The sequence below is a fragment of the Notamacropus eugenii genome, chromosome 5 (assembly GCF_028372415.1).
Source record: "Notamacropus eugenii isolate mMacEug1 chromosome 5, mMacEug1.pri_v2, whole genome shotgun sequence".
Classification (NCBI taxonomy): Eukaryota; Metazoa; Chordata; class Mammalia; order Diprotodontia; family Macropodidae; genus Notamacropus; species Notamacropus eugenii.
The window spans coordinates 154,051,836-154,296,647 of NC_092876.1; the positions used below are offsets into that span (position 1 = coordinate 154,051,836).

A 244,812-nucleotide genomic window follows, 5' to 3' on the forward strand; every position below is an offset into this window, starting at 1 on the left:
TAGTATGAGGACAGGAGCTGGGGAGAAGAGAAAGACTGAGCCAGGCATTGAACTCCTAGAGGAGAGAAGCAGAATGTCTTGGAAGTTTGGAAACAACAGCTACCAGAATTTTAAATGGACAGTAGATATGAATTAAGTGAACCTCAGAGGAAGAAAGGTTACTGAGTGATAAAGGTAATGGGAAGAGCTTGGAAGAGGCAATGAGGAGTAAGAAGTATTTCAACTCCCCAAACAGGTCCAGAAAACTGAGATAAATGAAAGTGAAAGCAGTGCTGAAGGTTGCTAAGGAGGCCAAATAATCAAGAGGGAGCCAGATCACAGTGAAAGCCAGAAGATGAAAGGAGTGGGAAAGGAAAACATTTAAGATGAAAGCAAGTTTGTTATCTATAGACTGGTATGCCAGAGAGTACAGTGAAAGGACCCATAAAAGACACAGATCCAATGATGTTTCTCCCTTACTCAGCAAACTCCAGTGGCTCCCTGTTGCTTCCAGAAACAAATGGAAAATTCTCTTTAACATTCAGAGCCCCTCATAACCTAATTCCTTCCTCTGTTTTCCATTTTTTATACTTTATTCCCCGCTTAAGTATTCTTTGATCCAATGACACTGGCTTCCAGGCTTTTTCAAAAACAAGACATTCTGTCTCCCCTCTGGGCATTTTCTGTGGCTGTCCCCAGAGTGAAATGCTTTCTACTCCAATTACTGACTCCATATATGTGTGTATGTGTATGTATATGTATTTTATTTGTACATGTATATGTATATACAAATATATGTCCACATATACATCCTATATATAACTTGCATATACTTGTTTGCATATTTCTCCCCCTTAGATTACAGTTTAAGCTCCTTGAAGGCAGGGACTGGTTTTGCCTCTTTTTGTATACCAGAACATTTAAATTGTGTGGAGGCATACCTGGCACATAATAGGCACTTAATTAATGTTACTGATTTACTGAAAGAATAGATAGATTTAGATGACAACATGGGGGAGGTGGGTTAGGTTTAAGGGAAAAGAAATAAAGGAGCTGACAGCAGAGGATAGAGAACAAGGCTGTATAAAAACAACTGGAGGAGGAGAGTCAAGGTGCCAAAAACAAGAAGAAATACAATCTAACTCCCCAACCAAGCCTCATCCACAAAGATCTAGAAAATGCGCCAGAATGAATTCTGAATGGTCAATTCAAGGTAAAGTCACAAGAAGTCATTTCTTTTTCTGGCTCAGAATGGCTTAGGGATACAGAAAAGAGGTTGTTGGACATTGGTGATATGCAGCCAATGCAGAGAAAATTCTTATCTCTAAATGCTTTAATTCATAAGATGGAGAACAAGTAGATCAATGAAGTGGACATATAACTAAATAAAAAGTATCCAAAAAATAAAAAGCCTCCAATTAAACACCAAACCAGAAATCCTGAAAGTTAAAAGAGAAATTAACCAAATAAGAAGCAAAATCAAAGAGGGGAGGAGCCAAGATAGCAGAGTAGAAAGATACACATATGCTAGCACCGAACCCACAGCCCGTAAAATATCTGTAAAGAATAACTCCCAACCAATTCTGGAGCAGCAGAAGCCACAGAACAACGAAGTGGAGGAGATTTCTGTTCCAGAGAGCCCTGAAAACAGACACCAAAGGTCCATTGCACACCGAACACAGAGCAGAGCCCAGCCCTGCCTTGGCTGTGCGCCACCAAGAGGAGCAGATCAGAGCAGGCTTCAGTGACAGAATCTCCAGCAGGTTCACAGGTCCCTCCACCTACTGGCACCAGGGGTGAGTGAGAGAGTCTTTTTGGCTCCCCGGGAGGGGAGCGGGTGTCTCCATGGCTCAGGCCCCCTCAGGAGGCAGCAGCAGACAAGGGCTTCCCAAGCAGGCAGGGGCCTGGATTCATTGTTGAAGGTCTCCTCATAAACCCCCTGAGGGAACTGAGCCCTGTGAGGTGGCCCTGCCCCCACCTGAGCACTTGAACTTAATCTCACACTGAATAGCAGCCCTGCCCCTGCCAAAAGCCCTGAGGCTGGGAAGCAGCATTTGAATCTCAGACCCCAAGCGCTGGCTGGGTGGATCTGGAGGTGAGGAGGGTGTGGAGAGGACATTCAGAAGTCAAGTCACTGGCTGGGAAAATGCCCAGAAAAGGGAAAAAAAATAAGACCATAGAAGGTTACTTTCTTGGTGAAGAGATATCTCTTCCCTTCCTTTCAGATGAGGAAGAACAAGGCTTACCATCAGGGAAAGACATAGAAGTCAAGGCTTCTGTATCCCAAACGTCCAGAATAAATATTCACTGGACTCAGGCCATGGAAGAGCTCAAAAAGGATTTTGAAAATCAAGTTAGAGAGGTGGAGGAAAAACTGGGAAGAGAAATGAGAGACATGCAAGCAAAGCATGAAAAACAAGTAAACACCCTACTAAAGGAGACCCCAAAAAATGCTGAAGAAAATAACACCTTGAAAAATAGGCTGTTGGCAAAAGAGGTTCAAAAAGCCAATGAGGAGAAGAATGCTTTAAAAAGCAGAATTAGCCAAATGGAAAAGGAGGTTCAAAAGCTCACTGAAGAAAATAGTTCTTTCAAAATTCGAATGGAACAGATGGAGGCTAATGACTTTATGAGAAACCAAGAAATCACAAAACAAAACCAAAAGAATGAAAAAATGGAAGATAATGTGAAATATCTCATTGGAAAAACAACTGACCTGGAAAATAGATCCAGGAGAGACAATTTAAAAATTATGGGACTACCTGAAAGCCATGACCAAAAAAAGAGCCTAGACATCATCTTTCATGAAATTATCAAGGAAAACTGCCCTGAGATTCTAGAACCAGAGGGCAAAATCAGTATTCAAGGAATCCACAGGTCACCACCTGAAAGAGATCCAAAAAAAGAGAAACTCCTAGGAACATTGTGGCCAAATTCCAGAGTTCCCTGGTCAAGGAGAAAATATTGCAAGCAGTTAGAAAGAAACAATTCAAGTATTGTGGAAATACAATCAGGATAACACAAGATCTAGCAGCTTCTACGTTAAGGGATCAAAGGGCATGGAATAGGATATTCCAGAAGTCAAAGAAACTAGGACTAAAACCAAGAATCACCTACCCAGCAAAACTGACTATAATACTTCAGGGGGAAAAATGGTCTTTCAATGAAATCAAGGACTTTCAAGCATTCTTGAGCAAAAGACCAGAGCTGAAAAGAAAATTTGACTTTCAAACACAAGAATGAAGAGAAGTATGAAAAGGTAAACAGCAAAGAGAAGTCATAAGGGACTTACTAAAGTTGAACTGTTTACATTCCTACATGGGAAGGCAATATTTGTAACTCTTGAAACTTTTCAGTATCTGGATACTGGGTCGGATTACACACACACACAGCACAGAGTGAATTGAATAGGATGGGATCATATCTTAAAACAATGAAATTAAGCAGTGAGAGAGAAATATATTGGGAGGAGAAAGGGAGAAATGGAATGGGGCAAATTATCTCTCATAAAAGAAGCAAGCAAAAGACTTTTCAGTGGAGGGAAAAAGGGGGGAGGTGAGAGAAAAAACATGAAGCTTACTCTCATCTCATTCGACTAAAGGAAGGAATAAAATGCACACTCATTTTGGTATGAAAACCTATCTTACAGGAAAGTGGGGGAGAAGGGGATAAGCAGGGTAGGGGGGATGATGGAAGGGAGGGCAATGGGAGGAGGGAGCAATTTAAAGTCAACACTTGGGGAGGGACAGGATCAAAAGAGAGAATAGAAGCAATGGGGGGCAGGATAAGATGGAGGGAAATAGTTAGTCTTACACAACACGACTATTATGGAAGTCATTTGCAAAACTACAGAGATATGGCCTATATTGAATTACTTGCCTTCCCAAAGGGAATGGGTGGGGAGGGAGGGATGGGGAGAAGTTGGAACTCAAAGTTTTAGGAACAACTGTTGAGTACTGTTCTTGCTACTAGGAAATAAGAAATACAGGCAATGAGGTATAGAAAGTTATCTGGCCCTATAGGACAAAAGAGAAGATAGGGATAAGGGAAGGGAGGGATGATAGAAGAGAGGGCAGATTGGTGATAGGGGCAATTAGAATGCTTGGTGTTTTGGGGTGGGGGGAGGGGACAAATGGGGAGAAAATTTGGAACCCAAAATTTTGTGAAAATGAATGTTAAAAGTTAAATAAATTAATTTAAAAAAAAAGAACTGCTTTTGCAGTATCCCATTAAAAAAAAAGAAGCAAAATCAAAGAAAAAAATCAAAAACCTATTGAATTAAAAAAATAATACTAAGATATACTAGAATTGAATTTAAAAAAATAATACTAGAAGGTTTTTTTTTAGAAAAAAAAGACAAGCAATTTGATTTTGTGGTAAACCTTTGTAATATCTTTTTATTTTTTTTTGCCTCTCAAAAAATTCTTTTATTATGTTAAAAGTAAACTGTGATTATCCTTAGGCAACCTACACCATGCATCTGATTAAGGAATCTGAACCAACTATTCCAGTGGGTATCACAATCTACTTTGGTTAAATGTCTTTGCTTCTATATTCCAGTCTATTACTACAAGCTACTGCAGTCTCTGGATATTCAGCACCGGAGGTTGAGTTCAGTATGTTCCCTGGTGTCAAAAAGCAGCTGAGTGATGAATTTTCCCAGGGTTGAGCACTTGATTTTAAAAAAAAAAGAAAGAAAAACATATTAGCAGAATAGGGAATAGAATCCTTAAATAATTCTATCTTAGAAAAATAAATTGAATAAGCCCCAAATGACCTCCCTAAGAAAAAATCCCTAAGATCACATAGCTCCAATCTAACTTCTAATCACTGTTCATTATGGAGGAAACAGGACCCAAGTTTTAGATTCACAGCTGGACTCACCTCTCACCAGATTCTAGTTCCACAATGAGCACATATGGTAGGGAGCCAAATGTCCATTTATGCAAGATGATAACAAAAAAAACCAAAAGTCAAAAGTACATAGAAGAATATATACCAGACAATACAGTGTGAAGGAATTCTCCCACTGCAAGCTATGTTAACATGGCTCAACCAAAAAAGAATCCTACATCTCTAGTGCTATGGATAAGGATGTGATGGGGACTGCCAGTACCTCTCACCTTGACTTCTCAGAATCTTTTCCTTTAACAACCTGAAGGAGAGTTGGCATCATCCATTTTCTCTCTTAAAGATGGTAGATAGAAACAGCTGAAACCCTAAGACACTGAAGAACCTCAACTGCACACCCAATTCGTTGATCTCCTCTTTCTCTGTTTTATTCATGTAGGCACTCAAAGATATAAAATTTCCCTTAAGAACTGCTTTTGCAGTATCCCATAAAATTTGGTGGGTTGTCTCATTATTATAATTCTCTTGAATGAAGTTGTTGATTGTTTCTATAATTTGTTATTTAACCCACTCATTCTTTAGGATTATATTGCTTAGTTTCCAGTTATTTTTTGGTTTATGTTTCCATGGCCTTTGATTACATATAAGTTTTATTGCATTATAATCTGTGAAGGATACATTGACTATCTCTACCTTTCTGCACTGGATTGTGAGATACATGGTCAATTTTTGTATATGTGCCATGTACCATTGAGAAAAAGGTATATTCCTTTCTATTCCCATTCAGTTTTTTCCAGAGATCTATCATATTCACCTTCTCCAGAGTTCTATTCACCTGCTTAACTTCTTTCTTCTTTATTTTGAGGTTAGATTTATCAAGTTCAGAGAGGGGGAGGTTGAGGCCCCCCACTAGTATAATTTTGCTGTCTATATCTTCCTGTAACTTCCTTAACTTCTCCTCTAAGAATTTGGATGCTATAACACTTGGAGCATATATGTTTAGTAATGAAATTGCTTCATTGTCTATGGTGCTTTTTAGCAGGGTAGTTTACTTCCTTATCTCTTGATTAGATCTATTTCTGCTTTTGTTTTGTCTGAGATTAGGATTGCTACCCCTGCTTTTTTACATCAGCTGAAACACAAAATATTCTGCTCCAACCTTTTACTTTTACCCTGTATGTATGCCCCTGTTTCAAATGTGTTTCTTGTAAACAACATATTGTTGGATTATGGTTTTTAATCCATTCTGCTATCTGTCTCCATTTTATGGGAGAGTTCATCCCCTTCACATTCACAGTCATGATTACTCTCTGTGCCTTTCTTTCCATCCCTTTTCCCCTTGTTTATGCTTTTAGTTCTTCCTTCTCCCTTCCCCTCCACAATAGCGTTTTAATTTTTGACCACCACCTCTCAGTCTCTCCTCTTTTCTTTCAGCCCCCCTTCCCTTTTACTCCCCTTTTCCCTTACTATTTCTTCCCTCCCTTTTAGCCTCCCCTCTCTTTTCTTTCTCCCTTCCCCTCCTACTGCCTATGGAGCTAATTGTATTTCTATACTTAACTGAGTTTGTTGTACCCTCCTTGAATCCAATCAGATGAGAGTACCTCTCAAACAATGCTAATCTCCCTCCCCTCTTTCCCTCTACTGTAATATATTTTTCTGCCTCTTCCTGTGATGGAATTTATTTTTTTCTCCCTCCTCCTTTTCACATCTCCAATTACAATCCCTTCCCACCCTTAAATCACATTTGTTATCATGACATCATTTAATTTATACCCACTTCCTCTAACTACATATATCCTTTTACATTTCATAATAAATATACAATTCTCAAAATTAGCAAGTAACATCTTCTCTTATAGGGATGTAAACAGTTTGCTCATATTATGTAACAAGTTTTTTTTTCCCTTGTTTACCTTTTTATGCCTCTCTTGAGACCTGCGTTTGAAGATCAAATTTTCTATTGAGTTATGACCTTGTCATCTGGAAGATCTGGAAATCCCTTATTTCATTGAATGTCCATCTCCTTGTCTGAAATATTATGCTCAACTTTGCTGTGTAATTAATCCTTGGTTGTAGTCCCAGCTCCTTTGCCTTATGGAATATCATATTCCAATTCCTTTGGTCTTTTAATGTAGAAGCTGTTAGGTCCTGTGTGATCCTGACTGTGGCTCCTCAGTATTTGACTTGTTTCTTTATGGCTTCCTGTGGTATTTTCTCCTTTACTTGATAGTTCTGGAATTTGGCAATGATATTCCTTGGTGTTTTTAGTTTGGGGTCCCTTTAGGGAGGTGGATGGTGGATACTTTCGATGATTATTTTGCCCTCTGGGTCTAAGACTTCTGGGCAGTTTTCCTTGATGATTTCTTGGATGACATTGTCCAGGCTCTTTTTTTTCATCATGGCTTTCTGGTAGACCAATAATCCTTAGATTTTCCTCTCCTGGATCTATTTTCCAGGTCAGTTGTTTTTCCAATTATATATTTTACATTTTCTATCTTTTCATTCTTTAGATTCTGTTTGACTGATTCTTGATGTCTCATAGATTCATTAGCTTCTACTTGCCCAATTCTATTTTTTATTAAATTGTTTTCTTCAGTTAACTTTTGCATCTCCTTTTCTATCTGTCCAATTGTTCCTTTTAAGGAGTTATTTTCACCAGTTAGGTTTTGTACTTGCTTTTCCATTTGTCCCATTTTCCTTTTTAAGGAGCTGTTCTCTTCAGTGAATTCTTTTTTCATATTTTTAAAATCATTGGCCAGTTTTTCTTCTATTTTTCTAATTTGGGTTTTAAAATGCTTCCAGAGCTCTTCCAAGAAGGATCTCTGTTCTTCAGACCAGTTCATATTCCCTTCTGAAGTTTCAGATGGGAATACAGTCTCAATGCTGACGATTTTGTGTTTTGATCCTTGTCCTCATAGAAAGATTCTATGGTCTTTTCTTTTCTGCTTTGCTTCTTACTCATGATAATAACCCTTTTCCTGGCTTTTAAAGTAGATCTCTGCGTCTCTGGCACAGGGAGCTCTGTTCCACAGTTCTTGCACCTAAAACTTGAGGTTGTGGCCTTTGGTTCTTTCAGCTAGAAACTAAAATGTTGCAGCTTACCTGGTGCTGATCTGGCTGGTGTTTGAAAGCAAAGGTCAGGTGAGATCTTTTTGGGGTTTCCCCACAGTTACCCTGGAGCTAGCTCATTAAGTGTGAGGGTGGAGTGGTCTGGACACAGGAGACTCCTCTGCAAAGCTAGAGCATAGACAAGCTCAACTGTCTGCACGCGTGTCTTCCCAATTCCACTGGAGTCCTGAGGCTTGCCTGAGGTCCTGGTGTTGGCAGTTGCTGGCTTCCCCCACTGGGGTTCAGGATCTTCTCTCGATTTGTTGAATTGGGGCTGTTTGAGACAGCTCTGATTCTATACTGGTAGTCTTTGACCGCAGCAAGAGGAACCCTTCTTATTGATCTTTATAGCCTCCTGGGCTGAGAATGTGTTTACCCCTTCTGCTGCTCCCACTGTTCCAGGGTTTTTCCCAGGGAGATAATCTCTGGGCTGGTCAAAGTCAACAGGGGGAGGGAGATAGCAGTTATGGATCACTCTACCATCCTGGCTCCTGGAACCAGAAATCTCTGAAGAACCTCAAAAACAACCCTAACAATCAAGTGATTTAAAGGAAACTAAAGAGTTGTCCTCTCTCCCTTGTAGCCAACTCTTCTCTGCTTTCATAAAGGTGCAGCAAATTGGTCTCCACCAATGAGAAAGGAGTCTCATAGCAGTGGGCTTTGGAACTAGAGTTACATAGGGAACTGAATCAAATTTATCAGAATAAGAGTCATTCCCCAATTGATAAGTTATCAAAGATTATAAATAGGTAGTTTTCAGAGGAAGCAATACAAGCTATTGATGGCCATATGAAAAAAAATTATCTAAGTCACTAATAATTGGAGAAATGCAAATTAAAATGTCTGTGGTTCCACCTCATCTCCATCAGATTGGTAAAATTGATAGAAAAGGGAAATAACTAATTCTGGAGGGGCTGTGAAAAACAGCATTGTTGGTAGACCTATGAACTGGTCTATCTATTGTGGAAAGCAATTTGGAACTATGCCCCAAAAGCTGTTAAATTAAGTGTACCCTTTGGCCCAATAACACTGCTACCAGAGTTACTCAGCTAGTTACCCTTAGATGTTTTTATTTTCATTGTGGTGATTTTTAAAAATTCCTCCCTCATTAAAAAGAGAAACAATTTCTGATGAATACAGTGATGAATCCCAATTCCTGAGGCTTATTATGGCATATGCTATTCACTTATAAAGAGAGAAGTGATAGACTTAAAGTATAGATCACAGAATATTTGGGGGAGTGAGGGTGCATGGCTAATTCTAAAATTTGTTTTGCTTGACCATATTATGTTTATAAAGCATTCTGTTTTTCTTGCTTCTTTAATGAGGGAGGAAGAAATGAGAGGGAGAGAATTTGGAACCAAAAATAAAGTTGAATTTTTAAAAATCACCAATATGAAAGTAAAAACATCTAAGACTTTAGAATCACTGGAATAGGGTATCTTTGTATAATGAGTACAGGAAGTTTATTAGCATCACAAGGGGTTCTACTTCAGGGTAAAGTCCTCTCAGCATGTTACACAGCTCAGTCAAGAGGATCAGTGCTAGGAACTGATGGAATAGCAATTCTGTCCTATCCCTACAGGCAAGCCAGACCAGAATATAGATAACTTGAGACTACAGGAAGAAATCATGTCTCAATCTTCTGCAGGCAGGAAGGGTCCCCAGTAAGCAGGAAGAGGCCAGCCCGGGGGACTAGAATGATATAGAATGGCACCAATTTCCTGTTGGCAGGAAAAGACTAGGTTGCTAAACCTGCAGGAATGGAAAGAGATCTCCTGCAAGCAGCAATATGCCAGATTAGAAGAACTGTTGGGGATGGGATGGAGTTTCTCTCTAAAACCCTATGGGTAGGAAAAATACAGATTGCTCTCCTACCCAGTAAGTCCAGTGTTTTCCTGTTGATTCAGACCACATTTTATTTAGTCTTTATCTCATTTAAAATTTTCTGTTTTGATTGTGGGAAACAAAAGAAGGAATTCTGTTTCCACAGGATTAAAACCACTCCCAGCTTTGAGTGATAATGGGATATGTCAGAGGTAACTGGTTCTAATCAGAGTTGTGACATAGCAGAACTAGGTTTCTGATTAAGTAAAAGGTCAGAAGCTTGCGTGCATGCTTAAGGGGCTGTTGGAGGGGGAACATATCAAGGAAGAGAACATGAAGTGGACAGTTCAGGAGGCTGCATCTAGCCAATGGAGAGCAAGAGGGGAAATTTGAATTGGGAACAGAGCATAAATAGTTTTGCATTTGTTTGAGCAAGTGTATTCTATTAGAGAGTTACCCATTCACAATGAAAATAAAATAAATGTAATGAGAACTTTCATGACTTCGCAACAAGTATTTTCTTTCTAGAGCAAACATGTTTCTCACATGATGTAAGTTTTATAATGTACATTATTAATCCACTAAATGAACTACAATGTAGTAACACATAAGGAAATAAATGTGCATAGATGGGGGGGGCATGGATATCTGTGTGTCTATGTGTATTATTGATAGGGCCATACAATAAAAAAAAAATTGAAGACCCCTGACCAAAGTGGTTTAGGAAGAAGGGAGATCAGGTGGGGAGAGTTGTCACAAGCTTTAAACAATAACCTACTCATAGACAGGCAACTCATAGGATAATAGATATAGAGCTAGAAGGGGCCTTAGGGTATTCAAATCTAATATACTATTTAACAAATGACAAAATTGAGTGCTTAAGTGACTTGCTCAGGTTCATATAACTAGAAAGTATGTGAGGTATGATTTATTTTCATAACTCTGTGGAGTTGAAAAATTTTAAAAAGAAATGCAAACAAAAACTGTTTTCCAGAATGGCAAAATAAAATTCCCCTTCAGAAACAAAACTGATCAGACAAACAAAATTTCCAGAAATTTTCTAAGTCAAAGAAGTTTCCTCAGTTTGCTTGCCTTAGGAAATGCCTAAAAATCTTTAAGGTCCAGATGAGAATTGAGACAAAAGGTCCCTGGATTTATCATCACAAACACATCAGTCCGGGAGGGAAAGATCAGTGCTAAACACCAAGGATACACTACATATAGAAAAGTAAGATAGTTTTCATTCTAATAGGAGACAGCACATTTGGAAGTTCTCATCTACAAGTCAGACAGAAAGGTCTCATGGTCCCTGGAGTACAGCAGTAAAGTAAGTGGTAATGCTTCTTTAATGTCATTTCCACTGATGAAACATAAGTTTCTAGTGTTAAACCATTTGACAGTGGCAAGGACTTTGGTGGCAAGAACTTTCTTTTCTGAGTCTTCAGTAACGGTGTCTGTAGTACTTTCAAGAGCTGTTGCCAAGCTGCATCTCTACAGGATTTGCTTTTCAAGATGATGGCTGAGATCACTGAGCACCTGCTATTGCCAGGACTCTCTGATCCATCTCCATCAGGATGTGAAGGGAGATGGTAGGCAAGGTGTGGATGCTGCCTGTCTTTTTTTCAGAACGCCTTGGAGCTTAGGCTAGATAGCTTCTATTTGTAACAATTGATTGGCATTTGATGAGGAAGGATAGGCCCTTCTCCACAGAAGTTGTTTCCACTGATGATGATTGTGAAGATTGGGCTAGAAGTAGTCCAAGTGGTGTGAAAGGTCATGCCATTCCCAGAGCTCTTGGGCCTATCTGTTTAGGGCTCACAGAAGGTTTAGAATTAAATGATGCAAGAAGAATTGGAGGAACCTACTAGAGATCACTTTTTACAGGAGGCTAATAGAGGAGAGCTATAATACTACAGTTCGTGGAGAAGATAGGATAGATAGAAAGAAAGTTTTTACCTTTTTTTTTTTTGACATTTTATTTTTTTATTTATTTTCAGTGTTCTACAATCACTGCCATATAGCTTAGACTTTTTCCCCCTCCCTCCCCAAGATGGCATAAAATTTTATATAGGTTCTACATAAACATTCCTATTAAATACATTTTCACCATAGTCATGTTGTGTATAAGAATTAAAATGAATGGGAGAAATCACATAACAAACCAAAACGTAACACAAAAGAAAATGATCTGCTACATTCTGTGATTGAATTCCATAGTTCTTTCTCTGAATGTGGAAGGCATTTTGCCTTAAAAGACCACTGGAAATTTTTTAAGTCCTTGCATTGAGGTGAAGTTCCAAGTCTACCAGAAAAAACTCTCACACAGTGTGGCTGTTGCTGTGTACAAAGTTGTCCTGGTTCTCCTCCTTTTGCTCATCATCAGATCATATAAGTCTTTCCAGGCCTCTCTGAAGTCTTCTTGTTCATCATTTCTTATAGCACAGTAGTATTCCATTACATTCATATACCATAATTTATTCAGCCACTCCCCAATTGATGGGCATCCCCTTGAGTTCCAGTTTTTGGCCACCACAAAGAGTGCTGCTATAAATATTTTTGTACATGTGGGACCCTTTACTATTTTTATGATCTTTTTGGGATACAGTCCTAGAAGCGGTATTCCTGAGTCAAAGGCTATGTACATTTTTGTAGCCCTTTGGGCATAGTTCCAAATCACTCTCCAGAATAGTTGGATCAGCTCACAACTCCACCAACAATGAATTAGTGTTCTAACTCTCCCACATCTTCTCCAACATTTATCATTTTCCTGTTTTGTCATGTTAGCCACTCTGATAGGTGTGATATGATACCTCAGAGTTGTTTTGATTTGCATCTCTCTAATCAATAGTGATTTAGAGCATTTTTTCATATGAATATAGATAGCTTTAATTTCTTCCTCTGAAAACTGCCTGTTCATATCCTTTGACCATTTATCAATTGGGGAATGACTTGTATTCTTGCACATTTGACTCAGTTCTCTATGTATTTTGGAAATGAGGCCTTTATCACAGATACTAGTCGCAAAAATTCTTTCCCAGTTTTCTGCTTCCCTCCTAATCTTGGTTGCATTGGGTTTGGTTGTGTAAAAACTTTTCAATTTAAGGTAATCAACATTATCCATTTTGCACTTCATAATGCTTTGTATCTCTTCTTTAGTCTTCTCCGTAAATCTGATAAATACACTATTTCCTTGCTCCACAATTTGTCCATAGTATCAATCTTTATACCTAGATCATGTACCTATTTGGACTTTGTTCTTATCTACAGTGTCAGGCCTTGGTCTATACCCAGTTTCCGCCACACTGTTATCCAGTTTTCCCAGCAATTTTTGTCAAACAGTGAGTTCTTATCCCAGAAGCTGGGGTCCTTGGGTTTATCAAACAGTAGATTGCTATATTTATTGCCTACTCTGTCGAGTACAGAAAGATAATTTTTAAAGTATTTACTATGTGGCAAGATCTAATGAGCATTTTATAAGAACGGGGATAATTTGAGCATATATATAGGCAGCAAGAAAGGAATTAATAGATAGGAAGGAATTAAAGATTAGTAAGGACAGTGATAATGGGGACAATGTATTTCAGAAAATGGTAGAGGATAGGATCCATGGGAAATGGAGAGAAGTTAGCCTTGAGGAGAAGAGAACAGACAAAAGAGGATGTAATGGGGGCTGATGTCAAGTAGATATGAAATGAACAAGCAGGGAAAAGAGGAAGTTTCTGGCAAATGACATCATTTTTTTCAGTAAGGTATGAGGCAAGGACTTCAGCTGAGGGGGTGAGTGCTGTGGGAGATCTGAGAAGAAAAGAGAAAATTTGGAACAGCAGCTGAGATGAGTGTGATAGAGAATCATTTAGGAAGGAGTAAGGATTTTCTTGCTGCAGTGAGGGCCAATACTATTTAAATTTTTAGTGGATCCTTTGAGCATGGTTATGTGGCTTTCTTAGTTTATTTTTAGCAGAACATGTATAAGAACAAAGGAAGTATATGGTAGGGATAATTCAGGGTTGGGGTTTGGCAAAGACAATCAGACAAAGGACCATGGGATTTGAAAGTAAAGATAAAGGTCAGGTGGAGCCAAAATGGCAGAGTAAAAGTAACAGCCCAGCAGAATTCTCTCAACATTCTCTTCTCAACAATTTGAAAATAATCTATAAAATTTAATTTGGAGTAGCATAGCCAAGAAAAGTTCAGGGTGAAACATTTTTCCAGGCCCAAACAATTTAGGAAGTTGGCAAAGACATATGACACCAGCATGGGGCTGCTCAGAGTGCACTTGAGTAGCAACACTAGTAGTGGACCTTGGGTGAAAGCAGCAGTAGCTTCAGAATATCTCAGCTCAGAGATTGTAAAGGGGTCTAATAAATTGTCAGAAAGAGAATACAGAGGACTTTGTGCTTGTAGTGGGCAAAGGACCTGGCACTGTTATCAGTTTTATTGCCTATAAACACTTCTGAGTCACAGTTCTAGTTTCAGGGTGGAGAGGAGCATGTGGTTGGTCACAAGGAAGTAGAGGCCCTGGTCACAGTTCCATGGAGCATTAGCAGGGCTCAAGGGGCCCTTCCTGGGTAAAAACCAGAGTGCAGACCAGGGGAGCAGTGTACCTCCTCCCAAGTCACATCACCTTGGAATAACTGAAAACGTATAGACTCCCACAACTAGCTCTGAAAATAGCAGTGAGAAAATACCTAAAGCTTGCGACAGTGTGTTCCTACCCCCAGGATGAACAGAGTTCAACTTCAACATAAAGATCAAAGTCAAGAAATAAACTGGGAAAATGAACAAAGAACAACAAAAGCAACCTGTTCATGTAAAGTTATTATAATGACAGGGAAGATCAAGGCACAAATTGAAGACAACAGTATGAAAATAGCTTCAAGTAAAACCTCAAAGAAAAATCCAAATTGGATCTAAGCCCAACAAGAACTTCTGGAAAAGAAAGAAGAGTAGCAGAAGAAAAACTGGGAGAAGAAATTAGAATGTTAAAAGAAAATTATGACAGGGAAATTAACAGTTTGGTAAAAAATAAAATAAAAAATAACACTTCAAAAAAACAGAATTGACCAAATGATAAATAAGACACAAAAATTTACTGAAGAAAAGGACTCCTTAAAAAGCAAAATTGGCCAGATGCCGAAATAGGTACAAAAGCTCATTGAAGTGATAATTCTTTGGGCAATGGAAGTTAATGGCTCTATGAGATAGCAAAAAACAAAATAAAGTCAAAAAAATGAAAAAAAGTAAGGAAATATGAAATATTTCATTGGAAAAACAATCAACCTGGAAAGTGAATCAAGGAGGTATAATTTAAAAATTGTTGGACTACCTGAAAGTGTGATCAAAAAAGAAGTTAAATATCATATTTCAAAAAATTATAAAGGAAAACTACACCAATATTTAGAACCAGAAGGTAAAATAGAAACTGAAAGAATTCATTGATCACCTTCTGAAAGGGATCTCAAAATGAAAACTCTCAGAAATATTATAGTCATGTTGCAGAGCATCCATGTCAAGGATAAAGTATTGCAAGCAACCAGAAAGAAATAATCTGAAATCATCGAGTCACAATTAGGATCACACAAGATTTAACAGCTTCCACATTAAAGAAGCAAAGAGCTTGTAAGCCAAGGAGCTAGGATTGCAACCAAGAATAACCTACCTTGCAAAACTAAGTATGATCCTTCAGAGGGAAAACGGTCATTCAGTTAGAGAACTTTCAAATATTTCTGATGAAAAGACCAGAGCTAAATAGAAAACCTGACATTGAAACACAAACTTAAGAGAAGTATAAAAAGGTAAACATCAAAGAGAAATCATAAGAGATTTAATAAGGTTAAATTTTTATGTGTGTGTTCATCCTTCATTGCTGAAGAAGACCATGCCATCAGAGAAATAATGACATGACTTGCACTTTGTTTTGAGTGAGGGAGGGCTGTGCAGGTCACCAGCCTCACTTCTCCTCCAGAGCCATCTGAATCCAGTGACCAGATATTCATCAGGATGACTAGAGATGACCCAGGATGAGGCAACTGGGGTTAAGTGAGTTGCCCAAGGTCACAGAGCTAGTGAGTGTCAAGTGTCTGAGGTGAGATTTGAACTCAGGTCCTCCTGACTCCTGCACTGGGGCTCTATCCACTGCACCACCTAGCTGCCCCTTAAATTACTTATATTCCTAGGTGGGAAGATGATGAATGTAACTTCTAAGAACCTTAGCATTATTAGGGCAGTTTGAATGAATCTATATAAATAAAGAGCACAGGTGTGAATCAATTATGTTGAGATGACCTAAAAAAAAGTTGAGAAAGAGGGATGCACTGAGAGAAGAAGAGAGGAGAAAATTACCTCATATACAAAAAGCATGTAAGGAAGAGCTTTTACAGTGGAGAGGGTAAAGGGGGAGTATGCAATGCTTGAAACTCACTCTCACTAGAATCAGTTCAAAGAGGGAAGAAAAGGATGGATGAATGTATTGATGGATAGATAATAGATAGATAGATAGACAGATAGATAGATAGATAGAATATACACACATTCAATTGAGTACAGAAATCCATTTTACCCAAAAAAGGAGCAGAATGGAAAAAGAATAAGAGAAAGAGGGGTCATAAAAAGAGAGGGCAGTTTAAGGGAGGCTGCGGTCAAGTAAAACAGACTTTTTTGAGGAGGGACAAGGTAAAGAGAGAGACAGAGACAGAGAGACACACAGAGAGAAACAAAAGAAAATAGGATTGAAGGAAGTAACAGTAATCATAACTGTGATACGAATGGAATAAACTCACCCATAAAATGAAAACAGAAGAACGGATTAAAAACCAGAATCCAACACATTTGAAACAGAAAGACACACAGAGAGATAAAATAAGGGCTAAAGTAGAATCTTGTTGGGATTGGAAGCTCAATTCCGTGTGGACAGTCTCGGGCGGGTAAAGGTGGGAGCTTCTAAATCTTAGAGCACTCACGAGACCCTCCCAGGAAATGGCAGGGAATAGAGGTGAACCGAGCTATCTCGAGTAATTCCGCCTCTTCCCGTGAGAAACGTGATGGGAGAGAGATCTCCCCGCCCTCGAGATGGTCCCGGATCTGGGCACACTATTGTTATCTAACAGCACGGTATTGAGATGCAAATTGTGTGGCTGAAGGTTAAGTAGGATTGAGGAAGCCTGAAAGCGCTCTTAGCACGTAAGGAGCCAAGAGGACAGTAGGCTCCGCTTTCTTCTCTTCTCTCTCCCCTCCCCCTCTCTCCCCGCTTGTACTTCTACTTCCAATCCCTTAAGATCTTAGCCTCCTTAGGAAATCTCCCCCTCTTCCTCCTAAGGAAGATCACCCTGCACTTGTAACTAGACCCTGAAATAAAGCTCAACCCTTGTTCGACTCTGGAACGTCCTTTCTCTCATATGTGCATCCGGCGTGGCCAGCCGAAGACCTCGGAAGTGAGGTAAGAAAGACTCGGGTAGCCCACACAGGCCTCTAGGCCTGGCAGAATCTATTGTGCTTCAGCTGAGGTAAAAAAAGCAAAAGTAGCAATCTTCTAGGCAAAGCAAAAGTAAAAATAGATCTAATTAAAAGAAATAGGGAAACTACATGGACAGTCTACCAGCACAATGCCAAGAAACTGAATGGCTGCCATTTGAACTGTCTTAGGAAGATTCTGAGGATCACCTGGTCCGATAAGGTACCAGACTCTGAAGTCCTTGCTTAAGGTGAACTGCCAAGTGTTCAAACTATGCTTCAGAGAGTATAGCTCTGATGGGCTGGCCCCATTGTTCGAATGCAAAATGTACACTTGTCAAAAAGACTATTTTATGGAGAACTCACATGGGGCAGGTGATCACATGTTGACCAGAAGAAATGATACAAGGACACTCTGAATTTCTGTCTCAAGAACTTTGGATTTGACTGCGTAACCTGGGAGACACTGGCACAGGACTGCTCAGCATGGCATGCCTACATCAGAAAGGGTACTGTGCTCTTTGAGCAAAGCAGAGTTGAGACAGCATGAAGTAAACGTAGGATGTGCAGATTTGGAGTATGCACCTCAAAAATTCATATGGACTATCTGTGCCCAATCTGTGGTAGAGCAAATACGCAATACAAAGTATTAAATTACCAGAGTCATTTACTACTAGTGATCTACTGTTTTATAAACCCAAAGATCCAAACTTTTGGAACAAGAACTCACTATTGACAAAAATTACTGAGAAAACTAGAAAGCAGTTTGGCAGAAACTAAGCATAGAGCAACATCTTATACCATATGTTTGACTTTAGGTCAAAATAGCTATATGATTTAGACATAAAGGATGATATAATCAGATTAGAGGAGCATGGAAATTTTTATCTGTCAGTTTTATGGATAAGGGAAGAGTTTATGACCAAACAAGAGATATAGAGGATTACAGGAAGTATAAAGGATAATTTTGATTACATGAAATTAAAAAGGTTTTGCATAAACAAAACTAATGCAGCTGAAATTAGAAGGAAAGCAGGAAACTGGGAAAGAATTTTTTCATAAAGTTTCCCTGAGAAAGTCTGCATATCTCAAATACATAGAGAATTGAATCAAATTTATAAAACGTAAGAACTATACTTCATTTGTTAAAAATAGATTGAGAAGCAGTAATATATAGAAAGAGATGGAATGATAGGAAATTTTGACTGGATAAAAGGATAATCATTTGGCCATCTGTCTCTTAGACCAAAGACAATTATGTAGTAGGCATGCTTCATATATCCTTTTGGGAGGGTATTCAAAAGGTTGATAATCAACTCAGAATGGTTAACAATGAGACAGTGTATATTACAATGAGGAGATGGACCTGAATTTTGATTATATCATTCACTTCTAAGTTCCCCCCAGGCATGAGCAATCTATTCAAGGAATTTATGCCCCACCCAAGCCTGAACAGAATACAATAGTTACCCCATCTGAGTGGGGTCTGAACAAGAAAGTTAGTCCAATCTCATTATCAGCTATGTCCTTCAAGACACTGAACTTTTAAAATCAGGACTTTAGAAAGCAGATGAGGAACTCTGGGTCTCCCCAAATCATTGGTTTCAATAATCATTTCTCTCACTATGCTTGTTACAAAGGTTATGTTTCTTTTTTTAACTGAAATATGTGATTGAGGAAGCGCAATTAGTAATTATGATGCCCCTCAAATGAAAGCAATTGAAACATTTTTAAATGCACAGAAAATATCAGAAAGAAGCACAGATAAGCAAGACAATCTTGAAAGTATTGTGAAGAATTTATTACATATGTTTAATATTGTAAGCAGTATGAAATGGAGATTAATAGTTTTACATAGAGCCCTTTTTTGTGTTCTGCTGTGTATATTGAAATGTTCTTTTTTGGTGTTAAAGTCTAGAATGAAAATAAATGTGAAGAACTTATTGGCTGAATCATGTTGATTCTAATTAACATTAAGTTATATGCAATTTCTTTCTTTTAACAAGTTGTAAACTAAAGTATATAAGAGACTAAACGGTATAATAAAGACTTGGCTTCAAAAACAGGAAGACTGAAGTTCAAGCTCTGCCCCTGATATGTTGGTTGCCCATTACTTAAGGTCTCAGTGTCACAAGTAGTAGTCTAAAACCAAAAGTTATAGAGGAGTTGTTTACCTTCATTAGTAGAGGGATTTTCCTCATCTGGTAGCTACCTACATTAATGGCATTATAGATAAAAGTCCTTATCCCTAAATTAAAGTATAAGGTGACATAACTATGATCTTCAATCACTCTTTCATGATGTTTTGCTTAATTTATCACTTGTGAAAAAATTATACTTTGTGGAGGATTTAATTATATGTTTATTCAGGAAATGTATAATATGTCAAAACAAAATCAATTTACAAAAGCCTTACTAGTGACTTTAGAAAACCTATTTCATGGACTGACAAAGGAGGGAACTATTTGTAGAAGATTATGGAGGGAATTATGTGGTCTGACTTTTTGACTTCTGATATTTAGTCTTCGTCAGATAATTAAAAACTCTGGAGAGCTACAATTTTAAGGTAATTGTGTGAATATTTGGATATATAAGTCAGAAAGTACAAGGAATAAACAATACTGGTTTTTTGACAGAGAAATAAGAGAATGATGGAGGAAAAATGAAAACAGAGAGGAAAGTGGGATAGAAAATACTATAATATATAAAATATAATATCAAGATTAGAAGCCTGAATTTGAAAAAAGAGCAAAGTCACTAATAACAATAGCACACCACAAATCTTTTCAAAAATTATTTATTTATTTATAAATAAATTTATAAACAAGGCCCAAGGTGAGACCTTTATCCCTTACCCCAAAAGAATTTGAGTCCTATTTGTGTATAGGCTCTGGGAACCCTCTTGAACTCTCTTTCGCACTTGATTTGCCAGGTGTTTGCCTGAGGCCATAAACCTTTCATTATCTCTATGCCCCAATCTCTGTTACCCTTAAAGGAGCCTAGCCTTCCATTGTCTGTTACCTCTGGATTGCCACTGCCTACTTCCCACCCCTGATCCTATCAAAATATCTATGGCCAAATCTATTACCCTTAAACCAGCCTAGCCTTCCTTTGTCCCTTATCTCCAGGTAGCCTTCAACTACATCTCATCCTTAATCCCATTCTCTTGGTCTGGTTCCTGGAGTCTGATCTTTAGTCACCCAAGTCCCATCAAAACCCTCCCTAAACCCCTACACCCCTCCTCCCAGACTACTAGACCATTACTAGACCGCCTACAATCTTTTGGTATATAAGACCCATCCTGTTCCCATGAAGGTGCTTAGATTCCTTAAGAGTCTAGCCAATAGTGAGACTTCTTAAGAGTCTGGTCAATATATTGGATCTTTAATAAACCTTATTTTTCTTTGGTTGACAGAAGGCTTGGGTTGAATTCATTCAGGCAGGACCCAGTGTGTTGCTATTTTGGGGTCCTGAGTACCCCTAAACCTCAACAAGTTCATATAAGTCTAGGTTTTTCTGACATCTGTCTGCTCATCATTTCTGATAGCACAATTGTATTCCATTACATTCATGTACCAGTTCAATGTTCAGTCATTCCCCAATTGATGGGCATCTCCTAAATTTCCAATTCTTGGCCACCACAAAAAGAGCTGCCATAAATATTTTTTACATGTGGGTCCTTTTCCCATTTTTATGATCTCTGGGATACAGCCTTAGAAATAGTATTGCTGGCTCAAAGGATATGCACATTTTTATAGCCCTTTGAGCATAGTTCCAAAGTGCTCTCCACAATGGTTGGATCACACACTGCAAATAGTAAAGTACTTGTTAAGTTGTCATCATTTTTTCAGTCATGTCCAACTCTTTGTGATCCCATTTGGGGTTTTCTTTGCAAAGATAGAAGTTTGCCATTTCCCTCCCAGCTCATTTTATAGATGAAGAAACTGAGGCAAACAGGGTTAAATGACTTACCTAGTAAGTGTCTAAGGCCAGATTTGAATTCACGAAGATGAATCTCACTGACTCCAGACCCAGCACTGTCCACAGTATCATCTAGATGCTTGCTACATAAATCACTATGTAAAAGCTAAGTGTTTAACAGTAGTAGTAATAGTAATAATGCATATCAGTGACTGCTCCAGTTACAAAAGATGAGCAAATAAACATACTCATTAAATCTGTTGATTCCAAATTGAGTGAGATAGCATAATGTTAATGAGATTTATATTAATGGGAGTTAAAGATCTTCCTGCCCATTAAGAGAAGCTTGATTAGGGGAGGCTTGTTTTGTAGGAAAGTCCACACCTTTTGTTAATTTCTACTGAGGCACTAGGTCAAGAGGGTTGTGATGCCCTCCAGTTCTGAAAAGTGTGTAGATATTCTGAGGTGAGGTTTTGCTTTAGGTCTTACTCTTTGGAAGAAGGTTCCTGTGCCAGATGAGACTCTGGATAGCTGTTGAGGAGCCCCCTGACTTTAAAACCCAAACATTGGTGCTTCTCTCTGGTAACTATGTATGTAACGGTCAGACAGTTGGATCTGTCTGTTGATCTGTGATGTGTATATTGCTTATGGTCAGACAGAAGCCTTTTCCATTGGTCTTTATTTCTCTGCTTTTATTTTCTCTATTGATACATGTGATTAAAGATTGTTGGCTCCTCAAAAGCTGCTTTCCTTTTAGAAAAGCAGATCTAAGAACTTGTGCTAGCAGGCCATCTAGGATGTTAGGATTTTGCTGCTACAGATAGCAAATACCTTTGAGAACTAGATTAAAATTCCATTCAACACGTATAATAAGTGCATATAAAGGAGCTGAAACAAAGGAAGATGTGAAGCAGGCCTAGTTTCTGCATAAGCTAAGAAAAAAAAGATTAAGGAAATTAAAGTACTGCAAGCTGAGTCAGAAGTATAATATGTAGTATGAGTCAGCAGTGTAATATTTAGCAAGCATAATCATGAGTTTTATGAATAGGAGTATTGACAAATAAAAGTTCATCACTGGTCAGGCCCATATTACTATAAGGGGTTGAGCCATATAACTGAATCAAGAACTTGGAAAGGAAGTCACAATGGTTAAATAATTAATCATGATTGAAAGATATGAAAAATTAGTTGTTATGAGGAAAGACCAAAATAACCATGCTAACTTCATGAAGACTAGAGTGGGTATTTAAAACTAGTAATAGTCTTTTAAGAAATTATATATATGTTATTTTTTTCAATTAGCATAAACTTCCTTCTCTCCAATCCTAACCCTCCTTCCCCTACCTCCATTGACAATGAAAGAAAAAAAACAACCTGCTACAAACACTTATACTTAAACAAAACAAAATTCTTCATTGTCCATGTTAAAAAAAAATTTATACATATCATTCTGCACTCTGAGCCCCTTCATCTCTCTGTCAGGAGGTAGGTAACATGTTTCATCATTAGTCCTCAGGAATTGTTATGCTGATGGAGTTCCTAATGCTGTCAAAGTTGTCTTTACCATATTGTCATTGTATAAATTGTTCTCTTGGTTTTTTTCACTTCACTCTGTATCTTATCATTTATCCCACTTTTTTCTGAAACCATCCCCTTCATCATTTCTTAGAACACAGTGATGTTCTAACCCTTTTAAGTTAAGGTCTTTCCAGGTTCTCACTTTGAATGAGGTAATGCCCATTTGGTGAATAGGCCTCTTTCAGAGGTGAGTCAAGGGATGGCCCTTTTAATAAAAAACAAAACAAACAAACAAACAAACAAAAACTGGGAGGGGAAGACCCTCAGAGTTGCTGGCCAAAAAAGAAAGAGTTACTGTTTACATTCACTCTTAGCCAGGAGGGCCCAAAAAATAGCCATTAGGTTGTGCTTGGGCAGGGACCTATTGTTGTCCACTCTATGAGTTCCAGAGTGAAAGGGGTTTAAGGTTTGGTTTTTGAGGAAGAAATCTAGCCAGCAAGCTTCAAGTGAACTAGACAGCTTTAAGCCATCAAAATCTACCTTCCTCTGGAGAAGAGAGGGAGAGGGAGTCATTCCTGACGAATATCTGGCCGCTAGACCCAGATGGCTCAGGAGGGGAAAGTGAGGCTGGTAACCTTGCACAGCCCTCCCTCACTTGAATCAAAGTCAACTGCAAGTCATGTCATCATCTCCCTGATGTTGTGGTCCTCTCTGAGAATGAAAAACAAGCATAACAAGAGCACAAAGATATCATATCACATTTATTATAACTTGTTCAGCCATTTCCCAATTTATGGGAACCCCCCTCAGATTCCCATTCTTGGCTGCCTCAAAAAGCACTCTAAATCCTTTCATGCATTCTTAGAGTTTGTTTTGCTTAGGACTGTGTTTTTGTTAAGTTGTCTCAGTCACATCCAACTCTTTATTTTCTTGGCAAAGATACTGGAGTGGTTTGCCATTTCCTTCTCCAGCTCATTTTACAGATGAGGACAGGGTAAAGTGACTTACCCTAAGAAGGTCACTAGCAAGTGTCTGAGGTCAGATTTGAACTCAGTTTTTCCAGACTCCAGGCCTGGCAGTTTATCCACTGTACCACCTAGCTGTCCAGGACTAAGCCTTCCCTTAATCTACCCTCCCTCTGATTTCCTTTTCTCCCTTCTCCCCTTTCCCTTCTGTTTTCCTATTGAGTGAAATGTACTTCTGTACCCAACTGTGTGCATATGGAAGTACATATTTTCTCCTCCTTTGAACAGTTCAGATGAGAGTGAGGTTCAAGTGTCAGCTACATCCCCCTTCACCCTCTCCTCCTTGTTTGTATAGATGTCTACTCATACACCCTACGTGATATGTTTTCCTTCCCCCCAGGCCCCTGCCCAGCGTATTCCTGTTTCCTTCTCTTTTCATTCTTCTCTCAAGATCATCAAGACATAACAGAACCCCTCACAGGTCTTGTCTAATTAGACTCCTCTATGACCCCTAATGATGGAAGAATTCACAGGGGACATGTGTCATCTCCCCATATTTGAATGTAAACACTTTATTCTTATCTCTCCCTTGCAATTGTTCATTTATATTTCTCTTTTTATGTTTCTCTTAACTCCTGTGTTTGAAGTTCAAAGTTTCTATACAGTACAAAGTTTCTACACAGAACCTTTTCATCATCACAAACTTACAAGTACTTTATTTCAGTAAAAGTCCATTTTTCCTTCTATATTATACTCAGAATTATTTTATTTTCAGCTTTGCTAACAAAGTTATTCTTGCCTATAAGGCTCTGTCCTTTGCCTTCTGGAATATTATATTCCAAGTTCTCTGTTCCTTTAAACTGGTAGCTGCTAAACTATGTGTGATCCTGACTGTGACCCCTCAGTACATGAATTCTTTCTTTCTATCTGCTTGCAGCATTTTTTTCCTTTTTCTGGAAGCTGGAGTTTGGCTATGATGTACCTGAAAATTTTCATTTGGTGTTTTTCTGGAGGTGATCTATGCATTCTTCTTACTTTGCCCTCTGGTTCTAGAGACTCTGAGTAGTTTTCTTCTAAGATTTCTTGAAATATGATGCCTATGATTTTGGGTTTTTTTTTTTTTTTGGTCATGATATTCTGGTATTCTGATCTGAATTACCTTTTTTTCTCCTCAATCTATTTTCTCACTCAGTTGTTTGTGCTATGAGATGCCCTACATTTTCTTCTATTTTTTTTGTCTTTTGACTTGGTCTCAGAGACGTTGGCTTTTATTTGATGCATTTTAATTTTCAGGGAGTTTGTTGCTTGGGAAAGGTTCTGTAATTTTTATGCCAAGCTGTTCATTCCATTCCCAATTATTTTCTTTCCCATAGCTCTCATTTTTTTCCTTCTAGTGCTCTATTTAATTTATTTTTATTTATATATTTTTATCTGTTTTTTATTTTTTATTTCTTAGTTTTTTCTTTTTTTAGCTTTTTTTTAACTTTATTTATACAAGTACAATGTGGAAGAAGGACACTGATCTGCATGCAGTAAGACAGGAAGGCTTTTTCAAACAATCATCTCAGACAGACCATGTATTATAGACACAAAATTATATGAAATTAAAAAAATACAAAATTTGTCTGCTTATTTTTTTCTACAAAAAATTTTTGACTCTAATACAAAAAGTAGTCTTAAAGGTTCTACTTCTACAAAGTGTCTCTCATATATACATTAAGATCTTGTAGGATTTCTGGATGGATACCACAAAGATAACATTTTTGAGTATTTTCTACCAATATTGAACGGGGAATGTAACAGTATATATATTCAGGAACACCCTTTCTCACCCTAATGGAAGATGTCAAGCCTCGATTCCAAATAGAGTAGGAAGTTTGACATGGTGGTATTAAAGTCAAATAGACAGAAATCATCGATGTATACATAAGATAGAACATTAACTAAGTTTTAAAATGTAATATTATCTTTATTTCATTAACTTTGTGAACTATTTCCCAATTACATTTTAATCTGATTTAGTTGCTGGGCTGGGGAGTGTTGTGGGCAAGACATCACTGTTTTAGATTAAATTTAACTCTGCATGCTCACATATGTACCTACATGTGATTCCTCTATTTAATTTATAAATATTTTTTGTAATTCTTGCTTTCGGTCTCCAGGAATTCTAGCTGAATTTAATAAAGATAACAACAATAACATAGTTAGCACTTACTGTGTGCTAGGCACTGTGCTAAACACTTTACAAATTCTTACAACCTTGTGAAAGTCAGATCACTCCCCTCTCACCTACATCCTCAGTCTGAGCTCTGGAGGTTCCTGACCTAGGTTTGGATCTGGGTAGCAATAAACTGCCATTGGACTCAGTTCCTTTCAGCCAGCTGGGGAAACTTGGCTGGTTGAGTGGCAAAACTGCAGGATCCCCTTTGGCCTGGGATTCCTGCCCTGGTGTTTCTTCCGCAGGCTTCAGACTGGACTGGAGGCTGGAAGTGAGATGCTGTTCCCCTCCTGGGGTTTGAGCCACACAGCTGCTGTTTGCTCCTAATAACTGACTCCTTTAGATACATAGCGCTGGACCTTAAACTGCTACTTCTTACCCAGAAATACCACGGCTCCATGCAGTCCCCTTTTCTGTCTGCCTTGGATCTGTGATCCAGAACTGGGTAGTGGGTGACAAATCAGATAATCTCTGTTTACCCCTAACCTGCATAAAGTCAAGGTGCCCCAAGCTGGCTTGAGACCACACCTTGCCCCAAAGCTTCTCTCTTGTGCTGGAGTGCTTTATATGGAAAACACACTAGCCACGGCCTCACTTCTAGTGTCCATAGAACTCTGTCTCTCTAGGCACACCCGGACTGGAAAAATGAATCACTGTGACTTTTGTTAGATTCCTCCCTCCAGATTTGGTCTGGAGCATTTTCGAGAGCTTTTTGGAAGAGGTTTTTTGTTTTCTTTTGTTTTGTTTTTTGCAGGAAATAGAATTCAGTCATTCTTCTTTCTGCTACTCCACCTTAGCTCTGCCTTCTCATAGACAGCAATAGTCTTAAAATATTTTATTGAATGAATAATTATGTAAATTATGGTCAAGACAAGACAAAGTTAGTTTAAATTTTAATAGGAGGACTGAAATAGATCTGTAAAGTAGGTTGTAGACTTTCTCTGGTATTTTAAAAGTGTGAACAATTCTTTTCCTAGTGAATTGCCCATGTACATGCAACATGGTTATGTGTACATTCCTATGAGTATGTCTAAATTCAGCTCACAGAGACACACAAATAGATATCTCTCAAATCTCATAAAACTCTTCTCCAAGGGAGATTGATTTCTGCCTAGAGGGAAGCAGGAGACTTGGGTCACTTGGGTGGCAGTTCTCTGCCCTCCTCATAGAGGGGATACTGGAATAGAATGATATCTGTTTCTCTGCCCCCACCCCCCCATATAACTAGTCTAGGAGAAATAGTTTTTAAGTTCAGACTTCTTTGTTTGTCACTATTTCTTAACAGAGAGGGAACCCTACAATCTGTATTGAAAAGCTTGACTCCCTTTTCATCAAATGCTAGTTATGCAAAAAACTATAATAAATACTGACTAGTGAATAAGTACATTTATTCAAGCTGATGTAAAACAGAAATAAGAGAAGTTATATAGATGAGAAAATAGCAAATAATATAGAGAATGAATAAACTTTCCCACTGTGGGTGAAACATCTCATCTTAACCAAGGGAAAGCTAGAGTCCTCAGTCTCATAGGAACCAATGAGAAATTCCCTGAAGTCTCTAGTGAGGCAAACTATTAGGGATATGTCAAGGGGACTAGCTCTTCTACCTATCAGCTTCTTCCCAATCTTTCCCTCCCTCTAAGGACCTCTCTCTGAAGAAATTCTGGAAATATATGTGTCATCTCTCAAAGCCAGAAGTGAGAAGCAGGAATTCTCCTCTCACAAATTCCTGCCAACTCTGCCCCTCCCTCAAACACTGAGTATTGAGTCATTATTCTTCTTACCAATGAGGAGATTCTTAAGCAAATATCCAAGCTTGAACCCCAAATTACACTAGTATGACTTCAGGAGTAACACAGAGGCTAACTAATAGAATCTGAGCACTGGAGGGAACTTAGAAGTCAGTTCCACCCCACCTAACCATAAATCCCCATGACAACATTCCTGACAATGATCTTCCAACTTCTGCTTTAAGACCTCTAGGGACAAGAAACTTATTACTCCCATTCCGTTTTTGACAGTTATGGGTGTCAGGAAGTGCTATCATAAATCTGTAGCATGAGGAAGGAAAACTATAAGTTTTGAAGTGAAATTGGGCACAATAAAGAACTGGTGTAAAAAAAAACAAAAAACAAAGGAAAAAGCAGAAATGGTGTCATCAATCTCCACAGCTCTTGCAAATATCCAGAAGTCAGTGGTAGCTTAACAATGGAGAGAGAACTAGCCTCAGAATTTGGGCACACTGGGCTCAAGGGTTGCCTTTGACACATATTGGTTTTGTGACTATGGGCAAGTCATTTGACCTTTTGATTCCCCAGATACTCAGACTGTAAGTTTCAGGGCAGTGCCAATCTTCATTGGTAGGGGGAATTTCCTCACCAGGGGGCTCCCAGCACCAAAGAAATCACACATTCTGACCAAAACAAAAGTCCAAAAGTTCCCTTCGTAATCTCTGCAAATGTCTCCATCCACCTCCTTAATCTTATCTAATCAAATCTGATTTTCCTTAAGCATGAACATTGAAGAGAAAAGAATAGAATAGAAAAACTAAAAAATTGTAAGGGGAATGATAATTCAGTTGTATTTCTAAAGAAAACTAAGGCTCAGTTTCAAGTTCTAAACCTCTTGGTGTGATCCTAGAAGGCCATTTCCTTAGTGTTATGATTGTACCTTTTAGTTTAAGAAATGCTGAATGAGTTTGAGAAAGACCATTCACCCTCCCATCAGGAAGCTGTTTCCAAGAAAATATCAGTTGACACATTAAAATATAATTGAATTTCTCACATAATTATAACCAAAATTTTACATATTCTAAGTGTCGTTGTTTTTTAGTTGTTTCAGTCATGTCCAAGTCTTCGTGACCCCAAAGACTGATGAGCAGCAATGAAAAGGGCTTGGAGCTGGTCCTCCTTGAATACCTGTACACTCCACAAACCAGGCAGAGGGGAACCGACAGGACTCAAACCCATGGGTGAGGAAGGGGGTGTCTGCCCCAAGCACATGAAGACTTCCTCTTGTAGAATGGGCAGATAAAAACAATTTGTTCTAATGGTCATGAAGGTATTTAGAGCTTGGTCAAATGTCAAAGATGCCATGGTCCTTCGCTGCATCCTGAGCCAGTACCAGTCACCTTGACTTTTGTCTTACTGCTGGGCTTCAGTGACTCTGAAAGAGAGAGTGAGATGGATGACTTGGCACAACTCTGCCTCACTTAAATCCAATTCACGTACGAATCAAGACATCACCCTGTGATGTCAATGGTCCTCCTCACAAACAAAGGACCACCACCACCACCAATGCATTCCGAGTATGGGGGACAGCCTGTCAGGGGTGAAGAACAGCCAGAAGACCAGTTTGAATAGATTCAAGAGTATAAAGGGGAGAAATAACAATAATGGCAATAACAATAAAATAACATTTTTACAGTTCTATAATGTTCATGAAGTACTTTTAGATATATTATTTCATTGGATCTACACAACAACCCTGTAAGGTAGATACTATTACTACCCCCATTTTACAGTAAAGGAAACAGAGGTGGAGAGAAGTTGACGTAAAAAACTTGAAACAACTAGTTAGTGTCTAAAGCAGGATATGAACTCAGGTCTTCCTTATTCCAAGTCTAGTTCTCTATCTACTAAGGCTGGAGAAAATAGTTTGAATCCAGAATGTGAAGGCTTTAAATGCCAAACTAAGTCACTATTTGATCCTTAATGTAATGGGAATGAGTGGAGTATTATTAAGCAGGTGAGTAGCATGATAAGACTATGCATTAGGAATATCATTTTGGAAGCTGTTCAGTGTATGAATTGGAAAAGGGAGACCTTTGAGGCATGACGTTCAATCAGAAGGCTGTTGCAATAGTCCAGGAGAAAGCCTATGAAGGCTTGATCTAGGGTAGTTCTGTGAACATAGAGAAGGGAACATATGGGAAATGTGCAAGTCAGTTCAAAGAGACTTGGCAACTTGGATAGATGGAATGGGAAAGAGTAAGAAGTCAAGGATGATGACGTAGTTGTGAACCAGCTGGAAGGATGGTGGTTCTCCTTAGGGTCTTGTAGTATCCTTGTAGTCATCATTATAATATTTTTAATTACATAGAAAAAAATTACTATTGTTCCGTGAGTAGTTTACTGTCCCTATAGATTAGAAGTCTGCTAAATTTCCCCAAATCATTACTGTTTTAAGAAACTTTGTGAAACTATCAATAAATACTGTCATAAAATACAGATTTTGTTTTTCTAGATGATCTTTCTAACAAGACAACTTTAAACTTCTTTCAATTTATAAATTATTTTCTTCTCATAAATAAAACTAACATTAAAGAAAATGCAGCCAGACTTGTAATCACAGATATATAAGCTAAAAGAACATTTAGTATTTATTTTCCTTAGTCAAGTGTCTTTTCATTATATTTTCAGATTTGTCTTAATTTGAAATTTATAGAACAAAGCTTCTTCTAATAGTGTTATGTGAGCGCCCTCACGTGGTAAGAAAGCAAAAACTGGTGGTAGAGGCTGGTGATGGATTTTTAATAGGAATCAAAATTTCATTTTTCAGAGTTAAAATTAAAATGATCTGAATTTATATATATGACTAAGTTCAAATGACTCATCTGCAGAAATCATAGTGTGTTCTTTATTGTTAAGTGAAGATAGTAATGTCCTGTTAGTTTATTGACCTGGAGAAAAGCAATGAAAATTCAAACCAAAGAATAAAACAAATCAATTAGAACACAAATAATTCTCAATAAAAATAATATTAGGCCCTATTGTTTAATTCTAAACAATAGTTTAGTGAAGTCTTAGTGAGTTTGGCATTGTGGGTTTTTTCATGATTTTTCTGTTGTTGTTTTCCTAGATCACTGTGAATAAACTTGACAGAATTTTACTAGTTTATGTTTGTGTGTCAGGTTTTAAAACCTCTGCTGGGCTGGGATTGCATTTGATTCTAGTCATTAAATGTTGTGTAGCATTAAATATGACAGTACGACCAATTATGTGCATAAGAAATAGCTTTATTATGCTAATGATTATATTTTTCTGATAATAGAACTGTGGAATCATCAATTCATTATGACAGTGAGAATATAAAATGTGATAGTAACACTTCACATTCATATAGAGTTTAAAATCTTACAGTAATTTTTCTCACAACAACCCACCTCTCTCTACCCACCACTCCCATTTAACTAATGGGGAAACTGAAATCTAGAGAGGTTAAGTGATTTGTCCAAAGTCACACAGCTCCTAAGTCTCAAGATTAAGATTCAAAGCCAGTGCCTTTTGCCCACTTTAATGCTGTTTTTTTGTTATTTCAAAGGGAAAAAAAAAACAGTTCTAGTTAGAACTTGGAAACATATATTTAATGGGGCAATTCTATAGAGCATGTACTCTGGTTCTTTGGGGATGGACATGTTTTCTGGCTCAGTGCTGAGGAATTTGTATTTGGGAATGACAGCAATTTCTTATTTGTCCTTTGTCAAAGATGATTGGCAATTGAACTTCCCAAGTAGGCTATAAAAGAAAAGGACATTCTCTTTATCTGCCTCTCCTTTCCTCTCTGTCTCTGTCTCTTTCTCTCTTCATCTCTCTCTCACTTTTTTTCTCTCTGTCTCTGTCTCTCTCCCTTCTGTCTCCTCCTACCCCTCAAGTTTTTCTCCCCTCCTGAGTATTTCTCCTGGGATTCTTCAAGCTCTTTTTTAGTAACTACAAACATAAGACAATGAGAATCAATGCTTGTCTGGGAAAGAGAGGACCTCAAATGCCTGATTCCTTTCACTGTTTCATGTTTCTATCCTAGAGCCCAGTATGCTAAACTACAATTCTGAGAAATGGATGTTTCTAGCCAGTTCTGAGAAATGGATGTTTCTAGGATGTTTAGATAAGGGAAGGTATTTCTAGTGTAAGAGCTGGAGTAAAAATCCTCCTATATCACTTAAGTCTTATACCTTTATCAGGCGAAAACATATCTCAAACTCTAGACCTGGACACAAATTAATCAAAAGGCATTTCAACGAGATGTAACAGGATGTCTGTTCATATTGGTTAAGGATCTTGGTTTTATTTATACGCAGTTCCTACATCTGATTGATTTAACACCAACTGTTTTACAGTCTGATAAAGGTATCAGGACTAAGCGAGGCTGGAGCAATTATGACTGTCCTCAGCAGGATTGGGTCAAGTAGATCACACCTTAGGGCTGGCTCCTTAACAGGTTTGGCTGCTGGCTTTCTGCTGCTCCTTCTAACCTGTTGAGATCTAATGAGACTCTGTACCAAAAAGGAAAGAAGACCCAAACACAAGGAAATCTTAGATCAGGCATAGACTCCAGGAGGCCATCCATACATTCATTAACTATCCCAGGGAGGAGTACAATAGCTGACCTTGTGGCCAGCAAGAAGGAAGCAGTGAGAGGTGGTCCACTGTTGCCTTTTAATCAGCAGCCATTTGAAAACTTTTCCATCAGCACACAGTAAGATAATAGGAAATAGTAATAGAATACCTGCACATGCTTTGATGGGGAGAGCAGAGTCCTCCTTTCTTCTTTTGTAGAAGCAGGCTCCACAAGCATCCAGACAGGTTGCTACCAGGCAAAGCACAATATAAATGCTCAGGTAACATGGCTTGCTATTGGCCACTCCCTGGTTATACCTGTACCTGCTCCACTTATCAGGGGAGAATTTCTGAAAGAAATAGCCAAGAGAAGTTGTAAGAAAGGATAAAGAAAATCTAAACTATGCCCTGCCCTGGCTTGCCAGGCAAGCCAAACTTATGAATTATGCAGATGGTACAGGTTAAAGGTGAAAGCTAAAATATCTATTTAGCAGTCCCACAAAGGACCTTCACCCCTTTGGGGAGAGTACAATAGGTGTGATGAGCCATTTTTGTAGTTTAAGTATTTGTTAATGTGCACTTGTGAGTGTTTCAAGTTTTAAGCATTTCTTTTGTGGTGGAAGAAGTAAATACCTGCAATCTAGCTTCAGCTAGCTATCACTGAGCACTTCTTCTAGAAGGAACTTTGTTTAAAGCATTATTAGGGTGCTATCCTAAGACATGAACCATATCTAAGTTTTGCTGAAAAGATTTTCCCCCAGAACTTTGAAATGAGGGCATAATGAGTCAGAGTGTGTGAGAAAAGCCAGACTTCCTCTCTTTAGAATCAGGGTGCTTTCTGGATGAGTGCAGGTCAGCTTGAAACCAAAGTGGGGCCCTTTTGTGTCAGTCAACTAGCTTTTATTAAGCGCCTACTACATGCCAGGCATTTTGCTAATTTCTGCAGATACAAAGAAGGGCAGAAAACAGTCTCTGTCCTCACAGAGCTTAGAGTCTAATGGGTGTGTGATGATTTAATATTAGCAAGGCAACTAGAATAATAGGTTGAAAATTTTATGATTATATCTATGGATGCTGAAGTGGCCTTTAATAAAATAACACCATCCATTTAAATTTAAAACATAAGGTATAGGAATAGATGGATCTTTTCTGTAATGAAGAAAAGTATTCATTTGAAACCAAGAAATCAGCATTATTAGGGAAGGGAGAAATCGAAGCTTTCCCCAAAAGAACAGAGGTAAAGCAAGTCTGTACTGGATCATGATTATAATTAAGAATAGTTCTAGAAATTCTATCCATGGCAATAAGTCAGGAAAAAGACATTAAAGGAATAAATTTGGCAAAGAGAAGTTAGAGCTCTCTACTTGCAGATGTTACAGTAATTTATTTTTCAGGAAAACCAAGAGATTCAATGACAAAAATTGAGATAATTAATAGTCTTAGCAAAATAGTGTGCTCTGAGATAAACACACACACACACACACACACACACACACACACACACACACACACCTTTCTATTAATTAACAACAAAATCCAGGAAACACATTTGATGGAAAGAGAAATACTACTCAAAATAATGACAAGTCGGACCTAGTATTGTAAACCTGGAATCTCTGTTTCTAGGGAGATTGAGGCTGATGCACTGCTTAAGCCTGGGAATGTTTAGCTGCTATAGGGATCAAACCAATCAGGTATCCAGTTCAAGCCTAGCATCAATGTGGTGAGATCCTGAGAGAAAGGAGGCTCCAGGAAGCTGAAAGAGGGTCAAAGTGATCCAGGCTATAAACAGAACCAATCAATGATTCTGTCCCCATAAGTAGTAGGATTGGCCACATTGCATTTCCAGTCAGGGTAATTTAGGGTTCCAGTCTCAAGAAATAAATAAAATAATTCCAAAATTATTAAATATTACAAAATTATATAAATACATATAGACAAATATATAATAAGCATTAACCCACTAAGTAAAATACATAGGATCTATCAAAATGAATTTTTACAAAAATAAGGCATTTAACAATTGAGGAAATATGATAGCTTTGTTAAATTGAGCTAATATGAGCAAAATTATCAAATAACCTATAGATTGGGTGCCCCACTAATCAGAATACTAATTAATACATACTTCATAGAATAAGAAAAAATAATAAAATGATAAAATGCTCAAAAATAATAAAAATAAAATTTATATAGACAAACAAAAGTTCAAGAATAATAAAGGAAATTATGAAGAAGAGAGAAAAAGAGAAAGATAAACTTGCACTGTCTGATCCTGAATTGCACTACAAAATAGGTAATAATGAAATAATAGATAAAAGCAGGAAAATAGAAGCATGAAGTACATTAAATAAACATGATCTAGAACCAAATACCTTCTACTTGGACTAATAAGTCCAAGATCACAATACAACAGGGAAGGAATCCTTTGTTTAATAAAAACTTCTTGGAAAAGTGGGAAAGAATTGGGTGAAAAAATGGTAGTAGGCTTACATTTTTATACTATGTATCAAAATAAATAAAAAATAGATCAATGATAAAAATACCTTACAAACAGAAAAGAGTAGATGAAGATAAAATGATAATTTTTAACTCTTGTAAAGGTGAATAATTCTTAGCCATGTATCAATCAGAAGAAATTATGAGCCAAAATAGATTAATTTTATTACAACAGATTGAATTGTATTATTTATAAAAATAAAAACATTTTGTATTATAAAAGCAATGAGTAGCTAAGTGGCACAGTGGATAGAGGGCTAAGGTTGGAGTCAGGAAGATCCAAGTTCAACTCCAGGCTCAGACACTTACTAACTACGTGACCCTGGGTAAGTAACTTACTCTTGTTTGCCTCAGTTTTCTCATCTATAAAATGAGCTGGAGAAGGACATGGTGAACCACCTCAGTATCTTTGTCATGAAGAAACAACTGAACCAAAAAATAATAAAAGCTATAGATTCAAAAAAGCTATAAAAAGAATACTTTTGCAAGTTAAAATACTACTTTTAATTCTGGGGCTGTACTTTAGACAATTATTTGATGAATATTCATGAAACATTTTAAATAAAAATCTGGCAAGGATTGTACCACAATATGTAAAAAAAGTATTTACTATGACCAGTTAGCATTTGTACCAGGCCTACGAGGGTGGTTCAATATTTGGAGAACAGTTATAATCACTAATCAAAAAATGACAGATATATGTATAAACATACATATTCAGTCACTGTACAAATAGACACACACATACATGCATAATGATGGAATCAACAGGTGCAGAAAAAGCCCGAAAAGTACTGTACTCATTGATGCTAATAATGACAAAAAATATAGGAATGAAAGGAACTGTCTTTAGTATGATACAATTACAAATGTTTTTAAAGCTAGTACTATCTATACAGGAAAAAAACTTGAAGCTTTTCCAAAATCAGGTTGAAGCAAAGACGCATGGTATTATCACTATTATTTGACATTATAGTGTCACAGAAATGCTACCAACAGTAAAAGTCAGTTTGTGAACAGGCTGTATTCAAAACCCTTTCAACTTAGCACTTCTCACCAAAGGCGGAGATCTATTGGCATAGCTTTGAAGAATCCAGGGCCACCTCAAAGACACTATAAAGGATTAGGATAGTAAATACTCAGACTATATTCTTCATCCCCCCCCACACACACACACACATATAAAATCTTATTTCAAATACTATCCTCTCTTGGATTATATACATAACTATAGGTAAGTAATAGTTAATCCACATTTATTCTATTAGGAGGCATATCTTTCTAATAGCTGCTTATTTTGTGATTCTCAATTAACACATGTACAATTGTACCTGAATTGTACCTGAACTCCAAACAGTATGACTCTGGAGAAGTCGCTTAACCCAGTGGGCCTCAGAGTTCTCATTTAATAATTGAGGAGGTTGATTTCTAAGGCCTTTTCTTCTATTATTCTATTATCTCAACAGACTAAAGAAACTTGGACAGATTTAGCTACATAGGAAACCGGTGCCATGTAGATATACTAACTCCAGTGACTATAAAAAGACTCACAATGGTAAATATTTGAGCTCCTCAGAGGCTGTGTTAAGCAATTAAATCACACAAAGTGACTTAAACTTCTTAGGTTAAAAAAAATTGTCTATTCTTTATAAAGGATGAATGCATATCTTATCAATATAGGCACAGGGATGAATATGTCCCCATGCTGTTTGAACTGAGCCCACTATAAGGTTCACAATCAGTATTAGTCTCAGGTATGTTCTTTTTCCTCAATTCTAGACTTTGCTAGAACTATAAGCAAGAGTATGCGTTAAACACATACACAGCACATATGTGCATACATTCCTACATATACATACATGTATATATGTATACACGTGCATATATGGACATGTACACCCAAACATACACATACTGTGTATAGTTACTGTCAATCATTTCAGTTGTGTCTGACTCTTTGGGATCCTATGTGAAGAATTTTCTTGACAAAGACACTGGAGTGGTTTGTCATTTTCTTCTCCAGATCATTTTACAAATGAGAAATCTGAGGCAACAAGATTAAGTTACTTGCCCAGAGTTATACAGCTAGCATCTAAGGCCAGATTTGAACTCAGGTTTTCCTGACTCCAGGCCTGGCATACCACATAGATACTAGATAGATAGACAGATAGATGCATATAGTATATATACATATATAATTTATGTGTTTGTATATACACATATAACATAATTCAATTCCATGAGAAGAAATCTATAAGAAAATTACAGATCATATTATTTACCAAATAAGTATAAAAAAATCAAATTTCTCTTGCTCCTTTCTTACCACTGAAATAAGTACTAGAATATATGTGCACACACACACATATACACATACACATATTCAAAACCAATTTTATCTTAGAAGCTCAGTGATAAAAAATTGAGCTTTAAGTGATGGAAAGAGAGACTTACCAGTGGGAAAGAAGGTAACTTCCATATCTGTCTTTAATATTTAAAGTACACTTTAAATATAAGAATTCCTCTGTTGGCTCAACATCATATAAATACATTTTATGACCTCTTGACTACCATAACTAATTCTTGTAGCCTTAAAAACTGATTTATCTAGCAGATGCATTCTCAAAGTTATTCTAGGTAAAGAAATATATATCCATGATCCTCCTTTCCTCAAGTTGGAATTCCCATGGATCTCCTCCCTTTTAGGCACAGATTTCTTGCTAAGCTCTTCTATTTTTAATGCAAATATTTATCAGTACATCACCATGTCCAAATGATTTCAGCAAGTCAAAATACATAAGCAGAGATAGAAAGAGACTGAAATCCAAATTTTTTTTTAAATCTCATTTATAGCTACAGAATTTATAAAATACTTTTGGAGTCTACCTGCCAAAACACACATATATGTGAATTTTATGAACATAACTACAAAATGTAACTACAAAACACTCTTTACACAAATAAAAATAGTTGGAGAAATATTCATTGCTTATGGATCAGTTGAAACAATATAAAAAATAACAATACTGTCTTTATTTATTTATTTATTCTATGCTATACTAATCAAACTACCAAAAGATTATTTCATAGAGCTAGAAAAAAATAATAAAATTCATTTGGAGGAACAAAAAGTCAAGAATCTCAAGGGAAATAAAAAAAATTAAAGGAAAAAAGGGGACTCCTGAGTACTAAAAATCAAAGTATATTACAAAGTGATAATCATCAAAATTATTTAGTACTGGTTAGGAAACAGATCAGTGAACAGATTACAGAACAGTACATAATATACTGAAGCCAATGAGCATAGTATTAGAGTGTGATACATGCAAAGATCTCAATTATTGGAATTAAAAACTCACGATCTGATGAAAACTCCTGGGAAAACTAGAAAGCAGTCCAGCAGAAACTAGGTATAGGCTACTATCTCATATCATATAATGATATAAGCTCCAAATCAGTACATGTCAATCATGAAAAATGACATCATATACAAGTTAGAAGAGCAAGAAAGAAAATACTGTCAGATCTACGTATAGAGGAAGAGTTTATGACAAAACAAATGGTAGAAGGATTCACAGGAGACAAAATGAGCAATTTTGGTTACATCAAGTTAAAAAGGTTTTATAAACAAAACCAATATAGCTAAAATTAGAAGAAAAGCAGGTAATTGGGAAAATAAATTTTCGCAGCAAGTTTTTTCCCCTGTAGTCTTATTTCCAAGATATTTAGAGAACAGATTCAAAATTATAAAAATAAGGGCCATTCCGCAACTGATAAGTGGCCAGAGAATGTGAACAGACAGTCTTTAGAGGAAGAAATCCTTTAGATTTCTAGAAATCTATCAATAGCTATATAAAAACGCTCCAAACTGCTAACTAGACAAATGCTAATTAAAGTAAAGTGAGTTCTCACCTCACACATACTATATTGGCAAAGTTGATAAAAAAGGAAAAGGACAAATTCTGGAAGGTCTGTGGGAGAAAAGGTACATTAACGCACTGTTGCTAGAACTCTGAAAAGGTTTAATCATTCTGAAAAGCAAGTTGGAACTTGCTTTAAAAGTTATTGACCTGCCATGTATAATCTATATAAAATTGCTTTACTTTCTCAAGGAAGGGGGTAGGAGGAAGGGAGAGAATTTGGAACTCAAAATTTTTTAAATGAATTCTTAAAATTGTTATTACATATAACTGGAGAAAAATGTTGTATCTATCTATCTATATTTAAAAAGTCACTCAACTGTTCATACTTTTTACCCAGTGATATCACTACTAGTTTCATAAGACAAAGAGATTGAAGAAAGAAGAAAAGGATCCATATAGACAAAAATATTTATAGCAGTTCCTTTTATGTTGGAAAAAAGAGCAGAAATTAAAGGGTGGTCTGTCAATTAGGGGATGGCTGAAAAAATTATATTATATTAATATAATGGAATACTGCTGTGCTATAAGAGATGACTAAAGGGATGATTTCAGAGAATCCTAGGAAAACTTGTCTGAACTAATACAGAGTAAAATGAGCAAGAACAGGAGAAAAATTTATACAATAACAACATTGTAAAGACAAACTCTTTTGAAACACTTAAGAATACTGGTCAATAAAATGAGCAACTTCAATCGATTCCAGAGGCCCCGTGATGAAACATGCTATCCTCTCCTGATAGATAATGGAGGATTCAGAATGCAGATTCAGATAGATATACATTTTGGACTTGGCCAATGGTAAATTGTTTTTCCTAAATATGCATTTTTGCTAAAAAGGATTTTGTTGTTCTTTTTCAATTAGATAAGGGGAGGTATGCAAGAGAAAAAAGATTTTTATTTATTGAAAAAATTAAATTTGAAAACCACTGGCAAATAGGAAAAAAATTATGTAAGTGAATGCACGGTTTTATAGTTGTTCTTTAGATCCAGAAGATCTTAATCAGTTTGGTTTACATTTTAAGATAAATACTCTTTAATTGACCTTTTGATTTTGTATTCTATAGTCTCCATGCTCCAGATGTTTAACCTAAATAACAGATAATAGAGATGATAGGGCCAGTCCATTTACAAAGATTGGTACCTGCTACAGTTCCTTCAAGTTATTCTCTTGGCTCCATCTGCCAAGAATTTTAACATATGACTATGGAAAATTACTATTCTATTTCCCCTGGTCCAGACCACAAAATTTTGTTCAGTAAAATATATTTTGTCGACATTTCCTTTTTTATACCACATTAACTTCCCAGTAACCACTTACCACCATATAACACTCTACCAGTGTTAAGCATCTTCTGGATAATGTGTTGGGTTTTTTTTGGTCAGTTCTTGCATCCAAATCATTCTGGGTAAGATGCCGTAACCCATTTACACCCACCATGTGTCTTCCCAATACCCTGTGGATTATTTGAAATCTAGATATTTTAGGGATTTGTAGAATTTCAGAGATTTCCATGATTCCTACCAAATAATATCCCTGGGCCATGGTTTCCTCGTAAAATTAAGGTGTTGCCCTCAATGACCTCTGTGGTCCCTTCTAATTCTAAATCTATGACCCTATGTTTAAAAAGTCTCTGAAAAGATAATATTTCACAGGATTTTCCACATAGCAATTAAGTTAACTGAGTCAAATCCCTTTGTGAAGTCTATGAACATAGCATACCAGTCATGAAGCTGTTCTCCCCATTTCTTTTTGCAGCTGTCAGAGGGGGAAAATACTGTCTGTCATTCTGTAATGAGCATAAAGCCATATATACTCCCTTTCTAGTAAAAACATGTATGGCATTGTTAAGAAGGAATGAAGAAAACAGCAAAGGGTAATGTAGAAATGACTAAATTTGAGAATTTTAGTCCAACTTCTCTTACTAATTAGGGGTAGGAGTCATTTAACTTCTCTAGACATAAATTTTCTCATCTGTAGAATGAGTATGAATTTCATTATTTGCAGTATCTAATCTAGCACAATTTTTCTCATTGTGACTCCTGCGTACCCCACATGTGACACTTGGGGAACTCCAACACAGTCAAAACCAGTTTGTGGGCTGTTTTTCTTAACCTTAACCAGACATCTGCATTTTGTCATATCAACTATCCCATGAGGGAGTTGCCCACCAAGTGCTTCCTTCTCTCTGTGAACCGCCAGCCTAGTAGTCATCTCAGTCCCTCCCTGATACAATTTGTTGTCCAGTCTTTCAGTGGTGTCCAACTCTTTGTGACTCCGAGGACCATAGCACACCAGGTCCTTCTATCCTGCACTATCCCTTGAAGTCTGTCCAAATTCACGTTTGTTGTTTCCACGACATTATTTATCCATCTCATCCTTTTCTCTCCTCTTTTCCTTTTGCTTTCTATCTTTCCCAATAACAGAGCCTTTTCCAATGAGTCCCATCTTCTTATTATGTGGCCAGAGTATTTAAGCTAAAGTTTCAGTATTTGACCTTCTAGTGAATAGTCTGATGTAAACTTTCTAATGGCTCTTGTACTTACTCACAATGCCACCGGAGGGCAATCACCTTGAAAATGCCTAGGTTGCTTTCTCACCACTGAGGGGCAATGTTTAAAGCAGGCAGTCCTAAACAGTTGAAACTCATGGTATCTGGATTCAGAATTTGGCTTCAAAGAAAGAGAAAAAGAAAAAGAAATCTACTGCTGTGGAGCCCATATCCCAACACTAATATCTCCCCTTTGTGGTCATAACAACTCCCCCACCCCCCTGAAAGTACTCAGAGAGTTTATTGAACATAGCAAAAAATGAGAGGAAAAAGGTAAAAGGCACTTACATTATCGAGCCATAGGCCTCTAGCCATCTCCTATCATCTCTTACTATCCCCCTGGGGGCCCTCCCAGTTCTTTAGGGATGGCTAGGGGATTCTCTGACCATATTTACCCTGCTTGTGGAAAGAAAATAGGTTGGGATGGGGTAGGGGAGAGGGAAACTGTTCCCCCAGAGTCTAACTCCAGATCAGATATGGCACCAAGGGGAAGCAGATGACAAATGGTGAGAAAAAAGACAGGCCTTCTTGCCTGCCTCACTGCCGTATAGGAACTTCACGACTGGGCATCTTCAATCTGTCCAGGGAGTCTACCACTTCAACTGGGCCCTAACTGCTATCAGGCAATCCTACTATACCTCCCTTATCAACTCACTATTCCACTTTCCTCAGTGGCTCTTCCAAACCTTTTCATCCCTCCTCAAATCTCTTGTGGTTCTCCCTCCCCCTATTGTCTTACATGAGAACTTTGCCTCACATTTTAAAGAAAAAAATTGTGGCCATTTGCTATGAACTCCATCTTCTTTCTTCTTCCTTATTTCCTATCACTCAGGTACCTTCTTCTACTCTCTCCTCCTTCACCGGTCTCACATGAAGCGGCCTTATACTTTACCAAGGCTAACCCTAGCCCCTTCCATTCTGTCTCCTCCAAGAGATTGCCCCCTCTGTTTTTTCCATTCTTTCACTTATTTTCAATTTGTTCCTCCTTACTGACATTTCTTCCTGCTTACAAACATGCCTATGACTCCCTTATCTTGAAAAAAATCCGTCTCGATCCTTCCATTCCCACTATCATCTTATATCTCTTGGACCCTTTATATCTAAACTCCTCAAAAAGGCAGCTACCATAAATGCTTCCAGTTTCTCTTTTCTTACTCTCCTCTTACCCCCTTTACAGTCTTATTCTACTGAAACTGCTCTCTCCAAAGTAATTATCTGTTAGTTGCCAAGTCCAATAGCCTTTTCTCAGTCCTCATTCTCTTTGATCTCTCTGCAGCCTTTGACGCTGATGACCATTCTCTCCTGCATAATATTCTCTTTAGATTTCCAGGACACTACTCTTTCTTGGTTCTAACTGCTCCTTCTCTATTTCCTTTGCTGAATCCTTCTCCAGAACCATCCTCTAACCATAGGTGTTCACCAGGGTTCCGTCCTGGGCCCTCTTTTCTTCTCCCTCTGTACCACTTGCTTATTGATCTCCTCAGCTCCATATATTTAACTATGCTGATGATTCACAAATCTACCTCTCTGCCCCAATCTCTCTGCTGACCTTCAATCTCACATTTCCAGCTGCCCTTCAGAAGCTCAAATTGGTCCAGTAGACATCTTTAACTCAATATGCCTGAAGCAGAATTATCTTTCCCTCTAAACATCCTTTACCCTTGTACCTTCCCTATTACTGCAGAGGGCAACAGCATCCTCCCAGTCCTTCAGGCATACAACATAGGAGTCATCTTGGATTCTTCACTATCTTTCACCCCTATATCCAAGCTGTTGCCAAGGCCTATTGATTCACTTTTGCAACATCTCTGGAATGTCCCCTCTTTTTTCCTCTGACACTACCCCTCTGGGGCAGGTCCTTATCACCTCACACCTAGATTATTGCAATAATCTGCTGGTGAGTCTGTATATTTCAAGTCTCTCCTCACTTCAATTCATCCTCCATTCAGTCACTAAAATGATTTTACTGAAATGTTGGTCCAATTATGTCACATATACACAAACACAGCACTCAATAAAATTCAGTGACTTCCTATTGTCTCTCGGAACAAATGAAAAATGCTTTCTTTGGCATTCAAAGCTCTTCATAACCTAGCCTCCTCCTACTTTTCCAATCTTACTCCCCACTAATTACTCTTTGGTCCAGAGACAATGGCCTCCTGCTTCTTCCATGAATAAGACACTCCCTCTTTGTACTGAACCAATATCTACTTCAGTGCCTAGCACATAGTGAGCACTTAATAAATACTTATTGATTGACTGAACTTTCTGAATGGATATAGATAGTGAGATATGAAGCCCAACTCTTTACTAGGCAATGTTGAAAGAATAAAGTCACAAAATGAGAAGCAGAGACCAAGGGGGACAGCCTGTATTCTGTACTTACATCATATCCAGCACTGGAAAAGCAAGGTGTCCAATTCAATTCAATTCAATTTAATGAACATTTATTGAGTGCCTAGGTTCAATGCACTTTAATATGCGATGGAGATACAAAGACAAAAATGAAGTAGTGCCTACCCTCAAGTAGCTTATTTTCTACCTCTAATTATACATGTGCCCCACCCCTGCCTGTCATCCTACTTGTCTGATGTGGCTACCATATGTGACCAGGGAGTCAGGATGCTGGCCACAACTTGTACTTCGTTATTCTGACTCCGCGGAATCTATGATGTCCAAAGTGCTTTCTTTTCAGGAGGAGCAGGAGCCTGGCTGCTCAGATACTCCTTCTTCTAAGCAATCACTTGTCTTACTTCAAAGTCAAAGATGTGGCAATAGTTGGGTGTTCTTCACTCTCAAAGAAACAAGAAAGGTGCATATGCATATGAGATAGCTTACCTCACCTCAGCTTACCTCTGAGAGACCAAAGAATGACATCATCACAGGATCAACTGAAGACATCTTAGACTTATGGAGGCCAGCCCTTTCATTTTATACATGAGAAAACTAAGGTATGAAGAATCTATATGTCTTACCCAGAGTCATGCTGTACTCCTCCCATCTGTATTGCTAGTTACTGGATTATCTCATTGCACTGAGAGTGAGAAGGCTGTCACCCAGGCTCCTAAATCCTTCCCAAAATATCCCAGTCTATTCCCCCCTTATCTCATCCTACTGGCAGATCAAATGCCCAAGTCATGTGGGAGCCCATTTCCTAAGGTCTCATCCCTCTCCCAGTCAAGGCATATCCAAGGTCTCTGCTATGTTAGAGCCTTTCCCCAACTCTCTCCGGCTTTTATCCTGTAAGTATCTCTCCTTCCTGGGGGTTTTCAACTTGGGTGCTTTTGGGTCCTAAGATGTAGGATGACATGGGCACTCATACCATTTGGCTGATCAGTGAGTCATCTCTTTCCTGGAAGATAGAAGACAATTTAACCTTTACATTTTCCCTGCCAAGATAACCCAAGGACACCATGGCTCTCCACCCACCCAGAAATTAAATTCTTTTATATTTGTTCTCTCCCACAATTATTTGAGGTTCTTGAGAACAAGGGTTGCCTCAAATTTCTACCTATATCCTCAGTTCTTAGTGTGATCTTTGGCACATAGTGAGCACTTGAATGCTTTCCTGTTCCATCATAACTCTTGTCCTCCATATTCGCAAATATTCTACTCCCCAAGGGAGGACCCTTACTGTAGGATGTTATTATTGTTCTTCACTCATGTTTCAGTTGTATTTGACTCTTTGCACTCCATTTGGGGTTTTCTTGGCAAAGATACTGGAGGAATTTGCCATTTCCTTCTCCAGCTCATCTTATAGATGAATAAACTGAGGCAAACAGAAGACCAGATTTGAACTCAGGAAGATGAATCTTCCTGACTTCAGACCTGGCCAGCATTCTATCCACTGTGCCATCTTGTTTCCCTTATTGTAGGATAAAATTCTTTAATATCATTCGCTTTTATTAGGACTGAACCAATAAAAAAAAACCTTGGATAAAATTGGTAAGTGTGCCTTTAGTTTCCTATTGTGAAATTATCCCATCCAATTATTGGGACAGGAAAAGCTAGAATAAGTGGATATCTTCATAGGCCTATAGATTGTTACTTATAATTAAATTAACAACATATAGTTTGAAGGATGATGGGGAGCAGAGAGGAAGTGGGTACCAACCAGTGACTCATGACTCTGATGTAGAGAAGTTATTAGATCTCCGAGGATGAGGAAAATTTATCTAGTCTCTATTGATCCTCTTTGAGTATATCTGTCATCTTAGTTCTGTCATCTCAGTAAATAGGAGATCTAACTTAGGGACAAACTCATGGATGGAGATACAAATTTAGAATGACTGAGACTCTCTGGACAACCCTGAGCACTTGAGGTTTCAACCTATGAAATATTGGTGGAGAAGGTTGAATTGGCCAAAATATGTGTATGATAGTCTGTTTTAGAGGAAGAAGAGGCAAGATGAGGATAAGCAGCATCCTGTGGGGCCAAAGCATACAGTCATCCAGGGAAGATGAAAGTGGCACAAGCCTAGAACCCAAGGAGAGGTACATTTGGAGCCCAGATGGAGAAAAGTTGCTTCCCTACTTTCCCAAGCTTATTATGCATTACTCCCCTTCATATTGCCCACCATTATGGGTCCACCCAAGCTGGTCTTCCTGTTTCTCACACAAGGCAGTCCATCTCCTATCACTGAGAGTCATATTGGCTGTGCCAAGAGTGCCTGAATTGTACTCCCTCCTCACTTCTTTCCTTACCTCTGCTTCTAGGAATTCCTAGCTTCCTTCAGAAGTCAATTGAGATGGGGCTGCTTCCAACATGAGGCCTCTACTGGCAACTTCTACCCCTATGACTGCTAAGTACTAGTGCCTTCCCTCCAAATGATCTTGTATTTACTTTGTATGTTCTTACATGGGCACATTTATTGGCCCATTTGATGGTAAGCTCCATGAAGGCAGGAACTCCTTTATTTTTTTATCTTTCTATCTACAATGCTTAACACAGTGCCTGGCACATAGTAGGTTCTTAATATATGCCAGTTGATATGCTAGATGCTTTCCGGATTTAGAATAGAGAGAGGATAGACTTTCTCAAACCTTAGGCAGTAGGATCAGGGCAAAGCTGGCACCAGTTGGATGATTTGAGGAAATGTCCCACTTTGGCATAGTCTCCTGTATGCTCTAGTGAGGGGGAAAGCAAGTTCTAGAGGGCTACAAAGGTCAGTTCTGACCAGTCAATTCCACAGCTACAGAACTGGTATTGAGGTTACTAATTACTGATTACTGGGACAAAGTCGACATAGAGAAATGTGAGCTGTTTATACCACACAGTCTCCTCCAGGTCCCAGTACTGTTGAGCCTGGATATGAACAGGCAGCAGTAAAATTGGCATTGGACTCTTTCTTGTTATTGTTCAGTCATTCAGTTGTGTACAACTCTTCATGACCCCATATGGGGTTTTCTTTTTCTTTTTTTTTTATTTTGTAATGTTTAACAATCACTGCCATACAATTGCGATTTTATCCCTCCCCACCTACTCCCCACTACCCCCCTCCCTCCCCACGACTGCATACAATTCTGTATAGATTCTACATATACTTTCCTATTGAGTATATTTTCACTATAGTCATGCTATGTAGTCAGACTAAGATAAATGAAAGAAATCGTATAACAAATCAGAACATGATATACAAACACATACACATACACAAACATGATCTGCTACAATATGTGAGTGACTTCCATATTTCTCTCTCTGAGTGTGGCAGGCATTTTGCCTTGAGATCCTCCATTGGGATTTTTTTTTTTTTTTTGGTAAGAAGTTCTTGTGTTATTACAAAAATCGAAGTCTACCAGAAAAAACTCTCACACACTGTGGTTGTTGCTGTGCATAAAGTTCTCCTGGTTCTGCTCCTTTCACTCAGCATCAGGTCATATAAGTCCTTCCAGGCCTCTCTGAAGTCTTCTTGTTCATCATTTCTTATGGCACAATAGTACTCCATTACATTCATATACCATAATTTATTCAGCCATTCCCCAATTGATGGACATCCCCTTGACTTCCAGTTTTTGGCAACTACATAGAGTGCTGCTATAAATATTTTTGTACATGTGGGACCCTTTCCCATTTTTACGATCTCTTGGGGATATAGTCCTAGTAGCGATATTGCTGGGTCAAAGGGTATGCACATTTTTGTAGCCCTTTGGGCATAGTTCCAAATTGCTCTCCAGAATGGTTGGATGCGCTCACAGCTCCACCAACAATGAATTAGTGTTCCAACTTTCCCACATCCTCTCCAGCATTTATCATTTTCTTGTTCTGTCATGTTTGCCAATCTTATAGGTGTGATGTGGTACCTCAGAGTTGTTTTGATTTGCATCTCTCTAACCAATAGTGATTTAGAGCATTTTTTCATATGATTATAGATAGCTTTAATTTCTTCCTCTGAAAATTGCCTGTTCATATCCTTTGACCATTTATCAATTGGGGAATGCATATGGGGTTTTCTTGGCAAAAATACTAGGGTGGTTTGCCATTTCCTTCTCCAGTGGATTAAGACAAACAGAGATTAAGTGACTTGTCCAAGATCATATCACTAGTAAGTGTCTGGGACTGGATTTGAACTCAGGTCTTCCTGATTCCAGGTGCAGCCCTCTATCCACTGAGCCATTTAGCTGCCATTAGACCATTTACCAATGAGGAAATACACAGGAGCCTTTGAGACCAACTCTGGCCAGAGTGACCCAGGGGTTGCCTTATACCATTGTGGGTACAAATCTTTGTACAAATAAGCATTGTGAGTCAGCCCAAAGACATTAATTAGTCAGAGCACCAGGGAATAGCCCAATAGGGACCAACCATTGCAACATAGGTGAGTCATGACCAGCTACAACAAAGTACTACAACATTTGGTCTAGGTAAACACAGGAAGATGCTGTAGATGAGAGATGTAAGACATTTTAAATAATGAGGTCCCTTGGACATGCTAAAGGGACACCAGGGAACCTACACCTGGCCTTGCTGGTGGAAAAAAAAATAAGAAGGTTACTGGAGCATCCCATGGCACCCTACACACCGTCTCTTCCTTTCTCAAAGTAGGCCATTCTTTCCATTGTCCTTCAGATATCTAATACCTTCATGCATTACTTCTTTCCTTATAAAAACATTTTTCAAGAAAGGATCTAAAAATCATTCACATTAAGGTTAAAATACTGATAACAATTTGGTTTTGCCTCTTTCTGAGGTGTTTTCATTTTTAACAGAAATCCCATTTAATTACAGTTATCAGCTATAAAGTGGGAGAGGTACTTTTGAGAGGCAGAAACTTGAATAGAGGACTGGACTGAGAGTCAGGAACAGCTGGGTTGGAAGCCTTCTTCAGACATTTACCAGCTGTGCGACTAGAAGAAAGTCACTCACTTAGCCTCTCTGGGCCTCAGTTCCATCATCTACAAAATGAGAGCTCTGGGCTGGATGACTTCTAGAGCTGCCTACCCTTGGAATCCCACCATGCCAGCAATCCCCTAGTCTGTCCACCTGTGGGCCAGTCAGAACATTCCTAAGCAGTCTGTGATGGCATCATTATTGAAACAATAGTTTGCCAACTTCTGGAAGGCAGGGACTAGGTTCATTTTTATCTTTTTTCTTATCCAAACCTGGCATAGAAGAGGCACTAAATAAAGGTTTATTGAACGGAGACCAGGCATCATTTTTGCTGTTACTTGACGCAGAACCAGATTGAGGAAGCCAGAGACTAAGACCAGTAATTTTCCCATAACATAGAAAGCACCAATCTGTGGGTCTCTTATTTTAAAGAAAACAGGCTGCTTTGCTAAAACTGCTAGGAAAAACGCTTCCAACCTAAGGAACTTTCTGTACTCGATTTTTCGGTTGCATCAACCTATAAATCGAAAAGCCAGAAGTGTTTGGAACTGGCTGGCAACTTCTGCGAGGGGGAGAAAACCCAATTAACCTTTATAATGCCTTAATTTATAGGAGTTACAGAAAACAGAGAAAGAAGGGGCCGTCCCCCGCCTGCACACTGTCCATCCTGGGCTTTGTGACACTGCTGTGCTTGTGCAAATCCGACGCGGCTCCTTCTTAGCCAAGGACAGCCTAACCCCGTTAAAAACAACCCGGAGCTCGTGCTGTTCCCGGCACCGATCCCCGCCAGTCCTGTTTCTCGTTCCCCGGAGTACGCCACTAGGTAGAGCGCTTTCTGACTTTGCCGGCCCTTCCTCCCATCTTGAGGAGGTTCTCACGTTACTTTCTCGTCTCCGGCCATTTGAAATTGGCGTAACCCTTTACTAAGCACTTGGCAGACTCTAGCCTCTACCTCTCTGAAGCACTCTTGGCTCTCCCCTGCCTTCCCCGCCCCCCGTTACCTTTCACCCAGTTTAAATAAACCTTTCATTGTTCAAGAGGGAAAACTTAAATTTGTTGTTCCCAAGTAATCCGTGATGCAAGTAAAACATTGCTGGAAAGTTTGCGATTAACAAGCTGACTTCTCCTAAATCCAGGGAAAGGGGGAGAAAACAGGGCTGGAGTAGATGGGCAAAGGTGAATGGGGACCATGAAAAAAGTAAGGGGGATTGTTTTTCCACCTTTGACATTTCTGGCTTTGTTTTTGCCAGATTCTTTGAGATTAAACAGTTCGTTGAGATCGTGACTTTACTTAGGTTTAATAAAATCTGATTTTTTTTTTAATTTGAAAGGAACCTAGATATGGAGAAACAGGAATGTGGTTCCATAAATCTATATTAAGCTGACACTAATCAGTCCCTATTCCGTTAGAATTTTAAGTTCCTTGAGGGTAGAGGATGTTTTCACTTTTTCTTGTAGCACACAATGCCTGGCACATAATAGACCTTAATGAATACCTGCTGACTGCTTTATTGATTGGTACTGTGTACAAGGCACTGAAGGAGATGCCCTCTAGAAGTATAGCAGGCAAACAAAACTATTCTGAAAAGAAAATTTGGTCCAGAGTACAAAAAAGTTAGTAATGCCTAAAAGGATGTAATCAAGCATAATGTAATATCATATGAACCACAGTAATATAGGGATGGTTGAATAAGCTAAACATGATTATTTGCAGAAGTTCAAGATATATATCCCTACCGTCCACTACTCCCTTCAATCCACTTTCTTTTCATGGTTGGTCATTGTGGTACCCACAGCCTTTTCCCTGGGAAGTTCTGATTAGGAAAGCAATCATCAACAGATTTACTCATTCCTAATGGGGCTTCTCCCAAAGACAGATGTCCTTACTGATGGTGCTAGATAGGCTGCTTCTAGTCCAGCAGGCACTCCCAAACCTGCTGTGGGTGCTTCTAGATGTCTTTAGCTACTCTCAGCGGGCGATAAGATTGCTTGCAACTTTTTATTCCCCCGCCACAGCCAAGGTCAAGTTCTTGCTTTCTCCCCTCAAACTTTGTCACAGGTCTTTCCCCTAAGCTAGTCCATCCTACCAATGTCCTGCTACCCTAGACTTGTCAATGGGGGCTTCCTGATGAAATCCCTCTGTGTGGAGGACACTCAGAGAAGACAGTTGTGTCAAGGCTCCAGACCATGCACATATGATCACAGACCTAAAAAATTTAGGGGTGAAGGGGACAGGAGGAGAGCAAAAAGTATGAAGCCAGTCAACCACAGGAATTCCACAGAAAAGCCACTCTGTCAAAGGCAGTCTGCTATGGAAACAAATCGGGGACATTGAAAACAATGAATGGGGGTAGGGATGTGGGGCAATGGCCACTATGTACACAATAACCAGAGCCTAGAGAATCTCCTGGCTCTTACAGTGTTTTCTGGCAATGGTTTGCCTGGCTCATAGCAACCCACTCAACTAATTTCTGCCTGCCTGCAATGTTTGGAGGGTATCCGTGTGGACCTGTCTCCATTTAGGAATAATTCTCATTCAAGAATGAAACTGTGTCCCCAAAGCATTATCTCCTATTTCTTGACCTAGGAGGACACTTTTCTATATGGGCAGAGTAGGAGAATGTGGAGTTGCTAGTAAGGGAACCTCTGTGGCTAGAGACAGAGGGAATATAAGGGAAGAAAAGGCATCCTTGAGATATGAATACTTCGCTTCTGAATGCCTTATCCATGCAGACAACTGCTACCACAAGAAATTTCCACTTCCCTTTGCAGGAACCTGAACCAATACTGCTCCTTTTTTTTCTGTACTTTAGACTGATAGGGTTGGCCTGGGAACCAAACCAAGCCAACTTTATGCCCTTTTTTTCACCAGCCTTGGTGTCATTTAATGTTCTCCAGATGGTTCTTCCTGCTTTCTCGATGACTTTAGAATCGTGTTTGGTGTCTTCCTCTGCACTCCATTTCCTGTCCTCATTCTTCAAATTTTTAATATTCAGATTGATGACATTTAAAATCCAGGCCTTCCAGTTCTTCAACCTCACCTGTACAATAATCCCCTTCATTCTACTTCATCTACAGACCAGCATGGTATGCTGGAGCTTTAACTCCACCCCACCACCCCACAAGATGCTGAATCTTGACATTCCAATCTCTTACCAAAGACTTTTCAGCCCTCCATCTCTTCTACTCTCTCAGTCACACTGAAAGTACTTTTATCATGATGAGAAATTCCTTGAGTTTTTGCTATTCTCCTTATCCATTTTGCTCACAAAGGGCATAACCTGTCTTCAAGTCATGTCCTGGATTCAGGGCATAATTTCAGAGGCTAGAGAGACAATTAACTCTCCCACTCATGCCCTAATTTTAGGAGTAAATGCTCTCTAAATGAATCAATGGGTTTCCAACAGCATTATCTCCAGTAGTAGACAGGTTACTCTAGCTTATATAGAGAAAAAACTTTACTTCTGAAATCACTTATCAGCAAAAGTTTTGCCTCCAATTAAGCCTTGAAGATTTTGGGAGTGTTGTTTGGCCAGAGTATACAAGCCTGAATTCACAGATAGTTGTTTTGTTTTGTTTTTATTAACTCGTGTTTAGTCTTTTGGACTACTTAGATTTGAAAAAATCCAACACTGTCAGCATTGCTAGACATAGGTGGCTGTTATCTGCATGGGATGCCTATACTGATCATTTTCTCATAATCAGTATAAGGACGACCACATTTACTAACCTTGGCAAGCAGCTATTATCTCATAGTGGGTGTCCTGGCTATGTTAGTAATTATCTTAAAGATGACCTTGGAAGAAGCTACCATTAACTTAAAGTGTGTGTGTGTGTGGCAGGGAAGAGTTGGGGAAGGAAGAAACAGAAGTCTAGCAGGGTTTCTCATAAAAGTTATAAAGGGAAAAATACCTATTAAACTATTAGGTTAGAAGTCATACGTCAAAAATACTATTAATTCTTAATATGTAAACAAAGAAGGTTATAACATGTAACATTTAATTCAGTAGGAGAAAATCTACCCAAATAGGAGTTGTTCAGCATGTAATAAGCAATAAATGGTTCTAGTCTCATGCAGGGTTCTGGTTCATTATTTCATCTTATTTCCCCAAGTAGAAATTCATATATCAGTGCCACTTTGAATCATGAGGCAGGGTTGCAGCAATCATATAAGAAACTGGCCAATAAAAAGGCCAGTGATAACATTATTAGTTACCACTCTGGGTTCAAATTCTGCCCATTATTTACTACCAGTACAAACTTGGGCAAGTTACTTAACCCTTTTTGGTCTCCATCTACTGATATGCAGAATGGAGAGGCAGAGAAACAATTAAGATGGTCCCATCCAACCCTAAATCCATGATCCTATTGTAACACAGTCTCCTGGGCTGTTTTCCCAGACCACATACTCATTGCTAGTTTGTGAACCCAGAGAGCAGCTCTTACTACTCTTTTAGATTTTAGGGGTATCCCTGAGGGGTGGGTTTCTAGTTTCACAAGCTGACACCCATGGGCTTCCTATTGCTAATTAATCAGTCAGACTCTATTAACCTTGGGAGAGCTGATCTCCCAAGAAGGTATATTAAAAACAATTTATACAAAACACACCCCTCATTACTAATGCACAGCTCCACCAAAAATGCATTGGTATTCCTGTCTTTCTATATTCACTTTGATATTGAACTTCTTACATGAACTGCTACCAGAAGAAGACTCTCCTATCCCATTAAAAATACATTTAATTTTTGAATATAAAGGCAAGATTTTCCATATATCCATGTTAATTTTCATCTGTTTGGTTTTAGTTCAACAATGCTATATAAATAAATCTAATTTTGAATCTTGATTCTCAGAACCAGAAAAAAAAAAAAAACTACCTGTCCATCTCTATCCCCCTCCCCACCTGGGGCACACTCTCCAGTGAAAATGCATAGATCCATGGGAAGACTGCCATCAACTTTAGAGTACAGTGGTAGCAAAGTATAGGTGTAGAGAACATATATACAAGTAAGAAACTGGAAGTCTTTTTTTCTGTTCATAGGATTTTCATGAAGTTTCCCCTAGGTATAGCTCTCTGCTCAGCTCTGAGGGTTGTTTTGTTTCCTTTGTAAAGTCTATAGCCTGTACTTGTCTCTGGGCGAAGGGATGATGCTCCTTAGGGCTACTTCCTTTCTCAAGTGGAAATCCTTTTTGCATTCATTTTTGTCCAGGGTGTGTCCCTCTATGCTTCTGGAAGCTTGTGTTACCCCTTACTTCTCCCATGGCCAATGACTGAGGGTATGGAGATAGAAGGAAGAAAGAAACTCTTTTCTTACCTATCCCTGGAACCTCAGCTCCTTCCAACTGAAATCCTCTGAACTGGAGCCCTTCCCCCACTAGACTGATTTGTCTCTTGTGTGCTTTGGACAATTTGGCCCCAAAGGCATAATTGATCTTTTCAACCAATCACCTTTTCTTCTTTTTTGAGCCAATCAAAGAGATTTACATCTTGTAAAGGGTCAGTGGATCTAAACCGTTTTGTTTATAGGTTTGTTTAAAACTTGTCAAATGCACTGATGGATTGATTCAATTGAAGTGTCTGGGCCTTATGTTATGATCCTGTGATCCCCAGTTTTCCATCCCCAACCTGCTAATTCTCACGCCTGAGTAACTACCATTGTCCTGATTTCTTTACTCTTGTTGACAGGTTTTTGAGTGTTAGAGAAGTCAGTCACAAAAGCAAAGTATTTTCTCCCACCACAAATTTATGGTACATAACCTCAGCTAGTCCTGCTCAGCAGTCCTTTTTATTCTTGCTGACTTCCTACTGTATCTGCCATCCTACTGACTTCTTCCCTCCTGCCTATCGACATGCTCCAAGAACCTTTTTTTGACTTTTCTAATCCATCCACCTTCTACTCTATTTCTACCTCTTCTTCACTGCCAAAGTTCTGGGAAAAGTTTTCTATGTTCTCAACGATCTTGTCTTTATGGAGTTTAATAGGCAAAAGAAACTCTATTTGGAAAGTTCCTCTTCCTCACCACATGTTATCTCTTCAATACTTTGTAATCTAATTTATACCTTTCCCCAGTCTACTTTAGCTCCTCCTTTAAAGGTGAACAAAGTCCTATTTGCCAAATCTCCTCGTATCTTTACATTCTAAAGAACTCACATTCTAAGTCTTCTTGACTGAGCAGACACTTGAATAGAATCTCTTATTCACTTCCCAAGAAACTTGCTCATCTCTTGGCTTCAGTGATACCACTTCCTTTTCTTCTTTCCTTCTGTCTAATACTTCCTTCTCTGCCTGCTTTGTTGCCTCTTTTCTTTCTTTTTTAATTTTATTTTATTATGTTTTGTTTTTTTGCATTAAAGATTACCACCACTCTGAGAGGTCTCTTGCAAAACAATTAAGTAATCTCTAATTAGATAGGGACCTCATCTAAAACTGCCTGCAACGTTATACATTTGTGGAATCCCCCCAACTCTTTATTTTAAATCTATTTTCTCTCCCTCTCAACTCCTACCCCATGGAGAGTTGAGGGGGGAAGAAAAGGAAAACAAATTCCTTGTAGCAAATATGCTTAGTCAAGCAAAACAAACACCTTTACTGACTCCACATAAAAATATAAATGTTTCATTGAGCACCTTGAATCTATCACCTCTGTCAGGAGACGGATTGTATATTTTCAATTCAGTCCTCTGGGATCATGGATGGACATTGTATTCAACATAAATTTTATAGCTTTCAAGGCTATCTTTCTTTACAATGTCGTTATTATTGTATAAATTGTTCTGTAATTCTATTCATCTCATTCTTCATCAGTCTATAAAAGTCTTCAGAATTCTTAATTTCTATAGTATTGATAGCATAGCATAAAAAGTCTTCAAAATCATTCACTTTTGTAGTATTGATTTAACATGTTCTGTTTCTATTTACTTCACTCTATCACTTCATATAAATCTTTCCATGTCTCTTTAAAATAACCAATTTCTTCCCTTCTTACTGTAATATTCTATCACATTCAAAAACCACAATTTATTTATCTATTCCTCAATTGATATGCATTCCTTTAGTTTCCAATTTTTTGGCTACCACAAAAAAGTGTGCTATAAATATTTTGCCCATAAAGGAGCTTTCCCTATTTTTTTGATTTTGGGGGTTCGGAGTGTACAGGTCTAGCGGTGATCTCACTAAGTAAAAGGACATGCAGTGTTTTGTAACTCTTCTTGTCTAATTCCAAATTGCTTTTCAGAATAGTTGTATCCAGAGGTCCATCAATGTAAATCAATGTAATTGTTTTCCCACAGTCCCTTCAGCATTTGTAATTTTCCTTTTTTGCCATCTTGTCAATAAGAAATGCTTTAATTTGCATTTTTCTAATTAGTAGTGATTTGGTGTATTTTTCTGTATTGCACTAGATAACCTGGGTTTCTTCTTTCAAAAACTGTTTCTTCATATCCATCTTCCATTTATGAATTGTAAGAAATGATTCTTTTTCTTATAATTTTATGAAATTCCTTATGTCTTTATCAGAGAAACTTGCTGCAAAGATTTTTTTCCAGGTTAATTATTTTCCTTTTTATCTTAGCTTTATTTGATTTACTTGTGCAAAATCTTATAAATTTTGTGTAATCAAAATTATCCATTTTACCTATTGTAATCTTTTCTATCCCTTATTTGGTCATGAACTTTTCATTGTCTTTAGACCTGATAGATAATGTTCCCCTAATTTATGATGTGACTTGTCATATTTAGACATCTGTTTGGAACTTCTCAAGGTATAAGGTATTGATCTAAATCGAATTTCTTTCATACTTCTACATAATTTTCCCAGAAGTTTAGTCAAATAGTGACTCCTTCTCCCAATAGCTGGGTTGTTTGCGTGCAAGTACTAGGGTAGATATATTTCCTTCTGTATATTTTATAGCTAAACTGTTCCATTGACTGAATTCCCTTCTTTTTAACTAGTACAATATTGTTTTGAAAATTACTGCTTGGTAGTAAGTTTGATATCTGACACTTCTAGGTCTGCTTTATTCCCACTTCTTTCCATTATTTTTCATGAGATTCTTGACCTTTTTGGTCCCCATATAAATTTCCTTATTTTTTCTACTTCTGTAAAGTAAACCTTTGGTAGTTTGATTAGTTTAGCATGAGACAAGTAAATTAATTTAGCGTTGTCATTTTTGTTATATTGACATTCTTTTGTGGTTGTTCAGTCATGTCTAACTCTTCATGATCCTATGGAAAATAACACACCAGGATCTTGTCTCTTCTACTATCTCTCAAAGTTTGTCCAAGTTCATGAGCTTGTTTACATGATACTATCTATCCATCCCATCTTCTGACATTTTCTTTTCCTTTTGCCTTTAATCATTTCCAACAATAGAGTCTTTTTCAATGAGTCCTATCTTCTCATTATGTGACCAAAGTATTTCAACTTCAGCCTCAATATTTGTCCTTCCAGAGAATAACCTGAACTAATTTCTTTAAGTAATGACTGACTGACTGATTGGACTTGCTGTCTAAGGGACTATTGAAAGTCTTCTTCAATACCACAAATTGAAAGTATCGATTCTGTGGCAATCATCATCCAACTCTCACAGCCATACATTGCTACTGGGAAAAGGTCGGCAAGGTGATGTCTCTGCTTTTTAGTATTCCATCCAGATTTGCCATAGATTTTCTTCCAAAGAGAAAGCATCTTTTAATTTCATAGCTGTAGTCATTGCCTGCAGCGATCGTTAAACCCAAAAATATACATGAGCAATTAATATTTTCCCAGTTATTTAGGTTTGCATTTCTGTAAACAGTTGTTTGTAGTTGTATTTATGTAACGCTTGTGTGTATCTAAGAAGATAGACTCCCAAGTAGTTTATATACTCTGTGGTTATTTTAAGTGGAATTTCTCTTTCTATCTCTTCCTGCTGGATTTTACTGGTATATAGAAATGTCGATAGGTTGTGTAAATTTATTTGATATCCTCCAAGTTTGTTGTTATTAACTGTTTAACAAGTTATTAACTGCTTCACTTAATTTTTAGTTGAACTTTTAGGGTTCTTTAAGTACAACATCATATCATCTGCAAAAGTGATAATTTTGTTTCTTTATTCTTATTCCTTTAATTTCCTTTTCTTGTCTTCCATAGGGAGCATTTCTAGTATTATATCAAATAGAAGTGGTGACAATGGAAATTCTTGCTTTGCTTCTGATTTTGTTGGAAAAGATTCTAGTTTATCTCCATTACATATAGTAGTAGTTCTTACTTTTAGATTTTACTATTTATCGCATAAGAAAAGGACTGTCTTTTCCTATGTCACAAATGAATGTTGTATTTTGCCAAAAGTTTTTCTTGTACCTATTGATATAATCATATGATTTTATTCATTTTATTATTAATATGGTTAATTAAGTTTTGGTATCATGGAAGGAATTTAATAGGATCTTTTCTTTGCTATTTTTGTGAACAGTTTATGTGATATTAGAATGAATTGTACTTTGAATACTTCATAGAAGTTACTTGGGGGCAGCTATGTGGTACAGTGGATAGAGCATCAGTGCAGGAGGCAGGAGGACCTGAGTTTAAATCTCACCTCAGATGCTTGACACTCACTAGCTGTGTGACCTTGGGCAAGTCATTTAACCCCAATTGCCTCATCCTGGGTCATCTCCAGTCATTCTGAGGAATATCTGGTCACTGGATTCAGATTGCTCTGGAGGAGAAGTGAGGCTGGTGACCTGCACAGCTCTCCCTCACTCAAAACAAAGTCAAATGCAAGTCATGCCATTATTTCTCTGATGGCATGGTGTTCTTTGGCAACGAAGGATGAGCACACATGTAGATGTTACTTGTGACTCTATCTGGTCCTGAAGGGTTTTCCCCTCTTTGGAATTTAATTTATGGCTTGTTCAATGTCCTTTTTTTAAAAAATTGAATCATTTAAATTTTCTGTTTCTTGTTCTGTGGAACAAGTGGAACATTTTACCTTTTTATACATATTCACTCATTTCATTTAAGTTGTCTACTTTATTTCCATATAGTCAGGTGAAATAGTTATTAAAAACATGTTTTATTTATTTTTTGTTGTGAATTCTCTTTTTTCATCTTTGAAATTTATACTCTTTTCTTTTTAAACAGCATAGTTTTGTTTATTGTAAAAGCAAGTACCCCAATATATACAGGAGGGCCTACTATCACAGATTCTTAGGTCTGCTTTTCTAAAAGGAAAGGCAACTTTTGAGGGGTCAACAGTCATGTTAATCAAGCACATGTATGTTAGTTCAGGGGGAAGAGTCAGCACCCTGAACTTCAGAGAAAATACAGAGAGATAAAGATCAACAGACAGGGCTTCCAGCTGCTTGATCATAAGCAATACATACATCACAGAATGACAGATAGATGCAACTCTCTGACCATAATACATAGTTACCAGAGAGACATGCACCAACATCTGGGTTTTCAAAGTGACAGCCCAGAGTCTCCTCTGGCCAAACAAACACTTGCAATCAATAAGCCCCAGAGTAAAACTTCACCTCAGAGTATTTGTACACTTTTCAGAGCCAGAGGACATCACAACCCTTAAGAACCAGTGACTCACTAACAAAAAGTATGGGCCTTCCTACAAATTTCCCCTAATCAAACTCCCCTTAATGGGTAAGTCAATTAATGGGTGGGAAAGATCTTTACTCTCATTAACATTACATTTATTTATTTCACTGTCCCTCTGTTTTTCAATTATTCTTCTGTTTTAGGTTTGTGTCTTGGTCTTCTTTGCATCTTAAAAGTCCTTTCTCTCTCTCTGTCTCTCTCTGTCTCTCTCTTCTGTCTCTCTCTCTCTCTCTGTCTCTCTCTTCTGTCTCTCTCATTCTGTCTCTGTCTCTCTCTCTGTCTCTCTCTTCTGTCTCTCTCTCTGCCTCTGTTCCTCTCTCTATCTCTCTCTGTCTCTCTCTTCTGTCTCTCTCTGTCTGTCTCTCTCTGTCTCTCTTTCTGTCTCTCTCTCTCTCTTCTGTCTCTCTCCCTCTGTCTCTCTCTCTCCCTGTCTCTTCATTTCTTTGCTTATTTTTGTTGCTCAAGCCTCAAGAATTGAGTTCTAAGTCTGTTCTCCTTTGCTAGTACATTTTCCTTCACCACATGAGGCTTTTTTCTTCAACAGAAATATTCCACTCTCATCCATCCCTTAGGGGACTGGTGTCATATTTACCACCTGTCTAAAGGTAAGTTGTTTGATAATCAACTTGTTTAGTGGTGGGAGAAAGCCAAGCTGTACTATTTCCTTCTATTCCTCCATTTGATCCTCCTTCCTTATTCATAGATCTGATCATATCTCTTGTGCTTAAAGCTGTTTAAATTTTCCTAGAGCCAATCAAATAACTTCCCCTCCTGAGCATTCAAGGAATTCCACAACCTGGACACAACTGAACTTTCTAGTTTTCTTTCATATCATTCCAGCCTATACACTCTTTGATATGGCCCATCTGAACAAATTTCTCCTCTCTGAACATATGCTATACTTTCCTGACTCCAAGCCTTTGCTCATGCTTTTCTTGTGCCTGGAATACCTTCCCTATGTCTCTTTAATTTGTTGAATTTTGCCCATCCTTTAAAAGACAACTTATGGAACCTCATATAGTCCTGTTTCATGCACTTTGTTTGTAACACAGTTTCCTACCATACTGTAAACTCCACGCAATCAGGGACTGTGCCTTATCTGGACCTCTTCTTCAGCACCTAGCACAATGTTCCACAAATGACAGATGTTAAATAAATGTAACATGATTTACTCTGATAAAAAAAAAAGAGGTGGGGGGGATTCTATTTGTATAAAAATTTATAGTAGCTTTTTTTGTGGTGGCAAAAAACTGGAGATTGGGGGGAGGCCCATCATTCAAAAAATGGCTGAACAAGTTGTGATATATGGTTGCACTATAAGAAATGATGAGCAGGATGATTTCAGAAAAACCTGGAAAGATTTACATTAACTGATACAAAATGAAGTGAGCAAACCTAGGAGAACATTGTAACAGCAATATTTTATGATAATCAGTTGTGAATGACTTAGCTATTACCAGCAATACAACGATTCAAGACAATTCTGAAGATCTGATAAAAAGTGCTATCCACATCCAGAGAATGAACTGATAGAATTTGAATGTAGATCGAAGCGTACTATTTTTTAACTTTATTTTTTTGTGGATTTTTTTGGTTTGTATCTTTCACAACATGACTAATATAAAAATATGGTCTGTGTGATTGCACATGTATAATATATTACCAACTCAGGGAAAGGGGAGGGGGGAGGGAGAGAGAGAATTTGGAATTCAAACTTTTTAAAAATGAACTTTGGAAACTGTTTTTACATGTATTTGGGAAAAAATAATATTATTCTGACATCCCTCTCTTAGAGGCATGCCCCTCAGGGTTTTCAGGTACCAAGTGAGGTTTAGGGTATCTCTTTTTTCTGTCATTGGCTCGAATGACTGTGTTTCCTCTCATTTTTAAGGATCCAGTTCCATCTAACCACTTAAAATCAATTGACTTTTACTTTGCATAGATAGCAAAAACAAACATACATTTCCACTGCTATACCTCCAACACCTCAAGGGTATAATCCCTCCAAGCCACCTTGTGGTCTCTGAGGAAAGTATTAGGCTCACAATTTAGTTAAGTTCCTACTTAACATTGGTCCCATCAAGTTCATGTACAAATACAGCATTATTTGTTCTGAACTAGAGTCCCAGACCCTTACTCCTCAGGACATCAATGCTAGGCTGACTCTAATACATGTCCTGGATTTTTAGATGATCCCTGTCCAGACCAGAGCATACACTCCCTGCATATAGAATGACAAGAAAGAACACAAAGGTCAAGTAAATAGGCCTAGTTATTGGAGGACATATGACCTCAAGGGGAAAGAATAAGGCAGGAAAAGGAGGCTGGAAGGACCTCTGCCTTTATGATGCATGTCCTCACTGGCCTGGAGTGGAGGAGTTATATGACTCCTTCAGAATTCTAATAGTAAATGTAGTGAATAAAACCAAAGCCATGGCCAGTGCTGACTTGGACCTTTTTGGAGATGCTGACAGTCTCAGTTCTGCAGCCAGTGGAAAAAAAATTACTTCCAACCACATAGTAGGTCAACCGGAAACAGACGCAAAACGTCCAGTCCTCATGATTCCCTTGAAAGTATTTTCTATGATTTATAAAATGTTTGAGAGACATAAATTTTGTGTAATTAATAACTTTATTAATTATGGCTAGTGAATAATTAATAAAAAGATGGTCATTTGATTAATCAGAAGACTGATCATGGCAGCTTACTGACATGTATATGCCCTTGGAAGAGTGGATAGTTGCAGACTGAGAGAAATCAACTCTGATTGATTAACAATTAATGAGATAAATGAATATTATAATGAGAGGTGTAGCTATTCTAAGGGGGGTCTGGGGAATGTGACTGATTATGTCCCTCTTACTCCCAAATCATCCCCAGCCCTGGGCAATCTAGACAAAGAATCTATCTCCTACCCAAGTCTGAGTAGAACGCAATGAACTTCGCCTTGTTGGGTGGGGTTTGAACAAGATTGAGGAGAATGTTTAAATCCAATCTCATTTTCAGCTCCTTCTTCAGGGTACCATTTGATCTAGGAGAGAATGAGGAAATAGGAGGGAAAAAATCCTGGATCTCCCCAATAGTAATTGGTTATTAATGTAAGACAGAAATAAATTTCTCCCACTCCCCAACATCTTCCATGTGGATAACATCATTTTAGCAAACTGCCAGACTTCCAAGACATAAATACTTTCTGAACTGAATTGAACTTATTCTCTAAAAATAAAGAGACAATGTGACTCAATGGGGAGAGAGCTGGTCCCAAAACTAGGAAGACTTGGATTCAAGTGCCACAGCTCTGACACATAGGCTTCATTACCCTGGGAAAATCATTTAACTTCTCAGTGCTCTGTGCAACTTTCTAACATTGTTAATTGCGGAAAAAGTTCTAACTTGCCTTGATAGAGGTAATTTCCTTACCTGCGAGTTCTCTATAAAAATGAAATCACTACCCCATCTCTGGGAATATACGATCTGAATCTAGTGCCATATTAGTAAATATTTAACAATCAGCTCTCTAAATAATAACCAAAAAAGCAATGTGTACATTACATTTTAAAATTTAATCAGCATTACTGAGATTTTTCTCCATCACTTTCACAAGTCTAGCCAATCAATCAGACAATTAATTGAGCTCTGACTGGTAGTATTTGCAAATTTCCAGGATGCAAATAAATACTCTGAAAATTTAACAATTGGCCCTTATGAGCCAGTATGGGCTAGATCAAGCACATCACTGTCTAAATCCCAAATAATCAGTTTCTAGACATTTAGGAACTCAGCCCCTTTTGAAATGAGAGATTTCTAATACGTTGCTTCTGAACAACTTATCAGCAAAAGTTTTGCCTTCAGTTTAGGTTTGAAGGTTTGAGAAACACTGGTTGCTTACAGTACATATGAGCACATGTTTAATAGATGCCATAAATGGGTATGGGAAAATTAATAGTTGAAGGACCTTGAGTGCCATGCTTAGTTTACTTCAAAACCAGGAAAGAAAGGTAAACAGAGTATATCTGACGAGAATGAACTCTAGTAATCAAACATTCTGCATTTTTCCCCCACTCTGGCACAAAGATCAATTTGTCCTCCCTTCTGCCAGTAAGTCCAGAAGCTACCCATTTATTTAAAATCATATGAAATTGATGATGACAGGAAATTACAATGTTCTGATTGGTGAAAAAATAGGGGATGCTATCACACACACACACACACACACAACAGGTAGAAGCAGGTAAAAAGGAGGGTAAAGGAGGGTAAAGACCAGAAAATTGAGCCTTCAGGTCATCATCGCATAAAATAAACCAAAGAAAGAAAACTATAATTATCTACCCTTTTCATAATTTAAACTGTTCAACACCCTCTAAAATCTAAACAGTAGCTTTTGGCTCCAACTCATAAAAGTTTATTTTTAGGTGCTCTTCCAGAATGAAGAAAAGGGGGAGAGGTTCCCTGGAGTGCTGGCATGTCTCCTCAGGTCCGCAAACTTCATCTGGATCCAGAAACAGTGTGATGTAATGGAAAGGGTGCTGGATTTAGAGTCAGAAGATTCATTTAGAATGTAGCTTCTGACACTTACTAGCTGGATAAGCCTGGGGAACTCACTTTTCCTTGCTGACCTTTAGTGGATGTATTTGTAAAATGGGGATTAAATATTTATAGTCCTATTTCACAGGGTTGTTGTGAGGAAAGTCTCTTGTAAATCTTGAAGTGTTATAAAAAGGTGACTACTATTATCATCCTCCACATAGTATATGACACAGAGTAGATGCTTAATGAGCACCTGTTGACTTGACTTCATACCAGAAATGGCAATGCATGTCTCTCCACAAGACAGCTGCTGACATGGTTCCTCTTGAAGAAAGAAAAAAAAAACAAAAGGAATCTAATATTGAAAATTGAAGGACATTTACTAGCAGTGTGACCCTATTAATTTATTTAACTTCTCTGGATCTCAGTTACCTCATCAATAAAGTAAGGGTACTAGGCTCAAAGGTTTTCTGGCTCTAAATTATGAACAAATTGGAGATCCAGTGGTTGCTCTGGGGAAAGCTTCTTGATACTGAGAGATGAGGATGATAGACAGTCCTGCTTACTTTGATATCTCTGAGCATTGCCCAGGTAAGTTACATTTAGAAATAACAAAATAAAAAGAGTGGTAAAAATCACCTCATATGGTGTTGTTGGTTTGGGAAAAGCAGATTCTTCAACTTAAAGGTGTTTTCCATGATTATCTTTCCCTCTGACAACCCCCCTGACTGACCCAAGCTTGTGGAGGCTAAAGCAAAAGTGAGGGGAAAGACAGCTTTTGAAAATCCTTTTCCATTTGTCCAATTCTGCTTTTTAAAGCATTCATCTCCTCATTGGCTTTTTGGACATCTTTGGCCACTTGAGTTAGTCTATTTTTAAAGATGTTATTTTCTTCAGCATTTCTTTGGGTCTCCTTTAGCAAGATGTTAACTTGTTTTTCACAATTTTCTTGCATTGCTCCCATTTCTCTTCCCAATTTTTCCTCCACCTCTCTTACTTGATTTTCAAAATCCTTTTTGAGCTCTTCGATGACCTGAAACCACTGCATTTTTTTTGGAGGTTTTGGATGTAGAAGCCTTGACTTTGATGTCTTCCTCTGATGATATGCTTTGTTCTTCCTCATCCAAAAGGATGGAAGAAATTACCAAGAAAGTAACCTTCTATAGTCTTATTTTTTCCTCTTTTTGGGGCATTTTCCCAGTCAGTTACTTGACTTTCGAGTCCTTTGTCAAGTGGAGGGTATACTCTAGGGACCTGTGAGTTCTCAGTTCCTCCAAGGTGGCACAATCAAGGGAGAGGAGTTTACTCCTCTCCTGGACTGCGTTCCAGTCTGTAAACAGCCACAAGCACTTTTTTCTTCCCACGATCTGCGAGTAGGATTCCCTCTCCACAGCCACCACTAGCTCCACCATGCCTGTGCTCCTTCTCACCCCAGGACTGCCACTCAGAACCAAGACCTAGATCAGCCACTAGATTCTGCTAGGGTCTTTAGGCCAAGGGCTCCAAAAGTGACTGCCACTGCCCTGGGGCCAGGGCTGGGGCCAGACCCACACCCTCCTCTCAGCCAGGTGAAAGAATTTTCATACTGACCTTTGAAGCTATCTTTGGAGTTTGTGGGTTGAGAAATCTGGGAACCTCAGCTGCTACTCATGATTTCACACCCTGAAGCCTGCTCCAGTCCTGTCCCTACTGTGCAATGAGGCCAAAGCTGGGCTGTGCTCTGCTCTGAGCCCAGTGCGATAGACCTTTCCCATCAACCTTCCAGGATGCCTTGGACTGGAAATCTCTTTCCCTCTGTCGTTTTGTGGCTTCTGCTGCTCTAGAATTTGTTGAGTCATTTTTTACAGGTATTTTATGGGATATGTGGGGAGAGCTAGACTAAGTCCATCCTTCTACTCCCCTTGGTGCCACCCCCAGGGAGTCTATTTTTTAAAGTATTATTTTCTTTGGCATCTTTTTTGGGGGGGGGATCTCCTTTAGCAAGCAGTTGACTTGTTTTTTCATGATTTTCTTGCATCACTCTCATTTCTCCTCCCAATCTTTGCTCTACTTCTCTTACTTGATTTTCAAAATCCCTTTTGAGCTCCTCCATGGCCTGAGACCAATTCATATTTTTCTAGGAGGCTTTGGATATAAGAGCTTTGGTTTTGTTGTCTTCTTCTGTTTGTATATTTTGGACTTGCCTGTCACCAAAGTAAGATTCTATAGTCTGATTCTTTTTCCTGTTTTTGCTCATTTCCTAGCTATTTACTTGACTTTTGAGCTCTTTGTCAAGGTGGTTCTCTGCTTGCAGTGAGGGTGGGGGGTGTATTGTCAGCAGCTCAATCCCCCAACGATCTGTGGGCCTACAGCTCCAGATATAGCTGCTGCTGCTGCAGCTGCCACAGGCTCCTCCACCCCCTCTGCCACCCTGGGGCTGGGGCTGGACCACTCTACTCTCTCACACAAGTCCAGCAGGTTTTTTTCCACTGACCTTCCAATTTGGTGTTTTGGGGTCATGAAGTCTGGAAACTGACACAGGTGTCAGAGATTCAGTCCCCATGAGGCCTCCTCAGGTTCCATCTATGCTGACATGGCCCACATTGGACTGCGCTCTGTTCCCATTGTGGGTCGATATATGCTTCTTGTCAACCTTCCAGGATGTTACAGACTGGAGATTTGCTTCACTCTGTCGTTCTGTGGGTTCTGCAGCTCCAGTATTTGTTTAGAGTAATTTTTTACAGGTATTTGGCTGGGCTTGGGGGGAGAGGTCTAGTAAGTCCATGCTTTTACTCTGCTATCTTGGCTCCACCCTCCTGAACACTGAAGTCTTTTCTGTTTTCCTCTTCTGAGAAATCTTAGAAATGAACTAAATTTATGGTATAAATATTTTTTCTCCAGGATTCCTGAATGGGAGTGTAATAAGCCAAAGATGGTAAGAAGAGGAATCTGACTCTTTTTTTAGTGTCAAGCTTCCTCAGTTAAAGAACCTAATCATCAAGTGCCTGGATCCAGTACAAAGTGGACCCCTTCGTGAAGGAGAGAATTCAACGTCCCAGCCCCTTGAGCTTAATATTGATTGTTAGTGCTAGAATAGGATCATAGTTTTAGAGTAGAAGAGACCTTCTAGATACCACTGATTGTTAGGAAGCTTTATCCTTACATTGAGCTGAAATCTGCTTCTCCTGGATTTTTACTTCCTTATTTCTAATTATGACCTCCGTGTTCAAGCTGAAAAAGCTTAATGGAGCTTATACATGACAGCCCCTTCAACACTGGAGGATGGCGACCATCTCCTTCTCTAACTCTTCTCTATGTTAAACGTCCCCAGTTCTTTCAGTTAATGCTCATATAGCATGATCTTGAGGCCCTTTACTCTACTGGTTGCCCTCCTCAGTATATTTTCTCGGTGTCCTTCCTAAAATGTGGCACTCAGAACTAAACACAAAATTTCAGATGTTATGTATTTAAAGTAGAGAATATTGGGATTTCCACTTCCCTTGTTCTGCATGTTATGACTTTCTTATTACAAACTGAGATTTCATTAGTTTATGTTTTGACTGTCAGGTCACAGATTGACTCATATTGAGTTTTTAGTCCACTAAAATTCCAAATCTGTTTCATACAAACTGTTGTTTAGCCATCCAACCTCCATTTTATACTTGTGCAGTTGAATTTTTGAACCCAAGTATAGGACATTACAGGAGTAGCTAGGTGGTGAAGTGGATAGAACTCCAGGCCTGGAGTCAGGAAGACTTGAGTTCCAATCTGACCTCAGACTAGCTATGTGACTCTGGGCAAGTCATTTAACCCTCTTCACTTTAGTTTCCTCATCTATAACATGAACTGGAAAAGGAAATGTCAAGCCATTCTAGTATCTTTGCCAAGAAAACCCCAAATGGAGCCACAAAAAGTTGGACACAACTGAAAGAACTCAAAAACAACATGTATAAACATAGGATACTCCACTAACATGCTCCCTTCAAGATGACATTAATGATAATAACTAGCATTTATATAGCACCTATTATGTGCCAGGAACTGTGCTTAATGCTTTGTAAATATCATATTTGATCCTCACAACTCTGGAAGGTAGGTGCTATTATTATCCTCATTTTGCAGTTGAGGAAACTGAGACAAAGAATAGTTAAGTTACTTGCCCAGGGTCACCCACTAAGTGTCTGAGGCTAGATGGTATCAATCTCTTTATCATATACTCTTGTGTGGGGGCATTCTACCACTCCCAACTATTTTGCCCCAGTTGGCTCCCTTCCTTGTCAGAATCTATCAAATTCACAATTTTTCTCTTTTTCTTTGACAATTGATGGTTCATCACAGCATCCAATCAATGTCCGAAGGATGTATTTCTCTCTTGTAATGAATAGTGTTTTCAGTTATGCCAGTAAAAGTAAAACAAACATCCCTAAACACTCAGCCTGCATTTATTGGCAAATAAGAAAGAGTTCATTCATACTTTTAGAAGTGTGTTCTACTAACTGATGCAAACAGAAGGTTAATCTTGTATTACCCAAATATCAACTTACCCTAGGCCAAGGTATGTGATTAAGTTTACCCTTAGTGGGCTGCTGCTAATTTTGAAAACTAGATTATGATTGATATGTAAAATGTACAGGGAGACAGTCAGTTCATTAACAGTTGGTCTTTGGACCCTAGTTAGAAGAAATTAAAGTAGCAATCTCCAAACTTGGACTCAGAACTTGAGTTATACTATATGGTGATTCAAAATATACACATTCGGGTATCAAACTTTTCTAGCACCTTAAATTTAAATGTGGGGGTTTCTTTACTTTCAAGGACCACTGATTTACAATAGCAAATATTTGGGATTTGCTATATAGGTTCCCCTCATTCCCCTTCAGACACCTGAAGCAAAGAAGCTTTGTTTTAAGAATCCTCAGAAGATTTCAGGACCATTTACAAAGGCTAGAGATGGGATTTAGAATAAGTAGCACAGAACTGCAATGTTTATTGAATTCCTTAGGCTATGGAAGGAAAGGCCAATGGTAGGTAGGGGTGGAGGCAGAGGGTGAAATTAGGCAAACAGAACTGGAAAGCCCCACTGGCTCCTCAAATATCTCCTTTTCCTTTTTTCTCCCCCTCTTCATCTATCACTACTGCTATCACCAGCTGCCACCAATAAGAAATTCATTTGCACTAACTCGTCTTTGAAAGATACAAATACACAGAGAGGGTTAAGTCTCCTCCACACCTTCATGTAAACTGCTTTAATTAAATCAACAGCAGCATTCAGGGTCTAGGAGGGTTATTTGGGGTTGGAAGTGATGGCAAATTCTAGAGCTGGAGGGTCAGGGCTAGGTGGAATGGAGGTTTCAATATATAACTTCTGAAAATGATTTTTTAAATATACTCTGTTTTTACATTTTGGCATATAGAATATACTCTTCTACCCTCAAATCCATGTGAACCCTTCCTTATAAGAAAGAAAAACATTTAAGCAAAAAAACCCCAATACAGTGATGGTCACCCAGTAAACACAATATTCTGCTCAGTAATACGAGCTTCTTTGCTGACAGAAGGGAGGCACGTTTCATTTTCTCTTCTCTGGAGACCAAGATTGATGATTGTAATTATTCAGAGTTTGGTTTCTCTGTGATGTTCTTTTGACTTGTGTTATTATGGTCACTGTGTTTGTAGCTGTGGTTGAGTGGGGTGGTGGGCAGGGCTCTTCAGCCACTCCCATTTGCTCTCTGTTTTCCCCTCCCTCCATTCTACTATGGTTTCATTGCCCATGTGGGTTTTCCAGTATAAACACTCCCTCTCTACCCTGGAAAGTTGTATCATAGGATCTGTAATTCTCTCTATCTGACTTGATTGTCCTTGAGTCCAACTCGCACAATCACCTTGGATTCCAGAACCCTCTCCTCTTTATTTGTGGTGGTTGCCTTTGCCTGGGACTTCTGCCTTTCTTGTTCATATGGTTTTCATGGCCTCCTCCTCATCAGAAAACTGGGTTCTTCTTTCAGTCTGACTTCCACCTGCCCTGATTAAATTGACTTTTAAAAGTCCACCAGGGTTGTGACATACCACTTGTTCATTCTATCACCAAGTTCCTCAGTTGTCATTTCTTATGGCCCAACAATATTCTATCACATTCATATACCACAGTGTATTCAGCCCTTTCCCAGTCTATGAGTACCTGCTTTGTTTCTAATTCTTTAAGGGACTTTGGACAACCACAGAGTAACACAAAGAGTTTAGGTGCAGGAAAAGTGCAGAGAACAGACTTCAAAAAATGAAGCAGCATGGTAGAGTGGAAGGAATGATGTATTAGAGGTAAATAATTTGGGCTCAAATTCTGGCTCTGTCACTTGGTGTGATCTTAGGTAAGTCACATAACTGGTCTGGGTTTCAGTTTGCTCACATGTAAAACAAGGGAAATGAACCAGATGGCTCTAAGAACTCCACATCTAGCAGTGAAATCTTATGAAAGGAATTTTTGTTAGTGATCGAAAGACATGAACAAATGATTTTCAAAAGAATTGTGCACTTCCAGTTGATGGTGATATGAAAGGTCCTAGAGGAGCCTAGTCCTCCCACAAACATCCCAGCAAAGATAAAATAGGACATCAGGTAGAACAGTAATCAAGAAAACCAAAGAGAAACAGAAGTAGGGTTTTCCACTGAGTTTATGACTGACAAGAAGTCAGCCAGAAGCCTGTGGCCACTTGGAGACAGGATGTCCCAAAAGAAGTAGAAGTCAGCATAAGCTCCAAGAGAAAGCTCCAAAAGCCAACGGAATCTTGGCCTCAACCTGTATGAGCAACAGCAGGGGTCAGAGCTGACCCCCCAGTAGGTCACTGGATGGGGAGAAGCTCAGTCTATGAAACCTTTGTGCATTCCAAGAGGTCTAGAGCCAGTGCTGTTATTTGTTGTTGGAGCCATTGCAGCGTCTGAGAATCCTTTGAAGACAGTGTTTTGACACACATTAAGCATTTAATTAATGCTTATTCATTGACCTAGTAGTGCATGATTATAGAAAAGACAGGGAAGAATCTAATACCCACATTGGGTCATCTAGACGTGGAGGCAGGAGCCAGGAATTGTGGTAAAGGACAGGGCCTAGTCCAAGCTACCCCATCCAGAATAGCAAGTACATCCAGACAACAGAGAGGGGACACACCAAACAGAAACCAAAAGTGAAGGAGGGGAAAGAAGCTGGCTGTGGCACAACATCCCAAATCAGCTAGGGATGGAAATAAGAGTAATGGGAAGAAAACTCCAGATACAAAGAAAAAATGTTATGGGTTAAGAGAAGCCCAAGAGATAAACCCTAAAGGGAAGCATACATAATACCCCACAAATACAAATAGAGCCTCAGAGAAAGGAATGAAATCTCCAAGAATGTTTGGAAAAATGAATGAAGAGGTTTTTTTTAATGAAATCAGAGTTGTTGAAGAAAAAAAGTGGAAGGAAAATAAATATCTTAGAATAGGATATGAAAAATTTACCCGTGCATTATATTTTCTGAAAAATGAAGTAGGGCAAACAGATTTCAATAGTTCTATGGATGCCGTGATGTTAGAACAAAATCAAAAGTGAAAAATTAGAAGAATGTGGAAAAAAGGAGAGAGTGAAAGGAGCAGGCATTGCACAAAACCCCTGCAACTGAATCTAGTCAAGGAGTGTTGAACACACACACGCACACACACACACACGAAGCTGATAGGGAAATACATTGAATTAATCAGAAAAAAAGAGGCAGAGAGAGGAAACAGAATTTAAGAGGTCAGGTAGATTCAAAGAGGGAATAGTGGCAAGCAAAACAAGCTTCATGTATAGAAGGATATAAAGAGGGAAAAATACAAGAAGCTTTGAATTACGTGTGGGGTAGGTGAAGAGAAATTGGGGAGAGGACTGGGATCAGACTAGGTCAATTACAGATTACTGGTGTTGATCATATCCATTTTATTTCAACATTTTGTTTTGGCAAAGAAGGATGTGGGGAAAAAGAAAAGGAAAAAGGAAAAGAGAGGATGGAGAAAAAAAAACAGTAAATGTGAACGGATGAAGTTAGACACAAAATAGAAGATAGCCAATTAGATGAGAAAGCAGAATCCCAATCAAATTTTGCTTACAAGAAAGATTCTTGAGACCTAAAGGTTCACAGAGAATAACCTGGAAAGTTGGATCAGAATTTATTATGCCTTAGGTGAATTACAGAAAGTAGGGATAGCAATCATCTCAGACTAGGCAAGAGCAAAACTATATATAGTTAAAAGTGATAATTAGGAAAACTACATTATGCTTAAAGGCATGTGTGATAACGTAATAATATCAATATTTAGCTTATATGCATCTCATCTAAAGATTTAAAGGAAAACATCAAATTACAAGGAGAAATAGATAATAAAACTATACTAGTTTGAAATCTCAATGTGTCTAAGTCTTAGACACATCTAAAAAAAAAAAAACAAATCAATATTAACAACCCAAAAAGAATTTTACAAATGTTAGATAGATTTACTTTTTAGTGATTGTTGAATGGGAATTTGATGCAGTATAAAAATTTCTTAGTTGTGTGTTAACTATGCAATAGTATATTAAAGGTTTATAAACAAATGCAGGAAAGTAGAAGTACTAAATATATCCTTTATTGATCACAGTATAAAAAAATTATAATAAATAAAATTAATATGAAGAAAGAACTTAAACTTAAGTGGAAACCAAATAATACAACTTTAAAGAATATGTGGGTGAAGAATAAACCATGGAAACAATAGATAATTTCACCATAGAAAATGACAATGTCAGAACATAACAAACTTTTGAAAGGTAACCAAAGTTGTTATTAGAGGAAAAGTTATATTTCTAATTACTTTCATCAACAGAAAAGAAAGAATAGATTAATTAGGAATTCAACTTTAAAAAAAAACCTAGTAAAAGCAACAAATTTTTTAAAAAATTAAACACCAAAATAGAAATTCTGAAACTCAAAGAAGAAGCTAATAAAATTAAAAATAAAATTTATTGAATTGATAAATAAAGTAGTTATTTTGATGGGATGGGTGGGGCTAATAAAATAGACAAATAAGCTTTTTGATGGAATACCCTGTTACCACATTCAAAAATTATAAAAGGAGAATTTACAACAGATGAGAAATAAAAATGATTAGAAACTATTTTGCCCAATTGTATAACAACAACACTGATGATTTAGATGAAATGGGTGAATATTGACAAAATTATAAAATGTTTATATTAGAATAACAAGAAATAGAGAATTGAAATAGCCCAAACTCAGAAAAAGAAATTATGCAAACTATAAATGAACTCCCAAATAAACAGCCCCAGGGCCAAATGCAAATCTGGTTCAACATTAGGTAAACTTTAAATACAATTCTGTAATTTGAAAGATATTAGTCAGTAAGCTTGACTGTAAAATTCTAGGATATATTATTAAAGGGCTAGAAAAGCAAGTGGTAGTCACAAAAAGGCAGCACATCTTCAGCAAAAAATGAGTCACACCAGACTGACCATTTCCTCTGTTGACCATGTTCCTAGATTGGTAGACGAGAAGGCTTTAGAAATAGTTTACCTAGATTTTAGCAAAATACCTGACAGTCACATGTTTTAGACAAGATAGGGGAAAAGTTGGATAGACATTAGCACAGGTAGGGAGATTAAAAACAAAACAAAACTGGGAGGCATAGCAAAGAGGATAAGTAATACTCAGAATCCAAAAAGATCTTGACAGGCTGAAAAATGGGCTTGAATCTAATAAGTTAAAATATAAAAGAGGTTAATGTAATGTCTTACACTTGGGGTTAAAGAATCAGTTTCTCCAAATTTAAAAACAAGAGGCAAGCCCTGAGGGTAGTTCATCTAAGAAAAGATCTGGGAGTTTTTTAGTACTGCCAAGTCACACTGTAAATCAGTAGTTGATAATCAAAAAAGTGAATATAATCTTAGAGACAGCGTCCAGGACCAGGTAGTTGATAGGTCTGTTGCTGCAGCTGAGACAGGAGAAAAGTACTTCAAAGAAAGACTCAATACCTAAGTATTTCTCAAGATGGATGAATGACTGAGAGTCTGAATGACAAAAGAGTCTAAATACCACTGGAATTACAAACTAAAAGAGCTGAGACCCTGCATGTTTATGGGGGAAAAGGCACTTGGTAACTATCCTTTAGCTGAAAACAAGCAGGTGGAAACTGAAGAGTTAGGGGAGAGTAGCTCAGCATAGACACCAGCAGACGGAAGCAAGAGAAATAGACCAGTAGAGGACTTGGAAGTCTCCCTTTGGAATCCACTAATCTTGTGCCAACAGAAAAAGAGACCATATAAGGGATTATTATATTTGTATCTGTGTCACCAGAATGAAGACTGGCACCCTCCACATTTTTACAAATACAGTTTTGTCTTTTTGTTAACCTTTAAATTTTCATGGTTTAACTTGATTTAAAATTGATTTCCCAATAGAATCTTCTCAAAAGTATCAGCAACTGAAAAGTTTCAATCCTAGGAGAGCTATACTGACAACGGATCTGTCTGGATACATACAGTTTGAATTGGGGACAATAAAATGTAAAGCATAATGGGTTGGTATTTAATCTAGCGAGTTTTTATGAAATAAATTCTCAATAAATACTGAACAAAGTTTTTGTTTTTGTCACTTGTTTAAAATAAAAGCCCTTCCCTTTATTAAGAAAATGCGTCTCCATGGACAGGCTACTGGAATATGTCGAAAGTGTCCATCTCCCCCCCCACCCCCGACTTCAAAAGAGCAACCATGAGCTGTACAACTGAATTTGTTTCAGGGTAGGAGATACCTAAAAGAGATACATTCTGAAAAAGAAGGCATGAAAGAAAAGCTAGCCTATATTAAGGCAGCATGTTTCTGAGGAAGCAGATTTATCCTTTCATCTTTCTAAGCATTTTGGTGGTCTATTTCATAACTGGTGAATAGTTGGAAGCCAAGAGTAAGAAGGATTGTTGTGACTCTTAGCTGAAGCTCTGGCTGGGTAGGAATTCCTTGTTTTTTTCCTTTCTTTGTTTTCATTTCTTTTTTTTTTTTTAAGACCTCCATCTTTATGCTTTAAGGTGATTCCTAATCTTTTAACACACAGAGTTTGGAAGACTTCCCAGAGAATAACAGTGCTATTATCTTCTTCATTTGTCGGGTTCTGAGATGACAAAATTTTCTTTTAACTAAGAAATCTAGCCTCCTAAGTCTGGGCTGGGGAGAGGAGCCTCAACTTTCCTGAGGGATAAATAGAGAATGGAATTAATCAGAGGGGTAGTGCCGGGAAGGGGAAGTAATATGGAGAAGGGTGCAGGGAAGCAGAGAGGGGTGACTCTGGGCAATGTTTGTCCCTTGCCCTTTCCCACTTCCCTTTGTTGGCATCTCTATTTGATTAAAATACCTATTAAGAACCAACTCTGTTCAAGGAATACAAAGACAGAAACAAAATGATTGCTACCCACAAAGAGCTTACATTCTATTTGGTGGAAACATAAAATATATACACACAAAGAGATAGAGATCACTAACAGGTCCCTAATGTGGCACTGCCAGTCCCTCTGACTCTTACAGTCCTGTCCTCCATCTCCCTATTAGTTTGGTTAATTGCAAACTCTCTGAGATCAGAAACCATGTCTTGAGTCATCTACACATCCTCAAGACTGGGCACAGGATCCTGCATGTTTAATTAACTTGAATAATGCTTTCCTCACCTCCAAACAAATATCTTCACTGGAGACCATGGAAGACAAGCTTTTGACAGGTTGGTAGTGGACATGTTTTTGGGAAAGTGGGCCTAATGTTGTTGTTCAGTCATTTCGGTTGTAGCCCATTTAGGGCTTTCTTGCCAGAGATATTGGAGTAGTTTGCCATTTCCTTCTCCAGCTCCTTTTGCATATGAGGAAACTGAGGCAAAAAGGATTAAGTGACTTGCCCAGGACCACACAGCTAGTAAGTGTTTAAGCCTAAGGCTTAATAGGACCATTCAAATAATACCATATAGATTGTCACCCACTCTACCACACATACGGTCATTGTCCTAACAAACAGGGAGCAGAGATCACTGGGCAGCATGATTACCATTGACATAGATGCTGCTCCACCTTATGGAAGAAACTGCAATGACACGTGTTTTTTTTGAGAGTTACACCCATAGGTCATGACAAGAACCAGATCTGTTGACTTTAAGTTCTATTCTCTCCCTACCATTCTGCTGCCCCTCTCCCCCATGTGAATAGTGGCAGATCTTGGGCTGACAGACATCACCTCCTTATGTCTTCCCCAGTTAAAAGAAGCACCAGGACTAGGGACCACACCCTGAAAATGCTGGCCTCTGAATTTGACTCCCTTCCAGGATGGGGTCAAACTTAAAAAGATACAGCCTAAGGAGGCAGAGCTAGAAACAGAGACTGGTCAGCATGTTGAACTCAGAAAAGGGGAGAGAACCTGAATTCTTGACACTGTATTCTTAAAGGAAAGGAGACCAGGCCACAACGGTAAAATCTGAAGTGCCCAGTCATGGACTAATCTTCCCCACTGTTGTTTAAAAGTAAACAAGAACAGAAAAAAAAAAAAACTATTTAGGTAAAGAGATGTCAAACACAGATATCATCTAACACAGCACAAAGGGGGAAGAAAATCAGACTGCCCTATTTGAGGCCCAGCATACACGCCTGGGCCTGCAGTTTGGGGACTGGCTGGTCTACGCCTTACTTTGATTTTGCTGCAGAATGTCCCAAGGAAGGAGTGCTTATGAAATGGTGATAGCATTTTTTTATTATCTCCTGCTTTGCTCCTTTGCATGGCAGTGAAGGTAAATAGAAAGGCAATTTTAGGAAAAAAGCAGCCAAATAACATGGGTCAGCTGATATAAAGCTGGAAAGACTCTTAGGAACAGCTCTCTTGTCTCATAGAGGGAAAAGCCAAGACCCATAGAGGTGATGATCTGCCTAATAATAATAGTAACAGTTAACATTTATGCAGCATCCACTATGTGCCAGGCACTTTGCTAATATTTACAAATATTATCTCATGTAATCCTCACAACAACGCTGGGAGGTAAAGGTAATTGGCAGAGCAGGATGTGAACCCAATGTCTGTTCCCTGTGTCTGAGTCCAAATCCAGTGTTCTTTCCATTGTGCCATGCTGAATCATGGACCGAAAGGTTGTTTTGTTTTGTGTTTTTGCAACTGAGCAAAAAGTATTAGTGTTGGAAAAGGGCCTAGCTCCAAACCAGGAAAGGCCATGTGGAAACCTAATTTCAGCCCCCAGGAAGAGGAAACACTCTCCCGGGAACTGACAAAGTTTATCTATCAGAAGTTATAAAATTGAGACCCAGAAAAAATCTGGAGGTGACTTGTCTAAGGTCACATAGCTACTTAGTGACAAAGCCAGATGCCACATGGGCCTGAACTCCTTCCACCAATTTGCTGTTGCCCCATATGCTCACACAAGAGGATTTATGCCAACAACCCTCCTGGCCTTAGAACTTCTCCAGACTGGAAGAATTAAATGGCCCAGTGGCATGTTGGAACTTGGAGAATCCTAAAATGGTTTTTGGCTTCCAGGGGAATTCTGCCTAGGAAGCGGGGGAGGTGTTTTCAGATGCAGCTGCATTAACTGAGGAGTCCAAAAGCTGCTATGGGTCTGATAAGACCTACTCATAGATAGCTCTCAATTAAGAATAGCAGGGGTGGTATTCAGTGAGTTACTCAGGTTGGATGTCACATCTAATTATTTAACTTGGAAAGTTTTCCTCCTAACCCTGAAGAATGGCCGAACTTGGAAAAGGTACTTCAGGTTTATTCAGGATCAGTGAAGTTATAATTCATACTATAAGGTGAGATGCTACAGGCCTCCCTCCAGGGAACTCTATAGGCCTCAATTCCATAACCAGAAGAGCAGAAACCAGCACAGCTGCACCAGGTGCATACCTGTTCTAGGTCATGGGAGCCTCCCTACCTTGCAGGCCTCGCTCTTCCTGCCCCTCCCAGTGCTCTTGGCCTCTCAGACTGGGGATAGTGCTCCAGTGGGGGAGGGATCAGTAGAATGAGACAGCCTGGCCTGCAGTGCCAATGCAAGTTTTAAACTTGAGGCAAGTTGACTAACCTTGTCCCTAAGAAATGCTGTGGAAGGCAAGGATAAGTTCCAGGGTGGGCTAGAGGAGTGGCAGATTAGAATTTTCAAAAAGAATTCTTGCCAAAGAAATCCTTCATACATCTGAAAACGCTTCCTGGCCTACTGCTTTTCTGCATAAGGAGAATGAATCCAGGTCAGATTGCCACACTGGAGGTCCCACACACACTTTTTGTTCTCGTACACATTTTTTTTTTGTCCCCAACACGGCAAGCCTGTTTTCCCCAGGATCTCTGTAGCTCAGTTGGGCTGTAAACAATGAGCCTGCCTTACAATTTTCTGCTAGATCGGCATTTGGAAGGGTCTTTTGAATTGCATTGCCAAGTCTGAGTTTTTCAAGCTCATCAGTAGTTTACTTGACTGTCTGCCCAAAAGGCATCTTTTCCACAAGCACTGGATGTGATTCAAGAATCCTGGGCTTATTAGGGGAATGGTCCTCCTTCTGTGAACTGGGAGCTGCTGTCCATCCACTACCATTCCTTTCTTCCTTCAGTCCACACAGAGTTCTGAAAGCCCCAGGGGGGACTGGAGCCCTTTACAAGACCAGGAGCAAAGGGCTGTCTTGGCAAGGTGCTTGGGATTTCAAAGTAAGGCCTTCCCTCCACCCCCTCCTAACTCCAACTTCAAACTTAGCTATGAAACTTGACCTTTTAAAAATCCATGACATTGGTTTCTGCATAATGTTTACAAATTTCCTTTTTAAAAGAACAAAACAAAACAGAGAAGGAAACTTCACTATGATATAGGAAGACTTTTTCTTCTTCTGAAGGCACACTTCCTACATGGCAACTGCATAAAATAAGTCAAAATGTAAATGACCAATCTGGGAAGAAGATGGAGACTTAAGTGAAGAGACTGTCCTTCCCCAATCTGATTAGTTAGAAAGCAGACAGGCTTCTGAGTCAAATCTCCACATGAGTTTATATTCATACACATATAAAAATAGGGATGGGAGTAGAAATGATTACTCTGGCTACCCTAGCTGAGTTATCATCAATTATTTACCTCCTGCTGAATGATTTGCATAGGATGTAACTTCAACACTCACTGTAGAACCATCTGGTAAAAGATACCAGATAGTTTCATCACCTCATCCTCCACAGATTGTAACTATCAAATATAAGTTTATAATTAAAACATCTTAAACCCTCTCCCAAACTTCAAAGGGTGTGGACATCCTGTTTCACAGATTCTCATGTTGGACACTATCCAATCCAACCTGTGCCCAAACAAGGATCCTCTTAACCACACACCTGACAAAAGGTCATCCACGCTTTGCTTAAAGACTTCCAATAAGGAGGAACTTACTACATAGCTCTGTTGGTTATGTCAACTCTAAATTTGTCTTTTTGTAATTTTTATCCACCACTTCTCATTCTGTCTTTTGGGGCCAAGCAGAATAAATCAAATCCTTTTTCTGCTGGACAGCCCTTTAGATACTGAGAGATAGCTACACTGTCCACTCTATAGAACAAGAATGATTTCTCACCCTGCTTCAACTTTCATGGTTATAAGATATAACCATAAGTCACTGAGAAAAGCAAATGTACCCAAACACATCTGCCTGAAAAATGAGGGTGCTTCTGCAACCCAATTCTACCTAATATACAAAGCTGTCAGCCTGGGAATCAGCATAAATACTAATAAAAATGGCTAACATTTATATCAAGCAAGTAGGTGGCACAATGGATAGAGAACTGGGCCTGAAATCAGAAAGATTCATCTTCCTGAGTTCAAATCTGGCCTTGGACTTGGTAGCTTAGGTGACCCTGGGCAAAGTCACTTAACCCTGTTTCCCTCAGTTTTCTCGTCTGTAAAATGAGCTGGAGAAGGAAATGGCAAACCATTCCATTATCTTTGCCAAGAGTACCTTGAATGGAGTCACAAAGCGTTGGACATAACTAAAACAACTGAACAAGAAAAGCGCTTATGTAGCACTTACTTTGTGTTAGGCACTGTGCTAAACACTTTACAATTAACTTCTCATTTGATCCTCACAACAACCCTGTGAAGTAGGCGCTATTATTATCCTCATTTTACAGATGAGGAAACTGAGGCAAAACAGAGGTTAAGTGCCTTGCCCAGGGTCACATAGTTAGTAAGTGTCTGAGGCCAGATATGAATTTGTACCCATGGCAAATTTGACTAACTGCCCCATGGTTGTTGTTGTGGTGGTGGTGATGGGAGATGCTGTGGAAGGCAAGAAGTTCCAGGGTGGGCTTTTTTTAGAAAAAAAATCTTTCACATATCTAAAAATGCTTCTTGGTCTAGCAGAATTCCAGTGGGTCTACCTACCATTGCTTGAAACTCACATAAAATATTTCACTGGAGTCAGAGGAAGTGGTTACAAACCTGTTTCTTCCACTTGTTATCTATGTGACCTTGAGTAAGCTATTTTACTTCCTCGGCCCAAGTTTACTCATCTATAAAATAAAGGGCTAGGTTAGATAACCTTTGAGGTCTCTTCCCTCTAAATCTGTGATATCATCTCCACTCCTTTCACTAATGGAGCCTCCTACCACCAACTGCAGTCTCATCCTAATAAGAAATCAAGAAAATCTACTTGGTTGGTGCCAGTTCAACTCACAAAGAAGAACAGCTAAAAATTCCATTCTTTTTTTAAAAGAATAGAATATATATGACAATATGCTAATATAGCTGATTATGTTGAATTAAGATCTAGCTGATACAGTTTTGTTAATGGAACTACTTATTCTCCGTTAAGCCTACTTAGTAACAATGACCTCAGAATCATCTTTGACCTCTCCCATTTCTCAGCCCTCTACCTTTAGTAACCAAGTCCTACATATTCCATCTCCCCCAAATCATTTATATCTGTCCCCTCTTTTCCATTCTCACCACCACCACACTGGTTCAAGCTATCTCTGTCTTCTCCCTGGACTATTTCAATAACCTTGTAACTGACATCACCACCTTTGGTTTCTCTCTACTCATAGAACTATGCAACCTCAGAGTTAGACATCTTAATCTAATTGTACCTTAATAAGGATTCCTTATGATAGTCAACTAGCCTTTTTGTGAAGATCTTTAATAAGGGAAAATCTCTCACCTCCTGAGATGTCATATTCTCCTTTTGGATAGTTTTAATTGTTAGGAAGTTTCTAATAAAACTCAGATTCCTTAGCCTGGTACTTAAGGCCTTCACACAGTCTAGTTCCAAACTACCTTTCCAATGTTGTCTCATGCCACTCCATCTCTTGGGTTCTACGATCTAGTCAAACTGGAATTTAAGTCTTCCATAATCTGGCTTCCCCTGACCTTTGCAACCTTATTTCTGACTATTCCCTTTCACACACTTTCAGTTCTATCAAAATTGGTATTCCCTAAGCTCAACATTCTATTTTCAACATCTTTGCATTGACAAGAACTGTCCTCAGTTCCTGGAATATACTCCATCCCCATCTATACCCCTCAGAATCCTTCCCTTCCCTCAGAGCTCTGATCACTTACTACCTGCTCCATAAAGCCTTTCCAGATGGCTGAAGTGGTCTCTCCTTTCTGAAGTTAATGTGCTGATTTATCTGAGTGTATCTTGCATTCTCCCAGGAGAAAGTAAACTCCTAGGAGCTTCAGTCTTTGTCTTAGAATCCTCAACACCAATCACTGCCTTAGGTATTTGCAATTAAAAAATATTTGTTGAATTAGATTAAATTGTTTTTCATTGGAATCAGTGGATCATACTAACCTCGTAATGCCCTTCTTAGCTTCCCATCTCCCTGTGGTGAAATCTCTACTATCTTTCATGACTTAGCTCCAATGTTACTTCCTCAGTCAATTCTCCAAGTGTGGAGGGCGGATGGGATGGGGGTGTGGGATGAGAGAGCATTATGATGATAAATGTTCAAACCGGCTCTTTGAAAAAAAATACTGTAGATGATTTACTTTTCCAGTTTATTCTGATTTGTTTTTAATATAATATTTTATTTTTCCCTAATTACATGTTAAAACAACTTTTAACATTTTTCTTAAGCTTTGAGTTCCAAGTTTTATCCCTCCCTCCCTCTCATTTTCTCCATCATTTTCTTAAGTTTAGACAATCAACAAGACAATCAATCAAGTCTTGATTTGTAACTTTTGTTGATTTCTTAGGCGTAAATACTCACACTGAAAATTTAACAATCAGTTCTCCAGCCAGTTAGAAGTGGCACCAGCGCACCCTCTGCCTATGCTGAAGTTATTTGTGTTCATGTCTTACCTCCCTCACAGACTGTAAGCTGGTGCAGGAGTACTGGAGCTATAAAATAAAAATGGTGATTTAACTAGCCATTCCACAAAGTTCCTGTGAAAAGAGAGCTTTGGGAACCTTTAAATACTGTAGAAAGATGAATTATTAATATCTGGAATCAGGAGACCCGGTTCTAACTCTCCTACTTGACACTTGTATGACTTTAGATAAGTCTCTAGGACTCAGTGTAAGATGGAAGGGGAGTGGAGGACTGGAGTAGGTAACTTTAAATATCTTTTTTAACTATAAATCCTGGGATAATATGATCCTTGATGGTAAGGACTATGCCTTATTTAATTTTGGATCTTCTCTACCATCTCATGTAGTGCCTTAGTGCATAGTAGGCATTTAAGAAATCTTTGTTGAATAAATGAATGAATGAATAAATGACTAAATGAATAAACTATTATTACTATAATAAATTTTTTGGTTAATGGTAACAGCCAAAATCCACTGGTTAAACTTGAGGTTATCAAGCTAACCTTGACTTTAGTCATTGCATTGCATAACACACACACACATGCACACACACACACACGTACTTCAATAGCCCAAAGGCTAGATGTCAAAAATTCATGAAAGTATTCAGAAAAGTATCATGATTTATTTCCTCCATCCCTAAAGTATCCTTAAAGAATCTCAGAAGGGCATACTTTTCTTATTTAGTTTTCCTTAACAACTCTGAGTTCTCTCTGTTGTTTATTACACATGACTGGATCGACCTGGATATCTGATAACCTCCCTGTCTTTCACCTGAGTCTACGAGCTCCTATCCATGGCTTTCCCACCCTATGACCAGAACCCGCTGCTGTAGTTCTGTTTATTAGTGCTTCTTTTAAAGGGACTGATAGCCAATTGGTTATAGGATCATAGTACCTAGGGCAGAGCTTTGCACATTTTTAATTAATAGATATTTGTGAAATTATATTAAATAGGATTTGGAAATGGAAAAGATGTTCTGGTTAATAAAAATAATAATAACATTAATAAAGTTCTTCTTCTACATGCTTTATGATCATTATCATTTGATCCTCACAACCCTGGGAGGTCGGTGATCTTATTATCCCCATTTAAGAGATGAGGAGACTGAGGCAAACAGAGATTGTGACTTGTCCAGGATCACAAGATAGTGTCATTTTTCAGTCACATCCAACTCTTTGTAACCCCTTCTGGGGGTTTTATTGACAGAGATACTGGAGTAGTTTGCTGTTTCCTTCTCCAGTTCATTTTACAGATGAAGAAACTGAGGTAAATAGGGTTAAGTAACTTGCCCAGGGTCACACAGTTAGTGAGTGTCTGAGGTAGGATTTGAGCTCTAGTCTTCATAATTTCAGGCATGGCACTTTATCCATGAATTCTCCCGTCTTATAAATGAGTAAAGTGAGAGCCAAAGAAATGAATTATGCAAGGTGAAAAAGAAATCATTAATTTGTAAACGAAGGTGTAAACTCAAGTTTTCTTACCCCAAATCCAGTGCTCTTTCTTATGCTCTGGTGTTCTCAGGCCCTTGCTTAATTAGTACCAAAAAGTATCATCCCCCATTCTGGTACTGACAGGATGAGAAGAGAGGTCAAGATTTCTGGGGAGACAAGATGGGATTTCATTTCTTAACACTGACTAGAAATAAAACTCAGCGAGTAGAAATATTTCATGTACATTTTCAAGTTGTGTCTATCTTTGAAGAAATGATTCAGATACAAATGCTTCCTCCTCCAGCTCTAGTTAGAAGGCTATCACTGCTAAAGAAAAGGTCTCTGTAATCACTAGCAGGGATCATCCCTTGGAAAGAACAGCAGGGTGTCCTCCATTCACCTCTGCTTTCCTGGAAAATTAACAGAAATTTACATTTTGAACTGTCTGCTAGTAGAAAAAGTACCTGTGAAAAACCTAACCGGCCGCAAAGGGAAAGAAAAAAGGCTGGGAGGAAAAGTTATAGCTGGATGAAAGAGAGAGAAGCGTAAACACATTTGTAAACTTGAATCCTGCAAAAGGCAGTTTATACAGAGAGGGAGAAGGAGCTGGTGCAAGAGACCCACTTGGGGCCAGATTCATAATCCTATTTATGTAGAGTGTGGATGCTGGCAGACCAGCGGAGAACTACAGAAAGCACATTACTGTGGACTCAGTTCTGAACCCTGTCATTAACTGCAGCACAAATCACGTTTCCCATCCAAATACACAGTAACTTAATGCTGGGTCTTGAGAAGTGTGCAATTAACTTTCACCAACATTGAGCAGGAGTTTTAAATTAAACAGATGTGATGTATATTAATGGCCTAATGTAACTTCAAAGGAACAGGTTTGGCTTCCTTACCCCCTCTCCCCTCCCTTTTCTCCAGATGAACTTTGATCTGGCCCTTCTCTCCTACTGCTAGGATTAGACTAGGTTGTTGAGAGATTCTGTGTCAGAAGTTCCCTGCCCCTTAGGAGATCCCTGCTGCTCAGCCCCAAATCCAGTTTCCTGTTGAGAGCCCCAGTCAACCCTGGTCCTATTCAAACAACAACAACAAAAAAACCCTAACAAAACCAAACCCAGAAAACACTTATGGGATGAAACCAACAGATACAAGGGAAAAAATAAGACTCCCCCCATCATTTCCCAAGATGTCAATGTGGATCTTATTATTTTTCCGCTCTGCAACCCTTTTCCACTTTTCTAACATTTCAAAATATTGGAGATCAAAACATTATCCATAGATTTAGAGTCAGAAGAGATTTTGAAAGGGCTCCAAAAGGCAAAAAGACTTACCCAAGGTCATAGAGTTAGTAAATGGAAGGGGAATTTTGGTAGGGGAGTAAACCAGCAAGGTAAAGGAAAATGAAAACAATTGTTCCATTATACATGAGATGCCAGCTGGAGCTACATCTCCACCCTCACCCCTACTCTCACCACACCCCCCTCCATTCTCCTGACTTTATCTAAGTGTTTAAGAAAGGAGGAGAGGAGGTCGGGTATGGAACACTGAGAGCCAAAAGAAAAAAAAAGCTTTAATCAGAACTTATAATGGAGTCTCTTATGTATGGGATCAGGATGTTCTTGGGAGAGGGAGATTTTCTCTCTTAGAGCTCTGACGGCCTTTACTATCCTCCTGGAACTTACCATATACATAAAGGATTGCTCTGGTCTGTTAATTCTGTTTCATGTTGCGTCTACTGTTTATTGTCTCTCCAACCTTGAGTAAAGGCATTTCTTTTCATCTTTCACAGTGTCAAGCACACAGTAGGACTTCATCAATACTAGATGTCTCTCCAGCTACTCTCCAATGTCTCTCTAATACTAGTTGACTCTCCAATCTTGAGGAAAGACCTTCCTTTTCATCCTCCACAGTGTCAAGCACATGATGGGACTTCATCAATACTAGATGTCTCTCCAGCTACTCTCCAACATCTCTCTAATACTAGCTGTCTCTCTAACCTTGAATAAAGACATTTCCTTTCAACCCTTACAGTGTCAAGCACACAGTAGAACTTCATCAGTACTAGATGTCTCTCCAACCTTGAGTAAAGGCCTTCCTTTTCATCTTCCACAATGTCAAACACATGGTGGGACTACATCAACACTAGATGAACTGAAGTGATTTGTAAGAGAAAAGAGGAAGGAGAGGGAACAGGAGGAAATACATTGTGGTTAAGAGGTGATCTGAAGGTGGCTTTTACATTGAGACTTTTCTCCCCTTGTAAGTTTGAGGTTAAAGCAGATTTTGTTAAAGAAAGGAAGGATTTGCCAGCTACTAAAGCCCCAGCTCTTGGCTCCAATAGGTCCTAACAGGATTGGAGGTTCATTAGACCTCCAACAAATATCCAAGGTACTTGTCCTTAGGCTAGTCTGCTTAAAGTTAGGGACCAGGGTTCATGACTGACTGTGCATAATTGAAACACCAATAGGGAAGCAGGAGGGAGATTGAGATCAGAAGGAAGGGGGTGAAAGTCAGCTGAGTGGGGCGCTGGATAAAGGACTGAGTGTAGATCTACCCTCTATTTCCTTTACACCATCAGTGACAAACAGCTGGCTGCTTCCTGTTGGTCCTTTAATTCAATATTTAACTCCACGGTGAGGAAAACCATGTATTTTATGCAAAAAAGTACCAAGTCTATCAGAATAACCGAGATAGTGAAAGGAAAGTCCATTAGAGAGGAATTACTGTGTTCTCTCTTGATCCCTCTGCCACTAGCTGTAAAAATGATGAATGCCATTAAAGCCCCAGAGGAGATTCCTGGCAGCTGTGGTTGCTATTTTAAAGAAGAATGAAAGGTTAGGGGGGTAGTAGAGACAAGGAATTATGTGGGGAAACAGTTTTCTTGATTTTCTTCTTTAAAAAGAGGGAAGGGAAATAGCATAATGGGGAAAAGATACAAATAATTACAGTACACACCACGATTAGAATTTTGCCTTTGTAGTACAATTACCTTACCAAGTGAGAATTATACAAAGCTTGAAGGAAAATACAATTCTTGCATATGTACAGACAGCTAATTGACAGAAAACACCGGGCCAAATTCTACCAGTGAAAAGGGAGTAAATTGCTTTTTTGGGGGATGTGCTTTGGGATCTTGTGTTTTTGTATCTTGAGATCACTAAATTACTTTTCTTTCAGTAAAATATTGTTTTGCACACAATCAAACACACACATGCTGAGCACAATGTGTTTTCTTTTTTCTTTGAATGAAAACTGAGCATCAAGATAGAACTATGTTTCAGGGTTTGAGTGATTCAATCTCATTTTAGGATCATAGATCTATAAGGACACAAGGTCATCTAGTCTATTTCCTCCATTTCACAAATGAGAAAACTGAGGCTTAGGCAAGTTCAGTGACTTGCCTTAGGTAATACAAAAATGACAGTGGTAGAATTCTAACTCAGATCCTCTCACTCTACAGCTAATGTTGCTATGTTTGTACCACATTGCAATAGAATAATCAGGTATTTTAACAATGTTAATTTGATTTTTCTGAAGACAGAGCCTGCTGAACTACCTCAAGAAATATGATTGAGAACTGGAACAGATGGTTGAGAGCATCAAGCTTCTCATACTTCCACAATCTTTTTCACCTCCCCCTTTCTTTTGATGACTATGAAGAAACTAAATTTGAAAGTAGATCAGTTCCTCACCAGTGATTTAGATTTAAGGGACAAAAACTACTTCCACCCTTTATAGAAACTGGCAATAAAAAAAGAAAGTACACATGAACAAATGAATTATTTACCTCTGGGATCAAAAAGTAAAGTACATCATTTTCACTGATTTTCACCTTTATGTGACATATAAATCATCAATAAATTCAATCAATAATAGATTAAAGCAATGTTTATATTTTTTTCCCATGCCTGTTCCTGTCAACTCTCTCCCATCTTCCTCCACTGGGGGTAAAGGGGAAACAAACTCTTGTGTTTGTCAAGTAAAACAAATCCACACATTTGCCATGTCCATATGTGTGTGTCTATGTATATAAATATACAGATATGTATTTATGATACATATGTTTGTGTGTGAATGCTTAATACTTATTCTTTTTCTTTAATTACCAATATTCCTGTTACATGCAATATTCTAAAAGTTAAATTAGATATATCTTCTGCCTTTTCATTTATCATTCTTCAATAATTTTTTTCTACTTTAATGAATGACATTTAATTCTAAATTACTGAATGTGTACAATCCCCTAAACCTTTTTGTTAAAGATAGGAGTTTTGTTTTTAGAAGCACCAGATAGTCAACAAGCTTTTATTAAGTTCTCATTAGGTACCAAGAACTGTACTAAGTTGATACTAAGATTGGGAAAGACATTGGTGCCTGACCTCAAGGAGCTCACATTCCAAGCACCATTTTTTCCCTTCCTCTTCCTAATTACCACCCCTATTAAAATGCACTTTAGTATTATTTGGAATTTAAAAATGCCTTTTTATTTGTGGATTGCCAGGGTCAAAGAAGTCATCTGGTGATCAGTCAGGCATTGTGATGTGTGGTGGGAATGTCACTGGCTCTGGAATCAGAGGACTTGGGTTTAAACATAAATGTTGGTGCTTACTACCTGTTCAGTGACATACTTAACCTCCTCCCCAGAAGTGTTAGCTCAACTCTAAAATGAAAAGTTTGGACAACATGACCTTCCAAAGTCCCTTCCAGCTCTTACTCTATGATCCTTTCTATACTTAGCTGTTGCTAGGATGTAGAGACCATCTGCCCATGAAATCTTTCCATCTTGGTAGAAAGTCTGTCAGTGCTTGCCCAAGGCTGGACTCCCCTTTAGGGCACCAGGGTCACCTGAATGCTCTAATGAGGCTTCAAAGTAGGATCAGTTTAACTTTTTTTACTTAAAAATGCTTTCATCTGAAACTCTAAGTTTGCTCTAGTCTCACTAATAAAAATCCCAATAATATGCCTTATTTCCTGATCTTCAGCATAGATAGTAACAGGTTCAAAATATGCTATTTTTGTTGTTATTTTTTTGTGGATTCAGAATTCCTCCACAATTACTTATTGGGAATTTTCATTTGCAGGTTTTTTGTTGAGATAGTCTTTAATATCTAATTTTAACATTTTAATATCTTATTTTGCCTTTAAATGAGACTATTTTTTTTTGCCAAATTTTGCCATTCTCCATGTGTTATTGCTGAAAAACTAGTATTTTTGATGTATTAATGTTTGAAAAGTCTTTGTAATTTTACAGCTTAGTAATTATATTCCTTAGGGACTTGCAGCTTGGATTTCTCCATGCCAAGTTCTTTTTGCTTTTTCTTATTCACTCTGGGACTTTTTCTCCAATTCATTCTTTTAATATGCTATCCAGCATGCCCTTTGGAATTCCAATTAGTCTAAGGTTTCATTCCCTCCCCTTCCCCCCATCTTCCAATTCTATTTCTTCTACTTGCACATCCTCATATCTACAATTTGCTTTCACACTCTAGTCCCTTTGGGCTTGTTGGCCAATTTTACTTTCATTTTCGCTGGAATTTTGTTTGACCTTTTGCTACCTAAGTAATCATTTTATTTCTTTTATATTGATTTGTATTTCTTTTCTCTTCCCATGTTCCTTGCCCCTCCCCATGTGTCCCTTTAAAGCATTTACTGTGCATTCTATTTTATCTTAATTCTTGCATTATTTCCAGTGTTTCTTTTCAGCATGTACTCCTGCAGAATGTTTATTCCTTGCATCCTTTATACTGCTAAATTTTTCACTGTATTACTTTTTCTTTGACTTACTTATTGAATTTCATTTCTTGTTCTTTCTAGGAATTTCTTCTCTCCACCCTATCTCCTTGCATTTTCCAACTCTGTTCAGGGTGGTGGAGGCAACTGTGGTTGAGATAGTCTGGGCAAAGCCTGTGTGTTGGAATGGACGCTGCAGACCTTGGGTCTCCTGGGTACTAAGAGCAAGGCCTGGAGATTGGACGCAGGGCCTTGACAGCAGGGATTCCCTGAAGCCTTGGCTCACAAGGCAGGTAACATGTTGGGAATGGGACTGGGAGGTGGGTCACCAATAGCCCTGGATACAGAAGCTGAAAAAGGCATAGTAGCAGTGTGGCAAGGGAGATGTAGATGTAGTAGAGGTTATGCTGTTCCTCCCATCTTCATGTCAACAGTTCCAAATTCTATCTTGTTTGTGTGTGTGTGTGTGTGTGTGTGTGTGTGTGTGTGTCTGACTGTTGTTCAGTCATGTCCAACTCTTCATGACCCCATGAGCCTTTAGTGTTCATGGTGTTTTCTTAGGCAGATACTGGACTGGAGTGGTTTGTTATTTCCTCTTCCAGTGTATTAGGCAAAGAGAGGTTAAGTGACTTGCCTGGGTCACACAGCTAGTAAGTGTTTGTGGCCAGATTTAAACTCAGATCTTCCTGACTCCAGGCCCCACGCTCTATCCACTGAGCCACCTAGCTGCTGTATCTATTATATCTGTGTGTGTGTATATATATACACACACACAGATATATATTGACAATATTATATAGTATTTATGTGCTAGACACTGTGCTAAGCACTTTACAATTATGATCTCATTTGTTATACAGACCCATACGTATTTGTATTATATTGCTAAAGGTCACTCAGCAGAGCTTGCTTCTTTCCCCTCCCCCCTCATTCTTCCATCTAATTCCACTGAATTTAACAGCAATAATTAAGTCTGAAGGTTAGTTTACTTTTTTTTTTTTTAGATTTCTGGAAACATTTCCTTTGTTCTGAATTCTCAGAATATTACAAAATAGAGGAGGAAAACAAACAGCTATGATGTGCTCGGTACTGTGCTGTCCTCATAATCCTATAAGATGGGTGCTGTTATCCTCACTTTACAGTTGTGGAAACTGAGGTGGGTAGAAGTGACTTGCCCAGGGTCACATAGCCAGTAAATGTTTTGACTCTACCAACTAGAATGGAAACTATAAGTATTCCCTTGGCAGTTTCCTAATGTCAGCATGTTTGGGTAGCAACAATGCTTATGTAACTCCTTGACACAGCAGTCACTTAAACAGCCTCCCTGCATGGAATAGTTTCCTTCTGATTGAGACTGTGAAAGATGTATATATTCAGACTGCATACTAAAAAATAGAAACTATCCCAAATATCTTGATTCTTTTCATGTAGCATGATTTTTACTCAGGGTAATACGACTTCAAGAATTTTGGTCTATGTTCCCATAGCTTGGGAACAATCTATAGGCAAACCCTGCCAAATGTTAATTGGTTACAGGAGCCAGTTGGATGTATGGGAGCAAGGTTATAAAAGGGTGGTTGACTGAACAATGTTCTTGAGGGTTTCATGACTTCCCAGAGAAATCTGGTAAGCATCTCAAACCCACCACATCCAAAGCTGAATACATCATTCCTCCCAAACCCTCTCTTTTCCCCAAGTTTCCCATTAATGTCATGGGTACCACCATCCCTCTAGTTAGCCAGGCTTACAACTTTGGCATCATCCTCAATTCCTCATTCATTGTCATCTACATATCCCATCCATTATTATAATTCCTGTCTTTTCCTACCTTCACAACATCTCCAATATACACGTTCTCTCTGCTCACAAAGCTGCCACCCTTGTGTAGCCTTCATCACTATGTATGGAATATTTTACTAGCCTTTTTTATTGGTCTCTCTACTTTATTTCTTCCACAACAATCCACCTCCATTCCTCCATTCAGGTGCCAAAGTGATTTCCCCAAATTCTGCCCATATCAATATCACCCTCCTCTCCCTCAGTATCAATGTCTTCCTATCACCTCTAGGATCAAACATGAACTCTTTTGTCTTCCCAACCTGGCCCCTTCCCTCTTTCTCAGCCCTCCACTGGCTCAACTACACTGGCCTGCTGCTATTTCTCAAACAAACTGCAGCACTCACCATGTTCTGTCTTCAATGTTCTCTCTGCTTTCTTCAAGGCTGACCTGAAAATCCACCTGCTACAGGTTTTTCCTTATCTCCTCTCCTGAATCCTGGTGTCTTCCCTCTAAGACAAGTGTTTCTCATCCTACCTGTGAGCTTGCTTAGTATTTTGAAGGCCATTTCAACATGACTAGTTTTCTATACAGATCTAATTTCTTTTAATTTTAAAACATTGTTCTGAGGTCCATAGTCTTCACCAGATATTCTTGTCTTTGATATAAGGAAGGTTAAGAACCCTTCAGCTAAGATTTACGTTATATAGAACTTGTCTATGTACAGTGCAGCGGAAAGAGGTCTAGATTCAGTTATGGCTTTGCTACTCTTTCTCTGACCTTGGACAAACAGATAGTGTTTTCCCATCTGTAAATGGTAGGTGATTTCTGAGATTCCACTCTAGTTTGCAATCTATGCCTTTAAGAGTGGAAAGTTTTAAGTAGCTAATATAACAGGGAAGGAGAATGGGTTGGAGTTCCTGAGGGTTCTCTTCTTTCACAATCCTAGCTTATCAAGATGGTAAACAGGCACTACATCAAGTCCAGGCTTGGTCACTGCTATATGTAGGTAGCTAGGTAGTCAAGTGTTTAGAGCACTGGGTACAGAGTCAATGAAGGACTGAGTTTAAATACTATTTTAGACTATGGGCAAGTCACTTAAGCTCTCAGTTTTCTCATCCATATTTTTCCCATTTTTTATGGAAAAAATAATAGTATCTATCTTCCCAGGGATGTTATAAGGACAAAATGAGTTATTTATAAAGCAAGTGCTATATGTTAGCTGCTGCCTGGATTTTCTTTCAGGATTAGAATTTGTATAACAAACAACATATTTTAAGCAGATTATTTCCAAGGGCTATCGCACCTTTAAGTCTTTGCAGTGTCTTGTACCTATAAAAAGGGAAATATTAAAACAACCAAATCCAGGTCAAATTCTAAAACTGCTGTACTGCCCATATACTTTGTTCTTTTTTGCCCTTCTCTTTGGCAGATTAATTCAGTTTGAGGCCAGTTTATTCTGCAGTATGGTCAAATTTCTCTATCACTGTTAGATCAGGTTGCAGAAATAATTAAAATGAGAAACAAGGGAACTCATTTCTTTTAATCCAAATTCCAGTTTGAAGATCTACAATCTAAAAGAATGCAACTAATCTCCCAAGGCAACCTATACTATTTTCAGACAGTGCCTGTCATTTAGAAATTCTTTCATATATTGAAATGAAATTTGTTTTTCAGTAACTTCTATCTTGGTCTTGGGTCATGATTTAAGGAGGCCTGGGTTCAAAGCTTGCTTCAGTCCCTCATGAACTGTGACACCCTAGGCAAATCATTTAACTTCTCTTAATCTCAGTTTCTTCATTTGTAAAATGAAGATGCTAATAACACAACCACACAGGGTTGTTGTAAGGATAAAATGAGATAACATTTGTAGGGTGTTTTGTAACCCTTAAAAAGACTTCTATAAAGCTGTATATGATAATTGTTATTGGCTTAATAGAACAAAATAGAAATAAAAATACAATCTGATTTATGGGTTCCAAATACTATACCTTAGACAAAAGAAAAGTTGTAAGTATGCCCAAAGGATAGCAACCAAAGTGAGTTTAAGCACAGGACATAGTGATGCTGCGTTTACCTCTGCAGGTGTGGGCTGTATTCTCCTTGTCCCAACTCTACTCTTCCATCCTGAACACTACTATGCCTTGAAATTTCCTCCCAAATAAGAAGTTTATAGTCTTAAAACAGTCACAAAACATGTTCCATGACTGTTAATGGAATCTGCCTCATGTCTACACTACTCTTGGGGGCAGCTAGGTGGTGCAGTGGATAGAGCCCCAGTGCAGGAGTCAGGAGGACCTAAGACACTTGACATTCACTAGCTGTGTGACCTTGGGCAAGTCACTTAACCCCAATGGCCTCATCCTGGGTCATCTCCAGTCATCCTGATGAATATCTGGTCACTGGATTCAGATGGCCCTGGAGGAGGAGTGAAGCTGGTGACTTGCTCAGCCCTCCTTCACTCAAAACAAAGTCAAGTGCAAGTCATGTCATTATTTCTCTGATGGTGTGGTCTTCTTTGGCAACAAAGGACGAACACACACTCTTGATAATGTGTGTTTTGGTATTGTTTTGGTAATGTTTTGGTATTAACAGCTGACAGGGTAGGTTCCAATCACTAGACACTTGATACTGCTAACAAATGGTAAAGCTCCCCTTCCCCCCATTCAACAATGTAACAAAGCTGATTTAATTAAGCACAGGACAGCTAGGTGGCAGAGTAGAGAAGAATGCTGGGCCCAGAGTCAGAAAGATTCCTCTTCCTGAATTCAAATCCAGTATCAGACACTTACTAGCTGTGTGATCTGGGAAAGTCACTTAAGCATGTTTGCCTCAGTTTCCTCTTCTGTAAAGTGAGCTGGAGAAGGAAATGGCAAACCACTCCAGTATTTTTGCAAGAAAATCCTAAATGGGTTCATGAAGAGTTGAACACAACTACCCAACAACAAAAACCATACTAAACCTCCAAAACTGCAGAGGCAAGCAGGAGTGTCAGGTTTGGTCAGGAAGACCTAAATTCCTATGGGCCTCTGACATGTTCTAGCTTTGTAACCCTGGGTAAATCACTTAACCTCTATATACGTCAGGGAGCACCCTAGGATCCATCTATGAAGTCACAGGCCAGTCTCCCTTTCCATTGACAGAGGGAGGTTCCACACAAGAAGGTTCTCATACTCATCATGACGGATTGCTCACCTATTTGGGAATTTAAAATAAAACATAAATGGACATACAGATGGATGTACAAACATACACGCACACACACACACGCACACACATTGCAGTGATTTAACTGCAAGGCCATCAACCAAATTCGCTTTCAATTCAAAGCTCTCGACCTGTCATTTAAATTCTGGAATGTCTTTATTAACAAACCTGCGACAGACATTGGAAGCCTAGAATCTGCCAAAATGAGGTATTCACTAACGTAAGTGTGAAGAAATTCCAAGGCACCAAAAGGACAGATTGGGGAAATCAAACTGTAGGCTGTCACAGAAGGTATAATGACATTCGTCCCAGCTTTCTTGGTGCTGCGTTGCTGTGCACAGCAAGTCCTCAGGGAACATGAACAGCAATGCTATGTGTTACAAGTGACAGCACCCAGAACTGGATAGGTGGCTAAGGGATGAGTACAGAAGCTTAAAGAACAGAACAAAACCAAAACACCAGAACTGGATTTAAAAATTCAAATGCTAGCTATACCTAAGAAATCCAAATGGCTTTAAATATTACTAACTGTTAAAAACAACGAAGGTGAGTTTAAGCGTAAAGTATATATTTATACCACATAAACAAATGAAAAGGTATTACATAAGGAAAAACAACGTAACAGTATAGTAGGTACCTAACATACTGGCATGCTCTTACATCTAAAACAAAATGTAACATTTTTACTATATATATATATTTTTGACAAGTGTTCATTTAATTCTCTAATATAAAACATTTAAAATGTGGAGAGTACTTTTTCAAGATACAGAAAAGTTTCGCTTAGATAGGCACACCCACTATTCTTATAAAAACATGCTTACAAAGTGAAATTCATCTGAATACTCATTTCCAAGATGTGCAAAAGCTATGTAACTGTTAATCATACTGAAACTGTCTCCCCCTTTTGCATTGCTTAAGCTCCAACACTGATTGGTATGATTTTTTTTTGTCATATAATTAATTTACTGATATTTCCCAGTTTGCCTGCCAGAGTTCCATATACAATGCAGACATTTAATGCTGAACATGTATTTAAGACCACTCAATTCTCTGATTAAAATATCATTGCTTTAATCAATCAAGTTTTCTTTAAAAAGGTACTTATGCTTTTATTTTTAAAAATCTACTTCATCAACATTTTCTTTTGACGATCAGAAAAGCCAAAGTAATTTGGACCATCAAGTGGACAAACAGCTTGGAAGAATTTTTCTGCCTGTTTGAAAAGAATATGAGTGTTAAAAGGTTGATAAGCCTAAGGATTACAAAATTGGTTTAGTATTAAAAACAATTCAACCCAGTTAAGGTCAGAACCCATATCAATGCTATCCCCAATCTACCAATAAAAAGTTTTAAGCAGTTTTAAAAAACTATATAGGAAAAATAAAATATTAAAAGTAACATCATGGATGTGACTTGACAGAAGCCTCTAAGCACACTAGACATCTGACATTGCATACAGTGATGTGTGCTGAGAAGCTACAACATTAAGGTCTAAATTGGCAAGTTAAAGTAGAAGGGAAATTATAAAATCTAGATATTCTTGTTTTGTGATTTTACATCAAATTACTTAAATGACTTTAAATTTTGGAATAATATTCTTTTAACTGACCAAGTGGCGAGACAGTGAAGTCTTTATGGAAGGGAAGAAAAAAAAACAACACTAAAATCTCTATCAAGGTCCCACTGACACTACAAGACCCCCAGTTTACGTGCTACTACTGAAGAGGGAAACATTAATTTGTGACATTGGCAGAATAGAATTTTAGTTCTCCTTCGGAGTAGCTTTGATCTTCTGCACATTAAAAAAAAACATGCTGTACCATCTACATATTATATTGTGCATTCTAAATAGTTTTCTATTGTTCTAAAAGATTAGCACACTTACACAGTGCATTTTCCCCATACTCAATTTCTCCACTGCTTTTTTGCTTAATAAAAATTCCTAAAATCAACTACTATGAACCATCAACCTGGAAATCATTATATACAACACAGTGACTGAGTTTTTGGAGCACTGACATTTTCTAATATAAAACTTCTTGCTTTCACTTTTGCACTCCTATAAGTCCAAGGGCCAAACTACTCCGAATGCATAATTAGGAAAAAAAATACATATCCTTTGAGCCAAGACTTTTCAAACCAAGTTTCAGCTAGGAATTTTTTTCTTTAATGGTTAAGTTATAAAACCCTTGAAAATAAGGGCTTATCATGGAAACATTGACAGACCCTTAATTATAGAGGTGCTAGTTGTTATCTCTATAAATGATACACAAAAAATTACTTCATAGCTTATACTGAAGAGTTGATTCATTGCTCACTTTGTTCATTTAAAAAAAAATACTCTTTGGAACTGTCATTACTCTCACAGATAATGTAGCCTAACATCTCTTCCTGTTAAAATAAAGATAAAATCATCTCTTTCTCGCTATCGCTGTGATCAATTCATCTATCGAAATGCACTGAATTAATTACCTGATCCCCTTGCCAGTTAACACATAGCCTTATAGTCTTCTACATTCTATCTAGGGCAAATTTTCCAGCACAGAGGTTCTCGCATTTTGTTAGGACAGTCTGGTAAGTATTGTGAGGTGGGACCTTTTATAGCCCAAACCTTAAGACTCCCCCAGAGCTCAGCTCTTGGTATGTTGTAGGTAATTTGTTTGTTGAATTAAATGCACGAGATTTTCTTTCTAGCATTGTATTCTAAGATGAGTAAGAAAAAATATTCAATAAAGCCTTCTTCTGCTGTGAATGTTATTTTCCTTACTGATTTCACCAAGATTTTGAAGAGCCCATGTGGGCTGGATCTTAAAGTGGGGAAAAAAGCATTCTTTTTGTTCATCCCTCTCAAACTGATCAGATCAAATTTGTTTCATGCCCACAGAGTACAGGGTGCTGATGTAGGACATCCCCCTGTCTGGAACATCCCCCTCCCCCTGCTACATAACTTTGGACTGCCCCCAAACGGATTTAAACTATACTTTTTAGCAATAGGCATGAAAAATAAGCCACTGGTCGTGTATTCTAAATGGATACATTCAAAACTACCTTTTAAAAAATAAATTGAAAAGTTAAAGGGAAAACATATAAAACTATATATTCATCTATCAGTCTAACATAAACATATTGTAAGTATATATAATATATATGTATAAAAAAGGGGCAGACAATCAAGATTTAAATAAGACTATGAAACCAGGAAATGTAGATTTCACCATAAAGAAAGCTACAATAACCCTCCCAAACTATAACTACTATGTTCACTAATATGATAAATCGTCTCATTTCTGACAGACAAAAATTAGGCTAGAGTATGTGGCAATAATTCATGTGTTTCTACATTGTCCCATGCCTTTTAATACCTTAACACAGAATCCAGGGCGCTATGTGACTTATGACAGAGCTAATAGAGGAAAACACTCAATATCCGACAAAATGCTCACTCTTGGTTTGAGCTGTACCCTCCTCCATGTCAGCGTTGAGTTCTTTTGATCAGATACATCGTTTTTGGCTTGTCAGACCAGTAAGTCATGTTTTTCCACTTGCCACAGGCAGCTGAAGAGACAACTACTTGAATAAACTACAAGCTGTGACATGTAGCATTTAACTCACAAGTCAGAGCACTTAGCTAAAATGATAGGTGAACACATAATTGGGCAAAAGGAATGGTATTCATCAGCCAAACAGGCTCATTTCCCCCAACCCCCCAAATGAACAGTAGTTGCAACAGCTATAGAAATAAAGATCACAACAAAAGTTGTCGATTCTTCAGAGCCAACTGTAAAAGAGGTCAGCGATACATAACAGCAGCAACGGGCAAGGAAGAGCAAAACATTGGGATGAAAGAATCTTGCTGGATGTTGGTTCAGCTCTAAGTAAGCCAAAAGTCTGCCACAGCGGCTTATTTGGAAAATTAAGATGCAAACGTCTCATTTCTTTAGATCCTTCACAGATGTAGAATTCAGTCTCCCTGAGGCTTCTATAACCATGTGAGAAAGCTCTCTTTATCTAGCTTGGTGGCAGCCAGAACAGATTCCATGTCATTAAGGATGTCAGAACTCAAAGCTTCTTGAAGACTTGGCATCAGTTCTTCCCCTTCTATGTTCATTCCATCTCCTTCCAGTGTCCCAAGGTCCACGTTTGTCCCTGGAATGGCTTCAAGGTAGTCTGGGAAACGGTTTTGCTGTGAGGGTATATTGCTTTGGCTGATACTATCACCTGGTTGGGACAAAAAACCAAAGAGGTATTCACGTTATATCAAAAAGGTAATTACATCAAGGCGATATGTTTATCAAACAACTTCAAACAAACACATGCAAAACGCAGCTCTAAATTTACCTTCCAATCTGGGTGTTCTAAATTTGTTAAAAGGCTATTGAAATATAATACACTCTCTTACCCAATGGAAATCATTAATTAAAACCAAAATCTATGAGTAATCCCTGGAGTTCATTTTAGATTTTATAGACATTCAACCAACAAATATTTACTGAATGCCTAATATTTGCTAGGCACCAGCAGGAGGAAGGGGGAAGGAAGAGTAACAGAAAATAAAAAAAGAATGCAAGTTCTCTAAAACCTTATAATGTAGCAGGAGAGACAGGCCATTCACATATATGCACAGAACATTTACGTAATAATACAAGAAACCAAGACGGTTAAGTGTCAAAATTAGTGATAGAGAAAGCAAGTGCTAAAAAATAGAAAAGGTTAGAAAGAAGCATGTAGGCTAGAGTTACCAAGGAAGCTCTGCAGAGAAGGCAGGACCAAGTTAGAACTCTCAACAGCATTTGAATCAGTAGAGATAAGAGGGAAAGTCATTCCATGTGCAGAAGACCAGCATGAAGAAAGTCCTGGAATCAGGACTAAAGCAAACTTTAGAGACAACATCATCCACCAAACTTTCAATTGGCAGAATTGACTAGCTTGAGTTTTAGCTTTTCTCTTCATTGGTGTCTACGTTCTGTCAAAGATGCCAATAAAAAGTTAGTGACAGGACCACCAGGTGAGCCATAGAAAGGCATTTTCCAGGTACTGTACTAGGCACCAGGCACATAAAAACCAGAAAAGCAATGATCCAATAAGTCACCTACGGAAAAACAAGATACCTAACTGAGGAGCTTCTTTTTCTTCCATGCTGGGAAGCAGGTGCTTTTTTTCTTTTCTCTTTAAATGCTTCTGCAATTGTTAACTCTTCTAAGAAGCTGTAATCCCTGAATCCTAGCGACTCCAATCTGTTTTACCAGATCCCCAACACCCAATATTCTGACCAACTATCAAAGAAGGTAAGAAGAAAGGCCTTATATAACTCATTATAGCTGATATCTTATTTACAATTTTTTCTCTTTTCAAGGATCAGTTCAAGTCTCATGTCCTATGAGAGTTCTTCCCTCATTTTCCTAGTTATTAGTGCCCTTCCCCCAAAATTACCATGTATTTATTTTGAATTTACTTTTCTGTGCTCTAGACATTTCCCTTGTAGGGGCAGCGATAACTTTTTAGTTTTTGTATACCTGGTGCCCAATACAGTTAAGACTGAATAGACACAAGATGACACAAGATCTCACACACACACACACACACACACACACACACACACACACACACTTAAAGGCAGCACTACTGTATAACCACAAAACCAACCTGTATCCATTTCATCAACACTGTTCAGGAAGTCATCTGGAGTTCTGGGTACACTATAGCTGCTCATGCTCAGGCCACTGTCTGTACTCTCATCTCGGGAATGGTAGGTGCCACTGTAAACAAGAAGGGCAGAAAATTAATGTAGGATAACTGAGATATGCTCTAAAACAGAAACAAGCCTACTGAGCCTGCATCAACATCATTCTGAAAGAGGATTAGAGGAAAACTCTGCTTAGCAACTTTGGAAATATGTATCCTTCAGACTCCAGACATAACCAGTGGGTGGTGAAGTGAGATAGATAAAGGATCCTAATTGAAGCTGCTGACAAAATGAAACCCACAATGTCCACACTCCTCCCCTCCCTCCACCCCCAATCCTGGTCCTCTTGGCCAAGCTTTGGGTCCCTGGTCAGGAGAAAAAGAGTTATTATTTTTTTACATTCATATATGTCATACTAATCAGTCTTTGCACACAGATCATTCAATTAAGTTTCCCAGTCACCTGATCAGGCCTTCAAGAAGCACAATTTCTGCAGGCAAAGAAAATCTGAGAGGCCTGGGGGAAGAGGAGACACAGTAGCACAGACAAGCAAGTGCTCCAGGCCTGTACCAGGCTTATGCTAAGTGCTCAAGGCCTCTTAATAAAGAGCCACCATTCCTTCTTGGAGGAGGCTGAAACCTGAGTCACTCACACTACCTCAGAGGGAAACGATAAGTTGTACAGCTTAATGTTATTCCATCTTTTGGTTTTAAACAGAATAGAGAAGCTTCAAAATGTAGATTGGAAAAATCCCTCAGTGAATATTCCTTTAAGTAAAAGTACAGGCAAGGAAAGAGGTTTTCCTTTAGGCTAAATTTAAAAGCTTTGAAAAAATACACAAAGGTACAGTAAACAAACAGAAGATCACTACTTCTATAAATAGTGCTATTAAAGTAAATAAGCAGCAACTAAGACTGTTTGACTGCCTATAGAAGCTGTGTCTGAAAAAGTTTAATTGTCAATCTTAGAATGTGCTATAGAAAAAATCTATAGACCAAAGATAATAGATATTGCTTTTAACTGTCTCTGAAGAAGAATACAGAACCCCTATCTTTCTTATAACTGAATGGATGACTAGCTATTCAACTTAGAAGAGCAAACACACACACACACACACACGCACGCACGCACATGCACACACACACTTCAGACTTTTCTCTCAAGAATCTAACTTGAAGCACTACTCAGAAGAAAAGCACAGTTCTGGAATATTTTCTGCAGTCATTCACTAAATTATGCTCATTTTTTAAGACTCTTTGTCCTCTGGTCTCTGAATGGAGACTTTCCTCTTACAAACAACGAAAGAGTTAAGATACAGATAAGTTAAGTCTTATGGAAAAGCTTTTTCTTTGCCAAATTTCAGTAACATTCACGTTCTCAAACAGATCCAGTGAAAGAAAATGAACCCTTGAGCTCAGCTATACATAAAATGAAGCAGTTTGGGTTAAGTGTTTAAAGACTGTCTAGCCTAATGTTTTGTCAATATGCATTCTTTTGAAAAAAGCTTATTCCAAATATTGTAAAAGAATGCTCAGAATTCTTATGCTTATAGTTCAGAATTAGAAATGAAGTTCTTTGAACTTGCTGTCATCTCCACAAAATTTTTCCACTTTCCCCACTGCCCCGCCTCCAGTTTTCTACTTCTTGTTGGTGCAATGGACTGAATGACACTTTTAAAAAAATATTCTTTATCTTGAAGTTTTTAATTTATTGTTACCAAGAAAAAACCAACCACTTCCTACTGCCAGGTATCAAGGTTTCAACCTCTGGCTCTTCACATTCTTCACCCTCTCACTGTCCACATCCAGCCCACTGGTATTTCTTGTCAATTTTACTTTTACAATATCCATTTTTCTCTGTGCTCTCCATTCCCACTGCCAGATTCTGATCCTCATCACCTTTCACCTAATGTGACAGCTTCCTGCTGCTCTCCCTGCAGTCAGTCTTGTCCATCTTGAATGCATCCTTCAAACAGCTACCAAAATACTCTTCCCATTGCATAGCTCTGAGCACAGCACTCTCAAGCTCAGAAAACCTTAAATCTCTCTACTGCCTACATAAAAAATACAAATTCCTCAGCTTGTCATATCATGCCTTCTGATCTCACTCCAATAGACAGAGACCTGTACAACCTTATCTGAAATGACTTCCCTCACATAGTCTTTGTACATTTGAGTCAAGTTGGATTATTAGCTATTTCCCTTATCCCATCATGTACTTTTCCTTCTCTGTGCATTCTAACATTCCATTCTGCAATACACTCAAACATCATCAGTAACCCAGGCTCTCTCTACCTCTTCCTCCCTCTCAAATATGTCCTCCGCCCTCCTTAAAACTTATGCTGTCCCCCTCAACCATCTCCTCAGATAATATGCATGACACCTAGGGATTCATGGCACCATCTAACATACAGCTCAGAGAACTGTCTAAACCAATCTCTTACCACTTTGCTACTTCCCGCTCAAGATGATTAGTAACTTATCACTGAGTACCCACCTCTCTCTTTGGCCCTTTTCTTCACTCAGAACTTGGGCAGGACCCACTTCAGGTAGTCTATTTCTTTATTTCATATATATACACAATTAGTAACAGAACTGGCATTCAAATCCATATCTCTCCTCACTCTAATGCCCTGCTCTTTTCTACTATACCATAATGCTTTTCTCTGAGGATCTTCCCAGCTATAATGATTCAAATTCATGACTTTATAAATTCTGGAATGTAAACTGTCAAGGTGAGAATAACCTGCAGATAAGGCTCTTATAATGTCCCTTTTTGTTATTAGAGATATGAAGAATGTGGAAACTTAAATTTTGGTGGGTAACATAAATTAGTTGACTTGGTTCTAGAAATAAACTCCTTTTTATAGTAATTAAATGGTTGCTCTGTTCTGATAAATTAATTGACTAGATTACACCTAGAGCTTTTGAGTCAAGTTGGATTATTAGCTATCTCCCTTATCCTTTTCCTCCTCCATGCATTCAAACATCCCATTCTGCAATGCACTGAAACATCATCAGTTACTCAGGCTCTCTCTTCCTCCCTCCCAAATATGTCCTACCCCACTAAGTCTGATATCCCAGATAATTTTCAAAAGAAATGGAAAATCCATAAAATCACACTGGGAATTTGCCATTTTTCTTGGAATGGAAATGAAGCTTTTTCATTATACAACTATTACCTTCTATTTGGTTAAGGTTTTCGCATCCCAATAACCCTAAGGTTCAAATTAGGAATACTTTTTTATGGTCAATACACTAAAGAAACTGGCAAGAATGTAAACTTCTCTGGTAATAGGCAAGATGTTAAATTAGAAGTGGTAGGTTTGATTTTTCCTTGCTTTTATATATGAGGTGAGGAGAATATAAAAAAAAAAAAACCAAGCCTAAATGAAAATATCATTTACACAGAAGCATATACATTTCACATCTGTGATAAAAGCACAGGAAATGAATAATTCAATTAAATTAACTAATGAAAAGAGCAAAGATAGATAATGCTGTTGCACTGAAAATTCCTTGAATAATTTTCAGGCAATTTATGTTTTTTAGATGAAGTGAATTATCTTGTACTAAGGTAAGAGGTGATAGAATTCCACGTTATCCTTAGGAAAGCAAAACAAGTCTCTAAACATTTTTTTTTAAACCCTCTGGTTGTTTAAATCTATGTATAAGAAAAATCAAGACCATAAAGAACAGATTATATGATTAAGTGCCAGAAATATTTCCTTAAGACCAAATAGCTATCTGAAACTCCAAAGATGTTTTTAAACCTAAAAGAGTGAATCGATTCTAGTCAAATCTTGATTTAAAATGCCCTTCTAGGCAAAGAACATGACCTGTTTCAGCTTGCAGTCTAATTCCAAAAGAGTACTATGTACCAGCACTTATGTAATCTGTCCGAAACATTAGATTTGTGGTAACTAAGCAAAAAAAAAACCAAAACTATCCTTAAGCTAAGGGATTTCCAAGTCCTGCCATTAGTCTTAATGCATTTTGAAAAAAGCAGATTCTTACATTTTCTCTCCTTGAACTACAATCCTTAGAGGATATGATCATGTGTACAGTTAATGCAATGAAAGCTGAAAGGCTGAACAAATCTGTAAAAAATACCAGCAAATGAACCTCAAAATTCAGCCCTACCTATGTTTTGGATGCAGTTCATTTGATCACTTAGAAAGGCATTCACATGTCCTTTCATGATTCTGTAATTTTAAATAACTGTTAGTCAACAGATTAGGCACAGGCAAACATGTTCTGACTCTGAACAAGAATCCGCTCTGCAAGTCTGAACAGTTTACTTCCTCTCGCAGGAGACAGCTTTTAATCCTCAACTTCTACTGGACTTGCCATTTATGGAGAGATTCATTTACAGCTGTGGCTTTTGGCACACACAGATGTTCAAAATAGACTATTACAAGCATTCAGCAGAATGATCTTAAAACCATGAGTTTTTCCTAATTTTTGCAAGTGATGACTCCTACAAACCTGTTGAGAAAGGGATCAGAACTATTTGTAGTCATTGTTCTCAGTTCCTGATTCATTCCAGGAGAGGATACTGGATTCTGAGTTCCACCATCTTGTTCCATTGTTGGTAACTGGCTCCGGAGAGCTATTTCCTACAGAAGCAAGAACAAAATACCAGTCCACTGATCAATAAATACATTTATAAGAAAGATTAAAAAACAAATATCACTCCTTCATCCTGCCCCACTCCACAAGAATCAATGAATAAGAATAAATGTGTATATAAAGACAAGGCATATTTTATAATTGAAAGCAGAAATAAACCATTCCAAGTCAGAAGAAACAATTTCTCTAAACCAAGTTAATAAGCTTTAATTTAAATCAATGTTTAGATTGTATTCTTGAGGACACGGACTGTGTTATTTTTCATTTTTCTATATTTATTCCAGTAGAATGTAAGCTTCTGAAGAACAGAGACTATTTGTTTTAACTTTTGGATAACCAGAACCTATTATAATGTCTGACGCATGAATCAATTAATATTTGTTGAAATAAAATGAATAAAATAAAAGCTTATCTATCTGAATCATGTACACACACACGAGTACAAACACACACACACCAAAACACGGGATTCTTGTTACCTACGCAGACCAAATTCTTAAATGGGCTAGAAGACAGTGTGGTACAATAGATAGAGAGCTGGCATTGGAGCCAAGAAGACTTGAGTTCAAATCCCACATCTGATAGGTATTAGCTATCTGATTCTTGGCAAATCATTTGAAGTTATTAAATCTTTAAGCAACAACACTTACATAACTCTTAGGTGCCAGACTCTGGGCTAAGTATTTCAGAAATATTTTCTTGTTTGACCTTCATAACAACCTTGTGAGGTACGCGATGTTATTATCCTCATTTTACAGATAAGGAAACTGAGGCAAATGGGGGTTAAGTGACTTAGAGTCACACAGCTACTAAGCATCTGAGATTGAATTTGAACTTAAGTCTTCTGGACTCCAGGCCAGTACTCTATGCACTGAGCTGCCCATCTCCCATTTCAACATAAGAAATAATTTAAAAATCAACTATTCATTTTACTTCCCAGTCATCTGTTGGTTCTTAAAAAGTTTTAAAATATTTTCATATTTCCTTACAGAGAAATCATGGAGCATATTTTCCCCTTTCAACAACGAACACTGAACAAACAATGCTAATCCACAACTGTTTTATTTTGCCCTTCCTGAATTTGATATGAAATTCTTCTTTTGGCATTTGGAGGACCAGTATGGCACAGCAGAAAAAATCTTGCAGTGGTGCTGTTTTTAACTGACTAGCATGGTCACCATATTTCCAGTGTAGCAAAGGCAATTATGTTGCTAAAACATTCCCCTATAGTTTTGGAAATCTGAAACATACACTTAAAAAGTTTAATGAAAAACTATCTTCTCCTTAAAATACATCATGTGTTAAAAACAAGTGAACATGATATAGCATTACATGATTTGAAGGGAACTTTGTACTCCATGTTCTCATCTATAAAATGAGAGACTGAATTGAATAATCTAATCTCCAAGGTCACCCTTTGCTCTGAAATTCTGCAGTTGAGGATTTGCACTGAAGATGTAACCTGACATCTTGATAGCACTTTGAAGTTTCCTCACATCATATCATTTGATTTCAACCACTGAGATACGTCTATAAGGTAAGCAGGTATCATTACCTCCATGAGGTTCTTAAAAGTTATATGACGTGGGAGCCAAGATAGTGGAGTAGTAGAAAGTACAGTAAGCTCCCCCTTTCTTTCCCACAATTCCTCCAACAGATCTAGAAAATGCACTAGACCAAATCCTGATTGGGAAATCCCAGAAACCATCATGGTGAGTCACTTTCAGAGGGCAAGTTAACATGGGGAGACAGACGAAGAAGTATGTGGACACTCTGGACTGTCTCCATGGAACATTCCAGTTCAGGGAAAGGCAGATACAGATAGATAGTCTTAAGATTGTGTACAGTATAGGAACGGGTTCCATCTGCTAGTTCTGAGTCAAAGATCCAGGGCATGCTGAAGAGAGAACTAGGATCAAGAATGATCTGAGCAAGGAGAAAACTGAGAAGGAGCAGCTATGTGACCTGGACCCCAGGAGCAGTGAAATCTTGGTTCTACCTTCAAGTCCAGGAGTGGGGAATCTGTGGCCTCAAGGTCATATATGGTCCCCTAGAATTCTGTGAAGTTTGGATTCAGTCAAAAGGCCACACCTGAAGACCTAGGGAGACACATGTGGCCTCGAGGCCATAGGTTCCCTAGCCCTGGACTAATTCCTTCTGAATCCTGTAAAGGAATGATCATGGCAAGAATCCCAGAGCAAATCATTCTGAACCAGCAAAACTTTACATCTAGTTAACAGTGGTTGAGTCCATCAGGCTACTGAAATTCCAAAATGAGCCTATTATTTATACTCAAACTCAGGTTAGGAACTTAGATAATTCAGACCAGGGTTGAGGTGATCAGACTTTGTCTGGAATCAGAGCACTTTGGGAGCAATGAAAGTTTGCAGCCCCTGTCCTGATCTGTCCCTAGATCCTGGAATATCATAACACTCAATATCCTATGAAAGCAGCAGCAGGACCAACTAAAACATTTCCTTCATCAGAGCCTGGCTCTAACATAAAGTCTAAATCAGGAAGTGAGCTGGACATATGAGCAAGCTATTATGTTGACAGGGACAATTAAGACACAAACTCTAAAGAGAATGATTGCTTCCAAAAGATCTACAAGTAAAACCTCAAAACAAAACTAAACTAAACATAGTTTGGGCACATAACTGGAATTCCTGGTAGGTAATGAAATTTTTTAAATTTGTTTTTATAAATGAAATGACAGTACTAGAGGAAAAAACTGGAGAAGATATGAAAACTATGGAAGAAAGATTTGAAAAAGGAACGAACAGTTTGGTACAAGAGGTACAAAATGTTGTCCAAGCAACAAACTCCCTAAAAATTACAGTGGACCAAAAAGAAATTAATGATTACATGAGACAACAAAAAATATTTTAAAAAAATCAAAAGACCGAAAAAGTGGAAACATAAAGTATCTCAAAGCAAAAACAACTGACCTGGAAGAAATAATTTAACAATCATTGGACTACTGGAAAGCCATGACCAAAAAAAGAACCTAGACATCTTATTTCAAGGGATCATAAAATTGCCTGTACCTCTAAAGACCAGACTGTAGAGTGGAAATACTGGTCACCTCCTGAAAAGCAACCAAAAATTATGAATTTCCACAACCAAAATCCAGAGCTTCCAGGGTCAAAGAAAAAGTTGTAAGCAGTAAGAAGAAAGAATTCAAGTACTTAGTAGTTACAATCATACACATACATACACTGTAAACACAGTAATCAAGACAAAATGTAAAAAGATAAATATGAATGACAAAACTAAAGAGACAAAATAAACACAAACTATATTTCAAAATGGAACGATGATAAACATGTCCCCTCTGAAGCCCATCATCCAAAGTGATTACACATGATGCTGTTATTTTGATGGTTTTAAAAGAGTGGAAAGGGAGGGTAGGAGGAATATACTGTGAAGGGACTGGGGAAGAAGAGAGAGGAAAATTATCTCACAAGATGGGTTGTGCAAGTGGAAGTCTACAGAAACAAGGCAAAAGGGATGAGGGGCACTTCTGACCCTTGAGCTGTATGAAGGAAGGAAGGAAGGAAACACAGTTGAGTACAGAAAATACATTTCACTCAACAAAGACAGGAGGGAAAGGAGAAAGAAAGGAGAATAAGGAGGAGGATAGATTAAGGGAGGGATTAGTCCTAAGCAAACTCTAAGGACATACAAAATATTTATAGCTCTCTTTTTTGGTGACAAAAATTGGAAACTGAAGGAATGCCCATCAGTTAGAGAATAGCTGAACAAACTATGGCAAATGTGTCTCAGAATATTATTGTTCTAAAAGAAATGATAAAGGGGTTAGATTTAGAGAAACTTGGGAAGATTTGTATGAATTGAAACTGAGTAAAGAGAGCAGAACCAGGAGAAATATTTATATGACAACAATATTGTAAAGATAATCAACTTTAAAAGATTTAGGAACTGATCAGTGTCATAAATAACCATTATTTCTCAAAAGACTCATAATGCTAATCACCTCCCAACAGAGAGGTAAAAAAGGATTCAGAGTACAGAGTAAGACATATACTTTCTTGGACATGGCCAATGCAGAAATTTGTTTTCCTAGACTCTACTATTTGTAAAAGGGGTTTTGTTTTTCTTTATCAATAGGGAGTCCAGTGGGAAAAGGAAAAAGTGGATTTTTGTTGACTGAAAATTAAATAAAATTTAATATAAAAAAAGTTAAATGATTTTTTTTTCAAACCCAGTAAAAATGGTCAGAAAATGCAACCATTTCCAGGAAAATCTGGTAATAAAGCTGAGTTAATCATTAGGAAACAGTAGATTTTTATATCAAGAAATGGCCCAAGAGATTATGTACCATGACAATGGCTGAAACATTTTTTTTTACACACCTATATGGGGATTCTTCTACTTGTGCTAAGATTTTTACTTTATTGTCACACAGCTCCCTGACTGATCTATTATGAACATCAATGCATCAACTTTCCTATAGAGTTTGGCAATGCATGACCAAGTAGTACTTTTAGCACATATAATGCTCCCTTAAAAAGTATACTGAAGCACTACAACATAGTGAATACAGTGCTGGATCTGGACTCAAGAAGAGTGGGGCTCAAATACAGCCTCCAACACTTCCTAGCTGTGTAATCATGGCAAATTATTTAGCCTCTTGGCTATAAAATGGGAGTAATAATTATATCCATATGAGGCAGCTAAAAAATATATGTATATATATGACACTGGAATGAAGTCAGAAAGATCTGAGTTCAAATGTAGCCTCAGACACTTAATAGATGTTTGACTCTGGGCTTTTGAATACTTTCAAGACCTAGCTACCACCATCAGCTTAACTTGTAAGCAAAGAGATCTTTTACTACCTCAAATGTTTCTCAGATTAGTCAAGATTTATGAGTAAAATGGGAAAAGCCTCCTCATTTTTGTATCATTACATAAGAAAAGAGGCTAAAAATATTCACTTTATGTATGAAAAGACAAACATGGAAAGAACTATTTGGCCTCTGAGTACAAAAACAGAGGCATGATTAAGTTTTGGCTTAAGTTCCTATAACTTGCTTGTTTCCTTATTTTTGAAAGTATGTCAAACTATTTATTCTGACTACCTTTGGGAAAACAGAAGCTTAAAACAGTTCTATGTTTAGCTCAGTTTTCTAATCTGGGGCATTATGTACAGGACAAGTCACTAGTTCCTTAGAAAAAGTTGCAATTTCAACATGACTCAGTTTTTGTAGTTTATCTATATTACATCTTATATATCATGTTATTCCATATTCTATGTATTACATCTTTATTATATTCCAAGACTTATTTAATTATACATCTGAACAACTAAAAATCATTATCTAAAATGTGTTTTTTAAAAGTGCTAAGGCTCACAAGAGTCATCTTGTTTTGAAATCTAATATAACTGAAGAAGGAAAAAAAGGGGGCAAATTATACTGAAGTTTAATTAAGCTTAATTGAGTGTCCTTCTCACATGTGAACGTTATCTTGGCAAAAAGTCCACAAAGCAGCTTCCCATGACACTTTTCCAGCACCTAACTTCCAAAAACACTACTCTAAACCATTACTGCTATTTGGATGGATTCTCATTTATAATCCTCAGTCAGGAATGCATACAACTATGAGCTTACTTACAATGCAAACTCAAGATCTAACTAGGATTGCCTAGAAGTGGGGGAAATAGATCAGGTGACCTCTTTGATTTATTAATCTATTACTCTAAATTTCACCAAAACTCTTGCAGCCTTCCTTTCTACATGATGGCATTAACATATACAGTATTGATAATTAGGACATGAAATGACATGTTTTAACAAATTGATTTAAAGAGTTTTTTCCTCCTCCCTTCTGAATAAGATTTGCTATTTTAAGGATGTTTAAATAAAAATGTTTTGGAAGGATAATATTTAAGGGAAAAGGGGGAAAGGTAGAAGTTTAAAAAAAACTTTACTGCACTCTATATTCAAGGTTAATGAGCAAAAAGGCAAAGAAGCTAGGTTGCTCTGCGTATACTCAATTTCTCTCTTGTTCTTCACTTTATTATTTAAACATATACTTGAACTATTTTTCTTCTCAAATTTTTCAACACAGTCAAATACAATGCATTTATACAAATGTTGCACCAGACAGAAACCTCAAGCAATAAGAAACAAAGATTTGGGAATGAATCCCCAAATAATTTTACATTTATAGAGCAGGTAAGGTATTTCTATAACACTACTATTCTCCAGAAGTGAGATGCAGAAAAGTGTGTATCCATTTTTGGATGAAACATGGCAAGTGAAAGATTCCTTCTGTAAATGACTTATTCAAGTAAGTTTAGTTTGGTCAACCAAAACCCCAAATTTAGAGGCACTTACTAGCTCTAAAAATACATCTATTATAAATAGTTTGTCTGATAAGTTGGTGCTGACAATTTTAAAAATAGACAATGCCATTCCTTCTAACTGCTCAAGTCTTTGACCAGGCTCCAAAGTTGCCAAAAAGTTTCAACAAAATATTCAGAATGGTTTGGAAATCAACCTTTTTCCTGTCAGCTATGTCTACTGTTTCAAATCAGCTTTTGACCAGTCTGTGATTCTATGACACAAACAACTGAATTTCCTTTCTTTTACCTAAGAACTAGTTGTTCAATCAAAATTCATCAAAATTATGGTCTGAAGCCTCCACAATATATTCAATCTTTTATAGTCTTTTATTATTTGTTTTTTAATTTCTTCTTTTAAAGCAATAACTAAATTGCTTTGATATTTGCTCAAGTTAAGAGGAAGTGATTTTTTTTAAAAAAGTGATTTTGACTTTTAAGTGATTCTACAGAGTCTTACAGATTCTACGGAGCCTGCAGGGCATCATGGATGAAGTCTTCTAAGACAAAAAACCACAATAGGATTTCTTATAGGGGAATCTTGGATGTGTACATAATAAAAGGTACAACAGATCAAACACTGAGATCAATGAACTGGAGCTATGTAGCCTCAGAAAACATGACCTGATCTTGGATACAAAATTCCCCTGTGCACATATCACTTGATCACCAAAAATGAAATTTCAAAAGTTTTTTGTCCTTTGAAAACTATTCAAAGAAATACCACTTTTCACTTAAGATGTGGAATTCAAAGAACTGTGAGACAACCTAGGGGGAAAAAATTCAACTGGATTCTATAACAGCTTTCCTAGCCATTGCTAATATGGAACCCAATCAAGAGAAAAAGACCAAATTCTTCTGCGAGTTGCAAATTTTGGTGCAAATGTTTTCATATCACTTCAAATAGTAGTGTCATTTTGCTCTCTTTAGCTTTTAACCATGGACGTCTCAACTCCTCCAACACAGAAGCTAATGGTATAGCACAAAATCTGTCCTAACGTTAATATTAAGGTTTTCATCGCATATTAAACCAATAAATGACTGAATTTAAGTTAGGATTTATTACTCCCCATAAGGACTTCAGCCATGCAATTTTACAAGCCACAGAATATTTATAGCAGCAGTTCCCATGAAAGTTGAAGCAGTTATGTTGCTCTGAAGACAAATTAAATCCTTCTATTTCACATTTGGTTTACCTTCGACTTGCCTTTCCTCCTTCACTGGAGTCTCAGAGTTCCCTTTTACCACCTGCAGCTATATACACTAGAGTAGCTGTAATCTCCAAGGCAGATATGAAGATTTTAAATAGACTTCTTAAATTTTTAGTCTTGAGCCAGGTCACAATGGAAATGAAGGATTTGTATTGATAGGGAGGAAGAGGACAAGGAGGAGGAGGGGCACTCTATATGGGGTAAGCAAGGTAACTAAAAACACAGGGACAAACCCAAGTACAGAGGATATCGGGGAGGGCAAGGACATCTGCCTGACGAGAACAAAAGGCTAAATCTAGGGAAGGAGTTAAAGATGACACCAGGTGGTAAGAACAGTTGATGGAGAACCTTGAATACCAAAGGGAAGAATTTGGACTTTTAATCCAGTATAACACTGTACATTCTAAAACAGATAAGAGAAGGGAGAGGAGGTGGAAAAAGATTCTTAAGTTCTTGGTAATAACTAAATTTGAACTACCTTTGTCACTGTTAGTCTTAAAAAGACTTACAAAAGGCACATCCAACATACCTTCCCCATAATAACACTACTTAAATTTGTATAACTTTTTTTATTTTTTACAAAACTTTGTCCTTATAGTACAAGAAGTATTATTCCCATTTAGCCTGTAAATATAGGAAGCTCAGATATCTGAAATAGCCAGATGGATCAAAAAAAAAAAAATCAAACATCATATATTTATCTAAATCTATAAAACTACAATGACAACTTTTCTAACTTAAAAGATTTTCAGAACATAATGTAACAGGTATTCCAGAAAAGTCATAGTGACAAACAATTTAAGTGAGCTACATAATTTTCAAACAGTAGAGACAAGCTAGACAAGAATCCACTAGCAAATGAATAACCTGCCTTTTAGTATATTTTGAAAACAAATGTTTCTACAGATATACAACTTTAATATCTTGGAGTCCAAGACTGAATCTGTTCTTTAATTTTGCATCTAATTCGTCTAAATGAAGACAGACTGACCACTCAAGAAAGCAAAGGAAGGACACAGAAGGACAAGTCTTTAAATCAGCAGTTTTCAACTTTTTCAGAATTATGACAATGGTCTTTTGTTTCATCACGCCCCCCCCTCTCAAAACTAATACAAAATGAAGGTTAGATAGTAAAAGAATAAAATTTCTTTTCATGCGTGTCTCATGAAAACCACCTCAGTACTTTGTACTTGTCCTTCATATCAAACTTATTCTTGTACTTTCTCTTTCCACTATTTTGAAAAGTCAAGCAAAGTGTTTTGCTGGAATAACTCCTGTCTCTCACCCTGAGACTATTTTTTTTCCCCTTTGAAATAGCAATTGATGCTGCCAATAGAGCTTTCTCTAAACAGAATTTGTTCGGTCCTTGCCAGGGTAGACAAAGGTTCATAGGCTCTTAGAAGGTGCTTTAGAGGTCATCTCGTTCAACTGCTCCATTTTTCAAAGGAACTAAACCCCTGAGAAACTGAGCAACCTGCCCTAAGTCACACAGGTGATATACCCAGGAATCATCAAATCTGGGACATGCTAACACACTTTCCACTAGGACTAGTTTTTTGTCAACTGGCTGTCCTGATATTTGACTTCTCCCTTTTTCGGTGTGAATATTCTCTTATTTCTAGGTCCCCTTGTTAGTCCATCCCATTCTACAGTTCAAATAGTATGGCAGCTACTTGGTCCTTCTTTCCCTCCTGGTCCAAAGATACTTGTATCAAAAACTCCAAGAGAAGCATTTCAAATAGCAAATCACTAAAAACTTCAGGAATTGTCAAAGGGGGAAAAATGTTAGATCAGCTAGTGATTAACACTAGAACTAGTTATTTAACTCTGTGTCGCTGTACTTTTAGTAAACATGTGTGAATAATTCAAAGACTAAAGAAGATTATTAAGAGTGAAAGGAGTTCAAGAAGAGAACAGATATCAAGTAATCTCTGCCCCAACTCCATCATGCTTGCTGCAGAGGAAGATATTAAGGTGAGAAGGAAAAATTTACAAGTCAATACTGTCAAATATAACTTTAACTTTCTTAAAGTGACTCTCTTCCTGCATAATCTTCTTAGTGATTTACTTTCTTCAAGCCACTCACTTCTCAGAAACCTGCAATGGCTCCCAGATGTCGACCAAATAAACTAGAAACCCTTCAGCTGGATAGTCAAGATTCTCTACAATCTGGCTCCAACTAATCTTTACAGTTTTTATTCCAGTTAAACTAGGCTAGTCTCATTTGGGCATGCCATCACCCATGCCTAACATAAATTTTCTTATTCCTCTCCTTCCCTTCTGATGAAATCCCTCTCTTTTTTCACAGCCTAGATGAAGGACTACCACCTTTTTGAAAGGCTTCTGACTACCCTCACCCAGATTCAAGTGAATTCTTCCTCCTCAACCTTTTAGTGTGTCTACATCTGACTCATTCTTTATATTTATCTCATTCTAGCTTATGTCATGATTATTTGTGTGTGCACTGCTTCCCTCATCCATTATTTGAAAATATCTTGAGAGAGGGACAGTGTCAAATCTCTCACATCTTGGTGCTTAGGGTAGTCAAGGAAGTCATTCATAACCTAGGCCTTGAAGAAAGAGAAGGATTTTAACAAGCAGTTATATGGAGGGCATGTATTCAAAACATGGGAAAGGTGGAAAAGCACAGGATGAAATTGGGAATTAGCTTCTTTTGCTGGGCAAAGGAGTGAAGTATGTGATGAGTCTTAAATGTCAGGTCAAGGACTTGGTATTTCATTCTACAAGCAAGCAACAGGGAGATTCTAAAGGACTTTATATAGACAACTTTTACTGTGAGACCATTAAGAATACTGATAAAAAATACTGTGATGGATAGAGAGACTAAAGACAAGGAAGACAGCTAGAAAGCTGTTACAAAAGTATAGGTTCTTCATTTATTTTGTATCATGGACTTGTTGATAGTGTGACAGAATAATGTTTTAAAATAAAGCAAAACATATAGGATTACAAAGGAACCTGATTTTTTTATTGAAATATAGTTGTCAAAATATAAAAAACAAAAATATGTCCACAGATCCTAAGTTAAGAATTCATGATCTAAGTAACAGGCAGTGAGGGCCTGAACTTAATATGGTATAGTAAAAACTAAAAATGTCTCAGATGTTTCAAATTTAGATTACTGAAAGGATGTTAATACCATCAATAAACATAGGGAAAATGGGAAGATGAGCAGATTTTCGGAGAGTGATGATGAAGAGTTCAGTTTCAGACACAAGGAGTTTGATCAATTAGATTATCTATTTCCTATTTCTCCTTTCGTGTTTCTTCTGACTGTTCGTTTTCTTCCCAACTATTTAATGTAACTATATCCCCCAAAAGTCTTTCCTGGGCACTTGCTTCTTTGGCATCTACTACCTTACCTACCACAGTTTCCAAATGCCACCTCTTCAATACACCCAGCCCTGACTTCTTTTTCTCTCTCCTGAGATTCAGACCAGAATCTCTCTCTGCACTTCAGCTGCAACATGTCCAAAGTTGAGTTCACTACCTTATTCTTGAAGATATAGTCAGATATTGAATTTAAATGAATTTCTTCCTCAATATACTTTTAATTCCAACTTCCCTCTTTCTGTCAATGGTACCATTTTTGACTTCTCCCTTACCTTATATCGAAATCAAATGCCACAGCCTAACAATTCCATCACTGCAACATCTCTTGCTTCTAAGAGTTAAGTGATTTGCCTATACTGACATGGCTGATACGTGTCAGAGGCAGGTCTTGGACCTAGGTCTTCCTGAATCTAAAGCCAGACATCCACTACATACTATGTTGCCTCTAATGATGGCTGGACTTGTGATTTCATTTGAACAGGAAACACATAGTGAGAAAATTCCTAAGAAATGAATCTATTTTGAAATTAAGAGTTTTATAGGTACGGTAAAGAAACTTGCCCAGGGACACAACCAATAAATATATACCTGTAGTGGAAATTATACCCACTGCCTCTTCATTCTGAGGTTACTTCTTTAACCATGTTGCTTCTCATGTAAAACTAAAAAATTTATTTTTAAAAAATCACAGTTTAAAAAAAAATAAGCATTAAAAGATTAAATGCTACATTTAAGACAGCAACATGGTACAATGAAAAGAGCACTGACCTCTGAATTGGAGGATTTACACTCAAATTTCACCTCTGAAAATTACTACCAATATGATCTTGGAGAAGTTATTTAACTACTCTGGGGCTCAGTTTCCTTGACTGCAAAAGGAGGGGGTTGGATTAGATGTCCTCTGAGGCCCCTTCTAGCTCTAGGTCCAAGGTCCTCCATCCTAGATACAGGAATGTCAATTTAAGAGGTTCTCTGGAAGACCATCAGGATTAGGAAAAGCAGACTATAAATACCTATGATGAACACAGCATATTTTTAAAGCACTTATACACACTCATAAACAGAGTTGACAATACTATTATTGTTTCTAGTAAATCAAACACAGCTCATGCCACTAAATTTTCAGCATGTAGTAATTAGGAATTACCCATTCTCTCCACTTCACTTCTCTAACTTGATAAATGCTCAGGAATGGACTTTGTACCTGAAAACCTCTTGGAATTCACAACTCTTATAATCTCAGTCTCCTCAAAGTCTGTGGGGAAAATACGCGAAAATGATTCTTTACATTTTAGAGAGTTGAAAATAGTTCATCTGTAAATAGTTTATTTGAGATATGCAAAATTCAATTTCGATATCTGATGATTAAGGCCTTTCTTTAGTAATAAACATACATTTCTGGGACATGTAACTTCATTTCTAGGCTGTGATAAGATAGTTACCAAGATTCACAGAACTGCACAGACTTTCAGAGTAGCAAGATGCCTCAGAAATCATCTGATTGATTTTAAACCTGAAAGAAAATCTCCTTTACAACAGCCCAGATGAGTGGTCTCTAGGCAGTGAATAAGAACCTTCCTCTTTATCAGTGCAAATACTCACTACCTGCTCCTTTCCAGGCAGCTCTGGGGCCCACGATGGGATAGTTATCTTTGGATTATTTTCCTTTTATGGATACTCACACAGCCTCTTTGCAATTTCTACTTGTTGCTTCTAGCCCTACCCTTTTGGGTCCAAAAGACCAAGTCTAACTCTTTTTCCATGCCAGTCATTTCAGATACTTGAAAAGAATCATCATTCCTCCTGCCCCTCCAATTTCCTCTTCCTGATTTAACAATTTGTTTCCTTCAAATGAGCCTTGTGAATTCAGTCCCAAATACTGACAAAATAGACATTTTCTGTCCTATTTTCCAATCATTAGTCCTTCTTTGGGAATAGACTCTCAAAAGATTTCTCCTTTCCCATGAACACCATTCATATTTATATGCAATCATCCTTCTAAATGCATCTTTAGAGATGAGGAAGAAGGTCAGAAGGTAGACTGGTATGTAAGTGATGGAAAAATAAACTTACTTTGGAGAAAAACTTAAAAGGACAAAAAAACTAGGAAAAGAAAAACCTAGCAGATTAGTCTTCCCAAGATAGCAGGCTGTGTTGTTTCTTGCTGGTCTTTAGAAACTCTTAAATTAACATTTTAAAAAAGTAATTATTAAGAATTTTAGAATATAACTTTAAAAAATTACATAAGTACACTATGGGACTAAGCACAATGTGAAATAAAAATAAAATATTAGAAAGTTGGAACAACTATCTTCTCTAAAAGTCAAAATGGAAGATCAGTCAAAATGGAAGATTTTTAAATAAAAAGACCATGGCACTCTGCTAACAGATCCATTAAGCTGCAGAACGGTGGCTCATGGGTATGTTAATGCTGCTAATTTTCCCTGAGGATGGCTACACTGAGCATAAGCTTTCTCTCTTGGCTATTTTAATTTAATACCTTATTTTTTTCTTATGCTAAAACATCAGTTAAGAGCCTACCTGACGTTTTGGAGAATTTGCTGTGCTGGGATTGACATTCCGCAATGCCTAAGAGTAAAAAATAAGATGGATAAAAATTACTTTAAGCCACATGGTTTGGCTGTGCAGGCTGACTTAACAAACACCATCCAGTCACATCTCCATAGCACAGAATTCCCATGATAGCCCAAGAGGAGACAGATTGAGGGAGGTAAAGCCAATGGAGCCACCATATTATGAAAACTAAAAAGTTTTTATAGCATTTGAGGAAAGGACAGGGGAAAAAAAAACTTGCCTGTGATCATTAGGTACAAGAACAAAACTGCCATTTGGTAATATTTTTATGGGTTTTCTTCCCCCTAAAGTTGCCATGATCATAGAATCATAGATCTAGGGCTGGAACGGACCATGAAGGTCTTCAAGTCAACTGACTCACTTTACCAATGAGAAACTGAGGCACAGAATGATTAAGTGACTTGCCCAAGGTCATGTAACTAGTAAGTGGCTGTAGTAGAATTTGAACTTAGGTCTTTCTGACTCCAAGTCCAATGCCCTATCTACAACACCATCCTGCCTGATTTCATATTGCTGAGATTTTGCTTTTTAAATAGCCGCTGAAGGAGAATAAAAAGCATCATAGATATTTTAATGAAAAAAGTTCGCAGAAATGTTTTGAAGACTTTATCAGATGACTTAAAAACATCCTACAAATAGACTATTAGTATGAGGAAATAGTGACTATATTCCCTCTTCCTCCTCCACACACTCCCTGAGGATTTAACATAGAAGGTGAAAATGAAGAAAATAAAGGTGTTACCTTTAAGGAAATGAAACTTGTTTTTCCAGGACCCAACACCCACAGTAACAGCACAAAGAATAAGGTAAAGAAAGATATTCTAAAAGATAGGCATTTATAACAGCAATATTTTCCCACATAAGAACCAGGCTAACATATTATTGACAGAAAGAAGACAGACAGCCAATTTTATCCCCTAAAAGTTATCTAGAAAGGAAAGCATTAATAGAATTTTCAAAAGAACATATTAAAACACTGATACTTTCTCAAGAACTGGGATCTTACTTGACTTCTATGGCTTTTGCTTTTCAAAGAACTCAGTCTTGCAACAATGGTTCAAACAGTATATTTCACATAACAGGTTTTTAATAAATATCTTCTGATATTTATTTTTATATATTTATTTACTCTCCAGCACCCAGGAACTACAAAATGAAAAATAACCAATGAAAATTGGAATGAGATGAATGGAAATGAAAAATGAATTATATGATAATGAATTACTTCCTCCATCATAAAAAGATAATTATAAGCTTGGTGGCACTACCTCGTAAAATATCATAGCCATCATTTAGTTGAAAAGTTTTTTCTCTAGAGTACTGACAGAAAATCACACTTAAGAGTGATATTTAATCTTGTTAACTTGCTTCCTCCTTCTACCCTATTAACAACAGATGGAGAAACATTCCCCTCAAAGTATTTCCTGACATCAGATGTTGTCATAAAGTTTCCCATTCTGTTAATCATGTGCCTGCTACACTAGAAACACACTAATACTGTGTTTTCCCTAAAGGAGAATTCCATCTAAGGTGAGTCTGTCTTGGCTCTTAAGTCAACACTGTTCCTACAGTGTAAAAAAAAAATCTTTTAAGTTAAATTCACTTATAAAGTAGTTCAGCATCATGGACTCCCCAAACAAGATATCACTGTGTGAGGTCAGAGTGTATTTCTATTGATACTAACAATGCATTGTAAAAATTATCGGTGTATTTTATAAAAGGAGAATAGGACAAATGGGCAAAGTTTACAAATTCTTAGCCTGTATAATAAGATAATAAAAAGGCAGCAGTTTAACACATTTTGAGGAGAGTCTTTCTTTTCTTGTGGACAGTAAAGGCCTGCGATGGCAAGCAAAATAGGATCCTTTGCTGTTTTTGTTTTAGCATAATCAAGTGCCTCTGACTGATTCTTGCTTTATTAATCAAGAGTCTTTACTAGGAATAAAGTACAGAAATGTACCACAGAAAAGTAGAAACAGTATATGTATTTGTATTGTTAACTATTTTAATGTGATTAAAGACCTTCCCCACCCATTAATGGGACTGCCCATTAAGGGGAGTTTGATTAGGAAAGATTTGTGGGAAGGTCCAGGGCTTTAGTTAATGAGGCACTGGTTCTCAAGGGTTGTGAAGCTCTTTGGCTCTAAAAAAAAAGGTATAAATACTCTGAATTGAGGTTTTACTTTGGGGGTTTACTGACTAGAAGTGTTTGGACTCTGGGAAGTCGCTTAAGGAACCCCCACTCCTGAAAATGTCCCAGATGTGGGTGCTTCCCTCTATGGTAACTATAGTCAGACAGTTGGACTTGTTTGTTGATGATCAGGTAGAGGATGCCATGTCTGTTGACTTTTGATTTCTCTGTATTTTCTTTGAAGTTCAGGGTGCTGATTCCCCTGAATTAGGTGCTTGGTTAAAGGAGATTGTTAACCCCTCAAAAGTTGCCCTTCCTTTTATGAACGCAGATCTAAGAATGTGTGATAGCAGGCCCCCCCCCCCATGTATGTTGGCATGCTTATTGTTACAAGGCCCAATGCCACTTTCTGAAAGAAAAGTGATAAGAGTGGAAGAGAATAATTCCATGCTCTCTGCTGCCTTGTGCTTCTAGAGGGAAAACAATTTGAAGGCACTCTGGAATCTTCTGGCATTAGACATATAACATAAATTATATTGTTCTTTAACGAAAATCTATTCCCCCAATCTCAATAATGGTGAGTAGTAGAGACTGTGATATTTAAGATGGTGTGCCTATCAATTATGGAGGAATAGGTACTTCTGCCATCGCATGATCAATTCACTTGGGGAGACAGATTCTGCTTCTTCGTGGTCTTAAGCTTTCTATTCAGTCTTCAGAGATGGAGCAATACTCATATGCCACCTGGACTCAAGAAAGCAAGTCTTGTGAGACACTCTAAGATGATGAGCTCCTGGCCACCAGCATGGCACAGATGGCCACCGGACTAAGTGGCCCATCTATCCTGTCCAAAAAAAGAAGTCAGTAAAGAATGAAGGAGAGAAGGGAGCACACTCTCTCCATAACAGATGCAAGCATTACTCATAGCTGCGAAAAGCTAACCATGCCCAACACCAGAAACGGAGGATAAAAAAGGGGAAGACTGGTTTCTAACCTGTGGCCTCACCTGCCGAAGCAGTTCTTGATGCTTTAGTCGAAGTCTCTCTTTTTCCATCTGTAACTGTTGCAGTCTCATCTGTTGCTGCTGATTGGAACTACCTCCACCCATTACGCCTCCTTGGGGACTCTGGGGAGCCAGCGGGGGAGGCTGCTTCACAGGAGCGCTTTGACTGATTCTCTGGTTCATAGCTGGAAAGGAAGGAATAAAAGAGCAATCCTGAAAAGTCTAACTAGAGAAAGGAAAAGGAATGTTTTAATCAAAAGTGGTAGTAGGGGTAAGATTTCTGGTAGCAGAACTAGTCAGATGGAAAATCCAGTGGAATTTGTTACTGATGCAAGCCCATAATAAAATGACATACATACCATTCATTACAACATTGACTCAGTGGAACTGAGTGCTAATTCTTATACCGCATTAGCCCTCTCTGCCAATGATTTCCCTGTGACTCCAATAAACACCCTGAGGTTTTATCCTATGAAGGACCCAAAGAAGAATGATAAGTTTACTTTTTTCACATAAGATCTCTCTCTCAAACCACTCCTCCTCTTTCTGACAAGATGAAGTTTAATTACTATTTAACATATTTTATCTCAGTTTTTCTAAATCTAATTTAGAAAAACTGGTGGGAATGTTCACATAAACACAAAGAAAGTTATTAAAAAATACATATAGATTAAAATGAAGCTGCCTCATAACAGAAGACACAAAACCAGTCATACTCTTCCTGTAGTAATTGAAGAATATAACCCCCCAAAATAACTGGGGGTACACGGAACTATTTGTACCAAGTTTACAGCTGCATTGAATATAAATATAACAGTATGTAGTTTTTATGCATATATAAATCAGTGTTACATATGAGAAAAAACTTAAATATCCAGAAGTTAGGAAATGGCTAGATTGTGGTAAATGAGAATAACAGTACTATATACTGGCATGAGGAGTGATAAATACAAAGAATATTTGTGAAATATGGAGAAATCTATGAAATGACTAATAAATCTTAAAGGTACACTTTATCAAAATAAAATAAAATTGTATTCCAAGTTTCCAAATGGCATAATTTTCATAAAATTATGATTCATTTAAAAAACCCAATTTAAAAACAATTACTACACAAAAGCGTCAACTGTACATAGTAAGGGGAGATTGAACTGTAGTACCATTAAAAAGTATTAGTAAATACTTGTATAGAATTGAAAATGCTTGATTCATGATACAAGCTCACAAACCATTATTCAGAATTTTGTATGCATTAATTAAATAGGTATTACATTGAGATATAATTATTCTCTTCTTTATATGAAATTAATGGGTTTTTAAAAAATTTCTTAGAGTCTGTTAGACAGTAACTGACAGAACTGTACATTATTTCTTTGAAAATATTTACAACAGATGAAAAAACAATACAAAAATAAAGATACTACTGAGAATGAAAAAAAAAAAAAAAAGCTCACTTATGAAACAGTGAAAAGATTTTAAAAAGGTGAACCGTTCCTTACAGGAGACAGAGAGGAGCAATATAAGTTGGGAAAACATACCATTTTTCAAAACTCATCTAAATTTTTAAAAATCAACAAAAAACTCCTTCCTTGCCTCAAATAAACCCTCTCATATAACACAAATCCACATATCAGCCACATCTAAAAATGTGTATCTTATTCTGCAAGATCTCATCCCATCAATCACCTCAGCCAGGAGGTAAATAGCACACTTGGTCCTCTGGTATTGTGGATAGCCATTGCACTGATCACAATTTCTTCAGTTTTTCAAAGATTTTTTTAAAAAATAAAACAATGTTATAGTCCTTTTATAAATTGTTCACCTAGTTTTATTCATTTCACACTAGTTCTGTTCATTTTACCATCGGTTCATACATTCTTACCATTATTTCTCTATCTCTTTCATTATTTTCATATACTATAATCTACTGAACCATTCCAATAGAAGGGAGCTTTCTAGTTCTTTGCTACTACAAAAAGTACTGCTACAAATATTTATACCCAAATGTGAGTATACACATATACATATTTTAACATAAAGGCTCTTCTCCTTTAACTTGATCTCTTTAGGATATAAACCTAGAAGTGGTACAGCCGTTTCAAAGGGTATGCATAGTTAAGTGACTGGGGATATAGTTCCAAGTTGCTTTCCAGAATAGCTGGAAATACCATTTCTCAGAGCTCTACCAACAGTGTATTTCTGCTTGTCTTCCAACATTCCCTTTGATGATTATCATTTTCTTTTTATTGTCATCTTTGACAGTCTAATTGGTATGAGATAAAAATCTCATAGTTGTTTTTATTTATATTTTTATTCTTTTTAGTGATTTGGAGCATTCTTTCATAATATTGGTAACAGCTTGGAATTTTTGCTTTGAAACTATTTCCTAAAAGGTTGAAAGAGAAAAGGCAGCTAAAGTCTTGGGAAAAGAAAAGTATTCTTGAAGTTAACTACTATCAAAACTTTGACATTTTTGTTAAAAAAGATGATTTGTAAATAGTTAGCAATTGCTTATAAAGTGCTTGCCTAAGTTCATTATATATAAATCATGCCAAATTAATCTTTCTCTCTCTCTCTAAATTGTTAGATTAGAAGAATGCTTCATCTTAAATATCTTAAATTCAGAAAGGTACTTCAAGTCTTTCACACTATCCCTGAGGACAAGACAGTGTTTGCCCTTCATTTTCAAAAAAGACCAGTGACATCACAGGATGATGTCTTGTGCATGAACTGAATGTAAGTGAGGCAGAGTTGCGCAAAGTCATCAGCCTCATTCTCTCTTCGAGAGTCATCAAAGTTCAGTGGCAAGATAAAAGTCGGGACAACTGGCAAAGGCCCAGGATGCAGGAGATGATCTTGGTGTCTCTGACTCTAACCAATCTTCTAAGCACTCCACAGCACCCGCCTTGGTCACCATTGTGGCCACTGGAACAAACTGTTCTCATGTATCTACCCATTCTACCGAGGGAAGTCTTCACATGCTTTGAATAGCCATCCCCTTAACTCATCAACAGGTTTAAGACCTATCAGTTACCCATAACCTGGTTTAGCCAATTTGCCAAGATGGTTTTGAGATGTGGCTGCTGCACATGCTTTAGCTTCCTGAAACCACAGGTGAGAGAGTTGGGCGACACATAGATACTAAAGGTGGCTAAGTAGTCCTGAAAAGGGCTCAGCAAACCATCACATCAGAGGTGATGGTCTTCCTTGAACACCCCACACACCCCTGAGTCACTTACCCTTGCCTGTCTCAGTTTCCTCATCTGTAAAACAAGCTGGAGAAGAAAATGGCAAACCACTCCAATATCTTTGCCAAGAAAATCCCAAATGGGCTCAAGAAGAATTGGACATGAGCAAACAAGGACAAGATACTTTTGAGGAGAAATATGGACTAGATGATTGTATAGCTAGGTCGATTCATGACCATTTGAACAACCACATATAAAGAATGTTAATGAACAGACTGCTGCCAACCTAGCTAGAAGCTATAAACATTTTAATAAATGAGTTGGATAGAGACACTGAAAGCATACTCATGAAAACTAAACTAGGTGATATTAACAAAGTTTATAATTAGGCTTTTTTTTTTATAAAAAAGGAAGTGTTCAATTTGCAGAATGGGAGAAGAAAAAAAATACCTAGGCTTTTGATTTCATTTATTTGATCACAAGTTTAATAAGAATAATTTCACTGTAAGAGTTTAAAAGAAACTTCAGAAACAATGTAGGGCAATAACTTCATCTAAACATCCCTCATGGGTTTAGTTTCTCTTTGAATACTTCCAGTGGTAGAGTACTCACTCTATAACTTCCATTTTGGTGTTAACTCTGTAATGGAATTCTTCCTTAAGTTGAGTTGAAATTTACCTGCTTATAAACTCCATCCAATAGTGACGTTTTTCTAACAAAGTATAGTGTAACATAGTATAGTATAGTATAATATAGTATAGTATAGTATAATCTAGTATAACCTTGAACTACACTAATAATCAAGTTTCCAACTGTGAGGTATAACCCACTTCATTGGTAAAATTACATCTGGAGTACTATGTTTGCTTATAAATCCCAATATTTTAAAACGTCTATTCATAAATTGTAACATGTCAAAAGAAGGGCAACTAGGAAGGCTTCCATATGGAAAACATGTTATATCAAGAAAGACTGAGAAAACTGAGGATGCTTAACCTGAAGAAAGGAGATTTTAGGGAAACATTATTGCTGTCATGTGGAAGAACAATAATTATGTGTACCTCCACATGTTGAAATGACAATGGGTGATGACAAAGAGGCAAAATTTCAACTTAACATAGGGAAGGAGTTTCATTTAGAGCTATCCAACATTACAAGGGTTACCTCAAAAGGTAACGACCTTCCCATCAATGGAAGTTTTTAAACAGTGGCTAGCCATACTGGAAGGATGCTGCAGAAGGGATTCCACCTTTGAATAGAAAATTTCAACTAGATGCTTTGTGATTTTGCACATGCATATCAAAAGTCTTGGAGCATCTGTGTGCCAAGGAGGGAAAAAAATAGCAAAATCTGTCTCAAATAAGAAATGCAGTCTGCTAGTCATGACATATGTGCACATTTAATTACATTTACTATAAATGCTTCTATCTATAGGACTCAAATAATCCTATAAACTATCCAAGTTCAAAGCTCATTTCAGACGACTAATTTGAAGGAAAATAAACCTTGTTTGTCTCTTGGAGCCAGGATTTACCGGTTTCTTGAGGCATCCTTTATTTTTTGTGTGTGTTGAGCATTTAAACAGCACACAGGGTTATGCACCCACATGGGGTACATAGGAAAGACCTCACAGGCAGGCCAGAAACAAAACAGGCTTTGTTTGGGATGGGGGAGGAAGGAAAGGGCAACTAGGAAAAAAACCAGCATTATCCTTTTCTCCTTTTATAATTCAACCACTAAAATACTTATTTTATAGTTATTATAAATACTTTTTAACATAAAAACCCTCAGAAGCATGATGATATTCAGGGGAAGCTACGAGCCAGAAATGTTTAAAATCTGTGTTTTCCAACTACACCAGTATTTGTGATATTAGAGCTATGAAACTGTTTCAGTTTTACTTAAAGACACAGCCTCTCCTGTTTTGGCTGTGTTGGCTTAGCAAATGAGCTACTGGGCAGTTATGTAAAATAAATAAGAGGGCTCTCAAACAGGAAAATGGGTCAACACTGTCTGTCCCTAAGTATGACTGCTTACTGTAAGCATTTGAATTTTTAATGTTAAGAAGACTGTAATGTATTTCCACAGATTTCAACTAACTTTTTGAAGACTTAAAAGTTTGTGAGATCTGGTCCTTTACACATACCAAACTTTTAAAGAACTTCCCATCACGTTTTGTAATTACCATTTTCAACAAAGAGACAACAGAACTGCTCAAAATATATAACACTAAGTCTGTTGCAGGTCTCACAGGATGCAAGGCAAAAAGAAAAATTGTTATTTTATTTGTTCAAAATTTGCTTAAGGCCTATTGAGATACAGCTTAATTTGTTCAAAACTGAGGTTTAGAAACAATAATTTCATTTTACCCCCTTCCTTTTACCTACAAATATACTTAGCTGATAAAGTAGTAAACATATTACATAAAAATAGATGGCTTTTTAAAAAAATCGGAGCTATTGGATCATCTGTAGAACTATTCTGATAAGCCAACAACTAAGATGATGATGGTGATGATGATGATAGCTAACATTTATAAAGGACTACTATGTGTCAGGCACTATGCTAAGTACTTTGTAATTATTTTATACTGACAATATTTATAATTTACACAATTATCTCATTTGACCCTTGCAACAACCCTATGAGGTCAGTGTGTTATTGTTGTCCCCATTATACAGATGAGAAAATTAAAGCAAACAAAGACTCACACAGCTAGTAAGTGTCTGAGGCTGGATTTGAACTTAGATCTTCCTGATTTCAGGTCCAGTGTTCTACCCACTGCACTGCCCAGCTATCTCCATGATAGTGATGAGGATAGCTAAGTATTTATGTGGTGCTTTGAAGTTTACAAAGTAATTTTTATTATTATTTTATTTAATTCTCACAGTAAGATGGGGAGAAAGGTGCTATCATCACCCCAATTTTACAGATGAGGAAATTAAGAACAAGAGGTTCAATGACTTGCTAGGAACCCACAGCTAGTAAGTATGTGTGAGGCAGGATTTGAACTCACATCTTCTTGATGTCAGGTCCATTATTCCACTGTACCTTGGGTCATGTTAGTGTCCATTCTGTGGGTAAAGAACCATGGGGAGTAGAGTAGTGTTGGCTTATCAAAAAGGGTCTGTAAATTCGTTGTAAGTAGCCTTTAGTAGAGTTAAATTTGAAACCAAGTTGTAACTTCAAATTCAGTCCTCTTTCAACTTATTCAGCCGTCTCTTACAGTGTACTTCACCAATCGACAACACTACAAGTATATGATACCACAGGATATGTACTATAAAGTGGATAGCTGAAAAATTTTTTTGACATTTAAAACAGGAACACCTATTTCAAAAAGGTAGGCACTGTAGTTCACAAAGCGAATACAGCAATAAAGATACATTAGAAGGATAACAAGGCATCATAGTTTTAATCGTAAAATGATAACTAGAACACCTTCTAGTTAGTGGCATTTCTTTTACTCAATTCATAATTCCTAAATATTTATATTAAGAACATCCACCAGGTCCTAAATCTTTTTGCTTCCTAGCAAGGTTTGAACAGTGCGTCAAGCTTTCCACTCTCCCACCTTAACATTTCAAAATTATATTCTCTCTGGTTATTATGGCTTGAATTTTCACTATATGCCATGGAAAACAGATTTTTCTGGCATGAAAAAAGATGACCATGTCTAAAACATATTCCAAAGTGTTCTTCATTGTATCGGCCACCCACCAATGTCAACTGTGTTTTATATCCAACCTTACCACCCCTAGCCCCAGCTCTGCCTGTGAAGAACAATTTATAATATTTTTATTGATCTTATGAATAACTGTAAATAGTTCATTCTGGCAACAATCAAATCCCCTTTTAATCATGCAAAAAAAATTCAAGGGCTGACTGCCGGCCACCTTTAAGCATAGTTTTAAATAACATTTGTATGAAATGCTCATTGTTTACTTTTCTTTTAATGGTATTTTGAGAGGAAAACTCGGAGAGGACTTGAACTTCCCTTGTTCTTTCTCAGTCATTATAAGCTAGTACAAAAATACAAAGAAAGGATCCACTGGCATTGCAACCATCATGCTTACATGCTTCATCTACAAACCAGGCATTAAAAAAAAAAACTATTCTAGCTCATTCCTGGAAGAATCTAGAATCTGTGGAAGAAGTAACTCGAGAGAAAATACATCAAGATGATAGTCATAACTACTCTAACACTCACAGATTTTGTTCTAGATTAAGCATTAGGTAGGTAAGTCATCTATTACTCTCCTCTGTGTTTTCCTACCCAAATTACTGAATGAGGTATCGAGTTTTTCAACAGTTCAAAGATATTACCAATAAATATTGACTACTACTATTTACAGCCATCTAGAAACCTACTTCTTCTATTACCAGCTAAACTAATGAGACACGGATGAAGCCTGTTAATGGTTGAAGTAATTTCAAATAATGTAACATGGATGAACGGAACATTTTCTTCTCATCACCTCATTAAGCACTTTGGGCCAGAACACAGGGATTGCTAAATGAGGTGAGGGGGAGAACATGTTCTAACCAGTTATCAGTTCTATTTCTCCAGAGGGGGATGATCTCCCTCCTGAAAAACAACTACTAAAGCCCACTTTAGGAAGTTCAGGTAAAGGAGTTAATTAGGGCAGTACCTTCAAGGCAGGTTAAGTTAACTTTTAAAAGATACTGATTATTGCAAACTCACAATAAATTAAACAGATTAACAATGACTTTGAAAATGGTCTTTTGTGATTACTACTTCCAATCCCTTGCAAAATTTCTAAATTTACTGTATCACCTACATCTTGCTTTAGAGTTGGTATTCTCCTACTGAGGTGGGATGCCCATTTTATTTTCACTATAATTATAGAGTAGAGAAAATGTAAGTATAGCCATGCATTGTTGTATCTGATATTAGAGCTAAAGAGATCTTGGAGGCAACAGAATCCAGTGCTCCCAATTTGAAGAGTAAAAAAACTGAGGCTTGGGGAAGTTAAGTGGCTTGCCTCTGATCATATAACTAGTAAGTGTCTAAGTTAGAATCTGAACCCACGCTTCTTGACTCTGAGTCCAGTACTCGGCCCACAACCTTATGTTGTCTTCACAAGAAATGAACATCTACTGAACAGCCGTTGTTTAAGAGATCACTGGTGGTTAAAAAACATTTTATTATTATTACCAAAATAAGGTTTGTCCTGGGGGGACTTTACAGTGTAGTACAAGATATTCACTAGGCCTTTACTTTCCAGAGGATTTACTACAAGACTTCCTTTAGTAGTTGCTTGTGATAAAAACTCTTCTTCTATATAGCCATTCATAATGGCAAATATCAGTGGAGTTCTCCATCCCAAATTTAGGAAAATGCTTTTAATCAGCATATTGCAGTTTTGTTTATAAAAACATATGCTGAATAAATCCTCAAATTACCTTGTCAGATGGCCAAAAAAATAGAACAAAAATAAACTCCCCCAACAAAAAATAATCCATTCACAGAGCTTAAAATAAAAACGTCTTTAAAGGAGGGCATGAAGGATTTATTTTGCATATTCATGAAAGCCCTATAGTTAATGCATTTTTATCATACATGGAGCACTGAAGCAGTAGAAAGATGACACCACAAAGGACAATATAGTGTTTTTTTCAGCAATTTTTCAAAGATATACTTCTCCTTAAATACTAAAGGATACTAAGATGTCAAAAGTGTTGGCACTTCCTCTACTGGCACATAGTACACCCAAACTGTGCCTAATTAGGTAATCTTTAGGAGAGTCTATGGCTAAAAAAAACTTATGACGTGCTGGCCAACATAACGATTAGGTAAGCTGGCTCCTCAGGTGACAGGGAACACAGTAATCATCATAACCACATTCTAAGCTTTTCCAGTTTGATTTGGATATGCCCTACCTTATAGATAGTCTTTGAGAATGCAGCGTCAGCTCTAAGTCACCACGAGGCATCAGAACAGAATCTGAGTGGAGCTTTCTCGTGTGTGTGCGTGTGTGTGTGTGTTTGTACACAGACAGATAAAGATAGATCTGTATATATATTCACATATGTATATATGTACACATGTATATATTTTCTCTCATGTATACATACATATATGTATACACACTAAGAAGGCAACAAACATTGAAAAATGTGTCAAATGAAAATAAATCAAAGGTAGTGTGTGACTGCTGTTCTCTACCTCAACTTGTTCAGTTCTTTCAGTCATGTTTGACTCTTCATGACTCCATTTGGGCTTTTCTTGGAAAAGACACTGGAGTGGTTTGCCATTTCCTTCTCCAGTTTATTTTACAGAGGAGAAAACTCAGGCAAATAGGGTCAAATAACTTGCCTAGGGCCACACAACTAGTGAGTGCCTGAGGCCAGATTTGAACTCACAAAGATGAGTCTTCCTGACTCCAGGTCTGGCACCCTAACCAATGTGCCACCTGGCTACCCCCTTAAGCCCCTCACATTTACTGGCTTAAGTAAGCTAGTACTTAATTAAAATTCTCTCTAGTGATTTTAATTATTTTTCACAATTTTTTTCAAAAGATACATGAGTGTTTATAAATAACTCAACTGTGCATATAATTATAAGAATCTAATGCTCATAATTTATTCTTTTAACTATTTCATTCTTCTCTATGGAGGTACACAACTAAAAGTGATTTTATGATTACATAACAAACATTTATTCATCCTGAGCTGAGTAGAAGATTAGCTACTTCTAAGTTGGAAACTATTTACCAGTCCTATTCTAGCAAATGAATTTTTAGAAATAAATTGCTGAAACGAAATTTTTCTTGATTTAATTGAAGCCCTTATATCTTTGTTCAGATGGGAAATAATATGATTTTGGAAAATTAATTTATTCCCAAACAATGTTACTTTATCCCATAAACTGAATGATCACTCTCCACTCCCTTTCCTTCAAGGAAAATGTGATATGGGCAGTCAATAACAAGAATTTTAATAGACAATGCTATAAATTCTTGCCAGTAGTAATCTTTAACAGTACATTCAACGTTAAAAACATATGACTACTATACTATAAGTTATGAATTCAAATATTTTTATTTGGTAAATTTATAAGGCACATTTCTGCTTTCCATTTTGCTCAAAAGAAGCAACATATACAGCTCAAAATCCCTCTTTAAGAGAATAGGAACAGTTCAATCCTATTAGCATCTAACATATTTAAAAACTTACTACGTTGACATGAATTCCTGGGATTATAAAGCCAAATTATTACAGCCAATATTTCCTCTGATAACCAGTTTATCTGCCTGTGCTTATCATGTGATAAGTCTTATCTTTAGATTATATGCCCAGTGATTTCCTCATCTCCTTTTCAACAGCAATTCCCAGTGGTATAAAGAAAAGCTAAACTAAAAGAGGGACCAAAAAAATGGTCATTCAAAACAAAAGGCTCATTTCATTTTCACTGTAAATTGACTTATTCTGGTATCTTTTTTAGATACTTGAGCTATAACTTAAAGATTTTCCAATTTAAAATTCAATTCAGTTTTAAAGTTGAGCCCTGAATTTGCCATTTTCAAATACTCAGGGATTTCTTCTATTCACTATTATTTCTTTAGTCATTCTGCAATGAAATGAGGGAAAGAATCAGCAAATCAGAGGGAGACAGAGAAGAGTGGGCAGGGGGGAAGGGGAAAAGAATTTAGAAATGTACACCAAGAAGTTTTAATAGCATAAAGTGGTCATTTAGGGTATTACATGAGGGACATTTAAAGCCAGGATGCATTTTTGCAAACACCAACATAAATGGAATGACACTTCTTGGTATTTCTTCTACAGGTTGTATGAAATTTAGTCACAATTCAGTCAGTCAACCTCCAGGGGAGTCACAGGATCACAGAATCTCAGAGAAGGAAGGAATCATGGCTACTATATAGTCCCAATCCATGTAGGAAAAATGGTCATCCAACTTCTATCTAAAGACCTCCAGTGAGGTCTAATATCTAGTATCTCCCAAAGTAGCCCTTGTTATTTCTAGATAGGTCCTAGTTCAGCCTTTACCAGTTAAGTAAAAACAAAGTAATTCTCTCTTCCATCCCTTTACATACTTGAAGAAAGCTATCACATTCCACCTGTCTCCTATTTTCCAGATTAAGCATCCCCATCACATGGCATGAACTTGAGGACTTTCAGGATACTGGCTGCCCTCCTCCTGGCACTCTAACTCACCAGTGTTCTTTCTAAAATGTGGCATTCAGACCTAACCACCAAATTTCAGGTGTGGTATGACTGGGGCAGAGGACTGAGATCTCTCTAGTCCTGGGAACTATTGTCTCTCTCAAGGCAGCAAGATGGAACTAGCTTTCTTGGATGCCTCATAACACTACTGACTTATCTTGAAAACTTGGTTCCCTTACACTACTAGCTCTTTTTTCAAACAAATGTGCTATATGACCATACCTCATTTATCTGATGTTTCCACTGCAGTTTTTTTTTAACTCAAATGTAACACTATATACATTTATCCCTCTCTAATTTCATCTTAATGTTATTAGTCCCTGTTTACACAGTATTTTAAAGTTGTATAACCCTTTACATACAATATCAGAGAATGAAAGATTTAGAGAAAGAAGTAGATCAGACATCTAACCCAATCCCTTTATTCTACAAATGGAAGAAGGTTAAATGCTTTGCTCCAGTACATTCACATAGCTAGCCAGTGTCAGAGGCAGGATGCAAAACCACATCCTCTGACTCCAGAGCCATTGTTCTTTCCATTGTACTATGCTACATCTCATTTGATTTTGCTAACAAATCTATCAGAGAGGTATTATGATTATCTCCATTTCACAGATAACGAAACTGAGGTTAAAGGAATTAAATTGACTTAGGGTAACAAGGCAGCAAAGTGTCAGAGGTAGGTCTTTCTATTTCCAAGTTCAGAGCTCTGATTTGGTCTCATATACTAACTTTTCAAGATATTTTAAAATCCTGATTTTGTCATCTGGGGGTCCACTATCCTTCCTAAAGGAAGCAGGTAGTACTGAGGAAAGACAATTGGATCTGGATTCAGAAGTTAGTTTGTTGGTTGTTATTCATTTGGGAGTTTTCTTGGCAAAGATATTGGAGTGCTTTTCCATTTCTTTTACTAGCTGATTTTACAGATGAGGAAACTAAGGCAAACAGGGTCACACAGAAAGTTGTGTCAGAGGCCAGATTTGAACTCACAAAGAGGGAGCCTTCTCAACTTCAGGCCCAGAGTATCATTCATTGCACCACCTAGCTGCTCAAATTCCACCTCAGAAGTTTACCACCACCTGTGCAACTTTAGGCAAATCCCTTCAATTCAAACTATTCAATACAATTTTTTAAAAAATGTATCAAGCAATGATTGTACAGAGTACTGAGCTAGATGCTAAACAAGTCACTGAATTTAAATACGCCCAAGTTCCTGATCTCCTAGGGTTATATAATAAGAAAAAAGGACACATAAATGCTAAACACAGTGCTATGAGACCCCAGGTTACCCAAGAGTTCTCTTAGAGTAAAGCCTCAAAGGCTAAGTAGGAATTCAATAGGTGAATAAGAGGGACAAGGGGGACATTCCATTAGGCAACAGAGTAAGCAAAGACATGAAAAGCAAGAGAGTCTTGGGACCACTTTTAGGGGCTGGGAAGGTTACACAAAAGAGAGAAATGAAATGTAATAAACACAAGGGTAATATTTGCTTTCTCTGAGATAGAATGGCTATAAACTACCTGATTTACAATTTAGATGGACAATAACTATTTCATTTTAATCCCATTACTGAGATGATAATATATTAAGTAGCCTAAACCATCAACATAGGTTTGTGAATAGACATTCTGTTGTCAGGAATCTGGGAAGGTGAGAATGAAAAAGCAGACTAAGAAGCACAAGGTTAAGTTATATAGATTTCTCTCTCTCTCTCTGTAGACACATATGCATATTTATGTGGGAATGTGTATGTGTGTGTGTGTGTGTGTGTGTGTGTGAGTGTATACATACACACACATATTCACAGCTATTCAATTAACTTATAATCAATCCTTCATAGCAAGCTCAGTCTAGAAGCCAGTAATATCTACATTACAGATAGTTATTTCAAAGATCATAGTGAAATTCTCAAAACATATTCATATTTTAAAAACATTCAGTAGTCACTAAACTTAAGGTATACAGCTTAGCCCTATTCCTCACTCCCCCCATTAAAAGGAAACATCTAAAGAAAGAGATGTGGTAGTACATGGAACTCTCTAATGAGATCGATCATGTTTTAAAGAGGCACATACAAAGATATTTGACTCATGGATTCATGAAAAAGAGTGACATGGACCTAGAAGAAGAGTGTCAGAAAGTTCCAGAAAGCTCTAAATAACCCAAGACTGTCAAATGCTAACCACAAAAATATCTGTTGTTCCTGTGTTCAAAGGAAGAGATTGATAGGCTTAACTGCTTGGAGGCAGAGGACAGAGAAAGGACAGGCTCAAAAAGATCAATAATTTTAAATGACAGGCTGAAAATAACAAAGATACATTTAAAAGAAGTAACAACTGCAAAAGTACAGGATGAGATACAGTTGCTTTAAACAGTAATACATGAGAAAAAGACCTGAGAGTTTTTTGTTGACTTCAAAATCAGAATAAGTCAACAATGTGAAAGGGTTGCCAAAAAGCATACACACACACACACACACACACACACACACACACACACACATATAATACACACACACACTCACACACACATATATTGAGATAAGACTATCAAGAAAAGGAGAGATAACAGGTCTCACTGTAGTCTAAATTAGCAAAACTACATCTTGAATATAGTATTTATTACTGAGTACTTCATGACCTATAGATTGGCATATATACAAGAGTATGGCCAATAGGGTAAAAGGTCTGGAAACTGTGTCTTATGAAGAATAAATGAAGTTGCAAAAGACAATTAATAGAATTCAATTAAATAAATGCCTACTATTTGAAGAGCAAATAGATTTTGGGAGGAGTAATAATTTGAAGGGATATCAGACTGAAGGACTGCGCAGTATCAGAGGTCAAAATGAGGACTAATAAATGTTAATTATTAGAAGGCAGTTTTCAGCTCAACACAAATAAAAACTTTGTAACAATCAGAGCTATTCCCAAATGGAATGGACTGCTTTGTGCGGTAGCAAGCTTCTTCAAGTGAAAGCGCTTAAACTTGACCACTGAGTGCCAGTTAGGGAATTCTGCATGAAGTGGAAGATTAGATTAGATAATGGAAACACAAAGTGTCTGATAGATTGAGTAATGGCTGGTCAAATTATGTTATACGGATATAATGCAATATCATTATGTCATAAGAATAATAATGAATGAAGTATTTCTATTGCCTTTTAAAAAATTTAACAGCATGCAAAGATGCATCATGAGACTCTACGTTTCTTTGGGTGACTTCCTCAAGGTGGGTCATGGAATATAGATACTCCACTGAATCCCTTCCCTCACTGTAACTGGCATATGTCTAAAGGAAAATTGTGGAGAATGAGGAGGGAGAGAATCACCCTTCAAATAAACATAGATCTCAAAAACAAAAGCTGTGCTTTTGTTCAGGTACAGTGTGGACTAAACAATCTCTAAGGTCCAACTCAGAGAAGTGGCAATTTGCAATCTGAATCATAAGGAAATCAAGTTTGTGCATCCACACCAATCCCCTACCCACAATGATAAAGTAAATCTGTGTTGTAACAAAGTTTTGATGCTTGGTCTTTGTTCAGGACCTTTAATTGGTTATGGCTCCTAAAATGCTTACTGGTTCTCAAATTCCTGCAGCTGCCTAATATTCTGACAACACCTACCTTTTTCTTTCTTCCTTCCCTTAAGGTAACTACCGGTATATAAACAAACATTAGATGCCTTGGGGAAGGTAATCCTTATATTACTCTACCCTTTCATCTCAAGGTGTGAGAGGGTGGGGAGGAAGATGAAGGAAGGAGAAGGCTATGTGATTTTCTGAGTAAGGTCCCAAGGTATAGAGTTTGTAGCACTGCACTGGAAGAGGAAGCCACACTTCTAAGAGAGCACCACCTGCCCAACTTTATATGTCTTGCCTAGCTTTACTACCATGACTAAATCAAGCAATGATGCACAAAATGAATATTGCCTGAAGGCATAAGCAGTAAATTAAATGTAGCAATTAGATTCTGCCAAACATCTGGTCTTCTTAGGAACAAGACAGATTTCTATGACAGGAGGTTAGAGAGGAAAATGTCACTGGGAGAGATAGGCAGAAAAAAATGACAACTTCTGTCTGATAATGTTTGCAAACAGTCTCTCTAGGGGAAACTGAGTTCATAGGATTTAAAGCAGAATGGGACTATGTTCAACTCTCTCTTCAAAAATGAAAAGAAATCAAGGTTCTGTGCAAGAGGAAGTGAATTATCCAAGGTCACACAGGTTATAGCATCCAATGTTCTTTCCACTCTATCCCCTCCTAAGTTTCATATTATGTATCATTCACTAGTTTCTTCCCCTTCGTTCTTCTTTATCCCAAACTCATATTTAATGCAATTTAATAGACATTAAGTCACTGAATCCTCACAACAACCCTGGCTGGTCAGTTGAAATCTCATCACCATGCTGCTAACTCAGCTGTGGACACTCAACACCTTCCCACTTTCCTTAGCCCTCTACTTTCCACCTAACTCTCCACTTTCCATCAGTAGCTCTACTTGGTTTGGACTTCATGGAATGTGATACCCCATCCTTGCACCAAGTACCCAGTGGTCCCCAGTCCCCCCAGTCTGTCCAGCTTCCTTCTGTGAGGCATCTCCCATGGTTAGATTTCAGTCTTTAAGGACAGAGACTGTCTTTTTCTTATTTATATCCCCAGAGCTTAGCATATTGCCTGGCATGCATTAGAGACTTACTAAATGTTGACTATATATTACTAATAAATGCTGTATTGTATTATTAGGCAGATAATACTGAATCCCCATTGGATATGTGAGGAAGCAGAAACTCAGGGGTTAAAGTCCTTACCCAAGGTTATACAGCTAAATGACAAAGACAAGATATGCATCCAGGTTTTCTGACTCCAAGTCCAGTCCTATTTCCACTATGTCATGCTGCCACTCCATAAAGTACAATCACAGGTTCCCAAAGTAGGCAATACCACCACCTGGGGGCACTGGAATGAAGTGGGGCAGTAGTACCTCAGGCACAAATGGGGGGTGTTTGAATAAAAATAAGGGTTAATCTAACCTAAACCCCAGGGGGGTGTTGAGTAATTGGGGAGGGGGGGGGCAGTAGGCCAAATAAATTTGGGAACCTCTGACTGGTACATCATATACCACAACAAAATCTTTTCCTTTTAGGGGAATCTTAATAAATAGTACTAAAATGTGAATTGTTAAAGTAGGAATTACAAAATGTAGCTTAGCTGGTAAGTGGTAGATCTATTATTAGTCTCTCCAGCCATTACATGACAATTTAGGTTCATTATTATAGGCTTAAAAAGTGGATTTCTTTTTTTAAGAAAATACATTACTTTTTATGGGAAGATTTCTGGCAATTTACTTTAGCATATTCATGTGCTGGTTGCCTAGCACTCCCACTATTCATAAATTCCACTAAAGAATTTAAATTTCGTAGTCTGAGTACCTCTGTGTTTTTACAATATAGTAAACAGGGCAAAATTCCAGGTACCAGCTGGTCATTTGGAACAATTTTATCAAAATAAAAATATTGCTTTTATTTGATATCACAGGTATTTATTCCCTGCAAGCAACTTCTAAGCAAATTTACTATTATATTACTCATAGAAAGGATTCTGTTCTGATAATTAAAGGAGAAATTGAGGAAAAGCTGTGGTCTTTAGTATTAACATTAAATCATCTCTTTTGAAAGAAATTTTTTAGGGTTGGGGGAAACTGATTTAAAATGTCCTTTTCTATGGCTAAAGAATCTGTTTTTTTAAAAAAAGACTCAAAGTCTACACTTACACAGTTCCCTTCCCCCAAACTCAGATGGCAATGTTCATTAACTCCTTAGGAATTAGATCCTAGCAGAGAGGTCTCTTGAAAACAGCAGTTCAAAGCAACTTAACAGGCATGGGGTTCTTTCCTCCCTTGAAGCTATGACTCCAGAATATTATTTTGTGTAACACAAATGTACTCATTTTTACTCTTTTGATGCCATGCACGCTTATTTCCAGAAGCACACATCACTAAGAGTAACACTAACAATGTTTAAATCATCCCTTTACATAAAAAATAAGAACAATAACATTTTATATATGAACAATTCATTAACTGTCAGTGTTTTGGCACAGGTCTTTCATCCTGAAAAGAACTCTATAATGTTTGTGTTTTCATGAGCATTTTCTTTCACTGGAGAATTGTTCAAATAAACACCCAACAAGATTTAAAAAAAAAAATAAAACCAGACTCTCCAAAATGCAGAAGAAAATGTCCATCTAAATTTGGGGTTGTCTAGACATATTTGGCCAAAAGTCATCAGAGAAAAGAGGAACCCTGGAAAGGAGTTTGATATTTTGCAGTATTCTCATAGTTCATCACAAAGTTCATCTGCTAATAAAAAATAAAACACTAGCATCCTGGATTCCCAACAGCAGTAGAGGTGTTGCAAAATTCTCAATAAATTCTTTCAAAAAGGAATCATAGAATGATTTAACATTTTTTCAGCAGAGGGTGTTTCATGAAGAAATAAAACAAATAATAAAAGGTGCTGCAAATATGTAGGTGTACTATTCACTGATTTGGATTGTTCTCTAAAAAGAGAAAGGGATTTTTTAAAAAGAGTTATCTATCAATGAAGAGAAAGGTAAGCTTCTGTACAACTCATCAGAGGAGAGGAAAAAGGATTAAACATTTTAAAGGTGGTAAGTCAGTTTCTTGCTTGAAAACTACATGGACTGTGACAGAAAGACAGGTTTACAACATTGTTGGTGGATCTGTGAATTGGCCCAACCTTTGCCAAAAATTGCTGGAATTTATACTTAGCACTTATGCTAATAAAGTATCTAAAATATTCATTTTCCTTTGACCCAGAGATCTGTACTGATTGGAGAACAGCTTTAACAGGTGGGTTGGATGAATGCAATAGAAATCATGTACCATGAGAGATGATAACATAAAAATCAGAAAAGTATAGAAAGACATGAACTAATATGGAATGTAGTAAATAGAATCAGGAAATGATATACACGAAAACGCCTACAATATTAACCAAAAAGAATGTGTGTGTGTGTGTGTGTGTGTGTGTGTGTGTATACATAAAACAGTACCTTTTTGAATTGGGTGTGAAACACAGCATCTATCAGTGGATAGAGAGATGGACCTAGAGTCCAGAAGACCTGAGTTCAAATCCGCCCTCAGAAACTTACTAGCTTGTGTGATTCTGGGCTAGTCGCTACTCAATTGCTCTGTTTCCTCGAGTATAAAATGGGGGATATTAATAGCACCTTCCTTGCAAGGTTGTTGCGAAATATACGTAAAAAAGTGTTTAGCAAAATGCTTGGTACATAGTAGGTGCTATATAAACGCTTATTTCTTTCTCCCTTTCCTGGTCGAGCCTTAGTTAATGAGTTTTGTTGAAATGGATTTTTTTTTTTAATTCGTTGTTACAAAAGATGACTCTGGGTTGGTAAGGGGAGATATGAAGATTACATTAAAACAAATGGGAATTAATAATTTCTTTAAAATGAAACTTACAGGGACAACTTACATGTTTCATTAGGACTTTGAAATCACAGTAAATGACTCTCTGAATGCTAAAAAACAAAGAGCAGAAATACAAAAAAGGTGATGGACAACAAATGTGAAGCCCACATACAACAAAAATAAGCAACATCTATGTGTGTGCTCTGTTTCAAACTCCAAAGCTACAGGTCTACTTTAATCAAATTACAGTTGACAGACAGAGGTTTTAGAAAAAGAGGTAAAGTTATCTCACTAACATTATAAACACAAACATACCACTTAACATGCTGCAGTAACTCAAAAGGTCAAAAAAGAGAGTGGGCCAGAAGGAAGGGAAAGAAACTCTTTATATTTCCTTGGCAGAAATAATAAAATGTAACCCACAATACAATATGTACAATTCCAGATTTCAAGGAAAACTCCTTCAAATTCAACAGCAGCCAGCAGCTTGTCTCTATTTGCCGTCACTCTAGATCAGAGAAACCCACATGCTTTTTTTCTATTTTACCCCTCCCTCCCCAACCCCCTCCAGTTACACTTGAGCTCTCTGACTGAAAAGGTCTGGAACAGATTAAAAGTCGGGCCACAAAATAAAAAGCCTTGGCACGTTGTCAAGCCTGTCTGGGATACACATACACAGTGGGCCCGAAAAGGGAAACTGAAGACAGTAAGAGAACCTTGTGAAGCTTTTTGGATATTTCTGGTTAGAAGGTTTTATTTTTTGCTGGTTGGAGATGAGGTATTTGTTGGGAGACAACGGAGGTGGAGAACTTATTTATTTCTGAAAGAAAGGCCAACCCCATGTTAATAGCTAATAGAACTTTACAATGATCACAGCAAACTATTTCATCCCACTCCCGTAGCTGAAATCATTGCTCAAAAATGAAATGTTTTGTTCTAATTCATGACCTTTGCTGCTTAGCTAAGGCTTTATTCTCACTCTGCTTCAGAAATGCTTAAACTGAAAAAATGTAACATGACTGGTTTTTGTTATTGTTGCTTTAAGACATGGAAAAGCTGAGTCTATTTCTTCTAGAATGATTTAGAGAAACAGGGCTGGTATCTCTGTAGTCACTACATTTATTACCTCTCATGTTTCCTGTTTCAACCACAAGGCCTTATTCATGTAATAAACAGAATTCAAAGTTGCAAATTACTAGCATGCTGTATTACCTCTACAACATACAAACAGGTCTGCAGCTCAGAAAACTAGTGTTTAAGCCAAACCATCTATCTGCCAAAGCTGACAGCCTCTGAGTATTATTTGACTTGTGAGTTCAACCTGTCTGCAAGACTGGTCAGTTGAGCCTCCTCTGTATTTAACCTAAGGGCAAATGAAGGTCTGGGTTTTGCACTCTCCCTTCTCTCCTCTTCCCTTTTTGGTAAAAGGTACCCACACAGTCACATGAGATTCGTAATGGTTTGGACAGCTTAGTTATTTTAACTAAGCAGACCTAAGTTTTTCCAGGGCTGCATTTAGATGGCATTCACAGAGTTAATGCCTCTTTCTCATAAGAGCCCTGCCAGTTGTTGTTAGGTCAACCCCTGTAAAGCTTCAAAGATTTTTTATCCCCTTAGCCTGACCTACTCAGTGATCTGCACACTGTTTTCATTTAGCTGCACTGAGTCCAAGACTAAAGCTTCAAAACCACAATGATCTGCTCCTTTTTATACTCATTTTTCCATAGCTCTGGAAAAATACCTCAGAAATCCAACTAAAGAAACTGAAAAATAGTGAATTATCAGAAAATAAACCAAAAGCAAACTTGTATACCATTAACAGAACATGCACACTTTGGGGATGGAAAGCTCCTGATTTGGGGTGGGAGAGGATGTAGTGATCAAGAAAATGAATTGATTTTGTTTTGGAGGAGAGGGAGGAAGGGAGGGAGGAGGTTGACAGAGGAAGAGAGAGATTATGTACTTTAGTTTCACAAAGTCCCATTACACTCATTAACCCACTTCCAAGGTGACTGGTTGATATTTCATTTAAAGCACAGGGCTGGCTTGACATGAGTTGGAAGCCGTCTTGGTAGAATTGAGGTATAAGCATATGTCAATTGCATCACAGAGAAGAGCTGGAACTATGAGCTGGTAAGCAGGTTTCAAATGCTACTTGACAGCCTGATTATTATTATAATTTCAAAAGACCTTCAAGTAAGGTCATTGTGTCTCACAAAGATCTGTGAAGAGCAGTGATTTGGGTCAGTTAACCCCAGGACGCCTGGCAAACTAAAAGGTCTGGCTAAATAACTAGCCTGTACTTCCAAGATTCCAAAGTTTAAAATGACAAATAAAAAATGTGGGGAATATAGTAAAAAGTAGGGTTCTGTAGAGTTTTTTCTAATGCTATTAACTATTAATGCTGCTTATATTTAAACACATGTACACAGAGAAAGAGTAACGAGAAATATTCTAAAACATTTGTCTGAGTTGAACCTTTACCAAAACGAGGGTCAAGCCTTGGGTCTAGCCAAGAGGTGGTCTTGTTCTTATGGTTTATGTAGTAAATTTCTCCATCCTGGGTCATGGCTTGTTCCCATCCATCGGGAAGGGGCCCTGCAATATAGAAGGAATTCATTGTTGGCTCTTTATTTGCTGTAGCTGAAAAAATTGGTCTATTAAAAAAAATTTCAAATAAATTTAAAACAATTCATGAAATTGAGTTGAGTTTATGTTCTGAGAGTCAAGTCATGATGACCCTGCCACCCATCCATTAAACCAAGCAAACAAACAAAATAAGAATTTATCTTTTTTCTAATAATTAATTTTGTTTTAAAAGTCCTATTTTATAATGTTTTTTTATCCTTTGCTATTTAACAACCTTTCTAGTTTCCAAAATCCCTTCTGGAATCCTGAAAGACATCCCCATTGTTATGAGCTATGATGATGACTATGATGATAAATCAGGTCTATCAGAATGAAATTAAGCATTGGTATCAAAGACAACAAAGATCAGAGCCACAAAAATATCTTTTACTTCAGTGGATGACTTAGTTAAGTACTGCTACTGCTTAAGCAGCCTCTATAAAAATGGAAGACCCTCAGATTAAGGAAACTAAGGATGTAAATCTTAAAAGGCATACTAGTGAAGTTTACTTACTCTCTCCCTTCCCCCATTAGATACATGTGAGAGTTTTATCCCATTATCTCAGTCATAATATAGTGAAAAGGTCTTTGGATTTGGAATCAAAAGACTCAGATTCTAGCTCTGGTATATAATGGCTATTACTCTGAGCATATCAGTAACCTTTCTGAGCCCCAGTTTCCTCATACTTTGGTGTTTTGTGGGGGAAAATATATGGTCACTCATGAAACACTTCTGCTAAGTCACTTAAATTTTCTGTACTTTCTGAAGATGCGTTATTTAACATAGTATTATGGAAAAACACTGCATCCGAAGTCAGGGGAGACCCAGATAAAATCTTACCTGGAACACTTAAAAGGGAGTGTGTTATGATCAACTAATGTGACCTTTGTGGTGATCAGTTTTCACATTTGTAAAATAGGGCAATGATACTTATAGTACCTACCTCACAGGACAGTTGTGAGAATCAAATGAAAAAAATAAGTATAATACATTGCAAAGCTTAAAGGGCTAAACAGCTAGTTAAGAGTTAGGAGCTATTATCATAATGATGTGAATTTGGTTTGTAGGAAGAAAAATACAACTGTCCATGGAAGGCAAACAACAGTCTGAATGGAAGCACCCCATGCCAACTGCTTTCCAAATGGTCAATGCAATATAGTTAATAAAGAATAAAGTCCTTTTTTTGGAAAAGTTTTTGGAACCCATAGTTTTTCACTTAAGACACTGGTAGAGAAGAAAAACCCCACAAAAAAAAGGGTAGAACACACGACCCCACATCTAGCCTTCAGTCTACCAAAATTTCTGGATGGAGGAATCAAAGAATATAGCCCTTTTCAAGATGTATAGCCTCTTCTTCCAGAGAAGGCAACAGATACTTCAAGTCCTAGCAGGATTAGGCAGGCATCACAAACCAAGTGGACAACCTAATGAGGCCTATGATGATAGTGAAAGCCTCAAATGAACATCAGTTAGGGATTGGGGAGGGGGGGGGCCCACAAAACATGGACCATAAAACCATGCTGTGGATATAACTGGAATTCCTAGTTGAATGAGGGCACTTTCTACTCATGTCCCAACCCCCTAGAATCAAATACTTTTTGAGTTTTCAGTGTGACTTCAGGGCAATAAAGGAACAATACTGTACCTCCACCAACCCCACCATCATGTCTACATTATCATTCCAAGTCACTTTCTTCCAGAAGAACTGAAGTTAGTGGGTACTCCCTAAAACAGTATGGGTTGTAGCCTCTTTTTAAATTGGCAGATGGTCTTTGAGAGATTCTATGGCGTAGAAATGCCATCACCCTACAGCCAGTCTGGCAATGAGCCTCTTCTGACTTGCCCCTTGGACAATACACATCAATTACTGGACTCCTACTCAAAACCTTTTCTCCCTTTGGTCTGCTGGAAAGTTCTACTATCTTTATAAACCCAGGGTCGCCTCAAGGTTGATGAAGCGCTGGAGTATCAATTTCAGATGATTCATCCTAAATACAACTGGGAAAAGGACTACTCCAAATTAAGCTGACATTTGGTAAGCAAGACAGATACAAAAAATAATCATAGACCTTTAGAATTGGAAGGGGCCACAGAAACCATCTTCTTCAACAAATATCTGAAGATATTCCTACTGTAACACACCTGATACAGGGTCTTCCAGACTCTGCTCAGAGATCTCTAATGGAAGAGAACAACTGATCAACAAACATTTATTCATTAATCTTTTATTATGTACTACACACTGTGCTATATGCTAGAGATACATGGTTCTTGCCCTCAAGAAAGAGGAGAGATAACATATAAATAACTAGGAACACATTAGACATATATAGGGTAGATGAAAGATAAGACTCTAGAGGTTTGGAAAAGCCTTCTTCAGAAGGTGGGATATGAGCCGAGTCTTGAGGGAAACCTACTCCATTTTTTGGATAGTTCTAATGATAAGGAGTTTTTTAAATCCTTGAGGAATTCTGCCAAAGGAAATCAGGTTAAATTGGTCTGCCCATTTGTAGCTAGAGTGTCTCACTTGCACCAGAGATTCCAAATTGGTGCACTGGGAATCATCATTGTATCGGAGGAACCTAAATGGTTCAACAGGCTACAACTATTGCTCTGGCTCATGTGTCCTACACTTGTGTTTCTCTTTCTATCAATATCATTTTCCTTGTCCACCATATTAAATCAGATGGGTTTGTGGTTGATCTTGGATTAAGGTAATCTCTACTCTTCTTTTTTTCTAGTGGAAGCAGAATCTAACTATTAATGTAAACTGTTCTTAGAGCAAGAGGACTTGTTTCAGATTCCAATCTGCCAATTATGTCCTCAGTGACCTTAGGTAACTTGCTTCATCTCTCTGAGACCTAGTTTTCTCATCTGTAAAATGAAGGAGAAGATTGGACTGGATAGCTAGTATCTGGATAGCTCTGAATTTACCAAGTGATGTTTGATGTTATCTCATTTGATTTTCACAACAATCATGTATGGAGGTGCTGCTGTTATCATTCCTATTTTATAGCAGAAGAAACCTGAGGATGAGAAGCTACTTGCCCAGGGTCACACAGTAAGTATCTGAGGCAGAATTTGAACTCTGATTTTCCTGAATCCCAATCCAGTGTATAACCATAGAGGTTTCTCCCAGCTCTAAAGATATTATCCTATAATTCTACTGTTAGTTTAACTATGGCCCACAACCTCACCACCTATTTTATTGTATTTAAAAATATAAAACCATTCTTAGCTCCAGGGGTACCAAAATAGGCTGGCTAGTGGGATTTGGCCTTTTACTTACCCTGCTTGTTCAATATATCTTTTACAAATGTCCAATGAACCTAGAAATTGGCTAGTAAACAACTCTTCATGGGCATTTTAGAAATATGTGTCATAGTAAAGGAAAAAGATAATTTATCTAAATTAGCATTTTCCAAACCTTGATCCACCATCACAGAATTTCAGAGTTGGAACTTCAGAGATCATGTAGTTCAAACCATACCCTCAAATATTCCCTCTACCACATATGTATGAAGTGGTCATCCAGCCTTTGCTTATAGTGAGGGCAAAACTCTAGAGGAAGCCCATTCTACTTTGGGATCACCTTGATTATAAGGTTTTTCCTTATATTCACCTCAAATTTGTCTTTTATACCTATCTGTCAACTTCTACCTATTACTCCTAGTTCTCCCTTCTGGAACCAAAAAGAAAAAGTCTGTTCTCTCTTCTACATGCCAGTCCATCATAGACTTGATGAAGCCATTATGTCCCCCAAGAATCTTGTTTTCCATGCTCAATATCCCCAGTTCCTTTGGTTGATCCTTCACATGACATGGACTTGAGGACTTTTATGAACATGGATACTCCCCAGCTTACCACTGTCCTTTCTAAAATATGGTTCCCTAAATGGAACACAATACTCCAGATGCAGTCTGAACAGTGCAGAGTAGAGCAAAAACTACTACTTCCTCCTTCCTAGAAGGATCCCTTTCTTAATTCAACCTTATCTCTTATTAATTTCTTTGAGTGACACAGGACACTGCTGACACATTCAACTTGAAGTCCAGTAAGTCTTCAACCTTCAAGATCTGTATCTATCTAGATGGTCTTCCCATATCTTGCACTTGTATATCTCGCACAAAGTTTCTTAGAAGATCACAATATCCCCTACTTCTCATTTTCCTGGGTAATTCTGGAACGATGTTTGATTATCACACTAGCAAAAGGAAAATTTTAAATAAGCAGAACAGATTGGAAAGAATGTTCTACACATGTATGGAGAGGCATAACTTTTAATATGAGTTGTAAAATAAACTACAGAGATTTGGTTAAGGGTAGATGTTACAATTTAGTGTGATATGAATGACATATAACTGATAGTTAAATTTAGATTATTTAGTCTTTGGAGAAGCATTACGCTACTACTCATTGGTAGGTTGATTGGTTGGGTTGCTATGATGTAAGAAGCTCTCTCTTCTTACCACATTAAGAATAAAAATAAGCAGTTCTATTCAGGATATGGTAGGTGGCTGACTCACTATTAACGTTCCATTTCTGATTAAAGACCCTGAGATAACTGACTAAAGACAAACAAAAGCTTAAGGAAACAAGAAGGTCCACTAGGGGTGGGAAACCTGCAGGCTGAGAGGCCACATGTGGCCCTCTAGGACATCAAGTGCAGCCCTTAGACTGAATCCAAGCTTCACAAAACAAATCCTTTAACTAAAAGATTTGTTCTGTAAAATTTGGACTCAGTCAAAAGGCTGTACCCAAGAACCTTGAGGCCACAGGTTCCCCACCCCTGGACACCTTGGAACTCATAGAATCAGGCCCAGTTTTTTTACCTGTCCAAAACTTAGGAAAAGCATGTAGGCCACCAGAAGAAATGAATGGTTGTAAAAACAACAACAAAACAAAACCCAGATTATTACAGTTAGTTCACAGTGTAACACTAAAAGAAAGAAATTACCAGAGAAATTAAAAATCAAGAAGAATGAGAAGTTTGGATTACATGAACTAAAATCTAATCAGCTCTCAAATTCTGATTAGACAAATTTATAACTACAAATTTACTTCTGAAAATTTCATTTACTGAATTATTACTTATCACCTATAAGATAAGTTTTTTTCCTTAAATTCTCTCTTTTAGAGAACTCACTTAACACAGTTTCAACCAGGGAGAATGGTGTAGAGAAAAGAATACTAGTCTTTGAATGAGGGAGAACAAGGGTGTGAATCTTGCCTTTAAAACCTACTGTATGGGTAAGCCTTGACAAGTCACAACCTCTATGCAAAATGGGAGAACCAATAGTGCCTTGTCCTCCAGGGGTTTATAATTTACTGGAGTTCCTTATCTTTTAAGAAGGGATGATACTGTCATGACCTATCTTAGGTATTCTAAACAGTGGAAATGAAGGAGTTTTCCTTGCCATATCCAATCCAAGCTCTCTGCATTCTGGCCTTCCTTTTAATCTCCTCCTACCAGAACCCTTCCTTCAGAATCCTGGGCTCTGATGGGTGAGTTTTTGCCTTACCTTGCCTGGAATCAAGCCTCCAGGCCATTTTCAAATGATGCTGCTACATATACTCCAACCTTATCCCCAACCTCACCCTCCTTCCCCCAGCTCCTATTTATGTGCTGTCTTCTACTATAGATTGTAAGCATTTTGAGGGCAAGGACTTTTGTTTGCTTATATTCCAGAATTCAACACAGTATATAGAGTAAGTACTTAAGTGCTTTCTCAATCATCTGTTCATTCATTCAAGACATTCAAGACCAAAGGCACAGGTGTTAGGGATGGAATGCCAAATTTGAGGAAAACTAAGTTAGTCTGGAACTAAAGATAAGTGAATGGGAGTGATGCAAAATGAGTCTGGAAAGGTAAGCTAGAGTCAAACTGTGAAGGACTTTAGATGACAAGTTTAGGCCTTTGTAAGGTTTTTGAGCAAGGGAATAACATGGCCAAATGTGAGCACTTAGCTTAGTACCTGACACATAGTAGGTGCTTTATAAAAATTAGCTGACTATGCTTGAGGAAGATTATTTTGGCTGCTGTAAGGAAGATGGATTGGATAACAAAGAAACTGGAAGCAAGGAGTCCCATTAAGAGGCTAACGTAACAGTAAAGGCAACAGTGATGAGAGGTGAACTAGAGGGATAAGATGCAAGAGATGTCACGGAGGCAGAATTATCAGTGCTTGACAACCAAGTAAATATGGCAGATCAGACACAGTTAAGTGTTAAGGATGACTCCAAGGTTGTCAATCCAGGTGACTGGAAGGATGGTGATGCCCTTAACAGAAATAGCAGTTTGGAGTTGGGATGTTTGTAGGAGGAAAGATATGAGCTTGAACATATTGCATGAGATGTCTATGGAACACTGAAACAGAGGTGTGCAGTGTACAGCTGGTGACACAGAGTAGTTCAGCTCCTTCTTCCTCATCATAGCCCATCAAATACTTCTGGACAGTTGCCATGGCTACAATGTCTTTTTTCTGACCCCAAGGCTTTCCTTTGCTAAGTTACATACATCCCCCCAGTGTCTTTAGGTGTTTTTTACATGGTATGGTCTGAAGGTCTCTCACCATCCTGATTACCTCCTAATCTAACTATTCATCCAGAAATCTCTGCCTCCCTAAATATGATACTGAGTGGGATAACTAACATGGATAAGAGAATCAGGATTCAATAATATCAATGGGCTAACAATGTTCAAAACAACTATGAAAGTCTAATCCAGGGGTGGGGAACCTGCGGCCTTGAGGCCGTATGTGGCCCTCAGTCCTCGAGTGTAGCCCTTTGACTGAATCCAAATTTCACAGAACAAATCCCCTTAATAAAAGGATTTGTTTTGTAAAATTTGAACTTAGCCAAAAGATCTCACCCAAGGTCCTAAAGGGCCACATGTGGCCTCAAGTTTGCAGGTTTCCCACACCTGGTCTAATCAAATGAAATTTAATACAAATAGATGGAAAATCCTGTCCTTGCTTTAAAAAAAAAACAAAACTTCCCAACAAAAGAATGAAGGAGGCATAGACAGACAGTAACAATTTCTGTGAAAAAGATGTGGTAATATTAAAGCACAGATTCAACATTTAACATGACATAGGCAGCCAAAAATACTTAATGCAATCCTAAGCTTTGAGAAGCAGAAGGTTCTGCTTGAGGAAGCTGAGAATTTTGTTGTACTCTATATCCCAGTCAGATCACATCTGGAGTAGTGGCTTCATTGTGGGTATCAAATTTTAGGAAAGACATAAACAATCTCCTTGTGTCTAGATGGTAAGAAGGCTGGAAATGATGACATATAAAGATCAACTAAAGAAATTAAGAGTTTTGATTTGGAAAGAATATTTAGGAGTGGGGATGGGACATGACATGATAACTGTCTTCAGATGTTCACATGCCTCTTACTGAGGAGGGATTAAATGTGTTTTGTTTGGCCCCAAAGGAGAAATCTAGAAGTGAGTGGAAATGCTAGCAGTAAAGATTTAGGCTGATGTCAGGAGAGACATTCCTAACAATTATGAGCTATCTAGATGTAGAATGGGTTATCTTGGGAAGATTTCCTACTAGCAGTCTTCAAACAGAAGCTGAACAACCATCCGTTGCTCTCAATATGAAGGTGGCACAGGGTGAACTAGATGGCATTTGAAGGATCTTTCAACTTTGAGATGCTATGAAGATGACACTTCCTCTGTGAAGACTCTGTTCATTCTACAAGCAGAAGGTATTCTCTTCCTAGAGTTTTCTTAGGGCATTTTGTCTGTCTCTTTCCTTTTTCCCATTCATACTCTACTCTGGAAGAAGTGCGGCTGGTGATCTGCTCAGCCCTCCTTCACTCAAAACCAAGTCAAGTGCGAGTCACATTATCATTTCTCTGATGGTATGGTCTTCTTTGGCCACAAAGGACAAACACAATAACAATCTACTCTGGAATAAAATTATCTGTGTACATGCCATATCCCACGTAGTACAGGACAAAGACTATGTTGACAGTTTAGCTTATTCTTTCCAGTAACTAGAATACAGAATTAATAAATGTTAGATGCTATAAAAATTCAACAGTGTTGTGGCTATGCATGGTTCATATTCAATCAAGTATTTCTTGAATGAAGATAAATTTGCATTTCAGCATCTCTGACAGATGTAACATGAGGTTAGTTTCATAACTGGACTGTTTGCTTCCAGTCTCTTTCTATCTAATCCATTCACCATAGAGCAGTCAACAGTCCTTTCTTTGGGATCTTAATTTTGAATATATAGTATAAAAAAGAATTTTTCAACAATCAGACGTCTAAAAATGGACTGAGCTTCCTGGTTAGGTAGTAAATTCCTTTTCACTGGAAAAGTTTAAGCAGAGGATATATGTCCACATGGCTGATTTTGTAAAGGAGATTCTTACAGTGGACAGAAAATCAGATTAGATTAAGCTCCAAATCCCTTTAAAATTTTAAGGTGCAAGAACTCTATATAAGAGTCACAGGTTGAGTGTGGTGGTTTATGCCTCTATCTTCTTGCTTCTGGGAAGGCCTTAGGCTGGTGGATGGCTTGAGTTTAGGAGCTTGGAACTACAGTAGGACTAAAACCAGTCAGGTGTCCCTAAGTCTAGCACCAATGCTGTGAAGTTGTGGGAGTAGAGACCACAAGGCTACCTAAAGAGGGATGAACCAGCCCTAGCTTAGAATGAATGAATAGCTTAGAACTTCAGTACTGATCAGTAGAGGGACTGGACCTGTGAATGGCTGCTGCACTTCTAGACTGGGCAAGACAAGGAGACCCAGCCTCTTTCTCCAATACCCACCCATACACCTGCCTACCCACCTACTTACTACCCACCTACCTACTTATCTACTTAAATGAATAAGAAACACGTCACCCCTTAGCATAAGATGGATCTACATTTCAGATATAAATCCTAGGACCAAGAACTAGAAGTAGTCCTGGATATCATCAAGCCCAACTCTTGTACTTTGCAGACGAGGAAAATGAGGCCCAAAGAGATGAAATAACTTGCCCAGGTATCACTAGCTGCTGGGGTTGGAAGCTCAATTCCATGTGGACAGTCTCGGGCGGGTAAAGGTGGGAACTTCTAAATCTTAGAGTTCTCACGAGGCCCCCCAGGAAACGACTGGGAATCGAGGTGAACCGAGCTATCTCGTGTATTTCTGCCTCTTCCCGTGAGATACGTGATGGGAGGAGCATCCCCGCTCTGGAGGCTGTCCTGGATTGGGGCACACCTGTTGTTACCTAACAGGCTCGGTATTGACGTGTAAACTACGCGACGGGAGAGCTTAAGTAGGGTCAGGAAAGCCTGAAAGCTCTCTTGGGTGGAGGGGCCATGTGTGAGGACAGAAGGCTCCGCTTTTCCTCTCTCCGCTCTCCCCTCCCCCTCTCTCCCCACTTACACTTCTACTTCCAATCTCTTATTGTAAGATCTGTGCCTCCTTGGGAGATCTTTCTCTCTCCCTCCAAGGAAGAATTCCCCTGAACTTGTAACCAGAACCCTGAAATAAAGCTCAACCCTTGTTCGACTCTGGAACGTCTCTTCTCTCATATGAGTATCCGGTTTGGCCAGCCGAAGACCTCCGATAGAGGTAAGGTAAGACTCGGGTAGCCCACAGGCCTCTAGGCCTGGCAACTAGCAAGGAGCTAAGATTGAGATTTGAACATTCTTCAGAGAAAAAGATCCAAGTCAGAAGAACAATTGGAACTCTAACCTTCTTTTAGGACTCAAAGGCTTTTTTAAAACAAGGAATCTTCTCATGCTAATTCATCTCTGACATACTCTCTCTGATTATAATTTTCATATTTGTAGACTGGAACTTTGTACTATAGAACTTAACTATAGCGTCAAGTTAAAGTCCAAACAACCCTGCAAAAATGTATACCATAAATGGTGAAATGGAATATATTATTAGTAATTGTAAAATTCTGCATCATACTTTCCCACCATAGCATCAACAAGATTCTCTAAGATTCTGTAATCAGAAACACATGGCCAAAACATAGGAGGCAGCCTGGTTCAGTGAGAAAAAAAAATGTTGCTTTTAGAGTCAAGAGGACTTGTGTTCAAGTCCCAGCTCTGACACTTTCAACCTGCCTTAGGCAAGTACCACTTAACCTCTCTGAGGAGTTAGATTCTAGATGACCTCCAGGGTATTTTTCAACCCTAAATCAAAATCTCATGCTCCCATGAGCCTCTGAACATGGCAAAAAATCCAGTGAATAGAAAAGTCTATTGTAGTTGAGATATGGCCCAAACTGATTTGGGTTTTAGTTCTTCCTGAATGTATTTTTACCACTTTTCCGCTCCTAGATATATTTTAGGGGCTAGATTTCATATGGGCAGCTAGTGGATAGTGGAGTCAGGAAGACTCATCTTTCTGAGTTTAAATCCAGCTTCAGACACTTACTAGATGTATGACCCTGTGTGACTTAACCCTGCTTGCCTCAGTTTCCTCATCTGTAAAATGAGTTGGACAAGGAAATGGCAAAACCACTACTGTATCTTTGCCAAGAAAATTCCAAATAGGGAGGGCCATGAAAAGCTGGACAAGAATGAAAAAGAATTCATATCTATGTACATTCTCCGGCTGACCCCCATGTCTGGAATGCTCTACCTCCTTATCTCCACCTCTTAAATTCCCTGGCTTCCGTCAAGTCTCAGCTAAAGTCCAAGATTCTGCAAGAAGTTTTTCTTAGTCCTCCATAATTTTAACACCCTTCCTCTGACACTATCTCCAATTTATTCCATATATATCTTATTTGTGCATAGTTGTTTACATACTGTCTCCTCTGTTAAGACTGTGAGCTCCTCGAGAACTTGGGCTGGTTTTTTGGCCTACCTTTGTACCCCCCAATACCTGGCATAGTGTCTAGCACATAATAAGCATTTAATAAATACTAAATGACTGACTGGCTGATTTGATAATAAGTGGCTTGTAAAATGGTAGCAGTGGATAATGAAAACAGAAGATTACATTGTAGTGCTGTTGAAAAAATTCTGCATTTGGAATCAGAAGACCCAAGTTTGAATTCCCGCTCTTCTGAGTGACTTGGGCAAATTGCTTAACTTCTCTGGGCCTTGGTTTCCTCATCTATAAAATAAGAGGTTGGCCTTCTGTTACTGTTTCAATCATGTCCGGCTCTTTGTGACCCTATTTGGGGTTTTCTTGGCAAAAATATGGAGTGGTTTGCCTTCTCCAGCTCATTATGCAGATGAGTAAACTGAGGCAAATAGGGCTGAGTGACGTGTCCAGGGCCACACAGATAGTAAGTGTCTAAGGCTGGATTTGAACTCATGTATTCCTGACTCCAGACTTAGTGCTCTATCCACTATGCCACACAGTTGCCTGAGAGGTTGGCTCAGATAAGTTCTAAAGTCCTTTCCAGCGCTAATCCTATGACCCGTTGAATGGTGAGCTCAGATGAAGAGCAGTTAGATCTTAGGTGAAAAGAAATACAACTACAACTTAAAACTGATTTTTTACATTAGTAAATGTAAAAAATTACATGTAAAAATTCACATTACTGGAAATTTACAATGACATTCACTATTGGTTGGACTTTTTGAGAACCAACATATTTAAGCACAAAGCATTTTCTTAAATGATGATCTGTCTGATTTGCAAATTGATATTATAGTATGGGAATTACAAGATGTTAGGAATTCAAATAAGTTGATTTTAGAAAGTCATCTGCATACCATGAGCAATAATCAGCTTAAGCAAAACTTTAGAACTGATCTTGGCTCCAGCTGTCTTTAATAAAGTCTTTTGATTTTACTAAGTTAGGGAAGGGGGAGAGGGAGGGAGAGGATTACTTTAGGTTAAAAATGAAAGAAAATCATTCTCCAGAGGTTATATAGTTCTGTTTGTGTTTTGAACATGATTTCAGAGACCCACAGCTACTAATGTCACAGGGTTTAGACTCACAGCACTATCCTTATATGGTAGTCTATGAATATTATTTTATAAGAATTAACATCTTGATCCTTCACACAAATATTCTTCCCATGAGTCAGAAGATGATTGTAGCAAGACAGTAACCAGAAGAATTTGGAAATCACTAAGGAAAATGAAAATTAAACTTCTACCAGTATCATGCCTCTATTTGCTAATTTACTTATTATTCATCGTCACTACAACAGAGATTCTTTGATGCATATTATTTGTTCTCTTAAGACCAAATCAGAAGAACTAAAACAACATTAGGTATAGACCTTTCACATGCCTCTTGAGAGAAGTTAGCTCTAACACAAAGCAAAGAAAACAGAAAAGAATCAGCTTCTCTGAAATAAGAAAATACTCAGGAGAGTATGAACTGAGGCATAAACTCTGTGATATGGTTGAGTTTTTAGAACTATTAAAATATGTGACGGGCTCGGAGATCAGAGGATCATGGATTAGAAACTGAATGGGGTCTCAGAGATCACCTGGTTCTACTACTGCCTTACTATACAGATTATAAAATTCAGGTGCAGAGAGATGTAGGGACTTGCTCAAGATCACAGATAGGAACCAGCAGACCCAAGATTTTAACACATAAATTTACAATTCAATTCTTTCCACCACATTGCCTTTAACTAACAAAATAATCAGATTAAGAATATCCATTCATTCAATAAGCATTGATTTAGCTTACCTTTTAATGTACAGTGCACTATCTATACAAGTGACAGTGCAAAGAAATTAACCTGACCTCAAGGAGCCCATATTCTAAAATAAACAAAGGCACAGGGAGGGGACATGAACAATTTGGAAGGATCTGGAAAGGCCTCATATAGAGATGGCACTTGAGTACTGAATATCATTTGGGATTTTAAGAGATGGGAGTAAAGAAGGGGAGTCTGTCCCCTAGTTTTGGGGGACAGACTCTAAATGAAGGTACAGAAGAGTGATGCATAAATGGTAAAACGTACAAAGGGAGCAGCATGTAAGCCAGTCTGGCTGAAATGTAGAGCGCATGAGGGGAATAAGAGCCAATCAGCTTGGAAACATAGGTTGGAACTAGATTAGGCAAGAGTTTAAATGCCAGACTTAAGTGATAGTGAGTCACTGAAGGTTTCTTGAGCTGCAGAATAAAGCAACAGACAGACACATACTCAGAATATCAATTCTGACAGATGTATGGAAGACAGACTGAGGAGGGGAGCAGTTGGAGGCAGGGAGATGAATTAAAAGGCTATTACAATAGCCCATGAAGTAAATTATGAGATCCTGAACTACTGAATGACCGTATGAATGAAGTGAAGGAGGTGGCTATAAAAGACTGAGTAGAGGTAGGATGACATGACTTGGCAACTGATTAAGTATTAGGGAAAGGTGAACTGAAGATAATTCTGTGGTTGAAAACAGGGGTTATACCTTCAATGGATGGAACAATAGTAGTGTTCTCAATACAAATAGCAAAGTTTTTTTGGGGGGATGGTTGGAGTGGAAGGGAGGGAAGGCCGGAAGACTAATCTCATTTTGGACATAGTTTCATTTGTAGTTTTCAGCATTTGGTAACATCATGCCAGCAGCTGGTTAACAATGGCCTGGAGTTCTGGAGAAAGATTACATTTGGATATGTGGATCTGAGAAACACGCACCAAGATAACTGAATTCCTGGAAGCTAATGAGATTGCTGAGAGAAGATACGGATGGAGTAAAGCGGAAGGACCAGGATAGAATCTTGGAGGACACATGAAGTGAAAGGGTAGAACATGGACGATGATCCAGCACAGCAGTCTTCAAGGAGTAGTCAAACAGGTAGCAATATGAGTCAAGAAAAAGTAATGCCATGAAAACCAAGAATGAAAAAAAGTTCATGAGGAAGAGATGTGAGCAGTGCTGCATGATGAAGAGAGGTCAAGAGCCATGAGGACTGAGAAGGAGTGATCAGGAGGTCACTGGAAACCTTGAATAAGGCTCTCCTGGTCATCTTCATTTTTGGACATCCCATTGCACCATGCCAGTTTCCTTTGTCTCCATGTCTTCTCTTTTTCCCTCCTTCAGTATCTGGCAGCTATTATTGCAGTAGCAACAACAGGGCTGAGGACAAGCTAACATAGCTCTTTATTACTTATTTTTGGGACTCTGCCCACCCTGAATTGTCTTATTCTGTAGCAAGGATGGGTGTAGTGCTGTCTTCCCTGATTTGCACTGACTCACAGGATTGACAGGGCATTTTCTCCATCAAAGTGCAGCTTCAGCTTTTCCTTTCAGGGAAATGTCCTAGGAATTCCATGCTGTTTTCAAAATAAGAACTAACCCTAATCCATCAGAAAAACTTGAAAACATCCTTCTTTCCTATCTGCTAGCTCTAATTCTAACAGCTCCACCCAGCTATTTCTTGTTTCTTTATTCTTTCCTCCTCCAAACTTGAAAGTGCTATATAAATATGAGTTATCACTAGGTGTGGTGGTACACACCTGTAATCTCTCCTGCTAAGGAGGTTCAGGCTGATGGATCACTTGAGGTTGGGAGTGAACTGCAGAGGGCTAAGCCAATGGAATATATCCACTGCCCAGCACCAATAATGTAAACCTTGGGAAATGGGGGACCAAGAGCCTACCTAAGGAGAAAAGAAATGGCCCAGGTGAAAAATATGGAGTAAATCAAAGCTCCAATGCTAATGGGAATGGGCTCATGAATGGCTGCTGCACTTCTAGCCTGGGTAAGAAAGGAGGCCTACACTCTCTCCTAGCATTATCATTTTACATTGTCATACACACACACACATATACACACATGTAAGTGTATATAATTACACATATATATATATGAAAATGTCATTTTCCTCTCAATTTCAACTTTCAGAAATATAGTCTTCTATAATTTGAATTATCTATGATCTCAATAATTAACTAGTAGATAGCACAATCCATCCATGTGTTCTCATTTGGCATGACCTCTCTCCACATCTTATAAACTCTCAGGTCAGGAGACTTCCTATAAATCTCTATTGTAGAATGTTGTTGGTGGAAGCCTGTTTATTAATGCTGTGTGTATGGTTTCATAAATTTTTGTAGATATGGAAAAGTAAACATGAATTGGTGCTTATTGAGATATTCTCCATCATCTTTCCCCCACTCCCCCATTTATAACAAAGTTTGAATTTTATTGAATCATTGGCTTTTTCTGCTTCATCTATCATAACTAATCCCTAGAAGTCCTTAAAACCATCTCACCTTTAGTATGGACTTCTATATATATATATATATATATATATATATATATATATACATATACATATATATTTGCTATATTACGGATTATACACTTCTCTTCTCATTTTTCTTAAGTTCCATTTCTATTTCTTTACGGAGGACATCAAGTACAAATGTTAAAAGTCCAAATTTGGTGGCTCCACTGCCTCTGATGGAGAAACTTTTGACAGTGAAGTCTTTATAGATTTAAAAATTTTTTTTAATCTGTTCATAGTTTCTCAATTTGCAACCTAAATCCCTCAGGAGACTGTGATTAGTTAGGTCTCTCATCAAACCATCCATAAATCTGTCTTTCCTTCTACTGTTTCTTGCTTATGAGGTAATAGTGCTTCAAGATCTTCGCCCTTCTATAATATTTTAGAACTTAGTTTATTCATCTCTCAGTAACCTTTCATCCTTTGAGATCCAGTCCATCCATTGATCAATGGATGGACCTTATCTTGATTTTGGTAACAGTTACCTACAAGTCTCCTACTGTCTGTCTCTTTGTTTCTGGTTCTCTTCCCTCACACTAAACCCCATCCCCATGGTTTGTTCACTCTATCAAGACTCTGCTTGGGTGGTAGATATGAATAGCATGAACCTCAAAGAAAGTGATGGAGGTATATGCAGAAATAGGAAATAGCAACTCCTCCACCTCAACATGTGAACCAAAGAGAATGAGGAAAGGTGCAATCTGTATTGGAAAGAGGGGCCAGGGAGGCTGTCATCTGGGGGAAGCCAGATGACTCTCTCTTGTACTTCCCCTGATAGCACCTCTTTCACCCTCTATCTCACCTGGCCCTTTGGGAGTCAATGAAATCAGCAAAGAGAACTTGGGACAGAGCCTTGAGGGACACATCCAGGATTATGTAGCAGGGGATGAATGCTGAAGAACCAGCTAAACTAAAGAGAGGTAAGACACATATGAGAAGAATCAGAAGAGGAAAGTATCATTCAAGTTTAAGGGGGAGAAATGGAGAGAGGGATGGATTTTCCATTACTCATGGTCTTTGTCCAGAAGCCAAATGAGTTCTTGTCACCAATACTGTAGAAAAAATTTCTTGTTCAGGTATGGTTGGGAATGTGTTTCACTATCTGTTTTTCTGAGATGAAGAGTGGCCTTTTTAAAAATTAATTTTAATTCAGTTGTCTTTTAGTGTCAGTTACAGCCACCTTTTGGCTTTGAAATCTCCTAAGTAGTTATTAGAGCTCTATTCATAAGAGTTTCACATATAAAAGGAACCTTTTGTTGGGTTCTATAACTTTATAATCAATATACTAAAGTCACTGGAAAAATCAAATCACATTCCTTACTGTTAAATGAGATTTTTCAACAACTGTCATTAAATGTTAATTAAATTCTCTACTTCATCTATTATCATGTACAATATAAGATACAGCTTTATACTCATATAGTAATTTTCAAGGTGGAAGATTTTAATTTAAAATTTTCTGTTGATTTTTTTTTTGCTAGTCATAAGCACTCCACTTAACTCTCACCCCAGCAAAATCTTCCTTCATAATGTATTTCAATCTATTTAACTTCAATACTAAGTTTCAGTTAAGTAACTGCAACTTATTTAACAAAGGTAAATAAGGAAGAACAAGGTTTTGATTTTTACTTGGTCAGATATTCATCCCAGTACCTAGGTACTTTAGAATCTTTTAAAGAGTACTTTTTCAGGTAAAAATCTTTCATTATTTTATTTCACCATAAATATTACCTGATGCTTCAACATTCTGAAGGACTTGTGAGCTCATGGATATCAGTGTTGCCCTCCAGTGGCACATAAAGTCACATGTCCAAACCTGCCCATCTTATGTGAATCTTGTCTGTGCAGCCTGAGCCCTGATAACTGAGAGTTTATAGCTTCAAGGGGGCTCCATCTGGAGACTGGAACTTTGAAAACAGCAACTCAACTACAGAAGGCTTACCTTCACTATCAGAACTGGCTGCCTGTCATGTCATTAACCATTAACTGTCTGGTCCCCTTCTCCAATACACTGAGGGAGTTTCACCTGGGAGAAGCAATGTGCAGAAGACACCTTCAAACTAGAATTCTAATAAGAACTTTGGGGCCAACTTAAGTGTACAATTTTCTCCATACCTTGCCCTACAGCTAACAAATTCCTGCTGTATGATCCCCTAGTCCCTGGGTGGAGTAGCAAAACAAAATACCTCTCTCCCCTGCAACTACTGCCCCATTCTCCACCTTCCCCTATAACCTTTAGCACCCATAGTTCTACTCATAAACTTTCCCTTTATTCTAGATATCTCACTCCTACATTCTTTCCTTCCTTCTGGTAATCGCAGAAATCTGGATTCCTTTGAACTTAACCACTCCCCTGAACATGTCTCCAATGCTTGCCAGTTCTCTCACCACACAACCCCAACACAAAAGACAAAGAAGGTCACTTGGATTACTTGTTGCTCCCTACTGCTACTTCCAGATTCCCTCTGCTGCCGTCTCTCAGCATTTATGATCCCTTTATGATTCATTCTTTCCACTTATATCACCTGTCCATAGTCCTATAACCCTAATCTAATGAGTTCCAGGAATATATGACTCCCTTCCTTAAAAATCTTCAGTCACTCCCTAACTGCCTCTAGGATAAAATGCAAACTCCTCTGCCTAGAACTTAAACATCTTCTCAATCTGGCTCTCACCTACCTGTCCAGTGATATGCATATTTTTACCCTTCATCCACTCTAATGTTTTGACCAAACTGAACTATTAGTTGTTACTCAAACTTGATATTCCATCTCCTGCTTCTTTACATCTATATAAGCCGCTCCCCATGACAGAAAAATAATCCTTATTCATCAATATCTTCCGGAATCATTACCTTACTTAATGGTATAGCTCAAGTGCTATGTCCTCTACTCAGTCTTCCTGGACATTTCCCTTGCCTCCAAGCTAAAACTTATTTTTCACTCCCCTGAAATTTTCCTCCATCACTCACTATCTTGTATTATACTTATCTGTGTATGCCATTTCTCCACCCCCTCCCCATTAGAATGTCTGCTCTTTGAGGACTGAGAGAGTATTTTTAGGACTGTGTTTGCAGACTCTAACTCTACGCCTTGTGCACAGTAACTTTTTTCCCCAAATGTCTGTTAATTGAATATTCAATTGCACAAGCTAGTACATTCACATAAGCAGTCCTTATATTTTGCTCCGATGAAGAAAAGGCTGAAAGCCTTTCGATGACAGAGTCAATTAGAAGAAGCCAATATTAAACCAATGGTTTTTCTTTTATGTCACTCAAGGAATTTTAGTTATTGAAACAAAGAAAAAAAATTTAAAACAAGGTGGATTCATCATAGCATAGCTCAGACTTATAGTGATATTCAAAGGGTGACTCAGCTATCTCTGTCACTGATATAGAATATAGTAAAATTGAAACTTGCCCTCAAAGCATTCATTTGGAAGATATTAAAATACATCAATCATACATTACATTTAGCAGTAGATAACAGGCACTTCAATTTCACCTATACCACATGCTAAAAGCATGCTTAAAACATGTAAATATAGGAAAACAACCAGAATTCACTTGTGATAGATGTCCGGTTTTAAATATAGGACTGGGTCCAAACTATCCACATACATCAGAATATTGTAAAATTCAAGGGAGAAGAGAAAAGTGCTACAATAAGGAACACTTTAAATGCTAGAAATATTTGGTTTCCATTACACACATGTATTTAGTGACAAGTCAATTCATATGTAATATAGCAAAGGCTTAAAACTTCCAGTGAGTAGAGACCCCTAGAGAATCCAACTTTAAAACTTGACCCAGGGTACCAAAGTTGCTTTGTCTAGGCTCTGTCCAGAAGTTACAGAAACAGCAAGGACTATTCCAGGTATATAAGAGACATAGCATGCCTTTTGTATTCCCTTACTAGAAATGCTGGCATCCAATCCAGCCTGATATATTCACTAAGCATATGGCTCTATACCCCACACTTCTCCCATTTACTAACTATGGACAAAAAAATGTAGCATAGCAGAAATCTTTGCTGTTCTAATGATCTACCTTGGGTGTGGTAAGGTGGGCACAAAGCTCTGCGGGGGATAGGTAAGCAGCACTGAGAGAAAGAGCAATCCGAACAACCACCAAACACAGTCTTTAGATGAAGAAGAAAGAAGTCAAGTAGCCTAGGGAAAAGATGGAGTGCCTGCCATACAGCATTCACCAACACAAAGAAGTGTATTTCCTGCAATTTGTTTTAAAATGAGAAGGATTAATAGAATAGGATGTGGTAGAAAGAACACTGGATTCTGATCCAGAGGATATGGAATCAAATATTATTCCTGCTATCTATTACTTGTATGTCCTTAGGTCACCTCCTTCTATAGGTCTCAGTTTCCTCAAATGTAAAATGAAGGGACTGGGCTAAATGTTAACTGAGCTGTCTTTCAGTTTTAACCTATGATTCTAGGCTTTCTTTTGTAGACAGAGAAAGGGGTGGTTACTTTTGATTTCCTTTGCTATAAATTACATGTATAATACAAATATGAGAACAATCACTGGGACATATCTTGTTTATTTCTGGTTAGTTAGTTTTGTGCTATTGTGTGTGGTTCTGGTGTTTTGTTTTTGATGCCTCTAAGTAAGTCCTCTATATTAGTTGAAATCTTTCTGCTATTAAACGAATTTTCTGTTTTCAAAGTTAAGAGTTAACTATATGCTTCTCAAGCTCTTTAGTATTTTCCCTCAATGAATATTGTTTTTAAATAAAAAATTTAAATATTAACAACTGTTAACATAAATGTGCCCAAGTCTACATTTGACAACATTTTTCTACAAAACTGTAACACTATGGAAGATTTTTGGATTTTTTTTTTTCAGAAAATTTTAGAATATTAGATTTTATAATGAAAGATCATAATATATAATATAGTGTAAAACTGACACAGGATGGTTTCCATCTTGTGTCTTGTTTTACTTATGTGGTCCACAAAGATTTTGATAGCGTAGCCAAAACACCAACAAAAAAATTAAAAGCCATACAAAAAAAAGCAACCCATTTAGGCCTCTGCTTTTGCAGGTCACAACAGTTTACAAAAAGAAAATGCACAAGAAATTAATTTCTGTATTCAAAAGACTCTGGGATGATGCCTGCCTGCCTCTGCATGCATAGAACAACATTAGGAGAAACAGGCAGTAGAAGACTCAGAGGCAGAAACTGCTCCAGCATGACAAAATTCTGTAGTTCTCAATTTAGTTACCAATTAATTTTGAGGGTTGGACCTGAGACATGTACAACACACATGTACCCTGGGGAAGGAAGCATTTCTATTGCCCTCTAGTGATTCTGAGGGTGGAATGATTTCTGGATGGTCAAGAGAAACAATGTACCTCTGCTTTCTATCCAAACCACTAAAGGAAGTGGGAGACTTCAGTTATAAAGTCTTGAACACAGAGAGAGAAAGAGAGAAATTACTGCAGATATTGCAGCATGCCAGCTCTGAGGAGGACTTTGAGACACCATTTAGTTTTTGGTGGAACGTTTATTTTATTTTTATGAAGTCACCATATTGGAATTATTTGCTTTAAATCACCAAGATAGTTCTGTTGCCATATTAATAATTAAACAGAATTTAGATATCAAACAATGGCTTTAGAATTAGGGGCCCATTTTCCCCGTAACTGGATTCCTGATTTTATTTTCATGGGTGGCCCATTCTAGAGTGAAAATGGTACCATTTAGTTAAATGCTTGAACCTTCAAGGATTTGACGATTCCAAGTTTTTAAACACAAGAGGACATGTAAAATGAATCAACATCACCAACTCAAAGGAGAGCTATTGTTTTTAAAAACAAGAAGTTTGCAAATGGTGATTAATGCATTCTTTTCATCACACCTGACTTACCAGAGGCTGAATTCATTATGTTTTGTTGGACTGGTGGACTGGTGGGAGCTGTAACATTCATCTGGGAAAGCATTGCCTTCCTGGGATCCTGCCATGTTGTCGTCTGATCGATGTGACTAAGACAAAACAAGCCACTGAGTTAGATAAGAATATTTCATGTTTTCACAACAATGATTTCTTTTCTAAAAAAACTGGAAGGAAACACCGAACAAAAGATCCCAAATTAATCCTTAAAGAGCAGACCCTATATGTACTTTGTTCCTTCCATTATTCTACCCTAGTCATGTAAACTACTCAGTATGCAATAACTTTCCTACATAGGCTTAGCATTAATTAATTACTTTGCTAATTACTGAAAGGCACGGAAAGTTATGCCTGAAATTTCAGGTAAATGGAAATTCCATGACATTATAAATGACTATTTACAACCCATTAACAATCCAGTAAAGAAGGACTGTGTTACAGTGGTCAGAGGACTGACTTTGGAATCAGGATCAAATCTTGCCTTTAATATATAACATATATTACATATGTTATATAATATATAACATAATATATAATTCCTGGTAAAGGAATTTAAACTTCTGGCGCCCCAAGAAACTCTCTAAGATTGTAAGTTCGAAATGAGTTACAAATATGTATATGCAGAAGAAATTTCAATATCAAGCATTTCTTATACTGATGGAATCACAGGTTGGGATAATAATAATGCAACTTTATTTTTTTAAATACAGATTTTTTACAAGAGTGTTAATATTTACAACAGCAAAACTTAAGATTCACGTCGAATAAGGAACAGAACTTTATACTCCTGGATATAAATAATTATCAAAATAAAATTATATGTTTAAAAACCAGTTAGAGCCAATAAAAGTAGAAAAAAATTAATCTAATTATTGGAAATCTTACTATTTAGATAATTTAACCAATTGTTAAAAGTGAGAATTAGTAAGAAATTTTTGTACATTAAAAGAAACTGGTTTTCAGTTTCTTCAAGGAAATATGCTAAAGTTACAGAACTTTATAAAACTATATTCTTCAACAAATAAATCTTTTATTTCAACTCAGAGAATAAATAATATGGTCATCCCTTAATATTTATGAAACACCATTATAAAAGAAAAGGAAAGGAAATTTAGCTTAATGGAGATTTTTTCTCCTGATTCTCCTTATGTATTAGAGGGAAAAGGGCTAGGGGCTTTTTGTTGTATTAAAGAACTGCAACAAAGTGAGATCTCATCATCTGGGGGATAGCTGAATGAACTGTATTATTATAATGGAATATTATTTCTCTGGAAGACACAGCAGAACACATGGATACAGAGAAATCTGGGAACACTCATATGAACCAATGAAGAGTAAAGAATGGAAAATATGACAAAAATAATGTAAAGGAAAAGAACTCTCAAAAATTTAAGAATTCTAATTGCTGTAGTGTCCAAGGATGACAAATGCTTCCTACCTTCTGACAAGCAGTTAACAAGACTATAGGTGTAAAATGACATAAATTTGCAGAGAAGATCAATATGCCTTTTTTAATTTTTTTGCTCGAATGTATTTATTTGTCACAAAAGAAGTCTTTTTGGGGGGGATGAAGGGAGAGAAGTGGAAGAAGAGAATGGAGACAATAATGATAGTGATGCCAGAAAAGAAAGAAGAATGTCCATGAAACTTTTAAAAAATACACCAAAGGTCTGTATACCAGACATAAAAAAAAAAAAAGTGTGTGTGTGTGGGATACCTCCTTGTACAAAAATATTTATAGCAATTCTTTTTGTGGTGGCTAAGAACTGGAAACCGAAGGGATGCCCATCAATATTGGGAATGGCTGAACAAGCTGTGGTATATGATTGTAATGGAATACTATTCTACAAGAAATGAGAAGCAGGATGATTTCAGAAAAATCTGGAAAAACTCATGAACTGATACAAAGAGAAGTGAATAGAACCAGGAGAACATTATTTATACACAGTAATAACAATATCGTTTGATGACGAACTAACTGTGAATGACTTAACTATTCTCAGCAATACAATGCTCCAAGATTACCCAAGATAAAGGACTAGTGATGAAGTATACTATCCTCCTCCAGATAAAGAACTGATATTGTTTGAATACAGACTGAAGCAGGCTATTTTGCCACTTTCTTTCTTCTTTTTCTTTTATTCAAGTCTTCTTATGAAAAATGACCAATACAAGATTGCACATGTATAACCTGTATCTGATTGCTTACTGTCCCAGGGAGAGTGGAAAGAAAGGAGGAAGGAACGGATAGAATTTGGAACTCTTAGGAAACTTAGGAAAAAAACAAATGTTAAATAATTGTTTTAATATGTAATTGGGGGGAAATTTTTACACATGTGTATATGTGTGTATACACATACAAAAGACTAGAAGGAAGTACATTAGACACAACATAGAAAAGCTTGAGTACTATCATATTAAATTTATAATCTTAAGAAAGCTATATATAATCCATAGTTTCATATACTTCTTTTCTTTGAATATTGAAATGTTCATTTTAGTTTATGCCTATTTAGTTCATTACAATAATAGAAAAAATTTATAGTACTGAGTCTGGGTCAGATGGTAGTAGATCTTCTATTAACTAGCAAGTCACTAAATCTCATTTATCCTTCGTTTACTCATCTCTAATATATGGGAGCTGGATTAGATGACCTCTGAGGTTCATTCAAGAGCTATCTATAAATCTATGATCCTATATGAACCTCTATGCTTTAAAGGAGGGGTTGGCAACCTACACTGAAAAAGCTCAATCCCACTGCTTTTGTACAACCTGTGAACTAAGAGTGGTTTTTACATTTTAAAAATACAATAAAACTATTTAAAAATGTGAAAACCTTTCTTAGCTGAGCTGACAAAAACAGATAGTGGACTAGTCCATGACCTCTGCTCTAAGTCAAAAGCAAATGAGTTAAGGAAAGTAGAATAAATTTCTGCCTGATATCTGACATATGCTCTGGTTTTTGTAGAGAGGCAATTTCATGTAGACACTTTAATTCAGAAGTCCTGAATCTGAATCTCAGCTCTGCCACTTCTTACCTCTGTGACCTGGAGAAAAATTCTCTACCTTTCTGAGCCTTAAGTTTCTTCATCAGTAAAAATAAAAAGGTTGGATTACTTGATTTTTAAGATTCTATACAGTTCTGTATCCTAAGTATTTCTTTAGCTTTATTAAACATAAAAACCTAAATTATTTTTAAGGGCATTGAATATATATCTTTCAGAAACCATATAAAATAACATTGGGGCATTCAGTATACTTAAATTTTTTTCAACTTGGAAATAGTTGGGTTTTTTTTTTAATCAAGAAATTATCTAAATAGTTTTTAGATTAGCAAACAAAAGTTTCAGATCTGGTTTTCTTAGCATATACTGGCCATAATCTTTAGTTGCAACCTGGTAAACTCTCTGGCTGATGTCATTTCACTATTACTAAAACAGAACTGAAAGACACCCATTCAAAATACCTTTTGATGGGGGCAAGGAGATATTAGCCTCTAGGTCAAGGGTTAATGTGCTTGGTGTGGGGGACGGGGAGGGAAAGGGAAATGAGGAATTGACACTCCTCACAGTGCTCTCTGCTCTCGTCTCCAGGAGCAGCTCTGTGATGAAGGAGGATCATATTAGCAGATGAATCTTTGTGTCGAGCAGAAAATATTACTTATTTGGAGTGAAAATAAATTGCCCTTCAGTTTAGTTGCCAAGCAGCTGACTTAGCACTATCTCTCATTTCCAGATAGATTAAATGCAGCTGGTCTTCAAATGAAACCTTTAGAGTTTGACCCAAATAGCCTAGGTTAAACCAGAGGTAAAGCAAATAACAATTAATCAAAACGTATTTATTAGCTGACTACTATGTGCCAGGCACTGTACTTGGCACCAGGGAATGAAAAGACAAAAATGAGACAAGTCTTTTAGTCAAGAAGCTTACATCCTTTCAGACAAACAATGTGTGTGAATGTGTATGTGTTTGTAAATAAAATACAAAATAACTCTGGAAGGAAGTAGCAGTTCGAAGGATCAGTAACAGTTTCAAGCAAAAACTGATATTTGAGTTGAGCTCTTAAGGAAATTAAAGTTTCTGAGTGGCAGAGAAGAGAGTGCATTTCAGGGACAGGCGACAACCTGTACAAACGCTTGGAGAGTGGAGATGCAGTGCAGTGTGTTACAAGTAAGAAAATAGAGCAATAGAAAATAGTAAGAAAATAGTTTGGCTGCATTGCAGAATGCAAGAAGGAAATTAATGTGTAGTGAGGCTAGAGAGATAGAAAGAAGTTATGTTAAAGGCCTTAGATACAAAACAAAAAGTTTGTATTTGATCATAGAAGTAATAAATATGAAACACAAAATCCTCTGGTTTTCAGTTTACAACCCAAACCATTCCTATCCTTCTAGTCTTCTGACACTTTACTCTTACTATCCACAGTATATTCCGATATCCTGACTGCCTTTCCACCGACTGGCTGCCCTCCATAGTTAGAATATTCTAGAGTTCTGACCTCCACCTCTGTGTTCCCTGGATTTCTTCCAGACTCAACTAAATTCTCATCTTCTGCAGGATAACCCTTTGAGTCTCTAGTACCTTCCCCCATGGGACTGTCACTCATTCAGAATGTATATATCTTGAATGTTCATTTGTTTCCATTAGACTGTGAGTTCCTTGTGGGCAGAGACCACATTTTTTGCCATTTTTTTTTTGTTATTCAAAGTGCTTAGACAAGTCCCTACACACGGTAAGCATATAATAAATGTTTGGTGCCTGACTGTACAGAGAGACGCTAAAGTTTATTGAGTAGTGGAGTGACATGGTCACCCCTGTGCTTTAGGAAAGTCACTTGGCCATTTCTGCATACAGAATCATAGGATCCTGCCATTAGAAGGGGCCTTAGAGGTCATCTAGTCCACCCCTCTACAACATCCTCAAGTGGTCAAACACTTCCAGTAATAGGGAACTTCTCTAATCAAGTCTAGTTTTAGATAGGAATTTTTCTCTATCCTTAGATAAAGTGATTCCCTCTATTTCCTTTTCTATAAAATGGGAGAAGAGTAACTGCACTTCTTTCCTCAGGGTTCTGTGAGCAAAGCACTTTGTAAATTTATAAAGTGTTTACATAAAGGGGACAGTCATATTCGTAGGCCAAGATGGGATTGTGTGCAGGGAACAGCTATTGAGGGAAATGGACAATACCAGACTGCTAGGGTTTGGGATGAACACGATAGAACAGCAGAAGGTAAAACTGCAAAGGCAGGTTTAGACATCATGGCATCATGACATGGAGGCTATCGAATGACAGGCTAAATTTCTATAGGCAATGTAGGACCATTGAAGGTTTTTCAGAAGAGTTCTGCTTTTTAGGAAAATAAAGAATGGGGGCAGAATGGACTGATAATGGATAAGAATCCAGGGGCAGGAAAACTAGTTAGAAGAGTACTGATATAGTCCAGCTGAGACAGTAAGCATATGAACTAGAGTAGGAACATGGGAATGGAAAGGAGAGGAAGCATACAAGAAATAACTAAGAAGAGTTTTGACTTAGATATGCCATTTGTGAAATAAAGAAGGATATCCAAATGAAGATAGTCAACAAACAGCTATAAATGCAGAATCAGAGAAATGGGCTATAAAAGTGGACCTTAGTGCTGTTCTGCACTGAGTTGGTAAATGGAGCTAAAGAGATGTCTGAGGAACGGTCTTGTGGAGAGAAAAAGGAAAAATCTTGGGAAGTACTCAAATTTAGGGTATAGAAAGGATAAGAAAAACCAATGGGTACAAAATGATGCTGAGGAATAGAGAGATCAGGAAAGTTCATTGTCACAGAAGTCAAGGGAAGTGAAACCAAAAAATGTTTAAGGTGTTGGGAGTGGGAGACAGGAACAAAGAAAGGACCATTAGATTGAATCATTCCTTTACCTTCAAGAGAGATATTTCAGAAGAGCAGTGGGAAAGAAACCATATTGCAAGAAAATGTGAAGGCATCAGTGTTTAGCAGTACCTGGAAGGGTAGAGACTGGACAGGAGAGTGAAATGGTAACATGTTTATGGAAAAAAAGAGACTTAAATATGAATGTAGGCAGAAGCAAAAGATGCCTCACTGCCCTAGAATAGGAAAGGTGATATGAGAGGGGATAAATGACAGAGCAAGGTCCTAAAAAAGGCAGAATTAAATGGGATCAAGAACACAGAGAGAGGATCACCTTCCTTAGAAGGGAATGAAAGAATAAAAAGGGATTGGGTTGGCAACAGAAAAAAATGTGATGGGGAAGGGAAGGATGAGGAAGTTGTATGACGAACTAAATCTGAGCAGAGCAGAAACCCATCATGTTCATCAATATACATGCATTACTCTGAAAGTTGAAAGCACTTGGAAAAACCAGCACTTGGGAAAGGAGAATCTGACCAAACTTTGGAGGTGTGGAATCCAGTGGGTGACAGACTTTGACAGATTCGGAGCCCAGGTTAGACTAGAAGGTCCACGGGAAGGATCTGTTCTGCCGGGGTGAGCCCTCAGCGCAGAGCGCAGCGCGGACAGCGCAGCAGGGCAGAAGGGACCTGAGAAGCCCGAGAGTGGCGGGCGAAACCAGCGGAGCAGGAGACAAGCCAAACCGAGCTGGTGAGAGCCGCTGAGCGCCAGATATCAGTGCAGCAGCCCTTGAAACCTTCAGCCTGAAGACTAAACTTCGGGAAGTCACCTACTTGAACTTCCGGGAGCCAGGATGGCGGAGTGATCAGTAAATGCTCTCTCCTCCCCCCTGATGACCGTGAAAGAACCATAAAATATTTCCCCAGATAAATCCTGGATCAGCGGGAACAGCAGAAGGGGGCAATTAGTCTCATAACACCAGAGGCTAGAAAAATAGCAAAGGGGGATTCTTCCTACTATGGCGGAGGCGATCTGGAAGGACAGACGACCCAGGGCAGAGAAAATTCGCACTGAGACCCAGGCAAGCCTCAGCGCCGGGAGACAAGCCTCAGGAGGGGCGGGAACACGCATTAGCATCTAGGCGTGCCCCAGCCCTTCAGGGAAAAAGGGAAGACAATAGGGAAGCTGGGATCACCATCCCCTGACCTTGCCTTTGCCTCAGGTCAGCTGAGGAGATCTCCTGAGACCAGACCACCCCTCCCACACACCTAACAAGGTAACCCCAGGGTTGATCTGGGAAACAAAAAACAAAAACCTGCTTTTAGCCTCGACACACATCAGCTCAACACAAAGATCTGTACCTTCTGACTGAAAGAACCAAAAGCTACAACACTCAGCCAACATCATGAATCGGAAAAAGCAGACAAAAAGTGAAAAAACCATAGAATCTTTCTATGGGGATAAGGACCAAAACACAAACACCAAAGAGGTCAGAGCTGAGACTGTACTTCCATGTGAAACCTCAGAAGGGACTATGAATTTCTCGCAAGCTCAACTAGATTACCTGGAACAGCTGAAGAAGGAAATAAAAGAAAAACTGGCCAATGATTTTAAAATTATAAAAAAAGAATTCACTGATGAGAACATCACTCTGAAAAGGAAAATTGAACAAATGGAAAAGGAAGTTCAAAAATTAACTGGAGAGAATAATTCCCTAAAAGGAAGAGTTAATCAAACAGAAAAGGAAACCCAAAACCTAATTGGGAAAATTGATCAAATGGAAAAGGAAACACAAAACCTAACTGGGAAAATTGGTCGAATGGAAAAAGAAGTACAAAAATTAAATGGAGAAAATAGCTCCTTAAAGGGAAAAATTGGTCAGATGGAAAAGGAGATGCAAAAGTTAACTGAAGAATTGGAATTGGGCAAGAAGAAACTAATGACTCAATGAGGCAACAAGAATCAGTCAAACAAAATCTAAAGAATGAAAAGATAGAAGAAAATGTAAAATATTTAATTGGAAAAACAACTGACTTGGAAAATAGATCCAGGAGACAAAATTTAAGAATTATTGGTCTGCCAGGAACCCATGATGAAGAAAAGAGTCTGGACAATATCTTCCAGGAAATCATCAAGGAAAACTGCCCAGAAGTACTAGACCCAGAGGGCAAAATAGTCATCGAAAGAATCCACCGTTCCCCTCCCGAAAGGGATCCCAAACTCAAAACCCCAAGAAATATAGTTGCCAAATTCCAGAGCTATCAAGTGAAGGAGAAAATACTACAAGCAGCCAGAAAGAAACAATTCAAATATAAAGGACATACAGTCAGGATCACACAAGACCTTGCAGCTTCTACATTAAAAGATCGAAAGAACTGGAACCCAATATTCCATAAAGCAAAGGAGTTGGGACTTCAACCAAGGATCAATTACCCAGCAAAGTTCAGCATAACATTTCAGGCAAGGAGAAAGTCATTCAACGAAATAAGGGATTCCCAGAGCTTCCTGACCAAAACACCAGAACTCAATAGACAATTTGATCTTCAAAAGCAGGTCTCCAGAGAATCATAAAAAGGTAAACAGGGGGGAAAAACAAAAACAAAAACTTGCTACTCAATTAGGGCAAACTGTTTACCTCCCTATAAGGGAAGATGATACCTGTTAATCTTGAGAACTGAGCAGCTATTATGATAAAAGGGATATATGTAGAGGGAACGGGTATAAAGTAAATGATGTCATGTCAAAAATATGATTTAAGTATGAGAAGGGATTGTAATAGGAGGTGTGAAAAGGGGGAAGCAGAAAATGGCAAATTATATCACAGGAAGAAGTACAAAACTATAGTAGAGGGAAGGAGGGGAGGGAGATGAGCATTGTTTGAGAGGTACTCTCATCTGATTTGTTTAAAGGAGGGAACAATAATCTTAAGTAGATAATCCTAACTAGCTCTATAGGTAGTAGGAGGGGAAGGGGGAAGAAAGGGGAGGGTGGCTAAAAGGGAGGAAAGAAGCAATAAGAGTAAAGGGGAGTAAAAGGGAGGGGGGCTAAAAGAAGGAGGGGAAGGCTGCAGGAGGAGGGGGAGAAAAGGGAATGCTATTGAGGAGGGGAAGGGAGACGGGAGAGCTAAAAGCACAAATGGTGGGAAAGAGGTTGGAGGGAAATACACAGACTGTAATCATAACTGTGAATGTGAATGGAATGAACTCTCCCATAAAATGGAGATGGATAGCAGAATGGATTAAAGGCCATAATCCAACAATATGCTGCTTACAAGAAACACATTTGAAACGGGGGGATACACATAGGATAAAGGTCAAAGGATGGAGCAGAATATATTGTGCTTCAGCTCATGTAAGAAAGGCAGGAGTAGCAATCCTAATCTCAGACAAAGCAAAAGCAGAAATAGATCTAATCAAAAGGGATAAGGATGGAAACTATATCCTGCTAAAAGGCACCATAGACAATGAAGCAATATCATTACTAAACATGTATGCTCCAAGTGGTATAGCATCCAAATTCTTAGAGGAGAGGTTGGGGGAGTTGAAGGAAAAAATTAATAGCAAAACTATACTAGTGGGGGACCTCAACCTCCCCCTCTCTGAACTCGATAAATCTAACCTCAAAATAAACAAGAAAGAGGTTAAGGAGGTAAATAAAACTCTGGATAAGGTAGATATGATAGATCTTTGGAGAAAACTAAATGGGAATAGAAAGGAATATACCTTTTTCTCAGCGGTACATGGAACATTTACAAAAATTGACCATGTACTAGGACATAAAAATCTCACAATCCAGTGCAGAAAGGTAGACATAATCAATGCATCCTTTTCAGATCATAATGCATTAAAAATTACATGTAATAAAAGGCCATGGAAAGAGAAACCAAAAATCAATTGGAAACTAAATAATCTAATTCTAAAGAAGGGTTGGGTTAAAGAAGAAATCATAGAAACAATCAACAATTTCATTCAAGAGAATGACAATAGTGAGACAACATACCAAAACTTATGGGATACTGCAAAAGCAGTTATTAGGGGAAGTTTTATATCTTTGAATGCTTACATAAATAAAATAGAGAAAGAGGAGATCAATGACTTAGGCTTGCAGTTGAAAAAGCTAGAAAAAGAACAAATTGAAAATTCCCAAGTAAATACCAAATTAGAAATACTGAAAACCAAAGGAGAGATTAATAAAATTGAAATTAAGAAAACTATTGAATTAATAAATAAAACCAATAGTTGGTTTTATGAAAAAACTAATAAAATTGATAAACCTTTGGTCAATCTGATTAAAAAAAGAAAGAAGAAAATCAAATTACTAATATTAAAAATGAAAGGGGTGAACTCACCTCCAATGAGGAGGAAATTAAAACAATAATTAGAAACTACTTTGCCCAACTTTATGCCCACAAATTCGATAATCTAAACGAGATGGATGAATATTTTAAAAAATACAAATTGCCCAGATTCACAGAAGAGGAAGTTGAATACTTAAACAACCCCATCTCAGAAAAAGAAATTGAACAAGCCATCAATGAACTCCCTAGGAAAAAATCTCCAGGGCCAGATGGATTCACAAGTGAATTCTATCAAACTTTTAAAGAACAGTTAATTCCAATACTATATAGACTATTTTTGAAAATTGGGAAAGAAGGAGTCCTCCCAAATTCTTTCTATGATACAAATATGGTTTTGATACCCAAACCAGGAAGAGACAAAACAAAGAAAGAAAATTATAGACCAATTTCCCTAATGAATATAGATGCAAAAATTTTAAATAAGATTTTAGCAAAACGAATACAGCATCTTATCACGAGATTAATACATTATGATCAGGTAGGATTCATACCAGGATTACAGGGCTGGTTCAATATTAGGAAAACTATTAGCATTATCGATCACATCAACAACAAAGCTAACAAAAACCACATGATTATCTCAATAGATGCAGAAAAAGCTTTTGACAAAATACAACACCCGTTCCTACTAAAAACACTGGAGAACATAGGAATAAAGGGAACTTTCCATAAAATAATAAGCAGTATCTATCTAAAACCTTCAGCAAGCATTATATGCAATGGGGATAAGCTAGATGCATTCCCAATAAGATCAGGGGTGAAACAAGGTTGTCCATTATCACCACTATTATTCAATATGGTACTAGAAATGTTAGCTGTAGCAATTAGACAAGATAAAGATATTCAAGGAATTAGAATAGCCAAAGAAGAAACTAAGTTATCACTCTTTGCAGATGATATGATGATTTACCTAGAGAATCCCAGAGATTCAAGTAAAAAATTACTAGAATTAATAAACAACTTTGGCAAAGTTGCAGGTTACAAAATAAACCCACACAAATCTTCTGCATTCCTATATATTAGCAACAAAGTCCAACAGCAAGAGATAGAAAGAGAAATCCCATTTAAAGCTAGGGTAGACAGTATAAAATACTTAGGAGTCTACCTGCCGAAACAAACCCAGGGATTATATGAACACAATTACAAGACACTTTTTGCACAAATAAAGTCAGATTTAAGTAAGTGGAAAAACATTAGTTGCTCATGGGTAGGCCATGCTAATATAATAAAAATGACAATTCTACCTAAATTAATATACTTATTTAGTGCCATACCAATTAAACTATCAGACAATTATTTTCTAGAGCTGGATAAAATAATGTCAAAATTCATTTGGAAAAAGAAAAGGTCCAGAATATCAAAGGGACTAATGAAAAGAAATGCTTGGGAAGGTGGCCTACCGCTACCAGACCTCAAACTGTACTATAAAGCAGCAATTATCAAAACCACTTGGTATTGGCTAAGAAACAGAGAGGTAGACAAGTGGAATAGACTTGGCACTCAAAATGCAGTAGGCAAGGAATATAGCAACCTTCTGTTTGATAAACCCAAGGACCCCAGCTTCTGGGATAAGAACTCATTGTTTGACAAAAATTGCTGGGAAAACTGGATAACAGTGTGGCGGAAATTAGGCATAGACCCATACCTGACACCGTACACAAGAATAAAGTCCAAATGGGTACATGATTTAGGTATAAAGATTGATACCATGAATAAACTGGAGAAGCAAGGAATAGTGTATTTATCAGATCTATGGAGAAGGGAAGAATTCTTTACTAAAGGAGACATAGAAAGCATTATGAAATACAAAATGGATAACTTTGATTACATTAAACTGAGAAGTTTTTGCACAACCAAACCCAATGCAACCAAAATCCAGAGGGATGTAGTAAATTGGGAAAGAATTTTTACAGCTAAGCTCGGGGATAAAGGCTTCATTTCTAGAATATATAGAGAACTGACTCAAATGTATAATCATACAAGTCATTCCCCAATTGATAAATGGTCAAAGGATATGAACAGGCAATTTTCAGAGGAAGAAATTAAAGCTATCTATAATCATATGAAAAAATGCTCTAAATCACTATTGATTAGAGAGATGCAAATCAAAACAACTCTGAGGTACCACATCACACCTATAAGATTGGCAAACATGACAGAACAAGAAAATGATAAATGCTGGAGAGGATGTGGGAGAGTTGGAACACTAATTCATTGTTGGTGGAGCTGCGAGTGCATCCAACCCTTCTGGAGAGCAATTTGGAACTATGCCCAAAGGGCGACAAAAATGTGCATACCCTTTGACCCAGCAATATCGCTACTAGGACTATATCCCCAAGAGATCATAAAAATGGGAAAGGGTCCCACATGTACAAAAATATTTATAGCAGCACTCTATGTAGTTGCCAAAAACTGGAAGTCAAGGGGATGTCCATCAATTGGGGAATGGCTGAATAAATTATGGTATATGAATGTAATGGAGTACTATTGTGCCATAAGAAATGATGAACAAGAAGACTTCAGAGAGGCCTGGAAGGACTTATATGACCTGATGCTGAGTGAAAGGAGCAGAACCAGGAGAACTTTGTGCACAGCAACGACCACAGTGTGTGAGAGTTTTTTCTGGTAGACTTGGAATTTTGTAATAACGCAAAAACTTCTTATAAAAAAAAAAAAAAATCCCAAAGATGGTTCTCAAGGCAAAATGCCTTCCACACTCAGAGAAAGAAATATGGAAGTCATTCACAAAATGTAGCAGATCATGTTTGTGTATGTGTATGTGTTTGTGTATCATGTTCTGATTTGTTATATGATTTCTTTCATTTATTTTAGTCTGACTACATAGCATGACTATAGTGAATATATACTCAATAGGAAAGTATATGTAGAACCTATACAGAATTGTATGCAGTCGTGGGGAGGGAGGGGGGTAGTGGGGGGTAGGTGTGGGGGTGATAAAATCTCAATTGTATGGCAGTGATTGTTAAACATTAAAAAATAATAAAAAAAAAAAGAAGAAGAAGAAGAAAAAAAAAAGAAAAGAAAAACCAGCACTTGGCCATTTTTCAGTCATCCAAGGGTGCCATTCTAAATCACAATGCAAAATAAATTCAAACTGCTGTTCTGATATGTAGCTTTCAAAAGTCAGCAATGATAAAAACCTGATTCCTTTCTTGTTTTCCCCTTTTGCTTGACTTTCCCATAGATTCTGACACTCTTAACACTTTAAAATTCTTCTTCAATGGTTAATACTAAAATATGAGTATATACAAACATCCAAATAAATTAATACTACATTATAAAATGAAGAAAGATCTTTCTTAAATGAACGATCTGGTGAATTCACATTAAAAGACATATTCAAATCTCAGGACCAGTGAGCTACAGCTTATACCATAATGATTATTCAGCTAGTACTTACTTAAAATACCTAGGAAATTGGTTTGTGTATGTGTGTCAAGGGAAGAACTAAAATAAAGCCAAAGGAAAGGTCATAGTCAGGCTGCTACAGGGTAGGGACAAGGGTTATTATTTTATTGCTACAGGTAATTCCCAGGTGAGAAAATTTCTTCTAACAATACCTAACAGGCAACTTATAGTCTTAGGGAGGTGCCTAGAACAGAGGTGTCAAAACATTTGAGGAATGAATAAAATTACAACAGAATGTAAAGAATATTAACATGTGCTTTTCTAAGTCAATATGCAGCCTGCTTAATTTTCAATCTATGATGTCATATTGAATCAGACTGATAAAATATTTTCCAAAATGTAAGTTGTGACTTTCTGAAAACATTTCATCACAACTTTTCAAACAAAATTAACCAACTGATCGGGGATAAACAAAATATCTACCTATTGACAATATTTTAAAGATTAAACATGACTTCCACATATTAGGAAAGCCAATTAATAAAATTATTGTTAATAACAGTTAATAATAATAACACCTGTGTAACACTTTAAGGCAAGTAAAACACTTTACAATTATTATCTCATTCTATCTTCACAGTCACCTTGGGAGACAGATACTCTTATTTATCCCCATTTTACAGGTGAGGAAACGGAGGCAGGGAGAGGTTAAATGACTTGCCCAGGGTCACATAGGTAATGATTTTCCGAGGTTGGATTTGAGCTCAGGTCTTAGTGACTCTAGGTTTCGTACTCTAAGGTCTCCCATCGCATCCTGGGTCATCTCCAGTTGTCTTGATGAATATCTGGTCACTGGATTCAGATGGCTCCGGAGGAGAAGTGAGGCTGGTGACCAGCACAGCCCTCCCTCACTCAGAACAAAGTCAAGTGCAAGTCATGTCATCATTTCTCTGATGGCATGGTCTTCTTTGGCAATGAAGGACGAACACAACAACAACTATCTGCTAGGGGGTGTGTATCAAGTGTTAGTCTCCAAGAAATCTAGATTCAAATTCTACCCATGCCACACACAGGCATGGACAAATCATGACCTTTCAGTGTCCCAAACAGCTAGGACTACAAGCTACATGTAAACTGTTGACCTGCATAAATGGAAGGAGTTTATACACTCTAAGTCCAATATTTTGGTATAAACTTTTGCTTTTGTTTGGTATTTTTTGTCTTTCATAATCGAAGAGGACCAAAATGACACCACAATGTTGAGACAGCATACAGTGTGCTCAACTGTGGATGATCAAACCAATGGAAGCTCATAAGGCTCTGCTGCAGATCAGGCACAAATAGCATGAACATTTGGAGTGGAGATGTCTCTAAATTTGTGCATCTCAAATTTTTTAAGCTACTGAAATTATGCTTTGCTCATAGAGCACAGTGCCTTTTTTTGATGTGGGAACACCATGCTGGGTGGTCCTGTGCCAATGGCTCCCATGTCATACAATTGATTCCAAAGTTCTTCAGAGAGACCTTGAAAGTGTCCTTGTATCACTTCTTCAGACCTCCATGTGAGCACTTGCTTTGTGTGAGTTCTCCTTAAAATAGGCTTTTAGGCAAGCATGTATTTGACACTGACACAATGTGGCCAGCCCATTGGAATAGCTCTCTCTGCAGTAGAGTTTGGATGTTTGGCAGTTCAGCTGAGAAAGGACTTCAGCATACAGTACTTCATCTTGCCAGGTGACTTTCAGAATCTTTCCAAGACAATTCAAATGGAAGTGGTTGAATTTTATGGCATGCCTGTGGTAATGTCTAGTATGGTCCAGTATTGTCCAGGTTTCGCACTCATTCAACAATGAGGTCAGCACAATGGCTCTTGGAGACCTTCAGTTTGGTAGACAGTCTAATATCTCTTTCTTCTCACACTTTCCTTTGGAGTCTCCCAAACACCAACCTAGCTCTGGCAATGCATGTGTCAACATTATCATCTATGTGTACATCCCTGGAAAGATACTGCCAAGATAGGTGAACTTACCCGCAGCATTCAAAATGTCTCCATTTGATGTAAGCAAGGGTTCCATGCGTGGATGTTGTGGTGCTGACTAGTAGAGAACCTCTTTTCTTGGTGTTAATTGTAAGACCAAGAAGAGGAGGGGAAGGCAAGAGAGGAGAGGACTCTAACAGTTTGCCACACAAGAGAAACCTAATGGCATTCAAAATCTGTTCTTCAGTTGAAGTCTGATCAGGGAGGGACTGACTTCAGACTGCAGTATAAGGTCAACAGTTTCAGCATGCGTTGATGATGGTCTGTTGAGAACATGTAAGTATTCAGCCCATCTCTGAAGGATCATGTCTTTAGTACTAATCAAGGTAGCTTCATCAGCAATGAGATTCGACATAGGTCTTTGGCCCATAAATAGCCTTCAGGGCATTGTACAAGCACTTTGCATTGTTACTACCAGTCTAAAACTGAATTTGATCTGCCTTCTTACTGAGCCAAGAATGCTACATCTCTCTGAGCTTTGCTTGTACTTTATTTTTGATGGAGTTAAGCAATGCCTTCTTAAAGACAAACTATCCTATCCTGCTAGTACAAACTATCCTATCCTGCTAGTCAACCCCTGAGAAATCTAAAATGCTGTCATTTCTTTCCTAGACTTTTAGACTTTTCAAGGTTTTAATCTAAAAGACAAAGGAAACTCAATTTCAGATATATTTATTGAATTTTAAAATTTCCTACAAAAAAGTCAAAATTCTTTATGTGAGCACTATATATTTTGATTTTTTAGAACGTTTTTTCCAAACTCAAATCCCCCCCATTTGTTAACCATTTTAAATCTCCCCATTTTTCTGGATACTTAGGAGGTTTGTTAACTCACCAATCTTTAGAACCAAATTAATGACTCCAAAGTATTAGTCAACTAAATGCTTCCTGCTGAGGAAAAAAAAAAGCAGCTTTTACCACTTTCCAAAAATGGCTATGTAAATAGCCAATAAAAACATAATACTCAAAAAAAGGCTACAACTGGAAATTTGTGACAGACATGAAAAAAAATTCCAGGTAAGATTTTCATACTGGAAGATCATGTCAAACTATAAATAAGTGGATCAAGGCCAACACAAAAATAAGATTAAAGATTTAAAAAAAGAGAGGAAATATTTAAAATAGTAAATATGTAGATTAAGACAGTATTTCCACATGATATCATGAATATTAAGCAGTGGAATCGGTCTTATTTTCTACCTAATGACCTTAAGACAAAAGAAGGAGCAAAAAGGAAGTATAGAATTCTCCAAGTTCCCTAAAGATACACAAATTATCCTCTTCTTAGGAGAAGGAAAGGACAGAAGATTTATGATCAAGAGAAACCATGTGACCTCATTCTAGAACAAATCAGGTTGAGAAAGATCAAAGCTGTCAAGTTTCCTACTAATAACTATTTGAATTAACATTTATTGTACTTTGTATTCCAATTTGACTATTGCTCATACAGGTGTTATCGAGGTGTGGCTAAAACTGTAACCCATAGTCCTTCTACAGTCAATGGGTGTACAGAATGTCCTTAACACAGTACTTATACGCTGCTCTCTTCAACAATGCAATTAAACAAAGACTTTTTTTGAAACCCTATTAAGTGTAACACATTAGGCTCCATGGAATATATCTTACCTCACACTGACTTCATGAGGTTACAAAATTTGATTTTGTATCCAAGTGAACATGTATGAAGAGAAATACTGTGCTAAAGTCCTCAGGACAGTCATCAGATTAGTTGTGATTATGTATATATTTCTTTTCTCAATGGTACTGGTTTAATTAATGCCATTTCCCTGGATAAGGAACTTTAGTACACAAAAAGAGTTCAGGAACATGGCATCCTGGTGTAAACTGAAAAGCTTTTTGAAACTTATAGCTCAGATTTAAAATCTTCAGGATTCCCAAAGTTCCTCAACATCTAAAGGGTAGGTATTAATTCTATTTCTATACCAGAAAGCACATACTAATATAAACCAAGAAAGGCAAGAATCTCAGTCCCTAACCATATACTAAATATTTAGGTGCTCCAAAGAATAAAGTGGGAAGTTACTATTTTTGTAAGAGGTCCCTATGCTAGGACACCTAAGTTGCACAGTAGGTAGAGTACTGGGTCCAGAGTCAGAAAAACCTGAGTTCAAATCCAACTTTAGATGCTTCCTAGCTGAATGACCACGGGGAAATCACTTATATCAGTTTGCCAGACAAAATAGATACACTGGAGAAAAAAATGGCAAACTACTCTAGTATCTTTGCCAAGAAAACCTCAAACAAGGTCATGGAGGGTCAGACACAACGTAACAACAACAAAAAAAGTATTAAAAGGTTTCTAACACACCACCACCACCACCCACCACCAGTACAGCATTTAAGGGAGGGTCAAGAATCATTCTAAAAGAATGCCCAAATTACAATAGAGATTTCTAAAGTACATATCCAAGAAGTTTCTGTCCTCTAGACTGGCATACAGGGCAATGAGAGGAAGCATTTATATAATGTCTATTATATGCCAAGCATTACATATAAGCCAAATGCTTTTTATATTGATTTGACCCTGAAAACAACACTTTGAGATAGGTGCCACTGTTAGTCTCATTTTACACCTGAGGAAACTGATGCAAACAGAGGTTAAATGATTTGCTCTGAGTGATACAGCTAGTAAATATTTGATGCTGGATCTGAACTCAGGTCTTCCCGACTCCAGGCCCACCACTCTATCCACTGTGATACCAGTTACCCACAACAGAAGGAGTTCCATCCATTAATTAAAACAGAGAAGTATAAAGATAATTTGGAAAAAGAAAATCAAAAGATGGCAAATCAATTCTAGAGGAGTTGTGGAAAGATAGGTATATGAATACAATGTTAGTAGATCTGCAAACTGGTCCAAACATTCTGGAAAACAACATGGAATTCTGCAAAGAAATAACTCAAAAGTTCATACCTTTTGCCCCTGTAAAGAAAGATCCTGGTTATAACAAAAATATTCGCAGCAGCATCTCTTATAGTAACAAAGAACCAGAAACAAAATACATATTCATAAACTGGGGAATGATTAAACAAATTTTGGGACAGGGACATAATGAAATATTGCTACATCATAACAAACAATAAATATGAAGAATTCAGAAGCATAGAGTCATAAGAACTGATTTTGAATGAAGTAAGCAGAACCAGAAAAACAGGACAGGATGACTATAGACATCTTAAACTCAATATATCCAAAACAGAACTATCTTTCCCCCTAAACCCTCCTTGCTCCCACCTTTTCTATTACTACAGAGAGCAATACCATCCTCCTATTCCCTAGGGCTCATATCCTAGAAGTAATCTTGGATGCCTTGCCATCTCTCATCCACTAGATCCAAGCAATTGCTTTTTCTTCTCTGATACTGTCACCAGGCCCTCATCACCTCAATCCTGCTCCCTTACAGTATCTTGTTGGTGGGTCAGTCTGCCTCAAGTCTCTCCCCACTCCAATTAATCTTCCATTCAGCCACTAAATGATTTTGTAAAAGCTCAGGTCCAATCACATCACCTCCTAATCAATAAACTCCAGTGACTTCCTATTGCCTTCTGGAGCAAATATACAAAAAGGTTCTGTTTCGCATTCACAACCCTTCACCAATCCCCCTCTACCTTTCCAGTCTTCTTATACTTTACTTCTCCAATATGTACTCTGATCCTGTGACAGACACTGATGTCCCAGCTGTTCCATGAACAAAAATATTCCATCTCTTTACTCTGGGCATCACCTCTGGCTACCCCATATGCCTGGAACACTGACTCCATTCTAACTACTGACTTCCCTGGCTTCCAACTGAAATCTTACCTTCTACAGGAAGCCATCCCTAACCCTTCTTAATTCTAGTACCTTTTCTCTGTTAGTGATTTCCTGTATAGAGTTTGCTTTGAATATATTTGTTTGTATGTTATCTCCCCCATTAGATTATAAATTCCTTGTGATGGTAGGGACTGTTCTTTTGCCACTTTTTGCATACCCAGTGCTTAGCACAGTACCTGGCATATGGTAGGCACTAAAGAAATGTTTACTGATTCATTAACTGATACAACATAAATAAACAAATTAAACCAAATGCTATGTAATTACATTGATTAAGCATGGCTCAGAAAAGAGAGGAGAAAATGCATCTCACTTTCTTAGTTGTAGTGGTTAAGGTCTATGGATATGTGTGTGTGTACATGTGTGTGTATATATATATATGTCTGTATACATGTGCGCACACACATTGATAGATGATTGATGTATTAATTAGTTTTGTTGAACTGCTCTTTTTTTCTTGTTCTTTGTATTTAGAGATGGCCCTCTGGGGAGGGAGATAAGCACATATTTTGATATAAAGATGGTATAAAAAACAAAAGCTAGCAATTAAATACACGTTTGTGGGTTGGTAGGTATTAGCAACCTATTCCAAGGTATCATCAGGGTAATAAGGAGTTTTCAAAGGTCATTACAGTAGAGTACAAGCTTCAGCTGGTCTACTGAGCAGGAAACACTTATAGGCCTGGTAACATTCTGTATTTCAAGGACCATGACAATTAAAATGGAGAGGCTCATCACCAGAAGGATGGAGTTTGACTCATAAATAGATGAAAATATAAAACCATATTTAACCCTGTGCTGCCCTACTCCATTTCTATAATGATGATGACATACCAGTAGAAAAAAGGACAAAGGATGCTATGCATCCTAGCCTTGTCTATAAATATCAAATTAAATATTTCTAATCTAAATGGAAACCTGACCAGGAGACAAGGAGTGTGTTGATATACTATGGGGAACGCCATGATAAATGATAAATGAAATTAGATGACACATAAAAGTTTCAATTTAATGGAATGAAACAAAAGTAAAATCATACTAATATAAATAAAAACACAAAATGACAATGACTAATATTGGTTCCAGGGGACAAAGTGTCAAACACCTATTCCTGTTTTTGACAGAAAGGTGGAACAGGGGGTGGAGCTACAGTTATAGAATGTCGCATATACTGTCTCTGCATTCCTCAGTTTTACTTAACTGTTTTTCTCTGTGACAAGGGAAGGAGTCATTTCAAAATCAGTAATCTGTGTATAATCAAATAAAAAAGTTAAAAATAAATACTAAATTAGGAAAATGAATAATGATGAGCTGATGCAACAACTAAGTTGTACAGCTGTGACCGAAACTACCCTTTAAAAAATTTAAAATGGATAAAAGCTGAGGCTAACTGCCTAAACTTCTCTAAGAAATGGTGATAATCAATATAAAATAGCCACCACAATGAGGCCAAATGAGCCCAGAAGCTACCTCAGAGAGCATATATGGTCTTGTCAAAAAGGAGGGGGGAAAGGCAGTCAAGGGTAATACCAGCTTTGTTTGCAAAATATTACGGAGGAAGAGAACAGAAAATTATAAGAAGCATCATCTCAAAACCTACAGAAAGTGTGGCATGAGACCCAGTAAAATCAGATCACCTGGAAAATGTTTATAAATAAAATTATTAGGCTAGAAAAATGATATAAAATGGAATAGATCAGTCAACACTCCTATGATAATCTGCTCTCATCATCAATGGTAGTGAAACCCATCACATTTGGACATCACCACCTCAGTATCTTGACATGATACATAAGAAAGAGGAAATGCCACTTCAGAAAATGTAGGAAAGAGATTGGCCAGAGCTGACATATATGGGATGACCCTTAAACGTCTTAGTGTAACTTAAAGCTTTAATGAAAATACACTAAGACTTCTGGCACATGCTATACAAAAATATGTACCAGACTGAATACAATTTTAAAGGCATTTAGGGAAGAAAGGAAGATTCCAAAAGAATAGAAGACTTCATTATGATACTATCCAAAAAAAGTCAAATGAGAAAATAGCAACAGCTACAACCCAGATATACATGCTTTCATCTTTATAAATTCTTTGTGATGGTGGTCTATGCATATATCAAAGATATCCTTAATTAAAAAAACATACATGCACATGAGGATCACAAAAGATTCTATGAAACCAGAACTTTTTCAATCATCCTCTGATTATCAGTATCCAGTAAGGCATAAACAGGAGAAGCATACACTCAAAGACAGGAAGGAGCCAGTGTTGTGGAAGATGTACTGTGCACACTTTAAAATAGGAGAGATTCCCTTTAGACAAAATTCTATAGATGCTCCTATTTGTGGTTGATTTTGTTTACTGCAAAACTTGAGAGACTTCTCAATGAGATACCTGGTCACTCAAGAGATTAGTCTAGCAACCCACATATTATGTCACTGCTATTAATTCACTTAGCATATTCACATAACAATATAGAAGCAGACTGTCAAGTTAGCTCATTAGCAAACCTATCTTGGATGGGCATCACAGATATTACAATGAGAAAAGCCTATATTGATCAGAAAGGAGAGAGCTATGTGGCTGAATTACATTTGGGAACTGCCTCAGTGATCTCAATGATCCCAAGTGACGGGTTAAATGTGAAAACCTAATTCACCTTTTAAACATGAACATTCTCCTGGTGGTGATATATGGCTACAAATCGTGGGATATCATAAACCCAAAAGAATCAAAATGGCAGGTTATCCAAAGGGCAATGGAAAGACATATGGCAGGTATAAGGAAGTCACAACATATTGCCAACAATGACCTGCATGTGAAAAGTAGCACAAAAGCATTATTAAGAACGTGACTGGAGAAGGCAGAATAGTCATTTAGTGAGAATAAGTGAACATAGATGGGCAGTTCTAATGTGGGAGGGCTACAGTATATTCTTCTCTCCATTCACACAATCTCTACCTGTATTTAGGACCTTTATTACCTCCTTCCTTAGATTACTGAAACAGCCTCTTAATTGGTTTTGCTACAACCACTCTCTCCCCTCTTCAACACAACTTACCACAAGATGCCAAATCAGTTATCCTAAAACACAGATCTGACCGTAAAACCTTGACTCAAAATTCCTTAATGATTCCCTCTGCCTCGAGGATAAAGTAGAAAATCTTAAAATTTGGCCCTGAGGCTGCCCACAATCTGGCTCCCATCTACCTTCCCATGTCATTTATATTGCTTATCTTCACATTTTCTCCATTCTAGTCAAACTCCTTGCCAACTGGTCTCATCTTCTCTCTCCATACCTTTGCATAAGTAGTGTGTCCATCCACCCATTGACCAAGTCTGAAATCTGCTTTTTCCTTATATAATCCCTAGCTTCCTCCAAAGCACAGCTCAGATTTTATTTCCTACATAAGGTCTTTCCTGATCATCCCATTATCAACACTCTTTCCCTCTTTAAATTCCTCTGCATTACGTTGAATTAGAGAGACAATTTTAGAGACAATTAGAGAGAGAATTTATTCTCCTGGGGAGAGACAAGCTCTTTGAGGACAGAGACTTTCTTATTTTTTATTTTCTTATTTCTAGTATCTAGAACAGTATCTTGCACAGAGTAAGCATCTTTGTTGAAATGAACTGTTTATTACATATTAGGCAAGAGGCTGGCTTTCCATCATAGGGGTGGACCTTCTATGGAGAATTTAGGGTTCTATATGATCTGCTTCAGGGTAGAGAGAACACAAGCAAAATAATGCATCTATCAACATGTGAATCCATCAAGGTCTCCATAGTCAATTAAAACCAAGTTTTTTCCAAGTCTAAGATATGCAAAAGTATAACACAAAAATGCATTCTGTGAAATTCTATCCCATTTAGATTCTAGATGACACATAATTATCCTAGGCAGAGTTCTCAGTGTATTGTTGTGGAAAGATATTTGGACTTGAAGTCACAAGACCCTAGGTTCAAGCTCCTTCTGTCTATGCTCCCTAGCAATTCAAATCACTTCTCTGGGCCTTAGTTTCCTCATCTGTAAAATGAAGAGGTTGAGAGAGATGATCTCTCTTAAGGTCCTTTCCATCTCTAACAATCTGTGATTTAGCTTTTCCATACAAAAGCGCTTTTAACCGGATCAATCAGCAATGGCTTACTGCACAAGATTTACACATTTATGACAAAAGACTCAACTTCTGCACCAATAACTCCAAAGCTGAAGCTTGCCTCTTCTCTAAGCAATGATATTCAAAGAGTAAAAGACAATGCTGGTGGAAAAGAAGAAAGAAAAGAGGTAAACAAGGGAATGGTATGGGAGAAGATTAGTTGCTATAATCTGAAATTAACTATCAGTCTACTGATTCATCACCTTCAAGGGATGAACAGGCTGTGTTTGCAAATCTAACATTAAGAGATTCAAGGCAATAATTCTTACTAGGTGAGCAAAACTAATTTCATGACAGTGTCTATGTAATATTTCCTACATAATTTTGTGAGGTGGCATTTGAACTAAGTCAAGTCAGGTCAACATTTACTAAGCTCTTACTATATCTAAGGCACTGTGCTAACCTATTAGGATACATAAGGCACTGTGCTAACCTATTAGGATACAAACAAAGATAAATTCAAACCAAGCTCTTAAGGAGTTCACAGTCTAATGTTAGAGACAAATTGTAAACAATATACAGACAACATGTTTACTGGATTAATTGGAAATAATCTCAAAGGGAACATAGCAACATGAAGGAGGACTAGGAAAGGTTTCTTGTGAGTGAGATTATTGCTTTCAGTTGTGTCTGACTCTTCATAACCCCATATGGGAATTTCTTGGCAAAGATACTGAAGGAGTTTGCCACTTCCTTCTCCAATAGACTAAGGTAAACAGAGGTTAAGCCACTTGCCCAGGGTCATAATGCTAGTAAGTGTCACTTTTGAACTCAGGTCTTCCGGACTGCAGGTCCAGACTTGGGCAACCATAATGTGTAAAAGCTTTGGTCATCATACCAGAAGAGCTCTAGTTTAAGGAATTGGCAAACTTTAGTCTGGAGAAAACTTGGGGGATATAACAGTAGTATTAAATATTTGAGAGGCTACACCATAGAAGAAGAATTAGAATGTTTTCCTTGGGCCCAGAACGCAGAAGTAGGAACAACAGGAGAACTCTGGAAAATGGTAAAGTCACACTTTCTGTAAAAAGTAAGTGGAAAGGGTTACCTTAGGAGATACTGTGTTTTCCTTTATTGGTGGTCTTTAAGCAAAAACTGGTTACCTATTTGTTTGGCATGTAGAAAAGGGAATTCTTTTTCATATCTGTATTAAAGTAAAATACAGATTTTTGTATTTGGGTCTCTTATAACTCTATGAACAAATTTGTTAAGTGTTTCAAAAGAACCAAAGTACTATTTCGAAATGTAAATAACTCCAAACTCTCCTTATATTACAAAGAGTTTTTTTTTCAAAGCAGTACCTCCCTACCACTAAACTGAGATGAAAGTAATGCTGCAAATAAATATTTGATGTCATGTGACTGAGTTGCCTCATGGGAAATAAGTACTTCCAGGTGATTATGGGAAAATAATTGCTTAAGGTAGGGATATCTTTCAAAGGGATGATCCTTCATATTCCAAATAAGCAAATAAGGCCATACAGGGATAGATAGAAAGCAGTTTTTTCTTGAATGCACATCAATGTTCAACATATTTGCAGTAGAGAACTGGTACTCCTGGTATCTATATCCTATCTTTGTTTGACTACATATAAAACAGAGGTTAGCTATTATAGGCTATAATTATGTTTTTTCAGTACAATGGAGAAGAAAATAATTACTACAAATGATCATGTTGTCTCCTTGCCTGGCAATGCCAATTACCTTTTACGTTTGTGTTGCCAATCATTAAAATACTATATTATTTCATAGCTGAGGTAAAGTTAGTTTTGTTATGAAGGCAAAGGTCATAAGTTCTTTGGAAAGTCATCAGTCTTACTAGTCACTGACCTGAAAAAGAAGCAAGTGAAGGAAGGAAGGAAGGAAGGAAGGGAGGAAGGAAGGAAGGGAGTGAGGGAGGGAGGGAGGGAGGGAGGGAGGGAGGGAGGGAGGAAGGAAGGAAGGGAGGAAGGGAGGGAGGGAGGGAGGGAGGGAGGGAGGAAGGAAGGAAGGAAGGGAGGAAGGGAGGGAGGGAGGGAGGGAGGGAGGGAGGGAGGGAGGGAAGGAGGAAGGAAGGGAGGGAGGGAGGGAGGGAGGGAGGAAAGAAGGAAGGAAGGAAGGAAGGAAGGAAGGAAGGAAGGAAGGAAGGGAGGAAGGGAGGGAGGGAGGGAGGAAGGAAGGAAGGAAGGGAGGGAGGGAGGGAGGGAGGGAGGGAGGGAGGAAGGGAGGAAGGAAGGGAGGGAGGGAGGGAGGAAGGAAGGAAGGAAGGAAGGGAGGGAGGGAGGGAGGGAGGAAGGGAGGAAGGGAGGGAGGGAGGGAGGGAGGGAGGAAGGAAGGGAGGAAGGGAGGAAGGGAGGGAGGGAGGGAGGGAGGAAGGAAAGGAGGGAGGGAGGGAGGGAGGAAGGAAGGAAGGGAGGAAGGGAGGGAGGGAGGGAGGGAGGGAGGAAGGAAGGAAGGAAGGAAGGAAGGGAGGGAGGGAGGAAGGGAGAAAGGGAGGGAGGGAGGGAGGAAGGAAGGAAGGAAGGAAGGAAGGGAGGAAGGAAGGATAGAGGGAGGGAGGGAGGGACCTGGCAAGTGTAATCTGGCTCACAACAATGGCAAAAATACATCTTAATGAATTCCTCAGTCATGTGGCCTTGTGCTTACAAGCTACATTATGGCAAGGAACTTTAATTTAGTGTGTTGTGTATTTTTTTTAAAAAAAAAGTCTCAATATTGAAAAGGAAAAATCTGAGGAAATACACAGACACAGAATAGGCTTTCATGCATACCAGCAACATCTACTGCAACCATACCCACATTAGCAAAGAAAAAACTGTACTTGGCAAAAAAAAAATTAATAACAACAAATAAAAAACTCTAAGCACTTCATTTGAAATCAAACAGCCAGACAGGATGCAATGTGGCTTTCTATTAAACAAGGTCAGTTTCTCCAAGTGGGAACAAAGAGCAAGATAAAATTGGAAAACTTGGAACCAAAACATTTGCGAAGAATTTTTAAACTTTAAACTTTTGTTATTGTTCTTAGAATCTCAGGATACTGTGATGGCATAGCTGGTTCTAAAATTCAGAAAAATGGGCAGTCAGCCCAGATTTATGGCTCACTTATCAAGCCCATGTTTGTTGTGCAAGTATTATTTATAGTGTCACATGCTAGAGGCTGTTCCCAAGCTAGCTAAACCTACAAGCTTAATTGACTCTAGGAACAATACTACATTGTTCAATATAATCCCTCTATGAGCTACAGTTCCGAAGCCACAATCCTATGCTTTTTATATTTATACACTTCTACCCTGAGTTATTTTTAGAACCTCCAGTAAAAGTTCAGATACAGATACACACACACACACACACACACACACACAGAGACACACACACACACACACACACACACACAGACACACACACACAATTCCTTGATAAGGATGGAGGACTGAATGGAACACTCAGCCTTTCTGATAAGATTCTGATTTCCTGTGACATACAAAACTATCTTTAGTTAATGGTAATATAAGTCATTGTGCTGGCTCAAAAGACTTAAAAAAGTGAGCTGAAGCTATGCATAAACACATGGACTGACAGACAAAACAAAAAACTCCTATCATATGTGACAATTCATTATGTATACCACTGAAAAAAAGAGCATACCAAACTGCATGCTATGATGGCTTAAGGTGAACAAAATTAACATTTACTTTTTTTTCCCAGTGTTTCACTCTTTATGACCCTATTTGGTATTTTCTGGGCAAAGATATTAGAGTGCTTTGCCAATTCATTTTACAGATGAGGAAACTGAGACAAACAGGGTTAAGTGACTTGCTCAAGGTCTCAAAGCTGGTAAGTGGCTGAGGCAGAACTCCTGGCTCCAGACCTGGTGCTCTATCCACTGCATCACTTAGCTGCTTCCTGCTACTTTCTGGCATATAAATAATACAATAATAAATAACAGAAAATAAATTGAAGCCTTACTTCACCATATTAACCATAAAGGGTGATAAACACACACAGAAATCTACAGACAATCTGTGCTTTTACTGATTCCTAAGCCTCAAAGGATACTTTTCCTTGGGGAAAAATTAAGTAGGAGAGGGAAAGAATGAGGTTAAAAGACTCAATGCCATCCCCCAAGACTAGTTTCAGGGAGTTGAGAGGGTGTACAAAATATTAGAGAGCTGGAGCTGGTATCAGTTAGACCTGGATTCAAGTCCTGCCTTGATTCATACTAAGGCTGTGCCCCAGGCAACTCTGAGACCATATAAATTTCAGAAAATGTGCTGATCTGGACTGACAAAGGAAGGTTTCTTCATTTGTGAACTTCCTGTATTAAAGAAATCAGAGATCTAGTCTCCAGTCTCCTCTTCCTTTATCATTAGGTTCAATGAGAGTACGTGTTCAGGTCATTTAATTTATCCTTGCTCTGTGACGTATAAGAAGGCAGGTTTCAGTATTCGTTTTGTACAAGGTGAGCTGAAGTAGCAAGAAGGAAAGGAGATAGTTATAAAATTGACACTGTCGGCAGTAAAACCAGGACTAGTATTTAAGTCTCTTGACCCAAGTGCTTGAAGCACAAGGTTATTTCCTTCTGGTATAGCAAGTAAACCACATGAACTTTTATTTTATTTTTAAAAAATTAATTACAGAATATAAAAAATTTAATACAATATAAATGCGTTTACAAATATATTCAGCACCTGGTCACAAGTCTCTGAAAATTTTATTAATAAATGGAGAACCTTATATTAAAAGATAAGGCTTATTCAAAAAAATATACACATAAGAAAGCTAGTTTCTTTATGAGGATGGGGAGCAGCATTAATAACTGTCCCCTTTTCAGTGTCCCACCTAAAATAATTAGCACCATTCCTGGCACATGGTCGGCACTTAATATATCTTTGCTGGCTAGGATTAAACAATTTCCAAAATGGAATTGATTCCAGTTAGATTTCCAACAAATGTGAACTTTCCCCCTCATGGCTGAGGGGATGTTGATCACTTTCTATGCTAGAATACACCTGGCCAGTTTTGTCCTTTAATTTTTACCACAAATAGGGGAAACAAGGAGGCAGTGGGAAAGGTTGTAAAGATAAGGAACACAAACAAATTGAGTATGTCTTCTAATCTCATTCATCATGACTCAAGTCAGAGGTCTTAGGCATAGACCCTGTTAAAGAAACAGGTTTAGGCAATCACACAAAAATATAATCAGCATTCTCATCTCAAATCAAACTAATTGCAAATGGTTCAGATCAAATTAATTTTTAATAGACTAGTTGATAAACACAGGCTTATGTATACAAGCTGTTGTTTCACATTATCTTTCAGAAATTACCAAAACTACCAGAACTAAAACTATATTAATATAGAAATGTTCTAAAAAAAATTAAAAGTTATCTTAATGATTTTATTTCATGCTAGGCAATTGCCTACAATGCAAAAGATAGAGTATGTATGAAACTATTAGTTATAAAAATAAGTAATTAGAAGGCTCACAGAAGATATCTTCTACAATTTTGTGACCATGGTATGAGATTTAATACGAATTTAAATGTGACTTCTATCTAATTATACTAGTAATTTTCAATCCTGGTTTGGTAATACTGTCATTTTTCAAGGCATGTCATCAAAGTCTTCAAAAGGCAGAAAACAGAATAATTTAATTCAAAATATTGCAGGCAGCATTTTCAAAATGGCCAATGAATTAATATTAGGAATCACAAAATTTTGCAAACATAAAAGCTGGCATATAAAATTTGAGCTTTATACTTTATCATATAAAATGTGCATGTCATTCTATTTTTTGATATTGCTTATCTAATTTGGAAAAATGCAATAATACACATAAGTGGTATTTTGCCATTATAAGAGGTAGTCAGGTACAGTGGTAAAAAAACACAGATTACACGTCAGATGTGAGGTCTAGGCCACTTTGATACGGATTAGCTCTGTGACCTTACCCATATTTGTTTCTTCATCTGTAAAAGGAAGGAACTAAATTCAATGAGCTCTAATACCTTCCAATTAAGGAGCACACTGATTGGGGTTTAGCAAATGGTTGTACATGACAATAATTGATTATTACTACGTCAGGAGAGATGAGGAATATGAGGCTTTCAGAACGAAGATTTGTGCCAAATGATGCAGAGCAAAGAAAACAAAGCCAGAAGAACAATAAACGATATTATAAAAGGCATACTAAAAGGCAGTTGAACTCCAATTAAATGTAATAACTAATACTGGTTCCAGAGGACAGATGGTGAAATACACTATCAGTAGAGAGGAGGAGGTACTTCACACAATGTAAAATGCACTGCAAATTCACTGATTGCCACTCTGTCCATTTTACTTATCTGATTTTTTTAGTAATAAGCTTGTGTTTTAGCTCTAGAAGGGGGGCTAATCAGGAAATAGTTTTGTTCTAAAAAAGCATCAACAGAACTTAATATAAAAATAAGACCCCTCCTCCCCATTCAGACTTGTAATATGAACATAGAAAGAACTCTATCTTGAGCAATCCATGAAGAAAAGAATTTAATTCATTAATGACAGCTGAAAAACTTTCCTTAAAAGTAATACATATGACTAGGCTATGTCAGTCATCTGAGAGATGAAATCACAAAACCCAGTAAAGAAATGGCACATTTACATGTAGAACTACCACAAATGAAACTCAAACTAATTAAGAGTTTTTGGAATCAGACACTGAAGATGAGAGAGCTGGTGGTGTTTGATTCTTTAAACTAACCATGAGGCAGGAACCAATCTTACACTGTTATCAGTTTTTTATTAAGTACTCTTTGGATATTCACATCAGGCTGATAGGAGAAAATTTTCAAGAAAAATGAATGGTAGATTAGTCTAAGAACTAACAACTATCCAAAAAGAAATTTACTTTATGAGAGCTGGATTAGTTGGAATAACTGAGAATCCATTGACACTGCATTACAACCCAGATTAAAATTTCATCTTTTCTGTCTCTTCTAGGATTAATTTTTCCCCAAAAGAACTTCGTTTTTGCACATGCCTTGGCTGTAAGTCTCAGAAAGATACTGGTTAAGCTGAAAAAAACTAAAAAACTCACTTTGGAAACAGCAGCTGAAAAGAAAAATGATCCTACAATATGAACCTAACTACTAGAAAATGAACCTTTTGAGACAAATGAACATGCAGTTAAATTATACAATGTGATCTACACATATACCCACATAATGCTGCTGCATCTAGTCATATTACAATAACTGTATTAATATATCATTCATAAATTACACCCTAATTAAGGTGGAGATTTGTATCCTCTTCCTGCAGACACTCAGTTAAAACACTGGAACAAGTTTTGCACCTATCCACCCAAATCATTCCAACCAATCCAATCTAATCAGCATTTATTAAGCATCCACTACTGTATTACAAGGTACTATATCAGGTAAGCACCAGTAACAAAAAGATATAATGAAAACAAATCCTAAATGGTACAGTGGTGAGAATGCTGGAACTAGAGTAAGAAAGATCTGAGTACAAATCCAACCTCAGAAATTTACCAGCTTTGTGACCCTGGGCAAGTCTTTACTTCCCGCAGCCTCAGTTTCCTAGTCTGTGGGCAGCTAGGTGGTGCAGTGAAGAGAGCACCAGTGCAGGAGTCAAGAGGACCTGAGTTCAAATCTCATCTCAGACACTTGACACTCACTAGCTGTGTGACCTTGGGCAAGTCACTTAACCCCAATTGCCTCATCCTGGCTCATCTCCAGTCATCCTGATGAATTTCTGGTCACTGGATTCAGATGGCTCTGGAGGAGAAGTGAGGCTGGTGACCTGCACAGCCCTCCCTCACTCAAAAAACAAAGTCAAGTGTGTCATGTCATTATTTCTCTGATGGCATGGTCTTCATCAATGAAGGACGAACACACATTCCTAAAATGGGAATAATAAGAGTATTATGTAAATCCTATTATCATTTCTGCTTCCAACCTTGGCAGAAGGAAAGGTGAGCACAGACATATTAAGTTCTGGAATTCTATGATTCACTTTCAAACTTGAAGGAGTTCACAGGTATTTCTTAAAGCCTGGATATCAACAAGACATTTGACAAAGTCTCTCACTTCATCTTGTTAAGATAAAGACATGGGCTGGAAGACATGACTGGCAAATTCAGAACTGGTGGAAAAATTGGACCAAAAGAATAGTGAATAATAAGATAATGTTAATGTGAAAGGTCTTTAGTTTTAATTGTCCAGGTAATATGCCTTTTTCCTATATTATTCATGACTTTTATTGATGAGTTGGATGAAGACAAAGTAAGCATATTTATCAGATTTACAGGAGACTTAATACTAAGAGGGATGGTTAACATGGATAACTGAATCTAAAACCAAAAATACCTACATTCTAAAATAATTTATGAGTTCAAATAAGATAATCAGGGAATTAACTACACAAATGTGTAGTAGGAAACACTCAATTAGGCAACAGTCCAAGTGAAAAAGACCTGGGTTTAAAAGAAAAAAGAAACTTAAGCTAAAAGCAGACCTTTGGACTGCTTTACTAGAAGCATGTTGTCTAAAATGTGTGTATGTGTGTGTTTTGTGTTTGATCTTCCTCCTTAACTACTGTTGTTTTCCTCAATGCCTTTTTCAAGATTTCTTCTCTCACTGTGTACTCTCAAATGGCAATTCATTCACTTTTCATAGATTTAAATACTCTTTAATTTTTATGTAAGGTGAGTTGTATTCCTTTACATTTATATACAACCCTAAATTACCGTTATTCATTTCCAACTGCCTGTCTGACAAATTCACTTGGAAGTCTCATCAGAACCTCAAAAATCAAAAGGTTCAAAACTGAACTTCTTTAATCCCTAAAATCTACCTCTAGTCCCAATTTCTTTATTTCTAATGAATTAGAATTACATTTGAATGTTCTATCTGTCTTAAGATCTACATCCAAGTCCTGTCAAATCTATGTTCACATTTGTAGATTCTGACTCCTTTATACGCTCACAGCTATTACTGAAGTTGAGATGCTCATTAATTCTCAAGTGGATTATTGTGATAGCCTCCCTACCTCCACACTCATTCCCCTCTCTCTTCCATCCTTCAACCAGCTGCCAAATTAACCTTCCTAATGCACAAGTCTGACCATGTCATTTCCTTGCTCAAGGACCTTCAATGGTTCCCCCTGATAACTACCGGATGAAATATAAACTCCTTAATTTGGCATTTTCAACACAACACCCTACCTCTCAAGACATTTCATTCTACTCCCTTTCAATCAGAATACATTCCAGCTAAACAGGTCTGACAGTCTCTTCCTGCTGCTCTCTTACCTTTATGCCTGGAATACACACTACTCCATAGCTCTTACTTAGTCTATCCTTTTCTTTCTTTAAAGCCCTGTTCAGGTACTGTCTCTTCTAAGAGGCTTCCCCTGATACCTCCAGCTAAAAGTTATTTTTTTCTTCAAAAATTTCTTACAAGAACTTGATCTATGTTTTGCCTTTGCCCTTAACACATTCTATCTTAAAACAAACTTTATTTAAACACTCTTTATATCTTAGAATCTTTATGAGTTTATGGGCTGAAAATAAGTCACTCCCTGGTGACCAAACTCCTGGAGAGTTTTTCTGAACTGAGTTAGGCTGTTTTCAGAGAGATAACAAATCTCAAATCTGCCTCCAGGTACATACTCAAAGCCTTGCTACTTGGTAGGAACTGTTGAAGATTTCATAGACCTCAAGAGCCCAAGGCACTCTAAAAAGTAATAAGGTAACTAGAATAGGAATCTGGTGAAAAACAGGGGAAAAGGTCATATAGGTTGCAAATATAGATGCTTTCAAGTATTTATATAAAATTATGGATAAGAAATAATAATCTACAAAACATTAGGGGCAAATCTTCATCTTAAACTCTTTAGACTAATACAGATTACAACTACCATGTTCTCCCTTTAAATATCCTTTCCTATAGAAAAAACACTGTGCCGCATATAGAGTACCAGGTCTAACCTATATGGCATTTTTAAATGATGTATATTCAAGTTCCTTAATGTTTTCAATCTTTAAACCAGCTTCTTTATTTTTTTTTTAATCACTATGTTCCTAAAATGGATAGGGACAAGATCTGTGATTTCATTGGGACAGGGACCTAATTCCCAGGAGAGAAAATTCCTTCTACTAATGCAGGCTGGCACCTTCTCAGTCACTATGGCCTTAGAAAGCTGGCTAGACAAGTTAAGTGAGTCACATGGCCTCTGTCAGAGGCAACACTTGAATCCAGGTCTTCCTTTCTTGGAAGTTAGCTCTCTGTGCACTTGACATGATGCCTCTCTGAAAAAGGAAGGTTTAATGTTGCCTCTAGTTTTTACTTCTACTTCCTTTTCTGTGTTCTACATTTATTTCAAAAGTAAAGTAGCCCTTCTTCTGATACTGGTGACTCAATGAAAGGGGCTTAGTTGTCAATAAGGCATCAATTGATTTGAACGACACTGTTCTGGTTTACTATAAATAAAACCCAAGTAGAAAAGAATACAAGAACAAAAGGGAGAGCAAACATAATTAGTCTTATCCAAATTAGTCAAAAGAATAACATCATCTTACCAAGAAAACAAAGCTGGGCAGATTAAGGGGGGAAAGCCAAGAAACAAGTTAGGTACTGGGCACAAGAAATAATAAAAAAAAAAAGCTTTTTTCGGGAGCTTTATTTGTTAATTCATTTGGTTCTTCTTTCTTAAATGCTTAGAACTTATTCAACATTTTCTTCCTTGTTTCAAATGTTGTTTTACTTAATTATTAAATTTACAATAGTTAAGTATCAATTGTGCATACTAAACAGTCTAACAAGATTTTTAAATTACTTCATCAATTGATAAACATTTAGTAAGATAAGAATAGTAGTACTAGCTCCTTACAACTGTCTGAAAATCTGGCTGTCAGAGGGAAGGAGAGTCAACAGAAATCCATTTAGTAAAGTTTCTTCTGAAGAGGTCTTTCTTTTTCACAGAGCCAACAATAAGGTATTGGCCTTATAATTAATCAGTCCTTTGTTTCAGAACTCTCAAACATACTTAGAGACATCAGTATTCTTTGATGACCTTACACCTACTTCCTAAACCAGGACTATCATTTTAACAGCACAGTCACCATGACAAATACTGATGTAGAAAAACCAGATAGAATCTGACAGGCTCATCAGGATTGGATTAACACAATACAAGTCAATCTCAATCCATATATATGCAGTGATGTTGAAATAATTTCAGTGTCTGTAGAATGAGTTACACCAGATGATCTCTAAGGTCCCTTCCCATACTAATTCTATGCTACAAGCCTATACAAAGAGCCAATAAGAAGCAGATCTATAGGGGTGAATGGGCAGAGTACAACAAATTTGAGGTACTACAACTGGGGAGACACTAACAAACTAAAATGTTTGGAGGAGGGCAATCAGTACAGTAAGAGACATGGAAACTTCCATTCAAGAAAAAGTTGATAATAATAGGGGTAAGGGGGTGGGGGTAAGGGTGGCACCATGCTTCATTTCAATCTCTCTTCTCCGGTCACCTCTTCCACAACCACATCAGTTGCCTACACCAGAAACCATGCCTTGGAAGTACTGTCCAACCTCCCCCTGCTATCTTGATTGTTGTCTCCCTCTCCCAAATCACTATTTCAAGAAAGCCCCAACCATACTTCATTTCAGTTCCCTCCCCCACTTTCCTGTATATTCTTTCTGCACCCTCCCTTCCCCAGTAGGCTTCTTCTAGTCCAATTATTCTTAATAATCTCCCATTGACTGGTTTTCCAGGTCAATTGTTTTCAATAAGAGAAACCTTATATTTTCTTCTATTTTTTTTTTTTTTAGCCTTTTGAAGTGAACAAGGAAAAGAAGACTTTTAAAACCTGGATAATTAAAATGAAGCACTTTGTCCCTTTGTAAAAATGCAGAGACTCTGGAGATGTGAATATTCCATAATTATTGGAAGGACAAACTTGAATTCAGTATTTATTATGGATGGTAATTGCCTTCCTCCCCCAATCACATCATTACATAAGTGGTCCATGCTGCAGAAGACCCTTAAGGAAGGGGCCATTAAAGTAATTTACAACAGAAAAATCCTACCTCTGCCTCTATCGAATTGCTCTTCTCATCTGCAAAGGAAACGAGTGGATAAAGAAAGAAATGAAAGCTCTTTATGAGGTCTTTTAGTAGAAAAATGAGAAACAAATATTTTTTATACAGGTGGCACAATGGATAAAGAGTAGACCTCTAAGAGAGGAAGACCTGGATTTACACACACTGGGGTTTGGTAATCCAGGCCAATTCACTTAACCTCTCTCAGTATTCTGATCTACTCATTGAGACTATCCGTTGCAGAGAAAAAGGCTGACCTGCAATTTCCTCAACTGTAAGTTGTCTACACTAATGAAAACATAGGTATATGATCCCTACATTTCTACTTGTAAATATCTACCTTCTGGAGGCAGGAGCAACAGAGGGCTATTTCCAAATATGATTGATGAAAAAAACAAAAGACATCAACAAAATGTATTTTTTAAATCTATTTCAAATTTTTAAATCCAATTTTTCCTCTATTTTGAAAATCTGTGATCCTGCACCGTGTAAGCTACTATACCAGATAACCTATAAAGTTCATTTCAATTGTAAGATTCTAGGATTATATTTGGAGGAAGAACTAAAAGGCAATGAAGAAAAGATAATTATTCAAAGCAGTTCAAATTTGCCCAGAAGGTTACAAAACATTTGTTAATAACACCCAACATCAACTCCAATTTACTGAAATGAAACTTGAAAGATGTTCACTCAGACTGTTCAGCTATATGTGGTGCCAGTTACTGGACTGATCCCTGTCTGAGTCATTTAGAACACTCATTAGGGACATAAAGTATCAAAAAATGACTTTCATATCAAATGGATGCACGTCAAACACTGTAGCCAGCCTATTAGAACAGGGACTCTCATCTAGAAGTGTCTGTGTAAAGGGTAAGTGGGCACTGCCTGGATACCATCTGTCAGGCAAACGTCATCCCTATGGCCACTAATAAATGCCTTCATTTAAACCAGAGCTAGTTTGATGAGGATGACTCATTGATTAAGAAACTACTTGCAGCAAAGCAATTTCATCAGTATCTTGGAGCTCCTCATGACCAGGACAGGAGAGACACTTAAACTGTGTCAGGAAGTATCAACTGGGTAATGACTCATTTATGGAACATCATAAGGGAATAAAACTTTGACCCACGAAAAAAAGTTAACTTCCCAGACAGGTGAAAGCTTACCTTTCTATACCCCTTAAGCAGCCATGTTTGTTTTAACCAATTTTTATAGAAATCTTTCCCCTGCCTTTAATAAGTATGCTAACCATTATAACTTCTTGGTGACTTGGGGTTGATAGCGACCATTGTTATTATACAGCCATGATGTTACGGACTGCCAAACAATGGAAAACTGTTTGCCTGGACACCAAATGGGACTGGAATACAATGCCTTCTCTGTTCTTCTGTCTACTCTGGGGGTATAAGTTGTTACTACCTGCTGTTATCTGGGTCTTCATGGTTTCTAATCCACCATATTTTAAAAACAAATGGCTATATGAAAGCCTTTTATTTACCCACCATTCCTCTTCTCCTGAGTCGAGAGTTGCTTTTAGACTCAGCTGATTTGAGATTGGGTGGGAAGGGGAGTCTAAGGTTGTTAGATTTCTCCAGTAAAATATAAAAGCTTTCTGAGGTCAAGGGAGTTTCATTTTTTGGTCTTTGTAACCCCAACTAGCATAAAGTCTAGTAAATGGTCATTTAAAACATTTGTTGAATTAATTCCTGTCAATGTGAGGAGGTCTAGAACAAGTTCTAAAAGGATTTTAACTCAATCATATCATTTTAGAACTTCAAGCATGCCCATCATTGTCTAGAAAGGGAAAGATGCCCAGGGAAAACTGCCACCTAGGTCCCATGACCTTTAAAATTCATTGGTCTTTCTATTATATCACACTGAACTGTAGGTTATACCTTTTACCTGTTCTCTGTCATTGAGTGACAGTGTTGCTTAGTAGCATCTCCAGGAATGTCATTTAGGCTTGGGAAACAAAAAAAGATCAAGGAAACATTAATTTTTCCCTAGGCACTAATTTGACTATAACATAAAAATTTTGGTATATTCTCTCATTGTTGTGATTTTCTTTACAAAATTATGTTCTATTATTTGTAATATGATCCATTTATTCTTTGGGATTATACTGGTTTTGATTTAAGTCTGAATTCTTTCTTCAATTTCCCCTTATATATTACGATTCTTATTGTGTTCTGAATCCTTGTGATTAATATTGTATTGTAGTCATGTGTTTAATATTTCTGCTTTTATGCATTTGAAATTTTTACATTCTAGCATATGGGCAAATGTAAATATATCACACAAAGCTGAGGAATATGAATATTGCTTACAATTTCTATTTGTTATTCACTAGATGTCTTTCATATCCAAAATTTTCTACGACTATTCAACTTCTTTAAAAAATATTTTTAAAATTTGTTTTTCTAAGTTTAAAAGTATTAATATTGAAGTCCCAGCATTTATTGTTTTATTATTTCTTCCTGTAATATACATTCTACATAGCACAGCAATACTTCAACAAAAAGCTACTGTGCCACTCATTGTACATAAAGTATTGATGTGGTTTCATTATCTAAAATGCCTTTAACCATATTTCTCTAATACTTATTTCTTTTAACCATAGTTACTTTTACTGCTGTCTTGTGAGAGGGATATGATGAATGCCACTCTTGTTTTCTGGATTCAGCTGAGGTACAGAGATTGAACTTTGCCCCTCATTTTAACTGTGTGAATCTTTAAGCAGTGGGTGCTTCCTGTAAACAAGTTAATGTTAGATTTCCTTTTTTTTTATTCCATTGTGCCAAACCCTTCTCTGTTTTGTAGGTGAGTTAATTTCATTAACATTCAGGGTTAAGATTATTAGATTAGTTTTTGTCTCCATCACATTCAATTACAATAATTCTCTCCTCTTCTCTCCCCTCTTTATATGGAAAAAGGAGCAAGGGAAAGAAAGAAAATGAAATAGCCTCTAGTATTCTATAATTAAGATGGTTGGATTCCAATCCTTTTCCCTCCTCCTCTTTACCCATCCCAGATTCTAGGTCTTACCCTTTTTTTTTTTCGCTCTTTGTATTCCCTTCTCATAATCAGCACCTCCCTCCCACCAAGTTGGGAATTTGTTTTGTTTGTGATTATTCTCTTTCCACCTTTACTTTCTCTTAAACCCAACCTTCCTTCCTTTGCCTAGTTCCTTATTTACTTTATTGAATTTCTACACTATATGTCTGCCTCCCCACATTGTCCCTTGTCCAGCTCAAAAAAATTCCTGAGATGTGTACCCCTACACATACTCTTTTAGAAATCCTCCCCAATTATGATAAACTGTAACCTGTAACGTCATCTCTCATCTCACCATCAAAAGTTTGCTGATCTTCCTCATTTGACACCTGTTTCCACTGATGCTTCAGTGGTCCTACAGAAGGGGTTCTTTGCCTCTGCTGTGTCATGGCATTCTGGTGAATCCAATGGACCCCTTTCCAGAATATTTTTGAAGGCATAAAACAAAAAAAGGTGTAACAAAAGAAGTGATTATATGAAAATGACAGTGACTGAAATATTAAGAAAATAAGTGCAAAGACTCAAGGTTATGAACTTTCTGTTCTGGAAGGAGAGAAGCTTTGCAATAAACTTTCACACTGCCATTTCTGAGGCTCCAGGGCTCCCCCTCATTTCCCTTTCTCCTATCACTACAATAATTCCCAACCTGCCTCTACTAACTACTAAACTTCAAATCAGATGCATCAAGTTGAAAAGAAAGAGTGAAATACGCAAAGAAAGATAGACCAGACTTTTACAAATATATTACCATCACACACTATACATAAATTTGGCCATTTAACAAATATAAAAACAGATTTTGGTGACAGGGTTTGACATGGTCAAGCAGCAGAGCAAACACTTTCTGGCAAGGTGGGAGTGAGAGTTATGATTGGAGTAACAGGTGTTAAAGCCAGAGAATCAGAGGCAGGATTCTATTTTAATGTTGGGAAGGGGGGAAGGAGTAGGAGTGAGAAAGGCCATCATGGTCTTGCTCATAAATAGGAAGAGGTAGACTACAGTGATACGGCCCGAGTTCTGCTTTAGTGAGAAAAAGTGTATAATAGGCTAAAATGCAGTCATTAAAGTGGACAGCTGAATTACACAGAAGTTCAGACTATATCATTAAAAAAACACATGTATTTATGTAATATTATATGCATATATATCTTCCTAATGTATATATTTATATCACCTACATTGAGTAACCCATCCAAAATGGCTAGGAGGCAGGAATAACCACCAATACTGATAATGCCCTATCCAGTGATTTTGAAGCATCACAGAGCCCATCTTGGATTGTCAAAAGTAGGAAGAATTATCACAAGAATGTAGTACTTTCTCCTTCTCCCTTTACTTAGATGCCTAGATGCCCAGAAAGCTGAGATGAGAAGGCAGTCAAAAATTCCAATCCTCCAAATGAGATAGAGGACTTACAGGCATTAAACTTTCCCTTTTTACTATTCCCTAAGATCCTCTAGGCCTTATGCTGTCCCCTTTTCCCATGCTGTCTGGCAAACTTAAGGACCATTTGGGCCTTGCCATCCACCTCCTCAACACTGACTCCTTTAGGACTTAATAATTTGTCCATCTGTCCTTCAGATGAACTTTCATTCATTCCACAATTCCTTCATTTCCTTTCTCCTCTCCCTATTAAGAATAATAGGCCTCTTTAAGAAGTGAGTCAAGGGATGGCCCCTTTAATTCACTCTAAGTGAGTACCTGAAAAGGTCTTAGCCTAAAAGCACCAGGTTCTCCCACTGCATCTTAGGCCATCTCCAGTCATCCTGATGAATACCTGGCTACTGGACCCATGTGACTCTGGACTCTGGTGATGTTACACAGTCCTCCCTCATTCAAACCAAAGTCAACTGGAAGTAATGTCATCATTTCCCTGATGTGATGGTCCTCTTTGAAAACAAAGGGCAAACACAAGTAAGAATTAATCATTACAATAGCCCAGAAGTACTATCATGAGATGGCTTCCACTACAACCCTTTTATAAATGACTATTACCAAAGTCATATAATTGACAACTCTGAGAGCATTTTCTTCATCTATTAAAAGGGAAATTTTGCTGAAATGTCTTCATTGGTTCTTTTTCAATATGTGTAACTCTGAACAAATGCCAGAAGATTTCAAAGCTGTTACTTTTTATGACCAGATTGTTATTTTCACTAAGAAATGCAAGAAAGCTAATTTATACTCTCATGACTTTTCTCTGTTTTCTGTCACAACCAAAACCTACAACCAAATTCTTCCATTTTGACTACAGAAGAAGATTCTTCTTTGGGTACTCCAAATCTCACAACATGCCTTTAAATTGAAAGTGCCATAAATTTGATATTCATTACATTCCAAATAGAGGGAAAAGTAAGGCGATTCGACTTCTAAATGCTGTTTGAGTGGATCTCATAAAAGTGCTTCATACCTTTAACAAACCTGGGCTTTGGCAGCTACTGAACAAGTTTGGCAAGTCAGGAAGGCAGAATGAAGTCTTTTAAAGATGCACTGAAGCAGATCTTCAAACAATGCAACACAGCCAAAGGCTTCTGGGAAATCTGAGCACTAGACGGACCAGCCTGGCATACAATCAATCAAGAATAGGGCAGCTCTTTTTCGAATAAAAACTTCAGGACTCGCTGTTTGTCTAAGAGGGAGAGCTACAAACAAGTTCTTTAAAGAGTGGCTTCAGGTACAAATCAAAGAGTGACTTACATACCTTCCAAACACAGAAAAAGCAGTTGGGTTGGCACACCACTAGTGATTACCAACACTGAACAAAAAATATCCAGTGAGCACTGAAGTTCCCGATACTGCAGGCAATGCAAAAGTAGCATAAGACAAGCCTTTCCTGAACCTCCTTCCTCCAAGGGCTAGTTATCTTCCTCCCTACTCTTAAAATACTTTAAAAAATGTATTTAGTGTTTGCTTTTCTGTGTTCATGTTGATTCAACAATTTAATTTTAAGGCTTTTAAAATTAAATTAAAATTAAAACTGGCAACCAGGCACAGTACCTGATCTAATAAAGGTTTGCTGAATAAATGGGAAGTATCACCTTGTTAGGGAAAGACTAATATATGTGAAACAATTAAGTTAATCCAAGAAATCATATCAACAAATATTAAACTGCAACTCAGACCCCTAAAGACAATACCACATATAGTTCATCTAAAAGATTTAGAGCAACTGTTCTCAAACTTTTGGGTCTCAGAACCACTTTACAAATCTTTAAAAAAATCAATGAGAATCCCTTAAAACTTTTTATTTTTATTAAACCTATCAATATTTATTATATTCAAAAGTAAAATACTGTAACGTTATTTTGAAACTTTGCAGACCCTCTGAAAAGGTGTCTCCCAGGCGTCCTTCATCCACAGTTTGAGAACCAGTGATCTAGAGTGATGACTAAAATACAAAAGTTTCCATATATTTTATTGGCATTTTACTTTTTAGCAATTTCTTATGCCAAAATACTTGGGCATACTGCCATCACTCGAAAAATTCCAAGACACTGGCTGGCAGGACTCTTTGATGCTTGGCGAAAGATCAGAACCACCTTAGAATTCCTGTTCTCTAGACCAGAGACAAGGGAACACTAGAAATGACACCTCTAATCTCTGTAGAAGGAAGTGACCGTTCTCTCTCTCTCTTTCTCTAATCAAATCATGCATGTAGAGTAGTAAAGAACCAGAAGAACAAATTATGTTACATCAATAGTATAAAAATGAACATTTTTTTCAAGATTTTTATAAACTGAAGAAAAATGAGCAGAACCAGAACAATTTAACAATAACAATGTAAAGACAAAGAACTGTGAAACCTTTAAGAACAACTGATTCCAGAGGACCATGAGATTATACATTTAGACTGAAAAATCACACACACACACAGTCCATGAGGGAATTTGTTCTAAATGACTACGAATATTTGTTACAAAGAATTTGTTTTTCTTTTCTTTTTTGTTTCCAATGGTGGTAGGGTCAGAAAATACGTACATTTTTAAAAACATTTAAAAATTTTAAAAAATAGAGGCAAAAGCAGGGTACTACAATAGTGGAATGCTCATGCACTTTCAGATACAGTCACTGTATTATTATTTAGCTGTTTTAATTTGGTAAGAGTGGGGATAATCTATAAATATTGGTAATATAGAAACAAAACATAAATATTTCCACTTAAATATCAACGTAATACTTTTATTGATATATTCCTTTACAATAATCTTTCATCTGTAATGAGTCATCTAAGTGTTCGCAACAAGTTCTATTTTCATTCTGGTACTACAACTAGCAAAGGAGCTGAAATTTTTATACATACAATAGCAGCACCTAGAATTCAATGACTTTACTCATTTATTTTACTTACAGGAGGGGTCCAGATAATAGATAGAATCACTAATGACAGGATGACATAATAGGTCAATGATGGGAGTTGTCTTTCCTCCTCAACGGGGTATTATAAAGTCTAAACTACACCCCTGAAATCTTACCTATTGGTAACAATTGCCTGCTCCTAAAATTTACCCCTAAGGCCAACCTTGAATCTAATTTTCACTCACCAATTCCAGTCTTCACAGGTCCTTTGGCTCACTATTTGCAAAGATCTATGTAGCACCTCTTCCTAATAGGGAAATACTAGATGTAAATGTAGTATTTTATTTTAAAGACTTTGCAGCAAACAATTCTTGGTTTGTTTCTTTAAGTGAAGATATCCACAACAACTCCATTGGTTCTATTAATTTTGTTCTTTGAATAAACAGAAAGTGTAGGACTAGAAGCACAGGACTTATAGTGATTGGCTACTCTGGTCTGTCTGTCCCTGAGGATGGCTGCTCATACATAGTTCTCCCCAATGCAGGCTCCAAGGAACATTTCTACATCCCTTTTGCATCTCATACTTCTCTAATATACTTAATTATCATTTTTGTATCATGTAATCTGAATATTCATCAAATAATAAAGTAAAAACCTCCATAGAGGCAGGGGCCCTTTCTTAAAACTCCTAACTCTGTATACATTAAGTAGTTGCTAAATTATGAACGGAACCTAAAATCTCCAAAATAGTCTGTCCACATAAAAGTTACCTATAGTTGTGAAGTTCAGAATAGCAATTTTCACAGGACTACTTTTAAATTGAAATGTATTAACTGAATTAAATCACATTTCACCCAAAGTGTTTTCAATAATTAAACAATCCTTTACATACATTGAAGAAATTAGGGGGGCAAAGATATCCAGGAAAAAAGTCACCCCAAAACAGACTGAAATGAAATCTAGTCAGTCAAATTTCATTAAGGATAATACTCAAAACAAAGGAAATGATTGCACAAATACTTCCTAAGATAAACACAATTCCACCAAATCACTCTTTCTACTTAAGTACTTTAAAGGGTATGGTATTTTGAAACATTGCTAATTGTTACAGATTTGAAGGCTGTTTAGATTAAATGACAAACCCTGAAATAAAACTCCTGAGAGTAAAAGCTTTTTATAATGCTCACAAAATGTTGGACTCGTCCCCCTAAAGGACTACTAGCATTGAACTGGGAGGCTCCCTCTGTTTGACTTGGAACAGTGCAAAACAGAACTGTGATGTCAACTTTTTATAAATAGCCATGCCATCATGTCTCACAGACTAACTTGGCTCCTAATGCCTCAAAATAATTCTACCTTGAGTATTCTTCTTAGCTCAGCCCTACATCAAAAGTAATCTCAAAGAAATTGACAAAACTTCCTTTTCTAGATAAGGAAATTATACCATATTATTTAAGATATTCTGTTGAGTTTTAATTGGCTAATATTTCATATTTAAGGAGTAAATTATCAGTTTCTTTCCATAACCTATCATGAGCTCAATAGAATAAAGAAGCAAAACATAATTAGATACCTCTATTAATTCTGAAATATTAAAATATTACAAAACCTTTTAACAGAAAAAATTATCTTTTTCTTCCCCTCCTACCAATAAAGAATTAATTTCACAATAGCATCTCCACTCAAAACATATACAATAACCAACACACATTCTCTCTTTTTTTTTGGCATTAAGACCAACTATGTGAGAACACTGTGAACACGAAACTGAATTCAGATCATGATGTAGAGGACATTACTATTTTTAGGAAATGGCAACAGTTTGGTTCAGTTGGCCATATGCCTGGCCTCTAGATCAGGAGGTCACAGTTTCCAATTTCACACAAGGACTCCAGTTTACAATGATTACTAAAACTAATACATACAGGATACATTTAACTAATAGTATCTTCCATTTGAAAAATGGTAGCTAGCCAGTAAAATTCCTGACCAATTTTTTTTTTAAATCATAATCTTTTCAGAGCAAGGATATAAGGTCTAGCACCTCAATCCTTCTTCCTCTTAAATCAAGTACAAAAGCCAAAAAGTTTTTACAAGGGTGCAAGTATAGATGTAGCATCAAATGAAATTTTTGGCATGCTTGCCTAATATAGGCATAATACAAAGACTACAATCTTATCCATACAAGCAAATTCCTTTTCTTTAAACATTTGTTTCAAACAAATTAATTTCACACTTGAATGGTAGAGTAAAAATCCAGGTAAAAATATGTATAATTGAATACACACACATATTTATTTATTTTGTGTGGCTAACCTACTTGCACAATAGCCAGAATGGTACTAAGTTCTAAACAAGTCCGATTCCAGTTCCACATCAATAAGATCCATGATTATTCAAAAGCAATTAGCCTAATACTCCATTTAGGATAAACTAAACAGATGAAACATCCCTATTGTCTAAACTATGTCAGGTACTTGAATGGCCAGTTCACTGAGTAAGATACATCAATTCACAAATCTGGGATAGGCACAGCTGATGAACAATAACTCAAAATTTAAAAAAATAACTCAATAAACATAAAGTATGTACTATGTGCCAGGAATACAAAGACTAAAATAAAAGCAGTTTCTGCTTCTAAGCTTATGGTTTAATGAGGAAAAAACATGTATACAGTGATAAAGCAAGGATAAACTAAATGCAAAGTGAATGTGAAGTAATTTTGTGGATGGAATGTGGAGATATCAGGAAAAACTCCACATATTGCCCAAGACTGAGGTAAAAAAAAAAAAAGGAAAGCCTTCTTAGGAAAAGGGCACAGAGTGAAAAGGCAAAGAGATAAGATGTGGAATTTCATGTGTTAAGAAAAATCAAATAAAAATTAGCATTATGAGAGTTATATAAAAAATAACCACTGAAGCTTCTTGAGCAGGCAAATGATCGGAAGTGGGTTTTAAGAATACTGATTTGGCAGCTTTGTCAAACACAGATTAGAGTCAGAAGCAGAGAAATCACATTATCTGGAGTCCGGAAGGTCTCAGTTCGAACTGGGTCTCACACACTTACTGGGCAGGTCACTTAACCCCTATTTGCTTCAATTCCCCATCTGTAAAATGGGAATGCACTGGAGAATGAAATGGCAAATCACTCTAGTATCTTTGCCATGAAAACCAAGAAGCCAACAGTTGGACACCTAAACAACACAACAAAAAACAGCATCTAGGCGAGAGCCAAAGAAGGTTGAAACTGAGGTGGGGTCACAGCTGGGTCCAGCACAGAGCAGGATGAAGAAAGCAATATGGATTGCATTTGGGAAATTGCCCAGTGCCTTTAATGTTCCCAAATTGTTTCCAGGGGCAAGACTCATCTTTTCAACACATGTCCTCCTGGTGATGCTGTATAGTTGTCAATCTTAAAACACATTATCTCTGAGGAATTAAAGCTGGAGGTAACCCACAGGGCAAAAGAACACAGGTTTCAGCCTGTTTCCAAAAATAAACTACCTGTAAAGTCAAAGAGTGGCAAAAAGTATATTACTGAGGAAATCTATTGTCAGGAAAAGAGGTGGGTGAACCAGTCATGTGGAGATAGGCAAGTATTAGATGGGCAGTTAAGAGCTCTACTAGTATCAGAGAATGTCAAAAAAAGACAGAGAAAAGACTTCTACCAAAAAAGAGTGGACCCTTGGTGGGGATCCTATGGAAGAACATGGACAAGAATCACATAGAATGAGAAGGCATGGAGGGTTGCAATCTGTGTCAATGGAGGGAAAACCACATTGAGGAAATACAGAAACATCTCTAAGACTCTTTGAATTGAAGTGCTGAAGTATATGGATTCTCATTTGAAATATTATGCTGAATTCCTAGAAGCAGAGGCCTACTCTATGCCTTGTGAGAGACGTTCCCATTTTAAGTTATAATAAAAAGTGTTCTACATAAAGCACATCTCATTTTAAGGAAAACTAAAAGTTCTGAAAAATCACAAAACAAATTTCCATAAATTAATCTTTTTTGTATATTAGCTTTTAGAATTAAATTGAAGATGTGTTCCCATGGAAATAATTGTTTTAGTGCCAAGATAAAAAGACTATGTTACTTTATGTTAAATGTATCACAAACAGAAGTAACCTTTAAATTCAATTTCTGGTTTCTCTCTCCAAATAAATAATTTTAAAACTTCAATCAAAAATAACTATTAATTTTAAAAGGGGATTATCTGCTCCTATATGTTTTAAATATTCTTGAACTGCTCTAGTTAACTATTTATTGTTACTTAATTCCAGATGATATAGACTCTTATTCTGTGTACATGCCCTCCTATATGACTGGAACTGACTCTTTACTCTAACCCAAACTGTACCAACTATATAAGCTACTGGTATTATTTTCCTTCAAAAGCCCACATCAGATACCATCTTCTCCACAGGGATTATAGTGAGCATAGATTTGGATCTGTAAATAAACTCAGGTCATCCCAACCCAACCTCTTCACTTTAGAATAAGGAAACTGAGACTAAGAGAAACAAGTAACTTTCTAAGAAGTCACAGGCAGCGAAAGAACTGAGATTCATTTTCGGGTTTGCAGACTTCTGTACTACATAGTCCCACATAACATCTTTCTATATCCCTCTCATTACCAGTAATCCTGGAACTTGTGCTACTCATGTGCCCCTCAATAAGCAATGAATCATATTCTAACTAGTATTAAAATTATTATATATATATATATATATATATATATATATATATATATATATATATACACACACATTATGTCCCCTCTCCTGTATTTCAAGAAGAAAGGCTGTCTGTTTCTCCACTCTTAAGATGGTACCTTTGGTCGAGGCATTTAATAAATATTTTAACTGAATTAGAAGGCATTGTCAAAGGCCATACATAGTCCAACCACCTGCCATCCAATGATGAATTTTCCCTATGTTCCTTAACTGATGGTCATCAAGCCTTTAAATTTGTTTAATAATGTTACAATACAGTAAAAGTCAGTTTATATCTTATACTACTTAAAAGTACCTTTACCAAAACATTTCCAGAAATGGAAATTTCTCCTTAGTATGGTTCCTTTAAACAAGTTAGAACCTTACAGAGATAAACTTCAGAAGGTAGAATTAAATTTCTTACTTAGCAATTCAGACTATTTCTTACTTATCAATTCAGATTGAAACTATATAATCACTTAATATTCTAAGCTAACTCTAAGCTAAACAGACCTGGAGAACTCTGGTCACCTCTATGTTACAATGAAGTCTCAGAAGACCAAGATCATGGCACAAAAGCTGCTTTAAATTCTCAAACGTATATTCTTCCTTTGTAAATTTCAGATTCAGGAGAGAAGAGCAAGAGGAGGTAAGAAGAACTGAAGGTTGAATAAAATCTTAACAGAATAGGAAATATTAGATAGACTATATCCAAGTAAAACATCTATTTACTTCTCATCAAATACGGTCATTCTTGTTTGAGGGTAGAGCGTTTAACAATTCATTTAATTTATCTGAGACTCAAGTACTAATCTGCAAAATTAGGATCTGGGTCCTGCTGGAGATGCTCTGGAATATAATATTAAGGAGTTACTTATTGTAATGATCAGATATAACTTATCTATAAAGTAGCATAGCAATGCAAGGTATTTTTACTATAGCAAGACTAATTTGAATACACCACTCTGACCCAAAACAAAATTTACCTGTCTAAAAGGAAGTAACTTTAAGCTCTTGAATTACAAAAAGAAACAGAATTGGTTAGTTTTTATTATTGACGAATATAATAATGCTTTGAGCCCAAAGTGTTGAAATAGTTTTGCTATGAAATTAAAGCACACTTATTTTTATTTGTCTAAGTTTAAATGACTTTAAGCTATTACTTGAAACTGTTACAGTTGGCTTCCTTTAGCACCTTTAATTAAGGTTAAGTTTTTAGCAGACCCAGGTTTTTACTTTTGTATATCTAGATACAGATCTACAAGATGATGACAAGATGATATTGTGCAATATGTACACACTGTCTCCCCTAATAAGATGTTGCCTCTTTGAGGGCAGGCACAATTTCATTTTTGATTTTATATCTCCAGTGCCTAGCAACAGTACCTGATACACCAAAGGTATTTAATAAATACTTGCTAGTGATTGATTTTTATAAACTTTATTTTAAAATATCTATAGTCAATTCTCTGTTGTCAGTGTCAAGGGAGGAAAAGGGTAGTGAAGAGAATTCAAAATGGTAAATACAGGTAAAATTCACAAAGAACCCCATAAGATCTCAAAATTTTATCCTTTTAAATTATTTCTATTAATTTGTTAATAAAAATCATAACCATACTTCTACTTTAGAAGTTGGAAAAGAACTAGAGAAAAGCTGGCTTATCAAGTACTGAATTTGTAAATGGAAAGAATGATTTCAAATCTCATAAAAGAAAAAGGGAAGGAAGAGTCCTATACATGCTACAATCATTTCCTTTTCCCACAAATTTCTGGATGGTTAAAAAAATATTTGTTGAAATGAACTGAAATTTGGTAGATGTTATGGAAATGTAGATGAATTTTTCTGTAGTACAGATATTTGGGGAGGGAAAAATTAATGGAATAACCATTATAAGATCTTGCTATAGGTCAACTGCACAGTCCCCTTCCTATAAGGTGAAATACATGTCATCAAGTAATTTAATTATTAACAACAAATGATAGAAAGCAGAGAAGTAATTTACTGTACAGATCATTCAGTTGTAGAAAGCAAAATAGAGCATATTTGATAATCAAGTCACCATTGGACAGAATCTTTTCCTCAAAGCATCTTTAATACAAAATCATTTGTCTTTGAATACTGGATAAATTAGAGACAATGTTGGAGGGAAAGTGCTAAGATTAAGGAGGACTGGGCAAGGTTTCTTGCAGTAGGTGGGACTTGGTATCCACCCAGAATACAGTGCTAAGGCTTTGGGGATGGAGGGTCTTGGTTCAAATTCCAGCTCCGCTATCTAATGCCTGTGTGACCTTGAGCAAGTCACTCATTTCTTTGAGACTTAGCTGTCTTAATGGCAAAAATGAAAGCACTGGACTAGATAACTTCTAAGGTCCCTTCCAGCTACAGCATTCAATGATGAATGATCCATTGTTCTCCAGTGTCCTATTCCTTACATCATTCTGAAATTCACCTCTCAAATGCCACGAATTTAAGCAAAATGCTTTTCTTCCCTGTGTAAGTTTGCTTGCTCTCAGGTTTTTTAGGATGCTGCAGGTAAATGCTTTTCTTTTAAAGAACAAAAACCAAGTTCTCTATCTTTTCCAGTTTCTACTGGGTAACAAATAGAAATATTTGTATTTTCAAAGGGATTACTTATACTTTTATTGTAATGTCACCAGCAGTTGAAAATAAGGCTTATCAAAAATCAAATAGACTACATTAGAAAAATCAAGAGGTGATTGTCTAGACCCATTTTCAATCAGCAATGTTAAAACAGATTCAAGTCTGAAAAAAAAGAAAAAGAAACATATTTCTTAAAAACTTAGTTCATTTTATGTGTTAACATTAATGAGAGGGACCAGGAGAAACTTTTCATGACCAGAATTAGTATGCATAATAATCATACAAGACTAATAAAATGCCCTATTTTCCATTTAAAAACCAAATGTACTCTTTAATCATTCTACTGCTTCAAATTTTTGCTTGTGTTATTAAGTATAAATTATACTTGGCAATGCCTCTAATCAATATCTAATCAAATCTATGCCTCTACTCAATAACTCTATTTGCAAAGTCTTCTAAAAATATCAATTCTTAAAATCTCAATATTTTAAAACTAGAAAGGACCTTAAAGATCACTTAGTTTAAACAACTTTATTTATAACCAAAGCTCAAGATAGAGAAGTAAAGTGATTTTCCTAAGGACAAGGCTAGCTAACAGCAGAGCTAAAAGCAGAAGTCAGATATTCCAAATCTGAGGCCGGTGTTCTTTTCACAATAACTCTCCTGTTACCAGTCAGGTAATAAGGTTTCAATGACTGTAAAAATAAAAAATGTGTCTTCTCCCTTCTACTAGGTGAGGAGTTCCTTGGAAACAAAAAAATATATACATCATTTTCTCCCCACACTACTTTCTACACAAGCTGGACACTTTCCTTCCTACTCACAGAAGCTTTTCACCCATCTACCTCACTGACCATGGCAGCAGTGTGCTGTGCAATGTGTAGAGGACAGCTTGAAGTCAGTAAGACCCAGATTCAGATCCAGCTCCTGACACCTGCAATGTGATCACGAGGCAAAGTTTCTAAGCCAATAAATGTTAAAGATGAAGTTATGATCTGCCTTGAAAAGAATAAAAATCTTAAAGAATCAAAGTTGCAACATCAACATGTCTTGACAAGCATGCAGTCTACCCAGATTTTTCTGAAAGACCTCCAGTGACAGAAGTGCCCACTATTTCACAATGTAGCCGATGCAACTTCTGAATAATGTAGTTCTAATTGTTAAGATTTTCCATACATTAACACTCAATTTGTCTCTAACTTCAACCCACTACTCCTACTTGGGGCTAAAACTAACAGATCTATTTCCCTTTCCATGTAACAGCTTTTCAAATATTTGCAGATTAGCTATCACATTCCCTAAATTTTCTATTTTCCAAACTACATAGCCCCAGTCACATCGAGTTTTCATATGGCATGGAGTTTGGTCCTTTGCCATTTTGTTTGCCCTTCTACTTACTAACATTCTCACCAGAATGGGGCCCCATTTTAAAAGCTTTATTTCAAGGAATTTCCACACTGATGAAATGACAGTTCCTTGATATCCTCCCCTCACATATACATGTAAGGCACGTATAATTTTTATAAGTATCGCCTATAACTTTTGCTTACAACATTGCAATACTGTGTTTATTTTTCCACTTATATTAACAATAAAAACTTAATACCAATCTTAATGTGTTACAAATTTTGGAAAAAGGATCACATGATAATAGCTAACATCTGTGCTAAGCACTTTACAATCATCATCTCTTTTGATCCTCACAATCTCCATGGGAGGTAGGCACTATTATTCTTCCCATCTTACAAATGAGGAATATCCTTCAAATATCCTTCTCAGGTATTCTCAGTGAAATTTGATTTAAAAAGTGTTTCTTCCTTTCTTGAGATTCCTACATTATATAAAATCTCAAGGTAAGGTAACTCTCAAGGTACTTTAATAAAAGTAAGCTTACTGAGGGCGGGAGTTGCTTGATTTTTGTCATTTGATCCCAAGTCTTGGCACAGTGATTGACACACAGTAGGTAATTTATAAATGCTGGCTGATTTATTGAAATGCTCCATTTTAGTGGGCATTTATTGAGTAGATACAATACACAGGAGGAGTTTGAAGTTTTTATTTTATATATTCATACTTCAAGAATTTCTGATGTATTTGACGTATACTCCCTGTAGCCATAATCAAAACTTTTCAGTATCTTAGTGACTAGTCTTTAAGTTACTGTTACTTGAAAAAAAAATCCCCTCTCTTTCCAACTTTCTGATTATGAATCTTTCCCAACACAGAGAGGCAAATCCTGGGGCAAAAGACATTATCAGTTGCTGAGGTCTATACCTAGTCTTCTCAGTTCCACAGGACCTGCCAGAGCAGAGCTCGTGTTCTATAGGGACAGATCTCAATAAACCAGAATCCCTATTTCGCCACAATGAAAAGTTCATATGGGACGCTTGGAAGGTTTAGGTACTCATAATTCAATTTAATCCAAATGTTTGATAAGTGACTCCTTAACAATATATACCATATTTGAATTCTAGCATCACAGTCTCTTACAAGAAAGAGAAATGGTAAAATAGCAATATCTGTGTAAGTCTACACAATGGAGGCTGGAGCAGAAGGCAATAAAATTATGAGACGTTGGGGAACTGAATCAAAATATTTCTGAAAGGGAAGGAAATGTCAAATGCCTAGAAAATTCACAGACTTTATTACTTAGAAACTGTATGTAAGAAAATAATAAATGATTGCTAATTAAGGAAATATGAGGTAGGAAAAAGTTGGTTTGATCAGGTAGCAACAGTAAACAATAATGGTTGGGCAGCCTACCTGCCCATGAAACATCAAGAGGTTTAGAGGAAGGTTCCTAGCATTTTGGGTAGATGCCCTTCATGGCTGTGTAGACATGAAGGAAGGAAGGAAGAAAAGGCATGAATTGGTTACAAGCCTGTGAAAAGATCACAGATCCTTTTAGGTATATATACAAGGCACTGTCCTCAACAGTGCAGAGTCTAAAGATGAAAAATGGTAAGTCTGCCTTCAAGGAACTTATAACTTTATAATCAACCAGAGGAATGTAAGCAAGACAAGGTAGAGAACCTATAGCCTTGAGGCCACATGTGGCCTTCTAGGTCCTCGGGTATAGCCTTTTGACTAAGTCCATGTTTTACAGAACAAATCCTTTGATTAAAGGAATTTGTTTTGTAAAGTTTGAATTCAGTCAAACCTAGAGGGTAACACATGGCCTTGAGGCCATGGGTTCCCCACCCCAGGCAAGACTTATACAAGTATGATATAAGATAGAAATCAACAGCTGGAAAGAAAAGAGGTCCAGAGTGGGTAGAAGGCCTGGAATGGGGGAAGGGGTGAAAATGGAAAGTATTAAGTCTTATTCTCATTTTGTAAGTCAGAAAACTGAGTTGTGGGTACTTTTTTGCCCCAGTAGAAGTAGGGAGCTGGAATTTCCATGTGTTATTTCTTTAACACTAATATGTGAATCTAATATTATGAACTTTTTTTTTGGTAGCAGAGCATAGGGGCTTCAACACAGAGATGAACAAGAAAAATTTTACCAAATGTTAGAAAACTAGGATTATTTTTTCAACTTCCAAAAGCAATGGAAAACAAATTCAGCTTAGTATGACTTTTTACCTACTTTAAGGTTTGCAAAGTGTTTTACAAATATGTCATTTGGTCCTTATAACAACACTGTGAGGTAAGCCTATCACTACCCTCATTTTAAAGATGAAGAAACAGGCTGAGTAAGAGAGGTGAAGTGACTTGACCAGGGTCATTTGGCTAATAAATATCTAAGGCAAGATTTGAACTTAGATCTTCCTAACTAGCACTTCCTAGCCTAGCACTCTACCCACTCTATTACCTAGCTGCCTCAATTATTATCCATCTTTTAAATGGCAGTCCAAATTTCAACACTTTCACACAGCCATTCAGGACAAATAAATAACCTTTCTTTCCACTGAATTCTTAAATTACTTTAAATCGACTACTTAGTTATATATTATCACTCATACTTCTCCAGTCATTCCATATTTGTTATCCCCCCAACTGGAATGAAAATATGCTGGGGTCATGATCTATACACTTTACTTCCCTGATGTGTTCTGCCTCCCCAAACATAGATCCAGGCACCTAATAAACATCCAAATGACTGAGTTCAAAAGGAAAAATAACCATCATATATTTCCAAAATAGAGAAACTGAAACTCCCTTCAGTGGTCCAAATAAAGAACCCCAAAATGAAAATGAAAATGCCCACAGGACATATTTAATGAATATGCACCAAACTGCACTAAATAGTTGGACACAGCTTCTAAAAGCAATTCCGGAAAGATGTAGGTGTTTGTGGGGATGTAGAACAGATTACAGGGAAGAAAAGTCAGCACAGCTGGCATAAACAGAACTCCTTGGGACTCTTCCTCTGTCCAACCTAAGGAAACAGCCAGATGACTCCTAAAAGTCATCACTGAATCAGTTAGAAAAAGTGGTATTAAGAATATCTCCCTACTAAGTCAAATAGGGTTTGTTCAGGGCAATAGCAGTCTCATTTCAATAGCTAGCAACAAAGCTAAGAAATTCTCTTTATTTATTTTAAACATGAAACCCATGATGATGGTAGGTTATGGAATGGAGGAATGTTAGCCCAAAAGTGTTACTTGTAAGGCATTACAGAATAGCTGTAATGGCAGTCTTAGGAATATCCTATAATGGCACAATAGTATCCCTGTCCCTCCCTCACATACATATACACTACTACTAATGTATAAGCAAACTTATTTTAGAGGGGAGGATAATGTAGGGAAGTATAATTTAGAGGTGGTAAACATTTTTTTTTATTTACAAGTCCGATTGTGAATGACCTAGCATATATTGGTATGAAAATACAGTGAGTTCCAAAAGTTTTATTGCAGTTTTAAACTATTTGCTTAAAACAGTTCTAAGCTTTAAGTTTAAATGAACTAAAACAGCGCATAAATCACCACAATGTATCAATAGGTGATATAATGTATAAACAGATTTTTAAAAATGTTATGTAGCACAGACAATGGAACAGTATTTTTAGGTATTTACAATTAATGTGATGCTGAACTCCCTGCAAAATGTTCTAACTAGAGTTAATATGAAATAATCACTCTGCTGTGAATTAAACAAACTTTCCAAATTAAGAATTAACTGATTTCAATAAAATAATTTAAAAGTTAACTAATAACAGTACTTATTTTAAGTAAAAAATATAAGCAAACTAGTGATGCTTTCACCATCACACCATGAAGTTGCCTACATTCTAAGAAATAATTCAAAGAACACAGTAGCATGTGTACATCAAGACTTTTTTCTGTTGGAAAGCCTTTGATAGACAACTCTTAACATCTGTTTTTGTGACCTTAAGCCAAACTGTTGGAAAAGCTCTGCATTTGATAAGCTGACTTTAATCAACGAGAGAAGGGGGGGAAGAGGATAACATTTTTTATTCTTTGATGCTGAACTATTTTCAATGAACTCAAAAAACCAGCATGTCCCCTTTAACCACTTAATAATTTAGCTGTTAACAATTTGGACTTGATGCATTTTAAAATCCCTCCTCCACTTTAAAAAGTCAGCAATTAAAGGAAATTTTAAAGGCCAAAACTTTACACAGCAGTGGTTCTGAACTCCTACTCCAGCGTGACTGCAGGGTGGAAGAATCAATTACCACTGACATGCCATCACTGACTTGCTCAGCAACTCTGAGCAAGGATTCAAATTGCAGGCCTGAGGAAAGGCTCCATAAATAGCTGCTCTTTTTTTTTCCTTCTTGTAAAAGCCTCCTCCTAGTCCTGATACAACTCTACCACCAAAAATGGAGGAGTTGCCATAGATTTTTTACCCATTCTCAAGAGAGGGCGAGGGATATCCTGCTGATCGCGTTACTCATTTTTAGAAGCATGAATCATAATGCTGAAATCTGATTCAGTGGAAAAATTCAATTTTTATTCACTGTTTAGTTACTTCACAAAGTCAAGATGGATCAAATCATTAGTTTGTACAATCATTCAATTAGGCAGGAATAAAGAGAACCAATATGATCTATATTGTCAGAAAGTTTTTAAAAAGGACTTATTTTAAATTAAACCTACTTTTTCTTTACTAATGTAAACTTATTAATTTTTTTCATTATTCCAAGGATGGGATGCATGCTTTAATTAGGAGGCTTAAAAGGACACATAAGAAGCAGCAGGTCTATCTCATAAGTAATCTGTGTCCAGCATTTCACTTCAGGGTGGTGTAAAAAAAAATACAACTAATGGTTACACCTAAGTCTTTTCAAACACACATTCCACATCAGTGGTAGCATTATCTTTTAATAGGAATATAATACTTCTAGTGATTTCATATAAGTTACAAATTTATCACCTGTCACCAAAAAAAATCTAATTAAACACAAACAAAAAGCCATTCTTCTCTTCTAAGTAATGTCAGTCAGAGAGTTTTTAAATAAGCCCCAGCCATTAGGTCAAACAGGTGAGAATGAAGAGACACAAGGGAAAAAAAAGATATCCATGACAATTCCACAAGCAATTCTAGTAATTCACTTAAAACTTTGCCTCCATCTACTACTCAGTTACCTCACTGGGGCATGTGAATCAGCTTAAAAAAAATTTTAACCCCAATCTGCAATGATAAATGAATCAAAAGCATAAAAGTTGTATAAAGCAACAGAGTAAGCTTTGGAATAAAATTGTCACTGGGCTCCCACTAAAATTTATGGCCTTAAGAACAAGCTTTTAATTGTGAACAAGAAACTAATTTTCTGCCCAACCAACAGAAAGACCTAGAAAAAGACTAAGATTCTCTAGTAAAAGAAATGTGACTTGATCACCCAACTACTTGTCAATTTCTCACTGGTTCATAAAATATCTACATATTTTAAGTTTCTTTTAATATTTCAATAACCTAAGTGGGTATGGCATTAGTAAAGGGGAAGACCCAAGTCTTACACAATCACAAATCAATAGAAGTTTAATTCCCAATATCATATTCTTTCTACTCCAGCCTTCAATTCAATTTAATTCAACAAATATTTATTAGTCCCCTATGGAGTACAGGGTACTGTGCCTGAAGCCACCAAATGCTCTAGTGCTAGGGACAAAAAGATAACAGTATCATCCCTGCCTCCAAAGAGCTTATATTCCCCTGGGGCATCCAACATGTAGGCAGATAAGTAAATAAGAAGTAATTTAAGGAGAAAGGGCACTTAAACTTAAACCTTCCCACCATACACAAGACCCAGAAGGGAAACAAAGTAACTTGAGTCCTCTTTCAAATAAAAAGATTACAAAGATAATGTTGATATAAAGATTTTTGAGCTTCAGACAACGGTATGGGTGTTTTTTTTTGAGTAATACTTGATGCAATGAATTCCCAAAGCAATAAAAAAATTTGAATTCTCCCTTCCCACAAACTGTAACAGTATTTTAGCTTTCATTTTCTTTTTATGTATGTCTCTAGAAGAGGGCTCATAAGAATGGCGAGAGTGGGGTTAAAGGGAAACCTTGATGTTAACACTCCAAGAAATATAAATAAGACTAGAGAACGGGACAGGTATTTAATATTTGTAAAAATTCAGAAAGTAGTCTAAGTTTCCTTCTTTCCATATTTTAACCTTATACTATGAATATTTTCTTGAAAAAGATAAATCCAATTTTCTCTGACATATTACAACAGGTTCTAGAAACATGTGGCTCTGAAAACTGATATTCCATAAACTTTTAGACACTTGGACAATTCAAGCACAGCCATGGTAGAAATATTTAGCAAAATAAGAGGATACATGAATTCTTTTACTTAAGTCTTCAGTATTCAGTGTGTAAGGATGGAGCAGTATGACCCCAAATAAAAGGGAAGCCATTAGAATTAATTGGGAAAAAATGAGTCACACTTTTATACTGTTCTCATAATGAAGATATGCAAGTAGTTTATGATGTCGTGATACCTTGCAGCCAGAGTATTTTGGCAACTCAAGTAGAAAAGAAAAGGACTTCCCTAGAAAATCAATTCCAAATAGGTAATTAAAAATGGAAAGGGAATCCTTGAAACAATAACACTATTTAAATAATTGCAGGGCAACTTTAGATATGTACTTCCTATACAAAGCTGTACATAAATCTGAATTCTTTATAGGTAAACCAGTAACAGTAAATGACCCGTACTTGACTCAGTCTTAAAACAATGGAGCAGAAATCTTGACAGCTGAATACACTGCTGTCCAAAACTAACTTTTCCTCTAATAATTAGCATTCCTGAAGCCCTTAGGTTCTTTTTCCAAGAAGATATTAATTCAAGTTTAGGTAAAGGATTTTGATCTCTCACTATTTCAACAAAAGGTTTATTAATGAAGTTAAAGCAAAGTCCAGGATTGTTTTGAAGACAAAATTTGGTTTCCATAGAAGTTGATATGGCTGACAGTACACTATTCTTCTAATAGTCTTGCTTCACAATTTATTTAAATAAAGCTGGCTAATAAATAAGTGCTGAGTTATTAGATTTTTTAGCCAAATGTAAAATAGGGATGAGCAATTACAATTGCCCTATCTTTAAACAAATCTCTAAAATGTCTAATTTTTTATATTAAGAAACCTTGTAAAATCTTAAAATTAGGGGGTTTTGTAGTGGTAGCTGAATCAATGGTTCTAACACCACTGCAAAAGGTGCAATGATTTTAGTTTTTGAAGTTAAATTTCACTAGATTGATTGTGTGGTGATAATCGCTAATTAAAAGAATAAGCCTTAAACAAAACTTAATTCCCATAATTCACTTTTGAAACAAAAGATAAAAAGTTAATGATAATTCCCAAATTTAAAATTAAATAACTACTTAACCAACATATCTACAATGTATTTGACGTAGAAATATAAAACAGCAAAAAAATTACAGTGAATATAGATATTCATATAAATAAATACAATTTTACTTAAAGAACAAATTATTAGAAGAACCTTGACAATGCATTTATTACAGCATTTTTAAAAAATCCTACATTACATTGCCATGCTTGGAATTTTGTTTTATATTCACTTAATTCTAAGACTATTAAACCAGTGTACAGAAAAACTACCATTATTCTATCCCTAGCGTACAATCAATGTCATGGTACATCCTAAAAAAAGCAATGTCTGGCTTTAAAAAAAAAACCCCAAAATCTCAGTATACAAAAATATAAAACATCTATGTATATATGAAAATTTGGAAGAAATTTCCAAATTTATAAGACTGACTTCAGAATAAATAATTACTATGTCCTTTAGCATTTTGCAGATAAAGATGTAGACAAATCAAATTAAACTATGAGCAAAATTAAGATCTACATGCCCGTTAGGCTTGGATCTATCAGTGACATAACATCTGGCTTCCTGAACATTGTTTTCCTATCGGTTAAACTTATTATTAACAGGCAGCATAGCATATTGGATAGGGTCAGATCTGGAGTATGGAAAGACCTCAATACAAATTCTGTTCTGACACTAGCTGTTTCAGCAGGGGCATTCCATTTAATTTCTCTGATAATCATTGGCCTTATCTATTAAATGGGGAAGTAGCAAGTACTTCACACAATGAAAATGTATATGAACAGCTTTGCAAACTTTAAAGGATCATGTAAATGTCAGTTAACAATAACTGCCATTATTAACAATAGCGTGTGTGTGTGTGCGTGTGTGTCTGTGGAGACAGACAGACACATGCAAAACATGCCAGGTACTATGCTAAGTGCTGAGGTTGATGCTATTACTAGCTCCATTTGATGATGAGCAAACTGAAGTAGAGGTTAAGTGACTTGCCCAGGGTCACAAAGCTAGTGTGTGTCTGAGTCTAGATCTGAACTCAGGTTCAGGTCCAGCGTTCTATCTATTGGGGAAATTAGGAAACAGTTCATGCAACAGATATTAGTTGAAATGCACCTTAAGGAAAGAGAGTGACAATGAGGCAAAAGTAAGGAAATAGTATATTCCAGGCATCTGAGATGGACAAGAGATGTAAGAGGGAGTGGTCAACGATGTCAAAAGCAGCAGATAGGTCAAGAAAGATGAGAACTGAATAAAGACCATCACTTATGGCAACTTTGGAAAGACTAGCTTAAATTCAGTAATGCAGGAGAGGAAGTAGAGCCAGAGGATGAAGTCTCTGGCTATAAAAAAGAGATGCAGGATGACAGCTTGTGGGGCCTCATTCTGTGGATGGAGGGATTTTAAATATGGGGGAGATTTGAGCATGTTTGAAGGTGGTAGGCAAGAAACCATGAGAAAGGGAGAAGCTGAAGTTTGGAGAGTGTGGGGACTGAGGATCAGCTGGAGGAAAGATGGGAGGAAGTGCCCATGTTGAGGAGTTCACATCTTTGTCAGACCTGGGGAAAAGGAAAGTAGGAGATAATGTCAAGGCATTTGGAGATGAAGAGAATATGAATAGAGAGCTCACACTGAATGACCTCAATTTTCTCAGAAAATTTAAATGGCAAGTTCGTCTGCTGAGGGAGAGGGGGGCATGTAAAAGGCTTGGGGAAGAAAAGATTTGGAATACCTTCTGTGGGGAAAAACTGAATCAGCTGCTGTTCAATTGTGACTCTTCCTGACCTGTCCATGCTGTTCATAAGATTTTCTTGGCAAAGATACTGGAGTGGTCTGCTATTTTCTTCTCCAGGGGATTAAAACAAATAGAGGTTAAGTGATTTGCCCAAGGTCACACATTTTCTAAATGTCTGAGGCTACATCTGAACTCAGATCTTCCTGAGTCCAGGCCCAGTGCTCTATCCAACAGAGCAATTTAACTGCATCAATGAATTAGTGAATTAAAAGGCATAATAAGGGCAGCTAAGTGGCACAGTGGATGTAGTGCCAAGGCTGGAGTCAAGAAGAGTTGAGTTCAAATCCAGCTTCAGATTATTTTTCTAGCTGTGTGACCCTGGGTAAGTCACTTAATCCTGTGTGCCTCAGTTTCCTCATCTATAAAATGAGCTAGAGAAGGAAATGGCAAACCACTCCAGTATCTCTGCCAAAAAACTCCAAAAAGAGGCCACAAAGAGTCAAACATGAATGAAATGAAAACATTGCCCTATTATATGAGGACCCAATTGATATGGGATAACATGAATTTGCAATGTACTCAGTCAGCACAGTTGTGAGACTTCATTGAGCTGCACTCAGCAGCTCAAAGAGAGGAGGCAGATAGTAAGATTCATCCAGGACCAAGAATTGGATAAGATATGAGTGGCGACAGGATAAGGGCAAAGGACTTGAGATCACAGGCCAGCATAGCATTTAAATGGCTATTAGATTGGAGTTGGACGAGGAAATTTAAGAGCTACTTATCCTTTTTTCAGAATTAAATGATTACGTTTCTTATTTTAAACTTAACAGCAACATACATGAACATGCCCACAAAAAAAGAGAACGAATGAAGCATTTATTAATTGCTATATGCAAAACATTATGTCAACCTCTAGGTTGAAAAAAGGAAAAGTAAAGATGACTTTCATGAAACTAGGACTCCATTACACAAAGTGATTACTTTTAAAGTACACAATAAATTCATCTTATTAGATTCGAAGCTATCCTGCTTTTCTATGTCTTGCTCCAAACTTCCTTCTCTGGATTTTTAAAAGAAAAAATTTCTTCAGTACACTTTCTTTCCTTTTTCAGGCAACATTAATATAGTTAATAAGCATCTATTAAGTACCCACTATGTGCTAAGCATTAGGCTAAGTCCTCTCCACTCCCAACTCCTCCCAAAATAAAAAGTGCCCTCTTTTATGACAACTAAGTCTAGTCAAGCAAAACCAAGATTCACATTGGCTATGTCCAAAAACATCTCATTCTTTAACTCTAGTCCATTATATCTTTCAGGAAGTGGGTAGCATCCTTAATCAGTAGTTTTAGAATTATTACTGGTCACTGAACTGCTTACAGTTCTTAAGTCTTAAAACAAGTAAAGTTTTTTTCTTTACAATGTTGTAGTCATTATATTAGTTTTTCTCTGGGTTCTACATTCCCCATTTCTTTTGATCTAACTTCTCTGCTAGCATTTTAGGACATGGAATATTACCTTTTCTCTCCAAACTTCATCTTTTAAAATCAAGGGAACCTATCATAAATTCTGAGACAGTGTTGATAGTTATAGATTTCAATGTTCCCATGTTTCCACTACAATGTGTGGTTTGTGCTTCCTGCACTAGCAGTTTCTAGAGCTTGTCACTACTGTTCGCTATACCAAGTCACAGGTAACAGTTGCAAAGCAGTTTCAAAAGGAGTGTGGAAAAGGTCAGCTGGTCCTGCAATCTTTTCTTCAGTCATGCTAATTCAGGGTCAACTTCAAATACCAAGGACAATGTTAATAACTTATCAGTGCCAAAACACAACAGTTATTTACTCATCCACAAGAAGAGACTAGTACTAGTCCTAACAGGAAAATCTGCACACCCACCAGTTATGAGGGGTTAAAAAGGATTTGATTACATCACTTGGATCCCACCCAAAGTACAAGAGGAAACATAGCCTATATTGGTCTGGACATGTGTATTAGAACAAGAGAAACCTCTGTAATTCAGCCAAGTCTACCATATAGGTATTATCTTTGCTTTTAAAAAGTTATCCACATGTATTTGATAAATTTTTAAAGGTGACTGAATCATTAGTGAAGTGTTAATTCCACACTGGATTCCAGTGTACATTTAGAGGCAGCTAGATGGTGCAATAACTTGAACCCTGAGCCTAAAGTCTGGAACAGCTGAGTTCAAATCTAGCTCAGACACTTAACTCATCTGGGCAACTCATCTGCTAAATTGTCTCAACTGCCAAGTGCAGATACTACTACCATCTACTCCCACCACTACCCCCAGAATGCTGTGAGGATCAAATGAGATAATATTTATAAAGTGTTTAGCACTGTACCTGGCACACAGTCTAGTATGGGTTGGATTTACAAAAATTCTACTTAAATACAATAATTCCCTAAAGTTAGATACCACTATACTGATAGCATCTCAATAAATACAAGTTAAAAATAACTCCCCTTACTTTCAGAAAGAAAACCAAATATCCTATTCATCCCCTATATCTTCATTTGCTTTAAAAATGCTTGTTCTCTACTCCTTCCCTTCATCCCCCCCACTCCCATTTAGTTAGTTCACATCTATAACATTATAGTACAGGTCCTCACTGAGCATGTGATTGAGATAAATTTAATACACATTTCTTCTCAGAATCAACATTCCTCTCCCAAGACAAACAAATTTCTGACACTTTTAACAACCAAAGAAGCTTACTATTTCTGGTTTACAGAACAAGAGCCTGCTGAATTCATGTTTTAGCTAATGAAGGACTGGTTTTCCAATGAAGATAGAAAAGACATTTAAGCCTAAAGATTGCTGTTGACTTATTTTGAGGTTATAATTCTTCTAACGTTCCTCTGTGTCTTTGTCATATGAACTTTGATCTAGCCATGCTGCTTCTCTCATAAAAATATATATATATGTATATATAAAGAACATTCTTCTATTTAACCAAGCAAGATAGATCTTTGAAAAAAAATGATCTTTTAACCCAGGATGAGGGTAACAAATCAAAGAGTCACATATTTCCTTCCATCTCCACCACATATTTATTTATTTACTCCAATTTAAACCCAGGTCCTCCTGAAACTGTGATCTAGCTCCTAACAATGTTTACCCTTTCACAGGATGATATACTATCATTTGTAGGTTGTAAATACTCTCCTGAAAACACTCAAAATGATATATATCTAAAGGCTGGATCTTTTCAAGATAAGATGGCTTAGAAAAGCAACCTTCCCAATTGCCTTTAGGGTGGAGGAAGCAACAATTTAAGGTCTGTGAGGGCAGAGACCATTTCATATATTGACATGGGCCTTGAATAGTGGTAGGCATGTTAAGGGCCCAATAAATACTTGTTGACCTAAATTAGGGCAAAGTAGATAGATTTTGTTTATTTTATTATCCCTTGTTCCTCTGAAGAAAGGATAATCTGTTTGCTTTTTAAAAGACTGGGCTTGTTAGTTTTCCATTTATATGTCCTTTGCTTTAAAGTACTAAATTTAAACTGCTTCTAATAAACAGGAAGACCCACAAACATCACATACTCAAAGATGGCAGAGTTTTTAATATTATGGACACAGCTATGGTTTGGCTGCCTGAATGCAATATCCTATTTATCCTACCACGCATAATTAATATTCTGCTCAGAATGTATATCCTGCGTGACACAGAGCCCTTGGGTCATCTGTATAGTGACCATATCTCCAGATTCTGTCCCAGTTTTAGGAAAAGAAAATGTATTTTAACAAGGCTTTACAAAAGGAATATCCTTTGCCAGATTATATGTCCTGATTTTTGATTTCAAAAGTAAAGTTGCCGTTTTAAAGTTACCTATTGTGATTGCAAACCCTGAAGGAGAACATTCAATTTTATAATTTAAAGAAAGCATTCAAAATCTGAAAATAAGTCAGACAAAATAGGGAATGACTACACAATACTACAATAGAATTTCTTCAGAAAGATTCATGAGAAAAAAAATCCCTTTAAAAAGTAAACTCAGCATATTTAGAAGAATTATTACATTTACAAAAATTCTGTTTAAAGACAATTATTCCCTAAATTTAGCTATCCCTATACTTAAAGACAGTATCTCCTAGAACATAAGGCAAAAATAACTCCCCTCGCTTTCAGAAAGAAAAATCTAACATCCTGCTCATCTCCTGTGTCTTCTTGTCCTTCCTGCCCACAAATGCCTGCTAGATGTGGCAATCACTTCTCACTGTATTTCAAATCACTTTCTTGTCCACTTGTGTCAAAGAACCCAGTATCTTCACAAGAAAGCAGTTTTCTTTAAATATTACTCAGTAAGATTTCACACATGCTTACCAAAAAAGCAATTTCTCTGAAGAAAGTTATCTGGTAGCTATAAAAGTCATCTAAATCAAGGGAGTTAGTTTGTTGTTTTTTTTAAAGTAAAGCTAGCCCAAAACAACAGGGAGCAGAGGAAGGACAGGTCATTTCCTTAATCCCCTGCCCCCGCCATCCCAAAAAGAGTCTAACAAATCAGGTCTGAAATTATTGGAAGGAATTTTATAGCACAAATGAAACTTGAAAAACTACTCATAAAATGACTGAAAAATTACAGCACAAATCAGGATCAAGTCAGCTAATAACACCAACCACAACTATTGTATAAACAAGTTCTGTGGAGAAAGAGAAAACCTTTATATTTTAATAAAACTTCAAAATTACCATCATTTTACTAATTTACAGAGTTATTCAGAGCAACAAATGTCTGTAACTCGATAGGTTACAGATTATAATCCTTCCTATGCCATAAAGCAAATGAGGATTAAAACAATTCAACCAGGCACTTTTCCTTGCCTCTAAGAATGTGAAGGCAGAGAGAGAAGAGTGTTGTGATTTATACCAAACTTCTTTGTTTGTCTTTGGAAGAGGTCGAGCCCTGAGCAAATAAAAGTGCTTCCATGGTGGCAGTACTTGTTCCCAGGAAACTCAGTGCTACAGTACTTGACTGACCAGAGCCATGAAGCAATTCTTCTTCATAAAAACGGTAATGTCCCTTTCATGGTTTGAAGTTCTGATTAATCCTGGAAGCAGAAACCCTCTTCTGAAAGCACTGGCTCTCATAGGCACTGCTGTAACCAATCTTCATTGCTCTTTAAGAGCTTGCATTGTTACTTGCTTTCAGATAATGATGACTTATCAAACTTTCATGCGATGATAAATGGTTAAACTATGCTACTATTGGAGACATTCTTTATATTTGAAGAACCTTTAGCCAAAGTACAAGTGAAAAAAAAAATCTCACCTTGATTTGTACCAAAGCTAAACTATGCTTTTTAAATAACCACTTGAACAAAAGACAAACGAATCCTTTTTTCAGAGTTCCTTTCAAAAGTTTTAAAAATTTATTTCTGCTTTTAAATGTTTTTCTGGTTGTTAATTAGAAAATATCTTTCATTATATTATTGTTAAAGAATGATCCTAAGCTACACTTTAAAAAAAAAACTAGAATAAAAAATTCACAAATACAGATGTTCCCTAACAGTTAACTTTTTAAAATTTCTTTGCTTCATGCAAGTATCTGAGTTCATTCTCTTTGAGCATCTACCAATTAAACTTTGTATTGATTACACTAAAATAGTTAATATTTATTGGTTCAGTAGATTAATCATGTGTTCTATTTACATAGTCACATCTACTATCTCCAAACTGTTTTTCTTCTTTTACTAGAATGAAAAAAAATAAAAGCATGACAAGAGTATTCAACAGTGTTCTTCCAGGGCTTTTTCCCCCCTAAATCAGTGTGGCATTGTGGCTCACTCTCTCCATTGATGCCCACCCACTGAGCTGACTGCAAGCACTCTACAGAGAGCTAAGGGTACACTTTCATCTCTCTCCCACTCAGTCTCAATACCAAGACAAATAGGAGGAGACTTTCCCTCCCCTTATATATGGAAATACTTTATGTGATTGCAGTTTGAACTGTTTTTGCAACCCAATCAACATTCAATGACCAAATTACAGCTTTCATTTTTAAAGGGAAATTAGATGAGTTATATTTAACATAGCACCAGCTAACTCCATCAGCACACAGAAACTCCTCATTCTTAATACAAGCATCCTCTTGTAGAATAAATAAATCATTATGTCCACAATACACACTATATGTGTTCTTACTACTTGGCAAGTGTTATGGTAAGAGCACAACAGTCAGAGTCAAGAACAGTACTCAAAAGCCAATATATTTTATTTGATTTTCTCAATTTATACACATTTATAACAATCTGCAGTAGGCAGCAGGAGTCTAGGCCATCTCTCTGAGATAGAATAAAGTATTCAAAGACTCTCTTAACTTCAAGATGTAATTTTTAGCAAAATACTTCTAAGCTCTACACTGCGAAAGGCCAAAAATCACTGTAAAGTACAGTTAATGCTGAAGATGGTGAATCTGAATTGTACTCAGACTGTACTTCTTAATTTTAACTAATGGAACTCTCTGATTGACATTTATATATCTTTATATTAGACTAATTCTCCTCACACAGGTGACAGGTATTCTTTCCAATACATGACATTCAACTCCATGCTTTTGCAATTTCCCTCATGCCTGAAATACTCTCTATCCTCACTTCTTGGAGTCTCTTGCTCCTTAAAGCTCAGCTGAGGTGTCATCTCTTAAAACTACAGCCAATCCCCCCAGTTTACGGAATGATAGATTTAGAGCGGAAAGAAACAGAGAGGTCATCTAGTGCAAGTTCCCAAGGTCACAGAAAGAGTAAGTAAAAGTGACTAAATCCAATGATCTGTTAGTGCTCTTTTCTTACCTTATATTATTACTTTGGGCTTATTTTGTATTTATTTACCAGGGTATGTGATGTTCCCCTCTTTCCACCCCATAGAATATAAACCGTTATATTCTATGTAGAGAACAAATCTTTTTTTTAAAATCAGAACAAAAAGAAATTTAAAATTTTAACATATGAGAACAATTCAAATATGTAAATACTTTAAAATACTTTGGTTTGAGATTTGCAAAATTTGCATTATTTCTGCAAATTATAAAAACCAGACCACAACACACAAAGTTATTTTAATGTAATAAATGACTACAGAGTATCTGATGATGAAAATTAATCTGAGCAGATAAACACTCATCACATCCAGAGATGATATTGAAAACTAAATAAGGAAGTCATTTAGCAGTTCTTAAAGAAATAGGAAGTTGTTGACCAACTACTTGAAGAACCATTTCCTGCAAGGAAAACTGTAAGACAGCTAAGTTGAGCAATATTTATTTTCAGAATAGTGGAAAGATTAGTGGGTTGTTGAGGTTTTGGGGTTTGGGGCTTTTTTTGCATCAATTCCATGTGTTAAACTTTAGAGAAGCATTTTGAGTTGTAAAGTAAATAACACCTAAGGAAAATGATTATCTATATTTCACATATTTATCAGGCAAGGTAATAATACAAAATCCAGACAGATGTCACTACCTAGGACAACTGTTACTTTACCTCAGACAACTGTTACTCTACCTCCATGACATCTTTTTGTTAAGATAACATAGCATCCTTGTTACATGAAAACTCACTCCTTGAAAATTCCTCTAAACGTCTATAAAAATAGGCTTTACAACTACTGGAAATCTTTTAATAGCTTTGTAGTGTGAGGGTGGGAAGACGGAAGAGATCTTGAGGCTAGCTTGCCTATCTATATCTAAAGTCAACTCCTCTGTCCACTCAAATAAATTCTATCACTTATAATTAAGAGTTTAACGCCAATTTACAAAAATATCTATACACTAAGTTATCATCCCTTTAAATATGCTTAAGTTTCAGTTAATTACAGTGTAGTTTTAAGTAAGTTAATTAAATGAAATTACATAAAAAGAATTTATTGAAATGAATGTATTTTATGAATCTACCTTAAATTTACCACATTGATTATGCTAACAGCCCTCTTTAAATATCAAAGAAGGAAATGTACTCTTCATATAATTCTTGTTGGCATGGCTTCTAACACACCTAAAGGAGATTATGCTTTTTTTAAAAAAATGGACAAATATGCACAATTATTCATAGGTATTTAGCTCTAGCATCCACCGAACACTTCAAATTTTCAAATTATTTTCTTTTCCCTGACAAGAAAAAACTCTAAACTACCAGGCTAATTCTAACCCATAGTCTATAAATAACAGTACTTCACTAAGAAAAAAAATTAATGGCCTAACTGGATGTTGAAAAACTGTAATTCTAAAATAATGTGGAACTAAAATTCCTACCTTAGATTCTCCAAACCCAGATTGTCCTTGATGACAGATGATATCATTAAGTTACTTCTACCCATACAATTACTATCCAAAGATATCATAAATATCAATTCCTATTTCCCAGGGTGTATCCCAGTGAACTGTACCAGAACTCAGAATTAGAGGGAAATTAAAAGAGTTCCACATATAAATACATCTTGCTTCCCAGCTTCTCTCAATACAATATATTACTCATAAAGCAAAGAGATGCCACCTAGGACATTACATAAACTTAAGAGCTGGAAGGAATCTTAAGAGATCATCTAGCTCAACTTCACTGCTAATGCAGGAATCTTTCCAACCACAGCCCAGATAAAGTGGTCATCCAGTCTCTGTTTGGATATTTCCAGTGTCAAAGAACTCAGGAACTCACAAACCAAGATAAAGTCCTTTAAAGGAAAAAACCCTCTACTAATTCTAAATGTTAAAAAGTTTCTTACACTGATCCAGTATCGGTTTCTCTGTAATTACTAGCCCCTGTTCTTCAGCATTATATAGAATAAGTCTAATCTCTATGGCACAAGGAGTCTTCAAACATCTGAAAACAGCTAAATATTCCTTTAATCTGCTTTTCTTCAGACTTTGCTCTATTTCCCATTTCCTTTAACATTTCTTATCCAACATGACCTCTGGATCCCTTCATCTGGACATAAATGCCATAAATGAATGGAAGTTACCACCCTCTCTGGACATAAAAGCAGATGTCTAAAGTCCCTCTTGAAATATGATCAGAAAATCTGAAAACTAAAAGTCGAAGAATATGATCTTCCTTCATAATAAAAAAAGTTTTTCTTTAAAGTAGCAAATATAATAAAATATCAAAAAAATTTAGCCAGTAGGTATTTCTAACACCCTAATAAAGATTGCTTGACAATATCCACCTCAATAAATTTGAGTCTAAGACAGCAATATCAAGTCAGCTGTTCTGAACAAACATCTAATGTCTTCGAAGTATTTACATAAAAAACTCAAAATAAGAGTTCACTCATTCTACCTTACATAACAATAGATTGATTCCACCCACTGACAATATTATAGGATGCAAAAAGCTCACTAAGAGACTATTAATATCATCCTTTAAGTGTGAACTGAGCTCCACGCTCCCCCAACAGCACCAACCAAGGAAAGCAGAAAGCATAAAGCAAACAGCCTATTAAGCTGTTTAAAATCTCCCCAGGTCAGCATGTGACCCAGCAGGGAGGGGTTCAAAAAGTACAGCCTTTATTTTTCTTCCTAACAACCTGGTTTGTTTCCACTCCTTTCCCCTTCAAGACCCATCCTTCACAGCTAGCCGCTCTTTCAATCATTGACTTTGGATGTCTGCTAGAGAACAAGCGGTCTGGCTCATGCAGATGAGTTTGCCAGACTTGTGTGTACTTTCCAGTCTCAGGCCTTTCATTGTTCTTGTTGAAACCTGACTCTTTGAAATGGATACCAGGACACCAAGAAAAAGGCAAAAAAAGAAAGAAAACTTGTGGAGAAGAGGAAAAGAAATTGTAGAAACTCTCCAAGATCAATTCATTTCCTCTGCTTTTCACCTGAATGAGCATAAGAATAAGTCACCAAAAACTTTAAAAACTCATTTCACAAAAGGTCACTTAAGAAAGCAAGTTTATTTTGTAAGATGAAACACCCCCCCAAAAAACAAACAAAACCTAGAGCAATATCAAAAAGTGAATACTTAAATATACAAATCAATGTAATTAATGCAATTATCTGAAATAAAGAATAATTCTAGTGTTGATTATAGTCATTTATGATTAGCAAGAGTTCATACTATTAACTAACTTAATCACAACAAGCTATTTTTCATTATCCAAAGATAATCCATTCAAGATCCAAATAACTCTAACTTCAAAGGTATACTATGGGTTAATTCCATAAATTATCATTTTTATGAAAAATACCATTACTAACTGCCTAAATACTATATACCAAAGAGAGGAAGTTTCCTACAGAAAAACTTTAGCTTTTTAATATTTGGACCTTATAGAGTATTTTACATAAGATTTGATTCAATATTGATTCAATATTCATGAGAAAAAAAAATTAGATGTTACCTCTAACTTCAAAATTTGATATAATAAAAGCCTATTCAACACTCAGCAATGCAATTGCATTCTTTGCAATTTCTTAAAACACTGAAGGTCACTTAACCATAGGTGGGCACTCATTTACAAAAAGACAGACCTCCTGATACTTGAAAAAGTTGCCAACACTAAATTTTAAAGAAAACCACCACTGTTTCCAACACTGTTCAATATGGGCTACATATCAAAAATAAGTGAGCTATATGAAGATTTCAACAAAAATACATTATTAAGCCTCCAAACTCAAAAACACATAATAATGAAATTGAAAGTGAAATATGAACAATGAAAATAAACAACTCTGAATATTCTTCACAATTCTTCTCTGACAACATTCACTCCCAAACAGAAAAAATGTAAAGTGTTGTAATACCAATAAGATATACATTTAATGGTCTGATCATACTTGCCATTTGAAAATAATATGACACACTTTCATGTTTTTAATATGAGGTTAATAGGTCTGACAAACAAAAGAAAAATATCAATTGCAACAAAAGTTGCAAAAAGCTTTATAAATATAGGTCCATCAGGTTCTCAAAATGCTACAAACCTACAGAACTTTTTTTTTTATCATATCACAAGAAAGAAAATGATCATGACATATAAGACATCATTACGGATGATACTCATTAGGTAATTCCTAGTAAAGAACATATACATATATACATACATATATATATACACACACATTACATACAGAATATATTATATATGTGCATATATGTAAAATTTCATTTGTGTTTTAATTTTACAATTATTAAGCATCTGCTTCATGAAAGTACCGTACATACAGAGATGAAAAAAATATAGTCCTTGCCTTTAAGGAACTTAAAATCTGATAGGTGGTATAAGGCACAAGTAAATGATACAAGGTATAAATTCAATAGGGTAAAGGAGAGAGCTAGATAAAGTGCTATAAGAAAATGTGAAGACTAAAGTCCAATTTCATAGTGAGGGAGAGAGTAGTGATACCTAAGTGGAGAAGAGAAAGAAGAGATTTCAACAAGCCAATGTTGTAGAAATGTGCTCCATGTCATACCTAAGTCTAAAGAAGTGATACATACTGAATGAAAAAGAGAGTAATTCTACTTTCTTGTTATGCTGGACTGTTAATGAGTGAAGGACAAGAATGTGAAATTAGACTTGAAACAGAGGCTGGAGCCAGTCAGGAGAAAGAAAAGTAGCTATGTGAATTCAAGTTCTAGTGACACTTACTAGCTTTGCTTGATCATTACCATGTACTGAACCACTCAAACTCAGTTTCCTCATCAGTAAAATGGACATACTACATTACTTAGACCATCTACCTCAGTGATTGTGAGCAGAGTTTTGTAAACCAAAAGGTCAGAGGCAAAAGATAAATCTTGGTTGAACTGTTCCTGTGGATGCTCTTAAATATCAAGCCAAAGAGCCATGTTCAAGAGGAATGACAAAAGGCTGGTGTCTCATTTTGGCAGCTATGTAAAGGACAGACTGGAGTAGAGAGACTGGAGGAAAAGTAATTAAAGAACCTAATAAAATACTCCATATAAGAGGTCATAAGCTCCTTAGCTAGAGTAGTGGCCACAGACAAGAGAATAAAGAAAAACGGAACAGAAACAAGATGTATCATTGAGGTAGGTTCAATAGTCCTAGATAACTGATTAGCCTAGGGTTAGACAGGGGTGCTGTCAAAGAAATCAAAGATAACTTCAAAGCTTCAAGCCTGGGTATAAATGGCAGTATCACAAACAGAAATAGGCAAGTTGGTATAAAGAATAGATATGGAGGGTAAACTTGAATTTAGAGTATTGGTGATAGTTAAATATGTACAACAGGAATCAGGAGAGAGCCCAACCAGATGTTGGAATTTGGGAGTTTAATATGATATCTGAACCCATGAAATTGGATCATTTCATCAGGGAAAAAGAATGGTGCAAAAAGAGCCCTGAGAACCACCCAGATTCAAGGCGTAGGAGAAAGGAGAGGGACTAGCTAGGGTGATCACAAAAAGATGGTCACAGATAGAGAAAGAGAATCAAAAAAATGATAAAGCTAAGGAAGGAGAAAGTATCAAAGAGAAAAGAGTAGTCAATAGGAGCCACCTGTGTAGAAAAGTCAAGGAGAAAAAGGTCGCAGGAGAAAAAAAGGCTACTGACTAGGTAATTAAAAAATCATTAGTAATCTCACTCAGAGAACAGACATGGAATAGAACAGATAGGGAAAAGAATCAAATTATAGGGACTTGAGGAATAAACAGGTTATGAAATGGAGTCAACAAGTATTTATTAAGCACCTATTTTGTGTCAGGCACTGGGGATATAAAGAATGACCCAAAAAAAAAAAATTAGTCCTTACGCTCAAGGAGCTGACAGACTCCTTGGGGGAGAAAACATGGGAGGAATTATATACAAACAAAAAGGAGAAAAAAGAGAAGAGAGACAAGATATATCATTAAGGTTGGTTTAATAGACCTGGATAACTGATTAGATACAAACAAGATAATCTCAGAAGGAAGGCACTTAAATTACAGAGAACTAGGGAAGGCTTCTTGTAGAACGCATGATTTTAGCTGAAAAGCCAGGAAGTAGAGATGAGGAGGGAGAGAATTCCACAAGTGGGGGCCAACCAGCCAGTGAAAACCCCTAGAATTGGGAAATGGAGTGTCATGTATAAGGAACAGCAAAGTATGTGGTGGGGTCAGGGAGAAGAGTAAGCTGCAAGAAGATGGGAAAGGTAGCAAAGGGTTTAGGTCATAATGGACTTTAAAAGCCAAAAGGAGTACTTTATATTGGATCCTAAAAGTAAGAGGGAAATATTGGAGCTTATTGAATGTAGCGTAGTGGGGATTCGCTTTAGGAAGATCAATTTGACAGCTGAGTGGAGGACAGACTGAAGTAGGGAAAAAGCTTGAGGCAAGGAGACCAACTAGAAAGCTATTGCAATAGTACAGGCATAAAGTGATGAGGGCCAACCCCATTGTGGTGGCAATGTCAGAGGAGAATGGGGCATATACAAGATATGTTAGTAAGGTAAAAATGACAGGACTTGGGAATAGACTGCCTGGGGGAAGGGGGCGGGGGAGACAGAGAGTTGAAGATGACATACAGGAGAGAAGATAAGCTTGGTTTTGGAAATGGTGATTTTAGGATGTCAACAAAACATCTAGTTCAAAATGTCCAACTGGCCATCATCCAGTTAGAGAACAGAAGTCGGGAGAAAAGGTAGGACTGGACAAAGACATCTGAAATTATCTGCATTAGAGAGGATAATTCAATCTATGGGAGCTGATGAAGTCACCAAGAGAAGCAGTATTTTGAAGCAGCAAGATCAGACTATTGTTTTTTCTAGACGTTTAAAGAAAAGAACAATAGTTGAAGGGTAGCATAGTCAAGGGAAGGTTAAATGTCTCTTAAGTTTTATTTTAAAAAACTAAAAATTTCTTACCTCTCCTATCCCCCAATTAGTTGTACTTACTTTAAAAAGTATCTCTGGCCAGATGATGTCTTAGCCATCTCCCAGCCTGCTGGTAGAGGAACATCATCAGGGATCTCAAAAGAAGACTGTCGGAGGTGTTGACCAGTGGGTGCAGCTCCTGGACCGGAGACTACTCCTGAGGGGCTAAGTGTCCCAGGGGAAACAGCTCCTAGTTGTAATGAGGCTGGAGAGGAATGGGCTCGGACATGCTGAGGAGTCAGAGCTCCTGCAGTCCCTGCATCAGTGCTAGCCTACCAGAAGTTTAAAAAAAAAAAAAGGCTTTCATTAGAATATTTCTATTCCACAGAAGAATACTAAGAACATGTTATTATACTAAAGCAATTTTCAATGTTTAGTACTTGACACAGGCATAAAGAACACATCTGTATAGTGCTTTACAGGTTTCAGAGCATTTTCACATTATATTCTCTTACTTGATGTCAATAACCCTGTTATTTATCAATAAGAAACATCTGCTTTTTTTTTTTGAAACATGTGAAGAAATGACAGCTCAAATATGTTAACGGACTTGCCAAAGGTCACACAGCCAGTAAATGAAACACCTGAGACTAAAAGCCCAAGGTGTACTTAAAAAAAAAACTGTAAATTAAAGACTGAAGATTGTTATAAAGATGCTGTACATGATTTGATTTAAATCTATATTTTATAAAGACAAAGTTTCAATTGATCTAAAGCACCTTTTTTGTGTGTCATGGACCATCAGTAAAGCAATATGGATATCTTTTCAAAATGATGTTTATAAATGCACAAAATGAAAAAGAAAGGTTCACGGAGTCTAGGTTTAAAACCCCAGCTATAAAGGAACGGTCACCTTAGAGGTGTAAGGTCTCTTACAGCTCTAAATCTATGATACTATGATCTGGTGCTACCAACTACCTCATCACCTCACTTAGAGATTTGAGGCTCCATGCTGGTCCTCAAACAAAATGCTACATCTCGACTCTCTCTAATTTTCCTCTGGCTGTCCCTCATGTCTGGAAAGTACTCTTCCTTCATCTCCAAATCTTAGAAGTCTTTGTCTTTTTAAAAACTCAGCTCAAGCACCACTTTCTATGTGAAGTCTTTCCCAGTCTCAGCTACTAGCTCATTTTTTCCCCAAACCCAAATTACCTAGTATGTATATGTATGATGCACACATACATGATAGATCTTCTATCACCTGATAGAATAATTAGCATTTACGTAGCATAATGTTTATGGTTGGCAAAGTGCTTCACAAATTTATTATTTAATTATTAGAACAACCCAGGGGGCAGCTTACAGATGAGGAAACCGCGTCTGAGAAAGATTAAGTGATTTACCAGGATCATACAGTTATTGAAATAGGATTTTAACTTGGGTCATCCTGATACTAAATCCAGCACTCTATCCACTGTGCCACCTAGCTGACTCAAGGGAAGGGACCTCCGTTAAGGGTTTTATTTTTGTCACTGTATCCACAGCATCTAGCACAGTTACTGGAAGATAGTAGGTGCTTAATAAACACTTGTCTGAGGGGTGAGGGAGCGATAGCCCAGAGAGATTTAAGTGATTTGTTCCAGGCCAATCAAAATATTAGGTAGCAGAGTCTAATTAGAATACAGCAGGTTCACCAATTCCACCCCAGTGCCTTAATGAATGCTTAATGCTACACATTTTGAAGTTGTGTTTTCTAGAGGGGTATGGTTAATAAAATAAGTACAAAGCATAAAAGGTATTTAAGAACTTAATTCAAAAATCAGAAATAAGGTAATGAAGGCATCCCTTTCTTTCAGAAAACTCTAAGGTACCAGTTGCTACTCAAGAAATGAGTATTCCAGTGAGTTGTTTTTTAAATCAGCATCTCCCCTCACCCCAAAACAGAGCAACACTACAGTGTAAGCATTTAGTTACACATTATGAACAAATTCCAATCAATAAAGCATCACAATTAAAACAACTTTTAAACAATGCTAACATTGTTTCTGACAACAGAAAATTCATTAACAAGTTTAAAAAAATCCACACTTGAACCTGAATTTAAATTAAACAGTTATTACCACATCTCTGCACCTAAATAATGAGGGCATTACAACAGCTTGAGTTATAATCTCACTGGACTCAGTTTCCTCATCTGTAGAATGAAGGGTTGGAGTAGAGGACCGTGAAGATCCCTTCCAGTTCTAAAAGTAGGGGATGTTTAAAATGTTAATTTAGTTAGTCAAGGAACATTGTACAGTTTGAAACTGATCAGAGATTACAATCAGGTAAAAGTTATGAAAGATTACTCAGTGCCTGGAATTTCTTAAATTCCTATGGGCAATGAAAGGAAGAAATTAGTAGGATACAACATATGCCTTAAATCAGAACTTGCCTTTGTATTTCCATTCACGATTAGTGTGAACTAATCAAGAAAACTTGGTATGTTAAGTAGCAACAAGACAAAGGAAAATTCAGGGCACATAGTTACTAATCTTCCTGGGGTCCAATTAATGATTTTGGATTATGAAAAGCCAATGCATCTATTTAACTGGCTCTTATATACTGGTATAATATTTGGAAGATATACCCATTTGCAATTCCATTTCCTTTTAATATATAGTTCTTATTGGGTAAATCTAAAATGGGGAATCTATTTTATAGTTTCTGTTGGACGTTTTAACTGTCAGCTAGTCTTGCTAAAGCGTACCTGTATATCTATATAACGAATTCACAGATGCACCCCCAATCCCACTTTTCAGTTTGTCTACGGAGGGATATAGCTATTAACTACTTTTTCCTTCTTTCTCTTTACCAGAAGCCCCTCCCCCCCAGTTGTCCAGAGGCTTAAGAGAGCTTTAGACTCTAAAAAGGCCCATGTCTACTGCATTCTTGTAGACTGTTTTAAACTAATGTGAATGGGAAGTGGGAGTGGGAGAGATATTCTTTAATTAGTTACTCAAAGCCCAACTACTAGGCAGTATTTGGAAAACAAATTAGATTTTGAACAAGAATCCTATGCCAAGTTTTTGCCTAACAAGTTATTTCAAAAAATGAAAAGATGTTTAGTGTTTTTTTAACCCACCGCAATTTAATTAACATATAGCTGATTCCAGAAGAAAGCACCTCCGAGGTTTTTGGTTTTGAAAATCTCCTAAACGATATTATAATGAAATGGGGCGAATATTTAAAAGCAGCCATGTTCACAACCCCAGGAAGAATGAAAAAGCAATGGCTATCCTAGAATTAGTCATCGCTTCCCAAACATTAACTTTTAATCATACTTGGACTTCATGAGTCAACCTGTATAGCATTATCAAAGGCTGCCTGTGTTTAAAAAAAAAAAGTTGTAAAAAGCAACTCTAATCTTTCACAAATAACAAAAATGGCTCATTCAAAAGCATTTCACCGGAGAGTGAATTTCTAAAACTACTTAATGCGACTAACTTTTTAAAAGTGAAAAGAACTAACGATCTAAGGCACAAAAGTGCTGGAGGGGGGCAGGGCTCACTCCATAAACAACTTTCAGGAAAAGTCTCGGAAGTCTCTGAAGTGGAAGTTGTGTTTCGTAGCTCGGAAAAGTGCTAAAACTCAGAGGGACGGAAATAAATGCTTTCCTGGGGGGGGGCGGGGGGGGGGGGTGGGCAGATAGAGCGGAGAGCCAGAGAAAGAGTAAGAAACTAAAGGGACTGGTTCTACCCCCACCCCCTAATCAACGTTGGAAAACAAGAGAACAATTATTTGACTCCCCAGGAGACTGATGCGGACCGAGAGGCCCTCAAGGAGAGGGGGGCCCAGGGCTCAACTTCACCAACTAGGCTGCCGCTGGCAACTCACCCACACACGAAATGCCAGACTCCCCCCTCCCCCTCCCCCTCCCCCTCCCCCTCCGTCCAGCAGGGGAAGGAAGGAAGGAAGGAAGGTGCGGAGGGAGGGGAGGTGCTTGCATTGTGCAAGCCCACCAAGTAGCACAGAGCTCTCAGCAACTTTTCCCCACCCCCACCCCCCCCTGCCCAGTTCGTTCTCCTCCCCTCCCCGCCCCCCACAAACCTCCCCCCAACTCCTCCCGCCAACCTGGGAAAAAAGGGGGAAAGGAAGTTAAAAGGGGGCCTCCCCAAAGCCCCGCAAATCGACAACCCCCAGGACTGTGTAGAACTTCAAGGGAACACAGGGATCGGGGGGAGAAGAGAAAAAAAAATCTCAGCCCAGAACAGCCGCAGGGAGGGGCCGGAGGAGGGGGAAAGTCAGTCGGGGAGAGACTTCCCCTCACCCCCCGCCGCCCGGGCCCCGTAGTCCCAGTTTCCCACCCCCTTCCTCAGTGCCCTGAGAGCCCCCGGGACCAGCCCGTCCCCGCCAGCCAGAAGGGCCATGCTTCCAAGGCGCCCCCCCAGCCCAGACTCCCTGGGTCCCCCGAGCCCCGCGAGGGGGGGAGAAGGGATTCACAAGGGCAAGGAGGGGGGAAGGGAACGTGAAGTTACCTGTCGGGAGTGCGATTTGGGCTCCGGGGGCTTAAAGAAGGAGTCGGGCAGCTTTCTGAGGCGCATGGGCACAGTCTGGGGCACATTGGCGGTCTTGGGGTTCATGACGGCGTTGAAGAGCGCCTCCAGGTCGGTCTCCGAGTCCCCCCGGACGTGCACGATCTGATGCCCGGCGGGGGGCGGCGGCGCAGCCTGGGAGCCTGGAGCTCCCGGAGGCGCCGGCTGCCCAGGGCCCGTCGGGGGTCCCTGACCCTGACCCTGGGGGGGCTGAGCCGGAGCCGGCCCCTGGCCCTGGGAGGGCGGCTGCGGCGGCTGCTGGCCCGGATCCATGGCTCTCCCACCCTGAGCTTCCCACCCCCTAACCCGGAGAGGGGAGGGCTCCGCCCGTCCGGGACAGCCTCGGACCCGCAACTAGAATGAGAGGGGGGCCCCGCAGGCGCAGGCGGCTGGGCTGGCCTCCTCTCCTTCCTCCTTCTCCGGGTCTCCGAGCTAGGGGTCCGCGGGCCAGGGCCGCATCCCCTCTGCCCCCCCCCCCCCCCACGGGGCCCCCGGACTGTTCCCCGGACGCCGCTCCCAAGTTTCGGGAGTGGCTCAGCCGCCGGAAAACTTTTCTCCCTCAACTCCCTCTGCGGAATTCAGGCTCGTTCGTCCCTTTCTCCTCTTTCTCTCTCCCTCAGTTTCCTCCCTCCCTTCCTTTCTTTTCCCGGCGGCGGCTGCGCCCGACTGAGACCCAAACTCTCGGCGGACACCAAAACTAAAGTTTGGGAGAACGGCCCTCCCGAGCCGGCCGCCGACTCCGCCTCCTCCTGCCTCTGCGCGCCCGCCCGCCCCGAATCCGCGCCCAGGGAGGGGGGGAGAGAGAGAAAGAAAGAAAAAGAAAAAAAAACTTTCCCCCGAAGTTCCTCCTTCCCAGCCACCTCCGGGACCTCCAACTTCTCTCCCTGCTTCACGTGACCACCAAGCCACGGAGATCTCCCCCTCACCCTAATCCTCCCCGGTTGCTTAAAGGGACAGAAACTCGGGCCGTCGCTTCTCGGCGCTGCTGCGGTGGAAGGGCCAGGTCTGCGTTTAGGTTCGGTCCCCTTCCCTCCAGGGATTAAGGTTACTCTCAGCTCCCGGCTATCCTCGGGTGCCTGGTGCGGTCCGCTCCCCCAGACCACCCGCTTCCGCTTCTTCCCCTCCAGCACGCAGCCCTTCTTCTTACTGACGGTGTTCGCTTTGCTTTTGTACAATCACTCAAGTGCTAGGAGCCCCAGAACTGCCCTGATTCCGAGCCCTTCGTGCATTAAAAAGTTAATGCAGCAGCCCCGAGTCTAGAAGCGATCACTGCTGCTACTCATAAAACAGGCCAGGCTGGCACTAGGTTGTCCTTATGGATACTTCCACGTTTTGAGTAAAGGTCATTTATAAACAAAAATACTGAATTTTCCTATGTTCACTGACTGCCTTTCCCTAACTTGTGTCTACACGCCTTAGAGAAGGAAGTTATAGATTAAGAAAATTATCTGGATAATCTATTGAAGGGGGAAAAAGTAGTTTGGGGGGTGCTTACATGCTTATTGAAGAAGTTATGTACCCTTTGCTTATGGAACTTCAGTTCAACTTCTAAAAAGCTACTTTTTCTGGAAAAAAAAGAAGATGAAAGCAGAGTTCTCTTTATGATTGAGGGATTGTGTAAACTTTTTAACCCTACCTGTGACATTGTTATAAAACGCTTTATTGTAAAAGTCGCTACATTGTATAGTTTTTTGTAACTATTCCCCATGCAATAAACCTACAGTGTGGTTGTGGCATAATCTGTGGGGAAACAATGTCTGGAAGTGCTTTAAAGAAATGAGTTGTTTTTTTTAAAATCTGTTTTCCCAAGATATAAATGAGAGGCAGAGAATAATTGTAAGATCCTAGATTTAGAACTCCCAGGACCTCAGGCCATCTAGGTCATTGTGCGTGCTCCTTTTTTAGATGAGTCAGGCAGTCAGTCAACAAGCATTAATTAAATATT

General features: G+C 37.5%; 1 protein-coding gene across 12 annotated transcripts; it reads right to left on the reverse strand.

Moving 5' to 3' along the window:
• Nucleotides 1-94,635: 94,635 nt before the first annotated feature.
• On the reverse strand, nt 94,636-243,585 carry YAP1 (Yes1 associated transcriptional regulator). 12 transcript variants are annotated; one of them, XM_072611261.1, is made up of 9 exons: nt 242,811-243,585; nt 238,375-238,625; nt 163,612-163,727; nt 142,400-142,513; nt 121,073-121,254; nt 117,882-117,929; nt 104,262-104,392; nt 99,735-99,847; nt 94,636-98,309 (listed from the first exon to the last, which is right to left on the reverse strand). In XM_072611261.1, the coding sequence occupies exons 1-9, from the start codon at nt 243,138-243,140 to the stop codon at nt 98,071-98,073; spliced, it is 1,524 nt and encodes a 507-aa protein (XP_072467362.1). In that variant the 5' UTR covers nt 243,141-243,585; the 3' UTR covers nt 94,636-98,070. The 12 variants fall into 12 exon arrangements, with proteins under 12 accessions (XP_072467362.1, XP_072467360.1, XP_072467361.1 ...); XM_072611259.1 differs by having other exon boundaries at nt 121,061-121,254; nt 242,811-243,291; XM_072611260.1 differs by having other exon boundaries at nt 142,394-142,513; nt 242,811-243,291.
• Between the last annotated feature and the right edge of the window lie 1,227 nt (nt 243,586-244,812).

Bases quoted from the DNA above. Each gene is read 5' to 3' on its own strand.
- YAP1 (XM_072611258.1), bottom strand. From the start codon at position 243,140: ATGGATCCGGGCCAGCAGCCGCCGCAGCCGCCCTCCCAGGGCCAGGGG. The intron at 142,514-163,611 runs GTAAGTCAGGTG...TCTATATTGCAG, and splicing joins CATAATGAATTCAGCCTCTG to GGCCCCTTCCCGATGGATGG. The intron at 117,930-121,060 runs GTTAGAAACCAG...TTTTACTCTTAG, and splicing joins TTCGGCAGGTGAGGCCACAG to GCATTGCGGAATGTCAATCC.